This window comes from Platalea leucorodia (assembly GCF_965183815.1).
Source record: "Platalea leucorodia genome assembly, chromosome: 19".
NCBI classification, from domain to species: domain Eukaryota; kingdom Metazoa; phylum Chordata; class Aves; order Pelecaniformes; family Threskiornithidae; genus Platalea; species Platalea leucorodia.
The window spans coordinates 3,857,963-4,144,140 of NC_138841.1; the positions used below are offsets into that span (position 1 = coordinate 3,857,963).

The 286,178-nt window shown below is 46.0% G+C and overlaps 4 protein-coding genes across 10 annotated transcripts; 2 read left to right on the top strand and 2 right to left on the bottom strand.

Annotated features, from left to right (window-relative positions):
* Nucleotides 1-908: 908 nt before the first annotated feature.
* On the top strand, nt 909-44,515 carry RAP1A (RAP1A, member of RAS oncogene family). Of its 6 annotated transcripts, none has more exons than XR_014230157.1 (9): nt 909-1,001; nt 20,581-20,650; nt 24,652-24,735; nt 28,484-28,552; nt 30,118-30,174; nt 31,872-32,012; nt 37,211-37,354; nt 37,529-40,101; nt 40,331-40,444. XR_014230157.1 is itself a non-coding variant. In XM_082330013.1 (9 exons), the coding sequence occupies exons 3-8, from the start codon at nt 24,679-24,681 to the stop codon at nt 40,415-40,417; spliced, it is 555 nt and encodes a 184-aa protein (XP_082186139.1). In that variant the 5' UTR covers nt 909-1,001; nt 20,581-20,650; nt 24,652-24,678; the 3' UTR covers nt 40,418-40,446; nt 42,615-44,515. The 6 variants fall into 6 exon arrangements, 5 of the variants coding, with proteins under 5 accessions (XP_082186139.1, XP_082186140.1, XP_082186143.1 ...); XM_082330013.1 differs by lacking the exon at nt 37,529-40,101 and adding an exon at nt 42,615-44,515 and having other exon boundaries at nt 40,331-40,446; XM_082330014.1 differs by lacking the exons at nt 909-1,001; nt 37,529-40,101 and adding exons at nt 3,129-3,557; nt 42,615-44,515 and having other exon boundaries at nt 40,331-40,446.
* A 15,983-nt stretch (nt 44,516-60,498) lies between these two features.
* On the bottom strand, nt 60,499-72,376 carry INKA2 (inka box actin regulator 2). Its single transcript, XM_082329995.1, has 2 exons — nt 72,333-72,376; nt 60,499-62,434 (listed from the first exon to the last, which is right to left on the bottom strand). The coding sequence occupies exons 1-2, from the start codon at nt 72,366-72,368 to the stop codon at nt 61,442-61,444; spliced, it is 1,029 nt and encodes a 342-aa protein (XP_082186121.1). The 5' UTR covers nt 72,369-72,376; the 3' UTR covers nt 60,499-61,441.
* An 8,060-nt stretch (nt 72,377-80,436) lies between these two features.
* Nucleotides 80,437-87,036, top strand: DDX20 (DEAD-box helicase 20). The gene is made up of 11 exons (XM_082330064.1): nt 80,437-80,648; nt 80,735-80,829; nt 81,015-81,183; nt 81,459-81,573; nt 81,653-81,795; nt 82,178-82,316; nt 82,705-82,763; nt 83,522-83,604; nt 84,322-84,427; nt 84,512-84,613; nt 85,287-87,036. Exons 1-11 carry the CDS (start codon nt 80,465-80,467, stop codon nt 86,390-86,392), a joined length of 2,301 nt encoding a protein of 766 aa, XP_082186190.1. The 5' UTR covers nt 80,437-80,464; the 3' UTR covers nt 86,393-87,036.
* Nucleotides 87,037-94,740: 7,704 nt separating this feature from the next.
* Nucleotides 94,741-215,967, bottom strand: KCND3 (potassium voltage-gated channel subfamily D member 3; the record flags this gene model as incomplete). Of its 2 annotated transcripts, XM_082330185.1 has the most annotated exons (7): nt 94,741-94,945; nt 96,898-97,145; nt 98,098-98,154; nt 100,889-100,981; nt 107,772-107,873; nt 123,914-124,076; nt 214,859-215,967. In XM_082330185.1, the coding sequence occupies 7 exons, from the start codon at nt 215,965-215,967 to the stop codon at nt 94,741-94,743; spliced, it is 1,977 nt and encodes a 658-aa protein (XP_082186311.1). The 2 variants fall into 2 exon arrangements, with proteins under 2 accessions (XP_082186311.1, XP_082186312.1); XM_082330186.1 differs by lacking the exon at nt 98,098-98,154.
* Between the last annotated feature and the right edge of the window lie 70,211 nt (nt 215,968-286,178).

Here is a 286,178-nt window from a genome sequence, read left to right on the forward strand (position 1 = left end):
TATGTTAGTACTAAGGGAGCAACCTAACGGATCACAAGACCCTGTGCAGTGACTATGGTGAACTTCTGACCTGATCCTTTATGCATGGCTGCTGTCGCTCACAACCCAGCGACATAAAAACAGCATCAGGCTACATATGTGTTGTTTCCTCTTTCTGCATTTCATCTGTGTCTCCTTGATTACAGATATATTTTACTTACAGTTCTTTAGTCTTAATGGTTTTTTTTAAATAAAAAAAAAAAAAAATCACACTATTACCAAGTGCTGTGTTTCAGGAAACACTTTTTAAGTTGCAAAGGAGGTGAGATAACCGCAGCTCCGTGGAGGGGGGTCCTGTGCCCCGCAGCAGCGATGTGCACGGTGCCTGGTGGCCTCGGAGCTGCCACTCGAGTCCTGCCCCTGCGCAGGCATCGCCCCCGCCCTGCCGGCACCTTCCCCGTGACAGGGGAACGCTCTCGGCCTCGTTATCCGCTCGGTCCCTGCTCTGTTTGCTGTCGCCCGGTGCCACGGCTTGGCCCGTTCCCACCCGCCCTCCGCAGCCTTTGCTGGCTCTGGCAGCTGGCAGCGAGCAGCCGGTGCCCCGGGCGGGTCCCCGCGGACCCCGGAGCCGCTCGGGCGGTGGCTGACCGCGGGAGGCCGAGGCCCAGCGGCCGCCATGGCCCCTGCGGCGGCGCCGGGGCTCCCCCCGCGGGTGACCTTCGCCCGGGGACGGGCGGGCGGCGAGCCGGGGGCCCGGCGGGGAGAGGGGGGCGGCGGCGGCCACGGCACCTGCCCGGGCCCGCCGCCGCCCGGAACTTTTCGCGGGCCTCCCCGGTCACGTCCCCGCCCGCCGCCCCGGCTCCGCCGGCTCCGCGCCCCCGCCCGGCCCGGCCCGCCCCGCTGGCTCCTCCCCAGGCCGCGGCCGGTGAGGGCGGAGCGGACGCGGCGCTGCCGCCGCGCACAGCAGCCGAGCCCCGAGCGCCGAGCCGAGCGGCGGCGGGAGGCGGCCCGGAAGACGGCGGGTGAGCGGGGCGGCGGCGGCGGCCGCGGGGGAAGGGCGCGGGCGCGGCGGAGCCCGGCGGGCGGCGGCGGCGGCGGCGGGCCGGCCCCGGGCGCCCCCGCTGGGGCCTGGCCGCGGCGAGGCCGCGGGGCCGCGTCCCGGCGCCGGGGCGGGAGCGAGCGGGTCAGGGGGACGGCCCGGGGGTCCGGCGGCGGGGGTCCGGGGAGCGAGGCGGCGTCAGCGGGGACGGGCTGAGCGCTCCCTCCCCGGGGGCGCGGCGAAGCCCAGCCGGCAGCGAGGGGGAGGCGGCTTCGCCCCGGCCCTGGCCGCGGCGGGGCGGGAGGGCTGCCCGCGGGAGGCGGCCGCCCGCCCTGGGCCCCGGCCGGGGCGGCGCGGGGCTCCCCGCTGCCGGGCCGCCCGTCCCGCGGTGGGGCTGCCCCGGCGGGCGCAGGCTGGACATCCATCTTGTGCGGCTGTGCCCGGGCCGCCGGCCCCTGGCCCGGGCGGCGAGGGCGGCCGGGCTCCGGGCGAGGGAAGGCGGCCAGGCGCCGGGCGGCTGCCGGGGCCGAGGCGGGGGTGGTTGGCCCTCGGCGCAGCGAAGCGTGTCGCCGCGCCTCGGGAAATAACCAAAATTCTTCTGGTGTTTCGTGTAGTCAGGTGTGCGGCGGGCGTCCGGGCTGGAGGGGAGCGGGCGCTGTCTCGCTGTTCCCCGAGATGTAAAGGGGTGCAAAAAGCTCCCGCGCTGTCGTCCCCGAAGACCGCCGGAGGTGAAGGGAGAGCGAGGCCGGAGGGCGGCGGATGGCGGGGCGAGGGCCAGCCTTGGCCAGCCGCCCCGCTTCCCTGCCCCGGGCGGACGGCAGGAGGCTTGGGCAGGAGGCAGGTGGGACGTGCCAGGCCAAGGGCATGGCTTGGTGTTGGAAGCAGGCGCTGAGCAGCCCCTCGCGAGCCCTGTGGAGCACCGTGCTGGTCCACCCTCATCCTCCAGGCCCAGGGACCAGTTGTCTGGGACCACTTCAACTCTGAAATGGTTTCTTGCTCATCCTTCAGTTGCTTTAAAGAGATGGTTTAAAGAGAAACTGTTCTCTGTGCAGGGAAACTTTTGTGTTTAGATACTTTTCGTTAATTAGTGCCTTTGCTTATAATATTTGAGCTACAATAAGCGTGGTTTTTGTGCGAGAATTTCTGCGAAGCTTTCTCTGTGGGAGGGTTGGGGTTTGGACACGCCGAGTCGATACCGACCGACGCAGAACTGGAATCAGCCCTTGGGTTTTGCTTTGCTCACGACTTGGAAAGAGCTGCAAACAGGAAGGGCATACCATGAAAACTCTGTCTTTTTTCCTTTCAGTAGCTTAACAAGGGAGATAATATTTCTTAAAATAGTTGTCTGACTTGAAAACGCCTGTCTGCCTTCGGAGTATTATATCAGAACTCTATAATTCCTGTTGCTTTTGTAATTCTGTCTGAGTAGTATTGCTCTGTGTCAAAAGAGACACCAGATTATTTGAAGAGTTGAACTGAAGGACCGGCTGCTTGAGAGTGGCTGTCTGCTGTGAAATGTTTCACTGTTGTGATTTTTGTCGTTGCTTTTTCTTACTGAAACAGTATGTCGTTAACTCTCACTGGTGCTAGCAGACCCCTCAGATTCTGAAAGGGTTTTAATGTGAATTCATGAGACTTTTAGGCAGTAACGGATGAAGCTATGGAGAAACGGAAAGCAGTGCGTTAGCAGTCGAAGGTCTGTGCCTTTAATGAGAAGTTATCCCAAATGAGGCAACTTAAAGGGGAGCTTTAGATGGAGCTCCCTTGCCTTTGGATATCTGCAACTTTTTTAATTTATAGAAGTTCACCACGTCCCAAGTATGAAATGCTGTCTGATCATTCTGACATCATTGTCACTTGCTATAGTGACTTCATTATGCTGGGAATGCCATGTTCACATCCTGTTGCCATGGAAAAGATCAGTGTAATAAATAAAAATATTCAATGTTCTGTTCATCATTGTGGCGGAAAAAAATGCCCTCGATTTATTGACGCGATTGCCTGAAGACTGACAGCATATTCCAACAAAAGTTGTTAATGCCGAGTTAGAAACCGGGAGATTGTCGCTTGCAGTTCTCGGCAGGTTGTCCTCTCCTTCCCTCTGTTGTGCCGGGTAACAGAAGTTGTGAAATCCTAGTTTTGGAAACGAGAATTCGTATGTCGTTCTGCAAGGTGGAGTCGACAGGAAGCGCTGTGCTCACATACGCTGCTTCTAAAAATAATCTGTTTTCATGCGCAGTATTTTCTACGCACCAGGAGGAGAGGAGTGTTTGTGTTCTGTCAGGCTAAGATCGCCCACAGAAAAGTGAGTTATACTTTGTAAAAGCAGATATTTCTTACGGCCTTTGTAAACATGTATGTCCGGAAGGGCGGAGTTGGTCTGATCAAGGGACCGTGTACGGTGCAAAAGAAACCTTGATGGCATTTAGGAGGCCCAAGCGGTGCTGGCAGCCCCACGAGCTGTAATTCTGAAGACTCGAAGGAACTAAGAGCGGTGTCTGTCATCACGTGTCTTGGCTCTGGTGTGGCCGTTTTTAGGGTAAGTAGCTTTGCTGAAGATTTTGAGAGGACTGCGTGCCAAATGGACTAAATTACTAGCACAGTATAATTCCAGTGACACGTTAATGCTTTTATTTGGAGACTAATGTTTACACAGTTTATCGAAATGGTTTATATTTGAAACCATCAGCTGCAAACATACAGACATAGACTATTTGTGATACTTTTCATGGCTGTTGATCCAGTCTGAGGCTTGTTCTTAAAAACCTGAAATGTAATTAATAGCAGTAGCGTAACATGTGGACATACTCTAACATGAAAGTTTTAATTGTATATTGAATCATAGTCTTAGGCATAAACAACTCTAAACATTTGTTTGTGCTCTATATTGCAGTGTTTTTTCTTGTACCGTGCGCGTGCACAGCATGCTCGGTGGCACTTTGAACTTGTACTTAGTATTTAGAGAAGAGATTGCTTCTATGGAACTTGACAGAGACTTTTAAAAAAAATGATCTTAAAGAGGAATCCTAATATTCTGAGAACAGGAACATGTTATCTCTTCATACTAGAGAAAAGGAAGTGAATCTTTTGAACGTACATAAAGTTCAAATCTTCACTCTTTATATTTGAAATGTTTTTTACTTGTAGCTGTTTGAAATTCAGAATTCCCCTTGGTCCGGTGTTACTCTCAACCTTGCTGAGGTCAGTTCAGCAGAGCGCTGCTGGGCTCGGTCAGCTGGGCCTGGCTGTGGATCCTGACCAAAACAGGTTTTTTAGGATAATATGGGAGACTTCCTATTTTATTGCTTCCTTTTCATTTCTGATGAGCCAGATTAATGGTAAACATCAAGCACTTCTGGTAGCTTTGTGTGTTCAATTCTGCAGAAGCAGATTGAAGAGAGACCTAACTTTTAAAACTCGGTCAAGTCCTGGGGTTGTGTTTGGGTTTCTTTTTGGCCTTAATTTGAGGTGGGTTTTGGTTCGGGTGGGTTTTTTTTTGGTTGGTTGGTTGGTTTTTTGAAGAGGAGATAGTGGGGATGGTGGTTAGAGTACAGCCTGAATTCATTTTGTGCTGAGCTCTGAAGTAGTTATTGATTTGCTTTTGCTCCTTTATTTAATAGGTAATAGGAAATTAAACAGAATTTTAATGCAAGCATGATCTTAAAGGGATGCTCATAAATCCCAGGGTCAAATTTTTGCTTAGGCATTTGTGTTCACACTTTGCAAAAGCTTCTGATCCTGGAAACATGACACCTAATGGCGGAGATAAGTAAGGATGTTAGAAAGTTGGAAAGAAAAGTTAATCTCGCTGAGCTATCTTGTTTGATCCAGTCTGTCTTGTTCAGATGCTAAAACTTGTGTGAGGTGTTTTCTTTTATTTGCTGCAGTACTGAAGTCTGGTGGCAGCCAGGATTTGAGATTATTCGGGTTCCGAGACTGCTCTCTGGGTATAAATTCATGTCCTAAAAAAGTTCACCTCTCAAACAGGTTTCTCTTGGATTACATCCTAGCATCATACGTATGGAGAGAATAAAGGCGGACCTAGCTTTTTGTTCATAAAGCACAGGTCGGAACGAGACTGCAGCTGGATTAGCTCATGGCTGTCATTCAGCAGACTGAAAATACAATATGCCTTCCGCTGCTAGTGTTGCAAATAGAATCAGGTTCAGTATATTTCAGTTAATGGAAATGGTTAAGTAGAGCGAAAAGTTGTGAAGATGAATTTATTTCAATCCTGCCTATGCAAGTGATAGATTGCATTAGTCAGTCCAAGAAGAGAGGCACAATTGTTATGGGTAAAACATTTCCCAGAATGGTTGACTTTTTTTTTTTTTTTTTAAAGCTGTACAGTTAGAAGTAGTAGTAGGTTATTCATCCTCTGCAGTTGTACAATAAGATTAGAGCTCTAGGCAAGTCATGGATTTAACTCCTTTGCTTTCCCATTGTTGAATTTTTATTGTTGAGCATTCAGGAACACTTGGAAGCAATAACTGAGTAGGAGTTTAACTGATCCAGTTTAGTGTCTCTAACACTAATATTAGAATGAAAAAAAAAAATCTGTGTTGGTTAAATGAGGAACTGTTGAAATAATACACCAGAAGAGAAAGGATTAAAATAAGTGTGAAGAAGATATACTTTCATTAATAGCTTCTGAGTAAGAAGGATATAAAAAAAAATTATCTAATGTAAAGTATCTGTGGGTACACTTTTTATACAAATATGTTGAAAGAGAAATAACCTTTGATTAGCCTGCATATATAATTGCAAATTACATGTTGAAAAAATAGTATCTAGCCATATGACGTTCATTCTGTATTTCAGTGTTGCTTTTAGCTTTCTTCCTTAAAAGTCCTGTACCACCTGGGAAAGTTATTGCAGGAGTGATAACTTACTGAAATATTATTTGATAGTCCAAACCAAATGTAGTTTAGATGTGTGTTTGAGACAGGTCTGTGTTCTAAGCAACTTGGCGTGAGGTTGTCATGCCCTGGTCTTAGCTTGATGACCGGTTCTGCTCCGAGGCGTCCCCCGCTCTGTTGTTTTACTGCCTGTATTTGTGTCCCTGCCTGTGGGCAGCCAGGGAGGTCCCAGCCGTCGGAGGATGGAGCTGCCTCTGTCGGGAGTTAGCATCTTCGGGGTGGATCACTCAAGGACCAGAAAACAAATCAAGGGTTTGAACTCCACAGTGTGATGTTACATAAACAGGGTGAAGTTTGGCCAGATGTTCCTCCTGACTGATGCTCTGGAAAACAATCCTATATCATAAGTAATACAGACTCCTTGGATGCACCTCGTTTTTTCCTTTCAGAATAGGATATTGCAGTTGGAAGGGATCTACAATGATCATCTAGTCCAACTTTCTCCTTAAGATGTCTTGATTTATATGTAATCAAGCTCTCCAGAGTGCGTGGTTTCTTTTGATTTATAAAATAGACAAGATTTTAGAGTAAACGCTGGTTTTCCTAGCCATACCTTTGAGTTTTTTAAAAATGCAAATTATATGCCTTTTAAGGTTGCTGCTTAGCTAGTGGACCTGGCATTGAACACAGCATTTGTTCCAATAATGTAAGACTTTTAGGAGAAACCTGGTTATAGTATATAAAAATGACGTTTTAGTTGTATTTCATGGAGTATCACCAGGATTGAAAGCAACTACCAGATTAAATGGCTTTAATGTAAGCTCTGAGGCTCCAGCTGAGTGTGCTTTGAGTTGGTTTGCTTTTGCTCAGGTGTCAGAGCAGGCTGTGAAAAAGCATCCTCCAAGGTCAGAGTGGATTTGCTGGGAGGGACAGTCCTGAGAGGGCAGAGTAGGTATCTTAGGTTTCTGCAGATAGTGTCTTCCATGTGCAGAAAGAAAGATTTTTCAAATTATATGTGGTATGATGTATAAAGTAGGTGTTTCATGCCTGTTAAGATCAGTTTACCTTGTAGTGTTAGAGGCAAAGGAAATTGAGAACGTTTGACAAAAGCTGTTCGTCGATGAGCAAGGTGGGTTCTGAAACCTCGTGGTGTGAGTTTGGTTTTACCTCAGCATCCATCGATGTGTCACCAAGTGGCTGAGCCCGCCTGTCTCTTGGAGCCTGCCGTGGCAAGGGAAGGGCAACGCATGCCGAAGGACAAGAGGCCGTGATGACAAGTGGCAGCAGGGGAAACTTCAGTAAAAGCAAGGACGGACTGTTCCTGTGGGAGCGGTTAAGCACTGGAACAGGCTGCCCAGGACCTTTTGGAGTCTCTGTCATTGGAGATAGGCAGAAGTTGATGGGGCAAGGTCTTGAGTGACCCGGTCTGACTTTGAAGCTAGCCCCGTTTGGAGCAAGGGGTTATAGCAGAGACTTTTGGAGATCCATTGCAATCTGAATTACCCTCTTTTCATTGCGTTTACATGACACGGTTGTATTACTTGCTAGGGTGGGCAAGATGCAGTGAGAGCTCCAGTGGCCAGAGCTTCAGGCTGTGGTTTCGTGGTCACTACGTGCAGGCACACGTCTCAGTGTCCCCCTTGCTCCGATACTTGCGTTCTTAGATGTTGAGGTAACTCAGGGAGCTTAGCTAGCGGAAAACCAAGCTAGTCCCAGAAATACATATGTAGTTTTCACCAGATCACTTCTTGCTCTGACTCACTGTGTGGTTGTGCAAGTACCGTTGCTGATAGAGGGAAGGAGTTGCAAAGAGAACAAGAAACTGCAGTTCCTGACTACATCTGACTTAGGGCAGTGTCCTGTCGGTCTTGTGCTGGGCCTGTAGCGGAGGTAACGTGGTGGCTATCTGCTTTGCCTGTCACATCTGGAAAGAACACAACCCGTGGCTTATTCTGGATGGTGGATAAATAGGTGAATATTTGCTCTCTGTCCTCAGTAGTAACGGATTGTTATTTGCAAGGAGCAGCCTGCATTTATGGGAGTTTATATCAAGCTGCCTTTCTATTGCGACAAATTTAGGGTCTTCACTGCTTGTTTTTCAGTTGGCTTTGCTTGCTGTGTTGGTGACTGCTGAGACATCACCTCTGAGTTGGTTTTATGAGTCTGCTGCCTGACTGAAACCATTTAGAGCTAAATGGCTCGTTATTAGAAGGTTCCTGTTCTTCCCTGTGATAGTGATAATTTTGTTAATTAATGCCTATTTTCTGAGCTCCCTTTTGAAGAAAGGGGAGTGCAGGGGGAAGCTGTATAGACCCTAGTGACAGCAGAGCATCAGTCGGGACACAGCATGTACCTGCTCAGCCGTTGGTACCTGGTGTTTACACTGAAGCACTTTGTTCTGGTGCTAGACCTACTGATGCCATTTCACTTCCAGGTTTGGTATGAAACAAGTTTTGATCTCCAGAGCTCTGAACAGGACAAAAACTGGTTACTGAGAGATCACTTCTCCCCTTGCAAATACTGCAGTAATTAAGGTTGCCTAAAGTAGTCCATTTAACGATATGAAAATGAAGAGGCTGTGGGAAGATGGGTGGTGTTCAAGGAGGAGGCACGGAGTGTTACATTCCTAATCAGAAATGGTGTGTTTAAACTTAAATTGCATTCATCTGCTGTGGGAAGATCCTTTGAGGTGTGTGTGGGAAGAAATGGGACACCAGAAACCTTCCCTAATGTTGATCACCAATCATCTTGGGTTTTATAACTTCTATATTTGCAGACTGCACTCACAACATTGTAGTAGCCAGTACCTCTAGTTAAAGATGAGATTTAAAACCGTGTTGTTTCTGTTTCTCCTGCGATAGTAGTCCACAGGGCATAACAAAGAGCTCTTTCTCACCGTGTCAGCTGGCTGAAGCAGGTAGAGTAGCTCTGCGTGAATCTGAATGTGGCCACATGAAGACGATGTTTTGATGTGTGTTACTGCTCCGTGCTGCGAGTGGTCCAGCAGGTACTGGGTGCTGGCTGTTGGGAAATACCTGCTATACCTGAAGAGGCGCTTCCTCGGTGCAGCTGTAGTGGCTTGACGTGAACCTAGGTGAAAGCGCGTATTTAATTTTTTTGATTGAGAAATCCAGCTGCTGAGAAAAGCAGACCTTAGTATGTTTTGAAAACTCCTGTTTGTTTTCTTTTGAGGAATAAAATCCTTTATCTGAGGGGAAAATCTGACCCTCCACAGGGCTTTTGTAACGGGGAAGAAGCAGGTAACATAGGACAGACAGCAAAAAAGGAAGCTCCGGGGCTGCTTACAGCCCACGGCTGCAGGTGGCTGGCTTGGCTTTCTCACTCTTTTCACTTTGTTTGACTGAAAATACGGGGAGCCAGGCGATATCAGTCCTGTTGAGCAGGTGGCCTGAGTCATTATGGTTTGTTATTTATTTTGAATACTGATAAGATGGAATGTATTTAAATCCATCTGGGGCACTGAAACAAGAGGTCTGGATATGTCCACAGCAGTGGCTGTGTTATGGCTGAAACAGATCTTTATTAATCGCTTAAATGAGGCAGTCAAAAATACGTGCTGCCCTGGTGCTTCATACACTCATATAAGGAGTAGGACGAGCATTTCTCTAATCGGTAATTGTCGCCCTGTCAAAAGTTACTGGAAAAGACTGCTTTTTGGAAATGCACTGCAACTGGTAGCACCCAGTGCGTTTGTCAATCGGTTGCATTGCGTAACTGCTGCTTGCTGGAGCGTTGCAGAAAAACAGTTGCATTTCACTTGCGAGTGGCTGGAACTGCAAATTCAAGGCTGACTGGAACGTTCAGGGCTCTTTGAAATATTTGTTGGATCTGATGATGCTGTGTTCTGGAGTGTTCTAATGCTGAAAAAATTTGAATTTGTCATATTTAAATTAGGGTGTTGCGTGTGAACTCGTAGCTATGAAATCTGCTCTTCAGAAGATCTGAGCATCTATGGCTCTAGTTGGCTGTGGCTGTAGTTGTGAGCGCTCCCTGCTACTAGGAGTAAGACCGCTATTTGGTTTTGTCCAAGTGAATAATCTGTACGGAATCGGGCATCTCTCACATTTTTAACACATCAGTTGGAAACAGACCCTTCCTCTGGAAAGCACCGAGTATGCGGGAGGAGCAGTTCGGCTGGATGTATTGGTTGCAGTGCCTTTTACGTTGCTTTTTATGTAATATTCTTGTCTCTAATGCAAATAAACTTGACGTCGTAGGGAGGGGCTGCTGAGAAGAGGAAAACTTTCATTACAGACGGCTGACATGCAGAATAATGTCTTTTTATATGCCACCTACCACGTGATAGTTTAAAGTAAACCATAGTTCACTGGGTAGGGTTATTTCTGGCGCAATTCTCCGTTTTGCATAAGTAGTCCTATTCCAGCACATCTTGCTTTACCCTGAGATTTGATGTATTAGTACTGTGCTGGGTAACCGTTACTGGGTATCGGCCTGAAGAACAGAAATCTTGATGGATTTCTGAAATAAATACAGGTGGAGACAAAATAGATTTAGCCAATTGTTGCTTTCTGCTTTGGATTATAACAGTAATTGTAGTTGAAAATAACATTAAAATTAAAGATACAGACTGAAACGGTTCCTGACAGCCTTTCTCATGAAATATTCATGGATTTAGGGCTTTTAACTCATCAGATCGCTTATAAAGTCATAGGGATTACAGTGTTATTATGACTTTGTCTTGTTTCATGAATGCACTGCATTGGCATATTGATCACTAGAACGCACTCAAACTTAGAATGAAGCTTTTTCAGGAATCTCATTTAAAATGATCAAACAGATGTAATGCTCCAAGGCGCTTTCCCTAATGGTGTGATTCTGAGAAAGTGGGTCTCTTCCTTTATTCTGTAAGTTCAGTACTTTGTAGCCTCTCTCTGTTAAATGAACTGTTTGCTCTAAACCCTACTCATAAACACAATATCAAGTACAAGTCAATTTAGCACTAAAGCAAGCTTGAGCGGGGCGGTAGGGTAGCTGAGCATGCCATTAGCAGGTGTCAGAAAAACTAAGTCATGTCTGCAGATCTGAGAGGCTGGAACTTCTTTTATTGTCCTTTTCATGCCAAGTTCATATTGACTGCCTCTGTATGGGCAGAAGTTTAAAAAAGTTCCTAAATCTATTTTAAAACCAGTGGCGGTAGTGCCCGTGCACTTGTGTGGCTGATGATGTGTTTGTAGTTACTCTAGAAAAAAACAGTTGAATGGGAGTTTTAACTTTGATGGAAGGGTGTCCTAACCAACATGGAAAGCACAGGAATTACGGATAACGGCAATTAACATTGAAATTAAGTGTGTATGTTCTAAGGTCTTGCTCAGAGCGCAGAACTGACTGTCTCCAGGCCATATGTTGACCAAATCTGCATACTAATACGGGAAAGATTTTTTTTCCTATTGCCTTATGTCTTGTCATTTCAAACACACGCAAAAAAATAGACAACTTTTTTTTGTTCCTGTTTGAATACTGTTGATGAGGTGGAGGGGAAGAACTGGCTGATGCCAGTGGTACTCATCTTGTTAGCTGCTGAGGGATGTGTCCTCCCTTCCTTGTGAGTTAAACATAACGTCCCCTCTTCTGGGAGCAGGAGTCCAACTGCCCGTGGGTTTTTTGTTGTTGTTCTTGTTTAAAGACAGCTGTATAATAATCTATTTTGGTTGTAATCAAGCTTGGCCTATAAATACTGAAATGGCTCATATGAAACTGATTTAAACTATCAGACCCATTTCCTTTAGGGGTTAGCGTCACCTTTTATTTTCCATAAAGGAAATTCCAGGATGAATTGTCCAAGTAGTTTTGCCCTTTTAAGCCCAGCAGATGCAGGAGGATTAAAAATCATCAGGGAACCCCCAGTGCAGAGGTCAGAGCTGCCAGCGCTTCTCGACCCTCCTGGCCTGAAAGTTCTTGCTGTGATGCTCTTCAGGCTCCAGCACTGATGTGTTAATAACGTTTTTGAATATTCCTTCAGTTAACATCTTCACGTAGAAGAAAATTTCATTTTTGCTGTAAAAGAAAATTCAGTTTCCACCCCTCTCTGCCCCCAGGTTCCAGGAAGCAGCATTAAGAGACTGAGCTAAATACCAAAGAATTAAGTACCATATTAAATAACTTAATTTCATTATAAAAAGTAATGAAACTGTCACTTTTTCTCTATTTAAAGTTAATTCTGTCCATTAACTAACTGCTATTCAGGTTCCTGGTAAGCCTTAAAATTTGCTGTGAAAATGTTTCAAGAGGTGCAGTTCTACTTTACAGTGCTAAAATAAATCCATCGTTAACTGTATTTAGGTGCTCATTACATGGATACTCATTGCTGTAGGGGTTTTATTTAAACTGATAAAAAATGTAGTATTAATAAGTGGCCATATGGTAAGTGGGGCTTTTCATTCAAAAAATCATTGTTAAAACAGGCGTTTAATTAGCCGCAGTTGCGTGGGAACGGTAGGTGTTTCGGTTGCTTGTGGCTGACGCACGCTAAACAGTAAAGTATTTTTAAGGCAGTGAAAATCTCTAGACTGCATATGCAAACCTGACCTTTAGATCGGTCTACATGGTCAAATCCAGTGTATACAGGCAAGCTGATTATTGCAGCTTTGCCAGTAAGATTTAAAGAATCTTAATATTTTCTGGAATTTGTAAGTTAGCCCAGTCTCCTGAAAAGCCGGGCAGTGGTCCATGCTAGCAGGCGATGCGTTTTTAGAGGCTTAATATTACAATTTGTCACCGATGGGTAGAAATACATTTGAAGAGCAGTTTAAACCTCTACGTTTTTTTCAAGAAGTTTCAAAGAAAGCTTAATTGGGAGGAAGCTGTATTGATTTCTCCATCAAAGATTCGATGCTGGAGACCAAGTAAGGCCAAACTGGATTCCAGCCCCCGGCAGTGACCAGTGCCTGGGCTTTGTGACCAGTGTCTGGTCACTGTTACTGCAGAAATAGAACAATTAAAGTGCAAGCTGAAATTGCAGTGACAATCTACCTACCTCATGTCACTTATTTACTCTAATTACATAAACCAGGAAGAACACAGTTAAGAACGTTGCCAAGCTACTATCAGCACAACAAATTATTCTTACCAAGTATAATGTAGTTGGTGTTTTGCTATAATTCAGCTTCCTAGAGTCTGTCTGGAATTTAATCTGTGTTAAAAAAGGTCAGAACGTTTTTTCCGCTAAATAAAACGGAGAAAAAAAAAATTTATAGGACTTAAAAATCAGTGGCAAGTTGTGGATGTGGTAGACAGCAGATGGAGGAAGTCCCATGAACTGCTTCGATGTCTAATGTTTATGTCCTTTAGCGTTTACATGTTTTGCTGATGAGGAAGGGGGAAAGGAGGTGTTTTTCTTTTCTTTTTCCAAAAAAGCTGTTGAGAACTCCTCTGAATTGTGTAAACCTCTCTGTCGAAAATACTCGAGTAGCTCTAGATGAGGAGAAGTGGCTGAGTGCGGCCGCGGTGTTGCTTGGGAGGACCTCTGTTCCGCCGGTGTCTGCTACGCAGGCATTAGCTGCCTGATTCATCGCCGTTCTCTTTCCATAATGTGGCCGCACCATACTTCCTATTAAACTGGTTTATATATATAGTTGAGAAAAATCTGTTTTCTCCTAAATCTGCACGGTCTAGGTGGATGTCTTTCCTCCTGTTTGCAGATCAGTGCTCATTAGTATTGAATTTGCGGCAGCGCTGCAGCCCGTTCGGAGGGGAGCCTGCCAGTTACGGCCAGTGACGTAGCGTTCTGTTCTAATTCGGGGATGCAGTGTGTGTTGGGCTTTGAGTTTTGCTTCTGGCTTCCTTTCCCCTGTCTTTGTCTGTCTGGCACACGGCCCTAGCAACTTTCTGCAAATGCAGACCAATAGGACAAAAAATAAATTAGCCGTTTCAGCATGGCAAGCTTTAGCTGCCCAAAGTACTTGTTCCTTGCCTGGAGTGCCTCTATAGCAAAGCAATTTAAAATGAATAAGTAGGCAGTCACTTCCATAGAAGTTAACATTATAATATTTAAAACTGCAAGTTCAGCGTGGAGCTGGTTGCAGGAAAGATTACAGACTGAGGAAGATCCATCTCAATATGTTCGTGCACAAAATCACTTTTTCAAGTTACGGAATTACTGCTGTTTCCCAAGCAGTTTGTTTCCCTGACTTGTGTGTGTGTGTGTGCTGCCGTTAATTTGCTCGCAGCTCCAGTTCAGCACAACGCTGAAGTCAGGACAACTCTGTTGCTAGAGGACTTTACTCTTAGCCCAGGCTTTTATGGCTTTGGCCCTGCATCAGCACCCTTCACAATACACCGCGGAAGGTGTGAAATTATGCAGAAACGGGCGATTTGGATGTGGTTCAGAGGAGCACGCGGTCGGGACTTGAGTTTTTGAGACTGGATATGTGCAAGATTTGAAGGCCGTCTCTTGCCTTTTCCGGTTGAACACTTCAAATAACATCTCAGAACAATGTCGTTTTTCTCTTGTGCTCTCAAATATCTGTTTGCTTATTTGGCTTGTCACTAGCTTTATTTTTTACGTGTGCTTCTCGCTGTGGTTTTTTGTTTTTATCTGGTACTTCAAAAACAAAAAAAAAAAAGTGTTTAGATTTAAAGTACTGAATTGTGATTGCCTCTCACTTGGACAAGGCATGTTATTAAAATGTTGCTGCCTTCTTGTTTGTAAATTTATGAATGATTGGTGAAAGTTCCCTTTTAGAAATATTAGAATGTTACAATATTCAAGTATTGTTACACTTTTCACTGATCACAGCAAATTCAGTTTATAGTTACTTTATTAAAATGCTGTTTAGGACAGTAGTGGCTCAGGATTAGATTCAATTCCCAAGTCTTCTTGTAGGGAATTGGAACTCGCTCAGGAGTTGCTGCGGTTCTTCGGTGTCCTTGGGCTTCCCTGAGGAGGACGTGTGTTTCTGAATGTCCAAAGCACCTGCTTTCTAATGCTGAAGTTACCAAAGTATAAAATAGGTTGATTAGGCAATGTAAATTCCTGCCTGGAGCCAAAGTGTTTTCCTTGTTTTTACAAGAAACAACTCAGGTTTTGGCCTGTGTTGAATTTAGGAGAACAAAAGCTTATAAACCTAGAGGGACTGGATGTATACTGCAGGATCAGGAACGCTCCGCGGCTGGGTACTGACTCATCCTACGACGTGATTATGCCTACAGTTAGTTATACACTTGTTGCCTTGATTTGTATTTGATTTGATGCTGAAAGCAGTCCGTGGAAATGGTGATGTTTTTACTGTTAAAATTGTAAAATTGAGGGTGAGATTCCTGCCATAATGTATAAAAGATGTATGCTATTATATAATGTTAATATATAAAATACATTTACTTGGGTGTCAGATACCGCAGTGATAAAGAGTAATAAAATAGAGGCAGACTCTGAAGATTGTGTGAATGGAAGTTTGTCAAATTGTACTTTAAAGTCACATTGAAGTCCTGCATTCTGCTTAGTCTTGTCTTTTTATTTCCTTTTTTTTTTTTTTTTTTTTTTCCTTCCCTCTAATTTTTCTGATGGTGATGGCCTCGGGAAAGGTGGAGGAGGTTTTCTGTGTACCCTAAAGACCAGGAGATTGACTGCCTTGGGGAAGGGACTTGTCAAGTGAGTCCATGGCAGTGATTTTTATTATTTAAGTAAATTCTGTGCTAACTAACAGGGTAAGCCTATGGTGGTGTTTGCCTCGCTGCTTTTTAGGGGAGGTGTCTGTTAATTAATTGTGCGATTTGCAGACAAACAGCCTTTCATTTGTGATCCACCACCCCTCTTCCCAACGTGTTTCCGTAGGTCGCATGTAACAATTGCGTAATTGTTGACAGCTTTGATTAATATTAGGGTAGTATTTAATGTGCTTTCGACTTCATTGAGTAATTTAGTATCTAAGAACATGGTGTATAACAAATAACTAATTAGGGAGCAGATGGTGAGTGGAGCTGTCATTCGGCGGGGCCGGGCCGAACCGGCGCGGTGGTGCTGGCAGTTCGCAGCCTATGGTTTGGCAAGTGCTGGCCCTCGGTGAAGCCAAGGGTAGAGCCCCGGGTCTCGTTTTCCAGCCTTCACTGCTGTATCATTCTTTCTATTTGTTTGGGGTTTTTTATTGTGGAGGAGATCTGTCAGTTTTAGTGTGATTTTGATCATCGTAAATCTTTCCTTTGCAGAAGTGCTGGATTTGAGTTTGTTTTGCAAACACGGCTGTGAGTAATGAAGGTATTTTAGTGGAGAATTGAGCAATGTTTAGTAGACACTTTTAAAAAAAATCTACCCCTTTTCATGGCCTGGTTTATAGTAACTTAAAAAACTGGCACAAAGAACATTTACAAGTTCAAAATTAAACAGGTTTGTTTATAGTAGCCATGATTCAATATTTAACTGCCAGGGTAAAAATAACCACGACATGTGGCTGTAACGTCCCAAGAATCTGCCCCTCTCTCGGGGAGATGAAGGCGGTGGCCGCTGGGGTAGCGCAGCCGGCCCGGGACGGGAGGTGCTGGGGTTCACGCAGACATCTGCGCATTTCTCTCCCAAATCGGTAAAATGCTGACAGCACGTTTTCCCTTGGAAATGTTAAGTATTTTGGTTTCCGCGCGTGAAAATCAGACCGCTAGAAAAAGAGAGGTGTGGGCGATGAGCACGCCAGCGCTCAGAAGGAGGTTATTCTCTTTTTTTTCTTCCCTAAAGCTGGGTCAGTGATGCTTGCTCCCTGTCCCTCTCTCCTCTGTCCTGGGGACACCACGGTGCATCTCGCGGGGAACAGCAAGAGAGCAAAACGCGTGTCAGGGCAACAGTGCACGTGGCTGTAGAAGCTGCACCTTAAGAGGCCATTTCACGTTGTCTCTAGGAACCGGCGCTTGTGGTTTGGTGCCGCGCTTTTTTCTGTTCCTTTTCTCTCACCCTTTTTTAAACTAGGGCTGTGCGTTGTGCTTCTTGAGTGAACATGCAGTCTGCATTGCTGAGTTGTCATCTGTCTTCAGTCCTATAGCTGAGCCTGTGTCAGCGCTTTCACTAAAAATCCCTGTTTTCAGGTATGTATAAATTGGATCCAAGCAAATGCTTGCAGCAAGAGCTGCCTGAATGAACTCTGCTGTAGACTCACTGCCTATTCTATTTGGAAAAATATTTGACAAGGATTATGACAACTTCATTATCTGTTTCTGCACCATTTTGATTTCTGTGGTTCCAAGGTGGCACATGCCCGTGGCTCGGGAGTGTTGGATGCAGAGCTGCTAAAAAGACCTCCAACTTTGAAAAGGCAGATTACTAGTTTTTCATTTAAACTTCCTATGATTCTAGCCTTAAAAGGGGAACAACTGTTTCTTTTATCACTTGGAAGCTTTCAGAAATGCTCTTGGGAAGAGCGGGTAGCCACGTAAAGCCAGACTGTCTCATCTGGGGCTTGAAGGACCAGGGACGCTTTCCAAGGGCTTGTCTTGCCGTGCCCCCGCAGCGCTGGCGGCGCAGGGCGAGCGAGCGTGCGTCCTGCCCTGCCTGCGGATCGGGAAGCACCACCTCGTCTTCTGCCTCTTTGCTTAGGCGGGCAAAGCCTGCGAGCGGGCTGGGACCCTGCTCCTGGGCTCTCAGTGACAGACGGTGGCTGCCCATCGATGTTCGGGATAAGTCTGCGCTTCCCAGGCTGCAGGCTCGGGAGTCGGCGGGTGCTGGTTTCCACCCCGGGCAGGGCTGGGGGAGCCAGAACCGGAGTTGGCAGGGAAAAGCAAAATACGAGGCTTCCTGCAATACAACACTTGCTTGGCAGACTTACCTATGGATGTTGATCTGCAACTCCAAAACCAGAGAGAACCGTAGAGCTGTAGGTTTTTAGTAGTGAATAAAGATTTTCGTGTAGCTGGTGTTGAACCTATAAAAGGCTGAAGGCAGAGGACCCTTCGCCTGTCATGCAGCAGGGTGTAGCCATGGGTATGATTACTGTTTGAAGTGTTACTGCTGCTGAAGTTCAGTCTTGCTGAACAAAGGGTTGTGATGCTGCAAGTATTACAGTCTTTTAAGAAAGGTGGACAAGGAGCCAGCAGGGTTACTGGGGCAGAGGGATGGTGGCGCTGGGACTTGTCCTGCTCTCGAGGACCGATGAGATGCTGCATCCCCTGTCTGAGTGCACCTCCATGCTCTGCCCTCCACCCTTTTCTTTTTTCACAGCTTGTAGATGCTCGTCAAGTGGTGTCACACGCGTGACGTCTGTGCTGCAGGGGCAGGGCTGGGAGGATGGCCTGTCCCCCTCCGTCCTGCTGCGGCGTGGGGCTGCCCGGGCGGCCGGAGGAGGAAGCGGGGCCTGGGGCACGGCAGGGCTCGTGCACAGGCTGGGGAGGTACGGGACAGGATGCCCGATTCGTTTCAGAGAGACCCTGATAGCATCAGCGCCTGATGCTTCTGTTTCCTGCGTGCAGCGATACCGCGCCTGGCACTGGCGCGTGGTGCAGCTTTCCCGCAGAGGCGCGCTGCCGAGATCGTGCCGCGCGGCTGCAGAGCTGCGACACGGTTGCACAGGCACTGTATGTTTCTTACAAGAAGGAAACCGAATGGATTCCATAAAATAATTTTACTTTGTAGGTGATGCAACAGTGGCTGGATTTTACCGTGGCAATGCCGATTGCGAGCGGTTAAGTGATGGTTTCTCCCCTTTGTGATCACTCAGGGTCATTGGGCTGTTTTAAACGTAGCCGGCTTTTTCCTCTAAGTTCTTGATAGCAGAAAGTACTATGTTTTCATCTCTTAAAATGCATTGCAAACTGGATGCAACCTCAAGCAGGGCTAGGCTGACCGCAGTTTGTCCTTTCTAAGTGAAGTTTTGTGTAGACTGTATTAGGGAGAAAAAGTCCAATGGGAACATGGTGATTTGACTTCAGCAGCAGGAGAAAGTTGGCTTTTTGTTGTGGGAAAAGCAAACTGGGGGAGAGAAGTAAAGAGCCTGGGGAGCGCAGGAAGCTCCTGAGCGCCTGGAGATCCGTAGCAGCCGGCTTTCAGGTGAGGGTTTGATTAATCCGGTTTGTCAGAATGGATGGAGTCTGTTAATCTGTTAAAAAGTGGCCATGCCTGTTTAAACCTACGTATTGGACATGCGCTCAGAGCGCAGCGAAGCCCAGCCAGCGCCCTCGGTGGCGTTGGCAGCCCCGCTTCAGCCGCCATGCAACGGCATCGCCGCAGCAAGTGGGAGCTGCGGGGGAGCAGATGCCCTCCCTCTGCCCTGCCTCCCCCTCGCCTCTCGGTCCAGCCGTGGCCTTCTGAGTCATTTAGGACTGACTCAGTTTTTAAATCTCTTTGCTGATCTGTTATCTGTAGCTTGCTCTTCAGAGGCACATTTCCTCGGGTTTCTGGGGTAATGCTTTCCCACGCCGGCGCAGGCACGGCGTGCTGCAGGTGCGGAGGCGGCGGGGAGGGAGTTTCAAGTCAGTTGGACGAAGGGATGTGGGAGCCCAGATCCTGTTGCTTTTCAGTAGGGGCTGGTCATTGAACTCTTAGTTAAAATTCCCACATCTGGATTAGCTGAACTATGAATGGTCAGAAATCGAGGGAGGATAGCCATTAACATATATTTGGGGATGAAATCCATGGTATTGAGGTAGAAGGCGTTGCCAGAGGAAAGAGAAAAAGTGAGACTTTGGAAAAGTGTGTGAACTTTCTGCAAATGCAGTTGTCAAATAACAGGTACAAGGGGTTGTGGGCAGAAGCGGCAGCTTTGCGTACATCTAGTAAAAACTGATGTAAAGAAAACAACAGACAAGCTATTTAGATAATGATTTGAAAATAGTGCATAAGAAGAGAGAAGTACTTCTCCCTGTGATGGCAATCTTTTCCTTCCATGTCTGTGGACTGTATTTTATTGCTATCAAATCTGGTAGACATAAAATCAGGAATGTGAAATTTTCATTTAAAGAAAAAACTCCAAACAGCAAGTAACCTGTGCTCCTGAATGAAGTCTCAAGCCACTGAGGCGGCAGGGTGAGCAGCCCTTGCCCGAGCTGACGGGAGGCGAGGACCAAGCCGGAGCGCGCTCCTGCACTGCTGCAGCTCTTCTGCCGCTCGCGCCCGGGCCCGAGGCGCGGGAGCAATTCGGCTTCATAGCCCGGCCGCGTCTGGCCCAGCCCGCCCCGAGCGGGCGGTGGACGTGCTCTGGCTCTTGGAAAACGAAACTCGTCAGCCGCGGTTACTCTGTTTTCAGACTGAGGCTTCGTCACTGAACGTGAAAGATTGGATGGCAGAGCTGACGCTGCACAGCACAGGGATAAGCTTTACTTCTCGCTTCCAAAAGCCAGTGCAGTCTTGTATTAAACAGAAATGTGAACTTTGCAGTTGTGAGCTTGATTTTTACTTTCTCACCTAAGAAAGCACAATTTCATGTCGTCTTCCTATGGTTTACCTTAACTGCAAGTCCAGTTTTTAAAGTGTTTTTTTAATGACATAATCAAGTAGAAATTGTGTTTTGCCGTTGGCTTCCACCCGACCCCCCCAGTCTTTCACTGTCCTAGAGGCAAAGTTAAATTGCGCTGGAGTTCTTGTTTTTAAGGTAATTTGATTCGAGTATTCAGAAATTGCATAGAACTCCACTGATAAAGCAAAGAGCAAATTTTGTAACAGGCATGTTTTGGTTTGACACCATAAAGAGAAGATTTGATGCTTGCATACAGTGTCATTTGAAAAATTATTAATTCTTTTTTTTTTTTTTTCAGTCCCTTGTAGGGAGGCTGGAAAAACCTTCAGTAGGGCTGCTAACACTGATGAGAGATCTTTTATGCCAAGGTAAGAGGCTTTTTAATGCTGTCAATATATTTCAAATGAAATTGCTAGCTGTGAAAACATGGGCAGTTGGGGAACTTGGAGAATTGATAAGTGTATAATCCATTGTTTAAAATAAAAAGTTGCCTGAATCTTGTTGCCTGTAGTGGGGAAAAGAAACCCTGAAGTTTTGTGTTCTCTCTTTCCTGATGTCCTCTGCTGTTGAACAAAATACAAATCTATGATTGCAGTCCACAGTTTTTCTTTTTAAGACCGAGTCAAGAATGTGTCTGCTTCTATTTTTTTTTTTTTTTTTTTAGTCTTTTGTTATCATCTTAGTTAATGGGGATTGTGTCATCAGTTATGGCCAACGTTTCATCATGTTACGCAAAACCATCAGATACAAAACCACCAGACCACGTGCTCTGCCTCGCGCTGAGCAGCATATCTGTACCTCCTGTTACTCATAGCTCCATCAGTGTTTGGAGAAGGAAGGGGAAACTAAGGGGTACGGACTGCCTTCTTCAGGTGTATGCATTGGTACTCGGGCATTTGCATTTCACAGGGTGCACGACACATTTTGGGTTAGCCTGAAGTTCTTGCATCCACTCTCTTTCAGCGCAGTGTTCGCTTATCTTCTTTGTGCTTCTCTCTCCCCACCACCCAAATTATAAACTTCTTGATGAGCTGGTAAAACCTTTGTAACAGGAGGGGCTAATTTTTGTGTCCGGTTTATCCCCTGAAGGGCCTCGGCTGCTCTCCCCTCACCACCCTCCCCGCAGCCTGGGCCTGGCTTCTTCCTCCGGTTGGGAAATACCCTGAAAGTTTTGCTTCTTTCTACCCTGATTCAGCCACTTGGTTGCAACAGGGCAAAAGATGCTTTGTGCAGTTAGGAGAGTGCGCGAGTGCTTGGCTGAATAAAGATGCAGGTGAGCGGGCGCTTGGAGCCACGTTTCAGGTTGCAGCTTCATCTGCGTTGCATCCATCTGCTCGTCCTTCTCACAGATCCTTCTGCCATCCTGCCTGCACTGCCTTTCATTTTTGTATATTAGACCAAATATCCTGCATCTTTTCTTCACCTCTCTGTCTGCTCACAGGGTAGGGCCCTTCACTCTTCCTTTGGGAAGGAGCTGGGCAGTTTGGGGCTGATGCTGTGAATAGCTGAAGATCCCTTTCTGTCACTTCCCAGGCAGCGTTGGTGACAGTAGCAGCAGAAAAGAGATGCTCCTGTTAAAGAATAAAGAACAGAAGAGATTAATCCTGAGGTGTCAGGTGTTTTGTAGTGTAGAAATAAAGTTCATTGTTATAGATGAAATTTGAACCCTACTAATTGATTACTCTGTATTTAAAGTGGCTGTACAGGTGTCGGGTAGGTTGGGGAGTCGGATCCAGCGGGGAGGAGGGAGCCTGCTGCTCAGGGCAGTGATGGGTGAGTTAGTACGAAATGTGCCCTGTGCCCCAGGTCCGGCCGTAGGTAGGTGGCTGGCTGGGAAAAGGGAGCACGAGCAAGGAGCCGTGCTCAGCTTTTGCTTTATTTTTGCACCACAGCATTCAGAACTAATGAGGCCAGTTTCACATCATTTACGACAACACTAAAAGATTTTTTTTTTTTTTTACACTCCTTAGCGATCATACTCTTTTCTTGAACTGAAAGAAACACTTAACACCCATAATTTCATTCCATTTTGAAACGTAGCAGTTGCTCCACAGCATGCAACTCCACTACACAGAGCTCTGGATGGAAATGAATGCTACTGTCTCTAACTGTTTTTAGGTGGGCATAAACAGTTGCCAAATGAAAAGTTGGCTAGGATGCAGTGTAGTAATTTCTTGAGCACTCTATTCATGTTGTATAAACAGATAACATTAACATACTTGCAAAGGAGCTACAAGATAATTAAGGCGTGTGGGGTTTACAGTAATAAGGCTCATGTGTTTCAGGATCTTGGTTTCCTGTTGCACCTGAAAAATAGTCAGCAAATACTGTAGAGACGAAATGAGAAGTTAGTCTTGTACTGCTCCCAGCTGAAACTTTCCCACAAGTATTTTTACTATAAATAAGAAGTGAAAGAGTTCACAGCTAAATTTAACCCTTGGCTTGATTGCTTTCTGGGTTCTCTGTGGAACTGTAGGAAGTTTCTGTGGTCCGACTGTGGAGCTGTAGGAAGATGAAGATAAACTGGATCGATAAGTTGCATTTAAACTTCATAAAAAATGCATCGGCTTTTAATTTGTGAGGATTATCAAGGGGAATATCATTGCTACTTGGAATTCCCCTCTCCTTCCCATCCAAAATCATGATTTTTGAAATAAAGGAAGTGAATGTTCTGAGGGAAATTTTCAAGCAGAAGAGCTTGCAGCTGCCAGAATTTTAACCAAAAATGTTGTCGATGTACTAGAGTTCATAGGCTTTGCTTGCTCTGCTTTTAGATATCGAAAGTTAACATTCTGGAAAATCCCTTTCAGCTTGACTTAGTTTCACAATTTCTGTGAAGTTAAGCAACTGCAGCTCCTGTAGGTTTCAAGAGCTGAAGAAAAACCACCCCAAGGTGCTTAAAACTATAGGCTGCTGCTGCTGGCTTCAGCTTTATTTCCCCTGTAAGGCTGGGGAGAGGGAAGGGCAGCTTGGCTATGTGACTGCAGAGAGCCTCAGCGCGGGCAGGAGAGCCCTGTGTTTCTGTTGTTCTCGCTTAAAAATGAATTTAAAGTTCTGCTACACCGGCTGTGGAATTTGTATGCCGCTCTCCGGCTGCATGTGGGATTTTTAAATTCTTGTTTAAACCTGTACTTGCGTCACATTTAGACCATAAAACATACTGTGGTTGAGGGGTGAGGGTTAAAAGTAGGATGTTTGGGCAAGGTCTCCAGTAACGGCGGGGACTGGCTATGGCTGTGTGGCAGCACGTGGGTTTCCTCTTGACTCTGTGTTCTACAGCTTTCCCTTGGGAATAGAAATGATAGAAAAAAAACCTGTCCCGATTTAATGATTATATAAACTTGAGACACAGATTGTCAGGGAGTTGTCCACAGTCGCAAAGCTAAAAATACGATCCCTGTTCTTCGCAGACTGTTGTTAACGGTAGTCGACAAGGCGATACATTTCTCTATCAAACTTCTTGGAATACGTTTTTATTTTTAAAGCAAGCCTCAAACCGTAGCCAGCGAACCCATAAATCCTGTGGCAAGGTTAGTTTGAAATGCCTTTGAGAGATGCAGCTTGCCCAGCCTCCTAGCGCTCGTGTTTCTGAAGCCTTACTTGGGAAGAAAGCGCTATCTTGCTGGGGGAAGAGGGGGAAGATAATTAGCTGCTGAGGTCATTGTTTGCTTGAGCTCCGTTGATAGGGACAGCCCAGCCTGGCTTCTAATGTAAACATAGTGTAAAATGTTTATCACCGGCTTTGTCATTTGCCTTATTTGTCAGGGAATCTCGGTGAGAATGAGTTTTCTGGTGCTGCGTAGCAAGTTGAGGGAGTTGCAAGATTTCCATAAAAAGGCAGAGTCCTTGCTTGGGCGAGCAGAGAGGTTCTGCCTTGGCAGCCGTAAGTTAGGCCTGACCTTTTCCAGAGAGAAAATACTGACCTAAATCCTTCCCTGCTGGGGGTGGGTGGGAGAAGGAAACCTCTCGACTTGCATCTAATTTTCTTGTCCGATATTCGTTGTTTTATACTATAAAATGCTGAGAATGCAGAGGACAGGCAGCGAGAGCTTGTGCTACCCGGCGCAGCTGGGAGCGGGCGCGCGCGGCTGCGCTGTGTTCCTACCATGGTGCCTTCATCCTCTTCCTCTCCGAGCACCGGCCGGCTCACAGGCCCGGCTTGGGGCATCTCGTATAAACTGAGTGTCAGAGTGGCCACCTAAACTTGAGTGCCCAGGTGGAAAAATAAAAACCATGGCTGTTACTAAAGAGATTTTTGTTCTCAGGAGCATTTGGAGAAGGGGAGCGTGTTGCTGCTTTCAGAAGACAGCGTCATAAATTTGTATGTGCAGGCACACTTTTAACTGTTGGCTTTTTTCCTGCTTTCCAGATCGTCGCTATTTGAACAGACCACACCATGCGTGAGTACAAGCTAGTGGTCCTTGGTTCAGGAGGTGTGGGGAAGTCCGCTTTGGTGAGTTTTGGGAAGCAGTTCTGAAACCAATACACAAACTTCAAAATCTTATTGCAACAACGCTCATTAAATGCATTGGGATATTCGTGTTACTTTTAACATGCATAGTGACTTCCATGTAGCCACTGTTAACACTGCTGAAATATCTGTGAATGCGTGTCACATTTTTGGAGAAGCAGCAGGTGATTAATCGCTGTTACAACAGTTAGCATTTCATCTCTGCTTCCCGCATGGGTGTAATATTGTAAATGACTGAATGTATCTAAGCATTAGAAGCCTAACCTACCCTGGAAGAGTGAATGAAGTCTTGCCGTGCGTGGCGGGGAGTTAGCGATGGTTGCAGCCTTGCGCAGCTTGCAGGCTGTGTGTCTCCATCCTGGGCAGAACCGCAGTGAGCAGCCGGGACTGAAACACGGGGCAGGATGAGAAGTCGCCTCCAGCGTGCGCGGTGCAGAGGGATAAGCAGACTGATGACACTTTGCGCTCCTTAAGTACTTGCGTTGTTTCTAAGAAGAGGTTTACATAGCAGAGTTGATAGTAAAGCATTATAAGAGAGATTTCTGTCACCTATTTATCACAGATCAGTCAAGCAGCTTGCTCCAACAAGAAAGGCAAAGAACTGGTCAAGTGTAAAGTTATCTAAAACAAGGGGCTGCACTGTGTTCCTTTTCACAGAAGATGATAATAGCTGACCAGCCGTTCATGTCGTAGACCCTGCGTCTTGCACCATTGTTTATTCTGCTGAAATAGGCTGCTAAGAATCTCGGTAAATCACCTGCAGAATCCAGATGAATAGGAGGAAAGATTATTCAATTGTGTATCAAATTTGATGTAGTCTTTCAGAGATCCCATCCTAGTCTTTACAAGACTCAGGTGTAAAATTTTTTTGATACGCTCTATTCTTCCACAGCAACTTAAGCAATCTGTATTACTTTTTCCACTAGCATGCCCTTGATTGAGTATCTTGCTTTTATTATGTAATGTTGAAAGACTCGCTAGGTAAAATAGGGCACTTATTAATATGCTGTACATAAGAATTATTCAGCATCTGACATACTTGAATTTCCTTACTTGTGATGTAAAGTCTGAGTCAGCATTCATCACGGGCCTTTTTAAAGGCTGAAATGCGAATACTTAGTCTGGTAAACAAAAGTTAAATTCTTTTTTACAGTCTAGGTGCTACGTAAGCCTATATTGTAGTTCATATGCAACATTGATCCGTTATGTTTATAACAGAACACAATAAGTGCCAATTAGCAGCTAAGAGCAAATAATATTTAGCTTTCAAGATGACTATCTACTTATTTACAAGCATTAGCAAGGAGAGGTGACAAGGTGGGATTTAAAATAATACGGAGGTCACTTTAAAATCTCTTTCTTCGAACTGTATAAACTAAAACGTCTAACAAAGAGGCTGGTGTTCCTTTTCAGTTCTGTGTTTCCATTACAGTATGGTGTTGTTTCACTGCAAATCCTTCTTAATGTTTTAACTCTTCTGTACCAATATGATGCTGATGGTGCCTTTGGTAATGATGACAGGGCAGCAGAAAACCCTTCATAGTTACTAAGGCACGGTTATTTTGCAACTTCTTTATAAGCGCTTCCTCTGCAGTAGTTTTCTCCCCATTTCTAATGAGAGTGAAAATCTCCTGGCGTGTCAGTGGGTAGGCAGTATTACCGAGAGTGTCCCGTTGTGCATAGTCCTATGTAAAACTGGAAACCAGGGTGAGACGCGCAACCCCCAAACTAATAGAAAGTTATAAAAGTCTTGGATCCATGCGTAACCTGAAAACAGCCCCAGATTTGTATCTTCTCCCTTGGCCTCTCTTTCCTCCTGTAATCAATTAAAGTATATCAGAGATTTAAGAATATTACATAGTAAGATAGGTTATGAATGAAGTGGAATATAATGGTAATTATGGTTGTATGTAATTGGTGTCCATGTGAACACGCAAGCACCGGTTGAGATAACAAAAGTTAGAACAGTGATTTATTAGAAATAAAACAATTTGAGAATACATGGGTTCACTTAATTTTCTTTCAGAGCAGTGCTGTATTTGCAGATATATAATAAGACTCTGAGTGTTATAGTAGAAGGATGCAATGTCATGTGTGGTTTGTCAGATTCTCGCGTTGGAGGCTGGGTCACAAACGCAGTTCCCAGAACAGAGCGGTCCAGATGTGACCGACTTCAGTGCTCCAATGTTAGCCTCCCAGCAAATAGCAACCTCCTTCGGACTCGCTTTGCTTAGTAGCTGTGCTAAGAATCCTAAACTATAATCGGTAATCTGCCGTTCTTAGTGTTGGTTTCCATTGCTGGTATAACACTGGGATCCCTGTTAGTAGTGGTGTCTTATTATAAGGATTTTACTGAGATCTGTTTTCTGAAAGGCAGACTGGGACTACTGTTCAGTGTGACAAGAAAATACTGGAGGAGCAAAAGCTTTGATCGTTAGAGTGTAAAATAGGTTTATTTAGTGATATGGGATGATTTTTAAATGAGGTAGAAGTCTTTTCTTCTTGCATTAAAAGCAAACAAGCCACGAGGACCCGCTCAGTTTCCAGCACGCAGCGAGGTGTTCTGCCTGCCTCTGGCCTATGCCGCTCGGAAAGGCTGCGAGTACTTGTGTGACAAATGGGAACCCTCGTGCCGTAGTAAAATCTCAGCCTTCTGTCCAAAGAGAATACGGCTTCTCGAGGCAGGTAGTGCCTTCACAGAATTTGTATTAAAAAACTTGTGGAAATTTCAGTTGGCAAAAGCTACTTGGTGTGTTTGTTGATTTTAAAGAGGCAAAATTAAGTGCTAGGCTCTGGGGGCTTAGTTTTACAAACAAACACCACCGTGGTTTACAAACATAGAATCATTAAGATTGGAGAAGACCCTTGAGACCATCGAGTCCAACCGTTAAACATCAACCAAACCTCGGGACGCTCCTCTGCCGCATTACTGCGTTATTGCAGATTGGCTTAGGTAAGAGCCGGGGGACGCGGGGCGAAAAGGAAAAGCGAGCTTGGCCTTGCAGAGGACGAGTAAAGCTGCGGACTGACGGGAGCCAGAGCACGCCACGAACAGAGCTTGGATGTCCAGGGACGGGCCACGTCCGAGTGACAGCTTGATGGGAAATGTTTAGAGTAGATTTGCTTTGAATAATTATATAGAGGAAGAAAGACTTCCTCTTTGAAATGAATGATGTCTCCTCCTTTAATGGTGTAATACAAATGGAGTATCTGGAGACGCTCCAGATTTAACTTGCTGCTCTGAAATATGTCTGTGCTCTGGGCATGGAATCCAGAGTAGCTCCGCTGCAACTCTAATATGATTTGAATTGAAATGTGGATTTTCCACAATGTACTTTTCCACAGTGTACAGATTGCCAGGTCTTCTGATTAAATTTCAAGTCTTCCATATTTGGTGTTTTTTATTCTTCTAAAGTTGCAGGCACTGAAGTAAAGGCATTTTTGAGGATATCATCTTTTCTGAAAAAGCAAGGAAGCAAACAGTTTACATTTCAAAAAAGTTTTGAAAACGTGCTTGAATAAAGTGATTCTTAAAACAACAGAAACCATGCAACTTTTATTTTAAAACATTGAAAATGTATATGTCTCTTTCTCTGCTCCCCACTACTGAATTCAAACGGCGGGGTTGAGTAGTTTTTGTGGTGTTACGTTTTCATGCAGTGCTGCTTGGTAAATGTTACCGACGGTGTTCAGGTTACTTAATTTTTTTTCTTCTTTTCTTTCTGCCCAGACTGTACAGTTCGTTCAGGGAATTTTTGTTGAAAAATATGACCCAACAATAGAAGATTCATACAGAAAGGTAAAATAACATCATTTTTATTTCTTTCAAATCTCATAGAGCTTGCTTCTTTTTAATAATGCAACGAAAGCTTATCAGAATGAGAAGGGGTCTGTTCTGAGAAAATTTTACAGCTGCATAAACCGCAGCAGGAGAGCGATGCAGAGAAAAGCATCAGTCTTGGAAATGGCTTCATGCAGATAGTTTCCTTTGGCTTTACAGAGGACTTTACTAGCTTAGGGCCTCTGAATGCAATCAGACAAATGGTACCAGCTACTATAAAACTGAATTATCAGTGAATGACAAATTTTGCTGTTAACTGGACCATTCCCTAACTTAGTTCTATTTAACAGGAGGATTAAACCTCTGTTACTCCATAAGAGCTTTCACTTTACATCTCCGATGACTCGAGCGGAGGCGGTTTGAGGCTGCAGCTCTCCACTGCTTGCCTGTCTCTTCGTTAGAGGTTACTCCACCAGATCAGTCTGGTGTGTTTGCCTGAACCATCAGCGGTGGCCGGCTCTGCTGGGGTACGAGCTGCGGTGGCTGGCAGACAAGGGCACTGCCCATCCTCTGGCCAGCGCTTCTGACTGACGTCTGCAGATAGGAACAGCTCAACCGAACTAGGGTCGGACTGTTACTCAGATCCGTGTGCTGTAATTTCACATATAGTTATTACTTCGAAACATAAAGATACCAGTATTTGCTATGTGTATGCTATCTGTTAGAGGGGCTATGTACACCATTGATCACAGTAGGTTATATTACCGTAGCATAGCAATTGCATTTCGTTGTTTTCTTTTAGGAACGGCTGCTTTGCCATTTAGTTCAAATGCGTTCTGCTTGGTTTGAAGGCATATAAAATCCTTTACAGCCGTTTTGGATGCAGGCTTGCAGTTGCTGAGCAAAAGTCCTTGTCAGGATCCCTGACGCTGTCGTGTTGCGTAACTCTGTCAACAGAGCTGCTTTCTTCACTCGATTGATGTCAAGTAACCCATTGTTTTACAGATTAGCATAAATGTTACTGTAATTAAAGGCACCAAAACAGAAAACAAAAACTTTTAACATTTGTGCTTGTGATAATTAAATGTAAATTGTGCTATGAGTTCTGCAGTTAAATTTATTTGACTTTCTTGGAATTATCCTTGTTGGATCTGAGACGTTTCTCAGTGAATGGAAGATTTGCTAAGCCTAACTGTGAGGATCACTAAATATTTTGCTTTTTCTTTTCTTCCTTACTCCTTTCTCTCCCAGCAGCAAAGAAAAATTGAAGTTTAAAGTCCTTTGATTTGTAAGAGTGGATTTTATCTCACTTAAGTTGAGATGTTTACAATGAGCTGCTCATTTAGGCCTTTATAATCAACACGGTCGTGGAGCATAAGTGAGCTGACCTAAATGCCTGGCTTGGGGAGTAATTAATCCTCTTAACAGCGGTGCCTCTCTTACCGTTGGGGAAGTGCAAGTGGCTGGCTTGCTTATAGAGGTCTTTGTGGCAGAAGTGAAAATTAAGCTGGTATTCCTCTTGCCTGGTCCTGTTTCAGACTTTTTAGTTTTAACTGCATTTGTCTCTTCCCTTTTTTCCCCAGCAAGTGGAAGTAGACTGTCAACAGTGTATGCTTGAAATCCTCGATACAGCAGGGACAGTAAGTGTAATTTCTTTTTCTAATTGGTATGGAGTTTTTTTGTCAAGAATGAGGTGAGATGTTAAGAGTAGAACTTAGAGTAATCCTGCCCAAGCAAAAACAATAGGTCAGCTGCAATAATTTAAATGGAACAATTTTGTTAAATAACCCAAACCCGGTGTGGTGAATGAGCCTTCTGCAGCCCTGCGGCAGCCTTGTGAGCCCCTTCCCCGGCCAAGGTTGGTGCATCCCGTGCCGCTCACCTCTTCTCTGCCATCCACCATCGGCTCACTGTCAACGCACTGCTATGGGAGAATTTTACAGGTTAATTTTGCAAGTGGCCAGAATTCACAGACAAAAAAGGTGAGGTCTTAAGCAGCAGGCTCTTTACTAAATCAAGGTGAGATACACAGGTGGAAGGGAGAAGGAGGACTCGGCGCTCAGGCAGCATCGTTCTGTAGCTAATTGTGGGCACGGTTTGATGCACTGAATCGTTGCGGCTGCTTCTTTTAAAACCAAGTGTGTAAGGCGTTGCTGTTTCAGCCTCTTGTACGACATATTCCTTCAGTAAGTAGGTTGCATCACTCTAGGGCTTTTCCCCAAACAGGACCGAAGGGAGCAGTTTCCCCTTCCCGTGGGGAGGGAAGTGGATACGTCCATGTGGACTGAAGCCACTTCCAGGCAGTGCGTAGGGATTGCCTCCCAGCATGTCACATCAGCCCACCTGGAGAGGATTCAATCCGAAAGGTTCTGTGCCTGCCAAGGAATACTCCTCTACCCAGGTGGCACCTCCCTGGCCCTGCCTTGTGCTGCTTCGGGAGTCCCACGTCGTCCTTCCAGCCTGCGAGCAGCCGGGGCCGCACAGCGGCTCCCCTTCCACGCCAGCATCGCTTACCGCCATGCAAAGTCCTGTCACTGAGTAAACAGACCTCGTAATGGCTGAGTGCACGTCACAGGGGAGGACGTGCTCCCTAGAAGTTAGTTTTATTTAGAAAGCTTTGAAAATTATCAACAGCAATGCGAAGGCGTGGAAGCAGAAATCATTGTCACACGGTTCTGGTAAAGCTTCCTTTCGCAGGCGTGGACAAAAGGCAGCTCTGGTACAGATTTTCCAGCCTGCTCTTGCATTTCATTGCATTGAACCTTTAAGCCATTTTCATGCTAGAGATGACTACTGTGTAGCTGCGTATGTTCAGAGGTGATCAGGCAGTGCCTTCCCGTGCAGTTGTGCTCCCAATGAATTGTGAGTGTGTGACACCTAGGCCTGTTTCAGTATCGTGTTAGGGGAGAAATTGAATTTCCAGTCCATATCTGTTGTCTGGGGAATTGATCTGATGGCAGGCTCGTGCTTAACACCATATCAGAAAATAAATGAAAGATCACTACAAAATATGTCAGCCAAACCTTCAACACCTTGTATTATGGTTTGGGGCATACAACAGTCCGTCTGCAGATACATTTTTATTGCTGCTCTTGATCTTTTTCCCTTTTTTTCAAGAAGCCTTTTTCTCTATTGGGTTAAAAAAAACAAAGGGAGAGATGTGTGTTAATGCTTTTATTAAATTTGCATGTTTCTATGGGTTTCTGTAAGGGGTGAAAATGTAAATGCATGCTGTACAGTACTATATTCTTGTCTCCATTACAATAAAAGTATTCCTTTGTAAATGGTCATTAGCTGCATTCACTAGCTAATTACTTCTAAAAATATTTGATTACAGGAGCAATTTACAGCAATGAGGGATCTCTATATGAAGAATGGTCAAGGGTTTGCACTAGTATATTCTATAACAGCACAGTCCACGTTTAACGACTTACAGGACCTGCGGGAACAGATTTTACGAGTTAAGGACACTGAAGATGTAAGTAGAATATTTTTTTTTTCTTCTGCAAATGGTTAAAATGTGTTTGTAAGTAAACATACAGGAATTTGTGAGAAAAATTTCTTTCTAGGAATATTCTTTGCTGTATAGCAAAGTTTTTTGTGTGGAAGTTTCCTTGGTGGTGTTTGTTATTTTCAGTGTTGTTATTTGAGGTCCGACACCTGCTAAGGGGCATAATGAAAGCAGGTTTTCACATGTACTGGAAGGCTAATAGTCTTTGGAAATGGTGGGAGTTGATTGAAAACAACTTTTTCTTTTCCCCCCCTCTCCTTTTAACTCTTTTCCAGTATTTGCATTTTCTTCTGTCACTGTGCTTTAGCGGTACTTTATTTCCCGCAAAGTTAAGGAAAAATAATAGTTGAACTCGCCAATAATGACATTCTTAGTGGATCTGCAGCTGTCTTACAATGGAGACTAACGTTGCTTTTCCCAAATATATGAAGCAGAAATCGAAGTACAAAGCCGTGACGACTGCTGAAGGTCGGCTGTGAAGTCCCTCGAGTCCTGGCGCAGGGCGGTGTGGCACGCTGCGCCCTCTGTGCCGTTGGCACGTGTACGGGTCATAATCCAAGTTGATGAACTTGCGCTGCAAATAGAAAGGGCATGTTCAGCTTATTGACCAAACTGTGCGTTGTAATTTGTGTCATGAATATTAATAGCCTTTTTTTGGGAAGTCGCTGAATGTTCCTTTATTTTCCTGTCTCTGTGTGAGAGGGCAGCGTCGGTAGGGGCTGGGGAGGCGAGATGGGAGCCCGTTCAGTCACCTCCGCTCTGGCTGCCGGAGCCGTTTGGTAGGTTAAGAAGTCCTGGGTCTTGCGGCACAAAGTAGAGATTCCCTGAGTGTAGCTGTGCGGTGTCTCTTGGTTTGTGAGCTCTGCTTCCCCAGGTCCATCAGCTGTGGGGGCCCATCAGCTTTCTCTTGAATTGTCTTCTGAATGCGGAACCAAAGCTTCTACAGAATTTTAGGTTATGGTATGAAAACGTGCTTATCCCTTTCTGAAGGAGAGGAGGAGGATGCTTAAGGGTGCGTGGCCGGGGTCTGTCGCTCCGTGGCACGCGCGTGTGAGCAGGGAGGGTTCAGCTTTGAGCTGCGGCTGTGCCTGTCCCTGGGAATGGCGCTGGCCCTCGGCAGACCGCCCTCGCGGTCCGAGGCTTTTAAACTCTCGACGGTTTTCTTTGCTCCTTCTCTCATGTGACAAAATCTCTTACCCAAAGGAGATCACGCAGTTGTATGAATTAAATCATTAAGAGACTCCAAAAGAGTCGTAGCTAGTGATGCAAGTTGTAATTTTGATTGTTTAAAACCCTTTCTAAAATAAGGAAAAATTACATTAAGATAGTTTGCATTCAGTCCTGTTTGACAGGAGAAAACTATTTACTGTATTTCCAGTTCAGGCTCCAGCTCCTGTAACTGGAACTCCTTGGCAGGCTTTTGATTTCTAAACACGTGATGTAGGTGAGGTTGCCGGTGGCTTTTGCCCTGGTAGCCGTGTGGCTGGTGGAGATGTGTGGGAACTCTCCCTCTGCGTAGGCTTCCTCCAGAAGAAGCTGAAATTAATGTTTTTGGGTGGGTTTTTTTTTGTTTGTTTGTTTGTTTTTTTGTTTTGGTTTTTGTTTTGGGTTTTTTTTTTTGCCTAACAGTTGATAACGTATGCAGGGGTTTGCCCTGAGGAGTGTGAAAAAGGTTGTCTCTTTTTTTTTCCCACTGCCAGCTTGAAAGTAGCCGCTGCCGTTGATGTCGCTTGCTTTCGGGTTGCGCCAGCCGCTCTGGGGCCGCCGGCGGGGCTGGGGGAGCGGCGGCAGCTCACGGCCCCCATCTCCTCACCGCGCTCCGGCGGCTGGGGGAGCGGCGGTGACCGGTAACAGGGCCGGGATGCATGGTTAGGCCAAATCCTAGGTAAGCCACGTGCGTCGTGTTTAAATAGCCGCTCAGGAAAATGCGGTTTGAGCGCTGAGCAGAGCGCGCCGGGGTGGGATGGGCACAGCCCGCGGCTCAGCTGTTCTGGGGCTGAGGGCAGCCCCGCAGGGCTGCTGCTTTCTCTTGAATCTTCATCGCCCCGTATCCTGATTACTTTGTTTTGAATGGCTTTGGTTCCCTCCTTGGTTTAACAAGCTGAACTGCTATTTATGCAAAACTGATTTTCATGTAGGTAGGGATTATGCTTGCATAAATCCCTGGTACCGCGAGTCCTTTATTAGCCTCCCGGTCACAGCCCAGCGCTTCGCTCGGCTGCACTCGCCGGAGGGGAATTTGCACCGTTAAGCTGCTCAGGTTCATCGGACAATAGGGACTGTTGCTTTCATTTTACTTCAGTGATTTGATTTAATTAATAAAATGCATTTATTTATTTTGTGTTAGGGGGACGTTACTTGTTGAATCCACGCCTGAGAACCTTTTGAACATCTAAGCCGTGTTCCGCTGAGTTAGGAAAATGTGCTCCTTCCTGTATTTAGTTTCAGAACGTGTCTTTTAAAATCCCAGTACTTAAACCGTTAAATTATGTATGTCTAAGTAAGCTTAAATTCCAGTCTTCTACATGAAATAGTAAATGATCAGAAGCTTAATGATCAAACTCCATTTGTGGCTCTATGATAAACAATTACTACCTTTTGAAATAACCTTATACAGAGTTTCATGTCTTTCAAACTTATACTGTTTGCCCATCTAAGTATCACTTTTTTCTCCTGTTATTTCACATTTTAATATACTTTATGTTTTTGCTGAACAAGTTCGAAACACATTTTCATGTTTTGGTATGAGAAAATTTCTTTTAACTATCTAGAAAACCGTAAAGAATGGGATTAAGCTGATATAGTTGTACATACCCTGTTGGTCTCTGATGTGAAATAAGCTTTTTTGGATTTGCCTCATCTGTGTTGTGACCTCAGGCTTCTGATGTAATAGTAAAATTTATTTCTCAAAAATAAAAATGTGATCATTTTCTAATCAGTATGGCTGTGAGTTCTAAATACAAAAATTCATCTTGAGCGTAGTTGAATTGGGAAGAGACTACAAATATTAACATTGAAGTAGATTAAAAACATACAGCGTGTTGTAAATTACCAAAGGAAGTGAATAATGATTTATTTTCCAGCTGGAAAGTATTCATTTTCTGTTCAAAGAATTAAATGCTTCAGGAAATGGAGCAGGGTGCACACCCATTATCAGCAGTTGTTTAGGGGGTTTTTTTTCCTACTTTTACATAGCGTAAGGGAAACAGGATGCCGTCGCTGGTGTGTGCATGCAAAGCACTGCAGCGCGTCCTGCAGATCCTGCTGTGGTCTCGCGTTTCAGAATCCACCTTGGCTCTGGCCGTATCATCCCCTAAGATCTATGAGATGCAGGTTGTAAAAACAAACTTCAAAAATGCTATGTAACCCACAATTCTCAGGCGTAGAAAGTCCCAAACTCTGTATCTGTCTCCAGACTGGCTGTGAAAACGCGTGGGCTGGAGCTGGGGAGGCGTGCGGTGTTGGGCTGGGTGCCCCGGCCCTTGGGGAAGGGTCCTGCCGGAGGGGCAGGCAGCGACTGGGACTGCGCTGTCAGCTCACCACCTTCTAGGTATGGAAAGGGCACCTCAGGGTAGGCAGTTTTGGTTGCTACGGAGTTGCTTTGGGTGCTTTGGGTGTTTTTTGTTTGCTTGTTTAAGGTCTTTTCTACCCATTTGTGCCATCTTGGTGGGCTACAGCCATGTAGAGACTGCCAGAGAACCAGAGAAAGCCTTCTGAAATTTTATATCAGGACCTTGTTTCGAAGATGTCTTAGTACTGTGTTTAAATCTTTCTTTTTGCCTGATTTCTTTCTCCTGCAAGAGTTTTAACTCAATATCTAAACATAATTGATGAGAGCAAGTGTCCTGCTGCTTACACTCACCAATGCTTACTCTGATACTTTCCGAGACAACAGATTTATAACTTAATGAGAGCAGACTGCACTTGGCTCCCCGCACTGCGCCAAACAAATACGGTCGCGGCCGCTGTGAGAAACCGGTGAGCGACGGCTGAGCGAGAGACCCCGTCCTTTCTGTTGCCCCGTGTGCCGTTTGTGGGAGGGCTGCTCCAGGTCTCCGGGCAAGCCCAGGCACCCCGTCTTTCTGTGCAGCCTGATGCAAACACGTTGGGAATAAGCATTTACTACAGTCGTTCTCCTACGGTATTAAATTTCTCTGCTTTTCTGTAGGAAACGTCACAAGGAATATGGTTTCTCCAAGGCACTTTCTTCCTCTTGAAGGAGCGAGCAGGTGACTTGCCCAGACACTTCAGAAAGCCAGCAGCTTAAGTTCATCCTTGGCTTGAACAAATGATTTGCCTGTATTTGCGTCATGGGTGTAGGATGAATCTTTTGAACGTGTATCAAATGTTTATTTTAATAGTGCATGAGATTATTTATTGGAAGTGGTGTCCTTTCAGGAGCTGAGCTGCTAGGTGGTCACTAGTTGGAAACTTTTAATTATTCTAAGCGAGTAAATATCAAGCGCAGTGTTTGTGCCTTTTGCGTAGCGAGCATCCTCTTCTGCGTGCGTGCAAAACACGTCAGTAGCGTGATACTGTATTGGGATGAGAAAGGCGGGTGGTCTCGTGGGGGAATGCTTAGCTGCGCAGGACTATTCCTTTTTATTCCGTGTCCAGGGCAGTGCTTTTCAAAGGTGCTTCCATTTATTGTCGTGTGGCTTGACAGCAGGTTGACGGCAGGTCAAAGGGGCTGAAACATAAAATGTATGTCTTAAAACACGTGCTGTGTGTTCTGTTGTCTAAAATCGGCTAAGTTGGCAGGCAGTTTAGCCTACTGTCACGTGAAAGTCCTGAAATGGGTTTCAGTAGTGAAATAAGTTTTTTGACTAGAATGGTGTTGGATGTAGAGACCAGAAAATAAATCTTTACTAACTTAAGATTGTACTGAAATATTACCATTTGGGTTTACGTTGCCCTCCATGTGTTTAATTCTTAGTGAACCAGGGTGTCTATAGTATCGACTTTCTTCAGCCCTCTCCCAGCAGGCATCTAAATTCCAGTCTAGTTTGTGAGCTCTGCTGAACTTCTGATTTTTATTGGTTTTCGTACTGTCTATATTGTCTTTTTTCCCCCTCCTCATGTGCCTTTGTAAGCCATGGCATTGCAGTCCTCGTCATGCGTTAACTTGCCAATGCATCTCTTGTTCTTGCTTGTCTCCTCTCCAGGTTCCAATGATTCTGGTTGGCAATAAATGTGACCTGGAGGAAGAGCGTGTAGTCGGCAAAGAACAGGGTCAAAACTTAGCAAGACAGTGGTGTAACTGTGCCTTTCTAGAATCGTCTGCAAAGTCTAAAATCAACGTTAATGAGGTAACTATCAGCTGTTCCCTTGTCTTTCCTACTTCAGCATGAATACCACATTAAACCAGCATGCAGTCCTTCATATATTTCTTAACTGGGAAGATTCAGGATGATTCTGAAATCTCAGTGTAGGAAAGGCCTGCGATGCAGTGTATTTAGCTACTGCTTTCTCTTTGTTTTAAGGAGATCTGCTCCTTTTCCTCTGTAAAGGGTGGGTGACTTCTCCAGGTAAGTGCTTTCTATAGCCTGTCAGAGGACATGAATAGCAGAGGGTCCTGAGTAAGCCCAGTTAACCGGATGACTCTTAGCTTAGATAAACTTTATTTGGAAAGTATACTTTTTTCAAGATAACTGCTGCTGCTATTCAGAATTGGATTATGCCCCATTGTACTACGTGTCACGTTGCTTAGTGTTGGCTGTTCTTGAAAGTATTTGCTTTTCACGTTCCTGCTACGTCTGGCTGCTCAAGCAGACATCCCATCACAGTCCTGCTCTGGTAAGCCACTGACTTACTGAGGCCGTGTCCAGACATATATCTGTCTAAGCAGTTCCCCGCGTCTCAATGAGGAACACCTTTGCAGTCGGCGTGCCTTTTGCCGCTGCCTGAGGCAGTGTCGTTCTGCCGAGGGAGCTCTGCTTGACATCAGGCACCAAGTTTTTATTCTCTGCTGTGGATTATCTGACAGAGGCCACGTTTCCAGACACAAAAGCTAAGGTAACTCCATTGAGCATAGCTGGTTTGGTGCCAGGAGATAACTGGGACCGTTGAGGAGGCTGTGTGATAAGCATGAGCAGTAGGATCTTGGACCGGACCCAGCGTTCATTTGGCAGCTGGTGGGATGTGCGCAGCTCCGCACCTACCCGGCTGAAAAGGGAGGGAGCTCCAGGCTGAATGAATTGCAGCTTCTGTGGTTGGGATTAGCCTAGCCGTAGTGCGCACTAATCTAACCCGGTAAATATAGCTCACTGAGCTAGACTCCTGCCAGGAGGGATTTTTTTTTTTGTGCATGTGTCTGAGCTGCAGTAAAACTATGACTGTTAACGAAGAAACTAGTGGCTCAGCCATCAAACAGGTCGCCGTGGAGTATAACAAATTCTGTGTTATTTGTATTTCCACAGCTTGTGGCAGAGACTGACCTCTCGTTAGCCAAAGCTGCCTTAAGCTCTCCCGAGAGCTGTGGAGGAAAGGGGATTCTGTAGCAGGCAAAACACTGAACTGTCCTGGGGCGAATGCACGCCCATGGTTTACATACAGCCATCCTTAACCTGTGAATCCCGTGTCTCCGTGTTTCCCTGTCCTGTCTGCTGCCTCCGGTGGGACTCAGATCATAAGAGAAGAAAATTACGAACTGGGAGATTAGTTTCTGGTTTTATTGTGATCTTAATTTTCTGGTTTTCTGCCGGTTTATATTGTCTGGTTATGAAAAGCATAAAAGCTGAGGAAATCAAAGAGAAGAAACACCGTGAATCAAGCAACTTATTGTACTGGTTATTTGTTCTGCTGGCTCATGGACTGGGGGAGCGTTTTCATTATTCTGGGTTTTGGTTTTTAGCTACTTTTGGACTGCAACTTCGTTAAAATCTGTGCTAAAGGATGATAAATTTCTACGTGCCTTCAGAAATTCAGACTCCTGCACATCCTAATCGCATTCAGATCATCTTGGCTCTTGTTTAGAAAGGCTTAACTATGGAAAGTTGTTTTGCACCAGCATAGATGATGCCACTTATTAACTGGTTTCTCCTACAGAAACTTGTGCTTTGTATCTCATCTGTACACTTGTGAACGTCTTGGCTGTGTCCACTGGAGATTACAAACTGCTACTTCTCCCTAAGGCTGACAGTAGAAAACGGTAGCAATAAGCTTAGTAAAGCAGTAGCGTGAGCAACTCAAATGCTATTTAAAAGTATTTTACATGAGATCTTGATAAAGCCACCATCACGTTCTTTTCATTTGAAACTATTTAACTGTGCAGTAGTGCTTTTTCATGTAGGTAATAGCTGGAAAATCTTAAATTTCCAGTTGTTGCAATTTGTTATAAACTGTTTCTTTGTCTTCTGAATTTCCTTGGCATCAAGAAGAATTTGTGAGCCGTCAGCCACTCCAGGAAGGAAAAAAGTAAACAAGGACAAGGGTGGAGCTTTCTGAAGGTTTAAATATTTCTCCTCAATACTGTGACCCAGCTCCAAGCATTTTTGCAAAGCTCATTTTGCTATAAATGGGTTGAGTATTGCTGGGAAAACAACTCGCAGCAAAAGTGTTCACAAGAAACTTGTCTCTGAAGCTGAAAGAGGCCCCTGTAATCATCCCCTTCTGGAAGTGTCTGAGTTCAGGGCAGATGTTTGACTTCTCCTTGCTAATTTTACTAATAAACTCAAAAGATTAGACCAGGCAAAAAGGTGAAGTGATTAACAGCTCGAATCTGTTTGGCAAAGAGGAAAATTAACAGTGCATCCTATGCAGTGGGTGAATGAAAGCCACTTTTGAAGGTGAAAGCCAAGGAAAAGGGATGCCTTTCCCTGCAGCGACAGTACGCTGCCGTGGTGCAGCAGTGCTCTGCAGACACTCATCAGCCCAGGGAGCAGCAAGGAGAAGATGATCCTTAAGGATATTATGCCTGTCTTTCAAAAAAAACTTCTGTCGTTTCCTAGTTTTCTCCCACTTTTCCCAAGCAAGGGATTTGTGGCCATTCCATTGCCGGGCTCTTCTGAAGCCTTTGACGATAAGCAGCCCAAAGGAGAAAGCTGTGTGCTGCAGGGTATGAGTTTACAGCTCCCTTATATTCTGCACACTGATACGAGCTCTGTGCTCTCTTCTTCCATAAGCAGTTGCTTGAGAAACATGTTTAAGTGAATGCAAGCAGTTTAATTGAATTTATAAGACTGCAGCCACCAGGAAAGAGTATCAGCTTGCCAGCCTGCCTGATTTTTGACATTTGCATAGTGTTTTATCACTTTGATTTTTCAGTTTGTGTTTTTCATTTTCAGATCTTTTATGACCTGGTCAGACAGATAAATAGAAAAACACCAGTGGAAAAGAAGAAGCCTAAAAAGAAATCATGTCTGCTGCTTTAGACTCCCATTGCGCAGCAGCTCTGAGCCAGGTAAGAGGTGTCCAAATTCCACCCAAAGCTCAGGCCATCGAACCGCGGGCTGCTCCCAACAGAGAGAGGACTCGCTCCCCTTCCCTCCACTCCTCTTCCTTCTGGCTGCTCCCAAATACAAAATTCATTCCCATTCTGCTGCGTGTGTTGGACTTCTTAAAAAAGTCAGCTGTACCGACTGACCTGGCAGGGAAATACCTGCTTTTCTCCCTTTCTCCTTCTGCTTGGGTTGATGAGTGCGACAGAGCAGGAACTTCTTTTTTTACTCTTGCAGGTTCTCTCTCTGTCTTCTGACACCGTGCTCTGAGCCACCGTGGCTCAGTTTTGCTTCCTTTTAATGCTCTGCTGAAATTTGGTAGCATCTAGGTAACTTGTGTTATTGCTGCAGCTGCTGCCTCCGTCCTAGGTGCTATGGGGACAATTGCAGATTGGTTTGGGTGGGACATGGATTTCAATGGCAAAGAAATAAAAAGCTGCCCACCAAAAAAAAAAAAAAAAAAAAGACAAAAAAACACCCCAAGGTTGGACATAGCTATAAATAATCTTCCTGTGTATCTTGGCAGGGTACTCTGTGTGCTTACAGCTGTTCTATCGCACTCCTGAAAGAAAACAGCATTTCTGTAGCTTCAGGTTTTGGACAGAAATACCACCAAGGCTGCCCTGTCAGCTGCTGGCCCCTTAGCGTGCGCGGTGCTGCGCGGCGCCCTTCGGAGGCAGAGGAGGTGCGGGGTCAGTGGCCCGTCTCGGCCCTAGGACGTAGGCGATGGTCAGACAGCAAGCGGATCGTCCCGGGCGGCGGCTGCGGCGCGAAGCGCGCACAGCCTGCGGGCGCGGCGGGGCAGGGCGGCAGCCCGGCGCTGGAGGGACGAGTCGGGGAGGAATGAACTCACCGCGGCGCTCTGGCTGCGCCGGCTGCCTTCGTGGTCTCGGGCTGCACAGGCTGGCAACTTCTGATGATCTCTGTGACTCATCAGAAGCTCTGTATTCTGTTCTTTAGTTTCATAAAGAGGTGTAGTGTAGCTGGCAAAGCAAGTCAACTGCCCTTGTCCTACAGCGTTTAAGACAAACTTCTGGTCATAGAAGGATTTCAGGGATGGATTCCAGAGGTGGCTCTCTGCTTTCTGCCAGATCTGAAGTTCATGCTGTAGATGGCCATTTATGTAGCCTAGGTGTGACTGAGTAGGATAAATGGAGCTATGCAGTTAACCTGGCTTCTAATGACTTGTGCTTTATTGACTGAGTTTCTTATCCTGAGCTTTGAATGCCAGAAAATAATAGCTTAGCGTTGCGGGGAAACAATGGCTTTAGGAAAAGAAATTGAAGAGTACGTCTCAAGTGGCTTTTCCTCTTCCTCAGGTGATATATCTGAATTTAGCTAGTGTGGCGTCAGCCAGGATGGCTTCTTGGAGACGGGCTTGCCCAGCCCCAGGGAGGATGTGCTCCCTGCTCGGTGCGGCTCTGCCCTCGCCCTCCTGCCCGGGATCCTGCGCTGCAAAGCCCGGCGTTGGCAGCAGCGTAGCACTGAAATACCACACCTGCTACAGGAGCTCCTGCATTCAGTCAGTTACTGATGCGACTTCTCGTAACACTGGCTTCTACCCGTGCCCCCAAATCCGCTCTGCATCATTGAAGTACTTCACAGTGTCTCCCCCGTTCTTTGTAAATCTGTTCCCAGTTCATTGCCCGTGTGTTACAGCTGCAATAGGGCTCGAGGTCCCCAACTCATTAGACTTTAAGAGCATCTCAGAAATACAAAAGATGAAATCCCTTTCCCATAAATGGTTCATCCCTTGCTGAATTCAAAATCCACTTGAAGGCTGTGTCTCGTAAAGCAGATGAGTTGGAAGGACGCTATCGTTATCGCGGCAGAAGGACAGGGTGGCGGCTCCTCTGCGCTGCTCTGCTGCAGTCGTGATAAAACAAGAACTTGTTTCTTAGAGTTATAGTTTCCAAAGTCTCTTTTCTTTCCGTACCTCTGAACTCGGAGGGTGGGAGGAACAAACCCCGATCCCGGAGGAAGATAAGCTCTTCCTGCTGAAACGCTGCTGTTCTCGCAGGCCTGGGTGCGGGCAGTTGGCTGGGGCAGCTTTCAGACCTTTGGTCGAGACCGTTCATCTCGTCGGTGGGATGAGAAACGCCCCTCCATCACCTTTTTTTACTTTTTCTAGATTGCAGGAATGAAGAACTGTTGCCTACATGGAAAGTGCCAGCATTCCCAACTTCAAAACCTTACGGAAATTAATAACATATCTGAAGAAGCTTCTCCTGTTTTTATATACTATGAGAAGAATTTAGATCTTAAAATGGTTTGCACACAGTCCCTGGAAAAAGAAATTGCTCTGTGTATATCTCTTGGAAATTTAAGACAATAGTACTCCTCCTTTGCAATAGCAGTTAACAGATGTGAAAATACATATAATTGACTCTAGTGTATGATTATACAAAGGAGCATGGATGCATTTCAAATGTTAGATATTGCTACTATAATTAAAATTTCATATTGACCCTTTTATCATAATTTCTCCCCATCAAGCACTAAAAATGTTCCACCATTATATTTTATATCTATAACTATAGATATATATTATCTGAAATTGCCCTTTGAACTCACTGCAACAAATAACTTTTTGAGTCATTGACTTCATTTTATATTTAAAAGTCATGGAATATCATTATTTTCATTCTGCCATTATATTCTAATGAAAAATGTGCATAATGCTTTGGAAAAATGGGTCTTTTATAGGAAAAAACTGGGATAACTGATTTCTATCTATTTGTTTTAAAAGCAAAAATATATAATATACTAAACCAACTCTAATATTGCTTCTTGTGTTTTACTGTCACAGATTAAATTACAGCTTTTATGAATGATTAAATTTTAGTACATTTTCATTTTGTTTCTGTGTTTTTGTTACGGTTTCCAGGCTTTGGTTTTTACCCATTTCTTTGTGAATCCCTCTTCCGTCCTGGTAGATCAAGTATTTTGTATAACAAATGCCACCGGTATGTCGTTACGCTGATGCGATGTCCTCACGCACCCTCCTCGTTGGATGTATCTAATCCTATTGCACACTAAAGTACAGAAGGCTACTTTTAATTAGTTTTGTATATTCTTTTGAATGTTTAAAGACTGTATTCTGCTGACAAGATTTCCTCTGTACAATTATTTTTATATGTACAAATTTGGTTTAATGCTGTATCAAGGTCTGACCTTTACTGCGATCTCGGGTTTCACACGATGGTGTGCTTCGAGGGTGGAATCCCTGTTCTGCGGGGGCCCGTGGTGATCTCTCGCGGGCAGCATCTCGGCACGGAGCTGTGGAGTTGAAAGTTGGTTCTGTGCAAATACAATTTCAACAAAGCAAACGGCTGCTTTACGTTTTTAGACAAAATCTGGCTAACCTTACCTGATCTGCCCAGTCAGCTGAAGGGGCTTTTTGTTTCGTTTTGGGTTTGTTTCTCTTTTTTAAATACCTGTTGGTTTCATAAAATTTAAAAGAGCAGGATATGAAGAGACCCACGGTCGCTCAGCCTCGATCCTCCTGTATATATGCAAGTAAAAGAGCCGCCTCTGGGACCCGCGGGGCCCAAATCCCATCCTCGGTGCGACGCTGCTGGCATTCCTGCAGCGTTGGAGGACCTGCGCCTGCTTCGCTTCTGAGTAAGTGAGAAGAGAAATGTATCTTCACAGTGGAGAAAACTCAGGACGGACTTTGTCCTGGTTGTTTAAATGGGAAATCTAAATGTAATAGCTGGTGAACAGTTGTTCCTGGACCCGTTGTATAGTTTTATTGGAAACCAGGGGGGAGAAATTTCTATAAATAGGTTTTTCTAAAACTGTGTTACTGATGCAGCTGTTGAATAATACAGAGATCCCAGTTTCTAAATGCAGCCCAAACAAGACTGGATAAAAATCTTTGGATGACGATAATGTGAACACATCTGCCTACTTACAAGCTACTAGGACAAGCGTAGTTACTTAGCTGGTTGTCTTCAACCTACCTATGCGCTTCCTTTTTCAGGAGAAGCAGAAGCATGGTATTTGCAGGTTCGTTATCTTTACTAAATGTAAAAATATTTTAGTAATAAAGTAATTTTAATGTACATGCTGATTGCTAGATGTCTCGTCTATAAAAACAGAAACCTAACCCTAATTTTCTAGATACAGTGCGGTATAGAAGTTCATCAAACCTCATTTCGTGAATGCCAAGTGTCTTTTATACAGAAGAGCCGGCTACGGTACCTACTGCCAGCAAAGCTGGGGGTGCGGGTGCCGGGGGTGCTCAGCCTGCCGGGGCTTCTCCGCCTCGCTTCCGAACTTTGCGTCTCTGCAGCGTCTCCCAGTCCGGCGGTTCCCGCGGTGTAACTGGTTGGTCTGGTGAAGGCAAGTCCAGCCTCTTCCGTGGCGTTTTTTTGTCTGCTTGGCTGCACCAGGTGCTCCCCAGGGAGATGCATCTGCTCCGCTGACCGCGTCTCCTGCAAAAGCTGGAGTGCGAGAGGGGTTTGTAGTCGGTGCTGGCTTCCCAGGAGAGGCAGGAATGGCAGGCTGAGCCTGGGGTGCTCTCTGGGTTGCAAAACGAACAGTAAATTTGGTGTAAGAGATGGAGGAAGAGGTCGAAGTGGGGTGGAAACGCTTCCCAAGCCCGTTGGCTTTGCCACTAGATGGTGGTGTCGGAAAACATCAGGGGCCGGGAGGGGCTGGGGCGGTGAAGGTCTGAATGACATTACAGCAGGGTAAAAACAGTTTGCAGGATGAAGGCCCGGTTCTTGCCAGAGGTGCACCGGCCCTGATGGGATGCACCGGCCCCGGTGGCTGCGGCGAGGCAGGGGCCCGGGGTGCGCAGCTCCAGGGGCCAGAGGTTGGTCCTGCTCCGGGACACCTCAGTCCGCTTCCCTTTGTACCTTCCACAATGAATTAGTTTCCTCCCTGGATAAGATTTTTTTTTTCTTTTTTTTTTTTTAAATCTAATGGGTTTTAGCACAATAGCCCGAATTCTGCCCTTGGATACACTGCAGCAGACGCTACGTAGTATTACGTCCAAACAGAACGCGTCCTGAAGCACTTGGTGTTTAATGTTTCACTGGGTTAAAAATGAGTTTACTGAAGAATGTCCTAAAGAAAGGTTTAAATAAAAACCTTCCAGATGTAGTCGCATGCTTCTGCTTTTGACCAGTATCCAATCAAGCAAAGTAACATTTTGCTCCGAGGAAAGGAAGACATTTAAAATTTCAATGAAGCCCTGCAGTCCCCAAAGTCATCCAGCTCCTAGTTGTGTTGATTGGAGCTGTGCACAAATTCAGCCAAAGTGATTCACTGCTGTCCGTGCAGATACGCCGTCCTTCAACTTCTCAGCCTGTATTTATCTATCTATTTTCTGTGTTATCTAAAGGTTATTTTAAATCACATTTTCCCGTCTAATGCGGGTTGGATCAGACGGTAACTGCCTGGTAACGCCCTGCCTGGCTGGAGAGTTGTAATTGCAAGTTTTGATTTTGATCCAAGCGCAGAAGCGAAGCAGGAGCCGTGGAAGGCAACGTCACGTCGTCGTCGGCGAGCGCGGTGGTGCTGCACCTGCGATTTGCTCCGCTGCCTCTGAGCTGCAGAGGCGTTCTTGACGTCGCACTGTGCTGATGGGTGAGGTCTCGCAGCCAGCAGCAACATGAGAAATTTGATATTTCTTCCCTGAAAGGGCTGTCAGGGCCTGGCCCAGGCTGCCCAGGGCAGGGGCTGAGTCCCCATCCCTGGAGGGATTTAAAAGCCACGGAGATGTGGGGCTTGGGGACATGGGTTAGCGGTGGCCTTGGCAGTGCTGGGTTAGCGGTTGGACTCGATGATCTTGAAGGTCTTTTACAACCTTAACAATTCTATGATTAAATTCAGAGTCAACCTTTGTCAAAGTCACCAAAACTAATGAACGTTGTATTTATTTTGCCAGGACTAGGCACTGAAGAAGTGAAATCGACTTTTCCAGCAGCCCAGGCGCCGTTCCGCGAGCAGCCGGGCGCTGCCGGGCCGTCCTCCCCGCTGGGGCCGGCGCCGCTTCCCTCTGCAGCGGCTGTTCAGCGCCCCGGCTTTCCGCCGCAGCGCGGTCTGCCCGGCGTGGTGCTGAGGTCTCTCGTCTTCCTGGGAAGAAAACCCCCAAATTCAGAGGCGAGCGCTGTGCGGGAGGAGGGAGAGGAGCTGCTCTGGAAGATCCCCAGCAGCATCACAAAGTTCTGGCACAAAAAAAAGATAATGCCCAGCGGCAAAAACAGCGCTCAGCTGAGCTCGGTGCCTGTGGGGTTTCCTGGGCTTTGAACTTGGATCCATTACCAGTGCAGGCGTTCAGTGGCCAAGGTACTGTGCAGTGTTTTGTGGTGGTTTCACCCACCACTCACCTGGAAAACCAGTTCCCCTTCCACGAGGGTGGCTGCTGTGAGCAGGGCCAGGAGCTGCTCCTGCCTGCTCCCCTGCCTGCGCCCCGGAGGGGGTCCCGGTCTGCCTGGGCCGCGCAGGAGCCTCCTGCCCGTGGTCAGAGCCGAGGATGGGCAGGTTCGGCCGACGTGCGCCCGTGCTGCGGAGGGCTCTCAGCTCCCAGCCTGGGGCAGCTCGGTGCAGAGCCCCAAGCCAGCTCTAGAAACAGTCTAATTAGAGGCGATGCCAGGGCTAATTAGCCATGCTGCAAGCTCACAGTAGCCCTGGCACAGTGCTGTGCTAACGTGGCTGCTCCTGGCTGAGGCCAGGCTCTTGTCTTTAGCTCAGTTACTTGCTAATCCCAGTGTTGGGAAGCAGCGTTTGTATTAGCCTGGGTCTGAAACAAGCCTTTTCTCCTCGCTTTGCAGAGAACTTGCACACAAGTCAACTCAGCTCATTCCTTGTGTCTGTCAGCAGCAGGTAGAGGCCGGAGTGGTGAGTGACACCCCCTTATCGACAGTGTCCTGGATCCTCTGTCCCCCAGCTCCAAGGGGATGCGCTTCAGAGGCAGCAGCAGAGGAAGATGAAATCGTTTGTCAGAGATTTTGGACAAGTCAGTGACAGAGGGGGAATTACAGCCCCATCCCGCTGGCTTGGCCGTGCCAGCTCTTTACTAAATCCCGATTGCACCCTGCCCTTTTGGGACAGAGGAATCGCTCAGACGAGCGTGTCTCCCCGTATCGTTGTCCCTGGCCCAGCCGCTCTCGCAGTCCCAGGCAGAAGCCCGAGTTCAAACATCCATGGCATTTTCTTTGGGTGGTACCAATGTTTAAGGCCAAAAGCCAGCCCCCCTGCTGGCATGTCACGATGGCTCGGGGGTGAAGAAGGAGCCTGTTGTGCTGCGGAGGGGAGGATGCTCCGGGCGCTGGCAGCGTTCCCGTGCTGCGTGCCTGCGGGGAGGCGGCTGCGGCACGTGGGCTGGGCGGCAGCAGCAGGGCATGCACGGCCGGCAGCTGCTCTCCGCTGCCGCGGCCTGAGATCAAGCAACAAAGGGCAAATTCATGGGGCCGAGGGCGGCTCAGCGGGCTGAGCACACTGGTGTATTATGGAGCTGGGTGAGGCAGTGCCGGCAGCCTCTGGCAGCGGGCTGACCACCTCGTGCTGCGCGGGACCACCTTTGCTTGCAGGATGCTGCCGGAGGCTCCCGGGATTAACTTCCATGGAGCACTGTTTTGCGGCCAAGAAACTGGAGAAACCCTTGGGTGTCCTTCAGAACGACCCCGCGGAGAGCAGCAGCCACCACAAGCTGAGCTCATCTCCGCAAAATGGAAGTTAACAATAATTTTGCCTTTTTTTTTTTTTCCCCACGAGTGTTTTAAATATAAATCAAGTTTCTTGCAACCCATTTTGAGTGAGTGACGGTGGAGCTGAGGGAAAGCAAGCGGCGTTGCAGCTCTGCTGCCCTTTCCTACCCAAGTTGTTACAAATCGTCGGACAAACTAACTTCAGATGTTAAACCTTTACTCAGCCTTCCCCGTGGTTTGTGTGTGGATCTAACATTTTGAGGGCCACAGGCGTCCAGCATCCTACGACCATTTTTCATTTAGCTTTGGAAATAAGCAGTGTCAAGCTGCTGTGTCAGCGTGGCTTAAATTCACAGGAGAACTCATTTGATTTGGAGCACTGTACGTTATTAAATACGACTGCACGGGCGCCCCTGCGGGATAATCCTGTATGATAAATGATGTTTGAAATGAGGGAGACCCGATCCCGGCCGTCTCGCACGCCGGTCACAGTTAATCTGCGGGAACAGGGAGCGGCACCGCTCCATCGCGGGTGTGCGGAGCAAAGGGCAGAGGCTGGACTTGGACAAACCAGCAGCCAAACCTGCGACACGATCGGCCCCGAGCATTGCAGCAAAGACAAACCGAAGTGGAGCATCTTTCTGTAACGCAGTAAAGCCAACGCTTACGTACCCACGGGTTTCTCTCCTGTAATGTGCACCTTGGTCAACTGACTCGATATTTTCTATGGCAGAAATCTGGCAAGAAACCTAAAAGGCAAACAGGAGCCTCTTGTTTTCTGAAATCCCATTAGAAACATGCGTGAATTTCAATGGAAACAAGAGAAAGCATCCATTTTCTGGAGGACTCTGGCACAGGGAGATACTTACTTGTCCTGTCATTATATCACAGGCTCTAATTGAGCAAGCGATGACACATGCTTTACTGGCCTCGCAGTGAAGTTTTTCTGATCTAAATGTGTCAATTTGGTTCTGACATGAAAAGCCATTAAGGCCCCTGATGCACGGGGAGGATAAACGTGCCCGGCAGCTCCTCGCTGCTGGCCCGCGGGTGGCTCTGGGGCCAGGAGGCTGCGCCCCAACCGAGCCGGGGAGCGCTGAACAACGAACGGCACCTCGGGTTTAAAAGGAACCACGGTGAATGCGTCTTGTCATCGGCTGGGCCTTAAACGGTGAACTCCTTCAGTGCCCTCTCTCAGCAGAAAAGGCCACCCCAAAAGAGGTTTTGTCCAAGAAACTCTCAATGTCCCATTTGTTAGCGGTTGTTTAAAGGGTTTCCTCATTACCAGTAAACTTGCAGAGCTCTTCTGCCCGCCCCCCGAGACAGGAGAAGAACTGGACGTCTTCAGGAGATGGAGTCAAGCTAAAGGAGTCCTCTAACAAGGGACTTGGCTCTCTCGAAACCCCAGAAAGCAGAGCTGCGGCTGCTCTCCCCTTACGGCCTCTGCTCCTGCCTTGGCGGGTTGCTCCTGCAGCCGCTCCCGGAGGGGAGACCCCGGGGAGGCTCTGCCGGGAGGCGCTGGCTTCAGCCCCGTCCCGAGCCAGGTTTTACGTGTCGGGACGACAGCAGAGCGGAAAGCAAGGAAGCCACTCTCGGGGCTGGTATTCACTGCTGCTCGGGCGCTGTGCACCGGAGCCAGGCTGCAATTTTTGCATGTTAAAATTTGCTAGATGACTGTGGCACAGCTGGGTTGTCCCGCTGCAGATTTCACACCAGTTTTTGCAGGAGCAGGACCTGGATTTGCTGCACTCCTGAGCTCAGGGTGTTCCCTTTTATTCAATACATGATGCAGAGTCTGATTAGCAGCTGACAGGCAGCTTTTGGCCCTCTCCTGAAACAATCAGCATTTAGGGCTTGACCAAGAAGGATTCGGTGTGAGATAAGCTTCCCAGAGTGGGGCCAGGACTGAAGTAAGAATTGAATAAGTGTGAGGTGGTGAATAAGACGCGTAAGGATGAGTCAGAGCAGCTGGAGGCAAAACCACTGCCCTTGGGAAGGAGGGAAAAGGCTCCTCAGTGTCTCCTCCGCTGCCTGCCAGCGGTGGGACCGAGCTCTTCAAGGTGCCAGCAGTAGATTTTCTAGGGGGAAAGGCTGGGGAGGGACTTCCCTGGGGTCTGTGCTGGGGTGCGCGGCACCCCGCGTCCCGCTGCAGCCTGCTCTGGCTCCGGGCCGGCGCAGCGGGTGCTCGGCTTCAGCGAGCGAGGCGCGAAGTTCAGCACGTGCCCACGAGCTGGGGCCCGGGACCAGCGGCGTTCCCTGCCTCTGGAAGTCGGGTGTCGTCCCCTGGAAAATGTGAATTTATTTGCTGTTGTATTATAGGAGCCGTACATTCCTGATGGGATTGGGGGTGTGCTGTTGCCGTCTCGCTTCACTGCTGTTGGATTTCCCACTTCCTTTAATTTTTTATCATTTTGTTTGGTTGCTGCTCTCAGTAGAGATGGCTCTATGGGAAGTATGAGAAATCAAGTGTTTATTTTTAGAAACTGCAAAAAGGGTTCAACCCAAGGCAAATACAATTACTTCAGGTTGCACGCAGGCTTCTGAGAAGCACGGAAGAAATATTTTTCTAAATAGCAAATGCCCTAAACACCAATGCCGTGAAGCCACCGTGCAATGAAAGCATCACTTAACCATTTGAGGAGTACGTTTAATTCCACGGGGGTGGGAGGCGGTGCTGGCCGCCTGCTCCGGACACCCCGACGCTGGCCGCGGTCCCGGGCACCCCAGCCCACGACGGGCCCCGGCCCCCCCGGCCCCCCCGGCCCCTTGCACGGGGCAGCGAGCGCTCGCTGCTGCTCCTGCCAACACCCCTCTGCCTCTTTCAGCCCGAAGGCCTGCTTCTGTCCTCTGGGGTATTTTTCTGCTTGAAGGGACCTCCCCGATGCTATTCCTGGACCAGTTTTAGGGCATTCGTTGCCCAAAGCTTCTGCTGGGTTGTTTCAGGAGACCTCGTGGCTGGGGAAGAGGAGAAGGGGTGGGAGAGAGGCTCCTCAGTTGAAAGCTTTCACTCTATAATTAAGCTGAACAAGAGACTCTGAGCTAAATCTCTGTTTCTCTTGCTCTGCCTGAGCGAACACAAAGAGGAGAAAAGGACTGAACCAGACAATTAAAACAAGCAATAAAATTGCACAGAGAGGTCCGCGGAATGATTTTTCCTTGACACGCTCACCCACAACAAGTGCCACATGCCCTGTGTATAAATCGCAGCTGCCCAGACTTGCTTAATCGTCCCATTGTTGTTTTACAATATTAATTAAACATTCCTCTGGGATTGTTCGCATCCTAATTAAGTTGGGAACTTACAAAAGACGGTGAAGAAACCAACCGAGTGTGTGCTGGGGGATGCACAACCCAGTTCTGCTAAACTGTGTGCAACCCTGTTTAAAAAAAAAAAGTTAAAATTGCAGGAGGACTGTGGCTAAAAGCATTTTTAATAGTCAGCAACGACGGGGACTGTTTGATTAATGGTCCTTGGGGATGGAGAGTGGCTCTTTGCTCCAGCAGCGTTTGGAGGGAGAGCTGTAGGCAGCGAGGGGCTGTCTGGGCGCGCGGGAAGGGACGAGGGTCTCCCCCCGGCAGCGAGACACGAGCGAATCGTCCCTGGCAGAAACCCACCGATATCAAAGGGCCAATTAATCCGCAGCTGCTCTGCAAGGGGGGACGGGGACGGCGGGAGACAAGGAGCTTCTTGAATCGCATTCAGCCGCCCCACGCGGGTGGCAGCTGGGGGCCGGGGCTGCCCTCGCCCCGGGGCTGCGGCATCGCCGCCTCCCGCCAAAAGAGGAATCCCGAAAATCCCACCGGGGCAAGGGCGCAGGGCAGGTGGGAGCGCAGGGCCGGCCGGCCAGACACCGACCGGCATCGACACCCGTGTGCGACAATGTTTTATTGCAGTGCGATCCTGGCTTCGCTGACATCTCCAGTGCTGGCGGAGAAACCGTCCCAAGCCTCTGCCCTGCCGGAGAAATCTTCCCCGAGGGAAGGAAACACGGCGGTCACGTTCCCTGCCTGCCTGCTGGGCTGAGGCTCGTCCTCCCCGTCTTCTCCTTTTCTCCTTTCATGTAGCGAGGAAGAGTTGAGCACATTGTTCCCAGCTCAGCCTCATGCACCCTGCAGGGATGTACTGTGAATTACTTCCCAAATTATGTGAGTAATTAAAATCAATGAGAGGGTATCCTGTTAAATAACGTAATTAGATGAGCGTAGCAAGCAAGATGAGTGCAATAGCGTTTTTGTTCTCCTGCCTGGAGACAGCTTTTAACTCTTTCCCTATTTTCTCTTCCCCGGGAAAGGCAGGCAGGGCTCCTCAGCCTGCCGACGGCCGTGCTGCTCCGCACGCCCCACTCGTGCTAACGCTGAGGTTTTTCCAGGATCTCCAAAGCCTCTGCCTGCTTCCTTCAGTGCTTCTTCCAGACACAGGATTTTCTTTCCCCTCAGTCTCCATCTCGATGTTATGTGGAGAACACTCCGGCAATGCTGCAACTTGAAGCCCACGAACATCTGAAACTCAGAGAAAACAGAATTGACTCTCCACTTTAATTTAAGACCACGGCAAATGAAAATAAGCCTCATGCAGTGCTGCACTCCAGCAACTGAATTGTAATCGGAGGGCCCCATGGGGTGGAAATGAGAATTAATCTTGATGTGCATAATGAATTGGCTGAGCCCGTCACCTACGGACGAGGTGCAGCCGCAGGTACCTGTCTCGCAGGCCATCGGGCGTTTTTCCAGGGCGTAAAGCAAGATGCGGGGCCGGGAAGGACGAGTGGCAGCGCGAGCTGGGGCTGGGTCAGCAGCCGAAGGTCTGGGGCTACAAACGTGTACATTCACAAAGGCACTGTGAGTCTCATGTCTTAATTCCAGAGAAAACCAAATGGCTCAGGCACCCAAGGGCTAAGAGTCACTTTTGTTCTATTTCTGCTTGTTTCAGGGCAGGGACTGAAGCCTCAGTCCATTAAGAGATGCACATGGATAGCTCGCTCTTTCTGCATGGAGTGCTATTAACTTCCAAGGGGGCTCTGGTAAGGGTAAAGGCATCTGGCCAGATGGCTCTCGTTGCAGGGCTGGGATCTAAATAATTAATTTATAGTATCATGTTCATGACTTTGCTGTCTCCCAAAGGAAGCACTGAAAAGTCCTTAACTTGGTGCTTATTTTTTCCAGCTGCGATGCACAGAGAGATGGGAGTCTATGCATTCTGTTTTATTTTAAGCTTGTTTGTGATTTTCCAAGGTAGTGAATTGTTGCAAAGATGCGTCACATCTAATTACACTTGTCACATTAAATCATATTATGGCGAAAGACCTGAACTCCTGCTGGGAACGTAATCCCCTCCGGTAGGGATACGAGGAAATTTACCTTTGACATGCTGCAGGAGTGACAGGTTGTTCTAGAAGAGATTTAATCTCACCCACAAAGGGCATGAGCACCTCCTCATCGAGCCCTCGCCACGCAGACGTCCCTCCTGCCCGGGTGCGATGCCAGCGCCGTCCCCGCCGCACAGCCACGCCGGCACCCCGCTCTGCCGCTGGCGGCTCGGGGCCGCTCGTGCACCCAGGGCTCGGCACACGTCGGGGAGAGCCGGCCCCGGCACCCGTCCTTGCAGCACGGCAGGGTTGCGCCCGTGCTCCCAAGCAGAGGGAAAGGAGGTAGGAAGCATCGCCCGCCGTGTGTTCGTCTGAAACTGCAGGTGTTGCTGTTTTACAGGCAGGGTAAGAAGAGTAGCTCATCCTGTCCGTCTCGAAGTGATTTACAGGTCCCATAAAACCCCTGCAGAAGGAGGACTTTTGCTCGACTTTTCCTGGCAATACATCTTATCTCCTGTGGATTTCCCAAGGCTCTGTAGCTGCAAGTAGAGTGTTTGTTCCCATTCATGTTAGGAGACACCTTAAAAAGGCAAATAACATATGTATTCTGTGAAAAGCTCAGATACTCTTGCTAACAGAATTGCTAACATCAGTGACGTGTTTGAAAACCAGGTACGCGGTAACTAGAAAGATCCCCTCTTGAATTCTTTTAAATCCAGAGGACCTGATCTCTCCTTTTTTCCAGCAGAGCTCAATTCAGGGTACAGGAGCCTCAGTACAAAACCGACCATGACTCGTTTCCACACAATTAGCATGAGCGCATGCAGATCAGGCAGCTGCATGCATAAACGCCTGGCTGGCTGCCTCTGGGTGCAAACTCTGAGTAATCGGTCTGGAACAGCGCGAAGAGGCGAGGAGGGGGGAGGCTGAGCAGGTAGCTCGGGTGACCTGCAGCCGCGTGACCCCTGAACAGGACCGAAGGCAAGCAACATCCTCGGAGCCGGGCAGGGTTTCGTGATCACGGGCCCGAGGAAGGGAACACGCGGGGCTCTGCAAGGACATTGGCAGCAGTGGCTCCCGGGCCAGAGCTGCTCCTTTTGCCCTCGCAGGGGTGAGGGAGAGACCAGGTCCCCCAGGTCCCCAGGACACTTCTTCTGGCTGCCTTGCTGGCCGCGCTGGCTGAGAGGAGAGCTGTTGGGCTGGATGCGGTTAGCAGAGTCACCGGGCACAGGGACGTGCTCAGAGCTTGTTCCTTGCCGTGTTACACCGCTGCCTGCCACAGCCTCTGCCCACGCTGCTGGCAGCGCTGCTACCAAGACGCTGGGTTAACTGGGACCTCATTTCTTGCTGCCCTTCGGGAGGAGCTGGTGCTGCAATGCCTTCAGTCTGGAGCAGAGGTGAAAGAAACTGCAATGTTTCTGCTCCCTGGGGACACCCAGCCAGTCCTCTGAGGAACTTTTTCAGCTCCAAAAGATTGTTACAGACCACAGAGGACAGAAAATACAATGTGAGGGCCTGGAGTGACCTTTCAATTATTCTAACAAGGCAAAGGCAGGTTGCTGTTAGCATATGTGTTTAAGAATAAAGCAACTGCTTCATCGGGCAACTGCTTATCTCAGTGCGAGGGTCTCCTCCCGGCGCTGCCCTCTGCTCGCGGAGCCTTCGGAGGCGAGAGCCCTCTGTTCTGCAGCCTTCAGCCAGGCTCTGCCTCCGCAGCGGCTGTCACCGGCAGAGCAAAGGGACTAATTAAACCTGACAGAACGTCACGTTCGTTATCTCCAGGTTCGAAATGTCACATCGCTGACTCCAGCCCGATGTCGTGAATGCGGCGAAGCCCTCTGGGAAGGTCCAGCCTGAATTGCTGGCTTAGTCTGTTAATGAGGGAGCGGATCTCCCTCCTCGCTGAGCGGTGGGACCTCCGTGGCCCCCCGGGCAGCGCGGCGCTGGCGGTGCCGGAGCCAGCACAGAAGCCGCGTGGTAAAGCCGGCGTGAGCCACCTCTGTGCCATGAGCACCCGGCTCTGCTCGCTGCCAGGGAGGCTCCTCCGCCCGCCGGGGGACCCTGTGCCAGCCCGGCGGGAGGAGGCGACAGCCGGTGCAAGGTCAGCCCGAAGCCGCTCTCCCTCCGCTCCCACGCCAAGGCTGCGGCCGCATCCAGCCCCTTCCCCTGCGCCGGCGGAGGGGCCCGGGTGGGCTTTGGTGCAAAGGAGTGAGCGTGAGCAGGGACCCCTCGGCCTCCCCTCCGGACCCTGGGGGGTTGTGTCCTGCCGGCTGCCGTGGGAGCTAAGGGCACATTCATAGCATGTCGGGAAGCGCTTTCCAAATTAACCTCCAGCCTGCCCAAGGTGAGGACCGACCCAGGATCAGGCGTTTCTTCTTTCTGGGATATTGATTTTCCCCTCTTTTGCTTTCCTGTTCAGTGAAAGCCAAGAAATGTGAGCCAGCTCAGAGGCTTTGCTCAGTACCCTTATTGCAGGAAAGACTCCTGAAAAACAGGCAGCTGAGAAGTCGCTGGAGAGGGCGAGCGCCCGGCCAGGACCGAGCGCCCGGCGGCAGCAAGGCAAGCGAGGAGGCTGAGGAGATCAGCCCCAACCGGGAGGCTGAGCCTGGGCTCCAGCGCTCCTGGCCGGGGCAGAGCCGGGCCGAGGGGGCAACGGCCTCCCCCCACGGTGCCGCAGCCCGGCCTCGGCTGGGGCAAATTGCTGCAGAAAACTGGGGTTTATTTACGCTTTAAAACCAGCATAGGAGACTGCCTGCCAGCTGGAAGGGGGTACGACTTCTTGATTAGAAATGCCACGTGGATACAAATGAACTTGAACAAAAGGAAAGAGAAATAAAATACAGCCTCTTTCTGCAGAGGCAAGGACGCTAAAGGAGCGTGGTCCGGCTTTTAGAAATGCTGCTTAAAGAAGTAGAAGAGATTCTGCTGCTGATTAATAATATGATGAAGGTGATTGGGAATGTGCTGGAGCAAGTAAAACAGTGCTGGACTTTGAATAAAATGGATCTTATTTCAGCCAGGATGTGGCAATTGGTTTCTTTCCTGCCGGACTCAGTACGAGGGGAATTGAGGGGAAATTGTTAAATTTGCTCAGTCTCCGGTCAGAAAGCCTTTCGGGTTCGTTAGGCGCATCAGCACGGATGGCTAACGGGGACAGAGCCCAGTATCGTTAGGGAAGACGAGCGCTGGCCCTGGGGAGGCTTCGGCGATGGTGCAGATTTGCTGGGCGCGTGGGCTCCTCAGCTTCAGCGGGTGAACAGCAAACGTAATGCGCGTCGATGGGAACGGAAAACACGATGGGCAGCAGCCAGCCTGTATTTTCCTTTCCTCTTGCCCAGCATTAGCTTAAGAAGCCCCATCCCATTGTCAGAAGAGTAAGCTGTGAAATGGTTTTGAAAATAAAGGCTTTTTAATTACAGGCACATTTGCGAGCCTTCTGGAGGCCATCTGGCTGGAAGAGCGGGGTGTTAGCATCGGCGCTGGTGGGGAAGGGAAAGCCCAGAGAGGCAGTGAGGAGCCGCTCCTGGAAAAGCACTCTATTAATGTTAAGAGCCAAATCCTCTCTATACATTAAGCCATATGGGCCAGATCCAGCACGTACCCATTTCAGCGGTGCTGGATCTGCCCGGCAGCGGCAGAGACGCGGTGCTGCGTGAGGTGGGCGCTGGAAGGGGCCGGGCTGTGCTGCTCATCCAGCCCCTCGGCCGAGCAGGAGCCCGGCCGCCCCCCGCCGAACGGGGCACCTAACAACAACCAACAGCACCTAACACCGTCCTGCTCCGACCTGCCCGTTCCCGCTGCCCACCCGCGCTGGAGGGAGGTTTCCAGCCTCTGGCAGGAGGCGTTCAGCACAGGCAGAGCTGGGGTCCAGCAGCAACCTCCTCCCCTTGGCCACAACCACCAGGCGCACAGTGAACAGCAGCTCCCCTCCTGCCAGCTTCTTAATCCCTGGTGTTCGAACGTTATTGGCGTCGAATTAACTCCAGTGCATTTGACCCGCCTGGGCTTAACATACCCAAAGAACAGAGATTTCTAATAAATCTGAATGCCTAAGCTTCATTTGCCATTGCTGCCTTCCACGGGGCAAGTTCATGGGGGAATGTGTTTCTATAATCACTGTCCTGTGTTTGGTGTTAACTATTCCTATCAAAGATGCAGAACACAGCCAGGGCCTCATTAAAGGCTGTCATTGTGCTAATTAGGTAGGTTTCATACTTAATAACGGGGAACTATTTCATGGCAGTTTCATGAAAAAAAAAAGGAGAAAAAGCCATTATAATTTCAGGAAAAGTCCCTGGAGAAGTGAAATGGTAATTCACAAATCCTACCCTGATCTATTAGCAGATCCTGCTCTGGAGACTAAATTAGGTGGGATGTCTGGCTTGGCTGATATTCTTTATTATTTGAATGCCTCTTAAAGAATATTTATTAAATATTTTTTTTCTCTTAAGAACTTTGAGATGCAGCTACATTTACTTGCAATTTTCAAGTGGCTGTTTGAAGCCTAGGTCACACTGAATTTGTCACAGCAAACACCCTGGAACATCCTATTTCGATGCAAAACATCCTTTGAAGATACACAAGAGGCAGAGAGAACATAAATACATTTGAAACTATGTTGGGCATTCGGTCAGCTGTCTGTGCAAAGTGCCCCCGGAGGGATCTGTTACTTTGGAAAAAGAAGAAATTAAGCAACCACCACCGCCTCTGTCCTTGGGCCGGGGTTCATCCTTCGTGGTCCCCGCAGCAGAACGCTCGCCTCGCTGGCAGCTGCGGGCAGGAGCGGAGGGAGGAGCGGTGGGTGCCGGGGCGGCGCAGGGACCCCGCACGGGCTCTGGCCCCGCCACCGCCGGCTCCCATCCCGCTCACGGGGATTCGGGCGGGAGCGGGCACGGCAGAGCTGGCTGCAGCAGGAGCGATTATTTTGGGTGGGAAAGGAACACGTGGGCGGCAGCTGGGGCCAAGAGCAGCCCTTTCCACGTGAAACTAGAAACAATGGTATTTCCTCCGAGCAGGGACAGAAAAGGCTGGGGTGAGCAGCTGATCTTTGAGCAGCTCCCCGGCGCGAGCGTGCGCGGGCAGCGTGACCCGGCGGTGCCCCGTGGGCCAGGGCAGCTGTCGGGAGCACGCGGGGCCAGAAGTGCTTTTTCTCAAGAGAAACTTCCCGTCGGCTCCTCGCGAGACCCCCTCGACAGGGGAGCGGCACCGCGACAGCTGCTGGGGTGGGGGATCCAGCATTTGCAAGGGACCACGTGTGCTGGCAAAGCGGGTTTGAGGTTACAAAGCCCCGGGTTGCAGAGCCTCTGCAGGGGGCTGGAGGTGGGGGCTGGACGGGGGTGGCACCAGCAGGAGAAAACGGGGGCAAATCCCTGAGAACCGCTTTTCCCACAGAGCAGGTTCCAAATGTGCATTTTAGGCTCCAGATCTCCCCGTGTCCTGCATAAACACATCCTGTTTCCTGGATAATACGGCCCTGGAGAGGTAACCACCTGCAGAAACGTACCCTTCATCTCTCAGCCAAAGTGTTGCCGTGGCCATGGCCGTGCCCCTGCCCCTGCCCCACCTGCCTGGGCCCCTGCCCGCTGCCCACCACACTCATCACAGCTGAGGGCGATGCTCAATGACAAGCTTAAAAAGCCCCTGGTGTGGGTGTTCAGCTCCCCAGAGCCTCTCCCCATCCAGCACAGTACTCTTCTCTCCATGGAGCTCAGCCTTCGGTGCCAGGCAGGTACGGCCGGGATGCGCCCCGGGGATGGGGGGTGTCACAGGGCAACGCCATCGTGCTTGGTGCTTCCCCGCTGCTGTGCCAGCCCGGCTGCGGGCTGGACCCCCACGCTGTGCCTGGGCAGCCCTGGGGTGAGGCCATGCTCCCCAGGGACCGAGGCTGGTGCAGGAAAAGCTGCTGTTCTCTCCTGTGGCTACTGCTTACAGAAAGCTCCTTCTCCTCTTCCCTGACCCCCTGGGAAGGTTGGTGGGAGCTGGGAGGGTGTATTTGTAACAAACAGGATGAACTACTGATAAAAGAGGAGGAAAACAAAATGCTTTAGAAACAACCTTTCGACATTCAGAGAAACGAAGAAGGGGGAAAACAACCAGACCTAAAGCCTGTGAGGAGGAAAAACAAAAGCTTGCTTGCAGCTCAGGTTCCTGAAAAAGTGCTGAGCATAGCTTTCAGATGCTGACCCACTCCTCGCCTTGTATGGGCAGAAACGGGGCTTGTCTTGTGCCTATATTTAATTTGCAAGGGAAAAAAAAATTCTCCCTCCATGCCTCTGCTTCACTGGCCTCTCTGCCTAGGGAAGTTACAACAGGAATAGAGTTGCACGTCTCAAACAAATACTACTACTGCTCGCACATAAGCCCTTCGTAAACTTGGAGTGAGCGGAACAGGTTTTTGCAACATAACACTGCTGTGCCCACAAAGCATCTGGTGAGGCTCCCGGCTAATGGAAACGGGGGGCAGCCCCGGGGGATGGCTCCCCCTCCGCTGCAACGCGATCGATCGGCTCTGCCCAGTCTCCGCGCTGGGGCTCACGGAGCTGCTGGGGACTCGCCTCGATCATGTTTAACTCCTGGAGACAGCGAGGAGGGGACCCTTGGCAGGACCCGCACAGCCCGGGGGTGGCATGGCCCTGTCCCCTCCACGAGCTGGGGACTGCACGGCTCCGAGCCCCTTCCTGCAGCAACAGCTTCTCCCCCAAACATTTATCTCTCTGCCTTTCCCTGTGCTGGGGGAGGAAGATGGATGTTGAAGCATTACCCGAAGGCTCTTGGGGATGTGCATAGGCCACAGCGGGGCCTCTGGCTGCAGCTCTTCTCCCTGCTATGATTTATAACCTCTCCTTGAATGGAAACTCTCCTGGCTGCTCCCCAAACTCCCCGGTCCCGGCTGGGAACAGGCTGACACAACCCGCAGGCACTCCCGGCTCCGACCCGCCCTCGAGCCGAGCCTTCTGTGCCTGCTCGGCTGGGTTTTCATGAGGGTGAAGACCCAGAAGCTTCTGGGGACTGAGGGCGACCCCGGGATGGAGACGGCCCCACGGCGCGCTGGAGGCTGATGCCACTTTATTGGTAACTCTTGGAGAGCCGGACACTGAAGAACTTGGTTCTGTCAAGACGAGGTTTGTACACAACAGCAATAGGAAACAACAACAATAAATGCCTGTTGCAACTTTGTATCTTGGTGCAACCTCAACAATAAACTTTTGCAACATTGTAGCTGGTGCGACCTGTGGGGAGAAGGGCACGGGGAGAGAAGCAAAACCTGCTGAGAGCTTCATGGTCACAAACTTCCACGAAAGGAGCCTTGCGTCCTACTGGTTTAACTGGGAGGGGAAGGAGAGATGCTGGGAGTGCAACGGAGATGCAGTTTAGGGGGAAAACACCACAGCTGAAATGCAACAAAGCTGGGGTTCAACACCCCCACTTAGCAACTGTTCAAGTCTTGTAAATTCAAACTTACTTCTTTCAATTTAAATAACAAGTGCTTCAGGTGCAGCACTTCAATTGCCTGGTTTGTAACCTAGTTTTAAGTGCACACAAGCAGGAGTAGATTTTTTTTTAAAAAACTATATATATATTTGCACACTCATACACACACATGCACACAGTGAACTTTGTGCTGCAGCTGTGTTAACTAGAGATGACGGAAGGGGCCTGAAGTGGCTATCGTAGGCCAGGCTCCAAGAGCTGGTCATCTGTGGCACCACTCGCTCTAAAGCTGCTAAAGATTCTGATTATTTTTGCAAATATCCGTCCCCAAAAGCCTCCCTGCATGGGGCTGCATCAGCTGCTCGGACTGCCCCTGAAGCCGTGGTCTCAGGAAAATGCCACTTGCAGGCGATGGAAGCCCACAGCACGTTTTGCAGAGGACTCCTTTCTCATCTCAGTCCATGCTAAGAGCTCAGGGGTCTCCCAAAAAGACGTGCACGGCCTCCGGCTCCTCTCCGGTGTGAAACAAATGCTCGGCAGAGCAGAGAATGCCGACAAACTCAGACCCAAACAGCTGTATTGATGTCAAACCCAGACTGGGTGTAGTCTATGGTATCGTGAACTTTCTTGGTGCCAATTTTGGGTTTCTCGCTATTGCCTTCTGCCTTTGGGCACCTCTCCGCTTTGCTGTGATGGTTCTGGATGTTCCCATGAAGTGGGAAGTAAAATGTCCCCTTGAGTTTGTTCATCTTTTTGGGCCTCTTAGAAATTTTGGGCTGTTGGTCTTCAGGCGGAAGCCAGCAAGGTTTCTCCTTGAGAAGCCTGTCTCGGTCTGGCCGAACGCTCCTCAGGAACTTCTTGAAGATGTTGGCCGTGAGGGAGAACTTCCTGCAGAGCTCCTGGGATCTGCTCGCGGACAGGGACGCCTCGCTCTTCTCCCCCTTCTTATCCAGCTCTGGCAGATCCAACCAGTTCCCAACCAAGTCTGCAAAGATGTTATCCCCCAAGACCAGCGGCTGCCGATTCCTGCTCTGGGACATTAGGGAGGATGTCCAGTCATGGCCATCGTCACACCCCGGGCACTCCTGGCATGCCGGCCACCCCCCGGCCATGCCCTGGCTACTGGGCTCGAATGTCTTTGGGCGGACGTGCTCTGCTCTGATCGACACGGGGGAAGGTCCTTTTGGGTGATAAACATCCTCACCACGGAGGCTGCCAAAGGAGGAGGGGGTGCCTGTAAGGTGGCTGCCCTCCGGGAGCGCAGCGGGACGGGGCAAACCCACCGGCCGTGGCACAGCACACGCGAGGGACGCGGGGCTGCGCTCCTCCACCAACGCCTCCCCCCGCAGCCGCTCGTCCTGCTGGGCCCCGGGCACATCTCTGCTGCTTCGGTGGCACTGGTGCTGCTCGATGCCAGAAACGGTGCTTCGGCTCCCTGAGATGTCCAACTGCTCCAAAGCCGTCTGGACCTGGAGGAGTTTCAGCTCCTGCAGTGCGCCCATCATGCAGTTCATCTGCTCGTGCAGCCCGTCTCCGACCTCCTTCATGGATAGCTGCGGAGGGAAGGAAGCAGACATCCAGTCAGTGTTGCCAGGAGCCAGGAGAGCAAGAAAATTTTGACCAAAGGGCAGGAGAGCTGGGCTGAGCCGCTTTCTGAAATATCACCTCCTCCTACTGACTACGTTTTAGATGCATCCTACCTGTACTACATCCATTTCATGGAACAGCAATTGGATTTTTCTTAGATTTTTCTAGGAGTTGCCCTCTAGGAATAAGAGGAGCTGACAGGAGGAGTGGATTTTTTTGACCTGACAACAAAAACAAATAGTTTGAGTTTCCATTAATTACTTGGCAGAAACCCAAGGCGTAGAGCTACGAATGGTTTTGGCTGCCGCCAATTTTAGCATATTCTTCTGCATTTGTGTCTTTTGTGCCCCGTAACTAACAGAAATCAGGAGTTAGAATAATGAACAGAAGTGCCTTCCACAGAGAACCTTGTTTCTTTACTTAAAGTGCTAAAGTAAATTAAAAATAAACCCGAATGAGAATCACACTGTTACTATATAACATGTCTTCAGATCTTAATACCCTCATTACAGGCACCTCTCACTAGAAGACAATCAAAGACATTTCAATGCCCTTAATTTTGTACAAAACAACCAACAAACTCTAAAACTGCTTACATTAAACTAGCAATCCCTTTGATTCCCAAGCTAGGACCTTTAGTAGCAGTTCTGCTTTATCCCTGAACTTTGCTATAAAAATTTAACTTTCTATACTAGACTTAAAATAAGCAAGTTATTTTCCAGAGCTTCTAAACTGCCTCCTCTTCTCTTTCGCTCTGTTGCTTTCTCTCTCTCATGTAGGATCTGGATCATATTCCCACAGCGGCATCATAAAACAAATGGGCTATACTTTCCAACAGCTGCCACTTTATTTTTTTTTTTTTTTTTTATAGCAGGGAGGGGGAATGGGAGGGAGAGGGGAAGAACAGCAGGGGATGGCCAGGCTGGAGGTGAAGACATGTCACGTTGATGTAAGGTGGTTTGCAGAAGAGATTGCCCCTGCCTAGGAAAAGCTTCAGCCTGCGCTGTCACAAACAGTTTAAAAGGCTCATCACGATTTTTGTACAGCAATAGGACTCAGCTTAGGGTAAAAAAGGACAGATGCATCTTATGTTCAGCTTTATATTATCAAGCTTTACTTTTTTACCTCTCCATTTTAACTAAATTAGTTCAATTACTTGCTCTATTTCCATTTCTGTACGTGGATTTGACCAGTGAGAAAGAGCAGTCATCAAAAAACTGGATCCTCTGTCACAATCTAGCTCCGTCAGTGGAAAGCTCCTCAACAGTTTCTGACCACAAATCTCCATTTCAAAACCGAGAACCTAAAACTGGCTGGCAGATTACAATCATTTTTCAGAGCTTCACTCCCAAGAAACTTATTTATCACCCAGAATGAGCACACAAGCTATGAAGACACGGAAAATCTCTGTGCTTAGCTTCCCGATTACACTACCAAGTGTCTCCAGCTATCTAATTTTTTAACATCAGCAAATAAACCTCTACTTCTGCAGACATGCAAATAACGCCCCACTGAGAGACTAACCGAGCTCTTGGGTTTCCCGTACAAAAGCTGGGGCCATATGCTCTACAAGCCTCAGACAAAACTATCACCTTACCTCTCCAGATTTGCTGTAATGCTTCTCGTCCTAACCTTTCTCGCCTTATTAATGGAAGTCTGTTTTATCTGGGGCTTTGCAAAAAGCTGGATTTGGAGCCAGCTTGGCCCCTCATTGGCCACTTCCCACCAAATCCCCTGGCTGGCGCAGCGCCGTAATGACGCCGCGGTGAGTGACGAGGGTCCCGCGGTAATGACTGGGCTGATCAAACCCTCGGCATATGCTGGACGGCTCCGCTGTTCACCTCATTGATTCAATTAACTCCCCCATGATGGGTGGTATCATTACAATGCATGCCTCATCCAGCAAGGCTCTATTAAGCATTAAAATTTCATAGGCAGCATTTATCGTCAGTGTGGTCGTTTCTCACAGGCAGATCCAGTCTCCCCCTGACAAGAAAAGACCTGAGCCCCAAAAGCTCAGAATCCAGCACTTTTCTTTCCAAACAAAGGAGCTGGTTCTGTCAAACCCGGTGCCAGCACCAGCCTGGGGAGCCTGAGCCACTGGAGAAGGAGTGGAGATGTTTTCATCCGTGGAAACACTTGCCCATAAGTGACTATGAGGTTTGGACACTTCTCCCCTGACGCCCAGCGCTGCCTGCGCCGAGGGCTGGGCTGAGCCGTCCCCGTCGCGGCAGAGGGGGAGAAATGGGCGCTTTTGGGATGTGACTCGTCTGTCCTGTTTCAGCAACTTGCTCTGGGGTAGGACGAATCCCACCCTCCGGCCTCGGTGTCCCTCTGGCAACGTGAATCCCACCATCAGCAAGAGAGTTTTAAAGATCCTGAGGCTTTTGACTGCTTGCAAACAGTGCTAAAACTTCGGGTTGTGCAAGTTAAAAAACCCAGCAGACGCCTCCCCCTGCTTTATCTTTTGCTCTTCATGGTATCTGTTCAGGGAGTGAAACCCAGCCCAAAGTGAAGTCACTGACTGGTGACCAAACAGTCTGCAGGGGCTTGGATTTCATCCACTAGTAATTACCCTGCGGTAATTAAGAGTACTCACTCTGGAGGAAAAAAAAAGTTTCTTCCCCAGTGTCTAACAGCCACTCTCTTCTCTTTGCCAAAGAAGATCTCAGTTCTCCCAAGTTCAGGCTGGCTGCTCCGAGACTCTCCAGAAAAGGAACAATCTCCCACCACCCTGGCAAAGATTCAGGATTGAACTATCTGGGCTGCTAGAGGAAAAACAGTTTCTGCAAATAATCCAGCAGATTGGGCTGGAAGTCAAACCGATGCTCTGACTGCAAGGCAATGGGAGCTCGAGGCTGAAGGGACAATCCTTGTAGCCTCGCTGCCTCTGTGGTCACACACGTCGTGTAGAAGGAACTGGAATTTGCGATGAACTAAAGTGCAATTTCAAACAGAGCATGAATGTGACACAAAACCCCAGAGAGCCTTAATTTGGTGTGGAGAGAGACCCCGACCGTGCTTGCTGGGGTTATGCAAGTGACATTATGTAAACCGGCCGCCACGGGGCATCAGATGTGCTGTCTTGTGCGTGTCTGCGAGCTGCAAATCCCAAACCTGTTGTTGAATCAGCCCCGCGCTTGGTCGTGCAGCAGAGCAGAGGGCAGGGGAAAGGGCACTCGCTACAAAGCTTCGGGTCTAGCACAGACCTTGCTCGTCAGCATCCTCCCTTCTTGTACCTGCTGGCCTCTGCTCAAGGTGCACAAATACGGCAGCATTTCAAGGGTCTCTGGGCGTCTAATTTGAGATACTTTGTGCTTCAGTGCAAGTGGTTGTTTGGCACCTCTGCTTCCAAGAAAAGCCAAATTAGAACTATGGCAACTTGCAGATGTGTTAAAAATCAGATGCCTCAAATTGCATCTCATTATTATTCCTGAAACTTTTGCAGTCCCTAAAAATTGGCACGAAAAAGTTTTAGTCTAACTCTGAACAAGCCAACAGAGACGCCTTTTATAGCCAGACGAGTACGCACAAGGCCGAGCGCAGCTGTGACGCGCGCGTTCTGCTTCAGCGGTGGGATTCAGTGTGTGATGTTAAACACCTCTTTCTCCGGCAGTAAGGTACTACCTGCAGATCAGTCCTCCTGTGAAGGCATGAACAAGGCAGCTCTGCCTAAATGCTTCTCCAAAGCAAAGCTTGCTTAAACTACAGTCTTGCTGAACATCGAAAACTGAAGTGCAAAATTCAAAAGCTTTTCAAGCGCTTTCAAATGACCATCAAGGAATATTCAACGTGAGGGGGGAAAAACCACAAGCCAACAGTGAGCATCTTGCAAAACTGGCAGAGTTCAAGTAAGGTTTTTTGGGTTTTTTTACATTGAAAATCTACCGCTTTGAGTGGCAAAGGCATCAATCGCTTTGTAAGCAAGCCATGCCTTTTTAATGATTTCTCAAAATACTTATTCCCAGAGCTACAACCACAATTGGTTTACACAGTTTATAAATCAATGATCTTCCGCTACTGATTAACAGAGCAGGACAAGTTGCCCCAAGGAACATCCTCTAGCAGTTACTGGCATTTTATCAAATTCAAACCCAAATACCTGAGATGTACAAATAAGGGAGATTTCACTTGTCACTTCCCACTTCCCAGGTAAATAAGTAACTTTTTTAACCCACTTTGGGAACTAATGTTTTCCTACTAGCATCTACCTTCACCCAGTTTTCCGAACTCAGTTCCCATCAATCCCCTGGAGCCACAGCTGCCCGTGTTCCCAGCCCAGCCGCACATCTGGCCTGCCCAGGACTGTAGCAGCTTTGTGATGCTGACGGGAGAAAGGAAAAAGCCAGCTAACACACCACGGCTTTCAGCGGAGCCCAGAGAACTGAAAAGAAGAGCTCTGAGCGTGTTTGTCGTAATGAGGAGGAAGACAGATGTCCAGCTCTTAGGTAAAAGAAATGCAAAGAGAGGAAGTTATTGCTAAGAGGACAGGAAAGAACAAATGGCAAATAGCAGTTCTTAATAATAGTGCTGATAGGCAACAGAACCAGCGACAAACAATTGGTATTTAAAGAGGATGACACAATAGAGACCAAAATTATTTTAGAACTGCTGAGCTGATCATATTGTTTCCATGTTTTCCTTTGGGTCACTAACTAGATTAATCTTCAACGAGCCGGCAATTGTGGCTGGGCATAACTCTTCAGAGCACGCTGCACGCTTCACAGAGAGCTGCTTTCCAGCTTGATGTTGCTGCTGCTTGTTCTTTTCCTTTCCTTGATGGATGCCAAGGGCCTGCAATCTTCTTTTCGTCCTTCCATTTTATCACAAGAATTTCAAGTCTCTTTTTTACCTCTTGTCTTTCCAGAGTATTTTAAGCGTAAATTAGGATGTTCACTGTGAGCTCACAATTTATCTGAGAGAGGAAGGCTGCTGAAACTTCACCAAAGATTTTTTTTTTCCCCCCAATAGTTTAAATAGATCTTAAACAGATGCTAACCACAAAAGACATGGTTCACATCACTGAGTTAACTATCTTCCTTACTCAATTGCCTTCCTTTCCACTGCAATGATATTGTTCTGTGCTTCCCAATCACACTTGCTACGTTTAAAGGCGAATTAGAAAATCAATTCTCTACAACCAGGAAATAAATGGACCAAAAAGAACTCCAACCGTCAGACTTTTACTCACAGCCCAGGGATAAGAGAGACTGCAAGCCCCAACGTACAGACTGACGATCGAAGATGACGGCTAAAAGTGTCGGCTTTTAGCCCAGTGGTCTGCTTCACTGGGGGATCTGGTCTTTAACGTTCCTGAATATGTGCAGCTGGGAGCCTAAAAAAATCCACTGTCATCTTTAGGAGTCTTCTGTAGAAATAAACAAGCAGCCAAAGTCTGTGACTGCGTTTTCTCTCCCCGGGTTATATGTGAGAGGACACCCGCTGTCAAGTTACTCCTTTGCACCTTCCCTTAAGGCAATACCAAGGAATGAGATTCTGCGATAACCACCCAAGTTCCTAACGCTATCCCCAGCAGCGATGGGTAAAGCCACCCCTAAAGGGACCGTTTTATCGGCAGAGACGCAAATGGAGCTGCGCGTTTTCACCTGTTGGAGTTGTGAGCGGTGACGTTAGCCCTTGAGGTCTGTCATTTATGCCCACTCTACTGCAGATCATAAGAGCTGCTCCTTCAGAAATAGCAGTAGTGAAAATACAGCAGACTTCTTTTCGAGCATGACACAGTTACCGGAATAGGACCCAGTGTGAGACAAAGAGTAAAAATAATTGGCTGTATTTTTCACTCAGACCAAATGTTCTATTCCTGCAAGATATTCATAGCAAGAAACATTGTCTACCAAGACATAAATTAATGTAAGAAGGGAGTCAGACTCTATTAAACTCAATAATGCGATGCATTTATGATGAATGTGCAGGGAGAACATTCAAAAGTTCAAGTCAGAGTGGTGGGATTTGTTTTAAATACCCACTTTAATACTTTTCCTCCTAGAAAAAAGCAACAGAAGGCTCAGAAATATCCCGGATTCCTCAAGGAAGACCGAAACATGCAAAGTAAAGTTATAACTACAGCTAACTTGACTGTGACCCCTCGCCCGTTACAGCCATACAAACCCCAAGTGCAAGATAAATCTGCCCCGTGAACTCGCCAGTCCCTAGCTAGATAATAAGTGATTTATTCTTATTGCAGAAGGGCCTTGAAACCCCCATCCCACGGTAAGTATGCTGATGTTACTATGTATAAATGCAAACAATCCCCGTGTCAGAAAGTTTACGGAGGTAATGCCATCTGCAGTGCAAGACACTGAAATGAAATTCCTCTCTGCTAATCCCTAAGCAAGACAATTCTTGTTAAATCTGATCTTTCAGCTGAGATGATAACATTCTGTAACTTGGAAAGAAGACATAGTATTTCTGTGCCTCAGAACAACGTTTGCAGACTCTGAATCCAGCCGATAAAGTCAAGAGGACTTTTATTACCGGGATTAATTGCATTAATGGAAGATTGACAAGCTCTGTGGCACACTCCACAACTGCCCTATGAAGGACAGATGACAGAAGGAGTGGAGAAGCACAACTTACTCCACGCCAGACCTACAAACCAGCACTGCATATTCTCGCAAACCACTCTGCGTCCATAAATCCCCAGGGGCTTTCCAGAGGAGGTGAACAAGGTCTTCTGTATTTTCTACATACAGAGACCGAGGTGCAGAGAGCTGGCACGGCTTGTCCAAAATGGCTCCAGAGGCTGGCGGCAGCACCGGGATGAGGACCCCGGGTTCGGCAATCAATCCGACTACAGAGCTGCCCCTGATCCCACACCCCGTTGGGATGAATGGCCGTGCCAGCTGAGGCTCTCCTGGCTGTGAAGCATTTGCATGTGGAAGCTTCTGAATGAATTCCAATCAAAGGGACACCACACATGCCAGAAACTATCGGCTTACAATGGAAAACATGCGATTGGAATAGGAGATCTCTCACTGACTGAAACGGGTCAGGTTCATCCTCGGGAGCCACGGCGGAGATGGCAGAGCTTTCCCAGAGGTAACGCGAAGACCGGTGTGAGCACACCCGGACCCACGCTCATCTGTGACTTCTCTGGCAGAGCCCGGTGTGATCTCGATGCATAGGCTCTGTGTTGAACTGTCGGGGTGCACCAGCAGCCCAAACCAAGCGCACGATTATTTAAATAGGTTTTTAATACACAGAGCAGGAGAAAGAAAAAGCAGAGCTGGAATCCTCGAATCCCACACTGGTGGGGATAGAGTTGCACTTGAAGATAACCTTCCCTTGGGGACTGGGAGCTGTGCCAACATCCGCTCTTTTTTGCAAAATCCCCTCCTCAAAACCAGCCAAAGGCTGCAGTAGTTTACACAGAGACAAACTAAACTTCTGCCGGTCGAATGGCCTCTAACTTTCACGTGTTACACTGACTGGCCTCAGCAAGCCTCAAACAGGGCATTTTTGCAGAACGCCCTGCACGACACCCCCTCTGCCGCTGAGCGGTCCCGACCGACTGACCAGGGCTGCTCCTTGGGCATAACGCACACCACCGTGTTTCTAAATTCGCAGTGATGCCCTGGAACTGGGCTCCCGTTTAGCTGCACACGGGGTGGCTCGTTGGCTCGACCTGGCCGAGTCGTTCCCACCATTCCTCCCGCATGATTCTTGGTTATGGTGCATTTAATGTCTGGAGGCATGACCTGCCCAGTAATGAAGAACGTGGCAAAGAAGCAGGGTCAAGAGGTTTGGTTCCCACTCACCATTCAATGCAGATGGCCCCAGCTGTCTATCGCGCTGCTTGCTGGTCTTTAAAGAAACATTAATCTATTTTACTTCCAGGCTATCTTGACAATACTGATTTTTAAAAGCTGTTATTGCTCAGGATATCGTTTATGGTTATTTTAATTAATACAGTCCTCCTACCTTCACTAAATGCAATCTGCAGCTCACTTAAGCTGCTGATGAAAGGCATCGTTTCCGACAGCGTGCTGGAAGGCAGAGGGTCGCTCCAGCTGTCTGGCCTCCGGGCTGCCCTGGCACGGCTGCGCTCACAACAGCGCCAAGGCTGCACTCCGATACCCTGAGAATTTCTTGTTAAAGTAAGTTTTTAAGTTTGAGTAACAAAAATTGGGGGGTGGGAGGGGGAAAGAATGTGACTAGTAAAAACCGAACGTATAAAAGATCTAAGCTACTTCCAGTTAAGTCATGAGCATACTGAAGGTGACAACTGCCCCTTCCCAGTTTTTTAAGCCAAGCACATACATAAATCTTTGCCAGGCTAAGGTCTTGGTTTATTAATATAATAAAAATTGTCGCATTTTTACAGTTTTAAAAGATCTATTACTGCATTAGAGCAAGGGTACGAACAAAACCAGAACTTTCTCATTTTAAGTATTTTTTTGGTTTTCACATTAAGTGTGAGGGATCTGCCGTCCTTTCAAATATATTCAAATTCTTCAGAAGTTACGTTGTGCGCTACAAAATAGGCATGTTTTAGACTCACAAGTAAAGGTGCGATGCTTAGGCTTCTGTACAAAATACTGTTCAGATAATGAAACGGATTTGTTTAGAAGACAGAACACGGCTTTAGGAACCTTATCCTAAGCACGCCCTTTTGAAAGTGCCTCTTTCTACCCATCTCACCTTCCGACTTGTTCAGATTTTAAAGATCTTCCAGATTATACCGTACATGTCCTGGTTTACAGTTTGCATTTCATTCATCCCTCCCAGCGTACAGAACACCAGTGACTCTCATCTTCCTTTGTTTTAGGTCGCCTTCCCCTCTCTTTGCGAGGGGAACATCGGGAACGCCAGCAGGTTAAATGTCTCTGTTGGCTGCCACATTTGTTTGAAGTGCCGCTGCCCAAGCCCGCGTTTCACGCGACACGTCCGATCGGCGGGAGCCCAGCGCAACAGCGAGCCCCCGACCCTGCCCCGGGCACAGCTGTAACTTCGCGTGTCTCTGTATTGACTCCAACGGTGTTGCTTACATGCGAAACGGTTCCTGTAATGCCGGCAGGATAGCAATACCGTACAGAAGCCCGTTTTGTAGAACTCCAGTTAGGGCACATATCAGCTGGAAGCCACATCCTATTAAGTCAGTCCTAAACCGGCAAGCTTTTGTGCATTCAGAAACTTCACCCGCCCGTTTCTGCCCTGCCTTGTCTTCCCCTTTTGTTCTCATTATCTATTTATCCCAACGACGCGCTGCTCCCCAGCCAGACCTGCCAAGCGCTGGAACCCGATTTTGGAAAGTATCGGTTCTTCCTACGAATCCGCCCCCAGCAAGCCCCAGTGTACCAACAATACCTTCTGGCTTGCGGACAAGCCCAAGCAAGTTCGGCGAGCGAGGTTACCATCTGAACAGGCGCGGGAGGAGGGAGAAAACAGCGCTGATTTATGACAAAGGGTTTCCTATGAAAGAAGTCTTTTCTGAGGGTATTGGAGGTGGCAAGCGCACGCTCCCTCTACATCATTTTGATCCCCGTAAACTTATTCTTATCGGAGGTTTCCGTAGACGTTTCTTTGATTTCTGATCTCTGCTGGCACCTTTTCCTAACGCCCGCGCCCCCCGCAGCCCCCCGCGGGCGCTGCTCCCCTCCCGCAGCCGCGGGGACCGGGGGGGCAGAGCCCGGCCCGCGGCGGAGCAGCCGGCGGGGGGACCCCCAACTTCCCCGGCCGGGCGAAGGCTGGATGCGCCCGGGAGCCGCCGGCCGCCGCCGCCCCGCGGCCGGTCGCCTTTGCAGGGGGCTGGTCGCCCCCACAAAGGGCCGAGCCCCGCTCGGGCGCCGCGGGCCGAGCCCCGGGTGAGGAGGGGACCCCCGCCCGCCTTTTCCCCCCCCTTACCAGCTCCTGCCTCAGCCGGCGCAGGTGGTGCTCCATGGCCCGGCTCAGCGCGGCCCCGCCATGCCCGCGCCCCGCCCGCCCAGCCGCCCGCCGGGCGGGGGGGGACCGGGGGCGGCACCGGGGGGCGGCGGCTGCCGCCGGGGCAGAGCCCGGCCCGCGCTCGCGGGCGGCGGCTGCGGGGCTGGGGGCCGCCCTCGCCGCCGCTTCTCCGACCGGCGGGCAGGTGGTGGTGGGGGGGGTCTCATGGCCCCCCCAGCTCCGGGGCGCTGGAAGCGGGGGGTCTCATTGCCCGCCCCCGGGTCCGGGCTCCGGGAGTCCCGGTAAAGGCGTCCAGCGGTGAGAGGCTTCTCGCATCGAAGCCAAACCAAACCCGGCGCCCGGTAACATCGGCAGCGCGGGAGTTTGTGCAGAGAAGCATCCCTCCTCCCCGCAGAGGGGTTGGATGGGCTTAGTTTGTTGTGGTCGAGATTCTGCAAATTGCTCCGCAGAGAGAGACCACCCCAACAAAAGCATGGATTAACCTACATGGCTTTAATCACGACAAATGGCAAAGCCACCCGGTTGTGGATTTTCCCATTTTGTTCTCACCGGGGGCTGGGTTGGAAGGCTGATCCCTCCTGGGCCAAACCGCGCTTTGCCACCTCGGGAGTGCCGCAGGTCTCCCCTGGAAGGCGGCTGTGCCACGGGCACTTCGCACATGGCAGCGCCGTTACCAAAATGCCCTTTGTCAGGAACAGCACATGGTCAGAGCCCTGCCAGAAACAGGTGCTGAAAATTCTTAGCATGGATTTATTTTCAGAACAGCAGGTTTTTCCTGACCGTTTTACAAGCGGTGTTTCGGCTGACAGGAATCCACACACACAGCAGCAACTGGAAACTTGCTGGATCCGAGGGGATATCGGCACCGCTACAGGTGCACCCCTCTAAGGGCAGGATTTTTTTACCTCGGATCAACAACCTCTGATGTTGCTTGTCACCACAGGACATCAAACAGCCGGACGTATGAGCCAGGAAAAAATACAAGCACTTTTGTATCATCAGACTATAACTGCATTGAATTTGAAAGGGTTTGAATTTTTCAGTGTTTCTCATATACGTATATATATGTATTATTCTCAGCTTATGTGCAACGTGTTGCTTAGATGATAAATGCTGAGTCGCCTGGAATGGGTTAGCAAGGCTTGTCTGAATCATTCTGCAATGGCAAAGAACTTGATTGGATGAGAAATACTACTTTGTGTTTTCAAATTTGGGATGAAAAGCATAATTACTTGCTTCTTCCCATAAAGCTGAGTACTGACAAAGACTGGCTAAACTCTTTGCCTTTTCAGGTCTTTATTTTTTGAAGGAAAACATTTTTTATAGTTGGTAATAGGATTTTGTTTGTTTGTAGAAATCAGCCTTGGTGTTTTTGAAAGCTGACCTTTGTGTCAAAATCCAATTTCAATAAGAAATTTGCGATCTGGCCTTTCATCTATGTTTGGGAAACGCTCTGGAGTTAACATTTATTGATCCTTTCAGCATCTCTCTTATTATCGGTCAAAGTTTCCTGTTGTCTGGCTCATTTCAGGGTTTCCATTTCCCATCTATTAAGGAAGCATGAAAATTGCATCTCTCTTCAAGGATCTGTAGAACGTGGGGCAGTAAACATATTAACGTATTAAAGAAATGACCTTATCAAAAAGTTAATCACTTCCAACGGGGTATGCTATGCTGTGAGTGGGATACCTGCCAGTCTTTCTTAAAGTCTAAGCCAACTAGCCCAGCTATAATTTTTTTCTTGAAATCTGGCTGGATTTGTTGGCCAGCTGGCTGTTCCCCACGGCCCAGGGTCGGGGTGTATACGTCCCCAGCCTACCCAAGCATATCAAGTATCATATGGCAGGTTTGAACAGCCAGTCAGTGGTAAAAAATCAAAAAGATGGCACCATGTGGAGACTACAAGCTGAAACGCCTGCCTCTGCCAATTATTGATAGGAGAGGGAACGACCCAGCTTCCCTTTCCTCCTTCTGTGCCTCAGACAAGGATCCGTGTTCGAGAAGAGCCACAGTCCCAGAGTCCAGGTTTTTGTGTGGCTTGGGTGGCTCAAGACCATTATTTCTTTTCTGCTACTGGTACCATGTTTCTATAATTTACTGCATTATCTCAGCTCTGTAAAGGAATACGTAGATGCTACTTCTTGCTGTGGCATGGCACCAAAGCTAATGGCTTTTTCCCTTCACGTTTGTAATTCATGGACCTAGGTTCAGCTGGTTTGAGCTGAAAACTGACCGTGAGCTTAATTTTTTCCAAGCCAGCTTTGAACAACAGTATTTTTAGGTATTCTTGTACATTTGGTAGGGAACAGACTAAGAGTGGGCATCAACAGGGAATGACTTCTGTTCCCCTGGGGTTACTGTGTCTAGACAAAGTAGACTGCTGATGAGCACGATGACTTTGGCATCTTGAAAAACCATGTGAAATCAGACCAGGGATTATCCTAGGCACAGGATGCTCTCCCCAACGTTTTCTTTACAATACCATATATTTTTTTTAAATCATATCGTTCTTGAATTTGTTTTAACTGATGCTTTTCACAGCGCTTTGAATATTCCGATACAAAAGAGATACAAAAGATACACATGGTTATTTAAAGCATCAAATCTAAGTTAACCAATATTATATTTTCCAGCACGTCTAGCATTCAGGAGGCCAACTGCATATGTCCGTGGCAACTGGCAGATGCTGCGTTCCAGAAAGCCCCTGTAACACTTGCAAGACACTGAACTCTCTGTGATCTGCCAGCAGATGAACAGGGAAGAGTTTTTAGCCCCTCTTTGGCTTCTGTTTAAGGCCGTCTTTTTGATCCATTTTTCAGCCTCCGGGGCTGCTCTCGTCCCATGAGGCTGATAAAGGAGTTCATGAGCATAGAATAAAGAAAAGACCAGAATATTCATGTGCTCCAAACTCCTGGGACCTTGCAAGAGAAGGGAAAAATCTGAAATACTTTCTCAGTAAGAGTTCCCCACTAAGCAACATTTTTCTCTTCCGTGTAGACAACTGGTTCAAAGCAACATCGACACTTCGTGCCAGGCCCTGCACTCCTTCCAGTCCACAGTGGTGCAAACCATGAGCAGATGGTGCAATGCAGTGGAAAATCAGGTCTCCAAGAAAATACAGAGCTGAGAATAAAACACCCTCAAGCAGAAAGCTACATGGCTTATTTCAGGATAAAATGAAAGACTGAGATCCTTGGGCAAAAAATAGAATACGCCTTTTAGAGCGGTGTATTCCACTTACATGAACTGCCTCATTCCTTCCCATCTGAGAAAACATCCATCCCTTCACAGCTGAAGGCTCATCTCATTTGTTGTCTTTCAGTTAGTTGGTCTGGTTTCTCAGGGCTTTCACGTGACTGTTCTTTACTGAACTAACAAGCGTGGTTATCGCTGAATTTTCTTTCATTTTTACTTTTTTGCACACTGAAGGCAAACCTTTCAGAATTTCTTCCCGCTTAAGCTGCAGCATGACCTGAATTGCATCCATCTTTGTTTAAATCCACTGGGGCATAAACATCCAGCCAAAATAGGTAAGAATATAATGTCAAAACTTTAATTCTGATTTTGTATTTGTGCATAAAGAGATAAATTACCCCTGAAAATTTGACCATTTCTTCCATTAAGCCTAATTTATTGTATGCAGTCTCTGCACTGGTGGCCTTTAAAGTTCCTGACATGCCCCCAACATCACTATGCCCCCATCCCAAAAGTAAAACTTTTAACTCTGCTCCAGCCGAATTCCAGCTCCTGACATTCCTCTGCTTGCGCCGGAGTGCCAGGGGTAAGCACCAGGGTAGGGCAGCTCCTTGTGCATTCGCTGTGCTCTCTTGTGTTAAAGAACTATTGGATTACATCTCGGCTGGCTGCATTTCGGTGACCTAGATCCTGTTCATACTAGCTGAAAAATAATTTAGCAAACCTTGGTATAAAAGCGTATCTAAGATTAAAATGGGCTGATATTTATTTATCTGGAGGAAAACAACAGGAGCGAACTACTGGCACTTCTCACTGGCACAGCTGAAATAAATAGCTACTCTGAACTGATATCTTGATGGCTGCTTTCTTTTTATCTGTAGCTGCATCTGTACGTGCATCTGCGGTGACCCCCCCGTATACTTTAGATTTCGTCTGAAATCTGTGGAGTTCTGGATCCTTCTGAAGGACATGCCTGACAGGGAACCAAATCCATTCAGCAGAAGGGCACTGAAATGAGCCTTAGATGGATGTAAGACCCCATCATCATCATCATCATCATTATTTATAACAACTCCATGCACCAGGCTTGCTGAAGAAAATCCAAGACTTTGCCAATTACTAAAGCAACAAAGAAGATTCTGCTGCCCCAAAGACTTGCTACTCATTGGTAACTTGCCATCCAGCTTTTTTTTTCAAAGGGAAAATGAATGTGCAGGGTGCTTGGAGTCAATTTTTGGTGGTGAATATGAAGTCACTGTCTATGCTGATATCAATGGCCCTTTCACTGTAATGTGCTTTACTGTACAGAGAACAAATACAGTTTCCATGGCAGTGTAAACACAAATACATACCACACTCCGAAGAGTGAGTCAGACGTGCTGCAGAGAACGGAGAAAGTTCACTGTCTTCATCTGAACACATCTGGGAGAGGAGGATGAAATTATCTCACTTTAAAAATATTTTATAAATATTATTTAAACCAAGATTTCTTCTGAATAATTCCATGTCTTGGCAGATATGAAAGACAAATCCTTTGAAGCAAAAGGAATAAGACAAGACAGGTGCTTGTTTACAGCAGCAATGTTCAAATCTATTATGAATGTATTCTTGAAAGATACACGCAACTTGATAGTTCTGGAAGCCAATGCAAATTCTCTGTGAGCAGTTTAGCCCAGTCTTTCAAAGAGTTACAAGAACAACTTAGCTGTTGTGAATGAAAAGTAAGTTCCACAGAAAGAGAGATGGATAAATCTGTGGTGACTAAGTACTGGTACTAAGTACTGGTCAAGATGTGTCTTTGCACTGCACGCGGTAGCCTTAGGAGGTCTCAGCACAATGCAAACTACACATTGAATGTGTGATACGGACCTTTGCCTTGCTGCTGGGAGTTTGAAGTGCTTTATAGTCTGAAATAGCGAGAACCCGACCTTGAGTATCAGCAGCATGCACCTCACAGGTGTCTTATAAGATCATTTATCCAAAGCTGAGATACTGATATATAGATTCAGAGGAAAATTAATCTTGGATGGAATTGAAATAAAATATGTAATCTGCACTTCGTAACAGGGACAAAAAAGGGGTGAGCCCTGTCTTGGGGGAACAAAACGTGCACTCAGTAGATATGGGAGCAAGAGTTTTCCCTAGCGAGAGTTTTCTTCTAAGCCCCAAAACCTAGAGGTTGGTTTATAAACCTAGAGGTTGGTTTATGACCCCAAGCTAGAGAGTTTATATCCCTTTATAAGAACCAGTTATTTTTTTAATATTACAGCTCAGAAGGAGGTCTTATCTACTTCTTTTACTAACCTAAATCCTTTCCCAGGACCTACTCTGCCTGCAGAGTATTCAGATTAATTGTCAAGATTTCCAAAGGCTGCTTTGAACAGGAATACTTCCTTTGGATCTTACTGCAAGTGAAAGCAAGGCAATGTCATGGCAAAACTGCAGATTCCTCTTGGCTGGGCTGACATGTGAACGTCAACAATGCGAGTTCAGTACTTGAGAGTCACTGAGGTAAAACGAGGCCTGAAGGCTGATGATTGCTATTTATACACTGACTCATGGCAGAGTACACAACAGGCAGAGAGTTTAAAACAAAGTTAGTAGCAGCAGCAGTTAGGATCTTCTACGGGAATAAGGGTTAAGGGAGAAACAAAACCTTTCATTAGATCAACTGATACGGCTGCAGGAGCATGACCTAAATCTGACACAGCCCCATCAGCAAGGGCCAAAACCAAAGGGAGAGAGACAATAAATCTGCCAGTCGTGGTGTCGAAGCGTTTCTCAGCATGCAGACATTGAGATGGTCTGGAATCCATCCCTCCAGCATCCAATGGAAAATTAAATTAAACCTACAAACAGCAGCATCTTTCTGAATTAAGGTGGTGTGTCTGAATGTCTCATTAACAACGCACCACAGAGAATAACATCTGTCTCCAAATCAGCTCGGTTGTATTGCAACGTCATGTGTATATGCAACCTTGGGGGAGAAAAGCAATAGGTGAGGAAAAGAGAGAAGGAGAGCATTTCATTGCAATGGCTGTTTTGCGCTGTTTTATCACCTCTTCTTTGCCCTTCCCTCATGGGAACAGTCACTTCTGACTGCTCTTCGTTGTCTGTTTAAATCACATCAATTTAAAAGGGTTATGAGAGGCTGTATTTAATCAAATGTTTGTTTTGTCCAGGTGTCTTTGTCTGTCTCCTTTCCCAGATTTATCCAGAGATAATTATCTCATGTTGGAGACTTGTTTCCCCTTGAGGGCCAACGGGAATATCCACTTAAAAATTAAAAAATAATTGGAACTACAGAATGCTTGTAGTTAGCTACCCTGTTACCTCTGCTCCGGGGCACCGTTCTCGCCCCTACCATCTGGTCTGTCCCGCCTGGGTAGAGGTCAGCTCTCCAAGCTGAAACTGTTCTTCATTGTCCTGGGAGGCCCTACTCTTGTTGGTACTCAGATATTCATATGAAAATATCATAATACTAAAAAATAACAATTGAATAGAATGTGCCAGACTTTTTCTCCCCCATCAGGAATATAAACATGAGGAATTTCAAAGGCGGGACAAAGACTGTGGTACACCAAAGCCATTTAAATTCATTTAGGCTGCCTGGCAATCTAAGAATAATGACACAGTGTATGTGCTCGTACAGTAGAAACCACTGTCGAGATTTTTGAAATCCCATTGCAATGAATGGAAGCTGCATGTCCAGAGCCTCTGAACTGCTATGACAATAAAAGCTGATATGCATAAAACCACCCACGATTTAAAATAAGTGGTCTACAGAGGGTAGTAAGTAATGCACACCCAACGGATTAACACATTTGGCCTTTGCTGAAGTGAATACTATACTATTAATTTTTTGCAGTACCCTGGCTTTTAAATCTTGTTTCTGTATGCAGTATAGCTGTATCCCAGACTCACAGTTTAAGGAGAAACTCATTTCTGTCGTCAGGATGGTGGAAGGAGGGCTGAAACTGGAGGGGTCACAACAGAATGTCCCCACTCTTTCGTTACAGTAGGATGGCTGAGATTAGTGGCAACTGCTTTCTCTCCAAACTAAGAGAGATACTTTGGGCACTGACTGTCAGCAAGCTTGTTGCCATTGTTTTGCCAACATGACCCATTTTGTCCCTCTCATCCTCTTTTTGTCCTCCTCATCCTCTTTTGCAGCCTTCTCCATCCTTCCTTTGCTGACCCTTCCTTTCCTCTTACGACTCCCTCTCTTTCCCTCTGCTCATTCCTCTCTTCTGACCACTCCCTCCTGTCCTCCTGCCGCCGCTGGCCAGGTCCTTGCTCTCACCCTGCCCTGGGCCCAGCCATCCTCCGCCATGCCTCGAGCCCAGCTTCCCTCCGCGCTTCACATTTCTGCTCTACTTAAAGCTCTTGCTTGTGGAGCTTGTGGCCAGGCCCCCAGCTCTCGCCCGTTTACTTCCACTCACATAGCACAGAGGCTTTGTCCTCTGCGATATTTCTAAGTTTAAGCTTTTGTGCTGCTCATAAAACGCATGACCCAGGGACGCATGAAAGGCTGTTCAGCTGCCAAGGTTTCTCGTTCGCCATCTAAAGGACTGCTGCTTCATAAACATCATCATTAATTGCTTCTGTGTAGATAAGTGCACCTATGGAGATACACAGTGGGGAGACACAGCCTCAGGTATTGGCATGAACAGGAAACAATTGCTAATATTGGTAGAAAAAAATAAAAAAAGCCGGGAAATGAGTGCACCCCACGCGCCGCGCACAGAGCGCCGGCCCGGCGCGCGCCCGCCAGCCCATCGGCGCCCCCTGGCGGCGCGGCGCGGCGCGCTGCGGGGGGAATCGCCCAGGGCGCGTGCGCGGCGCGGACGAAAGGCGCGTCTCGCGCGGCGCCTGCCGCCGCTTCCTCTCCCCCCAAGATGGCGGCGCCCGCGGCGGCGGAGGGACGGTTCCGCACCCGCGACGTGTTGGTGCCCGGCGGCCCGGCCGACTTCGGGTCGCTGCTGCTGTCGGCGCCGGTGCTGGCGGGGCTGGAGGCGGCTGGGTTCCACAGGCCGTCGCCGGTCCAGCTGAAGGCCATCCCGCTGGGGCGCTGCGGCCTGGGTGAGCGGGCGGGCCGGGTGAGGGGCCGGGCGCGGGGCCGGGGGCAGCCTGGGGCCTCCGGTGACCTCTGTGGCGCCTCTTTCCAGATCTCATCGTGCAGGCCAAATCTGGCACTGGCAAAACCTGCGTGTTCTCCACCATCGCTCTGGACGCCGTGCTGCTGGAGAGCCCCGCCACGCAGGTGAGCCCCGGCCCGCCTTTACCGGTACGCGGGGCGGGGGGGCTTTGCTTTGCGAGAGGGAATCGCTCTCTTGGGAAACGACATTATCGCTTGTGAGCCATGGTACTTGAAATCACTTCTCGAGGCTGGGCTTTAATCTTCAGAACCATTCTGCAGCTTTCAGATTTAATCCTTGGCCCTTACAGATTCTGATTTTGGCTCCTACGCGAGAGATTGCTGTGCAGATTCATGCTGTAATCACAACTATTGGGATAAAAATGGAAGGCTTGGAATGCCATGTCTTCATTGGAGGGACTCCTCTGAACCAGGACAAAATCAGACTGAAGAAGTGCCACATAGCAGTTGGCTCCCCAGGTATGGACGTGCTTCATTGTGCTTCAGGTACCGTGGGATACTTCATAGTTCAGTAACTGGTGCTTTTGAAATCTGGGTTCCTTTTTTAATAATAGGTGGTAGTCTTAAAGGCCAGTGCCAGAGACATTTAGACCAGGTATTTTTAGTGAGAGATTATTCTAAATATGCCCTTTTTAAGGCTTATTAATTTTTTTTTTTTTAAATTACGAAATTCATCATTAGAACTTTTCAGTTACTTTTTTTCAAGTTCCTTTTACTTTTTTCTTCATACGTAGGTCGAATAAAACAGCTCATAGAGCTGGACTACTTGAATACAGCCAGTATCCGGCTTTTCATTCTCGATGAAGCAGACAAGCTTCTAGAAGAAGGCAGCTTTCAGGAACAAATCAAGTAAGAAAAACACTTCTCATGCATTTCTCAGTAGATTAGATACATATTTGTTAGTCATTTCCATTCGTTTATTTCACAGTTGGATTTACTCTTCATTACCGGCCAATAAGCAGATGCTTGCTGTTTCAGCTACTTATCCTGAATCCTTAGCTAATGCTTTGACCAGGTACATGAGAGAGCCAACATTTGTGAGGTTGAACCCTACAGATTCAAGTCTCATTGGTAAGTAGATGTTCATTTACAGTGATGCTGTTATCAACAGATTAGAAGAGTATACTAAAATCAAAATGTGTACCTTTAAAATTTGTAATGCTTCATAATTTCCCTCCACAGGGGAGTTGATTAGTTTACAAAGTATTTGTTTCCAGTATTGATGTATTTAAAACATCAGTGATGAATGTACCTTTGTTTTTTCTATCAGTTCCAAAAATATTTCAGCCTTTTAAGAAAAACACGTCTTGCAGGTTCTTATTCGGCATATGTGTGCTTGCTTAAATTTCAGGTCTTTGTTTTAGCTGTGGTGACACATGTTGACAGCAGCGTAGCACTGTGCATGTTTTTGTGGAAAGCCTTAATCTGATAGTATCTTCGGTTTCATGCTCAGGGCTGAAGCAGTATTACAAAATTGTGAATTCCCATCCACTTCCACATAAAACATTTGAGGAGAAAACCCAGCACCTACAGGAGTTGTTCAGCAAGATTCCATTTAATCAAGCCTTAGTCTTCTCCAATTTGCACAGCAGGTAATAAATTTGAAATAAAATCTGTAAAAAGCATGTTCAAAAGCAGTGGTTGTAATGTCCGGTCATGGATAAACTTATATAGACCTTCTATGAGGTCTCAAAGCAGAATGCAAATTTCAGATCTGCAATACAGCCAGAGGAATGCAGTATGAAGTACTGAAAATAAAGGAACGCGTTAGCGTGAAGGTACCTCATACGCTGTTCAGAGTACAGTGAGACCTGGTATCCTGTTGTCCTTTGCCATTTGTAGGGTGGCTGTTCTAGACATAAAGGTGAAAGTGACAGTTTTGGAATGTAGTCCCTGGCTGTAAAGAATAGTCTGTTGTTAAGACATGGACAGGGGTTGTTAGGTCTGCGGTTTTATTTACAATTGTGTATATTCTGTCAGGGCTCAACATCTAGCTGAAATACTAACAGCCAGAGGCTTTCCTGCTGAGTGCATTTCAGGTGAGTCCTTTCAAAACTTTGTGATTCTATTAAAGTTATGCATAAATGTGACCTAAAATAGGAAAATTAATCTTAAATATTGGTTTGCATGGCCTCTGGTTAAATAACTAAAAGATGACCGTTTGAATCTTCATAGGTCTTTAGGACTTGAATATTAATTAATTTTTATGTTTATTAACTTTCCTGTTTTCAGATTTGTTTCAGAGTCATTTTTATGAATGTCCAGATGAGACCATTGGCTTATTTGTAAAGAGAAAGTTTACTTACATTTGCTGGTTGAAGCAGTGTTTGTTCGGAATGCAGATGTTGAATTTAAATCTCTTATTTCTAGCTTCTCTGTAAAAAGCTCATAGCTGGCACCTAATGTTCATTAGAAACCTTGAATTTTTACTTTAACAGTGTTTTCCGTGGCTTATGTGTTTAAGTAAAATTTGTGTAAAGTCAGTGTTGTTCCAGTGGGTTAAGTAGCTACATAATTGGTTTCTCTTTAAAAACAAGCAAAAGAATTATTATTTTTATTTTTTATTTTTTATTATTTTTTTATTATTATTTTTATATAATTATTATTATTTTCGTAATGGATTTCCTTATTTTCAAGTTTTTGTTTGTTCCTTGTTTACACGTTTGGAACTCATGTTTGAGGAAGTTTCTCTCAACCTTTTCTGCTGTCATCTACAGTTTTACAAAGCCGTGTTTTCCAGAATTTGAGGAGCATAAAACTGAAGAATGTAATCTGTTTCTAATTTTTGTCTTTCTAGGCAGCATGAATCAAAATCAACGACTTGATGCTATGGCTAAATTAAAGCAATTCCACTGCAGAGTTCTGATTTCCACAGACTTGGTGAGTTAGCATTTTATAGTGTACGTGAGTATCGTACATAAAGTTGCTTCAGAGAATTAGATTTGACTTGGAATTGAATAGAACGTAAATGTACCGATAAAGCATGTGACTTGAGCACTGTGTGCGACTTACTTTCACTGTGAAACTTAGAAATTGTCCCCTATTCCTCATCTGGTTCAAAAATAATTTTTAATTCATCTGTTGCTTTGCAGAAGCTTATAGATATTTCAGAGCAGTAGAGTTGTTTACTTTGGATAGGAGCTATGGGAAGGAATAGTTTGTTTCTCTAGTACCGTATGCTCACAATAGTAACATCCCAAACAACTTCAAATAGAGCAGTGGTTATGCTTGAGGCACTCTCAGCTTTTTCGTGCTTGATGTATTTTTCTCCTCAGCTGATCGTTTGAGGTCCTGTCATGAAAAGATTACTGCTGTTGGGTTGAATTTTTTGATGCTGGGGTAAAATACATGCTTGGTTGTATCTGATACATAGAAGGCATAAGAGAAATGATCCCTAATTTTCATGGTCGCAAGGCAATATGCCTATTCTACGTGTAATACTGTAAACTGGCTGGAAAACTATAGGTGCTTTATTGTGTATTGTAACAGCTAGAAGTTACTGTATGACCACTTACTCCCAAATGTGTTGTATTTATTTAAAGATCTGTTCAGCGTATTCAGTTACCTATCCCCTTCTCTCCTTCTCGCTTTCTTGAGACATCTCGCGGAATCGATGCTGAAAAAGTGAATCTGGTTATCAACCTGGATGTACCCGTCGACTGGGAAACGTACATGCATCGGATTGGCAGAGCTGGCCGCTTTGGTAAAAAGTCATGTGGATTTCTTGAGCCTGCACTAGCTTCGCTGCCTCCAGTTAGGTAATTACGCTTTCTGGTTTGTATCACAGGAACTTTAGGCTTATCTGTGACGTACTGCTGTCGCGGAGAGGAAGAAAACATGATGATGAAAATTGCTCAGAAATGTAATCTTCAGCTTCTTCCTCTACCAGGTATGCTCTGTCCTATGTGTGCAACTGTTGCTTTGTTGGTCATTTTCTGGTTATTCAAAGCTTCGGAGAAGTCTGCAGGGAACTGACATGTATCTTCTCTGCTGAAGCTGCATTGATTTTGGTACAGGTTTTTCGTACTCTGTGCTAATGACTACTTGTGTAACTGCTGCAGTTGTGCAAAGCAATAGAAAATGAACTTAGTGCATGCCTATGGATAGGAACTCTGCATCCAGCTGTTGCTTAAGCAACTACAAACTACTTGGATTTCCCAAAATCTATTACTAAGCCTTTCTCAGGCTGTAAGATTCCTTCCTTATTTCTCCTACTGTGTAATTGAAACAGCAGAAGATTTGCTATCCTTGCTTTGCCAGAAGCTGTTCTGCTAGAAATGTAGCATTTCTAAATTTTTTTTATCTGGTTAAGTAGGATATGAAAAATAGGTGACAAGTAATGCAGTGCTGATTGTCTTGATCAACTTCTTGATGCCTTCCATGAAGAAAATGTTCTGGCTATTTGAGCTCTTCCAAGAATTGAAGGGGTCGGTTTGTAGCTGTAACTTAACATGGCTTAACATCTTGTCTGCGATTTGGCAAAGCTTTGCTTCGGTACTCATGTGAGTTCTAGAGGGAAGGATGCACTTAATTGAGTGCCTGCTTGTTTCCCTTTTGTGCAGAGCCTATACCTCCTGGGATGATGGATCAATTTGAAGATGGGGAGGTAGAAGTCAAACCTGTTATACATACAGGTGCTTCAGTGAATTCTGACACTGCGTGTCTTAGACCAGAGGAACCAGTACTGCAGCCTGTCCAAAATAGTTTTTCAGAGGTACTTCAGCCTCTTTCTGATCTTCCAGGGGATAATTCTTCTATAGAAAGGCCAAAAAAGGCTCTGAAGCAAAAGCAGATAAAAAAGTGCACAAATTCTGCAAATGCAGAAAAAGGTAGCAGAAACCCCCAAACTTCCAGTTGCCGCACAGAACAGAGGAAACAAGTCAAAACCGTCTCCAGAACAGATGGACAACATAATACTACTCTGTCTCCAGATGAGGAGGCCTTAAAAAAAAATCTTCCCCGAATTCCATGCTTGTCTTCTTTCAAAACCCAACAGAACAATCCCTGGAACTTCTCAGAGTTTGTTGAAGACTATGAGTATTTCATTAAAGAAGGGTTGGAGAGAGAGGTGGAAATTTTAAGAAGCTATTCAGGCCCAGGAGAACAATGTGAGCTCCCCAGAAATGGTGATGTGGAGTGGAAGGAGGTGGAACATAACACAGAGATGGTAGCAAACGGGGTTGTGTCTGGTGACAGTGATGGTTCATACAGTTCCAGGGCTTCATCCGATAGTAGGGAAAATAACTCGTGCTTTGAAGCATTTTCAGATACACAGGAGAAGAATGCTGTTCCCACAGTGCGTCAGGGTCGTGCAGGCTTCTGTCCTACACCAGAGAAGCCTCGGGAGCCATCACAAGTCCCAAAGCAAAATCAAGAGAAAAAGAAAGTTCTGAAACAAAACGCTAAACAAAAGAAAACCCACTACCATCAATTCCCTAGTCCTTCCACGAGAAAAACTGAAGATGACTGCTCCTGCAGCTCTTGGGATGATGGTGTTCCATATGAGGCTTGGAGTTACAAAAACTATTGGAAATCTTATTATCAGGCATGGCAACACTACTATGCTGCGGTGTCTCACTATAGGAAAAGTTACAGACAATTTAACTGGATGAACGCCTATCATGTCAACTCGGTCTATCTTCAGGAACTGCTGAAAAGTGGTGATTGACGTCATGACACTGCTGTTAGGGATGGGCTGGTTGGTACAGTGAATGGACGTTATCTGTGGAAATGTAACTGCCGGTCTGCAATTACAGTGACAAACATAAATGGACATTGCTTAAGATTGAAGAAAAATGTCTTTTTCATAAGTGAGCTGTGTCTTAGGTCAATGTTTTACATGCATTCCAGTGATGGTGTTACACCGAGTTGTTAATAAAAGGAAATGAAAGACAGCTGGTATGTTCAGTTGCAGTCTTTACAATCCAAAGCAAACAAAGGAAGATAAAAGGCAGCCACTTACACGTAAGAAATCTCAGTAAGGAGAAAATACAAACCAACCCTGGTTTTATTTGCTTGACTTGTCTTCCCTGTGACTTTTGGGTGAAGATGAATTCGCTGTAAGACTAAATAGTCTGCTTATAGTTGGAGATCATTCAATTTTCCATAATTCTCTTACTAAACACCAGGCACTGATTATATACCAGTTAAGTGGCAGAGTGAAACCTGCATCTCAATGTCTGTATTGCTAATTTAAATCCAGTTAATTAAAATTGTATAAATAACGTTTCTATAGCTAGGTGTGTGGCAAGCTGTGCAGTAGAGGATGGTTTAATTATGTAGAAAACGTGCAGCAATCATAATTGGTCTGTCCCTCTGGGTGCAGCAATATCAGACTTGCCACACTTACAGGAAAGCTTTAATTAGAAGTGAAATTACCAATTAGTTCAGTACTAACAGGTATTTCCTGTTGGGCTTGCACTGCTTTGTGTGGAGCTGTCTTGAAGCAGGATGGGAGCACTGGCTGGCTTAGGGTATCGACCCTAGGTTGACTCTGCTAATTTTGAAACTTTATCCTCTAGCTTTAGTATGTTTGGGATCATAGAGACAGATTTCTTCAGTTAGTTTCTTTGATTTCTCAAAGTTCACCAGAGCAGATATAGTCTGTTGTGTTTTGGTGTGTTTGTTTGTTTGTTTGTTTGTTTGTTTGTTTGTTTGTTTTTCCCTTGAGCAGAGTAAGGCTGGAATTTTCTTAGTAAAAGCACTGCTTCCTACCTATGAACTGTACTTCCCAGGAGACTTGCTTCTTTAATTTGGTGAAACAGATGTCTTCAGGGATGCTTGATTGCTCACCTTCAGCAACTTTCAAATTAATTTTGAGAAATACAATATGTTTTCGCTTAGCTTACATAAATCACTGGCTGCCTGAGCGTTCCTAACGTTCTTGCGCAATTCCCTGTGCAAATCCTGTCGTGTTCCTGGCAGCGCTTTCGACCTTTTTGTGCAGTGGTGGAGCTAAACTTTATACCACGCAATTCAGACTCTTCACTGTACAGGAGAGTTGTAAGATTGATTTAGCTCCTGAGTGGCGTAGAAATGTAGCCCAAGCTGGGCAAGCGGGGCCGCTGCCCTGCCCTGGGGGGTTGGGGGTTTTCCTGTCAGCTGGGGCAGTGGTGGCCCCTGGTGGGTGTCAGCCTCTACTGCAAGAGAGCAAAGCGGTCTGTGAGCTGTTCTGTTCAGCTCTAACTTTTAGTGGGTGTTAGAAGTCAGCTAATCAGTAATTTTAATTTCTCTTAAAGAATTTTGAAAATTTTGAATAATGCCTCTAAGTGGCACTCTCTGATACAGTGAAGGTGAGATCAGCTCTACTTGTTTTGTGGTCGAAACAAGCTGACCCTCTCTGCAATACAGAATGCAAGACTTTGGCCTAAAGGGAATTGCCAAGATGCGATTGCCTTTTAAAAGAAAGGCATAAGATATGCTCTTGAAATATACTAAATATCTCATTTAGGAGATGTATTTTTCTTCTGTACTTTTTTTCCTGCCTTATTCCCTTTGTGTCACAAATTACCCCAGGGAGGGGGCTCTCCTGGATTTTCTCTGCATAGTTTGAAAAGGCCAAGACGATATGATTTTGTTGCCAAGACGAATTTTGTTGCAACTCTTAATGTTCAAAAGGAGACTGTAAGAGATGCGCTTAGGTATCTGCATTATTGCTCTCCTATAACATCTCGGTCATCTTGCTGTTTTCATTAATGGTTGCTTAAGTAAGAGTTATTAGTATTTAAATGCAACTCGAGTGGCTTAGGCCAACACCCAAAGTTCTCCAAAAGAACCTCCCAGAATTTTTTTAGAAGAAATCTACAGCATCATCTTGGTATTTGTGGCACATACTCTGTTTAATCCAGATTGGATACATCAGGTACAGCAGTGGCACAAGACTCAATACTGTAAATGATATACAAGTTTCAACATATGCACTACAATTCCAAAAGAAGACAACAGGAAACTTGGTTCTTCTAGAAAGTTGTTCTCAAATGACGCTACCTGCAGTTGTATACAGTACATTTTGTATCTGTCCTCTGATGTTCGTAAGCAAAGCCCATTTATAGTACGAAAATAGAAAATAATAAGGTTGAGAGCGTCTCATAACATAAAACTCCTAAAGAAAACACCATTGCATTGGAATGCCGTACTGATTTATCAAAAATATACCATCACACGCATTTGGTAAGATACTTCATTGGTCCGAGGAGCCAGCGGGGGCTCCCAGTCATAGTTGCAACAGAGCGGAGAAGAGCATTCGGTGTGGTGGTTAACTTCTCACCCAGACAGCTGTGTGACTTCTGTGACTAGCACTAGTTTAAATCAAAAATAAACGAAACACGTGCACACGTATACACACAAAGTAACAGACTATTGACCGAGAACAAAACTCAAGAAGGAATTTTCACAAGCTCTTTGTCACCTGGTCTTTTGACTGATCCACCTGAAGTGTTTCTGGCACAGTTTTTGCATTCTGAACGTAAGTAGCAGTACTTTTCTGGTACACTTTCTCGAGAGTTCTCTACGGTATTTTGTAGGTGTTCATGAATTGAGCTTCACTTATTGAAAGAGGAGGTATTAAATTCTATACAGCTTGTATAATTGGCAAAGAGAGGTGAAATGACTTCTTCGAGGTCACTTAGTGATTCATCAAGACAATCAGGAGTAGAACATAGGTTCCTGATGCTAACTCTCCTAGCTCTAATCAATGTGCACACTGCCTTCAGTTTGCTTTTGAAGTTTTAGAAAAATAAAACCATTATGAAGAGTGTTTATGGCATCATTAAATGTGAAGCCTAAAAACTTGAGCTCTGAAGTCATATATCTAGTGCAGTTGCTTAAAGTGTTGGAGAAAAATAAGTGATTTTTTTTTTTTTAGGAAAAAATCAATTAAGATATATTTGATTGGTAAATTACATGGAAAAGGTGTGTCATTCGCCTAATTTTAAAGGCAGTATAAAGTCTTCAGTTCAAAGCTGCTGATGTTCGCAAGCCATCCATGAATGCTGACTTTGTAACTCTGCCATAGTCCAACACAGAAAAAATATTACAGGATCCAAGGGATGTTTGCAACCCATAAATTAAATGTGATTTTTAATATACCGCATTTCCTTTATGATACATGTAAGATACAACATGTTTACAACCTCTTTACTTAAAAAAACAAAATATTTGAAGAAACATTGCTTTCTTTAGCTGGTATTAATCTGATTTTCATGCACACCCCTTGAGCTGTCTAAACTAGAATGATAAATAATGCTGGTTTGCAGGACTAGTATATTATCGACTGTTTCAGGTTAAACAAGTAGCATTGATTCAAATTTACTATTTCTGGCAACTGTAAAGAAGGATGTATTTTGAATTACCTACTAACTTTATTCCACACTAAAGCCACATGTGTTACTTAGTTTACCTTTTCCCCAGTTCACTTTTAACGATGATAATTATTTGACAGACGAAAGTAGTCTCTGGGATAAGAATTTGCTGTAGAAGGTTTTATATTCCTCTTATACTTGTAGACAGCTAACTCGCAATGTGGAAAGAAGAATAACATGGTGCAAGGGAGTATAATGGCAGCAAGAGAGGAAAAAATAAGGAAAGAATTATGGCTGAACGGCAGGGGAAAAATCCTTGACATTGGGATCTATTAGTCGGGAATAAGCTCTCCAGGGAAGCGGTGGGAGTCCTTTCCTTGGAGAACTTTAAATCTAATCTAGAGAAAGCAATGCAATATATTGCAGCGAAGGATCTCGTGCTAGCAGAGGATTGATTACATTTCTTTAATTCTTTAATTTTTATGTACCGAGATGCGTTAGCTGTGGCTTCCTCTTTATGGATGCCCTTAAGATTTTTAAGGAAAAGGAAAGTAAAAGGTGGATTTTGGAAAGAGTAGATGGAAGTCAAAGCCTAGATGTGAAAGGTATTTCTCACCATTCTTTGCCAATTGGGTGCGATTCCTTCTATTAGCCAGGTGAGAAGAGAGTAAATCTATGAATAGAATATGCTGAAAATCTGGGAAAATATTTTTCCCTCAGAAAAGACTTTGGAAAGGAAACAAAATGCTCGGAAAAAGGTGTTGCTCCTTAGATATTTTTAATATTGCTTTATGAAAGACAGAAAAAATAATCCCCTTCCACTTGCTTTTTGTACAAACAATCCGTTTTTCTCTTTTTTTCCTGAACTTTTCTAAAACTATAAAAAGTCGTAAGGAATTAGGGGGAAGGGGAAGGCTTTTGAAATGAACTGCCAACATACTATTGACGTTTTGTTGAGCAGTCTTGCTAATCAGGCTGTTTTGTACCACCTGCCTTTCAGAAAGGTATCAGGACCAGAACCTACCTATGTTTCTGGATGCTTCTCCTCCCGGAGGCAGCCCACACCTGAAGAAGCCCCCTCCCGTGTGCATCAGGAATGACCAGGCTTGCAGGGGTATGTGCTGGCTTTTGTGTCCGTATCAGTGTATGTGTGTGGCCCTGGGCATGCAGAAAGGGAGAGGGCTGCTGGTAGGACAGGGCAGCACTGGGGACCGACCCCTGGAGAGACTGGTCCAAATGCTTCAGTTAAAGTTCTGGCCTAGGAATTTTCAGGATTGACTTGGCCTTATCTCAGCAGTGGTTTATAAGTTGCTGTTTAAAGATGATAAAGAGCCTCGCAGTTTAGTAAACCTAATTGCCTCCCTTTATTGTAGGAATGAGTGGCTGTACTGCAGTTCCCATGCTCTTCTGTGCAGATGCTTTCCCTGTGCTTTGTTTGAAGGATGCTCTGTTATGCCCTACCAACCACTGATACGATGGCGATAGATCCTTGTCTTTGCTGTTTCAGTGAATGCACAGTGCTCTCATAACGAGGATGTAGCTGTGTTGGGCAATCCAGGGAGGTTTTGTACAAGCATCTTTTCAAGTGCCTTCGGAAGCATTACTCAGTCTACTTCCAATCAGTGTATAAAGGGAGCTAATGCTTCCATTAAAAATATTTTTAGCCCTGTTCCTCTAGGCTCAGACTTCCTTAATTTTGTCTGTCTTTATCCTCTGAAAGTCTGTGTTGAGGTACTGACTGCATGGGGCAGCACCTGCTAAGTTAATGGTAGACGAGGCAAGCCACGTATTTTTGAGCAACGATAACAATGATTCCTCTTCTGTGGAAGAGAACAAAGGCCGTGGCTGATTTGACAATCTGAGCCCAAGCAGCCAGCCAGAAACCCCAAGGACTGGCTTTCCTCCTTACTTTTTTTTTTCCCCCCCTCTTAAAAATGTTCATTTTTTATTTTTTTTCCCCCAAAAAGCATTTTGATTGAGAGCAATTAAATGCACCAATAGTGCTTTAGACAAGGGCTGCCACGATTGCTATTTACAGATAAAGAAATGGGTGCAGGATGATGAAGTGGCTTGTTTACCACTCCGCAGTAAATCAGGAATAAGAAAGGCAGCACCGAGAATCTATGTTGAGTCCCTGACTCTTTGTAATCCTTTACTCCTGCGCGTTGGAAGGAACGCTGTACCCTGTCAGCACGGTAGCATTTAACCCTCGTTCTGTGCCAGTGTAAATGAGGCTGCAAGGTGGTAAGTGGTGGAGAGCAAGGCCTCTGATGTACAAGGGTGAGGGTGTTCAGATGGGGAGCAGATGATGACAAATAATGAAATTAAAGCAAAGGAACGATTAAATTAAAACATCAAGAAAAACTCAATAATGGTAAGATTAACTGCAGTATAACCTCCTACAGGAAGCAGCAAAGGCAGAGCGTTTTAATCATATAAAACAGGACTAAACATAGTTTTGGGTAACATATTACAGCACTGGAATAAATGACTATAAGCTGGTGCAGCTACTGGAGGCTTAGCCATAGCCCTAATATTCCTAGAATGTTGTAGGTTTCTAAGGAGGGTATTGAGTTAAAGCAGCAGCCGTCTGAGTCCACTCTATAGACTAATAGGTTAGGAGTGGTAACAAAGCAGATTGCTAGCTCGTATGTTTAAGTCAGCATGTAGGTCTATTTATCTATCTATACATGTATGTGTCTGTATTTATATGTGTATGCGTGTATATGTGTATATAAATATTCCATCAGGACAGATTATGACAGATGTTAAAAAAAAGTCATCCCTTTGCTGAATCAGCCTCAAACACGCTTTGAGTAGTTCTTTTAACTCTAGTGTTGGTAGAATCACTGTTCAGAAACAGGACGCTTGAAATGTTTCCTTATTATCTACAAGCTGTTGGGGCTAGGTGCATCGCCGCTCGTGGGTGCATCTAGGGCCTTGAAGGGGCGTTTGTGCATGACTGCAATAATTAGCCAAAGAGTGTATGCCACGTGAAAAGGTGGGTGACGTTGTTCCTCACTCTGCCCTTCCTGGCTCACACCCGTTATGAAGAGGAGACCTGAGAAAGGCAGAAGGGAAGAAAAAAATTACTCCTCTTGGTGGGGGGAAATCAGTTATGTTTCAGGACCGTGTGTTTTCTTACAATAAACCATTCCTAGAAAGATCTCAGAAAGAGGTGCTAGGGCTGACCACAGCTTAGTTAGAAGTACTGGCTTCTTGGCAGTACCACACAGTGTTACTTCAGTTTTTGGTTGACTAGAAGTGCATGACTTTTCCCAAACTAAGTGTAGAACTGCAAAAAGAAAACGCTGTCTGTACCACACTTCATCAAATGTTTTCCAAACTCCAGTACTGCTCCCCCTTCTCAAGTGGATGCATGCTGTAGATCCTGTGCTGGGACTGGAGAACTAAAATCGCTAACCTAGTCTACCCCAAAATCAGTGCAACCCAGAAGCCATTGATGAGACAACTGGAGCCCTAGGACTGTGAAAAAGCCAAATACCTCTCTGTCCATGCAAGATATTTGGCTCTGGGGTTAATTATTATCAAGTATAAATCCAGACATTATTTGGCTACTATTTACAATGGGTTGTATGTCCAGTGCTAGCAAAGAAATTTATATATAGAAAACAAAACTAAAAAAGCATGGGCATACATTACAAGAAACCTCTGTTAGACTTATGAACGCTTGATGCAGTTGAGTTCAGTGCTTTCTCATTCTTTGCCATTTGTGTGTACAGTATTAAAAAAAAAGAATCCTACCTTTTTTTTTTTCTTTTTAAAAATACAGAACTGGTAGTCTAGTCACACTCTTACAAGTAAATGATAACAAAAATAGAAAGCAGATACCCATGTGGGACTAAAACTCTACTAAAGCCTGTCTTTTTTTTTTTCTCCACAAATATGTTTTCACAGACAATAATTAGCAGACAAACACACTGTTTGCAATTGCACTGTATTGACTTAAAAGGCGGATACAAAATTGTCTAAATAAAGAATGCCATCCAGGGTGAAACAGTTGTGTGTGTGTGTGTGCGTGTGCACATATATGTGCTGACATACGCTTGTATTTTCCTACTGTGCACCCAATCATGGAAACATGCTCTGCTCTCTGTAATTCAGCGTTGCTCATGTGGTTCTGCTGCACACTCGCACGCACACACACAGAGGAATGGAAATAGGTTTCTGTGACAGGTGGCTTCTTTGTCTAAATCTTTTCCTATAAAAGAAAAAAAAATGTGAAATTTTGGTTGGTTTAAAGGTTCTGCTCCATGAAGAAAAAAAATTCACAAAATCCATTGTTTTTCACCTTTTCAGTCATTTCCTCATGAATAAATATTATCCATTAAAAACCTTTAAAAAGGTGCTGCGATACACAGTGTTATATTTCCATTTTCTTTATTGACTCTCTTGTTGCCATGATGATTCTTGCCCTCCAGCCTCCGCAGGTGATTTTTGCCCTGTACCATGGCACAACACGCCCTCCATGCAGGTTTTTCCTTTAACCAGCCTCTTCCTCCCTCTCCTAATCCTTCCTCAGTCCACAGCATGAATGCGAGTCTGAAGAAAGCTGCCTCGTTAGGTCGCCATTGCTAATTCGATGACAAAATGTCAGGTTGGTCCATCCAGGCACAATTTGCAGCAAGAAAGGAACATGGAGGTGTGGAGGGAGAGGGGCACTGGTCTTCCAGCCTCCTTCTGTGCATGAGACGTCTTACAAGGCAGAGACCTTGACTATGTTGCTTGTGGTGGTGGTGGAAATGTTCGTGGAGTGGCTGGGGCTGCTGGGCGGAGGCCTACTCTCGCCCTCTGGCGTGAGTGCTGGCGGCGTGGGGATGCTGATGATGGCTGTCGTTATCTGGGCAGTTTTGCAGTTCGGTCTCAGCCCATCATCTGATTTCATGTTGAGACTGGAACGACTAGAAAACAGATTTAGTGTTTGCCTTTTTTTTTTTTTTTTTTTTTTTTTAAAACCAGACAGTAGAAAGGATGGGAATGGTAGTTGGTCTTAATCAGCATCATTCCTCTGAACTAAGGGCACTGAAATATTCAGAAGACTCCACTTCAGTGTTCCCCCCAGTTCCTGCAAGGCATCATTTATTTCTACCGAGATTACACTGAGCTTTTTTAATACTCCCCCTGGTTAGGATACAGCTTTTAACAGGGCAAACCGTTCTATGTTTCCATTTCATTCTTGCATAATTCTAGTTTAATTAAGAGGACATCTAAATATACTGTCCTGTGTACTGTATCTTTTCAGAGCACAGGTAGCTCTTTCTGAGAAAGAGATGTTGTCTTCCTTGCATTTCAAATGCCTCTTTGAAATTCACTGTCCCTTGATCTTTTCTATTTTTTCATCTCTCTGCAGTAGTTTCAAGGATCTGGCAGCTGGGAGCATTCTTATTAGATCTGCATCAATTGCATCCTATAATTAATTACAGAGGGAAAATGATAGGTTGATTTCTGTGCATCTGCACAGCTACAGGAGTCTGCTATTACCAGCCCAACATGTTCATTTTAAACACAAGGCCTGTCCTTTTAAAATTTAAAGCTCCCAGTTGGAAAGCTATTGCTGTTGTTATCTCGGAGTGACTCACCAAGAGGATGTTTCTTGATCGCTCAAGCATCCCAAGAACACGGCAGAACCCATTCTGCTCCCCGGTTGCCTCAGTCACAAGCTGAGAGTGGGGCAGTCTTAGGGACTGGGTGGTTCTGCCAGTGGTAACCAGTACACCCAGTTAGTTGCATTCCACATGAAAAACAACTTCAAAGCTTTTTTTCTCTCTCCATTCTTACACAGTTTGGTAAGCAAGTGAAATAACAAACAACGTTGACATTTAAAATATCACTGGCATCTGATTTAGCACCCACTGAAATAGGCAGAATTAGTTGACATTCCCCTGAATTACTGTTTCGGGTGCTGGTTTAAACTATTGTCATCTTGAAACTGCAATAGCCAGAGACTTGTTTTGTGCTTATTCATTCATAATTCATTCTCTGAAATGCCCTTCTGACTTCACCCTGGCACAAAGTAATCGCTCGCTGCCCTAAAGGCAGCTTTGTTTCGGTTTCTAGATCCCTTTGATAGGAGCGGGGAGGAGAAGAATGGTAAGTTCAAAACAGCCCGGTGCACAAGAAGCTTAATGGGCTGAGGGGGATTTAGAAAGTAATTTAGGATTTGCAAGAAAGATATGGTGAAGAAATGATTTTTTCAGCAAGTTATGTATAAAATGAAAATTTCCAAATTTGCTATTGAGACACTTCTTCACCCGTGTCACTAATGGCTTTTTAGGTGGGAGCTACTAAGACACCATTGTGAAATTCCTCCTTATTTGTTTCCCAGTGATGCTTACAGTTGCGATTTAGACTTTTGGGGAATGAAAATCAGTGAAGTGAGTGTCCCTGGTGGGCCATGTCAGTGTGTACAGCTCTCTAACAGCTTTTCCTGACAGATGCTGATTAGCCAGTTGTCTTTGCCTGCTCCCAGTAATGGCCTGGAAGTACTGGGCTATCTGGGAGGTGGGCTCTGAAGTGGTCGTGTGCCAGCTTTGGTGAGTGGCTCACAGCTGGGAACTGCTGGCTCCTGCCTGTGTGCTTTGCACCTCACAGGCAGGTTTCAGCTGGAATTCATTCTTCTCTCTCCAGTCTGGCCAGAGAAGAGCTGCACTAGAGTCTAGCTTTGACCTGGTTCTTCTCAGAACAGCTAGGAGCCATTTTCCTTGGGTTGTCATTAGAAGGAGGGGAACAAAGATGCTCCCAGCACTGGACCCCTCTCCCTGGCTGGAGAATAGGCCTGCAAGAACGTTCAGTTGCATAATGCACTTCAGAGGTTTGCATGCAGTAGTTAGCAGCAAGAGCCTACTTACTGTACCTTGTTGTAAGTGAGGGCTGCTCACTGCACTGGATGTGGATGGTGCTGAGCTCCTGCATGCTCCGGAGGCGAGTGGCTGGCACGCTGGAGTTGGGAAGGTGAGTGGTCTTCTTGTTACGGCGAGAACAGCAGGAGGTGGTCAGTCCGTGGTGACTTGACAAGGAGGGGCTCCGAGAAGAAGGATAGTTTTGCATTGAGCTCTCCATGCAGTTCTGCTCGAACAGTTGCTCATCTATGAATTCGTGGTTCTGGCAGGGAAAAGAATAGCGCCGTTACTCTCTGGTGACACCAACAGCTTTGGCCCAACAGCAGTTTGTTTTCAACGGCACCTTTCTCTAGGTTGGTGGGATGTGTCAGCCCCTCGTCTGTGTAAGATGCTCTCTGCCTCTGTGCCTGAAAATATTTGCACTAGGCAGATCTTTGAAAGAAACGACTCTGTCCTTCCACTCACTGCGACCAAGAGAAGACTTTGCTCTCTTGCCAGTGGGGGAATAAGGGAAGCCGTTGCAGTGACAATAGTCTGTCGATGCTGCCTTGCTTATGTAGTCTGAGATGGTTAATATATTGTGTTTGAATTTCCTTTTCTTTTTGTGTCTGGATTCCAGAAGTGGCTTCAAAAAGTCTGCAATGCCACATGGTTATGACACCCAAGAGGAGATTTAGGCTCCTTTTTCTTTGTCCCTGAGGACAGGATTGTATTGTATTGGGATGACCATCTTGACATACAGCTGAATTGCAGGATGTTGCTTGTATTGGCTGTTGGGTGCAAAGCATACCTGCAGTTCATTGGGTGCTGAGCGGAAATAAACGTGGCAGGTGAGAGTGGGAAGCGTATAGGGGAAGGAAATTCAGAAAGCTGAATCTGTAAAGAGTTTTTTTGGTGCCAAGGAACAAGAAATCCTGAAAGAAAGAACTCTTATGTGCGTGTATGAACACCCAAGCAGTTCTAGCGAACATACTTTATCCAGTCCCTGTCAGCATCAGAAAGGATGGGAAACAAAAGCAACTATGGTGAAGGCAGCCATCAGTTTTCATTGAAACAACTAGCAACTCTCACAGGAAACAAGAGCACTGGATAGCCAAAAAGAGCCACGTGCACAAACTCCCGAGGACAAGACCAGGAACGAGAAAGGAAGCAAACACTCTCCAGACACGTCACAGAGACCATAGAGAAAAGAGATTGAATTAAAAAGGAAATACCTTGATGGTGGAAGTTCGTACAGATAACAGGGGATCATCCACAAGATAGGACAATCCCTACGGGACAACATGCCAACAAAAGATAAAAACACAATTGATTGTCCATTCCGGCATTCAGAAGTTTAGTCCCAGCATTGCATCTATTGCCTCAGCATTCCAGCCGGCTCGCTCAAGTTTGAATGGGCAACCGGACCTTCTCGTCACCAAACCTTGCCTGAATCAGACCCCTTTGTTCCTTCCTTCTCACACTTAAGCTTTTTAATGTTACGTTCTTGGAAATAGAACAAAATAGAACAACTTTATTACTTTCATCTTTTGAGAGCCGAAGGCAAAGGAAAACAAAGTTTCAGCGGCTGATTCACAAGTAACGAATTGGGATGGTATTGCCATTGGGTCACCAATGGATATGGGTTTTGTTCGTACTCTGTGGAAACCCAGAAGAAAGGTTTGGGTTGAAGGACTGGATTCGATGCACTCAGCATTTGGAGAAAAGATGGCATGGGAATGTCCATACTCAATCTGGGATTTGGAACAAGTGGGAAAAACCCCTCCTTTTGTTTGAACAAACTCCATCTGTTGTGTTAATATGACAAAGTAACCTCTGTTATGGCAGCTAGAGGTACTTTAGGGTCACTTTGTCATCTGGCACACCAGATTTGTGAGCCATTCACAGCCATTCAATTGTAAGGCTGTATACGCTAGTGACGACCGCAGATACCATGACAATAAATAACGTACTTTTAGAATCCTTCTGCCTAGTTTAAGGAAAGGTGAATTGCCCATTGAAACAAGTTTGCAACCATGGTACATTCCTCATTCCATTCCTGCAACTTGGTTACAAAATGACTCTTCAGTATTTAAAAATTCTTTTACTATGATTTAAATTTTTGGGAGGAGAACTCTTGCATGGTATTTTAATAGATTATGTGAACTATAGAATTTCCACACAACCCGATTGAACTATTTTGATTGATAATTTCAGACCAGAATCCAAACTTGCTACGTGATTTGATGCAACATCATGGTAATAACTGGCTGAAAAATCAGGGGGGAAAACACATTAAATATTGTGTAGATTCTCCCTCTAGGTTTTAATCGCAATTCAAAGTATCGCTGTTATTGCCATTCTTTGCTGAAAAAAGCAACGTTTGGAACATTTTCAACCCGAGACTCACTGTCGGAGCAGGCTTGCGTGCTGGAGGCAATCTAGCTTTGTTAGTGTGGTAGGCTAATACATCCACAAATTCGGATACGCTTTGGCCACGTTACTTCCAGCACCCTAACCGGCTCGTCAGTAATGGAGCGACTCACGCAGCTCCCGGAGATGTCCACCGTCCCTGTGCAGAGGTCAGGATTTCTATAAGCCTTTACAAAGTCAGGGCCTTACAAGGGCAGACCCTGGAGGCAGGGCTGTCAGCTTGTGTTTGCCTCAGCTGATTTGTTAAAGTTTCCAAATGAAACTATTCCTGAGAAATATGGGTCATAGCAGTGAAGCTTTTAAGCAGAAAGTTCTAAACTAAAGAGTCAGATTGTGAAATGTCTGCTTGTTATGTAACATCCAAAATGGCTAGAAATAAAGGCAAGATGAGTCTTATAAAATAAATTCAGTAGTCATTGATACAGGAAGAATCAGTTCACTGTCCCTGGAATGGTGACCTTTAGAGCTCACTGTGATAAACCAGCTGTACTCAGCAGGTCACGGCAATTAACCAGTCATCTTCTTCCAGTGTATCGCTGAAGCCTACGTGGAGTTATTCCAGCATAAGCCAAACTATGGAAGTGAAGGTGATTTATCTAAAAGAAAGCTCTTGCAAGTCAGAAATCAAAAGTACATTTGATGATGGATGCAGATAGAAAAAGGCATGAATATTTCAAATGTTAACCTCTCTTCATTCTTTCTAGAATGAATCATGGTATAGATAATGTGTTCCTTTACTGCAGAACCTTTTATATATACCTAGAAGTAAAACATATGTATCAAATAAATATCTGAAATGTTCCAAGAGACTTCTGCCTACAGAATCACTTAATAATGAAAAATAAAATCCTCACTCCAACACCTTGCATGACACGAACAGAAGAGTCATTGTTATAGAATCTGCTTGACTGGCTTTGAGATAAATTACCTGCTCTTGTAACCAGAACTGTAGTGAGAAAAGATCTGTGCAACCTTTAAGCCCATTAAGGGAGTTCATCTGCTCTGTGCCATACAAAGGGCTAAAGGTTCTTTTTTTCCAGCCTGTTGGCGCTGGTGCCCAGGCTGTGGTTCAGAGTCGCTGACAGCAGCTTCCTCCTCTTGAGGCAGCAGAGCTGTCCTTTATTACTGATTAGCACAATTGACGAGTGTATATGCCGTGTGACTGACAGCATAAGACAAACACAGTTTAGTTCTCTTTCAGAAGCACTGAAGAAATTAAACTTAATGTACACCTTGTTGATAGGATCTCCCTAACCCCATGCTGAAAAGTTACTTGTGTTCAAGTGAACTTGACTGATCAACCTGCTGTTGACTTTGTACTGGTGCAGATGACTGTGGAGTAGCAGATAATCACATCTTTATCCCTTTGCACAGTAATTTTTTTTTTTAAGCAGGCAATGAAATAAAGTGCATTTATCCCATTGCAGAATATTCTTGGGAGCTTGAGCGTCAGCCCCCTCTGGCATCGTTTGTAGGTCTACTGAGTATGTCTGAGCGCCACTTCGGAGCATCTGTGTGCGCGTCTTTTCCATACGAAGCCTGGGCCAGGCACAAAGACATAGTGAGATGTAAAAGGATTGTGTTGCTACTTACGGTTGTTTTTTCCAGGCAGTGCAGCAGGTGGTGATGTTGGCTTTCAATTAAGGAGGTGCCTTTAGTCATATGCTGTTCATCTTCAGTGGATCCCTAAATAGCCAGAAAAACGGGGGGGGGGGGAACGAAAACCCAAACCAGGTGTAAAACCATGAAAACAAGCAGAACTGCCGGCATTAGCTTTCACAGGGTTAAAGATACTTTCAGTGTTGCCAGCTCTCAGGTATTTCTCATCACTCTTATGAGGTTACCTAATTTTTTTTCTTAATGATTTGGCTCAGGTGAGGAGCTCAGCTTTGATTCAAAACCAGTGTGCTTCTAGCCATTTTGTAGCTGTGGAGGAAACCTGGGAAATGCTGTTCATGTATGATGTGAAGGCTCAGGAACCAGAAGGTAAAGGAAAAAAAGAACCTGTGCTGTTTTATTTTTCAAAAAAACATTGAGACTTTTAAGCTTAACATGACCTTTGAATGCCAACAGATGTACCCTGAGCTCTAGTCTCTGTTAGGAGACAAAACACAAGCTGTCTTGCTTTTGCTGAGCCGAAAGCCTGGCTCTGCCGGACCTTCAGGGCTGCACAGAGCTGGGCCTGTTGGAACTTGCTTGTGTTATTGCTAAAGCCTCCTGAGTCACGGCTGCACGCCAGATCAAAAAATGTGCATCCAGGCTTCGAGTCTTGGACTTTGTAATGCTGTTTCTAGAGATAGGACTCCTGGCTCCGTCTCTCCTCTTTGTGGACATGACCTATTGTTTTCTGCACTTTGTACCCGCAGTGTATCCAAAGGGGGCTGCTCTTCCCTATGTCAGCGTACGTGGTCGTTGGTGGAGAGTTTATAGCAGGTCCTGAGGACTGGGTTTGGCGCAAACTGAAGGTGCGTAGCCCCTCCTGTGGCAAAGCCTTCTTTGAAAGGCAGGAAGAAGGGAGAAACAGGCAGGCACTACTTCTGTAAGAGTTAATTTATATAAATTATCCTAGTCAAGCATATGGCAAATGAAGAAGCATTGTGCAGCAGTGGCAAAGGGTTTGTGTTCACATGAAATGTGGCAGCGGTTCCCTAGGAGAAGGAAGGTCCCATCTTCATTAGTTTCTTATGGCTTGTGGCTTTCACTCAGTAGGATGGCTTACTGTGATTTATGTTTTAGTAACACAGTGCCCAGGAGCCCTGTGAACTGCCCAGGAACCCTCTACATCATTAGCACAAAACCAGAAGAAGGCAAGCCTGTTTCAAAAACCTCATGTTTCAGATACTTGATTCATTGTACAGCAACACCTGTACAATTGGGGACCAGCATTCCCCCATTTCCCCTGTGTACTCAAACTGCTGAGATGTGGCTAACAAATTTGTAAGCTAATGCAGAGAATAGGGTGTGCTTGGAGTCAAGCAGGCAGCCTGTGCCATCTGGGAAGGGATTGGGTACAGCTGAGAGTATTTAGGTTGGAAAACTGTTAAAAGGAGTGGTCCCTCCTAGGACAATATAGGAAGACTTGAGGAGGATGAACTGCTTGTGGCATGCCTATTAAGGACTCTCTGTTGGAAAGACTTACTGGGGCTCTTTGCTGGTCGTTCTTGGCTTCTACATCAGGTATGTGTGCATGCGGTGATTTGGGAAAGACTGCTGAGACTGCAGTGTTATTAGTGGTTAGGATAAGCTACAGATCTCAGACCAATCTCTGTGCTTTTGTTAAGCTGAGGGGCTTGATCTGCTTGAAACAGCTGAAATGGAAATGGATAAAAGGTTAGGAGCTTGAGTTCGGTACGTGCGTGACGTTTTGCTCATGCAGAAAGCTTGGCATCAAGCATTCATCAAAGCTGCAACAGGGCAATTTAGACACCTTGAGTGTGGGGGAGAAATCCAGTACTCTGTATTTTTGATCTCTGTACTGTGCTAGTGAATCAGATCCTTATATTCCTCAAAATATAGCATGTCACTTACCCTATGATCTGATGATCAGATAAACCTCAGAAACGGAAGGAAAAGAAGCAATAGGTGTTGTTTAGAGAGTTTCTGTGCTATTTGAGAGCCAGGATTATTTTTCTCATTTTCTCTGTTCTGTGGTGGCAGATTTAAGATCTGGGTTGTTAAGGATGTTCTCTTACTACTACTAAAGCTCCTGATCTTGAAATTCACTGTGATTTCATGACGCATTAATCTGCATGTGTCTTTGATGACTACCATTTTCAAAGACAATTACATGCATTAAAATGGCAATTAGGGGTTGTAAAATGTTTCCCTGTGCTCCGTAAGTAAGGGGTGCCTGGTGTCTTCTGTAATGCCTAAATCTGAAAGTCAAAAATTGACATGCATGGCTTGAATCTCTACTTAGACACGAAACAGCAGTATCTAACTGTTCAAGAGAGAAAATGGGTGGGATGGGAGACACAGCAGAACATCTCGGCAGAAGTGCCAAGATGTCTGTTGCTCTCGAGGGGGTCAAATTCAGATATGCTTAAAGCATTGCTTTTAAATACACCCATGTGTCCCAGTGATTCACTGCAAATGCGTGTTCTGGATGCCTCTTCCAGGATGGTTCTGTGATCCTTAAGTGAAGGAATAGCTCTGACAGATGCCAAAACATAGCTGAACTGGTACATTAAGAAAACTGACTTACTGTACACAGAATTAATAGATTCCTATGGGAATGCATCTTAGGCAGGTTATGGATTTTTTTGTTGCTGTTGTTTTGGAAGATGGAGCATTCCCAGATGTATTTTTAGCAGTGGCCTAAAAAAAATCCGTTCCATTTTTCTTATTAACAATCCTCCTGGTGAGCTAACACATCAAGCAGGTCCTGTTTGTACCCTGCTGAGATTACTGACTCTGCTGAAGTCTGTGTTGGAATATTTCCCATGGAGGTCCTTGCAAACCCTAAAGCAAATATGATGCTGCACTAAAACACTGGCAAAGGAGAGAGAGAAAGAGCACATAATGTAAACAGTATCTTTTTATGAGGATGTGCTTGAGAGGAGGTCTAAATAGAATCTGAAAGCAAAGATTGAGCTTCCATGCCTCTGGCAGAAGACCTAAGGCAATTGTTAAATTTTGGCAGCACAACTTAGTCTTTCCCTCTGCCTTCCCTCCTGAGGCTAGGCTTGCCGCTGAGGGCAATGGATCAAGGGATGGCAGTGACCGGGAGTGAAGTGCAGCATCAGTGAGTATGACTCCTACCTTATCTTCCTTTCACTTTTTCTTCAGTCAGCTCAGTGTTTTCAGAAACAAAGAGCATGCAACCACCGAGAACATCCTAGCGTGCAAATTGAGATCTGCAGGAACTACTGCCCTAGGACAGTGAGAGTGCCAACATCACACAAACGCTTGGCATTTTGATGGTACTGTTGAGGAATGTATACCTATAGAGATTGCATCAGTCGTACCTACGTTACTGCAGGCAAACAAAATCTGTGTCTTCATTAGAAGAGTCTGGCTGTAATGAAAAAGCTGGTGGGGGGGAGGAGAGGAGATGGTTTGCTTTCCGAGCTGGGATGCCAGTTTTGCAAGGATTTGATGCCAGCTACCATTCAGTTTGTTCTTGGAAGACATTCAGTGAACTGCTGGTTGCTTGGAGGGAGACTGAAACACATTGTAGTGTCAGTTCTGAAATCCAAAATGCTTCCACTTTACCTCTTCTACTTAGTGCTTCAGCACGCAAAATTGGACACTGGTGAACTGAGATGAACTGGTTTGGTGGTTAGACTGTCCCTTCCCATGAGAATGGCTATAACACTTATCTATGGCTAAGCAGATTCTGCTTTTGAAAAGACCTCACAACCTACTGTTCCTAGGATATACACCTCCTGGCATTTTAGCTAAAAGGGAATTTCAGCTAGCTGTACAAGGAGATTAACGCTAAGAGGATCTGTAGGCTGCTGCCATGGGAAGAAGCTCACCATCCCTTGAGCACTTCTGACATAAAGCCCACTAAAAGTCTCTCTAAATGAGAAGAAAACGGTCCGAGTCCTTCGTGTCTAGATGGCAAATGCAAAATGCCACAAATCCACGTGTTTCTGAAGCAAGAGTCTGTATTCTTGCTAGGAGCAGAACTCCTTCCTGCTGCTGTCCTTGGATAAATCCTGTTCTTTGCTTTTTCTTTACTTTGATACAAGGCTACAGGCTGAAGACGTGCTGTTCCCTTGAAAGATGGTGTCAGTGTATTCATTCTGGTGCTAACGGAAGGACATTCTGGCACATGTGCCGGAATCTTGAACAGTCCTTATTCCTCGATTTATTCGTTTGAGTGCGGAGCCACAGCCAGGATACGTTCTGGGGCAGCTGTTTCCCTTGGGTAAACCCTCAGGGGGTCAGACTGCAGGGCAATCTGCTGGGCACTACAACAGTCATACGTTGGTCACAGTACTGTGTGATTGCTAATGATGAAAGTGATAATATCTAGTCATGGCCACGTAGTAATTGCAGTTGGAATTACTGCTGGGTAACAAAGCAGCCCTATGGCAATCTGGCCACGTGAAGTCCATGAAAGTTAGCCTGAGTCCTGGGCAAGGTATCAAAATGGGATGTGTATCTGACCAATGAAGCAGCTTGGTACTAATTTGACTGACAGATATGCACAGTATGTAGATAATATTTTGGTCCCTAATATAGCTACTACAGAAGTCACATTCTCTCATATTTTTACAGCTTAAAAAATTTGGCTAGACTATGCTGTCATTCACATTTTGTACTCTTAAGAATAGATTGTTCTTCTGCCATAAAATGAAAGGACATAAAATCTTGCCTTGTGGAGTTAAAACGGTCGTGTATACCTTTACAACAAAGAATGCTCTGCGGTTCTGTAATTAATTAATGCCACTACCTGTGGATGGAGAGACGTGTCTCGGCTCTTGATTCAGGTATGAGGCTAGTCCTCAGGTAGTCAAAGATCATTTCCTGGTCGTCGTGCAGATGCCAGGCATGGCTTTGGCAAGCTTCTTGGTTTAGTAAATGATATTCATGCATGCCACAGGTGGATTGTATCCTTCCTTCCCCATGCCCTTTGTCTGTTTTACCCCCTTAGGGTGGGGGTATTTTCTTACAAAGTATTAATACAAATGTACACAATATTCAGTGCTTTTCAAAGTAGGATTTGTGGATCTTACTGGGCTGTGGGGGAGTCATGTTAGCATTTAGAGCTATAAGCCTACCAGAAAACAAGGTGCGCCCAGAAAAGCTTGGGAAGACCTGCTCTAGGTGCTGCTATATATCTAAATTTAGTTATTAATGGGTAAAAAAATCCTCTAGAACCTCGTTAGAAATGTTTTTGTTTTCCTTCCTGTGTCTACAGTAGCTTTGTAGCCAACAAAATGACCCTTCTTCCACTTATTTTTGGGCAAGTGCCAGGAAATGAACCAATTCAGCCAAATATTTCTCTCAACCTCATGCATTTTGGACTTAAGCACTGGTGCGTCAGCTGCTCTTCGTGAGTGGTCTTGGCAGGGAGTTTTGGTCGACAAGAGAAGTGAGGAGATTCTTGTTGGGATGACAGGCTGGAAGATCAAGTGCAAACTGAGTGTCCCTGCTAAGCTCTTCTGGCATTTTTAAAAGCTAGAAATCTAAAGCTCAAAAGGAAGCTTTAAATTTGTAGTAAAATTTTTGCGTGTTTCTGGGTAACGAAATAGCAGAATTTTCCTGTATGGGGATAAGGCTCCGGACTAGGTGTGACCAGTCTTCCTGGTCTCTCATATTCTTGATAAAGAAACTTTCTTGAACTGCTCAACGGCAACATATGGTTCAAGAAACAGATTTTCTGAGTGTCACTGCTATTCGCAGAGCAGGAGACAACATTTGATGTGTAGTCAGAAGGATCAAACTTGGTTTGGAGGGGAGAACCGAAACCGATCTAGGCATCCTACCTTCCAAATCTGTATTTCATGTGAAGTGCTTTTGTAGAGTCAGTTTAAAAACTATTCCAGTTGTAAAGGGCCAGATTCCTCTATCTCGGTCTGCACTGAGTTGTATCCTACATGCAAAATAAGGTGCAACACAATTTCCCTCTGTGTGCTGTACCCACTGAATGTGGGTAGGAGTGGGCTCGGGTCCCAGTGAGCAGCTTTCACCATGAGCTGAAAAGGTTTTTCAGCTTTGATTTTACAAATGCAAGGATGTGTGCTAGGGAAAATAGTAGACATTTGAAGGATTAGGGCCCAAGTAAGGATGCACGAACAAGTGCTAGGCAGCTCTGGTGGCTCAATTAAGCATTCTTCATCTCGCTCTTTGCTCCCCACGTGCACGAAAGGCTGATTTATTTGAAATGAAATCCATGAAATGTGCTAATACCTGCTCTGGTGTTGATCAGGCTTAATGTAATAACCTCCTCTCATTTTCACTGATTCTGCTGAGCAATCTGACGCACTTAAAACTTTTCTTCTCACGAATAGCTAGTATTAGCCTCCAGAGGCCTTTCCATTAAAAATAAACCCACCATGAAACTGCCTAAAACAGGGAATATTTTCCTGTCCTGTTGGGCATGATCAGATAGTCCATGTTAGAGGGAGACTCTTGAAAATAAATAACTGTATATTGAAAGAGAGTGGATATTTATAGCATGGGCAGAGCCTGGGTGGTATAAATCAGAACAGCTCCATTGCACAGAGAGCTTTGAGGGAACTGTGACCCTGATCGTTGCTGGAAGGTCAGATCCTTTCCTAGCTCAAGGAAGCTTTTTCCTCCCATCCAATCTTGCAGCTGGATTCCAGCTGTCCCTTCACATGGCACATACAGTACCTGAGAGCATAATTACAGCATAATGCCATCCCGTGTGTGAGGCTGCCACGCTGGATAACGAGCAATTAGGTGGCAACAGAGAGAGAAGGGGAGGGAGCCCAGGGAGAGGAGTGGGAATGGGGAGCTTTGCAAACTCCGTGGAAGGAGATATTATCTCTGCACTCACCGTCAGCTCGAGGGCTTCGTTCAGGAGGCCGTTGCGCTTGCTGTGAAGGTAAGCGTTGGAGCTGCCTGTTTTGGCCACTCGAATCCTTGCAAGTCGGGCTTTCTGTGAAGAAGGCAAACAAACTGAAGTTATACCTTGGCACGCTAAGTGATCGCTCCTGTGCTGGCAATACCAGGAGGAGGGAAATTTCAGGTTCTCCTTGTACCTGAAAAAGCCTGTGGGTGAAATACAAGGGGTGCGCAGACAGGACAAGGCGCTGTTGAGAACAGCTAGCACAGGAGTCAGATGAGTGCGTACGTCTGAAGAACGTAATCTGCCACGGAGCGTTAATGGCCTTTCCAGAGATAAGAAATGGGGTTCTGCAGGTTTGTTTATCCTTTCAAAAGTTAATAGTCATTTTTGGGGGGGTGAGATGCCCAGCAACTAGAGACGCTTGTCTTGGACATGTTCCTGGCATGGGAGGATGGTACGACAGTATGTGATCTAGCGGTGTGTACATGCTGTGCACGTGTGTTGCTTTCATGGCTCACCTTCTCTCTAACGTGCTTGGTTGTTTAATCCTCTCGTTATCTTTCAGCTCTGTGCTCTGACATCGGTGTTGTCACTTGCTCTGCTTGCACTGCAGCTAGCACGGTGACACCTGGTCCTCGTGATGGTGGAGATGCTGCTGCAGTACAAGTGGCGAGTAACAGGCATTCAGAGGGAGGGCAGCCGAGAGGGAGATTTGGTACCTTGCTCCACTTACCAGTCAAGTAGCATAGGTTATTAATTTAATATTGGGAAATACTAATGAAAAAGTTTACATTCATCATCCTGCAGTAGGGAAAGGCACCATATTTGTTCCTCCTGTCCTCTGCAGTGGCAGTGCTTGTTTATTAGCTTTGGTATCTGATAATATAAGACTCTGCCTAAAAATATGCATCTCTCTACAAACTGACAGAAGTCACTCTGTGACAACACAGACATTCAGCTCTTCTCATTTTTATTTATCCCTGACCTTCTTGACCTCCAGGTGGACAAGTTAAAGGATAAAAACCAGTCCAGAATAGAGCAAGTGAGAAAAACTAAGGTGGCCCTCTTTCTTTTTAATCACACAGTTTTTAGCGTTTCAGTTTTTCTTTTCAGTAGTTGCCTGCTTCTCTGTCAAGTGCTGATTTGCCTTTTTCTTTTCTAGTGTTAATTTATGACTCAAACACCATTAAAAGTAAATACATGAAATAGCTGTGGCTATTAAAAAATAATTACATTGTGCTGTATTTTAAAATGCTGCATAATCTTTTAAATAACATGGAACTCGTGATTTTCCTTTCTAATTAGAGGTTCTAATGGGTATACACTGTAGGAAGAGTAAAGCCAAGAGGCAAATATCTGCAGTGGGTCCAGAGAGTGTAATAATTCCAGGAGCTCTATTACCGTACATGCGTGAGTGACTCTGGCCCTCAATATTTGAAAGATTTGTTTAACCTTAAGAGCTTCTGCTTAAGCAGACAATTTCTCAGGCAAAGACGTGTACAGGATACTAGTTTGCAGCATTAATTAGGTGACACAGACTATGACCAGTCTGAAAAATAGGTCTTCTTTTGACACCCCAAAATGGGGGCATCCAAAATTGACTTTCTTTTCTATACTCCACCTGGATTTCATTGTCCCATTTTAATGTTAAGTCTCCAAGTCGGTATACGAGAGTGAAATCTTTGATGAAACTTGCGCTGTACTGGGGCTGAGGTATCTCACAGGGCGATCTGGTCACCCTGTGAAAGGGGCACGAGTTGTAGTTGCAAGATGTAGACTGAGGATACGACAAGAAAATGAAATTGGATCTTCGGTTTTTCTGAAGACTTTCCCAAACTGCTGTGTTGCTCTAGGCCCCAAATAAGACTGGCCTGAGACTGTAATCTGGAACAAAGAATGCAGAGACTACTACTATTGAAGCTGCGTTATGGGGAGAGAGCAGGGGATAAGGGACTGAGGCATATTCCATGTCCCAGTTACGTGGCATTGTCGCTCTGTTCCTGTTAATTACGGTTCCCTTAAATCATTTCTTCCGTTTGCAAGTATGTGACTTTCCTTACTTTTTGCAATGATCTTCTCTCTTCCATAATCAGGATTGGATACTGGATCCAGTGATGGTCTTTACAGTGGGGCTCTGATGGCAACCACAGAAGACTTCCATTTCTTTCAGCGCTTGACAAAATATCAGCTCCTTTGCTGAAGGAATTACCAGAGTCCCCCAACTTACTCGCCTCACCTATAGCAGGAAAGGTTTCATCCTCATCTTCAGTTCAATCGTTGAAGTGGATTCAGTCTTAGGCTCTTGTAATGAACATTATTCCCTTTGCCTCCAGGCTAGCAGGGGATCAAATATTAATAGCTGTACTCCACGTGGACTGGAGATGGTTCGTTTCTGAGGTCTGTTCTCTTTTCTTCTTTGAAACAGGGCCACTAGCTATCTAAATAATTAAGCCCCATAGCTTTTGTAGTTTAGAACAGACGTTGTTATTTTAAAAAATGTCAGTGGGGCAGGACAGAAGTTAATCCTATTCTCTTTGCACAGAAGACTGTCTGGGATAGTCACATCACCTAACTCTGTGTCCCCATCATGATTAAATTTGGTAGATATCTTGATTAACTCAGCTAGAGAAGTTAATTAAAATTGGTGCCTAAAATTGGTTTGGCCCTCCAGACAGTTTCCCACGTTGGACTAGAAACAACTCTGAAACCATAGTTCGTGTTTTTATGTGAAAGTCTGTGTGTAAATGTGCATTATCTGGAAAGCCTATCTATCAAGTGACACAAGCTTTACGTGATATTAAGGTACGTGTCGTGTTTACGCGGGACGCAGTACTTTGATCGTGCCTGGCAGTAACAAAGGGTTTAAGTGCAGCAAAGCGCTCCCCTCTGCCATCTGGTTCGACACTGGGTTTTAGGACTGGGCAAAGTGGATTGAGGGTGTGAAGGGCACCCGGCAGCAGCATAAGACTGGGGTGACAGTGTGGAAGCAGGTAAAAGCTGGCCGTTTCGGAGGACTTTTGTGTGACCTGTTGGAATGCATCAGCCTGGACTTGGCTGGCTGGCAGAGGTATGCTTTGGCAGATCAGGCAAGGAGTAAATTACAGAGGCAAAAGCCTTGAACTTGGGGCACCCCACACAAGCTTTGAAGCAGCAGTGTTTTGCAGGGACCCATACTATGTACTGGCATGTGTTTTGCTGTCAGAAACCTGAGAATTAGGTGATGGGGTCTTCCAAATTCTGCCAGTTTTTAACACATGTGGGTATGCTTTCGTCATCCCTGTCCTGCAGAGCTCAGTGCTGTAGTCTGCAGGACAGAAGACGGGCAAGTGGAGGGCCATGTTGTTCTGGCCACCTGCTGCAAATGGCTTTTGGGGCAGGGGGGAAAGCTCTCTTCTGCATCTTATCCCACAAATGTGACCGACTAAAGGTCATTAGGGCCAGGCCTGAGATCACTGTTACTGAATATAACTTCTGCACGGAGAGTCTAAAAAAGGAAAAGAAAACGGCACACTGTGTCTGCATGTAGAGTGGTAAGAGGAGTTGCTAGGAAACCACAGGATCTCAAAATGCATATGACCTAATCTGGAAGATAATTTATATGATGAAAATAATAATACTAATGACAGCCACTTACAGGTTAGAATGATTAATTTGGTTATCTTGGAGCCCACGTGTTCCTGAGAGCAGGATGGGAGGCAGGTCTCAATAACTTCTAGCTCCTTACTGCTTTTTAAGAAACTGGAGACTCGGAATAAGCAGGAAGGGCAGTGAAGCCCTGTACACGTGGAGTGCTGAGGTACAGTGGCGAGGATGATGTCCGTGGCTGTCGGCATCCTGGGTATCTACATTTCCCAAAGGGACTGACAGAGAAGAAAGAATAGCCTGTCTTCATCTTTTAGCTGCTTTGGAGAAGTGCAAGGAGGAGTTGCTGGCTAGGAAAAATGCTTACCAGATGGCGGGCCCAGGAAACAGCTAATTATTATTTATTGATGATTTTCATCTAGTTCTTATGGAGATAATGTTCACTCTTGATTTATGTGATATAATAAACTATTAGGTTACAACCTATGACATAATTTCATATTTGCCAGACGTCTTCAGCTTTCCAGATCTTCCGTGCTTTTGAGCAAAGAGATGACTGGAGTACATGTATGTCAGGTACTATGTGTACAGGTCCTATGTCCACTCCTGCTCCCTCTGTGGACTGGAGCTGTTATCAGCATTATCCCTCACAGGATGGTTGAGGTTGGAAGGGACCTCCGGAGGTCATCTCTCCAACCCCCCAGCTCAAGCAGGGCAACCTAGACCCAGTTGCCCAGGACTGTGTCCAGATGGCTCTTGAATATCTCCAAGGATGGAAACTCCACAACCTCCCTGGGCAGCTCAGGCCAGTGCTCGGTCACCCTCACACTGAAAAAGTGTTTCCTGATGTTCGGATGGAGCCTCCTGTGTTTCAGTCTGTGCCCATCACCGTTACTGGGCACTGCTGAAAAGAGCCTGGCTCAGTCCTCTTTGCACCCTCCGTTGCAGGTATTTATATACATTAATGAGATCCCTCCGAGCCTTCTCTTCTTTAGGCTAAACAGTCCCAGCTCTCGCAGCCTTTCCTCATACGAGAGATGCTCTGGTCCATATCCTGTCTAGCTTTACCTGCTAAAACCACACTAAGAGCGCTCCTGGCAGAAAATGCAGCTGCACTAGATAATTAAGTGCTTCACGTTTTTTTCCTAAACAATTCGTAGTTGGAATATGAGTAGAACTATTGTTGACTGCTGCAGTGAGTCCAGTGGTGCAACAGGTGGACACCACTGGTCTTTTAAGGCTGAACTGAAGCTGTTCTCAAAAGTAATCAACAGAATATTTTGATCTGATGTTTTTATTGCCAAGGTAAAATATCACAGCCATTCAGTAAGCGCTCGATCTTCTTGCATTTGTCTGTGTCTGTTGCTGGTTTGGAACTGGACTTAAATTCTAGATGGAAAGAACGCGGTTGATTTTAGGCTATGGAAAAGATAACAAGCAGGTTGTACATTTAAACGGGAGTTTCTGCAGACTTAACAACAGGGCTTAGAGTATGGAACGACACAAAAGTATTTTCTTGTAGTTATGTTCTCACCTTCCTGAAATGATCTCGTCTGTGGTACCTTTGACTGATTTTAGCATAAAATTCAGAAATGAATTCAGCAAAGACTTCAGTTTGTACTTCTGGGTGGGAACTCAGTGCACATTTGTAACTTGGAAAGGGAATGGATGTAACCTTCATCTGGTGGAAAATAGCTTAGCCTATTGTGGTAGTTTTTCCTTGCCAAGCAGAAAATGGAAAATTCTTCATTTCTAAAAAAGCATTCAAAAATAATAGTGGACAAGAAATTAAATGAATCTACTGTCTGTGGAGTACTTTCCTCAATATAATCAGGCAACACTGATCATCTGTCCTACTTATGGCTCTGGGAAGCTGATATGCCATCTTTAACAAAGCCTGGAAACGGGCTGGACTGCCAATTTAGGACTCGGGGTTATTACGTGTGTTTGAACGCTGAGTGAAATAATGGCTGTTTAAAAAGCAAATGGCCCATATAATAAGTACTATTTTTTTATTCTGCTAGCCATGATTCCATCTGGCTATTGTAATAGGCAGGCAGCGGAGTTACAGCAGTGTTAGAAAAGTTCGTTTCTGCAGATCATCTTTCTGTCATTTTAACCTTTTTTTCCTAAGAAACAAAGTATGCGCATTTGGACTTTTCTTCCTCTCAAATCTTTACATTAAACAGCTTTTGAGCCAAGTTTAAATATTCTGTCATTTTTGCTTTGGGGGAGATGTTGTAGAGCTGCATATGGAAATTAGATAGTGTAGAACTCATTATATTCCTATATAATTTGATAGAACCACTTACAGTCAGACCTTGATCTTATTTTGGGCCTCTTCATTACTTTCCAGAGATGAAAGATTCCCCTCCTCTCCTCTGTGGCTCTTCTTTTAATCCTACCTTACCCTTGGCACCATTAAAGCAACAGAACATCATTTCAAATGCACTATATCGTTTAATCTTTTCCAACACTGAAGAACACGATGTTCGATCTATTTATAGAACAATGCACAGAATATGGCGTTTAATGGATCTCGGCTTCTCTACTAGTCATAGATATCCTGGCTGATTAAACACAGAACTTTTTTCAAAGTGTCGTAATATGCAAAACTTGCAGAGAGAAACGCAGGACGGTCGGGAAGCTCCTGGAGCACTGAGGCTGGTCCCCTCCTATTGCAAAATTCCCTTTGTACATTTTCATCTTGCACTTAACAAGCTCTGGCTTAAACTTAGTGAAGCTCTTACTCCTACTGGGCATTTATTTTAGAACGTCATTCTTCTATTTAGGACATTTCTCCTGATTTCCAGCCTGCATATATTTGTTGCCAATTTTACTCTGTTGTCATTGTATTGACGTTTTCTTTTTACATAGACCATTCCCTTTCTGGTGTTTGCTGCGTTCTACAGGAAAGAATAGAATAAGCTTCACTTTTTGTAGTGTTTGACAATTCTCACTTTATTCCTTTGCTTTACATTTAATAAGTTATCTTTTTTGGAGGCCACTTTGTATTTTTATCTTCTGTAGCTGCCCTGCTTATTTCTAATACCTTTTTTTAGTTATCAATCTGTCCATCCACCCAGTAAGGGTAACAGTCAGATCTTGATCTCTAGAACTGACCTTACGGACGGTTTTTCCTTGCCTGAAATACGTTATACGCAGTTACTGCATCTTGGCTGAAATTCAAAGCTTCCTCTATGCTGAGGTTCCCACGCTACGAGTCCAGCTGACTGACAAAGCTAGCTCTCGTCACTTCTTAAGTTTGCCTCTTGAAATAATAATAAAAGAAATTCCTACGTACACTTTTTGTACTCTTAATGCTGTAACAGATTTTAGAGCTTGGCTCAAAATCGCTCCAGAGATGTGTGGTCAAAGAAGTGCCGTACCAATTGTAGTGGGAATTTGGTATAGTTTGTTAGAAGTGAAGTATTATGGGGTGTAAATTAGAGTGTCAGGATTTGTCTAGAAACATATCACTTAATAAATATCTTCTCAAGAAAAGAGCCTCATGCTTTTCTGCATCATTAATAGAGAAATTGCTGTTCTCCATTATTATAAAATAAGGTCCTGTGTTTCACTGAAAGCAAAGTGTGATGAGCATCTGTCTGCCTGTGATTTATCTGTCTGTCTGTGTTTCCAGATCTCACTTTTATAACATCTTTTACACAGCTTACACCCCTAATTAATAGCTATAAAGTATTCAGGGGATGGAGAAATTAACAGAATTTGATCTAGTGTCACATGCCAACTTACTAGACATGATACATGAACCCGAATTAATGGTGTGAAGGCCTGTGGTTAGCTACAGAAAATGAAGGTAATAGCTTCATGTAGTGCTGCTCACACCTTCCCCAGGAAGATGGTGAAAACATGGCCGGGGGAATGGGGACGATGACCACAAAACCTTTGTAACTCAAGAAAATATAAGCAAATTTGTAAAACTCGTGCCCTTCGTTCTCCCCTGTGGAATGAAGCCCAAGGGGAAGAGATGACGGTGGGGCTGTTGTCCTGCCTCGTTGCCTGCTCGCTGGCAGTGAGCACGTGTCGTCTCGGACGGGCAGGTACCCACCGGCAGCAAGGGCAGTTAAGCATCAGCGTAGGCTGTTGCTCCAGGCGGGGTACAACCAGGAGCTGTGCTCCATCCCACTTCTCCATGCTACGAGCTTTCGGCATTAACTGAGAGAAGCGTTGCTTGCTGGCGAACAAAAATTGCTCAGAAGTCATCAGGTGACGGTAAAGTTGCTGTGCGGTGCAATTTGCTTGCTTTCTGAAGCTGCTCCTAGTTGTTGTTCTTGCTCGTGGGGTCTCTGGCGATTAAATCTCTTGCATTAGGCTTCTGGGGAAAAAATCCATCACAAACCCATCCCATGGTCCTATTTGATAAGTGAAGACTTTTAGGACGTGAGCTGAGGCACACATTCTTCTTACTCTGACAGCCACAACATGTTGGCTGCGTGCCTTGGTTTGGCAGATGGGGAGGGAGAAGCCTGCCTGGCATGCTGTCCTGGGCGCTGGAGTGCTCCCGGGTTGTCAGCAGAAAGCTGCGGAGTTGTCTTGGCTACGTGCTGCTCTGGCCCTTGTTTGTGCATTCCAGCATCGCCGTGTTCCTACTAGAATGGCTCCTAATTGTCGTGACTCAATCGCTAATGAAGCTGATGCTTCGTATGTGGACAGAAATGCACTGGCTCCTGGCCGGAGCTTGTGGACAATGTGTAGAATTGCTCTTTATTATTGTATTTGTTTGGAGTTAATGCTGAGTTCTCTCTAAATGGCTGCACTTACATGGAGAGCAGGTGGCTGGAATTACCGTCAGGCGGCAGCCTGCATAGTAAACAGAAGAGTTCTGCGGTACCGCGACAAAGAGGAGAGATGAGGAACTACTTCCTACGGAGCAATTTGTCTGGTGGATTGAACCTCTCTTTCTTCCTGCACAGTACTCGCAGGCAGACTATGATTTCCCCATATAGATATTTTTTTGAGAATTAGCCGTAAGTTTTATGCATGCCCTTGATTTCCTTGCCTGCTCATGAACCATCCTCTGCCAGCATTTACTGTTGCTCTGCTTGCTACCCGTGACTGGTCAGGAAAGCACATGCTGTCATTTCTCTTGCCTTGTTTGGTGAGTCAGCAAGAATTGCTAGTGCAAAAGCTCAGATAGATAAATTTAAAATCCTGGGTATGAATACTATTACTGTAAGATGGTTTCACCTTATAACCTTGTACACGTTCAGGACCTAATTCTGCAAGAATCCACTGAGCCAGGAAAAGGAGTGGATTTATCCCAGTTTCATGCATGAAAAAACCTGAGTCACGGAGAGGAGAGTATGGAAGGGCGATGCTGCTGCAGCATCGGTTTGTCAGAACAGTGAGACTGGCTGTAGTGGGGAGACAAAGGAGGACGGCAGCTCGTGTCTGCCTTGTGCTGGTTTAGAGCCTGATGCGATGCTGAAGTTATCGGCAGTTACTGTTTGATGGGATTTTCATGACCTTCAAACAACAAAGGCTTGTTCTGAGTCAGACTTTGCAGACCACTGCTGCTGGGTGGAGTGGGAGGAGTGGAGTAATGAGATTCTAGGACTTCTCAAGTTGGGCTGTGTAAGACATCTGGCAGTGTGTAAGCAGGGAAATTCTGCAGCGGCCCTTGAGAGATGTGCTGGTAGACTGCAGAGCGTTTCCATCCATCTGACGTGATTAGAGGACTCGGAGACCTGTATTGCCAAGCCAGCACCGCATGTGTCAGCAACAAATGTTGTTCTTCATGTGCTTATCACTGTCCTGGTACAAATTAGTAACTGCAATAAGCTTTATGACCATTTACACCCACTTCTAGTTATCTTTTTTCCTGGCCCAGTGGATATACCCATATCCATTAATCTAGACATAACCATATACTGTAGTTGGTGCAGGGGCGTTTGAGCTGTATTCAGTATGTAGGCTGGGAACTGCATGGGAGCTAAACTGCACCCAGCCCACTCGATTCTGCATCACTTAGGCAGAGTGGTAAAATAACTAGTTAATAAAGGCAGCAGCAAAGAATCTGATCACTAAACCCAGTTCCAAAGTAGGATAGGGCTTCCCAACATTTTTTTGGCTGAACATTTTGCATGCAGGTCTCCTTGACAAGGCGATTTCAGCTTGCATTTATTTAGACATCTGGGATGAAGCGGGCAACAGCAGCCATTACAAATCCTACCAACTGTGCTACATAACGGAGCCATCTGGACAGAGGCTGCCACGCACAACCCGGACTTCCAACAGGTGGGGAAAGGGGACACCCTCCTGCTGAGACGACCAGGGAGAGACCGAGGGTGGGGTAGTCAGGTTCTTGCGCATTGCAGGCGGTTACCTGGGTGTGACTGAGACATGACGTGAATGGGCCTCAAGGCATGAAACAAATGTAGAGTGGCTTCTGGATATGCGTGGAAATTATTTCATCTGGGCATCGGGCCACTATTGACAACAGGCTTAATATTTAGATATATGGGCTTGCTTTGGAGGCTGAACCTATAATCTCTAGCTCACCGATTTCAATCCTTCCTTTTAGAGGAGACATCAAGTTGTTTTATGTAATTTGGGACCCACAGAATTTGAACTAGCTGGACTGATGGAAAATGCCCTTTTGCTTTCCTGGACGATATGAAAGAAAAGAGGAAGGATTCCTGGTTGGTTTATTTATTTGTTTGGTTCCCCCCCCGAACTGTATGAGGGGATGTGACAAACACCAAACAGGAAACAGAGAAGGAAGAGAAAGAGGTACCTACCCCAGCAAAAATGAGATCTCTTCTTTAAAAAATAAAAAAAGCTTTTTTTCCCCTGTCAAAAACTGTTAAATATCGAACAACAAAAACATACTCCACACAGATTCATTGTGGTTGAAAAAACCATGTTTTTTAAATGTCAGCCAGCTCCAGTTTTAACCTTATTGTTTCTCTCTCTCCTTAAGTTCCCAACCCCATCCCCTGCTGGGAACTGAGTCATGTTCTGTCGCTGAGCTCTCCTTAGACAGCTCACAGCTTTGCTCGAGTCGCTTTTTCTGGCCGTTCTGTTCCACGCTCTGAAGTTCACTAACCCACCTCCAAAATCTAGGGTGTCAGCTGAAAAACAGAACATTTCAAAGCTGACTCCCCTGCTTTGTAGCAAATCAATTATTATAATGGCCTCATTATTGACAGGTGTGTGGGCCGTCTTTCTCATGGGTACGATGATGACATAAATCTAGTATTAAGCATTCTTTTCATCACCATCTTCCCTCTTCATCTGCTCTGCTGACTGCAGTCCTGTTTTCCGTGCCTCTGGGAGTGACGGCTGGGTCTGGAACAGGCTGTTTCTAATATGCCTCTTATGGAACAATCAGAAAGACGTTTGTGTCCTTACTCTTCCTTCCTTTTGGCTTGAGCCCCTTCTAAGCATCTCCATAGTTACCTCTTCATCAGTCTGCAGAGTCATAGCTGCCTGTGTGCAACCATCTCACGAGTAGCTCTTGCTGTCTGGAATAACCTTGCTCCATCCACTTCCTCTCATCGGCTTCCATCTGAAAAGATACGGCTTGTCCCTTGCCCCTTCATTCCTTTCTTCTGCTGATATTGGCTCTGTGATTGAATGCTTTAATTCATCCACCCGGCAATGGGTCCGCTTCTCTGCTTCACCTAATTTATACCATCTACTCTTTGATAGCCTGTGTTACAGTTTTCAGTTCTATATTATAGTTTTATGTGAGAGTGGCTCTGCAAAATGATTTTGGCCTGGGTAGTCCTTTCCTTGCCTAAATCTGGCTGTTTGGTTCTTTCCTGGAAACTTATAGCCTAGAGGATGAAATGAGAAGTGTATTTCAAGGCTTTTCCAGTACACTGCTTGTTCTCAGAGTGAAAGGCCACCAGATAGTAAATGAAATGAAGTGAAGAGACTAAGAAGCTGTACTCCTCAAAAGCATTTACTGCAGACCTGAAACCAAGCACTCTGATTACCGAAGTTTTAGATTCGTAGACGACAGTTTCAGTTTAGCCCCTGTGAAATGCACCACTAAAACCATGCTAATCCCTCCGAGATTATCAGCCGTTTCAGCATCTTGGCTCATTTAGCAAATCTAACCATTAAACGATAAATGTCCTTTAAGCAGGGTGGGTTTTTTTCACAGCATCTGAGCATTTACATTTCCCCCTCCTCTGTCGTGCAAATGTGAGGAGGCATACTTCATTGTGTAAGAGGCCCCTTTCTGAACATTTGTTTTCCTCCAAACTGAGAAGATCTAGAACAACTCAATTGGCTAAATTTTAGCCCCAAGGGGGCTGGTCTAAAGACCAGTTTGCTTTAGGCTGTTGTTGCTATTTCCAAACACTTCAGCTGCCACTCTACTTCCATGTGCCTTCTCAGGCTGTTCAAAACTGCTTTAAATACGCCTGTGAGAACTTAGCGTCTTCGTCGGCATGTATGTTTACGTGTGCAGGGAGTTGGGGCTAGCAACCACATAGGCTTAACCTGTAATGCTATATTGCCCTCGTTACAGTGTTTTTTTCTGTCTTACCATTTTTTTCTTAGCAAAAAGCTGCTAGTGCACGTTGCTATTTGTCAGTCATTGGCCCATCGAAGCAAACTCACGTTTCTGAGAGCTCCTGTGCAGTTTATTGCCAGCTCCTGATTCCCCAGGGAACGGGAATGCTGGAATTAGTTGGACTGTGTTGGAGCAGTCTGGGGAGATATCGAAGGGGTCTCCAGTTGTCTCTTCTGAAGCATCATTCCAGGAACAAAAAACCAAACAGAACAAACTAACTTGGCTGCACTTAGCACAATCTTTCTAGCTGAGGGACCCGAGTTGATTATTTTAAAGCTGGACAAAGACGAGTGTCATTGGACCTGGGAGATTAAGGCCCAGCAAAGACTCCAATAACACTTTGAAAAACACTTTTCTAGAATTATTTTCACTAAGAGATCTAGTGTTTTCTTCTCCTTCTTTCTTCCTTTTTTTTTTTTTTTTTTTTTTTTTTTGTTACTGTTTGTGCAAAGACAGTGCCTTTGATTTTAGTATTGGTTCTCCAGCATTCCTGTAAACCTTGGGAGAGCAATCTGCACTTCTGGGATCTTTGCTGCACTGAGCCTAAAAGCCACATCTCTTCTTTTCACTGCTGTGTAATGTGGCAGTCTTTCAGCCGTGCGTTTCTATACTGCCCTGCTCTGGTGGGAATAACGTTGTGGCTTGGGGCTGTATTCACTCAGTCTCTAACTTCTGAACAATGAATGTTTTACTTTTTCTACTGCTGCTAAAGGAGCAGCATTTCAGTAGCTGTTAGTAGCTGCCTCTGCTTTCTCTTTCTAGGGTTGAAAAGTGGGAGGTGTAGTCCTCAAACCAGCACCAGATACTTGTCTCCTCCTTCTTCACATTGCATCTATGCTGCAAACTGAACACAGCAAGGGAGAGACTCCAGCGTTATCTGAATTACAAAGTCATTCTATTGTCAAGCCTTTTAAGTGTCAAATTCTCTTTTAAAACCAAAGGCTGTGACATTCACTAAAGAACAGCTTCGTTTCAAAGTCAGGAAGGTCTATTCTTAGCACATCAGTCAAAAAGAAAAAAGAAGTCTTTGGGGGGTAAAAAAAAAAAAGCAAAACAATTTTACCAAAATGAACCTTGTCAGAAATGATCAATTCATCTTCCACTCAGATTGACCTGGTCCTTGCAGCATGCCAGAGGACAAAATCTGATGACACAGCACAATAAATTAAGATTGCCAGATCTCCTTGTAATTAATTCTCTTGCAGTGCAGTTTTGGCAAAGAATAATTTATCTTCAAGGTGATTAAATCACTGGTAGTTTGGATTTTTGGGGGTTTTTTTGGTTTTTTTTTTTTTTTTTTTTTCCTTTTTAAGGAAGATTTCTCCTCGGTTAGTTGAAGAATAGATGCTAATGAGTAACAGCCACCTTCTGGTATTTTATTCATGCTATTTAAATACCTCTTCCTGCTAGACCAGTGCCTCCTCATCGGTTAAGAGACAAAGTTAAGCCTGAGCACACCGTAACCCAGAGGGATGTCGGGGCTGTGCTGCATTTCCCTGTCTTCTGGAGCGCAGCCCCTTGGAAACCCCACTGCGCTGCAGGGCCCAGGTTTGCTCAGACCCCGACCTCCAAATCTGCGGATATCACATCCAGCCAATTTGACACTCATACAGTACTTTTACCTTTTGTTATTTCTCATTGGCAATCTTCAGTCTGAGTTCATAAAATATAAATAAATATGATCTATAGCCTAATCTTGAAACCTACTTGTACATTATAAAATTGATTCTTGAACTAAATAGAACTTCTAAAGCATTTATACTAATACATACCCTACACATTATTTACTCTTCAATTAAAAGAGAAAAATAATGTATTTAGCACGCTAGAAACTTAGGGGAGACATCTGTGTTACTTCTTCAAAGCTGTGACTTCTAATCTCTGCTTATAGGGAGCTTCTGCTGGTGGGCTCTTCATATTCACGGGCTGAGAGAGTGCAAAGAGCTTTCTCCAGCCTTCTTGAAAAAGCCATGCAAATGTCTTTGTATCTTTAATTAGACAGGGACAGAGTTTTAACTGTTACTAAAACTCTCCTGTTTCTGAAGAAGGATTCAATTCACGGGAGGATGATGCTGGAACAAGTATGCTATCAAAGCGGATCCTGAAGGTCCCTGTGTGCGTCCTGATCATCTCCAGAGAGACTGTCATTAATGTGCTTCTGTCTCCTTCCTTCTCTTTAGTATTCATGCAGTGATGATCATGTGAAAATTACTCACACTTCTGACTTGAGAAAACTTTCTTAGCCCAGAAATTCATCCAGTATCAAGAGAATTAGAAATTCAAATGGGGGGAAATTATACACTCTGTGTGTCAATACAACAAACCTCATAAAAGCTGCCATCAATCATATCGGTATCAAAGGTGGTGGTACATTTCCTTGTCACCAAGTGGATCACGGTCCAACGAATAAAGGAAAAGGTGAATCAGAACGAGAAACTTTGGTACGCTGCCTGGGGAGAAGGACAGCCTCATCCGAAAGCACAGACCTGGAGTCAGTTCTGGAGCTGCTTTGTATTGGGATCCATGGTTATGCACAAATCTTGTTTGTTAATTTGTCTTGCCTACTTATCTGCTGCCTAGGCTATTCTGTAGCAGAGATTCTGTCTCTCACTGCGTTTATGTGCCATTTCAGTAGAACAAGTGCTTTCTCTCTAAGTCTTCTATTCTTTAAATGTGCTATTGCACACTGTCCCCTCAGCAGACCCATACCCGAGTGCTCCGGTCCTTCCCGTGCACGGACGCCCAGCGTGTTCCTGTCGCAAGTTAAACCCCGGTACCTTATGCCTGGGTGCAGCCTCACGTGAGGCAACCCACTCTGCAAATCATTTAAATTCATTAAATGAATGTAATGATCCATACTGGTTTCCCACTGTCCGGCTGCTGACTGAACAGTGTGTGGTACCAAGTGGACTTCCAGTATGATATCTTTAGATATTTTTATCTATATTATGTTGTATGACTAATCAGGTAAACAACTCTCCCTCAAAAACACCTCCCAAAATTCTTGCAGTTTGATGTTTCGCATGTACAATGCCAAACTTAATGCAGGTATGTGTAAAACCCAGCAATGACTTATGGAGCCTGCAGCTCATTCCTGCGTGATCCTGTCTCTCTGCTACTCTCCTTCTGTGTTTTGACTGCCAAATTTTGTGGTTTTGTAGGTCTTGTATCTTAGCTCTCTGCTGTCAGCTCCCTGAGATGCAAGAAGTAGGCACGGCCCAGATGCTTGCCTGAAGCAGAAATAGCACATCTTTCTACTACTATTCTCCATCAGGTCCCCTGAGTCTTGAATTTCTGGCAGACAGCGTTCCATAGGGAGAAAAAAACCCCAGACCTTTAGTTTGCAGTTGTTGTAAAAACCTGATTCTGGTTTTGGTGTAATTCAGCAGACTGAAATAGAGATATAATAAATCTGTTATACTTTCTCAGTGAATCGGTAAGCTTATGCTGGTAAAAACTGTTCGGATTTTGGAATATTCAGTAATCCCCTGACATTTCCAGGGGCTTTTACATATTCCCACTGTTTTGTCTATGTTACTGTCTGCAGCTTTGAGGGGATATGTGTACTGATAAGTATATGGTTCTGGATGGGTGTTTTCAAAACTCCAGGGCAGAGAGAGGACAGGAACCAAGCAGCCAGAAAGATAAACAGCTCCTGTTAATGATTTAAGGGTTTATGTGTATATTTATATATTTATTTTAGACTGGTACAGCAAAGGTGAGCAATGAAAGCCCCATTGCTTCTGATAGTTAAAATATGCGAGTACGCCGTGTGGGCAATGAACTAGCTTGTGTCTGTACGGGCATAGGGAGTCGCACCTGTGTGCGAAGGTAAGCCCACACGCGTGTAGGTGGCCGCATAGGTGCGTGCCGGCTGCCCTCCGCAGTGCTCAGCACTGTCACGGGTGTCTCACGAGCCCCGTGGTGACAAGCAGGGGCTGAGGTTTCCTGGCGGCTGCGGGGCTTTCGGAGGAGGCGGCCGCGCGGGACGGCTTACCTTCTGCGCTCTCCGCTTGTCGGCTCTCTGGTTCTGGTGGTAAATTCGGCTGAAGTTGGAAACAATGACTGGAACCGGCAGAGCAATGACCAGCACCCCGCTCAGGGAGCAAATGGAGCCAAATATCTTCCCAGCAATTGTCTTGGGCACCATGTCACCATAACTAGAGGGGGAAAAAGAGAAAGGGGAAGCCCCTCCTTCAGACAAGTGCAACGGCACCAAAAGCCTTTTCAGGTTCCCTGAGTGTGCAGCAATGCGAGTGTCCAGGCTGGACACTAAAGCTTAGAAATCCACCGTGCAAGCACCAATTCATGTGGTGCTGCCATCCTGGAGATGACAAGTGCACTGCGCTTTGGCAATGGATTAAGCGAAGCCAAAGAAAAGCACTCCTGTTGCAGACTAGCTGTGCCAGTTCAGGCAGCTGCTGAGCACGTTAAATTCGCACCCTCGCTCACTTAGTACCTACCTCTCCGTGTAGATGAGCTCTAACAAACTTAAAACTGTGTCTCCTTGTGAACAGGTTCATGTATTTTCAGTCCCTTGTAGCCAGGTGCAATTGAGGACTGATTTACGCTTCTGTTTCAAACCCCAGCAGTTTCCTTGCCATCTGTACAGTCGGAAATTTGGGGTTCATTCAAAGTCTGGATTCAGTAAAGGGTGAATTGTCAGGAATAAGAGACCAGCTGAAAAATTATTCAGACAAACCTCTGCACTGCGTTTGACCCAGCAATCTTCATTAACGATTGTAATTTGTATGTTAAACAATACCAGCAGAATTGAGATGGAATAATCCATTTTACAGAGGTGGAAGACGATGCTGGTTTAGGTTCTGTAGATTCCACGTGACAGAAATCACTACTCTGTTGAGTGCTTATTTGCTGTTTGTGTTTTTACTTTGTATATGGCAAAAGCTTTCTGCAGCACTTTTATACTTTAAGCTTAAGCTTCAATACTGTCCTTCTGCAAAGAAAACCAGCGTGCTTTGCCTTATGCCTCCTCTCCAGTGCCATGAGAAGGAGCATGGCTGTTATTCCCTCAGGGAACATTCAGTACTGAAACTGCTCTGGGGCTCGGGCACATGATTGACTGCGCTGCCTCACCGAATGCTGCGTTATAACGAAGGTAATGGGGATTTTGAATTCTGATTTACAGTTTAGCCCAGCACAATCCCCATGTTGCATCCCAGGTGATCGGATCTCTTAATTCTAACCGACTGCGCCATCACTCACAATTCCCCCATCTCGCAGCACAACTTCTGATACCCAGCAAGCGCCAGATGTTGGCAATGCAAATGTTGTGCCCTGCGTTCTGCAGATGCGGTGGTAAACTCCATAAGGAGGCTCTGCCACCCCTGCAGTTTGCCCTCTAGAAGTGACTTCAGTGCTTTCTTCTGCAAATGGTTGATAGGCAAATAAAAACCCATCCAGAAAGCTGGATGTGGATTGCAGCGTGTTCTGATCATGTAACAAAAAGCTTGTTTGTAGCTAATGCCCCTGGAGTGTGATAGCAACATGATTAGCACAGCCACTGACTGAATTTACAGGCCTTGTTTCAGTGAGCCATTTATTACATGCTTGCATGCAAATGTATATTAATATCAATATTCATTGACGTAATTTTCATCTGGAGGAAAGGGAAAAGCAAGTAACCAAATAACAACAGATTTAAAAAAAAAAAAAAAAATCTCTGATACTGAAATGACTGTGTACAAACCAGCGGGGTGCAGGAATTCCCAAAGTACCTCTGTGACTCAGGAGGACACGTTGTACTTGGTGAAATCCCATTACAAGCAGGTTTATGTGACCTGGCTACACCCTGGAGTAGAAGAGAGGCCCTAGGCACTGCAACCTGCTGAAGTTTTGCAGTAGACGGGGAAAAGATGCTAAACTTAAAATCTGGGCCTAAAGACGGCATCCCTTGTTTCAGGGTGCTTGAAATCTGGAGAGGCCCGTAGTTGCTATCAGATGGTGTTTGGGATTTCTGTGCTCTTCTTTGGGATGTTCTGGTGTTTGCTGCAGCAAATATTGAAAAGCAAAACAATTTACAGTTGAGGCTTTATTTTTACCTTTGAGGTCTGCATATGACTAACAAAGAGCTTTTATGGAAATAGAGTTCTGCTAAGAATAATTTACGTCCAAGAGGAAAACCAAATGTTTCAAAATACCTTTTTATCAGCTGAACTTCTGTCCCCCATCCAAGAACTCGTTGGTATGAGGGTCTCTGCACAGAAGCAGAACTCATTTTACATTAACTGCTTGCTCCTGGGAGTCTTTCACGCGCTCGCCTGCTAGGCTCAGTGGCTGGGCAGTGCGGCCAAGCAGCTGGGTAAAAGATTACCATCGCTGGGCTGTCACACTCGCTTGTGTCCCAGGAAAGGCTTAGTTTCAGGCTGACAGCTTTTCTTTGGTGTTTTCAGGTTTTTGGGGTTGGTTTGGTTTTTTTGGGGTTTTTTTTTTGGGGGGTGGGGTGGTGTGTGTGTGCGTGTGTGTGTAAATGCTTCAGGCTTCACTAGCTAAGGTTTAATTATTCCAAGCAGAATCCTTTTCCTGCCTTCACCTGCATTAAAACCCCTCAGAATACCTCAAATCAATAAAATGCTATTTATGTCTATTAACTTTTTAGCTGCTGCTTCATGCAAAGATAGTTTAAAAGCTCTTGCTAAGTGACAAGGTCTTCTGCCTCATTTAACACTGTTCTAAAAAAAAAAAATCTTTCTTACTTTTCTCCTGCCACCCCTTAACACAATAAGGGTGAAAATTAATCATATGCCTCAAACATGATCTTGGTGACCTGAAGCACTGAGAGAAAGCCCTTTTGTGCATTTGTAGAGAGTATAATAATAAGTGTCTGGCTCGCAGTCTGTCTTGTAGAGTTTTGTTCTTACACGCAGACTGAGAGTTACCTCATTACTTCGGACTTCAGAGAAGGTGCTTTAAAACACCATCAGGAAAGATCAAACTGTCTTGGAGCATGGAGGATTTTGCTGGGGAGATGTAGAACTTCATTTGGGAAACTATCGTGAGAGAGACCCTGATGGGGAATTATGCGCTAGCTGGAGCAGGCTGCACAGGAACAAGACCTAAAACGTGTAGCCCTGACTCCTGGATCTACCGCAGAGTTATCCGCAGAGAGAACGCTGCTGGATTTGTCCGTCTGGGTTTGCGTGGCGCGTCGTGCGCTTCCAGCCGTGTTCTCTGGCTTTACTGGGCTGACCCGCAACGTGAGCGATACTGATGTTTGGAAATGTCATGGCTTTTTGATCAGAGTAAAACCCGGCTATGCTTCAGCAGAGCTTGTTCTGGATCCCCTTGCACTTAATGAGAGGCCTCCCTTTGACTTTGACGATGATGGGGTTTGGAATGAACCTATAAAGTTGCAATTGTTCTAATCCTATATTGACATATGCAGCTACTGCAATATTAATTGCTGGAGTGACTATTTTTGTCCTGACGGTACCACGAGGTACTAATGGCCACATGGCATATTTATAACAGATACAGTGACAAATAATCTCAAATATTGGATTTCAGTTAGTACTAATTGGGCATTTTAAACCCAAAACTTCTTTTCCCCAGACTGGAATGAGAGAACTCAACTTTCTCATTAATTTGTTTAGTAAAAGGCAACTTGTCACCTAAAAAATTTCTTCTACACAAAGTGCATTTTAAGTAATTCATCAATAATCTCATTAGAGCAGCAAGAAGATAGAAGAACTAGGTAATGATTAACATTCAGAGGGTCTAACGGGATGTTTGAGCCTGTAATAAAACGACGAGAGACTGCAAATTCAGTAGACTCTTACCATGACCTCTAGTAAATCATTGCAGCTTTCTGTACCTCAGTTCCCCATTTATGAAATGGCAACTGGTTACTTATTCTTTGCCTGCTTGGTTAAGTAGGTGCGAGGTTCTTCAGAGCAGGAGCTGCCCCGTGTCCTGGCTATACCCAACACCCAGCAGTGACCCCTAAGCACTACTGCGTTACAAATATTAATAATGCAAGGCAGTTGTACAGAAATCGGGAGTAAACACAGCCTGTGTGTGGTTCCAGGCTTGTCCAGAGATAAATGCTGAGCATCGGCTAGGTTAGATGTGGAACATGCCTAGAGATGAACATCTTTATTTTGCCAGGAATCTGGTTAGATGGCAACAGATTCAGCCAGTTTTCCGTTGCCGAATTCATTGCTCTGCTTACTGGCTGTGCTGGCGAGGTGCGCCTGCCGCCAGGCGAGCCCTGCGGCGTGCGAAGGTGCGCGGCCGTCGGGAGGAGCTGCCCTTGCTGCCGCAGTCCCGTCGGCGCTCTGCACGCTGACGGTGATTCTGGAGCCTCTACGCATGTATCCCGTGTTTCCAACGACACAGCTTTGGTTTGTCCCCTTTTCTTCTCCTGGTGTCCCTTCAAAGCCCTATTTCCTACCAAGGAAACGCTGTGAACACTGAGGCTCCTACGCACTGTACAGATAATGTAAAGTTCAAGTAAAGCCTTAAACAGACAAACCAGGAAAAAAACAAAATAGGAAATTACTTTTAAGTGGTCACTCTTTAGACTGGGAAAGACTGTGAATGCAGAATTTCAACATTTTTTTTTTTTGATTTGTACTGCGACTTCTGTGTCCTTTGAATATAAAAGGGGTCGTATGTCACCCACCCTAATTAGCAGCTATTAGCCTTGACAGCATAATGTGCTGTTGTTTTTCACTCTGTCAGTACAGAAAATGTTGTCAAATAGAGGTCACTGCTTCCAAGTTCTGGTTTTAGCGGTAGAGGTGTCTGGACAGTTCTTAGCTCCTCCAGCTGGAGACAGCAATAAATAAGGTGCTGAACAGCTCATCAAATGACTCTAAAAATAGACTCTCAGCAGCATCTCTGATGATCCTCTCTCTCTGTGCAACATTCACAGCCCTACAACTAGGGAATTGTAGTCAAAAAGGTGGAAGATCCTATGGTATAGGGACATCGGAAGGTGCTACAGCAATAACAACTCTGTGGGGACAGGGAAACAGCTTTTCAGAGGATGCTCTTTCCCAGCAGCCTTTTTACGTGCCAGCTTTTCAGTCGGCATAAGGCATGCACCTGGGGAGGGGTTTACGGTTCATAAATTACCATTATTGTACAGCTATTGTCTCCATTGGTTTCTCGAGATGCAGAGGAGATGAGTGCAACTGAAAATTGATAAACCTGTATCCCAACACCTTCTTTCTTAGCAGTAAAAGACCTGTCTTTGGACAGAGCCTCAGGTCCAACACCCCTCCTCTTCCCGGGGGCTGGCTCCAGGGAGGGCAGAGCAGCCGGCGCGGGGAGCCCCCGCACGGTGTGGTTAAGGTCGCAGAGCCAGCACAAGAAGGTGGGGACAGCTGGCTCCTGGATCAAATGGTCAGAAGGGGACTGTGCTTTTTCTGCTCGCTACGTTTAAGTGGTCGAGGGACGTTTCCTGCCTAGCAGCGCAAAACCTTGTGGTCTTCGCACACAGCCTGTGTGCGAAAGCTGAAATATCTCATGGAGGATGGAAACAGAAACAATGCTGCTTCAAATGATTGAGTATTTCTGCCCCATACTGGCATTAACAGCTCTTTGAGAGCTGCTTTATCTCTCTAACCTTTTGCCCAGCACAGTAGAGTCAAAAGAAGATTTCACTCCAGCCTGTAAGCTTCTGCTTTTAGGACAATAAGGACAGAATAATAACATTATGTACCATACAATAGAATATGATTTTGAAAGCCTTTTGCATGAAAGAGATAGAATAAAGCATGGAATTAGCATGTAGCTTTCCAGGTGCAAGAGATGCTTTTTTATACTGTAAGTAAATGGCTATGCAATGTTTTGACTTGCACAAAGGAGAAAAAAAAAGTCTAAAATTCAGCTAGACTCTTTCAGTTGCATTGCAAGGCTGCCCGTGTTGCATTTGACAGCTCAGAGGAGCTCATGTCCCTCCATTTAATAGGTACAAGTCCAAAGTAATCATGCTAATGCTGCTTTGAACCTCCAGTGAAATAATGATCATGTCACTTCCAATGATACAATGAAAACAAAAGCAAATATTACTCATTCCTTTCTTGGTTTTGCACATGACGACGGAACAGGGAATTAACAGCTCTGGTACGGGGGCTGGGGATAGTTAGATCTTTTGTTTAGGGTTTAATTCACGGTTCCTCTGCCACGTTGGCTGTTTCATCTGCCTTGCTGGAATTACCCCATCAAAAAGCACAGCTCTCCGGAGCACAGCTAGCTGCTGCTCGCGTGTGCCGTTCTCCTGCCCGGTTGGGTTTTATCCCATCACGTATTCGTACCTCCTGGTATGCAAAGATGCTGTTGCCTTGTTCAGCAGAGGCATACAGACTTTCACATGGGATGTATGAAATTCCTGTGTGCTGGGAAGGTGGGAGGAGGGCTCTGGAGCTGCTGAGGCAGTGATACCGTCTGGTGGATTGACCGCAGACATGCGACACAACCAACGATGGAGCGCTCCTGAAGCCTGAAAGCTGGCTTTGGCATGGGCTTGTTTTGTGGCCGCAGGGAAGACAGGTCCGCTTTCTGTGTGCTTTTTTTTCCCATGTCTGTATGGGAGATCAAAATATTTTCAGAGCTGTCCTGGACAAGTGTTGTGAGGGTTACTTAGTTAATGCTGGCATGATATTTTGAAAATATAGAAGTTTTTTGAAAGCGTTTTGCAGACACAGACTCGGTAATCCATGTCCGTAAGGACAGTCTGGTATGTTAATGTCAGCTTTTTAAATATATTAATCCTAGAAGGAGCAGGCTGCACTGCTGAATGCCTGAGAAACCTGACACGTGAGGAGGCTTGTGGTGCCTCCTGAAAGAGCGTGCTGCAAACAGAGCCGTGATGGCTTTGAAGCAAGGGAAGCTATAAACAGGCTGTCAAATGACAGGCTTGAACGGCAAATCAGCTGTGTCCGGGGAAGTAGAGAGGCTATTTCATGCTAGGATTCTTTTACATTAAATATACTTATTTTCTGCCTTGTTTTGACCTGGGCAGCTCCACAGTTGGGTATTCAACTTCTGCAATATCTGGCTTGGTTTTACACTGCTGTTTTCTTTTCCCCGGCATATTTTATTTGTTAATGTTTTCATGGATGCTCTCATCCTCCCTCGATATTCTGCTGAAATTACACCCATCAGCCAAGCTGCGAGGGATGAGTGCTGTAGATGCATATCAGTGCTAGCAGCAGAAGCTTATCTTCAGTGCTCAGATTCATTTTGATTTTTTATAAAGCTGTGGTCAGCAGTTACTTAGTAGGGATTCTCCAGGTAATGTTGCCTTTTGATTTTGTTCTGGTTTATAAATTCATATTTGTTACTGAGTTTTGTGTAATAAAAGGACCGAGAGATGTATCTGTAATCCTGAAGAAAGGTCTGATGCTGTTAGGCCCTTTTCTCATACTAACAGGAGTGAATGTGCAATGAAATGGGAAGATGGGACGTTTAAAACTGAGATGGATTTCTGTACGGTGCAAGAAGTTATCTCATTGGAACTCGCTGTTTCAGGAAACTGGGGGGAACTTGGTAGAGATTCACGAAAGGGCTGGTCAGCTGTCTTTTCATTAACTCCGAGACCGTGAAGTTACATCCCCCGGGATGAAAAAGGATCACTGAGGAGATGCAAGTTCTGTTGCTTCTCTAACAGTGAGAATTAGAAAGAGAGGTAGGTTATTCCCTAATGACTTGCTGAGGGGGGATCTGTACTTCTCCTGGGTAGCCCGTACCAACGCTCAGCAAAGCCAAATCAAGGGATTAGATGGACTTGGGGTCAGTTGTAGCCTGCTCGTTCCCGTACTTGTACAAGAAAGGTGACCTAGCTGAAGGTCTCTGAGAGCAGCTGGTAGCATAAATGTTCCTTACAACAACAGCAGGCACTGCCCAAAGAAACAGGAATGTTTATGTAGACTCGGGCATAAACTGAGTAGGTTATTTAATACACTGAGGGTTGAGAATACTTAATATATGCACACACTGGTTCCATTTATTCTTCCTGGCTTGGATCAACTTCTCAGCCTGTAGGCAGTTAAAACAGATGGTCTGAATTTGGGTAACATGCAGACCTTGAGTTGAAGCTAAAAATGGAATTTCATTGGCAAGGAAAGTAGGTCAGAAAGCTAAAGCCCCTAGTCCTAAAATGATGAAAGGCTTCTAATCAAGTGTCCTCTATTACCATTCATTAAAAGGAGCAGGGAAAGAAATATTATTAGAGACCTTTGAAAAAGGGATTACAACGGGAGTGCGAGCACCTTCCTGCGAGGAGACCTGTGCGTTTGCAAACCTCTTTTGGTTCGAGGGATGGGACGACCATGAATGTCGCTTCCTAAAGTCCTGCGGGCTGGACCGGAGCCTCAGCAGGGGGGGAACGGTTTTCTTCTCGGGAACATAAGCAACTTTATCTTCTGCTTCAGTCACAGGAGTGCTGAGAGGAGAGCCTCTTTGCATATCCTCTATTAATACCTTTCACGCTAATAATCCTTTCCACACTAATGCTGTCATCCACCTGACTCAGGTTCTGTAATTTCATCGCCTCTGCAAATTGTGACTTGCACCACAACTGAGACTTTCAGTCAGTGATTTCTTTGCTCTTCATCATTTTCAAATGTGTGCCAGCTGCTAAAAATCTTTCTGCGTTGTAGCCAACAGGGATTATTCAAAGCAAACGGGGAACCTGTACCAGTTAACACAGTGGTCCCGGTTCGGTACGTTGTTTCAGCCCTTGCTTAATGTTAAGCACATACTTAATTCCTGTTAGCCGAAAAGACGCTAACATGCTTGTTGAAATATTTTTTTGAAATGGGACTAAGATGAATGTTTGTTCTTTGCATTTGGCAAACCCAAGCTGATACACTGTCATCATTCCTCTCCCTTTCCCTTGAACTACTGCTAGAAATCACATTTCCCTGAATGGAGAATTGCTTGCGTTTCAGCTCTGCCAGCAAATGCATTTTTAGAGATAGTGTCAGAGACCTCCTGTTTGCTCTCCCTTAATGGCAGATGTGGACCGTCTGCCTTGAGCCTTGGCTGTCACCGGAGCAGGTAACAGAAGTAGGGACTGAAATCTGGGACACCCCGTTGGTCTATAGAGCTCAGAAATGACGTGCAGGGTAAATGTCTACTGCTTAACAGAAATAGCAGTTTACCATGTCATACACATCTCACTAAAGAAAAGCAGATGTTGTCTTTTTTTTTTTTTAATGATATCTTCGGTTTCTCCATGACGACTTAATAAAGTATTAGCTAGTTTTTCACAAAAAAAAAAAAAAGGAAAATTTAAACTGTTGATTTAAGTTATTCAGAGAAAAAGAGGAGTTGACTTCAGTGTAGAATTAATATAAGAAAAGCTGAATTTCACTTTGCAGAAAATACCTCTAGTCTTCACCTCCACACCTTACTGTCTTTTATTCCTAATGTTTATTCATTCAGCTTTCCAGAGGAAGCTCTATTCCTTTTAGTTCTTGCAAAGCTGATATATCTAGCAAACAGTGATCTCCGTTTTCTTTTGCTTCGTGCATCACCAAGCAGCTATGTACTCATCGAAGTTTTTGATCCTCAGATCTTGGTTTCGGTAGTGATAGATGTAGCAGAAAAAGCTTTCTTAGATTTTTTTTTTTTTTTAATTTTTTTTTTTTTGTTAGCCTGCTGAACTTAACAGCATTTTTGTTTAGACAGATCTTTCTCCAATTGACAAAGTTATCTTTGATTTGAAATTTATTGAGAAGACTTAGCAGGAAACTCTAAAGATGTTATCTGGGCTGTTATTTTTCTGAGCAGAAGATGGCTGTAAAGAGGAAACCTTTCAATGGACTCCAGGACCAACGGGTGGTGGTAGTAATTTCATGCTATTCTGAAATTCTCCGCGCTAGAGAATTTCAAGTGAAGAGCAACTGCTACATTTTGATGCACCTCAAACCCTCCAGCAATATTGATCCCACGCTGGAAGTCTGTGTGTCGCAGAGCAAGCTGCAGAATAATGAAGAGCCCAACAAGGAAAGAGTCGGAGTCCATTTCCTACACTTAGGTTTGGAAAACCGCAAAGGTTCTCAGGTCCCTGAACCAGGGAAGTTGTGGGTTTGGGTTTTTTTTTCCCCCTATACTAGGCTGCCAGTTCGTAGGCTCATGGTAACGGCAGTGTCGGGGGCCTGCGCGGGTCTCTAGAGCAGTCTCTTGCTTGAAGCGGGTCTGTTAGCAGAACAGAAAAATGCCCATGTGTTCACAAGAAGTTGCTGTTTAGCCGTTCAACTCACCATTACCAGTTGAGGAAAAGTTCGCTGGTTTACCATAATGGTGGGGATTTATTGTCATACATGAACAAAAAAAATCCATTTGATTCTTTCTTTTTGGACAAAAAGTCCACCCCTTGCTGTGTATCTCCATATCGTAGGTTTTTTTTCCCTCATGAAGGTGAAAGCGTGGTGTTACTTTCAAGGACTCCTGCTTCCTTGGTAATTGAAGCTTTTCACCCTGAACCTGACAGCAAGTTCTTCCTCGGTCAATATTTGATTTAGTTTAAATTCTAATGTGGGCACTAAGACTCAAATCCATTTATAAGAATTAGCCCTTGCAGTGGTACGCGGCAGTCGCCACCCACGGTGACTCTTTGGCCCTTAAACCGTAGAGCTGTGGCACGCGTACGACTTGTCATGAGGCACCGCGATCTGATCTTTTTGCTTATTTATTTATTTTATTTCAATTAACCTCAGCTGTAGGGCTGCTCCCTGCATGCAGGCAAGGCGAAGTCTGCAGTGTCAGCTCTGATGCTTAGAGGTGTCTTGCCGAACAGCTTGTGATTATAACATGCTTAAAGAAGTTACTGTACACACAGTTACTAATTAGTTTATGATTTAGCATTATTGTCATTTTACTAGTGCGTCAGTCATGATAATTTGTCTGTAAATGAACAGAGGTGTATTTTATGCAATATAGAGCACACACCAACTGAAATAAGGCCAATTCAAGTGGAACGGCAGTTTTGCAGCCACCCACTACTGAGTGAGCCTTTCATCTTGGGTTTTCTCATTGTGACCTAAAGTAATATTTTTAACTTTCGTGTTTTCTACAGCCATCAAACATCAACAATACTCAGGAAACATGAGGAAAAAGTCCTGACTATTATTGTCCATCTGACTATCATCTGATACAGGCATCTGGCGTGTTAGCAATGGAGTGCTTCTCAATAACACACACTTTTAAAAAAGTGTTTGTTTTAATGGAAAATAAAATGTCCCAGATTAAGGCATTATGTATTTCTGGCTGCATACACTAAAGGCTTTTTAAATTACTTCATTCATTATTAATTCAAGAAGAATCCTCATATTACTCAGAGTGAAAACCTTATACAATTACCTGATAGTAGAATCCATTTTTTTTAGCACCTTAAAGCTCTCTGTAAAAGAAATCTTTTCAGAAAACATACAGGCTGGAGAGGGCAGTTAGTGCATTGAGCAATTAGACTTTTCACCTAATAGCAGGGTTGAAGGCTCCCTGCCCTGTCTTAAATTCTTAACTGTGGTGTCAGCTTAAAGGAGATGCTGGGTTTTTGCTTTCATTTTATCCTCGTCTTTTTCTTTTCTGTCTTTTTAAGCAGCTTGAGCGTCCATGCTGAGCCATGTCACATCCAAAATGATACACATACTGTGCATTTTAATGAGCTGCTAACACTGATTATACAAAAAGCAATCTCAGAAATATTTACTGAGTCAAAAAAAAAAAGGCGCCTATGGGGAATTAATTAGCTTTTTAAGAATTGGCTTTTTGAAAGCCTCAGATTCTGGAAAAGTTGAACTTGGAGTTGGAAGAAGTTTCAAAGGAGTTTGAAGGGAGGAGAAGAAAAAGGAGTAAGTTGTAATGGAGTATTACACATGCCAGGCGTCTCTGTACTGGTCAGAAGATGCGCTGGAAGCTGTGTATGTAATTAATTCACGCTCCAAAAGCTTTCTGAGAGGAAGGCTGAGCAATGCCTGGATCGTCTGTAAAGTTTCTATAGCCTTTCTGCGGGGATGAGCAGAGGGGGACAGGCTCACTGGAACCCCGGCCAGTTCCCTCCACCGTGTTCATGACGACAGATTCGGAAGAAGCCTGCTCTGGGTGATACGGCGAAGTCCCAGAATCGCAGAGCGGCTGAGGCTGGCAGGGCCCCGCTCGGAGCAGGGTCACCCGCAGCAGGTTGCTGCCGGCTGTGGCAGTCGGGCTTGCAACGTCTCCAAGGACGGAGGCTCCGCGATCTCTGTGCTGTTCCAGTGCTCAGTTGCCCTTGCAGTAAAAAAAAAAATGGTGAATGCTCTCGATCTGGAGGCCGTTCTCGTGCGGTGTTTTTCTTGCTATCGTATTTGAAGTTTTGCTTCCGTGTGGAGGTAGCTGCGCTTCAGTACTGGGTACAGTAACGCACGGGTGCACAACCAACCTCTTTATCACAGTTCCTGTAGAATGGCTTTTTGACTGGTTTATTGGAAGAGTAAAGCAGTTTTAATTTGATCATCTCCTAAGAAACTTGATTCCTTTAATTATATTTAAGCACCTAAGCTCCTCTTTAAATAATAGTTTGAAATATTTTATATTTAAGAATAGCTATAATTCTGTAAATTTGCATAGAATTACCTTTCCTGATCAAAAGTTCTATTTCAACAGTCTAGCAATTATGATCAAATAGTGAAGTGCATAAAGTATGTCAGGTTTATGGGAATGAGAGACGTGGCACAAGTGAAAGGTATATCTCATGTCTAAAAATTAATGTGAGCTGTACACGTCTCTCTACATCCTATTATCGCTATCCATAAAATATGGATCCTAATAAACACGACTTCGCAAATATATAGTTTTTTAGATAGCGATGTCAGAAACTCACTTCATTCAAGGCAACGGAAAGTTGCATACGAATTCCAGTTGGTTTTAGACCTGATTAATGCTTCCTTTTCCTGCAGATGTAAAATGCTGTCCAAGGGCTGGATATTACCTAAATACACACTGCTGTCCCTTCCAAGGGAAAGTGATCCAATAATGTGGCATTTCTCATCACGCAGTGACATATGAAAGGAATTGAGAATTCACTTGCATCAGGCATGCATTGTAAATGAAAGACATATTTCAGTGATAGGGAGAATTACACGAGCATCAAAGCGATCGTGTTGCAGAGAGTACTTATAAGCTCTGCAGAAACTATTTCAGTGCAGGTTACTCAAGTCCTGGAAACGTAAGGGACAAATCCTTGTAATAATGGGTTGAAAGCAATCCGGAAATTCAGCTGTGGAACTGGTCCTTGAAGGATGACTTGGTCTGTACAGGATATTATGAGATCAGAAAGATTTGAAAGGAGTTTTCTTTATTGCCCTTCAATAAAATCACGAATAATGTTGCAAATGTTGTAAAACCGTGTCACGGGGTGGGAAGGCAGCACAGGTTTCTGGACCTCTCTTAGAGCGCATGAGCTCCGATGCTGAGGAACCGGGACGAGCGTATTTGTAGTGCAGACTGCGCAGCCTTTAAGGCTAAGCAAAGCGGAATCGCGGTGAATTGAAGACTTGTAGATATGTATTTCAATGCTGTCATGTGCAGCAAGCACGTAGGGGCTGAGTTTGTCCTTTTAGCCTTGCATTGCCTGACTTCGGGTGGGTATGTTCTCACCCACAGACCCACCTGACTTGTGAGCAAAATTAGAATTGACGTATGGTTAGATTTACAAAGTTAATTGGGCTCATAAGAGGGATCACGGAAGCACTGGTGCGGGCTTAATGCTATTTGCATCTTTACGCACCTAAGTAATTTTGTAAATCTGGCCATAGACACTATATATGCCTCTGAAATCCACTCTGATTTTAGATCACGTCAGGCAACCTAGCCAGTAGAAACAGGTTTATGCTGCAGCAGAGGCACAGTCTGAACATTATATACCATGAAAAATTGGGAGATCGTACCCAGAACCTGTGCCAGGCTCTGCTAACCAAAGCTGGGGTGTTTCCTCTGCAATGCAGAAGACTGTCGTTTGGCGTGGGTGTGCTTTATTCTACCTTGGTTTAGGTACTCTGATTTCTTCTCCATCCCCCGCTCCTTTTTAATGGTCTTGTTGAAATAAATATTAGTGCCTCGTCTTTGAGCAGGTGCAAACCTGTACTCCAGAAAGACTGTATTGTGGTTGCAGAACCATTATCGTATCCCTGTCAATCATACTCTCGTTTGCTCCCGGGATGTAAGGAGCACCTGTGGCTAGTTAGCTGTAGACTTTATTACAAGCTAGATGACTTCAGCATTCCTTGCTCATAACTGTGTTCCTTCTCCTTTCTTTTCTATGAATAAATTTTGATTTTTTTGGAAGCCTTGAAATAACTTTTTTCCTCTCCTTTCATGACCCTGTATAGCAGAAAATAAAAATAAGTAATAAACCCCCAAGAAATACAGGTGCCCCTCTGCGAACCTACTTAGTGCAGGACAGCAAAAGGTTGTCACAGAAGACAGTGAAACCAAATAGCTTTTTCTTATGCTAGCTACTGTTTTATCTTCTTTTAATAGTGCCTTATTAAAAAAAAAGGTGAGTTTTAAACACGGCTGCAATACAAAATTTATTGTATTAAGTGTCTGACAGACAAATCAAAGAATCTTTATTTCCTTTCTTATATAGTTTTTTTTCAAATGGAAGACCAATGCCATGAACCTGCTCTGAATGATCCCTTGACTTTATCCCGCTTCCTTTGAGAGCAGCCACCATGAAGCCACAGCAGCGTCTTTTAGACTGAGAGGATTTACCCTGGGTGAGCTGCAGGCCTCATGGATAGGGGCTGTCTTACGGATTCCTACGTTACAGACGTACGGGCTCTTCTAGCGCTGTGTCACATGCGTGTGGTTATGTCTCTTGCAAGTTCCAAAGCAGCTTATGGATCAGTCTAAACTTGCAGCAGAAGCCAGTTTCACTCTTTGGCCATCACTATAGCAGTTGCTGAGATGGGTGGCAGTATAAAGCTAACCTGGCAGGACTCTGATGAAGATGTTCCTGCCGAGAAGACCAGCATACGCTTTGCTTGCTTGTTCTCGATGTGATTACAGGATTGCACAGACACAGGTACCCACAAGCTGCTTTCCAGTGCAGAAACGGGATGTGAAGCAATGCAGCCTCCCGTCCAGAGGTGGCTGGTAGCCATGAGCTTCAGCCTAAGTGGTCACCGGGAAGTCATAAACTGTCTGTCTGACACCTCTCCTCTTCACTGCCCCTCGCTGGCTGGGCCCTATCCACTTCGAGTGCCAGGAGTTCAGGCTGTAGGATCCATCTTTATCTGTATTTTAGAATATCTTATGCATTTGTTCCTCTAAGCATGTGTTAATATTAATAACACATAGATAATTTTCTGAGTAAGAAATCAAATTCACCTACATGCTGCCAGATCTACGCCTCCAGGGAAGTGTTCTGAGTCTAGAGCTGGCTGAATAATTCCATTCTATTTCAGACTCCTCTTTCTTCAAAGACAGACTAAAGGACTATGCTCACAAATATCGGTTTCTCTTGAAATGTTTTGGATTTTTGTTAGGAATAAAAATAATCCGAACCGTAAACTTTTAAGTGAAACTAACAAAAGGCAATTGAAAGCATAGGCTTGTTTGTGCATAGTTCAATTTCCCTTGTCTGTGTTTGATTAAAAACGCTGCAGGTTTAACATAATTTTTCTTCTAAATAGAAAGAAAAACAAGAAGAAAAATAGCCCTGCATGAAACTCCCTGTTATTTTCTCCACCAGTGGAGTATTTTATCATTCTGAGCAAAAATTAACTGGAGTTGTCAAAGTTTGGCAGTGATTGATAGTGTCACCTTAAATGTTACTAGTCAAAACTTGTTTCCTCCTTTTTCACTCCTCCAGAATTCAGGTAGGCAGTTTGCCAAAGTGTAAAATTCCCTTTTGTGCAATTTGAAAAGTCAGCAGCACCAGCCATGTTGTCGCTCCGAACGTCCCATCGGGTTAGAAAACGGGGCCAGGCAGCGCGCGCAGCCCCGCCAAGCAAGCGGCCTGCCTGGCTGCAAGGGGAGGCGGCAGCAGCAGGGCACCAGCGGAGCTCTGCCGCGTGCTCCGACAGCGGGGCCGGGGCGTGCTGAGGACTGGGGTGAGGTACGGAGGGGAGCACGCTCTCCTGGGTTCATCTACCGCTGAAGATGCCGAAGGATGCTCACCAACTAGAAACGCAGGCCGTGTTTTTCTGGAGCTGCAGAAAAGCTCTGGCCAGTGGTTGAACTGGAACAGTGTCATCCGATGTGTTATTTAGGGAGGCTTTGGGATGGGTGACCCTGAGCTCTGAAACCCCCCAGCCTGGGGGGAGCCTTGCAGGAATCTGCCCATCCCACCCAGCTGTACTGGGACCGGGCAGCATCTCCCGAAATGCCTGCTCCCTGGCCCATTCATTAGTACCGAAATCTCTCCTCTCCTCCCTATCGTGTGTCGCAGGCAGGTTCTGACAGCACCGCGTATGACTGCGCCTGTCTACACTTGTGTGCTTTACACACAGACTGAAGTGTCTCACCTGGTTTAGCTTTGATCTTCGGAATTGCTTTCTAATGTATTTCCTGCACGATTACGCCATGTGCACGATATTCTCCTCCTCTGGTAACGCTCGGAAAGTTGGTTTTGAACTTTTGGCCTTATAACTATGTTTCTCCCAGATGAGAAAGCAGACAGCTTGTGATGAAAATTAACTTGCTAATAAAAATAATTAGTACACAAAGGGACAATCACCAAAAGCAAACCCTGCTTTGTTTCCCTAGGTATGTTTAAGTATTGCATGAATAGGAGCAGGTTACAAGAATAAATTGTTTGTGGTCTGCACCTTGGGACGAAGCTGAATAATGGTTTTTGTCTCTGTAGATACTTTGGGTCCTTTTCCTTATATTTTATGCATTTGAGCAGCCAGATCTTTATGCACATTCATAAGTATTTCAGGAAAAACAAAAGACTGGGTTGTCTGGTCCATTTTCTGGCATCACTACTACATAGTGAAATTACCATTTTGCAGTTTCCACCAGTAAATCTTTCGTCTGGTCCTAAATCCTCTGTCTAGCCCTTCCCATCACTGCTTGCAGAGCTGGTAAATTCACAGCTTCCCTGTCAGCAGATTTTATTTTCTAATTTCCTTTCTGTCTTAAAAGATTTTTCTCTATTATTTGCACAATCTGAGATTCAAACAATCATCTGTTACTTCGTTCCCATGTCTGCTGTGAAGAAGCCTCTTTCCTTCCCTTTCCAGATTCGTGCAGGTAGTTAAGGCACATTATGTTTTCCCCTCAGTCTTTATTTTTGCTAAGATATTATAGGGAGATGCCTGGAGAGAAGTGAGCATTTCTGAATTTGCTACTTGTGATACCTTTTTCTTCCTGTTGCTACATACGCACCTTGAAAAGTTGAGCTTTTCCCTGTAGATATGACACTTCGAATGCTGAGTCTGAGTTGATGCCTTCATAAAACACTTGACTATGAATTCATTCTCTTGCAATTACTGATTCACCATCCTTCCTCCAGGTACAAACCACTGCAGATAACGTTATTTGAATTTATCTATGGGAGCGATACGCAGCAGGCTCATTTCCCGAGGTTATTTTGGAATAAACAAGCAAACAAAACCAATCCAAACCAAAACATAAAAGCCCTAAAACAAACAACCAGGAGCCCAGACCTGCAGCATGCATTTTTATTCTTGTCTTTCCCATAGAAGAAGGAGGGATGTCAGAATTCAAATGTCTCACAGTATGTTCTGCAAAAGCCGTGCAGCCTGCCATTTGGATCTGTCAACATTTTATATTGTGACTGGCAAGGAAGCTGCTGTACCTTTTCCCTGCAGATTAGTACGACAGCTGTAAGAGCCATACAGAGTGACATAAGTTACACACAGTTCTTACCAGATTGGCCAGGGAGTCAGGTAAGGGAAAACTGCATGCCGTAGGTTTGTTTCTTTGGATGGTTTTTTTGGTAGATCTTGTATAAATGGGAAGCAAACCAGATTTTTAACTTGTCCTGATTTAGGAAAGTCTGTGTCTGACCTTTAAGCTGACTGGATTCAGCATACAGATTTCCTTTGACTTCTGCACACGTTAAGCTATGTTTTGCTCCTTTTGTATTCACGGGGCAGTTAAGCCCCTGCAAATCTAAAACAGCACCCGTGAGATTTCAGCCCTCCTCTATCCAGTGCCGGATAGAAGCTGGATATCTCGCATTTGAACATTTCTTAGGGGTACAAACCTTTGCTTTATTTTGAGGAAGACAGGGAAGAGGAATGGAAGACATCCTTCTTCAGACTGCTGAGCTACTTAAGTTCAGAATAGCTGTAGCATAGGGAATGTGGTTTTTAGTATTACTTTAAATCCAGTGAAGCAAACTGAAAAGCAATGCAGTTAACGCTATGCAATTAAAGTAGGGCTGTACAAGTGTGGCTGAGTGGAGACGTGGGTATGATAAGCCTAATAAGTAGTAAATCGGGGTATAAATCTGAATGAAACGGTGTTTAAGTTTTGCATTTGTTCGCTGTGCGCTGCTGCAGACCCTTTCACCGCAGCGAAAATAAACTGTAATTCCTTGAATCCGTAGCGCTTTTGTTTTCATCCTAGAGAGACACGAAGTGTGCAGCTCTCCTTAGAGAGAGCTGTGCTGGGCGCAGCTGCCGGTGGGTTTGGGTGCTGGCTGCGGCGACACAGCCCCGGCCGCACCGGCCACCCCTGCGCTCGGCTCCGGCTGCTGCGGGTACCCAGCCTGCGTGTCCCCTGACCGCCACTGCTTGCGGTTGTCTTGGGAGGGAATTTTTCTTGCTGCTTTTGTTTTTAAAATGAAATCATGTCGCTGTTGAAACGAACAGGCCGTTTTAGATTTCAGTGGAACCAGAATTTTCCCAGTCAAATGAGCCTTATTCCCATCATTACACTTAATAATTGTTCCTCAGCTAGTAACATTGTCCCCTGAAAACAGTGGTAGAACTTCCCTACCCTTCAGTGAGAGTGTGATAGGTATCCTAGTACCTCAGGAAAATGATGTTAAAACTCTAAGTGACTTCACAGAGCTCCCATACATCCTTATGGGGATGAGGCTGCTTGGTTCAGAACCCCCAGCCTTGTTTGGATTTATGTGAGGTGGTAAGGTGTTGTGATATTAATTTGATTTATTTGGTATAATTGTTGCGCTTTGAACCTGAAAACATCCTGGTCCTCATCTTTTCTCTGTCCTGTCTAAACCACATCTGTAATATCAGAACAGCCAAAGTTCCTTGCCTTCCTAATGAGACAGGCTGCTTAAGCACTAAGCCCTGGTAATCCAGTTTATGTTTTCATAATAGTAAATATAATATGAAGATACGCACAGCTTGTGCTTGATGTAAGCAGTGAGGTCATTACAGTGTTCCTAAATCCTTTTATTTTAAGATTTATTTAGTTGATAAACTTCACATGTTTGTCCTTCATTTGTCATTTCTGGCATGGGCTTTAGCCCAAAGCCAGCTTCCCAGACCTGCTACCGCTCCAGTTTAAGCTTCCTTTTGCCTGGAGATTTGTTGGTACAGGAGACAGAGATGTCATCTACGGGATGCTAAAGCGATAGGCAGAGGCTCTAAGGGATGTGACTTTTGGCTCTTTGTGTGACCTTGGACAGCCTAAGCAAGCTCTTTTCTCCTCAGTTACCCTTGTCTAAAAGTGAGAAGTTATTTCCTTCCCCTTAATCCCTAGTGTTTTCTCTTGCTCTTTATATAAGGGACTTTGCTCTTTGCACTGACACAGCGTCCAGTATGTATTTTCATAATCATTATTTACACTTTGATTAAGCATTCATATTATTCAGTAGGTGACATTAATAATATCAAAATGCCATTTTATACAATATTTAAGATCAGAATTTCCTATTGGAAATCAATGAGAACATCTTCCTAAAAAATCCATGACCTGAATGTCCCTTCTTATGTAAGAAGTATCTATATTTATCAATGCTGATACAAGATGCTGTGGTTATTGTCTGTTCATGGCCTATACAGAATTCTGTGATGCTCTTCTCAGGGGCAACCCGTTAGCTGTCAGTGGACAACTTTTAGTGTGCACCAGTATGGTTTAGATTTAAAACAGAAGCCTGGAGACGAAAGGCTCGATCTCCCATTAACAGACCCCTCCTGTGGATTAGTTTGTCATTAGACTTCAGCCTGTACGCAAGACACTCGGTTAACTAGAAGGGTTGTTCCTTCTCAAGTCCTACATGACTCAAGGTGACTGAGCAATTCCCTGCTGGAGTGGGTCTGTTCAGAATATAACTTTACCTGCTAGCCAGAGCTGGGTCAGGGAGAGAGCCTTGATTCTATTCCTAGTCCTGCGATGGCTTAGCCTGCTGGAAATTGCACCTCTGCACCCCAGTTTGTCCTGCACAAATTTAGAGACGGAGCTAGTATGTCGAGATCAGTGCCACTGAAAACAAAGGGGTGTGCATCTCTCTCTGTTCTGTAACAAAACTGTATACGGTGCATATGATACGTAACATTCGCACTTTCAAATTGCAGAGGGAATAGGGCTCTGTTTGATGAATTTAAAATTTTGTGTTTATCTTGAAATTTTTGTACATCTATCTATCTATCTCCTGTATCTAATTTAGCCTGGGGTGTAATCAGTAAGAAATTGCAGGGTAACCTCATCACCTGTAAGCATTCTAGTGGGAAAATATGCAGCACCAGCAGGAATTCAGATTAAAGATGTTAAAAAAAAAATCCTTTCATCAGTGCTTTCTTCCTCATTAAATGCGGAGTTTGCTCATAAGTATTTGCCAAATAAAAAGGGAGAAATAGGTAAAAGTTAATACTATACAATTAAGTTCCCTTGAATTTCCCCAGAAGGTTCACCTTAGCTTAGTTTAATATCCCCTCAGCTCTCCCGAGCCATCTGTTTGGCTGAGGTGCAAAACAAATGTGTACAGTGAGACGTATTTATCATGCAAGCCTTGGAGGTGACAAAAGCTCATGGGAAGCAGGTTTGCTCGCTGACCCCGCAGGGCAGTTGTTTCTTCAAGAAGTCCTTCACTAAGCAACAAAAGGCTGTTATTAGCTATCCTGGAAGACACTTTGAATAATCCAGCAAGGCAGGTAAAGCTCGTGTTAAATGATGAGTCTCGTTGACTTGATGAGCTGGGCTCAGCAGCTGTGGAAGTCAGAGGAGAGACTGACCTCAGTACCCAGCTGGATGGGGGCCCTGAGGGTCCGTATTCGGAGCAGACACAAACTATTTCCTCCTGAGCTAGTTAGAGGCAGCTGCTGATGTGAGCGGGAGAGCAAAGCGAAGCAGGACCACTGTGATGAAGGAGGGAAGCTTCCTGACCCCTGTGGTGATAACTTTCTAGCTAACCTTATTAGCGCAGCTCTGCCTCCCGGGGAGTAGATGCAAGCCTTCGGAGCACGCTGCTGCCGTCGAGCGTGGGCTCCGCACCACGTGGGGTGTGAGACCTCCGAGGCAGCGTCGGGTCCTGTGCAGCCCCGCAGGCAGGCAGGCGCTTCGTAACGGCAGATACGGGCACGGTCTAGGCAGGCTGGTCCTGTGCTCCCTCGGGACCTGGGAGTGGCCGCATTCAGGTTAATGGTCCTGGACTTATCCCTTAATGCGCGGTGTAATTCAGAGACGGGCAAAATGTGTCAGCTGCTGGAAAGCATGGCCTGAGCAGCCAGTGTCAAGGCCAAAATAGGACACTGGGACTCTGGTTCCCAATTCCCCCTCTGTCATTGCCAGAGAGTACTCTTCCCAGATCCTGAGGACTCCTGAGCCAAGACGCTGGGAATTCTCCTGCACTGTCATAAGTGAGGGGCTAACACCAACCTCATTACCCTGTAATTAAGTTTACCCTTCCCTCCTCCAGAAGGAGGGGAGGACAGCAGGAGCAAGCCCTGCAGGGCTGAACAGGCGTGACGGACAAGAGGCAGATTAGAGTAGCAGAATTGGTGGCGCGAAATGCTGAAATCCTGACTTGTTCCGTGCTTGCTTGTTGATGCTTTCAGCGTTGTTAGTGCTTTTTGGCATTAAATAAGTATGGTTTTTGCCCACACGTGAGCTCAGGCTGTTGCTGTAACTCCCTCCTCCGATTTTGGCCCGGGTACTTTACGGGTCAGGTTAGTGTGGCCCAGTGACTACTGGTCTTCCACGTTTCTCTGAAGTTTCCCTTTGAGTTAAAAGCTTGTGTGTGTAGTATGGTGAAGAGCATACTCTGCACACTGAACAGGTAGATCCTGGGTGAACAGTGAAACGTGTGCTCTCTAATTAACAAAGAACTTAAAAGAATACACTGTTTTTACTAAATGTGACCGAACACTTGCAATTCAAATGATGGTCTGCTGGGCAGCAAGCCAATCATTCTGGGGCTGGGCCCAAGTTAAACTTTTTGTTTAACTTTTAGATATTGGGGTAGATATTGGCTATAAAAATGCTTATCTCTGTCCCAAGTCTGATGTCGAGTTTAATGTTTGCAAGGTCAGGGCAGCTATGGCATGACAACTGCTGCAATAACAGCACTGCTGAAATGAAAAGGTATCAGATCAGGCAGCTGCAAAGAAACACTATGGCTCTCGTGCTCTCTCTCTCTCCTCCAGTGCTTGGTGGGTTTGGGGTTCTTGCGGAGTCCCCACCTCGGAGCAGTTGTGTTTGCGCAACTTGAGTTTCCGATGGAGCACCGGCTCTGGTTCCAGGCTTGGAGGAGCGTGGCTTACCTGGCTGTGAGCTCCAGTGCAGGCAGGTGTGGTGGGATGCTACAGAATCATGGAATCATTTAGGTTGGAAAAGACCTTTAAGATCATCAAGTCCAAGCATTAGGTGAAGCTTGAATCTCTGTGATACTTCTGCAGGAACAATCAGCTTTTTTTTTTGCATGCCAGTGTAGCGTTCTCTACCTTTGGACTCGCTGCTATTTCAACATTAGGTGTGGCTTAACAAAGATGAGTTTTTTTTATCTAAGCAAAATGTCAACAAAATTCATTCTTTGGAGACTGCTTTGATGTTTTGCTTCTCCCATATACATCAGGGGCAGGATAAGTTGTTTGGGGAGTTCATTAATATTCATAAGGTATTAGTTCTCAGCTGTTTCCAATCTAGATTCCTTTAAGGTCCTCTGAGTACGTAAATGGGCTAGCTTGACTTTCAGTGATTTTTCATACCCAACACACCCCTGTAGATAAGTAAAGGTTGGCCTTCAGCTGGGTAATTTTAAAAAATGCATTTATATTCATGAGTTATCTGGCAGTCACTATTTCAAAACCTTAGGATAGTGTTTATACTTTAAAAAAGAGAGAACAGACCTGGAGCTGCACTCAAATGTTGGCCTCAGTACTTTTATAAGTCATATTTCTATGCAATGCATCTTTAAGATGTTTTGTGCCGAGGTGTTATGTGTTAGGTTTTTCAGCCTGGCTGTGACCACACTGGAGCTCACCTCCCTCCCTTTTCTCCTTGGGCTTTCCAACACTTTGGTCATGGAATGAAAACTTCTGGGGCATAACTCCAGCGTGCGCAATGCAGGATGGCGGGGCGCTCCTCAAAACTCTTGTAGGCTGGCCCCAAAGAGGATTTTGGCTTAATGGGGTATAAATGTGGTTTTAGAAGCAGCTTTTCAGTTTAATTTCCCAGGTAAAATACTCTTTCTGATTGTAAGCTGTATCCATAGATGGGATTTGTTTTCCTTTGGTATCTATAAAATTAACTTGAATTACTCCAGATTTAAAGTATTAATTATATAAAATTGAGCCATCTCCATCTTCTCCTCTTTGAAGGCAGCTATGCTATAATGAAGATGGTGCTATGCCTAGCAGATACCACACCTTCACAAAAGCTTTTGAACTTCATTTTTTAAAAGGAAACCTGCTCTTGGCCCGCACGTTGACTGAAGTTTCTGGGCGTGCAAGGGTGGCTGTATGCGAGATACTGAAACGTAAAACTGCGTTATGTGTCTGTTCTTTAGCGCAGACGAGAGGTTGTGTTTCTTTGTTATGGTAACGGGCGCCGAGGATGCGGATGCGAGTGGCTGCGCAGGAGAGATGCTGAGCACCCAGGGCAGTATGCGTCTGTGCTTATGGCATCAGTAAACAGAGAGCACGTGCTAAGGGTTAGAGGAGATGTGAACGTTTAGACAAATGCTTACACAAACGCTGTCACCTTTTTCAAGAAAATCTGTGGTAGTGTTAGCTGTCACTGTCACCATTACACGCACAGTTCAGAGCAATTAAAGAAAACACCAGGATAAATAAATGCATGCATAGAAAAGGTTACTGCATCCAAGACAATCGTAGGTGAAGAAGTGAGCAGCTAGCGGGGACACCACCTCCATCAGACCAAGGATCTTCTCCCTAGGTACTGTGCTGTTTACTGCTTTGTCGGCCATGGACACGGGTGTAGGCAACACGGCGTGCGACACCCACGCTTCCGTTGCGTTCTCGCAACACAGGCCGTGTTCTGGATATCTGGGCATTCTTTGGGCATCTAAGAGGGAGCTAAACCCTTCTGGAACTCTTATTACATGAAAGCAAAGAACAAGGATTTTTTTAAATAGAGGAGCTGTAAAATCTGTTCGTTCAGCTGCCATGCTGCAGATTTGTTAAACGTAAGGGAATCTTTGAATTCTGGAGCTGTGAAAAGTTACACCCAACTCCTAGTTTTTTTAATTGATTACGCTCTAGTTCTTGTTTTAAAGAACTTGATTGTTCTTCAAAGCCATCTGTGAAGAGCTGTATGCTAACTGTATACCAACAAGTAATTTTTGAACTGCAAAAGTAGAAAGAATCATAATCCATCGCCAGAGATTTTGCAACTGTAGTACACGCGCATCTTGAGGCTGCAAGTATTTTATATTGCTATTTTTGAATCTTTGACTTACTTGAAAAGAACTTGATGCTTGTGTGCTTTTATGTAAATTGGGCTCCGTCTGTCACTGCCTATTGTACCTAAAGGGTTTTAGGCTTTTTTTTTAGCAAAGGCACAAGACTATTTCTACTGAAATAATCAGTGTATGCACATCCATGACATAACATTTTTCCATAATCATAGCGCAATTAACCATGGATAGAAATGGGAGGAAGAATTTTACAGCTGTCCTGAAGATACCATGGAATAGTTTATATTTTAAAGGCAGAACCCTTCTTCAGTTCTGAAGTATTTAACTGTGTGTGGAATATTAACTTGGGAACAGGCGTGCCTGCTCAGGCCAATGACCTAGTTAAGGTGGCAAATACCCCAGCAAAACTTAGTGGCTATCAGCATCGTTGTAATGCTGCTTGCCACGTAGGGATTACACTGTCTTCTAAAGGAGAGGACCCTATGAAAGCGGTTTAAAGGTATAAAACTACCCAAAGATCACGCAGAGAACAAAGACTATGCAAAGGAACAAAGCTAAACGTGGAAAAGCTTTTTAAAAATAGTATTTGTCCCTTTTCCTGTTTTTAAGGGGTTAGTAAACTGTAATAGCGTATTATAGAAAATGGCTTTCTTGTCTAGAAAGGCACATCATTAGAAGGTGTCCTAGGTGATTACAAACGGTGATTATAGGTAACCTATTGCTCTGCTACACCCAGCAACATTGGATTCACCATCAGTCTTAGGCCTATGAATCTATATATACATGGAACTGAGAAAGAATGCAGTACCGAAGATAATTACAACTCTTAAATCTATATGCGCGAGTCTAAATGTTCTGGTAAAGTCCATATGATAAAGTTTGAACTTTTATCCTCTGGACTGTGCTTGGTTGTGAACTAGGGACTTAAAATCCTGGCAGAGGAGGCATTTTCCTACTTCACTGTGGTTTTCAAATTGTTATTAATAAAACATAGTGCTGTCTATCTCTTGATGCAGAGAGACCTTAGTCTTAGTACATGCCCTTCCCATTTATTATTTATACAGGCATTTAACAGCTCTGACATATTTTAACAGAAACACTAGGCAGTTGTTGGCAAACCAGAATTAGCAACAAATAATATTTGATACTTCAAAAGATTTCAAAAGGGGTTTTTTACGCATGTGTAATCTAATGCGAGTAATACCTGGGCCTCCTGGGTCACGGGAGGAATGGTGTTGCATGTGTTGTCTTTTTCTTAACTTCAGCAGTTTTACCTCTTGCCTTTTACTTCCAAGTTAGAAGTACCATTTAAATCAGAGGGTATTTTATATATGTGTGTGTGTATATATGGCTGCTAGTTTAATTTATATATGTAGCAGGGGTTGAGTAAGAGGTAAAGAGATTAATTGCGCCTTCTTATTAGCATCTTGGAAAGTCGATTGCCTTTCCTTGCCTGTTCTCGTTTCCTGATGGATGAATGCTCCCGTGAACGTTGAGAATTCTGCCTCCTTCCGTGGGGGATTACCCAGGCTGCTCCTGAAAGCACTGCTGCAAGTTCAGATAGGTTTAATAGCAGCTTTCCAAAGCGAGAAGATAACCAGGAGAGAGTGGTCCAGACTCTCCTGAGAAATTTCCCTGAGCAAAGACGTGGGCAAACCAGAAGGGCTGACTGGAGGAGGTCACACCTCCCAAGAACTTTGTTTAAAACCAATAAGAAAGGCTAATAGCTTCAAGAAGTCAGCTACGTGGAGATTTTGACTTGCATCTCTGGTACCCTTGAAAACAACGACAAATCTCATGTTTTGTCCCTGTAATAAGTAAAAATAAACAGAGTAAGACCCCAAGTTCCAAGAATAAGGAGAGGAAGCTCTATCAAGCGCTTTAAGAAAAAAGCATTGATCCTGCACTGCTGAAGTGAAGGGGATTTTACGGTTGACTTTGAGGGAAGCAAAAACAAGTCTTTGAACTAGATTACTTCTAATTTTCATAGCACTGTGAAAAATATCTCCAGCTTATATGAAAATAAGTTAGCATTATCTCCACTCACAGGGAACCGAAGCTTGGAGAGTGTGCGCCTTTCTGAAAGTCAAACAGGAAACTGGTGACAGAGTTGGGAGCCAGACCTAAATTTCTCAAACTTCAGACCAGTGAAAGGACCCACACGTTGTAGAGGCAAAGTGACTTCTTGTTGCATTTTCCAAACCTAAGAATTCATATGATGAGTCTGAACCTCCTTTTCCAACTTCTTTCTTGCGGTGTAGGTTAAAAACTTGGAAGTAGGTTACAAAGGACTTGAGTGCTGAAGAACAATTATTCCTCTAGTGACTTCCTTGGTGGCCTAGTTCTTGGGCAGCAAAGTCATAGGAGACAGAACATTTCAAATCGCACTAAACAAATGCTGGAGGCACTTTTAGGAGAGGTCCAGGGAGATACGCAAAGAAAAGTGAAAAGCTACTATTAGTTCTTTAGGAACTGCTGGTTCTGAACTGCTTAACAGGTCCCCTGAAGGAGGGAAGCTGAGGGCAGCAGGGTCAGGACGCCCAGGGCAGGCTCTGCTCTGCTCCGCTGTGCTGGGAGGCAGCAGCAACAGCTCGCTCCGGGTCTAGTGCAAGGCAATGCTTTCGTGAGACCGGCAGATTGCACTTGAAACATCCTCAAGTGCCTTTTCTCCATCACCTTCTCCAAAACATGGTATTGCTGATGACCCTGGGTTAGTCCAGTTCTTTAAATTGATTATGTATTTTGATGAGTATTTGATTAGAAATTGCATTTAATTCTCAGTTGAATGACAAGAAAAAAAAAAAAAGAAGAAGAAAAGAAAAAGCCCCCTGCTGTTAAATGCCATCTCTGGTCACTGGAGACAGATTTCAAGTGTTTTCTTTAAGGTGCAAAGGCTGACTGCCCTTGGAATGCCCTTTCTTGAGTCGCTCGGCTCTGTTAGGTTACTCACAACCACAGGAGCCTACTTTGTATAGGGAGGGAGAAAGAATGCATGATCTTGTATTTAAGGTTTTATGGGACATGAAATAATTTTGCTGGTTAAAAGCTAAACTTTATAGTGTTTCTATTTTTAATTAAATATTAATTGCAGAAGATGGCTCTGGAAATGGCTGCTCAGATCATTTAATCCATATAGATGACCTTTACGTTGAATTTATTCTCTCAAGCTTACACTGCCCTTCAACCCCATCTGGGGACTGACCTCGTCTGGCAGGCTGTTCCACTCTTAATTAGAAAGATGCCTAGCTTACGCTCATCTTTAATGTTTATTAATGTTCCTTTGCTGAGGACGCTGTAGGATGGAGAGCTGGTGATTACGGTGCTATAAAGTTTCCCTGTCAGTTCTTTATGTACAAACAGCCTAGTTGTTCTTATACGGCTTTTGAGAGTTGGACGTACTTCAAAGGGATAAGAAAAGGGGGAACAGTTTCTCCTGAAGTCGAAAAGCAAGCCCACCTTATATGTTCTTGTAGTGGAACATAAGCATTATTTGAATAAAAATTTTTTTTTTCTCTCCTAACCATCTGACTTCATTTCTTTTGATGCTGATAAGCAGCTTTGTGCAGCATGAAATTTTCTACCGTGGTTCTGAGTTGCCTGAGAATTCAGGTATGAACCATCAGCCAGCCAGAAAATGTGTATTCATGTGCTGAAAGTCTTAAAAGGATTAGGTTCATTTGCAAAATACCACTTTCTACTAAGAGGTGTGATTCTGCCTCTTCTGTTAATGCACAATGTCACAAGCACTACTTTGGTTGAAGATTGTAATGTTAATTAAAATGGAAAGTTAAGGGGGGAAAGGCAAGTGTAAACCAATCTATTCTAGTTGCTTGGCTGGAGGACACCTGTGAGTAGAGGCTTGCGCCAAAGGGGAGGTTTTAGCTTTGCACTTTAAATTACTTGAGTTGCTCTGGCACACCTCGCTTCTGGTCCCCCACTGATCTGCCGCTGACATACGCTGAAGTACGCGGCCTTTGGTGAAAACAGAAAAACCCCAAACGTTTACATCAAAGGACCAAGAGACTTAGTGCCAGGGAGCTTAGAAACACTCTGGCTGCGGGAGTGTGTGTGATGGTCTCCTGGAGAGGGCTCTCGTTTTCAGAGCTTGATTTGGGTTGATGTGATCAAGGAGCGGGCTGGTTCGGGTGGTCCCAGCAGATCCTTTGCAGTACCGCCGCTCGGCTTGCCTGAAGAGCAGTAGTTGCTCGTGTAGCCAAAGATCACGATGCTTGTGATGCTGGCTACAGCTGATGTTGTTATGGAGCGCAGAGGAGGGCATGCAAAGCAAGAGGAAGACTTTAAAATTATTCTTAGAAAGTCTGGTTTTCCTCTCTGGGGTGACAGTAACCACCTTCCGTGCTGTTTAGGATAACTTCGTGGCAGCTGAGGCCTATCAGTATGTTGCTTCGGCTTGGGGATTTGACACATGGATAAAGTCCCTTAAGCCTGCTCCCGAGGATTTGGAGATTTTTGTAAAGCTCAAATGCACAAAGCAGGCTCTGAGCTGTGGCTGCGAGATGGATCAATGAAACTGCATTTAACTTCTCAAGCAAAATCTGCCATGTTCCTTCTCTCGCATCCTCTCCTGGAATTTCTGTTTAATATTTAATAATACTGTTGCTGCCTTTGCTGTTGTTTTCAAACAACAGTCTCCAACAGTGGGCAAAAATCCCTAAGAAACAAAAGCAATGAGCTGTTTAAGCATATTTCCTAGGCCTCTCCCTATCTCTGCCCTCCAGTTATAGCAAGTCTATTATAATTCAAATCTAAACATAAAACAGCCAAAATTCTTCAGCTGGAAAGTTAGAAATTTCTATGCTAATAAGCCTAACAGAAGGGCTATGGAAGCAGCTGATTCAAAGTGACCCAATAATTCCTCCCATCTCCTAGATTTACAGCCCCGTTAACTTTTGTTCCAAAGTATCATCTGGCGCTCAAGTGGTATATGAGTTTGCTTTCCCCCCAAATCGCTGTTCTTGCTTTAAAAAGCCCCAAAGGAATGCCCCGGCGCCTGTGCTTTAGCGGGTCCCCCAGAGCCGGGCCCGGGCTGTGCTGTCCCCCTGCATCCCCCAGGCAGGCACAGCTGCACCGGCAGCATCGAGCCAAGCAGCTTGTTTATCTGGTCTGAGCAGAGGAATGGCACGGGAAGATCTGTATCTTATCGATCTGGTTTGAATACTGTATAGACGTGTCAACACCTTCCCCTTCGGGGGCCTGCTATAACATTTGGAGACCTCAACATCTCGGCATTTTTTTATCAGTGCAATGGCAGCTAGCATGGTGCACAAGAAAACTAGAAACAGTCATTTTCTGCTGCCTGTTCTTTGTTGGGGAAACAATCCACTGGCTAATAGCAGAAAACCTGCATTTTACAGCCGATACCATAAATCATACCATTAAAATGCCTAGTGCCTTAACTCCCTTATCCCCAGCTCTTTTATTCCACTCGTTATGGGAACAGCCGGTGAGAGCTCCGGGCCAGGCTCTGTGGCCTCCACCAGCAGTACCGCTTGCCTTGCTGCAGGACCCGGCCAAGGACGTGTGTGAAACCGCTCCTTGTCTATATGTACCCAGCTTTGCACACATGGATTGTTTTATGATTTACCTTTTCTGTGTACAACAACCATATTGAGCAGGCACAGAGTACTTTTGGACCCCCAAATTATGAGACCTAAAAATCCAGCTTACTTGAAAGAGTAAATACATAGCGATCAGCTTCACTGGAAACTTAACTCGCAGGGTCTTTCACATCAGTGCCTTTTGCCAAAATATTTGTGAGGTGCCAGTTGCCAGCTGATATCTATTCATCAGCCTGTCTGAAGGGATTGTCAGTCTCGGTTCTGCCTCTAGCAGGCCATAGCCGTTGCCTGGCATGGGATCAGAAATACCGTTCTGAGACATGCGGTACGTAAGTGACGTGTAGCGTGAGAGCAGCTTCGGCTGCTGTGCCGGGCCCTTTGTACTCCCCAGGTAATTGGAAATCTTCGCTTTCCTACGTGCAGGTCTTAACCAGCTTACAAAATTGTATTGTTGACTTTATGCATGGATAAGAAAAGTAAATTTGATTATTTCTCAGCCATGCGTTGCTGTCTATAATTGCATAGATTTGGACTTTAATTAGTCAGATTACTTCCTCAGTTCAGGGTTGGACAGGACAATAACATTCACATAAAATGCTAAATGAACGTCCCCTTCTTATCAAACCCACACCACAGCTCTGGGTCCTAGTATTCCAGACCCTTGAAAGGTATCTGAGGTTGGAATTAGATGCTGGATCTAACCATTGCAATTAGGTCACGCTTAATGCATGTGTTTGCGTTCTGGATTTGTTCTGTTCTTGTGGCCTCGTGTATTTGTATGCAAGCTGGTTTTGTACAGCAGGAAAAAAGTTCCTGGAAACATACTTGACTGAAATGCGTATGTGCAGTTTGCACCCTTGCTCAAGCTTCTACACCTGCAACAATTTGCACAGGCATATGGCTTTTGAACCACAGGTGCTTCATAAAGAGATACTAAAGACCAATGAGTGCGTTGTACAAATCGAATTTTAAAATTAAATTTCCAGTGCCTAGAGAAAAAGATTGCAGGAAGCTAAAAAAAGATCTGAATCTGATGCTGACTATGAATACATGAGCAAGTCACACTTCAATAATCTTCATATCTTAAGAACCAGTACCTGGAAAAAATGCTCAGCAGGCTCTGTTTTAACCTCTGTCTGCAAGCCTGATGTTCTGACTGCACGCATGTCAACCACTTAAGTACTCATGCTATTCAGTTTTGCTTCATAGCTGAATAATATTCCTTGTGCAAAGTAATGCTGGGCTGCTTGACTGAGTACTTCCAACCATCTAAATCTTGGGGTAATTATTTTAATAAATATGAATTGTGGGACTCCTGCCTAGATGTGTAATAGAAATCTAATCTATAATACAGATGGAAGGCAGTGCAGCTGCACTGTGTTAATTAAGTATACACCAAACATATGGCAATACACCTCCAGACCAACAGGCACAGAACTCTCTTGGATGCAGTTAGCTCTTGTGCATGCATAAAGAATCAGTCATGAACACAAAAAAAATGCATAAGTCATAACCTCTGCCTGATGAAATTACTAGTGCTAAACTACTTCACTTACATTGCAGAAATGTTTATCTAGTCATTGGAATGCTGGTGAGGTCGGGGTGTTAAAAAGAAAAAAAATAATCTTATTTTCTTCTCTTTCTGATTTTCTTTGCTATGCGATTCCCACATTAGAGCTTTGCCTCTGAGGAACCAGAGGAGTGGCTTAGAGAAATACAACCCCAGAGGGAATGATATTCCATTGCCCTGCAACTTGTGCAGTTATTTATACAGGTTTAAAATAGATGAAATATTGGTGTAAAATATTACTTTGTGATATAGTCTCGCTCGCACTCTTGATGTGAATTTGCATCAAGATGCGTAAGGTTCACAACAATAAAGTTTTGACCCGATCGGTAGATGCTATAGCCAAAGAATAACGGGTACCAGGGCACGTAATCCTGCATCATTCGCCGTTGTTTGCGAGAGCAGTCTTGGATGCCCAGGCTCTGGTGTGATGGACACTGTGCAAGATCACATGTGATGAAAAGCTGTCTCTGTTGATGTAAGTGACAAATCACCCCTGACTTCGGTGACACCTGGATTTCCCTCATAACAAAGCTATAAACGCTGCCTCAAAGAGTTTACAATCACAGTACAAGGCAAAAGGCAACAGGTGAATACAACATAAGAAGCAAGGAACAACACTAAGACAGTTTTGATTAAAAGATGGCTTAAGGGTAGTCTGAGCCCGTTTCCACCAAATGGCTTTTTTCACGATTGCCAATAAAATCCTGCTGGCCCGTTCCTGAGTGTGCAGCCGCAACGGGCAGCGCTTTCTCCTCTCGCTAACAACTATTCTGAAGTTTCAAAGCGTCACATTAATATGGTCTTTGTTTCATGTTGCTTATTTTGGAGAGTGGGGGAACTTCACTTCTCTTTGGATTGTACCTTGGAGGGGTTTGTTATTTTTCAATCAGACACATCACACTGGCTGCCTTTCATTTGCACAGATTTGGGAGAGTATTGGTCCCTTCCAAGCAAAGCAACCCATGTGTCTCTCTTCATTAATTTGAAAAAACAAACCAAAAAAACCCACAACAAAAAAACCAAACCACAAATACCCCCCACCATTTTCTCAATGAAACTTCATTGCCCCTTGAAATCCTTACTGGTTTCTACGGTTTTTACCAGACCTGCAACGCAGCCCTTGTTTCCAACAGCACCTCTTGCTGGAGCCAGCTGCACAATCTGCCTCGGCTCCAAAAAGGGAGACTTTGAGAAGAGTAAAGTTTATCGAAGTGCAGGGAGTCTGAACAGTGTTCCCTTGGAGGTACAGAATGAGATTCAGGTCAACTACTTAAGATACAAACAGGTTCAGCTATGCCGCCTTCTTCTTCTTCTTCCAGTAAAGATAGATATCAGCTCTTAGAGCAGATGCTTAACACTGGCTTTTCTTATTCCCAGCCTGATACAGCAGCCTATAATTACTTTTCACACCTTGGCTATGTTTAACTCCCCTCTGTCTCATCTGTTAATCTGCTAACAAGCAGCAAATGTGTTTTAGAGTCAGATCCAAATGGGAGGCCAAGACCTAATGGTTCACCTTATGAGGGAGCCGCTCGGAGGGCACAAGTCTTAAATAACTTTTGAATATCTTTAATTCATGTGGTTTTTTTACAGTCTGGACAAAAGTGAGAGTGTATATCTTAATATTAATGCAGCAAGTTGTAAATGGACTAAAAGCTGGTTGCATAAAATAATCTTTAATTTCCTTTTGGTGCTAGTGAAATGATTTAGTGGAAGTGAAAGGCACCAGGTTTACAGCCTGGAAGCACCTTGCAGGTGGCTGTCCCGAACAAGCCCCAGCTATGGCTTGGCTGTAGCTGTTGTCACAGAAGGCAACTTCCATTCTGTCAGTTTTGTGGCAGTTTATGGGTTGTTCCAAAAGAGACCAGTTAGTGGGTATCCTGGGAGTGGGGGAAAATGGTAAAGATGGATCTCCTTCCAGCAGAATTTGGATTAATATATCCAGAGGATATACCACAAACAAAGACGCCCTGCAGGTGGTTAGGGGTTTTTCTAACAGTGCTTCCTGCACTGTGATGTTTTGATGAAAATTTGGGTTTTATTCTGAATCATTAAAATTCAAATGATGAAAATCCTAGGACATTCAGGCTGATTGAAACACAGATTGTGCATTTTTTGACTTACGTATGTCTTTTCTTCTGCATCAACATTTGAAAACAATAAAACGCGTGACCTTTGAAAAATGTTAGCCAGGTCTTCCAGCGCTTCTCGTTCTTGGTTGTTTCTCGTCTTGGCTCTGAGGGAGCGAAGGCACTGGTCTCGCTCGCTGCCCCAAAGTGAAAAGTGGTGTGTGTTGTCAGGAGCCGGAGGGCAGAATGTCTTTGACTCGGGTGAATACAAGGTGCAGCACTGGACAGAGGGGGACAGCACAGTTTCATTCGTCTTTGAAAAAACATGATGTTTTGGTGAAAATGGAATTGTGCCAATTACGTTTTTTTCTGATGAAACTTTATAACTGAGGAACAAGCAGGCAGCCAGATGTGTAAAACACAAGTTTAGGAGATGGGAGACTGAATATGGACATTGGAGTTTAGTCCTTCTCTCGGTGGCTGTGGAGTAGAGCTGGACTTCTGCCTCCGTGTCCTTCGCAGCCAGTACCTGCCGTGCAAGGTGCTGTGGTGGGAATCTCCTCCCCGCTCTCAAAATCTTCACAAACAAAACGTATTGAGACCACTGTGAATCCAAACGGCTTTTGCTTCACTGATGTAGGCACTACCAAACTTAAAGCAATGGCAAGTATGTTGTTACATAGTGCATAAAAATACTGTGGACCCTTTTGCTGTAGGAGTTGAGGATCCACAAACCTCTAAGTGTGTATTTAAAAAAAACTAAATCTATAAACATCTGTTGTAGGTCAGTGCTGGAGCCCAGACAGATGTTTAGGTGGACTTTTGTATAGCGAGCGTGGTTTTATATTATATTGCCTGGGTCTACTAGAAACACGCTGCCTGCTTATTTATCTCGCTCATAAATTTTGACTTCATAGGTCAGATCTTCTTTGTCTGGACATAAATGAAGAACAGTTCTCTTTTTTTTGCATTTGTGCTCACTGCTACAGCAGTCACTGCTTCCTTGTTGCTGTGTCTGGAATATAAAATTTGGACTTGATCTGAAGCCAGCATAAGCAGGAGGATAACCTCCGCCTGCCATGCTCGTCTTCACACTGACTGTCATTCACAAACTCACACCAGCATGTGATGCTCATCTCAACAAGAAATAGTTCCTTTGCGTCAGTGTGTGAGCCTGATTTTTATTCATTTGTTCGTTTATTTATCTATCCATCATTCCCTCAAATTGTTTGCATAAGAATGGAGATTAAAACTTCTGCAATAATAGCTGGAGCTGAAATTGGATTCTAAGCTTCCCAGGCCATGGGATGATTAGAGTTGTCAGAGCATGTTCCCGGAGAACTCTCTCCTCGTTAGCGGCTGTGATGTCCTGAGCGGGCTGTACCCAGCCCGGCTTTCCCTGCAGATTAAAGGAAGATTGTTCTTTCATTTTCATATTCTGCATCTCTCATTTGCCGAAGTAAATAAATTGAAGCTGCTTGTGCTATTTGTCCTAAGTCTCTTTTCCAAAGAGCTGCCACTGATTATCGACCTTTTTTATTTTCCATTGTTAATCCTCCCTCCTTCCTTCAGTGGTCTGTTCATTTACTAATCCCATCTGTCATGTATGTAGATGTTAAGAGATGGAAATCTAATCTCAATGTGGTTTTAGTTCTCTGTCTAATGTATTTATATAGATTCACAGGATATAAGCTTTTTTGTTACGGGGTTCTTAGCAAAGCAGGATGCCTAAATGACCATCGCTACCTGGCCTCACAAAGTGAATCCAGACACTTATGGATTTGCCATGGATTTGCCATTCAAAGGCGGGCCAGGTTTTTTAGAGTTATGAATTGCACTGTTATCCTTCCTGATAACTTCACTGAGACAGAAGTGGTCTGTTAAGAGGTTTGGAGCCTTTCCCAACCAACAAACTTCTTTAAATAGGATACAGGCAGAGCCTAGCGCTCTAAAGCTGGAGCCAGAACTCCTCTATGGAGATGAGAGGCAGAGCAGGGCCTCGTGCTGTCGTGTATGCATGGCATATCCAGGATGGCTGGTGGTGGTACAGGCTGGATTTAGGATGCTAGTTCCCGGTGAAAAATCCATAGGCTTGCAGCTCTCAAATCATTTAGTAGCTGCTGGAAACTGTGGGCTAGATCCTTAGAGGAGGAAGGACAGATTGCCACTCCCCGGCTCTGCTGTCTCTCTCAGATGCTCCCACCAGCTTCCATGACCCCAGGACGGGCATTCGTAGTCCGGGTCCCAAGGTGGGAGAAGGGTCTTCTGGTAGCTCGTTCAGGACGGAAACATTTTAAGGTGGTTGGAACTTCCCCCCAAAAGGAGCTTAATTTAATTTGGGTGTCTTGAATAGCCCTGGCCAAGCTATAACCTGCCTCCCAGTGTCTGATGTCCAGAGGAAGATGCAGAATTTCCTAAAGGCTTAACCAAATGTGCAGTTAGTGAGGGCAGTTTATCCCTATGCTGAGGTTGTTCAGCTCCTTGTATAGCATTTTCTTTTTTTAGCTTGCTTGTCTCATTCTTTAAGAACTGCGAATGGGCCACTCATATGCTAATACCTCTGCTTTTGGATTGCAGCTTTAGCCTTTCCCTCTGTGAATAATCTGCCTTCTCCCTTAGGTTGTTCCTCCCTTTCCTGCTGCCACATGCTCCTGTGGTCTGGGGTTATTCAGCTCAGTGCCATGGCCATGCATGTCATCCCATTAGACCGGTGCCCCACCAGTTCAGACCAGTTTCAGACAGTTTCTTCTCTGCCTTTGGCTCTGTTGGAGGCATTTGCACGTCTTCATTCCTGGGTGACTGGCTAAATGCTGGGGTGCTGCTGGATATCCAGTGCATCGTGCAGCACCCCAGCCCCAGCCCTGCCTCTGCGAGGAGCAGCAGCTGCAAACCGCCTCTGCGGATAACTCGGGATCGCTGCATGCAGCCTTGCAGCTTAAGGATGCCTCATGCTTATTAAACCCTTGCATGACTTGGATTTTTGTTTCTCAGGATGCCATCAACTCATACACTGAAAACTTTGGTCTCTGGCTGCAGGTGCCGCTTCTCAAGCATTGACTCCTAGCAGCAGCATCCAAAGCTGGAGAGATGCAGCAGTTTCTGAGCAACTGTTGTGCAGGCCTCGAGAAGCTGGCACAGGCATGTCACAGAGCAGCGGCTTTGGGAGGTGGGGAGGATTGACAAGTTTAACGTCACAAGCGTGTTTCCAAATGAATCTGTTGTGATAGGTATTAGTCATAAGTATAAACTGCAGGGAGATTTGCATTTTATTCTCTTTATCCTACTTCAATCCTGAAGAGCCCCTTCTGCCCACCCCAATTTGGCATATTTAAGGGGATTTGCTGCATTTTTAGTAATTAAAGGTCCTGGAGAACAGTGAGCTCGTTTGAATTGAACGAGACGTGTGCGCACTCCGGCCTGGATGAACACCGCTCTCTGTGCCCGAACGCCCCACGCACCCGCATGGGCATACCCCGCGCTTAGCGTGCCGTCCAAATCACGCTGGCGTGGCGCTGGGTGAGTCCTCGGGAGCCAGTCTGGTCACCGGGTGTTTTGCGCCCATGCCCGTTGTGAATCCGCACTTCTGCCTTTGTGGGTTTTCTTTTCTCCCCTCTGGATTTTCTGGGGGTTCTCTGCTGCTGGCTGAGCCCCAGCCGAGCCCCCCGTTGCAGCCCTGGGGCAGGGGTGGCGAGGGGCAGCGCGTTCGGCCTTAGTTTGGCAGCCGTTCCGCAGAGCTGCTTATACGTCTCAAACACGGCGTGACTTACATACTAATAGTCTGGATTTATCTGGTATCTGTCATACGCGGGTCTCATTGCATTTTATGACCTTTAATTAATTAAGCTTCATAAAATCCTAATCATGTAGGAATTATTAATCCTGTTTTAAATTAACTGGCCAAAGAGAGGTGAAACGTCTTACCAGTCTGCGGATACCTGATTTGAACCCTGACGTCCTGCTGACTCCAGCCTTGCTGTAACCCAGCAGGAAAATTTGCTTCATAGAGAACTTCAGGTGAAGTCTTTAGGTATAAAGTTCCTGTGCTAAATTCCCCCCGTTGCAAATGGATGCCACTCCTTTGACCCTGATCAAATCGTGGGTGTCTTACAGTAGGACCAAACCACAGCTCTTCCCTTTGAAAGAGACGTTCTCAGTAAAAGCAGAAGTGAGAATTCCCTCTCCTCCTGGCTGCTGTGCCAAGAACTTTCACATGACTCCTTAATTCCTTTTGCACAAATGCAGAAGGCAGTCCTATTTTATCAATCTTAGCCTGGGATTTCTTGGCATTAACTGACTTGTAATTTTCTTTGCAAGGAAAGTTTGTAAGTGGTTATTTAAAGCTCTGTTGCACCTCCCTTGCGAGGTGTACCATATCTCTGTCCTTCCCAGGAAGGAAGGAATTCTGATGAGGATGTGTGTTCTGGCTACATTTCACTGAGTCTGTAGCCAGGCAGGAGTGTGGGGTTACTGGTGGATGTTGTAAACGCTGTATTTTGTGTGTGTGTATTCATAATCTTCTAATCTTTATGATCGTTGCAATTTGATTTTGCCGTGAAGGGCACACACGTAGGCAGCAGTACCTGTGACCACAGGGTTGGTTGTAGGCAAACTGTTTCTCAGCCAGAGCGCTAATCTGCAGATTGCATATAAAAATAATCTCACATAACATTCTTCCTTTAATTAAAAAACCCCCAAACTTCTAAGTGAAAGTCTGCACTTATCGCGTCGTTCCGTGAAGAGTGTGAGATGTGAGGAAAAGAAATGTATTTTGCTCAGTGACGAAGGAAAGCTGACAGCTTAGTATAACATATTATTTTCAAGGAACAGTTTCACAAGTACTGGAGATCCCTCTCTCCCTGAAACAGCCCATTCTAATATCATTTTTGCCAAAGACTGCACGAGCTGAGACACAATGTGTGTTGTGATTCTGCTTTGATGTGCCACGATGCCCGCAAGTGCTTCGTGCAAGAGGCGGCCCTGATGGTGACTGGAAAGTGAGATTGGTACCCATGTTTCTTGCATTTTATTTGGAGCTCTAATTACTTATTGCATGACCTTGGGCAAATCCGTATCTTCCCCTCTGCCGAAGGGCAGAGCAGAAGAAGACTTTCCTGTGTTCGCTGGCACCGGGTACCTTTATGTTGATAGGATGGAGCTGGCCACCTTTCCTGTCTGTGAGATGCCCTGTGGTCTGGCTGTAGCTGGGAGGCTCCGGAGGTTGTCCGAGCAGGAGCGTTGGCTTGGGGAGGGCAGAGCTCCCGCTCAACCCCTGTGAGCAGCCTGGCAGCAGCCGACTGGAGCCTGCGGACCCCGGGAGCAGGAGCCTGAGCCCGGCAGAGCACAGGCAAGCCGGCGCGGGTGGGGAGGTGTCCTCGCTTGTGGCACACTTCTCATCCCAGCAAGAGGAGTTATTTCCCTGGGAATGCTGTCATGGCCCCGGTGTCGACCCTGATGGGTGCCGTACTGGTTTCATCACTGTCTGTGAACTCTTAGTGTGATTCAGGCTCTTGCCTTGGTCGGGCTTTGTAGTGACTTGTACCATTGGCTTCTCTAGTGTTTGCTGTTAGCTCTTGTTACGTACCCTTCCCTAGAAGACATGAAGGCCTGTTGAGTGTCCTAGACAAGTGATATGTAGCCCTCTCTTACTGGTTATGAGTTGATGCTGAAAGGCTAAAACCCCACAAAGACAACAGCAGTATAATATCATATGTCCTCTGTGCAATGGTTTGGTTTCATGCTTATTATAATCCACATGAGTCTATGGAATTAATCATAATGCCAGCGCTCCCATCCAGCTGCCTCAAAGCTCTTTTCAGACATTAGTCATATTAGTCTCATAGTCCCTGTCTGAGGTGAGAAAATGCTGGCTGTTATCAGCATCATCTGGCTGAGAAAGCTGCCGGTTGGAGGGGAATACGTAAAAACGCACCGGTGTCCTGTGCAAGGGCTGGGAGTCGAGTCTCTGCTCCCCGCTCCTTGCCCGCTGCTTTGTCCGCACCAGCCCAGCAAAGGGCGAGCCGCCCGGTCCCCCCGCGCCGGCCCCGGCGTGCGGGAGAGCTTTCGATTTGCCTCTGGGGATGGGGTCACCGGCCAGCTCTGGGGCTGTGAGGGCTGGTGAAGTCTCATCTGCTTACAGCTGACTTTCTCCCTTGCCTGGCAAGCACTGCAAATTGCTAACATGATGGAGAACGAAACAGGAACCTGGATCTTGCCACGTTATGCAGGGATTTGCTAAGAGATGTGAAATCCTCTCTTGGGTTTTCTTCAGTTCCCCTCCTTCCCAAATTTGCTGTCTGTGAGATGAGGACAGCCCCTGTGCTCTGTCACACCAAAACACCGTACACAAAACAAATCTTCTTGGGTTCTGGAGCATCACACGACTCCTCCGCGGCCCCGCAGTGTGCCCCAGTCACCAGCGTCCGGCAACACTCTGAGTCCAGAGAAAAACATCTCCACAGTTATGCCATAAGAACAGTTTTTCTTGCCTGAACAGTATTTATGTGCTTAGGGTGACTCTCCAGCTCTCAATACGTGCAGCATGCACTGACAAATATTTCTGTGGGGTCATGTCACCTTGAGAAATATGCTTTGCTACACGGAGCTGCTCACCCAGCATCGCTTTCCTTCCAAGCTGGGCCCTGCACATTAATCTTATGGCACTGCCAAGATCTGTATCTGCTGAACGCTGTTTAGAAGATTAAAGGGATATTATGAGTAACAAGTTCTATTTCGCTCTTTGATGCTATTTCTGTGCCAAAACAGTTGAAGTGGAGTGAATGGGTCAGAAAAGGCTCCAGAACCCGAATGTTTAGCCAGGGTTTTTGTAGCAGTTGAAATGAGTGAATGACAAAGTTGGTGTAGGCTGTACCAGATAGAGCATACCCGGCAGAGGCGCGGGAACGCTAATGCCGGCGCAGCAGAATTGGCTTGTCCTGCTTATGGAGGGGATGATGTGATGCGGTGGGTCTGGGGTCTGATGACACTGCTGTTATTTTCTGCCCGATGTCCTCCGCGTAGGCTTGGAAAATGTTTGCAGTACGGAAAACCAATGCTGCATGCGTTTGCTTTCTCTTTCTCTGTATCGCACCGCCTGCCATGGCAGAAACGATCTCGTGTCCATCCCACCTGCTACGCGCTGCCTTTGGCGGAACCGGTACTTGGGAGTTCAAGGAAAATGAAACATTTTATTATTTATTTCCCTGTGGTGATCCCTGTACGCTTGAGTCATGAGATCTGATGACATTTACATTAGCGTGTTCATCAAATTATCCATACTCTTAAATCCAGATACACAGGGTATTATCGGTAAAAATATTCTTCCTCTGTACTTGTTTCTGGACATTGGTCTGTTTTAAACACTTTCACTTTTCTTACTGCTTTGGGCGTATTCGTGAGGCTTCTTGTTGTCCTCATCTATCTACAGTGTAGGTAACCAGAGCTGGGAATGTTTTCCATTGTGGTTTTAAATGAAGCTTATATCTATGTAAGCATGTGTATATTTGTATACACCCAAATATATATGTATCTGTGTTATTTAGGCTATCTTTAAACTCCCACAAATCTAGCTTTTGTTAAGTCAAAAAGCTGCATAGAGTGGAAATGGGAGGCTCTGAGTTAAATTATGTCAATGATTTTTGATCACAGTGAACCCAGGGACTCGCAAAACAGGAATTTTGTAATTAGAAATACTGTTTTGAAATTTTTTGAGAAACTGCTAGAAAATACTGATAACCTTGGATTTTATCTGAAAAAGGAAGATTAACATCCTGATCACAAGGAATAATTGTTACAATATTTCACATTGCACTGAAGCTTATTGCTAAAGTCCTCTGTTTGACACTGGTGAATATTCTGCTATTTTATCTTACGCTGACTTGCATAGGAAATGTAGAATTCTGTCAGGAGTGAAAAGTAATGGTGGCTTTCATTTAAAATAAATAAATAAAAGCAGACGTTACTCAAGCTACCTGGGCTTTGCTGGAATGAGGTTTCCACTGTGCCTTTTGAGCACGGTGAGAAAGACCTGGCAGCAGGTTATTAACCAATGCATCAGAAAAACGCCATTACTTTCCCTATCAACTCTATAACCTTCATCATGATTAAGACTTATCTAGTACTCGATAAAAAATGTCCCAAATTCTACAGTAAAAGGAGAAAACTGTGTTAAAGTTAAGGAAGTTGCTGACAAAGTGGGTCATTAATAATGTTCCGAGGCCTTTGTATAGAGGTGGTTGGGGATAAATTGTCGGTCAGAAGCTTGTAATTTCCTGGGTTTTGTCGTATTAATGCAGATTCTTAACCTTGGTGATTTTGTTTGTGAAACATTCGGTTTGGTTTAATTGCCTGCTTTTCTTTTATAAATCTGATCTGATAACGGGAAGTTTTAGAGGCAAATTCATTTTGTTGAAATAGATTTTTCTCTATCTTCTTCCATTGTATTATGAATCCAAAAGGAGGGTGATTGAACTGAAGTCACAGCGAGCGTGTTGGGAACTGAAATATCCTGTTCTACTCTGATGTTGGGCACAGGGCAAGTTCCTGAACAGGAAAAAACCCGCCAGCCCGTGCGCTCTCCCAGTCCATCTCTAATTGTTCCAATGAAGACAGCTAAGGAAGAGCCAGTGCCCGCCCAGGCAGCTCCCCTGTGTCTGCATGCCCAGCCATCTCCCGACATTTCATGCTGTGCGCTTACATACACCTTGGCTCCCTATAAAATCCAGAACCAGAGCAATACTCTCATATAAACCGCAGGTGCCACTCTGAATATCAGCACTCCACAAATCTACATTGTTTGAAAGGTGGAACAGAGAAAGCACGCTGAGTGTTCGGAGTAAGTCTAAGATACTTATCTATTTTGGTGCAATTACTGTCCACAGATGCATACAGCCCAGATCTTTGGTTTGACAATGCATGCAAAAAATGTATCTAAGTTTGTCTTCCTTGACAGAATTGATTAAAAATAGCTTTTCTTTCTCAGCCATGATAATGCTTTTTTTTTTTTCATGTTGCCGTGATAAGGACGCAGTGAGTTTGTAATGAAAAAGTTATACAAGAAAATAAATGAGGTTTCTCTTCTTTTTTTTTTTTTCCCTTCAGTATATGTGCTTCCACATCGATGCATAAGTATCCATTAATTTAACACCTGTTTTCTTTGAACCATTATTTTACTGTTCTCCTAACGGTTTAATGTCCCTCCTGGATAGTGATTCTCATTTCTGGAGAGCTGCAAGGTCACAGAGAAAGTCTGATGCTTCAGAGTGTGCCTCGGATGCTCGATCTTCTGGTTATTGGTCCTTCCCAACCTCATCTCTCCCTGTCTGCTTGTGACTGTTTCTGCATAAGCCTTAACAGCATCTAAACATTTTGAATAGTGTATCCCTGCTATTTGCATGGCCATAATTCTAATTATCTCGAGACTGGTTTCTGCCGAGTGGGTATGTTAACAAGTTGCCCGGCCCTACAGCAGTGACTGCTGCAGGAAATGGCTCTCCTAATACCTGGAGTGTGTCTCAGAAATTGCTCTGACATAAGACGTCTCTCAGCTACAACTCTTAATCTTTATTATAACAGTTCATTGTCTTAATTCCAAAACGATAACTGCAGTGCTTTTAATGAGAATGGCAGTCAGTCCCTACACTTCAGTATTTCGGACCTATGAAGAAAGGAAAACAGGCTTCGCCCTTAACACGCTGTCCTAACTGCAGTGACGCGCATGGCTTTATTTTGCACATGCTCTTCTACGTGAAACCTGCCATGCCAAATGGTTAAGCAGAAAACAATTACGAAGCGGAGTTAGTCTGCGTGGAAGCTTGAAAGCTGTTAACGTCCTCAGCGCCTGGTGCGCTGAAGGTTACCTGGCAGCGGAGCAGGGGGTTCAGACTCGCTGGGCTCTAACCCCGATTATCGGGCTAAAGCGGGAGGTTTTCCTGCCCCAGCGTCCCAGCCCCTGCCAGCCGCACCCTGTGAAGCGGGGAGCCTGGCTGGCGCGGCGCTCGGTGCCTCCCTAGCCAGGTGAAACCACCTGCAGCGACTACAGGTATTTTTACTTTCCTCTGCTGTCCGCGGGGTAGATGTGCCCCGTGGTGTGGTAGGACCTGTAAGAACGTTGTGGTTTTGCATAAAGGAAGGGGATGAGACGTGCCATGAGTTTGTGTGTGTATTCTTCACGTAGTGCACTAGGAAGCCCTAAATAGTGTTTCAGTAAACATCCCTCGCCTTCTCTCTTGAGAAGAAAAGGAACAGCAAACTCCCTGCTTCTTCCATTCTGACAACTGGCGATTTTCTGTTCAGCTCTTTCCCAGGATGTTATAAATCCCACCTTCTACTTTTTCAAATAAAATCCCATTTTACCTCTAAGGAAAGCCATTTGAAACGCACTTAGCAACCGTCAGAGTCTATTTTTAGCTTCTATCAGGGTGTAATGTACAAAATGTAATAATCTCATGCTTGAAGCTTTTTTCCCCTTCTTCCCGGAGATGTGAAATTGCTGCAGTTGAATAGGAGTGAGAGAAACTGTGTATCTCAGCTTTGCCCAGAACTCATTCTCTCTGTCTGTGTCTACATACCTCAAGTTGTTCATGTTCACCTTTAGCAGTATGGTTATTTATGGGAGAACCCAGCCACTGTGAATGTGCTGAACAAGGTAAACCAAGCGTACGTTTTTAGATTCCTCTCTGACCACAGAGCTTGTTGTCAAGGATATTTGTAGGACAGGAACCAAAGACAGTCCAGAAAGAGAATGAATAAACACCTCCATGACTTCAAGAAAGGTGGGGGAATAGAGGGGCTGTTTGGTGAATGAAGAGTGACTTGAGCCTCTCCTCACCTACTGGACCTGGAAGACCGGGGCTGTTGATCTTAACCTTGGTCCTAAGATATACTTTCCATTCCCTACAAATGCCCTGCGCTCCCTCAGATCCCGGGAACAGGGCACTTGCTGGAGATGTCAGGCCTGCAGAAGCTCTCGGGGTGTGTGGGGGAAGATGTGTCTTCCATTAATCTGTCTGTGCTCTCTGAAGCAAAGTAGGAAGGATGATTTTACAACTGTAGAACTGGGTTGGGACAGTAGCGTTCCCAAATTACTGCTGCGATACACTGTGTGAGACCTTGGCTAAGTCATTAAAGTAATTAACCTTCATGTGATTTAGTTCATCACTTTCAGCTCATATTTCTATCCTTTTTTCCAACTCTTAGATAAGGCTGTAATAAAGGCCAAGTTTGTCCATCACAATGTTCATGTGCTTCAGGGCACTAGTCCAGGGATAAGCTCCTGAGGCCACTTAGCAGCTCAGAGGCTTTGTTGGATAGCATCTAAGCATTCCTCTTTGGTATTCAGTATTGTCTTATTAAAATGAGTCTTTCAAGACTAGGTTGTTATGATTTAATGCTATCGTTTGGTAAGTCTGAAAGGCCTCATCCAGCTTGATGCTATTGGTTTGTGATGGCACACCTAAGCCATCAGACATGAAGCAGCTGACCGCAGCTTTGGTCCACACGTACCGACACGTGTGGAAGTGTCCGTATTTACCCAGTAAAGCCAGTTCAGACTGTGAAGTCCCAAGGCTGCAAACAAGATGGAAATACTAGAAAGAGGGGAAGTCTACTAAGGTCAAATAGTCCTTTCCCTGGAGCCACGGGATGATGGTTCTGTGCTCTGTATCTCCTATCACTTTGTTCGTTCGAGTTTTGAATGGCAGAAGTGATGGGGCTCCCGTTGCTCCCTTCTGGAGATCAAGTGACCTCCTGTGCCAGATCAGAAATAGCCTTTAAATAATTCATTGAATAAAGTCTAGGATTTTTGTAAATGTCTGTCTGATTCTCCTTGCTCTCTATTATTCCTGGCTTTCCTACCAACCCGTAGAGCACACAGTCACATCCCTCCTCTCATCCCATCTACATTGCCTCCTTTCACTCACAGATCATCCCATTTCTTTGAGCATTAGTTGAATTTTTCCTTTTTCTCTTGAATGAGGGAATTATTTTACCTAATAATAAGACTTTGATTTCCCCATTTGTGTGTGCTTTGCTCTGATCTGAAAGAGGACATAGGCATTAACTTCCTCCGCGTGCAACTCGCCTTGCATCAGAAGTCAGTGTGTTAAAGCAAATTGCATGGTACTGTAAACATCTAGAATCAAGCTCTGTTCTCATTTGTATCCGTGCAATCACGCTGAGTAAAATTCAGCCTGTAGAGCTTAAAGACGTGTGCTTTTAATCCTATGCATTTTGTAAGACTAATAACCTGCTTGGAGGCTTGAGGGCACACAGCCTGATTGGACAGGATAATGTAGGGTAGCAAAGCACGAGGCAGAGTTCTGAAACATAATTCTGGATGGGAGAAAAATACAGGGAATTTGTTAATATTCCTTAATTCCAAGCACTCTTGCAATCATGTCCTCGTTACCGAAAGGGATGAATTTGTTTATGCTGTTTAGCTTCAGGCTGGAATGGAACATAAGATACGTTTCCTTGCAAAGATACATTCCTATTTTATTTGATGGTCTGAAATTAAATCAGAAGGAATGTTATTTAATCATCGAGAAAAGAAAGAAGGAATAAACAGGCATCCAATAAATTCATGGTTGTCACTGTGTGACATGGGAGGTCCCCTGGGAAGCTAGGAACCGTTTGGAGAGCATCAGGCTCCTATTCCCCTCCCGCGTGCACAGGTTTCGACACCTCAGACAGAGTTCCTCGATGGCCTCGCACGTACGCACCCTGCCTCGGGGAGACGCAAAACTAGAGCTCGCTCTTTTTTTTAAAACCGGTGCAAACTTGAAGTGATTTATTTCCATCACAGTTCTACTGACTGTCTCGCCTGTGGTGAAGTTAGGCCAGGTTTATACCAGGCTAAGCAGGAGTAAAATGTAGCTTCCTTTAAGCATCCACAAAACCTTGCGTGAGCTTGAGTTTTCTCCACTGGATGAACTAGTTACTCTGGGATGCTGTGGTGAACTTGCAAGTCATTAGTTAACCTGCAAGCTATTTTACCTTTTCTCTTTACTTGTAGAGATTAAAACCAAAGAGGTGCATGAATTGATGAACAGTGAAGTCCTGGTGGTGGTACCTGCCAGAATGTTTCTTGTTCTGTGGCTGCAACAGACTTGGTTTTTGTTTTGACAATTACTGGTTGTTTTTTTTTTTGGTAATATAACCTTACTAGTTTGTGTGGATTATAGCATTCCTGGTGGGTGTGTGTATACAGGAGAAAAAGAAGCTGGAGTCAAACCCAGAGCCCTTTAAGTAACAAAACAAAAACAGCAAAACAAAAGTAGAATTGCATTGTAGCTCATTTAAGCCTCATTGAAATTTCCATTGTGTAAGCATTTAAATGTTGTAGTTACTGTGGCACATCTCATTTTACTTTATTCCCTGGTGGATGTTTCCCTGAGAATTTGGTACAGATGCTAAACAATAAAGCCTGTTGCAAATTGCTTTCCAACTGCTAGGTAATTACAGCAGATTTTATGCTAAATGTAAAGAATGTACTGCTATTTTTTAATAAAGGGAACATCTTTTCTTATCTGATCCTTTAATGCTGTCTCATTTATCTTACTTTCCAGCTGAAGGATAACCTCCAGTTGTTCACACCCAGGCGGAGCTGCTGGCATCCCTGTCTTTCCATGTTCTTCCCCGGAATCTGCATGTTCCAGTGATCAGCTGGCAGTTCAGACCCTTTGTGTATTTAGTAAGTAGCTTTAAATATTTGATACGACTACACTGAGGCCACAGAGCATGTTTCTGTCTGTACTTGTTACCAAATCGGACAGAATATTTGGTTTCAGCAGGCTTCAAGGATTAACTCCATGTTTTGTCACATTTGTCAGTGTTTACTAACATGCCTAGTGACATTATAATCTCTCATACACCAGGCAGAGTAAATATGAAGCTCCTCATCGCTTCTTAGAGGGAGGTTTCTCTCATTGCCTCTATACACAAAGGAGCATCTTGTGCTGCAGGAAGAGTGTCGGTGATTCCTCTGCACCGCAAAGAGATGAGCTGGGATGGGTGGGATTCGTTTCGTGGGGAGAGACCGTCAGCAGGGTGGGGTATGGGGGAGCCTGCCTCTCAAGATGTTGAGAAATTCGCTATCAAGAGGTTTGCTGTGCTGTATAGCGTGGCACGGGCACCGCAGCCATCAAGAGCGCGGTGTTACATGTCCTGCGCCCCATCCCTGGCAGAGCTCGTTGACCCGTTCAAGGTCGGCGGCTCCAGTGTCCCGGAGAGAGCTCGGTCAGTGCAATCTGGGGGAATGCAGGAGCTGGGGAGGGTTCGGGGATGTGTGCGTGAGCTGAAACACGTTTGAAACCCAGCGGGAAGTTGGTTCCTGGAGAAAAGGAGCTGCCTGCATGTCAGTGCGTGTAGGCTTGGGCTTGCTGGATTGATGTGAGCGAGGGAAGAGCAATGTGAACAAGCTCCAGGACTCACTGTTGGGTATAACTCCTTCTCCAGGGCCTGCTAATCAAAATCTCCTTCCATTAGCAATGCTTTGTAATACTCTTGTAGTGAGCACCTACGTTTTGTCACAGCAGAGATGACAAGATGTTACTGAGCTTGGCACGAGGCCAGGGGAGGGCTGCTGCTGCTGGTTTTTGTTAGGTGGACGGCTGTATAGTCTCAGTTTCCTCATGCCACCCTCAGAATAAATATTCTCCCTCGTTTTCATCCCCGCTGTTGGCAGTTACAGAGAGCACAGCCCCCCGGGCTGAGGAGAAGGCATGGAGTATTAATAGGTTGATGTACTAATCGCTTTGAGGGCAGTGGAACATGATAGCTTGAGAAACTCTATTATCGAGCCATGGGAAGCAGCATTGCTGCTCTGCTCGGGGTTATTTAGTAAAGTCAGAGCTATGTGCTCAACGCTGGGCTCTTGGAAAGCACCTGTGTGTCTGCTGGGCTGGAGGAAGACTTGAGACTGCGTCGGTCCCTGCCGTCAGCCCAGGGCAGGCAGCACGGGCAGCGTGCTGTGCTGGGGAGGAGGCAGCTCCACTGCCCCGGGAGCAGCCCAGCAGCATCAGGAGCCGCTGCAGGGGTGCTGGAGTCTCCCCGCTGCTCCCACCAGCAGCGTGGCCGCGAGCACTTCCACCCACTGCTTGGCCTTCGCGTTGCAAATGGCAGGGGTTCGGGGCTGTAATCATCTGCGCCTGCAAATTTGCACCTGGGATCTATTGTAAGCATGCAACTGAAATGTATTTTAAAAATGTGTCAGTCATTAGAATCTAAAAATTGATCTGAGCCCACACAGGGAGCAAGTGCATAAGAGTGAATCAGAGTAACGTGTTGATTAAAGGTAGTATCTGAGAGAGTCAAGTTACTGCATTTTAGACCATTACAACCCCTGAACTGATGGAAAAAATGGGATACAAAATCAATCCCAACATCTAGGAATCTGCATTTCTAAACTGCATGGGAATCCAGAAAACCTAATTTAAGGATGTTTTCCAAGAGAAGGTGCAAGTGTGAAACCAAATATTTAACATTTCTGTGAAGGAGGGAAATAGTCATGGAGAGGCCATCGAGATGACTGTATAAAACGATGTTCACAGTTCTCTTAGGAAAAAAAAAAAAAGAAAACAAATTTAAACAAATTAGCCTAGCCAGTAAACCAGAATTTGGTGCTTAATTCTGTGCAATTACTTTGACATCTAGTGTGGTAATCGCAAGAGACTATAAGAATGTGAAAAAGTAAAGGTAGTCAAGGGTAAAATTAGTAGCGTGTTCATGCATTTTTGTGTGCAGAAGCAGTAAAACCTGCAGATGTAGCACTGAAAGATGGAACTTTGATAAAAGCCTATAAATGCCATCAATGCTGGTCACAGAGAACTCGGAGGAGCTGGAAAACGCCTGGGCAAATCTTTGGAGAAATCTGATTATCATTTGAAAACTTAAAAAGGCGACTGTCTTAAAGGCAAAAGAAACATGCTCTCCGGCCACTGCCGCCAGGAGTGTCCTGTGGCCGGCTGAACGACGCCGTGAAGGGGTCAGGCACGCTTCCCGCGGGCGATCGGCCACACGAAGGCACCGCCGGACCTCATCGGACCCGCGCGGGTCTGGGACGTTTCCCGAGTTGCCCGGTACTTTCTGGTGGTGTTTTCAGTTGGGTGCTGCAAGTACCTTTCCAGTGGCTTCCTGACAAGAAGTGGGATGGTGTACGGGATTTGTTTAATAACTGGTTAGCTGTTCTTCGAAAGAGCTGTGTGCTGGTAAAACGTACGGCAGCAGCAGCCCTTGGTGCCAGAATCTGTCTGCAATTAAAGCTTATGCACTGGGGCTGGGTGAATACTGCTCTCTGGTCTCTGTGGGTATTGTAGTGAGTTTTAAACTGAATCTACTTTGTTGCTGTTTATGACCTTCTTTATCTATTTCCCATTAACTTTTATATGACTGATTGATGGGAATGCAGAAACAAAGAGGTGCAAACACCACAGTGTGATTAGTGCAGAGGTTTCAAGCTCCCGTTAATCTGCTACCCAGACAGAGGAGCACCACCAAATTGCTCATCCGGGAGGTTCTCCCTGGAGGCCCCTGGGTGTCCTACAGCAGAGCTCCCAGAGCTTGGGAATGCCAAGGCCCATCGGCATCCACCAATGTGACAAGCGGCTCTGGTAGGCAGCCAGAGGTCTGAGCTGTTACTGGTCTGACCTGGTGCTGGCAGAGCTGGCAGATGAAATTAAATAGCACAAGAAGAGATGAAATAAGATGAGATGAGATAGGATGAGACAAGGGAGGGCACTCCTACACTCCCACCAGGTGACATTATGTTCAAAGCAAATACCCATGTGGCTCGGGAGGCAACAGAAACCCCATCCAGATACTTTCTGACTTCCAGTAACACTGCTGAGTAGTTGAAATGGTGCAATTTAACATATGGCTAATAAACTACTAATTAAAACAAATAGGAAACAGTCAACTAATCAAATCTCCTTGTTGCCATATGGCAAAAATCCCTGGCAGCCTCCGAGAGAGGAGTCACCCAGCCCGGGGTATCAACAGGGACCCAGTGACTCAGTGGGGGATTAGGGTGAAGCAGGGAATTCGGGATGATTACTCATCTAGTTGTCAAACACAAAAATCTCCTTTTCTCTATTACTTTGTTTGGCGTGAAGCTTTACCACCTCCCATCGTTTTCCCTCGCGTGACCGGCGGGACGGGTCTGGCACGTGCCCAGACCGGCTGCTGCTCCCAGCACCCGCTTGCCAGCGGGAGGATGAGGGCGAGGGAGGTGGCTGAAGCATCTAACGTGCTGCAGCGGCAGCTGAGATGTTCTCCTCGACTGCAACGCCTTTTGAGGTGCTTTCACCTGCACCCAGGCTACTGAGAGGAGTGTTTGAGAAAAGTCTGGCAAATGCTTGCGTAAATAGCTGCGAGCGATCAGTCGGGAAGCGAGTGGATACTCGGAGTCCCGGCAAACAGAGCTGTTCCCCTGCGGCTGGGGGTGGCAGGCATCCCACCGGAGTCTTACGGATGAGAGGAATGTTACTGGGGAAGAGCTTGACAGCAATTTGCAGGCTAGGATTTGCCTGCTCGATGTTTTGGTTGAGAAACGCTGCGTGCTAACGCGTGCAGCCAGGTTGAGGAAAATTTACAAGGAGGAAAAAGGCCTCTGTGAATGATTCAGCAAGAATTAGCTCGGCTCCCCGCACGCTCTCGATACCACGTATGAGCGAGAAAGACATCAGCTTTAGAGCTGAGAGGGTATTTAAGTTTCTCTGACCCATTATATCTTTGGCATTTCTATCTAGACTGCTGACAGTAGGTTCAGTTATCGTGGTGACATTGTGAAACGGCTTTTTAGTGTAAAGAACAGTATATAATGACGCTGTGTAGTGTTTTACATATGGTAAGTGACGATAGTCAGACTGTCCTATAGGGAGAGAAGGTCGGTTAATTAAGCTACATCTTAGTTGATGATACGAATTAAGAACAAAACAAGATGTTTGCCCTGTCTCTTTTATTAACTTACTTCATCTGTGTAATGGCAGCAGCTGGCTGACTCACAACCTTTACTGAGGCACACAGACACTACGGTCACATAGGCTCCGGAGCAGAAGAGCACCTTGAACCCACACAGCCAAACCCCTACTTCAGCACTGTAGCTGGTGGATCATTTTCTGCGTGTTTGTACCCCAGAAATTTAATTTGAAACTGTTTACAACAGATGAGCTTTAAACCGGCATGATAAGAGACAATATAGATAGTAAATCCTCCTATGAGTCATGAAAGCTGTGTGTCCCTTTCTAAATTTATGCGTTCCTATAGAAGGTATCTTTTGTCCTCTCTTGAATAGTACTTTCTAGTTCTTAAATGGAATCATCATTTATAAAGAAGCTATAACTGGATTTTTTCACACCTTTACCCTTGTCTTGGTTCAGATTTAAGTCGTGTCGCAGGGGATATGAATGCAACGTAAAACTTGGTGTTAACAGGTCATAGTCGTGAGACGTAGGAAAGGTCATTTTCTATGGGGATGTGAGGTCAAAGGTGCCCAAAACATGGACGGTGGGAAAGATTTCTGCAGTGAGGACTCATTAGAGAGTTTTATTTGACTTCTTTGTGCGGATGGCTAGTAGGAGACAAAGCTTGATATTCTTCACGAAGTGACAGAATTATAGCAAAATGTAGCAAAAGTGACTTAACTGCCACAGGGAAATGCTGGGCTGAATCCATCAGGACCCTCAGTGTCCCAGTCATCATCCAGCAAAGCACTTAAGCACCTGCTTTACTGTAAGCACCGTTTAAATCAATGCTGATTTGCTTTGCTGAATCAGGAACAGAGTTCAGTGTAGTTCAGGAGTCAGTCTGCATGCCCCTATTTTTCATCTGCACAGTGCATCCCTTCCACTTTAAAATCCTCTCCTCTTCAACTGTGAGACTTTTGGAGCAGCGAATATCTCTTAGCAACTATTGGCAACATCCCTAGCAGCCTGGTACCGGAGAAAAAGAGTAAACCAAGTCACCTAATAAATAATGATAGTAAAAAGAGGAGACGGAACTTGATAGAAGACACTACTGTTTTTCAAAACTGAGCAAGTTAGTCATGAGCCCATTCTAGTTATGGCATATCTACGAGTAGATGGGTGTTTTGCCTTTTGCTGCTGAACAGCCAGCACCAGGGTGATCGCGATGTTCCCATCTTGCCTTAAAAGCTGTTAATGACTCCCTGATCTCCTATGGCCCATCTTGTGTTTATTTACTGGTGCATTCTGCCTTGCTTCTCCCACTGGGCTTTCAGGTGCCCAGAGTCTGGCAAGCCTTCTGAAATTAATAACTTTTTCTTATATACAGCTATAAATAACGCTGCTGGTCTATGAGTGATGGGTTATATAGGAAAGGGATGTCCCCCCATTAATCGATTGCGTAGGCTTTACAAAAACACTATGCAATTATATATAGATATAAATATCACCCACACGGTTTCCTTCAATGAATGTGAAACTGTGGAAGGGTACTTTAGTCACATTAAATAAGTCTTATCCCCCAGGAATGGACTTTCTGTGGCTGGACCTTGAGCTTTCACTGGCATCCAAAACTTAGCTGCTATCTCTCCTTTGCAAGCTAGAATAGTAGCAAAATGCTTAAACCTATGCCCTATGGTCTCTTTTAGATTTTACTTTTGGACCGAAGTCAGGTCGCTAGCGCTTGCCTTCTAAGTGGGCCAGACAAACATGGAGAGGAGAGGATGCCGTTGCAGGCAGGGCTGCCCTCCCAAAGGAGCCGCAGGAGATTTAATTTTCCTCCCGAGGGTGCGTCTCGGCCCTCGGAGGGATGAGACAGGCTCGTTTTTCACTTAGAGCAGGGTTAGCACCAGGCACGCTACCTGGAGCAGCATGACGTATCGCATTGAATATCTTGTTCGACGCACAGGTATTTCCACCTCCCGTCGTTTACAAAAGACCCCACTGCTGAAATATGACGTGCTGCCCCTTCCCTCTGATGCAGGCAGAGGCACGCTCTGCCGATGGCAGCCTGCTCTGGAGGAAGGTATTTTCCAGACTTGCCTTCACTTAAGCCAGTGCTAGCCCTGGGTTCAGAGAAGTCACCCAGCAGGAGACTGCATCTATTTTTGCAGCAGCTCCCAGGTCTGTTCACAAGCCATAGGAACCTCGTGAATCCTCAGCAACCGCCTGGCTCCCCCGTCCCTGCGGTCTGAAGCCTGACTGGGGGTGAGTCACGAGCTGTTGTGCTCTCGGAGCCGCCTCTCCTCCCTAACCCCTCCGCGCCAGGCCCACGCCACCAGCTCGCTTGACTCATGGTGTAGAGTGCACCTTGCACCGCCTCCACCGCGCTCTGGCCAGGAGGCAATTGCTGTATTGACCTCTGAACAAACCCGGGTCTCTGCTCGTGCTCCCCGAGAAGCATCCAGCGCCTGAAAGGAAAGCGGCGTGGCTCAGGCTGATCGGGAGCTGAAAACGTGCAACTGAAAATCCCTACTTTTTAAGGGATCCTGCACACATTAGTTTCTCACCGGGGTTCGGAGTGCTCGTAATCAGCCCTCTGAGATTAATTAGAGACCAATGAAGATTCAGTCATTTTATTTCAATCATTTCTAAGGCATTACAGACAGAGTCCTCAGCTGGTGTCTAAACGCTTCTCACTTAGTCCTGCCCCAAAGTGCTGACAATTAGGTCTGCCTGGGAAATGTCCATAGCAGCATGATGCTTTATGTGGTTCAGCTCCTTGGGTTTGTAGGTAAGACTCTGGAAGATTTGCAACCCGTGCTAAAACATTTGGCTCGTCATTCTCTTTCCCCGCGCAAGTTACTTTAGAAAGAGCCTGAGTGAGTGTACAGGGGCTCCGCCGACACATTAGTTTTGCATTTCAACCATATAAAAAAAGATAGTTGGGAGTGGAAAAAATGCTGGGGAATGTGAAAACATGTGGCCACAGGACTTCAGACTCATCTAGTGTTCTTTTGCCAGCATCGCTGCGCTCTGAGGCTTGAAGGGAAGATTTGAAGAATGACAATGAGGTCATTTTTTCAGATATTCACAGACTGCTCTTCAATGTTTGATGAGCAGCATGGGGCTCTTGATGGAAAATGACTATGGAGTTTTACAGGTTTTTTTAGTTTGCTTTAATTTTTATTTATTCCAGACTCAAAAGGTGTTTGGAGAGCTGAATTTGGCTTTCTGAAAGCCTATCTCCACAAAAGCAAGACTGTATGATATAAGCCCGTCCTTGCCTTGCTCTCCCTGGCGATGTCTGAAGCGGTGTGCCGTGAGTGACAGCGCCCAGCGTTCCCAGTAGTGCTGCAAACGTTCAGCAGAAACGATCAGATGCCTTTAGTATCTCCAGTGGAGAGTTTGTCTCGTGCCTTGCCCATGATTCAGTAAAAATACCCTTGCATAAAATATTTATGAAATACAAATGAAGATTTAGGCCCTCAAACATCGGGTGACGATGCATTTCGGCATTGCGGAGTGCTGTCTTGTGCTGGAGATCCGTCTGTAAGAGGCACGCAGGGGGCTGCCAGGGGCCCAGTGGTTCTGGCAAATGGCCCTGCTCGTTCAGGTGTCCGGCCAGGAGCCCAGCTCTTGCCTTTCCATCAGTGCTACCCCATGGCTAAATGTCCTATTTGACATCAGACCATTCCTTCTTGGCTCCTGCTGGGCAGAGAAGTGGCTACGACCAAAGCGGGGGCCAGCTCCTGCGGTGACGCCAGCCAGGGGGAATGGGTGAGATGCTGCTTTCTGCTCTGGACCAAGACAAAACTTGTAATCCACGTGAGCGTGGGTTTGTAACCCCTCCTCGTCTCTTCTAGCGCATCCTCTAGCTTGGGGTTTCTGCTACCTTCATCTTCCTCCATCCCAGGCTGTGCCCCCCCCTCCCAGTGGCTGGGGCATTTGTAGTGGTGTTCCCGGGGAGTGCTGCGGTGTGCTTCTGGGAGCCGTGAACGTCCCACAGAGCACCCACCCCTGCCCTGGGGAGGGTGCTGCTGGGTGGGAGGTTTCACCCCGCTGAGCCCCGGCTGCGAGTGTGCCGTTGCACGACGGCTGCAGGGAGCCATCGTGCTATACAGCTGAGGGAAACTCCTCTGCTTGTTATTTGAAGTTCTCTGGGTTTCTTTCATTATACCTGTGTTTTATTCCGGTTGGCAAACACCAGCTTTGCACAAAGTGGCATTCATTCCGGAGTCTTAACCTGATCCCTGCTGGGTTCAAAATTGACAAAACTCTACCTGACTATTAGCAAGGTACATAATACAGCCGCTAAATATAGAACTGACAAAGGCTCTCCCTGAAATAGTACCAGCATGGGGATAAAATCAATGTCATTTCTTGCACAGTTCCTTGACAGGCATTTGCTAGAAGAGTCTTATCTCACCCGTCAGTGATTCTCAGATACTTCTTGACTCCCGTTAGAAAACACGGAGCCATCGGTGCCTAATGCAGAGAACAACTGAATCCCTGGTGTAACCCCTCCCTGGAAAAGAGCTTTTTCCCTCCCTTCAGGGTCTTAACGTGTTCTCCCACGTGAGATCGCGGTATTGAGATTTGCAGTGGTGCAGCTTGGGTTGGTATTTTTTCTTAAATTATATTGTTTCCTTGTGTACTTTTTAGTAGAGGTATTTGCTTCTATCTGGTAAGGCGCAGTATCCTTTTGGCATTTCAGAAGAGGTGGGTAGGATGAATTATTCATTTTAAAAGTGTGTGACATTATGATGGAGCTTCAGCAAAGTACATTTAAACATTACAAAATAGGATGAATCAGTTTAAACTCATCTGAGCTTATCATATATCAGATAAAATGACTGATATAAAGGCTAAAAAGGAAGAAAAAAGCTCTTCTCAAACCATTTCTAAATCAGACTCCAAAACCACACCAAATATGAAAGTGGGTTTATTTTCAGATCTTTTAATGCCAAGAGGTTTAAGGAAAATTGATGAAAGCACAGGGTTAAACCCCTCTTTGCTAAAAAGTGATGCGACTGTTGGAAGTGTGCTGATTTACATCCCTGAAAGTAGCAGAGGGGAAGGTGGGGGCAGACCACTGGGACTGCTGGGTCCCTGAGGACCTGGGACACGGGTTCCTCAGCAGAACTCATGTACAGAGGAAAAGAAAAGGCTCTGGTCAAAGCCTAAAGAATAAGGTAGTAAAAGACAGCAGAAGGGACCTCACGGAGGTGCTTCAGGAGCCTCCTTAGACTTGTGTCTACTCAGTCTCCTTTATTCTGAAGTGGTGGGGTTTTTTAATTCTGAAAATGCAATTAGTGTTTTTCTAAATCTACATGCATCAAATAAGATGGATCCCTTAACCTGTAAAATGGGTGTCTCAAAGAATAAAGCGTTAGGAATAGGAGGTTTAGACTCAGAATTTATTACAGCCCTCGTTATTTTTATGAAAATTCTGTGTCTTAAAAAGTCAGTTCCTGGGAGAAAATCCTCTCTAAATAGTCCTTTAAGCAGAATTTCCACTTAACTTTGTGCTTTAAGTATTGCTCTCTTGCTCATCGTTGTCATGCTTCCTCGCAGGGCATCAGGATGCCACGAGGCTGCTGTTAGGCTCACTCCCAGCTGGAGTTAGCACAACAGGAGTTTCCTTGTCGAGGCTCCTGCTCGGACCCGGCTGGTTCTGTGGTCTGTATCGCAATGCCTCTCCGTTTCAGGAAGGCCAGGCTGTGATTCAGCTGGAGCCTTCCTGCACATTTTTTCATTTTGATTTCCCACAGCACTAAAATATCCAGGCTCCTGTCAAACTGCTCCGTCACCTCGACTGCACCGTCCGTGCCAGGTGAGAAACGGCAGCTGGCACGCCGGGAGCCGTTCGGCCGCCTTCCCGAGGCAGCGCTCCCGCACGCTTTCCTTCCTTTCTCTGTGCTGGTTTAGAGTCTATCCAAATATTTAGGCCGTGCCCACTTTTTTACTAGCCAAACAGCTAAGGTCTTTCTAGCCTAAAACTGAACTTAAAATCCTTTTTGCAGCAATAGCTTTACTGCAGGAATAACACAGGTGCTGTAGCAAGCGCTGAAACGTGCTTTCGGTTTCCTACACAATTAACGTAGCTGTTCTGCTTTACTAAAATCCCCTGAAAGACTCTCTTAAAGCTCCATGATGACACGATGTAAAACCAAGGGTCTGACCCCTTGCGATCATTAGGATGAGAGGGAACATAAACACAGGCGCTGTTGTGAGCGGTTGCTCCAGAAATCTGTCCAGCTCAGCATCCTGGCGCTCACAGTGACAAATGCGAATTGCTTCTGAAAAAAAGAGACCCTGAGCAGGCAGCGAGGGGAAAACCTACCAACAAGGACACTTCTCTATCAATTCAAAAGAATTACAACCTTTTCTAAATTCATGTTGTATTACTTTCACCATCAATTCCTCTTTTCGATAGAAATGTCCGGTCTTTCTGAAAAGGAAGCTGAACTCTTACTCCCAATGATGTGTTGTGGAATCGAATCCCCAAGGTTAATTATGTGAAGATGCATCCATTGATCTGTTTGTTGAATTTGTCGCTTTAATTCGAAACCTCTCAGCCCCCACCCCTCTTGTGTCTTTAAGGCCAATGGGAGTTTCGTGTTCCTCATCTATTGCTCTTTACCATTCGTTACAGATGCACTTTTTAAGAATAAAGAAATATTGCAATCCAATCAGATTTAGACTTCTGTAATTGCGTTCTGCCAAGCTAAATTTCCTTGCAATTTCAATTGGATGCAGTGTTATTCATTAGGTGAGGTCCTAATCTGCTGTACTGTGTTGCTGTGCAACAACTGCTGCAATTAATCCCCTGGGTCAGGAAACTGATATAGCCCTCCTCTATATTTGTAATTTGTAAAGTGGTAATGGTTCTTTTTCAAGGAATATTACTTAATATTTAATAACAGTAATACTAATGGACTCTGCATTTTCTACAATTAAACACTTGGAAGAGTGGATTGTAAACTCTGCATTCAGCTAGTGAAGTATGGCAATTTTTCAGAGACTTTGTACTTCGGGACATGAATAGAAAAGTAGGGTAATATGATTCCTATGCAATTATGCATTGCGTCCACATACTGCAGCTGCTAAAAGCATTTATCATAATTAATGTAACCACACTGATTATCAAAGGATGTTTGTATAATGATTGATTTGTCACTTGTTGTAAAGCCGTGCAGGACATCAGAGCACAAATTACACCGATTTACTGTAACAGTATGTGCTTTCAAGTGAAGCCGTTCCTTAGTGGGGAGTGTGGGGCTCTGCTACTCCTTCCTTGCTCTCTAGGTCCCTCGGAATCATTTCTATGTGATAAAGTAGAATTAGGAGAATTACTGCTAATAAGAGGCTTGAATGAAGGATAACGCTGCCAGAGACGCTTCACATCTTACAAGAAAACAAAAATCTTTCTTTCGTCTCATCAGAGCGAAAGAGAAACAACAAATTGTGTTCAGCCTGTAACGAGACCTCCAGAAAGGGTTTGTAGTCCCCAGGCAGCTTTCCACCATCACCTTCCATGATTGCCTTTCCTATTTTTAGTTGAATTTCCAGGTTTTCCCAAGCCAATTCTTTTCAGCCATTCAACATTTCTCCCATGTCAGAGGGAAGGATCGCTTTACACGGTGTTGCCATGGAAACACCTGCGGATACGGGATGGAGATGGGAGAGGAGCAGGGCGAGAAAAGGGAACGGTGGGAGACCGAAACGTGAAGGCGCAGGAGCCCCATCGGGTTTCTTTCCTTTGCAAGGCAGCTTGCACCAGCGAACCCCTTTTTTTCTGGATTTATTTGCACAGTTTAGAACTTTGTGTCAGAACCGGGGAGTTCGGCACACCGCTGCGCAGGCAGTAAGGGAAAAAGGACAAACGTTATCCCTGGTAATTTCATACGCCCCCTCCAAAGTGAGTATTCGATTTTTCCATGGAAATCTGCTCCCAACCTGCTCGACCCCTTGGCCCTTTCCTCGGGCCACCCACGCTCTCCGCAGCCCCTGCACGGCTCCTTCCTCGCAGGTTGTCTTGGCAACACCTGGTCTCTGGAGAGAGGACCGGGCAGCAGCCAGCAATGTGCGGAGATTTCCTAGAGTGATACTTTATTCCCAGACCGCTGCTAAAAGGTATTTTTGTGGGGGGAAGGAAGCAGAGGAAGAATTAACATAAGTTATTGCGGTGACTGCACAGGAGCAGATTTTTAATTTTGCGTGTGCACATTTAACATTACTGACTCCAAAACTAATGCTCAGTTCCTCCATCTGACAGCCTGATCCAGGGCTTACTCGAGTCAACAGGAGTCTTTCTGTTTTCCTCAGCGATCTTTGGCTCAAGCATTACCATAAAAGCTTTTGGATCAAAGCACACGTTGTACAGAAAGTCAGACAGGTATAAAGAGCATCTGTTGTGTTGAGTCATTTGAGTTTGTGCCATGCCTTAGACCACTTGTGGATAAGCTCTCAGCTTTCTGCTGTGTATATACCAGTTTAAACTAAGCTTAATGTCTGCCTCTCTAATTTTAAGCAGAGAGAAAAATATTACCTGCATTTATGCTTCTCCAACATTGTGGGCTCCACAGAGGTTGTGGGAGTGTAAGTGCTGAGAACAGGGCAGAGAGTTTAAGGAGGGCTCCGAGATGACGAACTCGCCATTCAGTGCTCCTACAGCCTCGCAGGACACTTTGAGATGTCAGTAAAGAGATCAAAAGCCACTGGATAACGGCCAGGGCTATGTCTGCGGATGGGTGGATGGCTAGTTACATGGATGACTTCAAACGACTACAAGTCTTAGATGTCTTGAGACCCGTCTTTCTAAGATCATGTCCGTGTGGTTTCAGAGGTCTCTCTCTTCTTGTCATATTCAGAAATTTAAACTTGCACTTCTCGGGTGGAAGTACTGACCTGCTGTTAGATAACGGCCAGAGTAGGATGAAGACATGGAAGTCTCCTTGAGGATGCACCAGCTTCTTCAGGCCGGCCGTGTTCGTGCTTGCTGACAAGAGCAGCACTAACTTGCAGAGCCAAAGCAGCCTTTTCCTTCGGAGTTTGGCCGTCCAGGTCTGTTACTCAAAGCTAACAAGACCTGGGTAGCTCTGACATGCCGTTATCCACAAGGAGTAAAAGCCTCTGGGGACCTGGCTTTGCAAACTGCCTCCCTGTCATTGTTACAAATCATCTGCTAAGTGTTCAGAGAAGTATTGCAAGAAGTTGAGCACCGAGTCTACATTTCATGACTTTCCCCTGTATTTTCTGGTCATCCATTATCCTGTTTTGATCCATTCTGGTGTTACATTTTCCCCATCACTAGGTTTGCCTCTCTGCTGGGAACCTGAAATTGTGTGCTCAACTATAGGGTTCAATTTGTCTTTTATGCCTCCTGCAAATCTTATTAAGTTCTGTTGTATTAAATGGGAGAAGCATGCAGTTAAGTCTGTGGTTTTCAAAATGCATTAGACTTCTTTTCAAGTATGCAAAGTGTAAATGGATTTTGTGCTTTGGGAATGTAGCAGTGTGTTTACCATTTTGGTTAGATAAAAGGATGCTGAGATGGCCTTTAACATTGATTTGGTGTTACGTTTTTCTCGGCTTTAATATAGCCTTAGATTCTTTTAGCATTTTGATTTACAGAATAAATCAGAAAATGAGTTTTATTTTATTTATCAGTCAGTAATGTGCTTTTCTTTCTGTTCTTCCTCAGTGCGGTTAGCCCTGAAAACAGTAGCCTGGGTAATCTCATTAGGTCAGGCTTTCTTCTTGCAAGGCTTCTAACGTAGGATGGTTTAAAACACTGAGAAGCAGACTTGCAATGTGTTATTTTTCTTGTGAATCCAACTCAAACCAAGCAGCTTAGAGAGCCATGAAAAGTATACATTAAACCCAAGCCTTTTTGAGCCTGGAAAGAACACTTTCTGAGTGATGTAGATGAAGTACCAGGAGAATCAGAGCTCTCTCTCTGGGTTGGTCCCATCACTGCGGTACGCACCCGGGCAGCTCGCTTCATCTTCCCATGCTGCAGTATCCTCAGTTCTACGAGCATAGGCTGGTGGTATTTATTCATCTTGCAGAGGCAGTTATATGGTTATGTATGTTATAGGAGCTCATAAATAAACTGAAATTTTAAACTGAAAAGCGCTATGCTTAACCATATGGTGATTTGTCCAGGGAGGCTGACAAAAACAGTGGCAAAAAATAAAAAACTCTCTTGGGTGACTTGGCAATATCTGTATATTATCGATCCTTTGAGGTGGCTGGAGAGTCATGGGGCTGCTCTGGCAGGAAAGAGGGGCCGCAGAAACAGGCCTGGAGTTTTGACTTTTTCAAGCGCCTTCATTATTGAAATCTAAATTTAATTCCAGTTATGATTACTTTGAGAGCGATGCCAAGTCCTATATTACTTGACCTACTTCAAAGCTGTATGCAGAGATGTATCCACCAAATCGACCTTCCTTTTGTCATTTCGCATCTCACATGCCACTGTAGGAAACTTGGCATTAATTTTTCAACGGGGAGAGAGAGACTGGGGTAGACATGGTAATTTGCAGGTAAGAGGATGTGTATTCTTACCGATCGACAAAAAGATGCGTTGTGCCTGAGAGACGGTGGATCTCCTGTTTGTTCTCTCAATCTACCTGTCCACTGCTCCGGTGTAGGAGGTCCGTGATAAACTATTGGGTTTATGCTGGTATAACTCTATAGCACGAGGATGGCATAAAGCTGGAATAATGCAGTATATATCAGGTCTGATGCTTTCTAGCAAATGTGTGACGATAGGAAGGAGGGGCAAGAAATGGGCAGTTCAGCAGGAAACAAATCAAAACGCTCAGTGTCTTTAACCAGGAGAGGGTGAAATATTTGGGCCATTCTTTGTGTAGTTGGATTCACTCCAGACCTCTTGTTTGCTGACGTTGTGGACAGACCTATGGTGAATTCCTTGCAGTGCAGAGAGCCCAAAGCAGGTTTGGCGCTGGCAAGCCGGGATGTACCAGAAGCAGCCTGGCTGCAACAGCGCAAAGCTCGGTTTAGATGCGTTTAACCCACTGAAAAGCCACGTGCTGCGCTGTGTGCTGCAGTGCCTCCATTGCTTTTCATACCTAAGCTAGGTTGCTTAAAGCTAAACATCCAGGCACCCTGCCTCTCTTCCCTTCACTAAGCTGATGGTTGAAAGGTTGTGGGTAGGAATAAATCGCATTGCATTCACCTTAAGGCTCCTTCTTTCCCCTCTACAAAGCCAGAGGAGCATAAAGGCACATCAGTAGGTGAGCCTTGCCCTTTCCCTGCATGTTTCTAAAAGAGGAGTCTCAGCCTTTGCAAGGGCAAGGGCGTCGTTGGCCTGTCTGTCTTTGTTATTACGCTGATCTGGTCCCCATTAGACTTCCATGGCTAGCGAGGATTTTTGGTGATGCTGGATTTCATCCAAGTAGTGTGAATTCAGGACAGAGTGGGCAGCCCCTGCCCTTACAAGTCAGCTTCTGCCTGGGCATCAGGAAAGGGCAGTAAGCAGCGTTTCCTCTTGTGCCATTTGGTGTTTGGAAAAAACATGGACATGCCTTCTGTTTAAATTCCATTTATAATTATAGATAGGAAAAAATGACTAAGGCCTGTATTATCCAACGAAATTTCAGAATGACATGTTTCGTGCTCAGTTGATGAGGAAGGGTATCTTTTGACTACAGGGGAAAGAAAAACTGGAGAAAAGGATGCTATCTGCAGAAAAAGCAAATTTCCTGAAGTTTTATCTTTTTTCCCATAATATTGATAGAATAGTGCTGTTTCGTCACAGCAAAGGACATATTGACCCAGTGTTTGTAAAGTATTCTCTTGGGCCAAGTCTCAAATCCTTTCTTTTTGTGTCTGAAGTGCAAGTAACTGGCTCAGCTGCTGAGTCCAATCAGAGAGAAAAAACGTTAAATCTAAAGCAGCTCTGAGCTTCTCCAGCCAGGAAAATATCCATGTTTTATTCATAGAAGAATACTAGTCAACATCCTCCGGTTCCCTGGATACAACCGTGAGTCTATAAATAGCTGTGCAATGACACAGCAAACTGGGATGGGGACGGCAGGCAGCGGCACAGCAGCCTGGCAGCGGCGCTGCCCAGGGCAGGCAGGGCTCCCGGGGTCTGGTCCCACCCGGCTCCTCGCTCGGAGGCGAACGCGGAGCCAGCTCCGGCGGCCAGGGCAGGGCGGCAGCATCGGCGCTGCAGGATCCCCGTGCCAAGGGTTGCTGTTCCCCCCCGGAGGATCGCGAGGTCCTGAGCCCCTTTCGCTCCTGCCCTGCCACGCTCCTTGCCTGCCTGCGCCCTGGGCCCCGGCTCCAGCCCGGGGTTCAGTTCAGGGCCACGCTATAGGGTGGAGAAGTTCATCTGAAGGATTTTTTTCTTGCACACCCGAAGCAAGTTTGCGTGTGTTTAGAAGAAAGCTTGAGGCAGTGGATAGACTTGGGACAGTATACAGTTGGGAATTAGAAAATAAACATGTGCCTGACTACCTAACGATGTTCTGCCTGATGTATGCTCAGTAATAATTCTCTCTGTAGCTAAAACTGGCTAGACCCTAATTTAATGTAAACTTAGGTGAGTACAGCTATAATAATTTACTCCAGACAGGGAGGAAGGCCTGGGAGACTCGCCTAGAGTTTCTCACGTGTGCCTCGATCATATTTTAGCATTGCTTTAACAGTTCAACAGGCATAGCTGGCATAACAAATTCATCATGCATCTACATGATTTATGTACCTATGTTGATATATATCCTCGCTCTCCTTATTTTCCAAGGCATTTATCATTCTCACATGGTCATTTCTTTCCACTCTGCAATTCTTACTGGCTTCCAGTTTTTTGGCTGCCTCTGAGAATTTCTCAGGAACTTTGTCTGGAACAGAAGAGCATTCATACTTGGCCCTCCCGTCGTACGTAGCAGGGGATTCAGCTGCAGAGCTGTATAGACCCATACTCGGAAGATTTTATGAAGCGCTATTAATCTGTTGTTTGATTTCTGCACAAATACAAAGATAGCTCTGTTTTGTATTTATACTCTTGGGACTTTTAATGAGCTTTTTCCCTGACTTTAATATTTATTGGACCAGAATAACATAAGATTTAGGATTCTCTGGTAATTCAGTTAGCCAGGAGCCGAGCTACAATGCAGAGCTATGCTTCTTTTAGCTCCAGACATAAACAGCTCTTTAAAATGTTATATGTGCTTGCAGTAAGTAAAGAAACGCCACGTGCAGACCAGATCCCCGCAACACAGCCGCACGCATGCGGCCGCCTCCTCGCCGGCCCCGGGGCCCATCGGACTCGTTTGGTCCCCGCGCCGGGTGCCCGGCTGGGGCGAGGGAGGGTTCGGGCTGCGCCTCCCCCAGCACCCCCAGAGCTGGGCTTTGGGGCGCAGCGAGGGCCGGGTCTGTCGCGGGAGGCTGTCTCACCGCTCTCGCGGTGGAGGTTCTGTACCCGAAGGCTAAAGCTTTTGCAAAGGAAGGTCTTGGCGAGGACTGGGGTGCGAGCTCTGCGTGCGCTGCAGTCGGGGTACCTGCCTCTCCTATAATTGCCGTGATGCACACCGAGTACTAGAGAGTTGTACAAGTTATTTTTAAATTGTGGAGGAAGTTATGTAAGGTGGATCATGCTAAGGGTTTATTTTATTTTTAATGACTATATTTAAAAAATCATGCAGAAGCACAGAGGGACTTTTAATTACTAAATTTAAACCTTCAGGTGACACTTAAAAAAAAAAATAATGAGAGAGACTTTTTTCTTTACTTATGTCCTCCTTTTCTTTGCAAACCAACCATAGGAGCAGGCTGCGAGGTTGTCCTGAGATAAGACAGAGCTTCAGCTTGGGCACGAACTGCGAAAGCGCAACCCTATTTCACAGTATCTTATACTTCACTGATAATGCAAGCATCTTTCATTCTCCGTTGCAGAAACTAGCTCCAACATGACCACTTTAATTTCCTTGGGGAGTGCACGATATTACTTTCTGCAACTTTCTCTGTCTAGCTCTTGAAAGAGGCGGTGGTGCTGTCTTAGGCAGCTCACCAGGAAAGGGCTGCGCTGTAGACCGGAGTACGGCAAAGCTGATGCTTAAACCAATCTGTACCGGGAACCTGCTTAGAGATGTGCTTGGCTTAAGGCAGCAGGATTTGAACACCTGCCTAAATGAAATATGTGCTTAAGTGCTTTGTTGATCCAGCATGGAGTGCTGAACTGGCGCCCTGTTCTCCCGAGCGCAGCAATTGTAGCTTTCATAAATACATGTTTTACTCTAAAAGAACAATTCTCCCACCTCCCCAGAAGAGATTTTAGGGCTAATGAAGAAACACACCTGAAAGTATTATCTGGTTTTAGTTTAGCAGGATGGTCTGACTTAGGTGTTAGGGTTTTGGTCAGAGGTGGAAATGAAGAGAAAAATAATCTTTTCTTAGGGGAAACTTTTAGGAAATTTAGTAAGCTAGGAGCCAGTGGTATGTTCAGAGATTTGCTGGAGTTCTTAATGTCAGCCACAACTCCTAGAGATGAGAGTAAGCTCATAGCTATGGCCTCAAATCAGCAAAGAGTTTCTATTCGATGTAGAATTTTAAACCAATCTGAACTCATATCTATGCTTCAAATTAAATGTAAGCTGGAGGTCTGGCTAAATAGGAGTGGATTATGTAAAAAACATGAATGTATTGTAGGTTTTGAAGCGTAGCCATTTTTCAGCATGCCTTCCAGAGACAGGACTACAAATCTTTTAATGAGGATCCGCTTTAAATCCTCTGGCCATTTTGGAATGTTTAGGAGGAAACATGTTTCTTTTCTTCCATGCCAAAAGTGACACCAGAGGAACACACATTTATACAGAAATAAACACATCATCAGCTCAGCTTTTGCGTTTGCTATCTAATGCTGCAAAGCATCTTTGAGAATCCACAATGCACAAAGCAAGTTTTTTGTATTCCAGTAGCCTACTGTTTATCTTATTGACTAGCAGAGAGAAGAGAAAGAAAAAGTGCATTTAATTAGTCATGAGAGCTTCATTCAAACTGGAGGTCAAACTTCAGCTTGGCTGGATTTGGCTCGCAGAGTGCATCCGCTCTGGGAATGGACCCGTCCGTGGTCAGGGATGGGTTCCTGGCATCTTCCTGCTCCACTTCTGTACTCTGCTGGAAGCCGGCTATAGCCTTGCACAGTCACACACTGGATCTCCTTTTCTTTTGCCTTTATAACCTGAGCAGAAGTGATTCCTTTTCCTAGATCCCTTTCCACTGTGTGCCTCAGTTTCTCTGCCTGCGAAGGGAGGGTAACAGCGCTGACCTCCCTAGCGCAGCTCTTTGAGTCCGGTGGATGACGTGTGAGGATAAACTGTTCTTTCAGGAAGAAGCAGCCTAAATACACCCAGAATATTAGTTTCTCCTTCCTCCAGCTTGTGCCTTTGTTTCGTTCAAGTGACAGCCCTGAAGGGGGCACAGAGATTTTACAAGTCTTTGAGCTTGTATTGCCTAAAGGGAACAAAAAAAGATTCTCCCATCTAGTTTTATTGAATATAACCAATCAGGCACAATTGATTGCTCTAAAGTATTCCCAAACCTCACGCTTCCCTGAATAGGAGGCTTCAGACACGATAATTGAAGTAATTCAAATCCTCCGTAAGAAACAACCTTATTGTCTCCTGCTGTGGATGTCTTTGTAATTATGAAGATGGAACTGGTTATCTTTCTGCCAGTGGACTCTAATGAAAGAGGTGGCTGTATAGTTAAATGGGCCAAGAACCGACTTTCAACCCTCACAACACGATTCAGATAAATTCCTGCACTGGCAAGAGAAAGTATTCCAATTAGAGGCACGCAAAGACTTCTGTGGGGTTTTCTGAAGGCAGTCGAGAGCCCCCAGCAACACCGGCGTGGTTTCCCATCTACCTTCCTAATGAATGACAGTGAAAAGATTTGGGAGAGATCCCATCGCAGATTTTTACCCTTTTTTCTTGGAGCTGATAGTCAGGCTTTCCGTCCTTCCTGCTTTGCCTCTTTAGTTGCCAGCTGCACTGAGCCATTTGAATTCTCTCCTAAGCTCAGGAAACAGCCCTGAGTCGCTCCTGTTCCCCGAGGCCGAGAGCTCAGCTCTCGCACCTGACGCAGTCGGGCTGCTCTAAGAGGAGATCTCCTTGGTGGGCAACATCTGCCACGGTCCTCTTACCCTGTGCTTCTGCACGACTCGGAGAACCCCCGAGCCTCTGCTTCCTGAGCCTGTAGCTTTAGGGAAAATTTCAGCATCTCCTGGGCTCTGGGGAAGAGAACAGAGCCGGTTTTCCCTGTCGGACAGTGGGGCTGGCAGAGTGCAGGGGAAGTTTTTGCTCCGCTCTTCTGAGAGGTGCAGAGGCTGCATTTCCCAGTGCCGTGCACGGCATCCCCCACCTCCTCCAGCTCTGCAGAGCTGAGCCCCAAGGAGTCCCCACGATTTGAGCGGAGGAAGGAGAAAATGAGGTTCCCCTGGAGCACGTGGCTTCGCAGGCGGACGCCGAGCGGGGCACGGGCCGGCGAGGCTGCCGGGGCGAGCGGCGTGGCCTTCGCACTTGCCGTCTGCGGAGCGCTGGTGCGTGACAAATCTTGTAATGATTTGTGAGGCGTTGATGATTCACATCAACAGTAACTCTGATGTGGTCTGTGAAAAGGAGATCAGGTCATTGCTCCCCAATGCACAAACAGGCCTTTTAATTACTCCAAATACACACAAATCGTCCTAAAATCTGGATTAAATACAAGTTATGAAAATCCTCAGGACTTGTTTCCGGCCCTTATGCTTGCCCCGTTTAAACCACATGGAAACGGCGAGATGAGTCCAAATGTGTCTAGTCTGACACACCTTACAAAATGATGAAGCTGAAGTATAAAGAAACCCAGTTTCTTCCTCCTCTTTTTGCATAAAGTGCTCATTGTTAATTTAGTTCTGGAAGATACTTGATGGATGGTACCAGGTAGGTTTCTCCATTATTCTTTCTAATCTGCTTGATATACAATTTAAGGAAGCTGAGGAAAAAAATAAGGAGGCTGAGGAAATTCAAATCAGAATTCATTTATGCAGCAATTCCAGCATCCATTAAAAATAACCCATTAAATATTGTCCTCTGCTAAATTTAGAAAATGCTCAGGTGTGTCTGCTCTTGTGCTGCACAGAAAGTTTTAATACAGATTTAATCATACCGAGTGTTAGGGGAAAGAGCTAATTAGATCGACAAATTTAGAAGGCGGTAGTATATTATATGGGAAGAAATGGGTGATTAGATATTATTCACTGTAAAAGGGACTGGCCCTGGGGAATATCTTTAAGGATATTATATGACATAATCCTAGTTTAAAAATTTAGAAAGTAGGAGTTCACATTATCCTCAAAATTCTTCCTTGTTTCAAAAGGATTTTTCCCCACGGTAGTTTCTAGCATTTTTTGGCACTGGAGTCAGGTATTGGGCTGGAAGAGGAACGGTCCTGCCGGCAGCTCCGCCGGTCGGGCTGTACGTCTGTCCTTCTGCCCCTCGCTTTGCCCAGGCACTGGATGGAGAGAATAGCGCTCAGCTCATCCCCACGTCTGCAGCCCACGGGGCAATGCTGTGGGACGGCTCCCCGCAGGTTGCTTTGATGCATTGCCATCGTGAACTTGTGTGATTTCTGCAAATAACGGCCTTCGTTTATCCCTACAAATTGTATTTTTACGGTATTCATGAAATTGTTGATTAGCCATTTACAAATGGACTCCTTTGCAGCATTTTTCAGTATGACACTTGCCCTATGAAAGCAGATTTAGAAGGGAAAAAGGGGGTTGTTGTCTTTAAATAAGTAGGAAAGTCTATTTCTTAACGTGATGCAGTGAGGAAAGTCTCAGTATTAATGACTTTGCTGAGCTTTAATCACCACAGAAGATAAATGTAGCACGTTGGGAGTTAAGGCCCACGGAAAGCGGGAGGAAGCTGTGTTTTTATAGCAGCTGTTCTTACTGCTGTGTTTTCCAGCTCGGCTCACGTCGCTTTGTGTTATTTTCTGCGTAACGTGACCCCACCAAAGCTGGGAGCCGTGGTCCCCCCGGCGGTGGCCCGTCCCCACGTGTCCCTCTGCCCCAGCCTGCCTGGGCCAGGGCGGCCCTCTCCCTCCTGGCTCCGTTTCGCCAGTAAAAGAGATTCACGGCTGCCCTTAGCAACTTGTTCCGTCTCCTAAGGTCATTTTATATTGTTCAAAGAAAGGTATAAAATGTGTCAGGATAACTGCTTACTCTACAGACCCAGTGCAGACGTGATTGATATACTATGTCATTGCTAAATTGGTCAAATAAAAAATGATTCATTTAAGTTCCTTTACACTTGTCCTTCCATTATCCAGTACCGTATTATTGCACATACAAAACTGGATATTTACAGAAAGCATTTCAACTCTACTTATAAACAAAAGGAAAGATTAGTTTGGTTAGAAATACCATGACTGGTTTAAAAATGGCAAGAATAATAGAAGCATGTGGCATTACTTCAGTGTCTTTGCTGCCATAGTCACCAAGTACAGCACTAACTACGATAGAGCAGTACTGTTTAAGGTTGGCTGGATACTTTGCACCGTGTATGTTAACTATATCAGAAAAATAAATCATGAGCTTGTTTTGTCCTAAAGCACACGCTATTCCTCTCTCTTCTAAAGCAAATTTCTGTTTCATCCTTCTGAAGGGGTTCATTTAATAGTGTGTGAAATGAAATGTCAACAAGAATTAGAACAAATGGCATTGTAATTCCCAAGAGACAACAAGTTTCTGCTGGGAAATATTTGCAGGCAGCCCACTGCGGGGAGAGGAGGGGAGAGGTCTCAGGTGCTGCTGGCTGCTCCCCAGCCCTCTCTGCGCAGCCGGCGCCAGAGCCCTCGCCCCGCCTGGAGCCGCGTTTTGGGGAGGGTTGCAGGACGAGAGCTTCAAAACTACCCCAGAGAGCTGGGCTCTCCTGGAGGCTTGGAGAACCTCAGTCTTAAAATCTGGGAGTAAAAGCTGCCCCTATGCACAGGGCGCGTACAGGGTCTGGATTTTACCCCAGCCCCTCCTCGCGCCGCGGAGCAGAGGGGTTTGTGGGGGCTCCCGCGCCGCCGCGGCCGGGCAGGGTCCTGCGCCCCAGCTGCTCCCGGCTCCCGCAGACCCGGCTGCGCCGAGGGCTTTCTGCTCCCCGAGCGGGGCTCCTGCAGCTGCGCTCGTCCCTGGCACACGATGGCTCAGCTGCAGCTTCGGGGCTTTGTGGCGGGGTGGCAAAGGGTGAGGCACGAGAAGTAGGAAGACCAAGATGGCCAGGAAGAAAGCCAAATATTGTTCCTAAAGCTGGGGTTGAGAATCCTGAGCCCTGGCAAAAAAGAGAGAGGAAATCTGGCTTTGAGACTGTGATTAACTGTCCCTCTTAGCTGTACAAGTCCGTCCGAGGCTCAGGCGTGAGAGGCCGCCCCTGTGCTTTGTGGGGAGATCCTCTCTAGCCCGTGCTCGCCCTTCTCTCACCGAGGACAGGGTCTGTGTCTTTCAAGCCCTGAGTTCACGCTTTATGGCCTCATCCTGCGGGTTCTGTGCGTTGCGGGCAGAGACAGGTGAGCTCCAGGCATGGCCAGGGCCGTGCTGAGCATCCTGCAGGATCGGGCCCTCGGGCGTTGCGGTGTAGATGCAGGCAGACTGCACGCGTGCAGCCGAAGCCATAAACAAAGTTACCGCCCTTGGGATTATCACTTTTATTAGCTGTAAAATCTGTTGTTTATGGGAAGTTCAGAAATGACATGAAAACATAAATGTGAGGTATGCAAATAAATCTTTCTGACAAAATTGTTCACTAGACTCATTATTATGGAAATAAATTTAAAATGTGACTTTTCAGAGCTGCCGAAAGCCATCACTTTCTAGAGCTGTTGTATGCCTCTGTGATGAGTGAATGCCAAAATTTGTGGTGTGTGGGGAATGCTCTTCAGATGTTGCTTATTTTGAAAGTAATTCCAGTGAAACAAAGGCCACTGGATAATTAGGAAGTCTCTGTTGTGCCGGTGAGTCCATTAGCTCCCCGGCGGCTGGCGGCCCGGCACGCTCAGGTGCTCTCCCCTGATTGGGGCCCATTTGCATTCTGCGCAGAGGTTGCAGACCTATTATTGTGATGTTGCTCACTGCATAAAGCCCAATTAATGAAAGGTTAGGATGCAATTAAAAATCGTAAAGTGTCCTTTATTTCAAAGTGAAGTTTATGCTGCAGTATGAGTTCCTGGAACACGCTACAAAATCGTTTCTAAAGACGAAGGCAACTCCTGTTTGTTTGTGTATTTCTGTGTTTGTTTTGACCCCTGTAGAATTCTGTGGGTTTCTCGAAAGGGATAGAAACAACACGCCAGTCTCAGTCGACTGCTTACAGTCCCTTAATGGATTTGTGCCTCTGCTTCTCAAAAGGTCTTGAACGTGGGGGTACCGAACAGAACAGTGATGCGGAGAGAAACGGTGGGTATCACAACTCCCCGCCTTGCCAGCAGAATTGTCTTCTGGGGTGGTGTTACAGTGATTAGCAAGAGAACTACAGGTGGAAACGTGCCGGACTGACTCTCTGAACCAACATCAGAACATCTGAGGGCCACCCCTTGCCCGGCTGCAGGAGGTGACCCGTTCTGGTCACCTTCTGTGGAAGTCAGGGTCTTGAAAGAAAGAGAGAATGATGTGATCAAAGCTGCCTTCAGATCGCTGTGCTATCGCCGTTCTGGTACAGGTGACGGTCTGAGGGACTGCACAGGTTCCCCTGCTCCCCGGAGAAGGATCTGCTGCTGCCCAAAACGGGAGCAGGGAATTCGTTATTGCATGGTTTGTGTAGAAATTCTGTTGTTTGCTGACATGCATTTTACATCTGTAAAATGGAGATGTCGATATCTATTTAGGAAGACGGTGAACTTTAATAAATACCTGTAGCATATTCTGACAGTCTTGGTGAAGCTGCAGGAATGTCATTAAAACTCACTACTCTTCAGTTATTTATTTCTTTCGTTATGAGTGCAGTGACCGCGTGGGGAGGTTTCTCTGCTGCAATAAGAGACCTGTTGCTATTATATTCGGGGCAAAAAGCAGCAGGAGCGTGCAACAAAGTTCCAGTTGCCCGAGCAGACTTAGCAGATCTGCAAATGGCACGTATGTGTCTAATATCTGTAATTAAACCGATTGACCTTTCCATGTACAGGCTGGAGGGGAGAAAAGAAAAGTACTAGAGAAGATGGATTGAGAAGTGAATGAGATGCCAAAGTAAATCTCATTTACCTGTCCCATGTGTCAACAGTGAGCTGGGAGAACATTAGTCTCTGAAACCATCTCACGTCACCGAAATCATCTCAGACACCAGCTGTTTGCTCCGCAGAGCTGTCGCGGGGTTACAGACTCGGCAGCACTACAACTGCTGTGGCAGTGGAGTTGTGAGACAGCTTCGCGCTCGGGTCACCTACCGCGGTTGCAGCACAGACGCTTCCCCTCTTTCTAAAACAGTCCCTAAACAGAAGCACAAAATCACTGCTCTGGTAAGGGAGAGGAAAGCAGAATGTGGCTCAGATGGAAGGGAAAAAAAAGACATTTTGGGAGGATGCATAATATGAAAAAAGCAGCAGGAGAGGCAGCAGAAATAACTGGCCCTTAGCAGCTCTTTTCTTCCCTAGGTCCCTAAGAAGGAGTCTTTTAGGCTTAGGAATTAACCCCCTAAGCTTGCACTGGCACGAACAACTATCTAGGTGGGAGAGAAGACAAGCGCTCTTGAACTGTGCTCCCGCCGCCCCTCCCTGCTGGGCAGCTCACGTCTTTGTGCTGAGGGCAGGATGAACGAGGACCGAGTAGGATGCCTCTTGTCCCTTGTAGTAAAAGGCTTTGGGGAAGGAAAGAAGCTATGTACGTTCACCCTCTTATGCTCTTGTACTGTGTCCCCTTGCTCCACGTCCACGGGAAAGCTGATGACGGCGTGGGGGCTTGCAGGCTTTGCCATGCAGATCCGTGCCCGTGTCTGGGGCGGCGTCTCCTGCCCTCTGCTCGCTCGCTGCCCCCGGACCGGCGGGGACCGTGGCCACGAGCCGAGGGCAGACCTGGCCGCCTCTGTGTGGGACCGCAGCCTCGCTGGGAGCCCCAGCCCTCAGCACCGCTAACGTGATACCTTGTAAATGGTCGCGTATGTCTGAAAGACAACCCTGCGTAGCGCTTAGTTTTTAAATAGATCATTCCTGACAAAGCCCATTATTCACAGTGGGCATAAAGCCAATATCCCTTCCGTTCAGAGAATACTCCTTGCAACCCTGCTGTCAGGCGCGGCATATCCTGCGAGTGATCTGTGACCACGGGGGGCACTTGTTGAGAAGGAAGAGGACTTCTATTGACAGCTGCATACAATCTCTTCATCAACCTAATCTCTGAAATTTTAGACTTCATTTCCTACCACTCCTTGTGCTGCTTGACATGTTTCGCGTGTATAATTAGACCAGGATTCAGATTGCTCAATTGCACATTGGCCCATACACAGTCTAGAAAAGTATTGCCCAGCACACGTACCTCCAAAAGGGTATTGAATTCCTCTCTTGTGCTGACTAGTCTCAGACCAACTTTAACTGAGTATATCAGCACATGAAGAGCAATTTTTGACATGTCTACACGCTAAAAAAAATTATGATAATTTTATTGTAAAGTCCACATATGTGATACTTTTGAGAAACGAATAAGGGGAAAAAACGTATATAAGTCCTGTTGTGTCTCTGCCTGCGGGTGCGCATCCTCTGCTGCAGCTCTTCAGACACAGACCTACCCAACAGCACGTACTGCCTCCTCTTGAATTATGTAAAAGTTTGAACACTGAGAAAGGAGAACCGTTTGGAAATGCTGAGCTTCGCTAGGTAGAGAGACCCACGCTTCTGCCGTGTCTTTCCTCAAGGCTGCTTTTTCATGGAGTCATAGAATGGGTTGGGTTGGAAGGGACCGCAGAGATCATCTGGTTCCGACCCGCTGCCGCGGGCAGGGACGCCTTCCCCTAGACCAGGTTCTGTAGGGGGTTTTGTTTTCTACGCTCAGTCCTGTTTTTTTGCAAGAGGGATATTATTTTCTACCATATCTGAATGGTAACATTTAAAAATCACTTTGCATTAATGCCCAATCATTCAGGCCTCCAGTCTTTTATTTTATGGTTACGTTTTATCATATATGGTGGTGTGGTTGCTTTCCACATCTTACACAAAATCCTCAAGAATCTTTTTCATACCAGCTTAATCTGATTTACTCCCGGCTGGATGCACGTAGGGTTATGGCTAAGGATACACTCACGGTGTTCATGCGATTCAAAAATTGCAGATGGCAGATTTTAAGGTGTCTGTTGAGCCCACTGGGCTGTGGCCTGTGACTTCTGCTTGCTTGATTTCTTTTCTTCACCATCTTTCCATAGAAAGGTCATGAAATGTACTCATTATTCCTGTGTTCTGGAAGCGTTCATGGCGTGGGCTCCAACTATTGCATTATGCATCTTACACGTAATCGCTTAAAGTGGACAGTCATCTTGTGGTATTTTATTAACCGGTGACAGAGCTGTACAAGGGAAAAATATGCAATGAATAACGATTAGGCAGAGTGTTTTTAAATTCGGAGGCTGGACTCTGCCCACTGACTAAGTAGATGATTTGTTGCATTTGTTGTTTTTCCCTCTGACTCTCGGAGCAGCGCAGCCCAGGCACGCCGTCAGCTGGAGCGCTGGCGTGCTCCTACGATGCTCAAGCACCTTACAGGAAAAGCCCTTCCAATCAGTTAGAGATTTGGGTTTTTTTTTTTTCTCCTGTACTTACAGGTGGCTAGAGCAGAGCTGCACAAACGTTCTTCAGTGTTCCTATTAATCCGTATTTTTAAATGACTGTTCTTTATTCTCCTGTGGTTGGAAACATCTCACTGTGTGTGTGTGTGTGAACAGCCTGGTTTACAGCCGAGGGGGAGACATACTCTGTTTTGTGCAAGATCGCACTATTTAGGAAAACCAAGAAACGCTTCTGAAACGGATGAAAATGCAATTAAAACCACAAAGAAAAATCGCTATGCTGTATTTGGAGATGTGGTTGCTCTTGATGAAGTGGTTTTTCTCTGTGGACAAGGTAGTGTGACAAACCTGGGACTGCTGAAAGTCAGGGTCTGGTGTCAGTGGGGTTCAGCGCCTTCTTCCATAGACAAGCAGCCACATGAAGACAGTCAAAGACCTGCATGTTTGCGTGAAATCTGGTTTGGGTCTCTCTCTTTTGCAGCTACTGACTAGAAGCGACGTTAGTCTTTTGCCACAAGATATAACATTACAATGTTATTTTTATTTTATTGATTTAACCTGGTCTTCAACAGAGTGGGACAGAAAATTGCATTTAAAAGATTGGAAAAAAAGATCTACAGGATGCATCACATCTTAGATGGCAAACTGACTCCTATGATTACATTTTGTTATGTTAAGTATTTGGACTATATTGTGTAGGCCAGGTTTTGCTAAAAATCTAATTTTACCATAGAACAGCATATCCAGGAGTACTTTAAAATGGGTTATACAGTAAAAGCTTAAACCCTTACATTATATTGTAACTTAAATGGACTGATTTTGCTGCTATTTAACATTTTACGTACGGGGTGGCAGTGCTTGTCACAAAGTACGTATATTCCACTTTGTGAAGTTGCTGGGTAAAATGTTGCAGGATGCCCAAGTGCCTGAGACACGGACGTCCCGCTTGCTAATCCGCAGTGCTGTGTGGCGCACAGATGAACTGGTTTTTCTTCTGGCAAATAGTATAGCTATAATCTATTAAAACTGATAAATTATAGGCAAAGTTTAATATGCGGAAAGGCCAGGACAGTGACAGAAATACTTGCAAGCACGTGACCGGTGAGGCAGGGGGGGAATAGTCCTAACGGCTTCGTTAATTCGCTGCCACCAGCAGGAACAGCCCATCCGCAGGCCGAGCTGAACGACAGCCTTTTGGCCGAGCCTGGCGAGAGGTGTATGTGTTTCTGTACGCGCATGCATACGTTTCTTGGCTAGACAATTCTCCCGATTTGTTATTTATAGTATTTTAGTATTAAATAATAAATCAGCATCTGGGAAAGAAACAACTTCTGTTTGCATTTTGCTAAATCATTTTCGGTCTTTCCCTATCAAGAGGGAAAACATAGACCTGTAGAACATCTTTTATTCTATCATCTCAAATTCCGTGTGATTTTTTTCACCGTTCTCTCCTTTTATCTGTGAGAAGAGATCGAGTTCTTTGATATTTTATTTAGATTGCATTGCACATTTGGAAGTAAGCCATTTGAGCTGATTACTGATACGCTTACTGTATGACCACTGTCAGGTCACCTTCTCTCCCTGGACCTCTGGCCTTTCAGCGGGGCGGTGGAGACGGTGCCTGTCTTGCAGCAGAATTGTAACTGGAGCGATCCAGTTGTGGGATGAGAGGGATATCTGACTGTGCATGTTTACCCGATTAAATTCCAGATAGCTGGGGATTCAATATATCAGAGGTTTTTTCCATCTATAAAGGTCGTTGCCCAGCAGTTGGCAACGGCTTTTGGGTGTCTGGAAGAACAGAGCACAGTGAACAAAACTTTGCATCTCTGTCATTTCACAGGCAGAGGTGCAATCTAAGTCTCACTTGACTTTGAGAATCCTGGCACAGGGATTCATACGGCTAATTGACAAATGGTTATCAGGCCCTTCCCAAACGGCTGCCGAAGGTTGCTACGGGAAGCACAAAGTTATCATAATTTTGCCTTGCTCAGATGGAGCTTTTTGTCCTGAGTCATGATGAGAGCTTGCACAGAAGCAAAGATGCTGTTGTACTTTCATTTCTACCTTTCCCTGGTGATAGGACCGGATGAGGAAAATGGTCACGGTGTCTTAAAAACCCCTTCACCTTGTCCCTTGGCAGTTATATCTGGCCCTCAGAAGCCCATTACGCTAAGCCACTGTGACAGCTCCTGAGGGAGAAACGTTGTCCAGAAATGCAGGACACAAGGCACCCTCCTTCTACAACATATTTTATGGTATCCCGTATCAAACGTGATGACGACCTTTAGAGAAAGAGGTAGATCGTTCTGTACAATCCAGCAACGAGGCTGAGAACAAGCTAAGAGTAATCAATGAAATGGGACACAGGAAGGCAAAGGGAAGCTGCCTGCCCACTTCTACCCAGAGATGCTCCCCCAGCACTGCCAGACAACTCCCGCTCCTCTTCTGCGCTGCACTAATACTGCCGGCATGCACTCGGGTGAAGCTGTCTGATATTGCAAACCAAGTTCAGCAAAGGCGCTGTTACTGCCTCACGGCTGCGGGGAGTCCGTGCGTCTGTCTGCGTGCCGCTGCAGCCGATGCTTTCACTCGTCTGTCTGCCTGCGCGTTCTCCGAAACCGCTGCTCCGAGTGCAGGGTGCATTAGCTGTGCTTATTTCCCACAAAATTCCACAAATCCTCGTCTGACTTGCTTTTAGTCACCAATAGTTTTCATCATCAGTGTTTCACACTGCAGATAAAGCATTCACTATGCACAGATGTTCAGATAAATGCCCTTTCTCTCAGTTTGTGATGATTTAATGGGCGGATTTAATTTATTGTATAGTTAAGTGCTATAGGTAGTAGATGTGCTGTCTGCCCACTCTGTTTTGATATTGCCAGGGAAGCAGTTATTAATGGCTGCACACAAATTCTATCCAACAGTTTTCTTAAGTGGCGTAACTATCGTGCATCTAATACTGCGAGCTGGAAATCGCCGCTCTTCACGGGGTGCCCAAGGAAAGCGCTGGCAAACATGAAAGATGAGATACGGCTCTGTGGAGGACCTGACACCAGAAGGCATCTCTCGCCATAATGACTTTCCATAAAAGTAGTGCATAACATGTCTCCCAAATTACACCCCGACCTATTCAAATCCACAGAGCCCAGTTTCGCTGTCAGTGACACTCGTTTTTCACTGGTGTGACTCACCGACTGTAATGAAGTTACTCCCGATACGCATTGTGATCAGAGTGGGCAGAGCCATTAAAAATTATTTACATAGAGGAAATCGCAAGGGGCTGTCAAAGCTGTCGACAAAGCGGCCCTGGAAGGAGAGGCGCAGCCCCGGCCTCGCCTGGGGAGCGGGTGTTAGGTGCTGCAGCAGCGAGCGAGCCCCCCCGGGCCCGGCTAACGAGGCAGCTACAGGCGCCGCCTTTGCTTCTGACAAAAAGTGAATCATAAAAGCTGCTGAGATTCATCTTCAGTTCACAGTACATTTGGTGCCAGACTTTCGTGCTGCAATCCTGCGCATATACGCTGACATGTACAAGCGAGCTGTGCGCGGGTTTATTTACCCTGCGATGTGCACTTGAGGGCATGCATGCTTAGGTTTAAATGTACCTATTTTTAAAGACTGAACACCCGTTTCCTCCTAAAAATCTTTATCTCCTCCCAAATTAGCAGTTATTTTTTACTGCAAAGTTCAGACATTTTCCTTCCCTTTTCCTCTTCAGACATTTTTTAGCTCTGCTCAGACGATAACAAAGGATGGACAGTGGCAGTGGCTGAGAGTGACACGACTATAGGAGCTGAATAGTTAACCCATGCTTCAGTGTCTGCTGAAAATCTAAGAAAAAAACGGTAAAAATAAATGCAAGTGTTACTCTGTAGAAGACAAAATTAAGACTTAAGGATTTTTCTTTCAACATCTGTAGATCTATTCTCCTTTTCTGAAATCTCATTTTCTCCTTTCACTTCTAAGCCAACAGAATTCAAAACTGTGCTAAACAGCGTGCGGGTACACGATGGACCATTCCTTACAGACTAGAGACTTCAAGACTCCTACCTCTCTGGGTGACAAATTGTCCACAAGACAACGTGGATCTGAGATTTCCTTTGGGACATTTAGCAAGACCTCTAAATTGGCATCTGATCTGACATATTTTCCCAAGCCACAAAAGCAGGGTTGGGGTTTCAGATGGAGATCCAGAGAGGTGTGCCATTCAAGGAGCATTTGTTCATACAATCATAGAATAATTTTGGTCAGAAAGGACCTCTGCAGGTTACTTAGTCCAGCTCTGTGGTGTCTTACATGGAGGGTGGAACAGTCCTATGTTAATGCCAAAGGAAAGATATTAGGACACGTGTTTTAACAAGTCGTGTCGGCGTGCATCCTTGTTCGTATCGGAATTTGGAAAGAAAGGTCAAAACTGGAGAAGAGCCTCTAGCATTTGTTGCTTTTCTGATCCATCCTGACATCTACGCCTTCAGGAAGGAATCTGACAATGACCGTGACTTTCCTCTTGAGCTACACATATGTCTTCTGTGTGTAAACTGATGGAGCTGTTTACCTATGTTTTATCTATTCAGAAGGCTTTCCCTAGGCTGGAAATCAAGCTTGTTCAATAGAGCTCGTTAGGTAATGAGCTTATTCACTAAGCTCATTAGTGGTGGAATTCATCCTGCTCAGCCCTCTGCAGCCCAAAATCTTGTATCTCTTCAGCCCAGCTTACTACTTGGTTTGACCCTTAGCAAGAGAGATGACTTTTACCTAATTTCATCTGTTTTGCCTATTTTCATTCAACAGCTGGCTTGCTGAATGACTGTTTCTATTATTTAATCTGGCCTGCTATTCTTCTGTAGCAGAAAAATATCTAAAAGGGCTGAAGTCTTTTGCATCTAGCGTGCCAAGGCTAGAATATCATGCCAACTCATTTCATGAACTGAAGCAGAGCGTCTGACTCAGTAGGACTCATCCTGTTACATGATGGATGCTCCCTGGATTGATGAACAGACGGTTAGGCAGATGTAAGTAGGCAGGAAAACGAAAGAGGCACCAAGTAAAAGTTGTGATTACCTCCTGTGAGCTGACCGTGATTGCCCATCTGTACACAATCTAGTGGTCTTGCAGGAAGTTTTAAAGCACACACATGCACGGCAGAAGCTCGGGATTTCATATTTTGGTTAATTATGCAGAGATCAGAGAGTGAGCTTGATAAAAAGGATATCTCACAGGTGCAAAGCTGGGTGGGAGACAGGGTTTTAAATCTTCCTGAACCAACAGCACAACTGAAATGTGTGACAGTGAAGGATGTGTGTTGGCAATAATGCTTCATTGATTCATGTTCAAAGTGGTAAATTTAAGTCCTGTTTCTACTCATTTCAGACACTGATTACTAGAAAAAGGCTCTCATGCAGTGGAGTAACGGAGGTGTCAGAGTCTGTTAAATCGACAACAGCCTACTCCTATCTTCCCTCTGAAGAGGCAGAAAGAAGCAATTGGAGCTTTTCTCAGTTTAATACTGATGACAAGAGACCACAAAACTATGTAAACCTCCACTAAAACAGGATTGTAATTGAGAATGAGTTGTGAAATCAATTGCAGGGAAAGAATAAGTTTATATCTGCATTAGCAGGTAGTGCCGCTCAACAGGAGCTGAGCTGGTGCAGAGGACCAAGCATCCCTACTGTACACATCTCGGAGAGGATTAATTTTAGACTAGTCTTAGTCTGCTCCATGGACTGAATGCCCATTAGCAGTAAGAGCGCATTAGGTGCGTTCCTGGAGTGCATTTTCCAGTTGTATTTTATCCAGAAGGAAAGCAGTTTGCATACTCTGAAACCTCTCTGCACTGTGAGCCAAGCTGCAGTACGGACAGGGCAATTGAGTTTGCTTTCAAAGAGCGTCCCTGATCCAAACTAAGACACTGATGCAGATGTACTCTAGGAGAAAGCAGCTCGGAGCAGCTTTCTCTCATTTTAGCTTTCCTTTTGAAGATAGCTTACTCCTGCCATGCATTACGTTGCAAGAATAACTGGCTTGCATTATCCTTTTCAACTGAAAAATAAAGTGCTATTTTTGTTCTTACCATAGTGACTGTAATTAATATTGAAGGAGGATGACTCCCTTCTGCTCCAGGTCATACAAATATAGAAAAAAGTGTGTACTGTTGATGATGTGTTGCCTCCAAATTACACTGCAAAAGTGCACGTAGAGCATACAGACGTGGAAGTGAGGATTGGGGCAACTGGGTGAGAAAATAAGCAGAATTAAATAATAGTCATTTTTATTTAATACAGAGAAGAAATAAAGGGGCTGTCTGGTTGTGGGGTGAAATCTTGTTATCTCAAGGCTGTGCATTTAAATAGTAAAGGCTCAAAGTGACTCGAGATTTTATTATCTGCTGTTTTCACGTCTGATGTGAAACCCTCTGTCTACAGGCGAGATGAGAAAACCAGCAGCGGTTTGTGTCTTTTAGATGGCAAAGGGAAGTCACGTGTACAGAGAGAAAAAAGCAATAAGTACGTGAAAAATAATTACCCGTAATAAAAAGCCAAGGGTACTTCACGATGTTGAGGATGTGTTGTCTGATTAACGGGAGCTGTTAAAAGCGAACCCAGCAGCTTTCGCTCCCGCCTGCTGCAAGGCCGGGCGAGGTCTGTGGGTGCCGGGGCGTTATTTCTGAACGCGCGAGCGTTCAGCAAACCCGTACGTGGTGCACGTTCAATAACAGCAGCTGCTTCCCTCGGTACGTGCAAGACTTATTACTTGAATTATTTGACCTTGTTGTTAGGAGACTCCACAGCACAGTTGCACTGAGACCTCTGCATCTCTGTTTAAGCTTAGGTTTCATGGTTGCACAGGACTACTCTCTTCAGAGGCAAACAATCCTTCTCAAGGGCTTTCTGGGGATGTACGTCAGCCAAATTTCGCAAAGTCCTGAAGGCAAAAAGCTAAAGCTGATCTGTGTTTTAATTTTGCCGCAGATGGCAGGCCAAGATTAAAGCAGTAGGCTTCCCCAGGCGATCTGCTCAACGGCTCTCCTGAACCCGAGCGGTGAAGAGCCTGCTCGGGAAATGACTTTGAGTGGCTGCCCATTTTGGTTTTGTTGTTGTTGCAGATGCCTTTATAGGTGAGAGAGAATTCATATGCAAAGGGCCACCCTCCATCAGGGGGAGCGACAGCCCTGACCACGCCATCGCAGCCCTCGTCCCCAGACCCAACCCCCTCACGGCCCCGTGCAGAAAGTAAGGAAAAGTCCACAGCGCAGAGCCAGAACAAAAGAGCGAAATCACGAAAGAATGAGGGAAAGAAAGAGCCAGATGCTCCAGCGTCATTTCTGAGGCTGCAAACCAGAACGAAAAGCCCGTAAAGACTCACACCTTTTAAAGGAATAATGAATTGTTTCTTCCTCTGGCAGGCAGTGATTTGACTTGCCACATGCCTCCTAGTAATTTCCCAGCAGGTTTTAATGTTGGAACAATGGCATTCTGTTAGATATTGATTTTAAAATAACTCTTCCACACTTAGTTGTAACTTCAAGAGGTGAATTACAGCCCTTGAATGTGCTCTAATGTAGCAGTGGTAAATAGTTAAATAGGCACAATCTGTTTCTGTAGACACTGCCTGTCCAGGAGAAGGCAGAGCTCGGCTGAACCCTGCCTGTCTTCCTGGGCCGCAGGAAAAACATCCAGCAGTCTGTCTGCGCCGAAGGAAAATATTAATAAATTCACCGTGGATGTGGTGGAATTTGACAGAAAAAAAATTTCCGTGCTGGATGTTAAAGCAGCGAGAGTGGGAGGGCAATGGATAAATGACCTAGTTGTAGCTCTTTTCTTCTTCAACTTCTGCTGAGCCGTGATGCTCACCGCGGGATATCGCTGCGGCTGCCAGCACCCTTCGCTGAGCCGTGAGAGGCAGCCGGCGCCGAACCGTGGGTCCTCTGACTGCCAGGGTCATGCGCAAAAGCACATTGCCCGAGTGCTTCCATGGGTGGTGCAAAAAGTAGCTGCTAGATTTGGGTATCGCCATTTCTGAGGCTTGTGCTGCATTAAAAATAAATAAACCTGCTATGTCCTCTGATAACGCGCTTTGGCAGCGCCGTCCCTGTGTACTTCTGCATGGACTGGAATGAAGGGTAGGAAGACACGGCCTGCATTAAATGCGAATAGTAGATGGCTTCCGCTGAAACCATACTGAATTACGGTGTTCATGTTCACCGAGAGTGCCGTGGTGCCCGAGATTCGAGTCCGGCTGTACGTGTGATGGGTGGCAGGGAAGAACGCTAGTTGACGCTAAGCTGAGGAGGTTTCTCTGTTTATCTTACACTTTTTTGTAGTTTTTTTCTTTTTTTTTTTAATGAGATGGTCCCACTGCAGTGCCTGGGACACTCCTCTACAGCCTGGAAATAGGCTCCTTCAGGTCACAGGTACTCCCACATTCTGGCTTCAGCCGCCTAGGATGCACCGATCCCTTAAGAAATTGCAATAAAAATGTCTCATATTGGTTTCCTAATATTAAAGTGGGGCTGGAGTTTCATTTCATATTTTAGGTGCCCCACGCTAAAACCGTGCCAGGTAAGAAAGCCTGGGCAAGGCCGCGACGTGCCGCGACGTGCCGCGACGTGCCGCTGTCACCTGTACTGAGCGAGGGTGGCTGGTGGCAGCCCTCCGGGCGGAGGGCTGAGCTGCGGCCGGGGGGCTGCAGGGGCGCGGGGCGCTCAGAAACTCCCTCTGCGCTCACCTCTGCTCCGCAATTCACTCCGAAAACTGATTCGGACTGGATGGGCTGTAATCAGCTAAGAGACGTAATTAGTTTGGGCTAATTTGTTGCAGGGCCTTTAACTGCACTTCCCCTTTCCCTGCTTTCCGACTGATAGTGGCTACTCTGTCCCTTATTTTCAGTTGATCTCTGTAAACTAATTACTTTTACTGTGTCAGTGCTGTTATGAAATTATCATTTTATGAGACTAAAAATAGCTCAGATCCAGTCAGCAAGCCAATCGCTTCCCTTCATCTCCAATGGAAATACACTGTTATCTTTAATCTGTATTTCTCAGGCACTGACTGTGATGCAGGCTAGAAAGAGAGAGGCAAAAAAAGGAAGAGGAGCTTAGAAAAATGTCTTAAATCAGTTGCTATAGATGCATCTCTGCCAAGGTTTCCGTTGGTAAATTTAGCAGTCACGTTATAATTTTAGCCAGTACCGTTACTTGGCCTTATTCAAAACAATTCACTTCTCACACAATGAGTTTACCTTAAAGGAAAGTTATTTTGTCTTGCGCACTAAAAATGGTGCGTTTGCACATACGTGCGATCATTACAAATATCCAAAGCCACAAAAAGCCTAAGGACAGATTTTTTTTTTTTATTATTATTATTTTTTTTTTGAGAGAGAGAAAAATCCAGTGAATTCCACTTGCTCTGAGAATGAATAAAGGTATTTTAATACTTCTGGGGTTCTGGTGAATACAAATAGCTCCAAAATGAGATGCTTGCCTGAGATTTACATCAAGATAGTGAAGGGAAAAGGTTCCACCTGTAGTTTCTGATACAAAGACATTTCACACACAATATCTGTAAATCCATTAGGAGAAGAAGATTGATACACATTTCGTATAAGATGAAGCTAGAGGCAAGAGAATGAAAGCTCAAGAAAATGGCTTCTTTGTGTAGCTCCATCAATTCATTGTTTGATTGGACTTTCTGTATATTAAATTCAAGCAGTTCTTTGGCCTGTGGATATGAGAATTGTTGACTGTGTGGGAAATGGTGAGAGTGATGCAATTTTAGCGCCTTGCTTTACAAAGGAAATATCCCACATCTCATCCATCTTTCCATCGATGATGTTAAATATGCAAAGTAGTGTTTCTATTAAAGCAATTTTTCTGATTCAGTTTAATGGCAGTTACTGAAGTACTGACACACACAATATGATTACTGGGCCAAACGGCAATCTTTCCGGAGAAGCCGGGAATGGCAGCGCTCCAGAGATGATTTATTATTTTCCTTACTTTGCAAACTCCTCTTAGCTTGCACGAAGGAGGGTGAATGAAGGTTACTATCAGCTTGAGTGGTTTCAGTACTTTGCATTGGAGAAATAACTGCAAAGAGATCTCTCTTCGCACGGTAGCTGGCAGCATTTGCAAGAAACGTGGTCAGTATTCAATAAGTTCACGCTAGTCCAGCTGTCAACAGTTTGGCAGCAAGTATTTCACGTGCTATTTCACTACTTAAATTTCATCCCCTTTCTTGTCCATGATTGAATACCAATAAGAAGGAAAGCCCAAGCAATACGCGAAACGAAGACTGATGTTTCTGCCGGAGGGGTTGATCAGGTGTCGGTTCTGGCGCTTTCTCTGACCCACATTTTGCAGAACCACAGGGTACCACCTTGGGCCAAGACAACCCAAAACAGACCCCTACCCCCCAAATCCCTGCTCTCTAAGCACTCAGCTAGTAAAAACGGTAAGAAATTTCAGATCTTGCTCCCGATCAGGCTGTTGACATAACCAGGCCAGCACGTCTGTTTTATTGACTTCCTAGTGTTAACCTGGTTCCTTAAATTAATTATATAGATAGGACTGTGTTGTCCAAGTGCACTGATGTGTATCTTTTAAACTCATTCACCAGTGCAGCTGAATCTGAAAGAGGGACAGTGATCTCGAAACCATTATGTTCTTGCAGATTGTAAGGGAGACAGACAGACAGACAGACAGAAGATAGACTCTGCTGGGACCACCCCAAAGGCGGTGAGCTATGGGAGCGCAGCCTTCGTTAGGCAACAGAAAAACCACACAGCATATCCCTAAGCTCAAACCAGAACAAAATCCATCAACGATCTCTCTTCCTTGGTCCGCGGTACTGCTGGTTTCTTGACACAAATGGCCCAAAGATCTCAGTGCCGGTTCCCCCCAGGATACGCTGCAGGTTTTTCACCCTTCTCTGCTGCCGGTCTGCTCCCAGCTGTGGCGGGGATGGGGATGCTGACACCGCCTGCTCCAGGTGCCGGTGCTCGGCTCCGGCATCCCCCGGACGGCGGGAAGCCCGGCCGCCACGCTCCGCAGGGCCCGCGGGAGCCTCGCCGTGCCCCGGGATGTGCAGGCTGATGTGGCACTTAGATTTTCACAACTACAATTTGCTGCCTACGCTGCAGGTCACAGACACTGCCCGAGAGTCTGAAACATACTGCCGTTGTCAGGTGGAATGAAAATAGCTATAAAAAGCTTAGAAAAATATGCACTCTGGGCCAAAACGGTGTGGGGTTTAGTGGCGTGAGAGAGGTCTCGTACCGCAGGCGTGTTTGCGATGCATGCTGACGGGCAGAGAAATGCGGGGCTGCCCCATCCACAACCCAATGCTATTTAAAAGTAAATAAAGCCAACACGCTGGTAGCAAGGTAACGAAATTTATGATAATTAAACTGTCTCTATATAGATGTAAAACTGAAGGCTACTGCATATCAAGTCAGCTAAAAACCAAGGCAGGGACATGAATGCTGATGCTGGGAACCAGCACCGTGCTCCTCCGCCGCTTTCAGCAGCGCTTGCATTTCTGAGGTGGAGGGTCCCGGGGGTCAAAACCTCCTGCAGAACAAAGGCAGGGTGCTGGCAGAGCTGGTATTTATTGTATTGGTGTTTTAGACAAGGGCAAGAGAGAAGACGGGTAGCTGTTGGCCTCTTGAGAAAAATGTTTCTGCATGAATTGGATAGCTGATTTTGAATTAATTTTGAATAGTTGTTTCGGTAATTCAGATTGATTTAAGATGCACCCAAGAATAATGCTTTCATTATAAAACCTCCTGAGCAAAATTTAAATCATGCTAAATTAAAAACAGTCTCTGTTAAACCAGGGCTGATGAGCACAGCAAAGGGATCAGAGATGCAGGGTCAGTATAATTTAATTCCTTTGCTTTGTTTCCCGTTCCAGACGAGCTGTTGTACCTGTCTCCTTGGGTTGTTAACTACCTAAGGAGCTTGCAAGTCGTCCTGGATTTCGCAAAAGTGATTTGCATAGTAGCCCCACCAAAAGCAGCACTTGCTCTATTTTATGAAGTGCTTCACCTTCAAGAAGAAATGCATTTTTAGTGCTTTTCATTTATGGGTCAACCTGGAAATTCAGTTGTATCCTAAAGATAGTTAGGAATCTGGAATAACAGCAGCTGACGTACAGTCCAGTAGGAGAGTTAATGGTTTCCTAATGCTAGCCTTGTTTGGTTGTTGTAAGTAAACTTTCCCTTTTACATAAATTGAGCTAATTTTTTAATGTCTTAATAACACAGGAAAAGTTATCCCGCATGTTCCAAATCACTTTTATAAAGTCACAAGCAATGGTGGAATTCCAGTGTCAGGGAAATGTTCACTTATCTGGATTTAAATGGTTTGGTGTTCAAAACAAAAATACATACATATGTGTATAGATCTGAGTTAAAAACCATTGCGCTTTGTAATTCCTTGTTTTAAATGCGGGCTGAATTTTTAAAGGCAAATGGCAGAAAATATTTAAGATATTTATACAAGCTCTGAGCGTTGCTGAAATGCAAGCAGTGAACTGGCAGCCGCTAACTAGGCAAAGTCTGATGTATTAAGAAGCACGTTAGAGACTCTGGCTGCATTTCTGGCAACGTCTCTGCGACAGGAATTGCCAGTACTCTCATTAGTAACAAGATCCTTCCAAGCACATTGAAATGACTTCTGAAGAGAGATGTATATGAAATATTGTATGAAAATGCCAATTTGTCAAAACGGAAGGGTTTTATGGGAAAATGAAGAGGGCCGGGGATGTTAACCACCCACCCACATGGCGGGAGTCAGGAAGGTGGAAATGACCCGGCGCCAAAAGTTTCGTTTCTAGAGTTCATGAATTTCCGTGCCACGACGCCAAGCCGCGGGTCAGAGCTGTTGCACGAGCCAAGGGCCGGTGCTGGCTCTGCCGGCGCCTTGCTCCACCAGTGCTGTCCCTGCACCCGCGCAGCTGGGACCCACCACCGTCCGACCAGCTCCTCCAGCGAGCCCGGAAAGTGCCTCTCCGAGGGGGTCCGGCTGGGGCTATGGGGAGCTGGCCTGGCAGGAATTCGGGTTTTATGGATCACAGTAGCAACTTCTCTTTCTAGCACTGGTTTTGGGCAAGCCAGCGGAGAGCGTTTGACTTTGGGTGCTTGGCTAAGGGAGCGCTGGGTACCTGCTGAATGCGGTCGGAGGCAGAGAGGTGTTGTCAGAGAGCACGGGGGCTCTGCGGGGTCTGCTGTTATCGAGGTTTCTGAGTTTCTTGTAAGTCTGTGATATGACACTAAACTTAGCTGACAGACTATTTGCTAGAGACACCTATTTTAATTAAAATCCTGCAACAAAAATCCCAAATCAGTAATACCAGAAGTTTAAGCTTTAAAGCTTTGACAGCATTTTGTAGGTCCCTTTCCAATGAACTCTTACAAAGCCGTGTTTAAATGTATCATTTCAAAAATTCTTGTCAACTCATTAAAGGCACTCATTCATCTATAATTTCTGTGATTACAACAGATTGAGAACACTTTAAAGTCCTCAGGAGCACTCTGGTTTGTCTATCCATGCGTTCAGAAAGGAAGGGAAAGAGAACGACACCAAGTCGCTGCGCTGACGGGAACAGAGGTTTAATTGCACTACAGCACATTCTGCCTGTATTTCACGAAGAAGGGCTCTTCCCAGGCAACACTGGACGTTGCCTTGACCCCAACTTTCCTACCACAAAGATATAATAACGTACATGTGAATGTGCGTAAGCGTGTGTAGATGGAAATACAGGTGCAATCATTCTTAGACAGAAACGAGACAACAGAACTGTATTTTCATGCGTTTCCCCCTTGTGGAGAGGACGCACGGAGAAGCCACCCAGGACAGGCGTCCCTTGATGCTGCTCGGGTACGATGGTGGGAACCGACCACTATGGACCAGTCAGAATATGGAAAGCTGAACCACGGGGCGGGGGAGTGCTGGGATCCAAAGCCCAGCTTTGATTTCTAAGCAAGCACGGACTTTTTTCCAGGGTGAGGACCTTAGCTTTTGCCACACAGACTTGCAACTTTGCTTAGATGTTAAAAAAGGAGGAAAAAGAGATCTTTTGGTGACTATGACAAACACGTTCTACACTTTCACTTAATGAAGAAATTCAGACTTGCAGTTGCCATATGCTCAGATTCTGCGCCTTTCTGACAGCTGAATTATGATTTTAATAATTTAAAAGTGCTACTGTGAGCCTGTTCATGTATAATAGGCACAGAGAAGTGTTTAAAATCAAAAGCAGTTTAGAGAAAAAGCGGTCACCATATTACAAGAATGAGAATAGTCTGCATCGGAATATTAAACTGCGTGAACCCTCCAGTGGGAAAACTCTTTGAAACTAACTGTAAACTTAGTGTATTGCTCCGATGTGTGGAATTAAGAGATTGCACTCGGTCAGAACTTCGCGACTGCCCGAAGCAGCAGCCTGCGATGCCTGCTTTCTTTTACGTAACCCCGGCAGGGTGAGGGCTTGGTCATTCTGCTTACAAAGGTTTTAGTTCAGAGCAACAGAAGCTCAAATCTATAATCTCAGTAGAAACATCTGTAAGACAGAAATGAAATATAAGGGGAAAAAGTGCCCTCCAGGCTACATTTCCTTTGCTTTGATATAATTATCTTTGTACCTGTCCATGGGAATGTTTGAAATTCTACTGCAACTGCTACAGCATACTTGTATTATTTCTTAAACTCACAACTAAACACAGACAATAAGCCCGTATCCTGCTCAGTTAAGTAAAACACAGATCATGTCCTGGAGATCGCCACGTATTTTCAGGAGCATAGCGGCCCACAATATCCATTTGAATTCAGCAAATCTATGATTCCTGGCATGTCAAGTGAAGAAACAATGACCGACATCGCAAAGAGAGACAACATACACATCAGCAACCTTGTGCAAAATCTATGGCTCGAATGAACGTCTGCAAAACCCATAAGCTCTAGTTGCCAGCTCCCTTGCTCTCATGTTAACTTTTCTCTCCCGCAGAAGGAGTGCGAAACAGGACCTGCTACTCCACAGCCTTGCTCCTCCTGCACTCATTTACCATTGTGCCAAGCATTTGCCAAGTGGGTGTAAGTGCTTTTTCTGTTTTATACAACTTCACATAAGCATAAATTGCAGAAGTTGTAAGGCAAAGAACAATCAAGCCCTTAACAGTTCCAGCCGCTTTTCATGCATGCACTCAGGAAAATGCTTAGGAGTAACTGAAGTCAAGCTCCTAGTACACGCTTGCCTGCTGCTCAGTATAAGAAAAAGTAATACTCACCCCAGTGTTGTCATGGTTACAATAGTGTACCAAAAGGAAGCAGGAATACTGGTGAATTTGCTTGCCGAGGACCCTTTCTCTGCATAAAACATCACAGTTGCAAAGATGATGATTGCCATAGTGAGGGAAAAGAGGAGAAAGCCAAGCTCGGAGGCACAGCTCTTCAAAGTGTAGCCCAAGATTCTTAAGCCTTGGGAATGGCGAGAGAACTTGAAAATCCTGAAAACCCTAAAAACCCTTAATGTCACAAAGGCTCCGCTGACATCCTCATTGTTGGTCATCACCAAGCCAATGTAGTACGGCATGATGGCCACCACGTCAATGATGCTCATCACACTTCTAATGAATCTGTAGCGACTTGGGGCCGCAAAGAGTCTCAACAGATACTCAACCGTGAAAATCATCACACAAGCCGTGTCCAAGCAAAAGAAAGCCACAGCATATCTTTCCCCACATGGAAGCTCCTTGTTTCCAGGCACCGTGCCACAAGGGACAGTTTCCACGACATTAGTGATCACAGAGACAGCAATAAAGAAACCGGTGACATAGTAAAAGACTAAGGCTAAGGTGCTGGTGTGGGGGTTCTCGAAGGCTCGCCACATGGTCTGCCGGAAGCTCAGGGATGGCATGGACCCTTCTTGGTTGTTTTCTGAGTCATTGTCATCCATCAGCCGCTCCGCATTTTCCCGCTTTCTGTCTTTGTACTCTTCATAGCAGCAGTCCCCAATGATTTCAGGGAGGATCCCATAGAAGGCAAGCTCTTCGTCGTAAGCAGAGATGCACTCGTACCTGGGATAGTGCAGCTTGCCAGTTCTATAAAAATTTAAGATGCACCTAAAGACCTCAGGGTCCCGGTCAAAGAAGTATTCCTTAGTGTCTTCGTTGAAGAAGAACTCCTTCTCGGTGCTGCCCAGGAGAGTGTCCGGGTATCTCTCCAGTGTAGTCCTCCAGGTCTGGAAACGCCTGCCACTCACATTGAGAATGATCAGCTCATCCTGCCTCTTGTTTTTCTCCGTTGGAGCCAGTGGCATGGGACAGTTGGCCACTGGCATCCATCCTATGGCGGCTGCCCTGGCAAAGGGCAACCATGCTGCTACTCCTGCTGCCATGATGACCCCAGGCCTTGTTACTGGAGAAGACGGTTAGGCTGCTCCTGAGACCTGCTGGAAGTCAGATCAGTTCCATCTAAAATACAGAACAAAATAAAAACACAACACACAGTCAAGCGGGGTGTCTTGCCCCATTGCGCTAAAGAGTCAGACATCGGTACGTACACAAGAATTTAAAACAACTGGCTTGCCCTCATCTCCCATTTGAAGAATGATGTTAAACAAGGCACATGGTAATCAGCTCAGCGGGGTTATGGCATTATTATAGATTGAAATTTTGAATAGCAAATGATTCCTCATTAAAAGCATTTTAAAAGTAGCATAAACACACTAATTTATATTTGCTTCCTTACAAACAAGACTAATCCATAATTCCCCAGGTGTAAGCCTCATGTGCTCATCAGTTTAACTACAGCTGTCAAGAAAGAGCTGGGAGCTCCACTGAAAGCAGCTTGCAGTTCACCCAATGCAATAGTATGCCATGAAAAGCCACGACTGGACTGAGCTGGGTTTCCAGTCTTAGAAATGTTCAATATGAAATGAGTCTTGCACCAAGAACATTTTCAGTTGAAAGAACCAGAAGATCTTCTCTGGTTTTCATTAGTTTTCTTCCACCTTTAATTAAAGAGGTGGCCTCAGCAGCAGATTTTTGTTGATCTCTTTCATTTAGAGCTGGGTTTCACTCCTGTGAAGTATTACATCCCTCCACCGGACTGGAGGAAAATTCTGCCTTTTGGGGCAACATAGCTCAGAATACCTGAGCACCAGTAAGCTGGAATCGCAGGTGTGGAAGCTGATGGATTACGCTACCAGCTGAGTACCAAGAACATCAGAATGAGGGAAGCCTCCAAAGTTGGACAACTTTCTTCCAGCAGGAAGACACCTTGATTATTTCCTAGCTACCAGAGGCAGAAGTCCTTCAGCCTAAGAACTGAAGGACTATTAGGTTGAAATATGTTCACCGCACTGTTGATTTTTAGATGAAAAATATCCCAAGCTGTCCAGAGCCTGAGCCACTGGCAGCCAGCACGCTCTTAAAATTAGAGTAGGCATTGTGGTTCTGATCTAGCCACGAATTTTCTTTTTCTTTTTGTTCTTTGGTCAGAGTTCTTACAATATGTAACTTCTGTTTTAACTTGTTTTTACTTTCACTTCCCTAATGATTTTCTAACTCTACTGTAAAATTATCCGGAGAAAGGTGCCATTATCTTATAGGATGCATTAAGGGCCCTATCAAAAGTCGATTTATCAATGGAAATTCCATTGATTCCACTGACTCAGGCCCTCAAAGCCTAATTATATCCTCTACATGGTACCCTTCTAGGCAGTTTTACTCTGAAGTTTTTTTAATTATATGAAAGCTGCCATTCCAGCCAGTAAGGCTGCAGCATTATTGATTTCAACAGGCCATCAAAATACTGAATAAAAAATGATGGAATCAATCTGTGGTGAAAATGACTGAACTGCGCACAGAAGTGCTCCTCCTCTTCGGGGCACATTAACGTTCACCACCTTAATGTGGGGTATCTTTCTGTGCAATTTTACTGTCTGAAGGACAACTGAAATCCCTCGTGCAGGCATCTTACTGCTGCTGGAAGAGGTTTTGTATGAAACCTATACTAATCCATAGTGATGCTTATCCCAAGGAGACGCTTTGCTTATATACGTGGCACTGGAGGAAACATCCCACAATATTTCCCTATAAAGGAGTGTTCAACATTACTATGCGCTATTTTTTCTCTCCCCCTAAAGAGGGAATTCAGTGCGTTAATAGTGCCAGACTGACAGCCCTGGAGAGCAGGCTGTGTCGCCTGCGCGGGGACGAGGCAGAGTGCCGCGCTGCAAACTTTCTCCGCGCCGCTTTGAAAATACGCCCGGCCTTTAGCTGGGAGGCAATCCCCAGGGACCCGGAGGGCTCGGGCAGCGGAGCTGCCCATTTCTTTTAGCAGCAGCGGTGGATCTGTTAACTTCTGTGCAACACTGCGTTAAGAACAGGACTGCAAAACAGGAGGCAGCAAGATGAGGACCCCTTCATTCATTAATCACCAAATACATACAGGCAAATAACCAAGAGACCAAGATCCTGCATCCTGTTCCTGTTTCCCCTGCTGCTAAACTGTCTTCTCTGCTTTTTAATTTCAATTAGCGACACCGCCACAGTCATTCTACCAGGACGGACTGGCGATGTACGGTGACCTGAGCAGCTACAGTACGCTGGATCCTCATCTCCCCTGATTTCTCAGGGGAACCTCGTTAGAAATCTCTTCTGTACTTCTATAACTTTGGTTGTAAATTCCAGGTTACCTACATTAGCTGCTGAGGCACTATAAATACTTCACATATAATTGTTCTAATAAAGCGCTGGTAACTCATAAGTGACTTACACATTTTTAAATCAATTTTTAAAGATAAAATGGGTCCTTCCATGCTGGCAGTATATGTGGGGAAGCTATAAATATCTCAGCTGTGAAACGGGCAGGAGACTGAAGCAAAAGAGAAAGAGGGGGGTATTCTTCTGTGGAAGTTTAGTTCTCATTTCGCTGTGAGAGAGGTGCAGCTCCTTAAGAAAACTTAGTGCACAGCTTAATTTTCAAAGGTGCATTAGATCTGTCCCATTTGATCCTCAAAATACACAGAAAGAGAGTCGTCTTCAGTTATAAATTGTCTGTCTGCGAGGAAGGATCGAGAGGGACAAGAGGTTTTGCTTTTTCTTTTCCTTTTCCATGAGTCCTTGGAACTCTACCCTGCCCCAAAATCAGAGAGAACGAGGAGAGAGGTAGGACTGGGTTTGTAATTCAGAGCTGCACAAGCCAAGTTGAGTAAAAAAAAAATAGGAACTAATTAGTTTATCTACAAAATATGGAAAGAATCCTCCTTTTCTGCACGCCTGGGTTTTGGTAACTGCTAACCAGTCTTTTTAGGCTGGAAAGCAATTGGCTGGGCTCAAAATATACTGTACAGTCGACACAGTCTCTTCGGCTCGCACAGCAAACAGACACACTTTAATTCTAACGAGCATATATTTAGCTGTATGCATGTGTCTGATTTTACTTACCGTAATTTCTGCATGTAATTTGAAAGGAGCTAGTTAACAAAAGATCGGTACCCTGCTGATGACGTTCAGAAGCTCTGGTACACGAAATAAAATAATGTCTCCTTCTGACTTAAAAAAGTCAGCATCTATAGAGAAAAGGATCTGTTTTCTTTAGCTAATTCGGAGGGCAGTGAAATGGTGCAAGGCAATTTGATAGAAAAGCCTGTGGCACGAGCCCCCCGTCCCCCTCCCAGGGCTCCCGGCCCATCCGAGTCCCTCCCCGAGCACCGCTGGCTACCGCAGGTCGCCTGCGCTGCAGCCGCCTCGTGGGCACCGTGGTTTCATCCCAGGTTCAAACAAAAACCTGACAGGCACGGCTAGGTCAGTAAAGCTCTGGAGGAGAACTTTAGCAACACAGTTCTTTCTAATCACCTGAAGGGTCAAGAGAGAAACGATGGATTCTTACCACATTAGCTCCCACTGGCAATGCCGTACTTAATAAATGTCTCTTCGTAGTCTCATGAAAACAGAAACGAAACAAAAATCTCATAGTGTTTCCCTTTCTGGAAGCAGACAGGGAGGATTTAAAACACGACTGATAAGCATACTGTGAGTTCTTGATGAGACACTGCTAATGGGAGCAAAGAGCCTTGAGATCGTTCATTCTCTCCTTTCCTGTCCTTGTTGGGTCAGGCTGAGACAGCAAAGATATATTTGCTTTAAAGCAAAATATGTCAGCCAAAGCTTCGATATCCTCCGTCAGTCACATATTCCTTCCCCGGCACAATCACATCAGATAATAAAACTTTCTGCAAAACATTCGCTCCCTCAGTCCGTTGGAGAGATTTGGGAGCAAAAGCAACAGGCTTAGGATAAATGCATGCAAACTTCTCCCCTCCCTCCCCGTCAGCCCAGAGAGCCCCATCTTGCCGGCTCGCCGCGATGCCTTACCTGGCAAGGAAAGACACTCTCGGCGCCCCAAAGTAGGGCTCAGTCTGGGGAACGGGAAGGAAGGGGGAGCAGTCGCTCCTCAGGATAAAAGGTGAACTGTGCCGCCTGCCTCTTGACTCCCTCTCTAAATGCAGTCAGGAGCAATCAGTAAATGTGATCATCATTGTGAAAGTATATATAGAGAGATGACTAAACAGCTTCTCCCTCATTACCGCCGAGACGGAGTCTCTCCCTGCCTCTCTCGCCTGAGCTTGCTTGGCTTTGCCCCCTCCCCTTCCAGTATGGCTTGGAGCTTTGCTCTCGCTGCCTAACCGAGCTGGAAGCGGCACCCGGGTGCCGGGGCGCCCGCTCGTGTGGACGCAGCAGGGAGAGGGACCCAGCCGGTCCCAGGGAGGCAGGCTGTGGGGCGAGACTGAAGAAAGGCGGTGTGAGCTAACAGAGACACCGGCAAATGGAGTCATTAAATACACACCAGAGCCTACCCTGCATGCTAATGTGCCAGCAGTGGCAAGGGGGGGATGAAGGGGGGAAAAGTATGGGATGAACTTCAGTGGTCCCTCCCGGAGCTCCCTCTGCGTCCCTGACTCTCGGGCAGGCGGGGACCGGGCAGGAGAGGTCCCTTCACCTGGGCAAGAAAATGAGCTGTTCCTCCAGCATCACAAACCTACAACCAACACCTTAGCCAGGGCAGGAGGCTACGTCCAGGAATAAAACCAAATTATTCAGTCTTAAACCCATCTTTCCTTCTCCCCCTCTTCCCCCCCACCAGCCGTCCCCTTTCCCCCTCGTCCTGCCATTCTCGCTTGCCCTGCTCCTTGGCAGCTCTTACCAGTCCTGTCTCCACACCACCTCAGCATCCCTCTTTCCTCCGCGGTCAGAAGTTGGACTCCGCACGCTCAGAGACCTGGCATCCTTGCTCATTTATCTGCTTGCCAGTGAATCTCCATCAAATAAATAACTATAAGCCCAAATCAGAGCAAACCAGTCGTGCCCTGCTCTGCCGGGCAGCTCCCGGCAATGACTGATGCGCCGCAGCGATAGTTAGTGACTTCCATAAAGTAAGACAAATACCTACATGAAATAGAGGAGCTCGGCTGCCTCGCCATCGCCTCGCCTCCTTCCACCGCCCGGAATTACACTTTCATCTATCGCCGGGAGTTCGGGGGCTGGGTCGGTCTGTGCGGCCGCCAGATGGGAAGGAGGGAGGGAGGGAAGGGGGGGACGGGGAGCGGGGGCGAGGACGAGGAGGGCGCGGGGGTGGGAGCGAGCCGGGGGCACCGCTCCTGCCCCTCGCCCCCCCGCGGCGGCTGCCGGCGCGCCCCCTCCCTCCCGCGCCTCGGCCCCCCCCCGCCCGCGGCTCCCCGCCCCCCCGCGGCCCCCCTCACCTCCGCGGGGCGCGCCGCTCCTCCGCCTCGCCCCGCCCGCCCGGCGCCCCGGGCCGCGGCCGCCAGCCGAGCTCCTCCGCTGCCATGCGGCTGCCGGGAGCGCGGAGCTGCGCGCCGCGGGGGCGGGCGCGGGGTGGCGCGGAGCGGAGTGCGCGGGCGCGGAGCGGCGGCGGGAGAGCGGCGATCAGCACCGCCGCCGCGGACAGCTCCGCCGGGAGGGGCGGCGGCGGCGGGGGGGGGGGGGGCCGGGGGTGCGGGGTCCGTCCCCCCCCCGCTCCCCGCCGCTCCCCGCCGCCGCCCGCCGCCGGCAGGTGTCACCCGGAGCGAGCGGGCGGGCCCCGCGCCCGCTGTGCGGCGGCTGCCGGGGCCCGGGGGTGCGGGACCCCCGGCGGGGCGGCTGCGGGGCTTCCCGCCGGCAGGTGCCCCCCCGCGCCGCTTCGGGCGGGGGGGGGGGGGGGGGGGTCCCTTGCTTTAAAGCGGGGGAAACGGGGACCTCGCAAAGCCATCGCTAAGCAGGGTCCGGTTTCCAGGGGCTTTTGTGTGCCTCTGTTGTAACAGCCCTTCCTCTGAGAGCTCTTAAACCCAGGCCTTGTTTAGAAAAAAAAAAAAAAATTAGAAAAAAAACCCCCAAACAAATCCTCAAACATTTCAACACTCAGATTGTTTGGAAAATCTAAACTGCAAACTCATACCAGAACCCCGATCGGTCCAGTTCAGTGTCGGAACATTGTCTAAACACTGATAATGCACTGCAGTTATTAAAAAACAGTACTAATTTCTGAATGTCGTGTCCTGGGTAATCCTGCCCTGAAACAATTTCCCCCGATAATGTTTGTAAGCTGCATTACAGCGTCTGCAGACCAGTTAATGAGGTTATGCAAACGCAGCGTGTTATCATCTTTAGAATACGGAGACTAATAGTCGTACGCTGGACACATGAATAGTTGTGTGCAAAGTGGATCCTAAAACTTCCGTGAGGAACCTTCAGTGGCTGCGGGCATTTAAGCAACTCAAAGCATCCAGAATCCATCTTTATGAGATGTCTTCAGAACTGCTTTCCTCTTTAAAATACTTCCTATATCTCCACTTGCTCTTTTCCTCTTGCAGATGCTCAGAAGAAAGCAAAACCAGAAATGTCATTTGGCTTTTACTGGTAGAAGAGACTTGCCTGTGATTTACAATGTCATCAATTCATAGAACTTAGTGACTCTCTCCTCTCGCTGGGGCGTGCTCTGGCCTCCCTCCCTGCTGGCTCTGGCCTGGCTGTGATTCTGAACAGCTTTTCCCCCATGACTCGGCCCCCTTTTAACTTCCGATCCCTATTAAAAAGCTAATTTGGGAACTCTTTTTCAATGCTCCCAATTTTGTATTTTTAAATAGAGTGTGAAAGTCAAAAGCAAGCTAGCTGCAGATAGTCCGATGCGAAAATATTCCTTCTTCTCTCTCTTTCTTTTCCTTTATCTTTTTCTTTCTTGGTTTCTTTCTCTCTTTCTCTCTCTTTAACTCTCTCTGTCTTTCCCTCTTTTGCTCTTTCTGCCTTTCCCTTTCTCTCTCTTTCTAGGAATATCTCCTTAGGCTCTACTGCACCAATTATAGGTTTTATTAAAACTTTTTGAACAACTTTTTCTCATTCTGTTACTGAAAAGTAGAACCTGCCCGTGTTAAAACACGCCATATATGCAGAGAAACAACTGGAATAAACTATGCGTGGTTCGATATCAGTATTAAATATAGTTCACTTGATTTTTTTGCTCTGCCATTTTCTTCTGTATTTATATCCTACGCCTCTACAGTGTGTTTTATTTATTGTGTTTGTTCTTTACACTGGGCGCTATCCTGCATTAATTCTGCATCTAAATATCCCGTTGACTTCATGGCCATGCTGTATAAGCATTCTGTAATGACAGTTGCAGTAATAAAGCTAGCTTGGTGGCTTGAAATTACAGCTTGCCATAACATTGTAGCTTTGTAGTCTGATTATGTCCTATAGTTTGTGCCAACAGTTCCCTTGCTTTGGATCCAAGCTTGTGAAAATGCCTGCGTAGATTAAAGAAAGATCATTAATATAATTATGCGAAAGAGTCAGTCTTTGTAACCTTAAAATTATATATGTGGTCTAGTGATTGAAACAGCCTGGAAAACACAGCTGCTTGAATGTATCTCTGCTTCTTTCGAAAACTCCCTCAGACCTTGGCTATGTCTCTTAAGCTCCGTGTTCCTTGTTTCCATCTAAAGGAGAATAATATTTACTTGCAAAGAATAATATTTACTTGCAAAAAGTATATTATCGGAATTTATAAATATTTATAAATGGCCATATGACTCCCGAAGGAAATAAGTTGTATGAAAGTATAAAGAGTGATCTAGGCATGCGTTTGTCGGCCTGTCTGCCCATCACTCTGGCATCGTAAAGCAAACTGATATGGCATTTCTCCAAAACGTCATCCATCCGTCTCTCCAGCTATCCACCCTCCAAGACTTCTCTTGGGCTTCTTATCACCGTACACAAATGCACAGAACAGGTAGTCCTAAAAGCGAATAAATGAAGGAAAGCACAAGGCACTTTCTCTCTCGTCCTATAAATACAATAAAAAATATCTACCACTTTCTTGAAGTAGGATGCCTTCGTGCCATGGGCATGGCAAAAGAAGGAGTTGAAGTATCTTGCTCGCTCATATGTCTACCTCATGTATGTGTTTTATCACTGGAAAATGCAGCGTCTACTTCAGGGGCAGAAATGGTCTTCACTAGGGCTAATTAAATTTTCTTTTATCAGCACATTTCTGGTGAAAAATTTATTTTGACACAGAAAAAACTGCCAAAAATTGGATTTGGATCAAAATTTTGCAGGCTTTCTTATAAGGAAAACAAGACTATTAAATCTGGAAGGTTTCCATAATAAACGGTCTTGATTCTCTGATAACACAGTTCTGCTTTAGGTTTTTTGCAGAACCATTGTCTGAAACATTTTGTAGAGATTTGTAAAAAACGAAACCCCAAATTCTCTCAGCATCCCTCGGGAGTTTTTAAGGGGATCTTGTTATCGGCTTAAAAAAATCCCAAAGGAAAAAGTGCCTCATTTTGAAGTACCTTTTGAAGAAGGTTCAATACAGGGAAATGTCAAGGGTTGGGGGATTTATTTAGGAGGACTGGAGCCTGTATTAGCTCCACTTTGGGGCACGCTGCAGAATTCACAGGGGTACTGCTTGCACCCTTGTGCGGTTCTCAGCCCGGTCCGTCCATCAGAGACGTCGGTGTGTGATGGCCAGTCCACATCCCTGCCTCGGTCCGCGATCTTTCACTGCCTGTTGGTACTTGGAAACCAGGGGGGTTGGTTCAAGGCCATCTCCGATTTACAGCGTGTTCAGTTTTTTCCCCCCTCTATGCTTGGAGACTTTCCAACCCGAAATAAAGCCTCACAGGCAGCTGCATTCTGCCACTTCTTTCCAAAAGGGAAGAGGAAAGAGCCATGGATGGTGTCCAGCAGCTCTGCTAGCTAGCCAGCAGCTGCAAAATTTTCTGCTCAGCTGACCTTAATGAATCAAGAAAAGACCACGCATGATAGTAGAGGGAAAAGACCCTTGAAGGACAGCAGTGATACTGAACCAGGGCTTTGATTTATTGTCCACTGTCCTCTGTCTCTGCCCGGTGCGTACCATGGCTCGCTCTTCCAGTCTCATTTCACACGGTGAGTAAAATAACAGCGCTGGTCTGCGATGCTGCTCCCTGCAACAGCTCATCAGGGATCGTGCTTAATTGGCCATATTCCACGTTATCAACATCCAAACATTTAAGTAATGAGAGTCTCGTGTTAACATTCCTGATTACAGATGACACCGGGAGCGTTGCACAAGGCAGGTAGGGAAGGGCAAAGCGGAAAGCAAAGCTGGAGTGAGCGGAGGACACAGGGCTGTCCAGGAGCAGATAGAGAGATGTGGTAGCTGCAAGCAGGCAATGCTGCGAGATCAATTAGCAGAGAAGTGAATTAGTGTGCCTGGGTATTCTGTGTCTGCTTGTGAGGCAATACTGCCCGTGATTTGCCTTTTTTTATGCCTTGAAGAGAACGGTGCCAGAGAAGTCCAGTTTCGCCATCCTGAGTTTGACGCATTTTCTCGCTAGCACTGCTGTAGCATCAGTACCACAGGCCTGACGTGCCTCTTGCCCGTACTGCGTACGGCGCAGGGCAGCGGTACGTTCGCCGAAGACAAGGGAGTTAGAACAGAGCAATGTCAATGAGAGGGAAATTAGGACAATTGGCTTAAAGCTAGAAGCTCTGTAAAAGCATATGAATACTTTGCTGCTACGCTGTGCTCTTTACCGCTAATGCTTTAGTGTCTTACAGTCCAGGCAGGACTTTACCCGGCGTTCTTTATCCAGCTGCTCTGCAGCAAGTTTCTTTTGCAATGATCTGCCTCCAGCCAGTTGGGAATTCTTGCAATTACGAGTCAACCAAGGCTAAAAAGCTCTGAACTGAGCAAAGCACAAGCCAACTGCACTCCTTTGGTCTCACACACATTGGCTTAACCAGTCACCATCAAAGCAATCATCATTATCTCCTGGAAGTTGAGAGACCAATTAAAGAAAAGCAAAAAAAAAACACCTAAATGATTAATGTTAAACTCTCGGCTTTGGAATGCTTACCAGAGCTAGAGTGATGCTGAAGGTTTCGCTGCTAGAGTCAACAATACAATAAATTGCAATTGCAGTTTTTCAGTGGCTCGTAACCAGTAAATCAGGTCTGTGGAACTATACGTTTACTGCAAATTTAGGGAGTTGTTCTTTCATTTTTAAGAGTGCATTTTAAATCAAGTCAACAGCCATAAAGCAATATATAGCCTGCCTAGCTATTGTCTGGGGAATGAATCCTGTACTATCATGATTCCTTTTTATTATAATTAGATATGGGGGCAGGGAGGAGAAACCTGGGAGAGAGATTGTCCTTCTTCAGCTGACCGGTAGACAGGGTACATAGTTGCATCAAAAGCAATGGGGTCTCCTCCACCCAAGGCCAGCACATTTTTGACTTGGTTTTGGGCAAACTGGAGTAGAAAACAGCTGCTCCCACGTGTTGGTGTTTTACAGAGATGCACATGAGAGCATGACAGCGATGGCCAGTGAGAGCCAGGAGCCTTGCTTTTTTCTTTTCCTTTTTTTTTTTTAAGCCCACCTGCCTGCTCTAAGCTATGCACCATGTGAGATCGTTATGTTACAGCATCAATCAGTGTGGTCTGGGCTGGGAAGGGAGATGATAAAAGGCTGAGGCTGCCAGCTTCTCCCTGCAGGCTCTGAGGCTGCTTCTCCAGGTCCCTGCGCCCAGGGAAGGAGCTTTCCCACCCTCGTGGCAGAGATCCCGCCGGCCCCAGGCAGCGAGGGCTGGGCAGCCATGGCCCAGACAGGCAGGACGAAGAGTTAATGGGATTATGGTGCCTGTGTGGCGTATTAGATTTACGGAGCTGTGGCTCACTTCTGGCTCGTGCCGTAAGGACCCGCTGTCTGTCGCCGCCCCATGCACGGCACCGCGCTCGCCCATCACGCCGGTGGCCGTGGACCCGTGTCTGCGAGGTTAGTCCCGAATTTCAGATCTATACAAAAATTTACATACTTCTGCTGCAGCACTTGGAGAATTTTGGATGTCTTTTGAATTAGAGACAGTAAACGTTAAAATATTTGTGGGTAAAAGAAAGTATCAAAGCCATCAGGTAGACGGGACCCCAGGCACGCCGTGGCTCCCATGCCCTGCTGAGCGGCTGGCCAGCGGGAGCAGCCCAGGCTGTGGTGGGACGCCCGTCGCTGGTGGGGTGGCTGTGCAAGGACACAGGAGGGAGGGAGGAACCGGGGGCCCTTGGCAAGAGCCTGTAGTAAGGGCTTTGCTGCTGTTTTTTCTTGTCTCCACTTTTTGTATTCTCTTGCTTTGGGAGGAAATTGCTGTTTTTCTAGATGCAAACCTCATCTTCTCAGTGAATTCCCTTCTCTGGAAGGAAGCCTGTGTTTGTTTTCCATTTGGGGTTGGAATGAAGCACGCTCAGGGAAATACGCGGGAGAGCCGGGATGGCAGCCGCAGCTCACCCCCTGATTAGGGTGGGGGAAGGAGGTGCTCGCTCACGCCCGGCTCTCGGGGGTCTGGAGAGGGTGGGTGAAAGCCGCCTCTGTGCTGGCAAAGCCGTGCCGGGCTCCTGCTGCGGGGTTGCTGGGTCCCTTCGCTCACCTTGGTGCCCAGGGAGGTCTGGTCTGCTGGCGGCAGGAGCTTCTCCCCGTGCACCGTGCGTGGGCTGGGGCAGCTTCGGGGTGTGCGGCTAGGGGCAGGGGCGCGTGGCTTTGGAGGAGGGCACGAGCATGGCTTTGCAGGAGGGCTGCTGGCGTGTGCCAGAGAGCGGAGCTGAGGCTGCCATTCCTCATCCTCCCCTTGTTCTCAATATGGCTCTAGACCTCTGACCCTGTGATAAGAATTTGATTTTTTTTTTTTGGGGGGGGGGGGGGGGGGAGGTTGCCTTTCCTTCCAAAGCCTGGTGGCTTCATGCAGCACTTTGGCCGTGATCTGTACAAGGGTGAATTCCCGTTTCTATGACGATGGCATCGCTGGAGAGGTGGCTCTCTCCTCCCTGATGGAACTTCTAATGACACAGACAAAATGTTGAAAATAAAAATGAAAGGCCCTACTTCTTGTAAGCTCTTTTTTTCCCTGCTGCTTAATTATCACATTGAAGATAAAAATAGCTGAAAAATCACTGAAGAGGAGTTGAAGGCTTTCTGCAGCAAACCTTGTCCCCTTCAGAACTGGTCCTGCTTTGCCTGCGTACGCTCCCGCTCCCCTCTCAAGCCCGGGTGGAGATCTGGGACAGACCTGGGGCCGTGCCACTGCTCTGCTTGTAGAGAAACGCAACGTTGGAGGCCCTTACTGGAAATAATGTCTGACCTGCAGCCCTGTGGGAAGGCTTGTCCAGGTGAGCCTGGGTAAGATGCACCGCAGCAGCAGGCGAGAACGCAACGGGGCCGCTGCGGGTTTTGAGCCGCCTCGGTCTCCGTTTGCCTGGACTAGACCAGGACGGAGCCCAGCAGAGTCTTGCTGAAGGTGAAATGTGTGTAAACGCGCTGAGGACTGTTATTTCTCTGTTGGTCGCTGGATTGTGGCTCTGGTCTGGGCTGTAAAGTGATGAAGGGTCTGGAGGAGGAGCCCCTCAACAGGAGGTGCTGGGGCTGGCTCCTGCGGACAGGGCTGCGCGGCAGGTTTGCTGTAGCGAAGGCTGTCTCGCTACGAGCGTGGTGAGCTCGGACCGCCGGGCCTGGGTGGTTTTTTCAGAGTGTTTCCTAATGGTGAGGAGGGACTGGTTCCCAACTCATTGGCAAGGGAAAAAAAAAAAAGCACAGATGGATTCTAGCCCCAAACCAATTTATTGTACCAACCCCCTCTACATATATGAGAGATTGCTAATAGGCAGAAATAGATTTACTCTTTTATCTTGCAACAGATTAAAAATAATTTTACCTGCAGACAAATGCTATAACTAGAATTCAATCTTAATCTGATTTTTTTTTTTTAATTATTGAATCCAGTAAGATCATTATTTCTGTCTTGCTGTAGCAGGATGTAGTCTTTACCTAAAGGCAAGGTTTTCTGTGTGCATGTGTCATTAAGGGCTAACCTGGAATTCAGACCTTAATCCTCAGTACAGACCTCTGATATCAAAAGAGGGCTTTTGTTAATGCATTAACTTACACTTGCTCAGAGCAGAAGCAGTAGCTGAGAGCTTGAAAGTAAATTCAGTTAGTATTTTTGGATAGTCTGGTGTTAAATGAAGTTCTTCAGGAATGGAAAATCTCTCATCTAAGCTTCTCAAGAAGCTCAAAAGGGATATTTATGCAAACATCTCTCTGCGCAGGAGGTTCTCTTGCCCTTAGATCGTATGCACATGAGGGAGATTTTGCTTCTTAACAGGCTGGAAGACCAGCTCGTTAAAGGGGCTTTTGGAATATCCAGGCACTTTGCCAGGGCACTGCTGATCTTTGCTTGTTTGCAAGACCCTCAGTTTCTGAAAGAAAGCAGATCTTGTCTTTATTTTGGCTTTCTGGTTTGTTACCAATACCATTTAGCTGAGGAGGTATTTTTAACTTAGTCCTACGACTCCATCCCATCTGGCAATGTACTTCGTGGCCTACAAGAATGTCCCCCGAGTTGGGTGTTGGCGGTCGTCTCCAGCTGGAAAACAAAGCCGGAGCAGAGCGGTGCTTTCCCCGGCACCAACCGCAAAGCAGGTTTCGCTCACTCGACTTGTCAAAGTGATAAACTGTCTGAAGATTGTGCAGATGTTGGAAACATGATGCCACTTGCTTTGCGGTGTAAAACGATAACAACTGCTGGGCTTTTTGTGTCTACTAGAAAAATGTGTAATATCACCAAATACGCAAACTTTATTGCTGTTGAACACAGGCTTGCTTCTATTACAGGCAGGGGTGAGGTTCATCAAGACACATTGGCACATCTTTTTAAATACGACTGGTTTTGCTCATAGCAAAATTCAGGGTCAAACCGCTTAGTAATTCTGATTTTGTATTAGGCGACAAGCTGGCAAATAAAAGAAAGAGAATTTGATTTTTCAAAATCACTGTGCACACGTTTCTGACCAGGAAGCCTTCTGGAATGAAAATTCATATTGTTCACCCAGGAATGAGTTGCACTAACTCCTTTTTTAAATTAGATAAGATAACATTCATCGTTGTAGCTGAATGCTTAGATAATGCATTTTCTAACACTCTGTGTAGTATTTCTCTGTGCAAGGAATAACGTGCAAAAAGTAGCACAATCTAGAATGATGTAGCAGGGCACAACGCAAGCCAGCTTAAATAGGAACATAGGAAATGTTTAAACGGCAAGCAATAAATCCATGTAATAGCATTCAAATAGAGTTCAATCCAAATGATGGCTTTGGTATTGATGAAACCTCACAGTTCTGTGCCACTTCTTATTTGGATAACTCTGAGTTTGCAGACGTTGCCCAGTTTCTCAGAACAGCCGGTTGAGAAAGAAGCAGCTCTTTATTTCTGCTGATGGCAGAAATGGAGGCATTTAAAATTCCTCCTTTTCCCAGTATTCAAAATGTTGAAGAACCTTTCCCACATTTGGGGGTTTTTGTTGTTGTTGTTGTTTGGCGTTTTTTTGGGGTTTTGGGGTTTTTTTTTGCAAAGATCTACCACCTGAGATACTACCTTTGTCTGCATGAAGAAGTTAGCTGAGGAACGGGGGTGAGCTATTCTGGGTTAGAAGTGACACACATAACTAGGATTTTGGATCTGACGATTCCTTTATTGCTATTATAAACACCAGCAGAAAGAAAGAAAAGTTCTGTTTCCAGTATTTTGCAATCTAATATATTATAGAAGCCAAACAGAACTGTACCTTATTCCCTCGGCGGGGTTACTGACTGTGTGAGGAGCTGGAAGCGTGCAGCACTGTGTGAAGGCACTCGGCGTGTTGAAGATCAGACCTTCAGATGTAAAGCTTAAGGAAAAGCAAGGCAAATATTCATGAAAGTGTCTGCGTTTTATGTGACCTCCTTTCCACCTCAGCTTTGATCCAGGCTGCTGATCCGAAGAATAGATTCTGATTTCCATTTGATAAGGCTTACATTTTTTGGCAAAGGGAGGCTCAAAAATAATCCTTTTCTGAGCAGATAAATCATCTAAAGCGCTCAAACATGCAGGCAAAGGAACTGGTAAATCTGCTAGCTGAACTCCCATGATTGCTTATTTTCAGGAGTCCCTACTGGGAAGCTGATCTCCTGGGAATGGCTGGGGGTGACCTGGTCCATGGCCACGGAGGGCGGCTTAATCCCGGCTGTGCAGCCACGATGCGCTGGCGTGCAGGGCTGCGCCCCGCGGCCACGCAGCGCTGTGCGGGCCGACGTGGGAACCCGCAGCGGCCCCCGAGCACGCAGCCCTGCAAGGTGCTGGCTCTCGGGAGCATTCTGGCACCCGCTCAGCAATATTTAAGTGCGTGTTGAAAATGAAGATCCTAAAGGCCCAGCAAGTCAAGGGTCTGCTAATGTGCATAAAGGTAAACACACACTAAGTGCTTTGCTGGTCTGTAGCCAGGGGCTGGACTCTGTAGGATCCCAGCCCCTGGTAAAATGTGGATTTTAGACCCAGATGATAACGAAAGTTGTCATGTGGCATTCAGACCTGCTGCTGGATGTAGCGCTTTTCTGCTGTAGGGCTCTTCAGGCAACCATTTGGAAACAGCTACCACCCTTCCTTCACATAAGGACAGCAGTGAGGAGAAGAGAATGGTTATGATTATTTACTAATTAATCCAGTGCAAATGATATATGCATAGATGTTAATTGAAAATTCCTGCTGGTTCACAGAGCAAATGAGACCGGTGCCTTGCACGCCGTCGCGGTGCTTTTCTTGGCTCCGGCCTGAGGGACCCTGCAGGAGAACCAGGTCTGAACAAACAAACTCTGCTTTTAGGAAAAACAAGCGTTTACAATTCTAAACACCAAAAAGAAATAATGAAAGATACAATACTTCAGGTTTTAATGAGCACTGGGAAGATGTCAAAATAATGAAAACCTATGTATGTGTCGCTTATCTGCACCCCTGATAAAGGCTGCTTCAAGGGACTGGGCCGGGTCTGGGGTCATACTCTTATAACGTATTTCTTTGCAAATATACACACATATAATGTCCAACAAATCTGGAAAGCCACTTGTGTGCAACTTGGAGAGCAGGTAAATGGTACAAAACACGAAAGGACAGTGCAGCTGATAATCGCTTGTGTTACCGTTGTCAACCAAAGCAGCAGCAATAACAACAGCGATATCGTGCTTTTCACCTGCCGATGGCTCAGCATGGTGCAGACGATCGGTGCCTCCCGTTAGGGTGCCCACGGTGGAGATGTGTAGAGGCACCAAGCACCGTATTCCCCCCAGGACTTTGAAAAATCAGAAACTGTGTAACTGAGAGCACAGAGTGAGGTTAGGTTCCCAGCTTCCATTTAAATCTTGTTTCTTGCCCTCATAAATATACGGAAAAGCCTGAAAATGTGAACTGAATTATGTTTGCTTGAGTCTACGCATGGTCTGAAAGCAGAGCTGCGCCGTGCCCTGCCCGTCCTGCCTCTGCGAAGGGCTGTGGTGGAGAACCCACGCTGGTGGCACCGAGGACAAGTTCACGGTGCTCTGTGCGGTCAGACATTCGGTGCACATACAAAAGGGTTTTATAAAAATAGCGTTTTACAGGGATGACTTATGTTACAGGACCAGCTCTCTCTATCGGACCACCTTCTGCTCTAACTTACTCCCATGGAAATCCAGATAATAGCATTAGCAGCTATTGCAGAGGAATATCAAAGCAGATGAGAAGAGAATTTGGCCCATGGACCAGTCAATACTGCTAACAGCTAGCACTGCTCAGTGCAGCAAAATGTCTCATTTTCTCTTCACGGAGTTAAATTCCAGGGGTTTTCAAAAGTGCTATAATAATGATAATAAGGATAATGACAACTAGTATTATTAATAATAAATAATTATAGTTAGCACATCCGGACTTTTAATCATAGCCTCTATTCATGATCAAAAGTAGGGATGGATAATTCTCAGCTGACCTTCAGACAAAGATAAGATGCACAGCTAAAAAAACATTGCAAACAGGACTCGGGATAATTTCACATAATCCTGACAATACAGTGCTGGCCTTCCGAGGCAGATGATGACATTCAGTGCATGAGCTGTTGCTAAGCTTTCGAAAAATATTTATCCTTTGGCCACAAGCTACTTCTGGTCTTTGTCGTTAGCAGAGACATTTATGTCAGAAAATGTTGTTCCTTTTAAAATTTTCTGTGACAAAAGGCACTTGTTAGATGTCCGGCGTGAGCTTTAAATTAACACTAAACTGGGTCTGTGCTGGAGGAGCTGCTGACTCCTCCATGTTACTGATTTCATTTTTAGCAGTGCCAGTCCTCCCGTAAAGGATTATCTCCGCAGTTTGGGGCACAAAGACCCGAGTCAAATTAATTTCCCAACAAGACACACTACCGGCTCAAATCATTTCCCTCCCACTTTCTCAGCATCGATGTCTGGTCTACTTAAATGGCAGTAAACAAGGGTAAACTCTAACAAGCCACAAATTGGCTATTGACATCTCTGCTGGCTGACTCCTCATTCTAGAAATGTCGCTTGCTGAAGGGTGCCAATGAAAGATTGGGGCTCTGCAGCAGACCTGAATCTAAAGTCATTGCTTGTAGACGTGATTCTTTCCTTATTCCTTCACTTTCGGAAAACATTTTCTTTAACAGCATGCTGGACAGATACACTTTCAGCCTGCATGTTTAATTTAATGGCACTGAGTGCCATTTAGAAAGAGGAGCTTTAATTCCCTAGATTTTGCAGAATTAAAGCATGCTTATGTTATTTTGCTCTACCTTGCAATTATTTCTCTCAATTTCTTTTGAGGACAGACTAACAACGGTCACTCTACTGAGTTACAAAAATTACACAAATTATTCCTAAACCTGAAATGCAAGCAGTTGGCTGGATGCCGTTTGCACTGGAGGATTAAACCTTAGCCTGCAAAAAAAAAAAAAGGGAGTTGTTCAGAAAAGCACTGGGAGATCAGATTAACCTGGGCTGTGGCACTGATATGGCCGTGTGAGAGCAGGGTATCTTCCAGGAAGCTCGGCTCTTCCCTTCCCGGTCAGGGCCAGAATTACCTGGGAACAATTTTTGCTTTTCTTCTCCCAGCTCTTCACTTTTTCTGCCCCCTCACTGGTGTGAACGGAGAAGTCCGATATCCCGACTGACCACTGGGCTTGCGTGACGGTTCAAGATCTGGATCTTGAAAGAGGTTTAGGATATGCTCACGCTGTAGATATGGGCTGAGATTTATCCTGCCAGCTTTAGCATCTAACTCCGGTATCTCCGTCAGATCCCATTTGCTCTTGGCTCTCAGTCCAGCCGGTGGCGAGAGGCTCTCCGCGATGGTGACTCACAGCAGGAGCCTGAGTCTTTGCTTTTATTCTTTGAATTATACTCTGGAGGTGCCTGTCTGTCCCTGCGGACTGCAGAGGAGGCTTACGTAAATTATGGCTGTAATAAGGATGAATTTTTGGAAACTGAGGGATGGCCACTGTGGAGCGAAGGCCAGACGTGGCTCCAAATGAGCCATTTCCCACCTCAGCCAGCAGCCGGGTGTGAGGGTCGGCATGGGGAAGGGATGGAGAACGAGCTGTTCTTGCTTTTCGTTAATTTGTTCATTCTTAATAGAGGTTGGAGTTCCTTGTTCATGGAGAAAGGTGCCCACAGCTCGCCCAGCCCTTGCTGGCGTCTGCTGCCGATGGGGTGGAGGAGCCCTGGCTCTCCATGCGATGTGACGGGCAGGGAGAAGCAGCCCTGGCCTAAATTGGGCTGTGCCTGATCGGAAATTTTAAAAAGACTTACATGCTCAGAATTTTAAGATGATGCCCAGTAAGTTTCTGTTCTTTCTTCCTCTACCTCTCTCCTCTTCTTCGTGTATATCAATAATAAATGTCTTCATGGAGAAGGTTTTTTAGGAGGTAACTTATGCCTATGTGAGGACATTGTTATAAGTATAAAAAAGGTATTCAGCAGCAGATGCATGTCACAGAGTGCAAGTGGTTTGGTTAATGGGTCTTGGCACAGCAACACCTTAGGGAAAAGAACGCTGCGTGATCAGGACCTTGTAATGCTTTCAGATTATATTGGAAAGAAAAGCCAATGCAGGCGCACCCCGAAGACTCGCAGTTTGTCTCCACAGTCTTTGCTCCAGCTCTGCCCAGCACAGTCCTATTTTTTTTTTTTCTTTCCTAAGAAAGAGTTAGGTCAGAGCAAAAAATACCCAGGCCAGTGGAGGGGCAGCGTATCGGCAGCGCCGGCCCGCGCGCGTGCCCTCGCCCCCGCAGCTACCCCGAAGCCCGGGCTGATTTCTCCCGTTCCCCCTCCTTCCCTGCACCCGGAGAGAGGAGTGGAGGCAGGGCAAAGGCTGCGCCTCCTGCGAAGGGCGGCGCGTGGCCACGACTTGTACAGAAGCTGAGTGTGTTCAATTTTCAGATAATTATAAATCTATTTAGGAAATCGAAGAAGCCACAACGTATTTTTAAAGCAGAGTATTCTCTGCTCAACACAGATAAAGCCAGATAAACAGCAATAAAAGAAATATTTAGCCTTCTCATGCGGGTAGTCTTCAGCATCATGTAAAAGCAATGCATTTAACCTTTACGTGATTTAAAGATAACGTTCTCTTACTAGATGCTGATAATTAGTCATCAAATGCAGAACAGAGCACGTAGCAAAAGGAACCCACAATTATTTCACTCCAGTGGATTGATCTCTCCTTTCACGAGCTAATCACCCAAACATTTTTGTAACGCGGCCAACGTATTAACAGTTCCTCAGCATTCTCTAACAGTGTTGCATCACTGTAAAAACCTTTCTGGAGTGAAGCAAAAATTGGCATTTTGCATCACCCCTTTCTTCTGCTGGACGCTGTGCCCAGCCTCTGCATCTCAACCCCGATGTATCTGCTGCCGTCACAGCTTACAAATGGAAAAATAATTGAGGAGAGAGCAAAACGGGGTAAATTCATCCCAGATGTAGTCAGTCTTCATTTGCAATGTAAATATTGGCTCTGTGATACGTGTTTACAGCTGTGATAAGGGGAAGGGAAGCAGTTTGAAGACAGTAAATGAAATAGGGAGATGCAAGTACCACTATAGCACTCTGCAAATGCCAGTTAGTCAGACTTTCCAGAGCGGAAAGAGCAAAGGAAAATAACGTGAGAGCTGTTCTGCGGCTTTTGTGTTGCTTTCTTTGCTTTTTAATTACCAAAGAAAGGTGTTGAACCAAGTGCTGGTGATAGCCGTACCCTTCTCGTCCGTGTGAGGTAGTGACTGGCAGAGAAACACTTTGGTCTCTGGCAAGCTGTTTGCGTGGCTGAGACGGCGAGCGGCCGGGACGCGGCCCCGGGTGGGCTGCCGCCAGCGGCACGTGCGTGCGTCACCCAACGGCCGGCAGCTCCCTGCGAAGCAGGGGCATAAATTACCTTCTGACCTTATTATTGTGGTGTTCTTGTGACCTCTGGGCATCTCCCCCCTCCACGTCTGTTTTATCCGAAGTGTTTTCCGAATGAGAAATGCAAAATCACCCATTTGTGAAATACCTTTGTGGTTCATATTAAAAAAAAAAAAAAAATCCCTGGAATTGGTTTGGGTAGGACGGCAGGGAGCAGCGAAGGCAGCAGAGGAATGAAGTGAAAGGCTGGAAAGGGCCACGGTGCTCTCCCCTTGCTAGCCCGTGGCCCGGAGCTCGGCACAGCCTGGTGGTCCCATCTTCTGCTTCCAACCCATTTCTAGCTGGTGCTGCCACAGGCACGCAGCTGCGAAGGCCTGAGCTTATATCCCGGCGAGCTGCAGCCCTGGGAGCTAGAGCAGCCTGGCTGCATCTCGCAAAACATGGCACGGAGAAAAAGCCTTCACCGCACAGGCACACGCAAACTGACGTCGCGCGGATCCTTCTCCATTATTAGCTTTTGTGGTTTGATTTAAATTCATTTCAGTTTGATACAACGCTGGTCTTCACAGAGTCCTGAAAAAGCAGAAAGTCTAATAGATCAGCTCACTACGACATGTTCTAATGTAATAATAATGGTGTGCCACAGCAGCTGAGCAGCGCGGTATTGATCCGTGCAGCCTCTGAGAGGATGCTGAGCAGAAGCGCGTTCCTGGAACCAGCCTGTTTTAAGGCAAAACCAACAGAAATACAAAATCCTCCCATGGATGAGGAAGGAGAGTCCCACGGGCTAGCAGCCAGGACTCGCTGGGGGGGGGTGTCTCTTTAGGTAATTCGCCCTGACTCTCCTGCTTGTCACCCTGTCTCCCACAGCGTGTAGAGAGGAGAGGGACTGGAAATACCCATCATTTGATAAGAATAAGTAACAGAGGTCTCATTGTCACGCAGAAGAAATGAACCAGAGTACTGAAGCTCAGAGCTTGGCTTTGCTGGATGCAGATGGTCGCAGACCTGTGAAAGGATGAAGCAGCCTTTGGAAGCCCTCCTGTGCTGGCTGCCAGCGCGGCGTGTGCCCCGCTGCGTGCTCCTCCGTCCCTGCCTGGACTCCTCTGGTCTCTCCCACTCTCCCCAGACTGGTTTTGCCAGGTGATGCAGAGCTAGGGCAATCAGAAATGTTCGTCCCATCAAATAACCGAGGAAACTGGTCCTCTCCATTCACCAGCCTTGTCGGTCTGGATTTAGAAGATAAAAATAAATGGTGGGAGTGCTGTTCAGAAAGACAAAAGTGCTTCCTTGGCCCGTGGCTTTGCAGCTCTAAAAAAAACAATAAAGCGAGTGACCGTCCTTCGCTAGGCCTGGTGCTGTCCGGGCGGCGGTGCCGAGCTGCGGGACGCGTGGCAGCTCTGCGCGGGCGCTGGTGCAGGCTCCGGGGCCGGGACAGCAGCGGCTGTGCACAGGCGGGTTCATGGGGACCCTCGCTGGAACAGCCTTTCGTGCGGCAGCTTGTGCTTGGAAGGTGGTTGGGTCTAAACGCACTGGCTGGTTTATTTGTTTAAATAATGATTCGATATTAAGAAGAAAGCCCTGAAGGCCGTGTGGTGCTGTGAGCTCCCGCTCGCAGGGAGCCCTGGGCAGCCCTGCCTGTGCCACGTGGAGGTCTCTCTTCTAAACTGGAAGCATTTAATAACACTTTCCTTGGTCATCCAAAAGCATTGAGTATTCAGTTCAATGAATTGAATATTTGTAATGGCGAGGCTTTGGGAAACACCAAGTCAAAATTTCCCAAGTCGGGGGTCATGATGTCCCGTGGGTCTCCAGGTCTGCAAGTGGAAGCGGGATTGCTGAAGGGGAGGGTTGGGACTTGCTGGGACCCTGGGCGGAGAGCAAGAAATACAGGAGGGAGCAGTGATGGGATTGGGGCGTTGGTGAGGAACTTCAGTGTTTGAACTCCATCTCGAATACCTGCTTCCGACGCACCGGCCATTCCCAGCACACCGAGTTACCCGTGCATCGCGGCTGTGAGATGTGCGATGGTCTTTAACGGGTGTAATTTAGGATTAAACGGTTTCTGAGAAGGTGGCACTTGAGGTGTCCATCACGGTCCTGGGGCAGGCTTCCTCTGGCGAGGCCGGGGGGTCCGTAGTGCTCTCATCCCTCCGCCAGCCCCAGCGTGCATCAAATGGCAGGGGCAGCGGGCCGTCCCTGCCGGGCTGCCTGCAGGCAGGTGCCGTGTCCCCGGGGGGGCCGCTCGGGCGCTCTCTGCAGCGAAATCACCAGCAGAACACAGCTCCGTTATTCTGGACTTGGCTCGGTTACGAGGGGAAGGGGAGCTGCTGGAGTCAATGCCGCGCGAGCGGACAGAGCTGCGCCCGAGCCAAGGGGTGACACAGCTTCCAGTGTTCAAACCGGGGCTCCCACGGGGACGGAGCCGGCGTTCCCACTCGCCGCTGTACACTCCGATCATTCTCTGGGCTCGCCATCAAATCTGGGGTATAACCAGGATTTAAAAGGCAATTTGCTCCTCATTCCAACAGAATTAAAGATACATTGTGAGTGTTGTGTGGTAATGCCACAGCTGTGCGCCAGGTTCACTTGGAACATGGCAGTGAATAAAATGAAATATGAGTTTTATTGATCCTGTCTGCACCACATTGTTATTCACACAGAGTGAAATTCACCCTTAGGCACAGGACAAACATTAGAGTCGGGCAAAACATTGCAGCTGAATGTTTTATTTGTTGAAAAAAATGCAGGTTTGAATCAGCTGAAAGCACTTCTGAATTCATGTTGCATTTGTTAAAGCATTTCAGCATGTAAAAAATCCAAAAACATTTTTCAGAAAGTCAAAACATTTACTATTGATGTTTATTAAATGCAACATCTACATTTTTAAGGTCTGAAATAACATTTTTTAAAAATATTAGTAAGTTTTCCTTTAAAAATAATACTAACCCCTGAAAAATGAACCAGTATTTTGCTTAGATTGAAAATCAACAAAATACCAAACTCAGAAACAAATTTGGGGTGACATTCAGTTTGGAAAGAAAGCATAATATTTTTCAGGTTGATTCAAAATATTTTCCCCACTCTCTTGGTTTAGCACATGAAAAATCAGTTACCGCAGGTCTGCCGGGCTGGGACCCGGTGTTTGTACCACTTGATTTCAGGCTCAGGCCTGGCTGATGCTCCCGCGCCCCGTTTCACTAAGCCTTGGCCTCGGTGTAACCTTTCCGTCTCTGGGCTTGGTTTTCACTTGGTTTTCTAAGCTTTTCCTAAGCGTTACGCAGCAGCAAGTGAACCTCAGGGCATTGGGGTGCTGTTGCACAAACTGGTGCTTTGCTGGGTACATTGGGACTGCGCAGAAACATGCGAGCAGGATGAAAGAAAGGGGGGTTAGAGGATTATCGTGAATTGGCAATAGCCTTACATCAGAGCTGAGTCAGGTTTAAAAAAATTTCTGTAATAATTTAATGTACATTATTAAATAATAGAGATCTCGATGCAGCTGGTGGTACTCCTGCCTGCAACAGTACCGTCTTGTACCTTTTATTTTTAATAGCTGACAATGTTCCCCTCTGTTCATTAATCTTGCATTGAGGCGTTGTTCTGCAGTGGGCAGGCATGGATGCCAACGCCGCCGTCTCGCCAGCAGATCATCGCAAAGAGCCAGCGGGAAGGCAAAGCTCTTCGGGCGCCGGTCCCTGGCATCGGCTCCCCGGGAGAGCCCCGGGCCGGGGGACCGGGGGAGCGGGGCGGGTGTCCGTGGGGCCGCGCGCGTGGGCACCGCGCCGGCGTCCGGCGCTGGGGTCCTGCTTGGCGGGTGAGGGTGCAGCTGGCGTGAAGAGGAGAGGGCGAACGCGAGACCCACGCGGAGCAGAGGGGCTTGGGAGAAGGGGAGCGGGCAAGGAGGATGGCCGGGCACCCTGCCACCACCGGCACGCAGCGCTTTGTCGCGAGGACTCCACGGGGTGACCCGCGCTCACAGCAATGGGGGCTTCTGCTTTCACCATCTTCCCCCGAGAGGCCCAACAACATCTCCCGCAAGCATCTGCGCGGCGCGGCTGCCAGGTACGCGCCTGGGTAGCGGCCAGCGCCGGGACTGACGGCAGGGCTGGTCCGAGCCAAGCCGCCAACCTCTGCTCCTGCAGCAGCTCCACGTCCAGGTGACCCCCAGACTTCATAACTTCATCTGCCAGCTTCGGCATGCCACAGAACAAGGTATTTGCACTGGCAGGATACAATGGAAACACAGCCCTCAAGAAGGAGAAGAAAAAAGAGATTATGTGATCCTAAAGGAAAGGAAGTGGAGAAGAGTAGAGATAAACTAAGACAGCTAGGGATTTATTCTATGAAATCTATCACATTTGTCTGGGATCTGCTGAATAGGAGTCTAATCAGCTGTTAGAGACTATTTTTCCAGCACCTCCTCTATCATCTACTTTGTTCATTTTTTCCCATCAGCCATATATGGCCTCCATGTCAAAACATCATTTTACCATTATTGTCTATTTCCAGGATGTCTTTTATTATCCTGATCTCATCTTGCAGCCCAGGAACTGGCACGGGGCTGGCTGTATTCTCTCAGATTTATGAACGACTGCAGCAAGAGGGAACAGCCTTTCTCCTCCTCCTGCTCAGCGCGTCCCGCTCATGCAAACCAAGGCACTCCACCGAACGGGCTGGGTAAATCCATATCGGCCTGGTGCCCTCGACAGCTGGGCTTGCTCCCATGTGCACACAACTGTGGTAGATGCTTTAAAAAAACAATAATTAAAAACCAAACCTGAATCACACGTAAAGAAGATATGATGAGATAAAATTTACTCATGGAAGTCATTACGAAAGCGCGTATTTTTCAGCAAAAGAAGAGAAAATTTCTGGATGAAGTGCGCGGCACAACTCGAAGCCGTGTCTCTCCCCACAGCAAACTGTCTGTTTCTCGTTGCTCTTGGTGAGGAGCCCGTAGCTTTTCTTGCAGCGACGGAACACGAAGGCTCTGCCCGCCCGGCTGGGGGCTGCTGCAGCGAGGACCGCTGCGTGCCCTCCCTCTGCAGAGCCCGGCAGATGTGCTCACCCAGCCTTCCGCAGATTTAATAAATCTTCTGCAGTTTAGGCCATTAAAATGTTAATAACAGCTACGGCCAAACAGAAGAGGAGGGGAATGTTTGAAGGGTATCCTGACTTAGATATTTTTTCAAAATATTCGCGAGAAGCCTGGTTAATGTGCCTCTGCTTTGCTATACATATGATTATTGAGGTTTTAATCTATCAAAGAGATGCAGTTCTTAGGTTCTGGCCAGCTAATTCTCTGCCCTGGAATTTACACATCATAATAAAACACACTTAAGCCTTTGGGGAAATGAGTTTGGCTCCTTCAATTGCTGAATAATTAAGGGTGACCCTTGTCAAAGACATGGTGTGTGCTATATATCATTGGATTACCTGTCTGGTTGGCAGCATTTTGCAGGCATTTTAGAGCTCTTATTATATGTTGTTTTTCATTTAGATGCAATTTCTTTTGTAATGAGGCAGAACTTATTTTCCAGCCCCTACAGGTGGCTTTGTCAGCTCTCCAAATTGTGCGTGAAGAGGCAGGTTCCCAACTGATCTCTCAATTAGGGTTTTGTTGATATTGGATAAATGAGGGTTCACCTGGTTTGGACACAGCCTTGTCTGGTCATGGGCCAAGACTTTCACATGAAAGACCACACATTAAAAACCAAAAAAGAGTCCATCTCTTTGGTGTTGCTTTTTCCCCTTGGTTGCACAGGCCGAGCACATGGGCTGCTGATTTGTGGCTGAAGCTGTGAATGCATGAACACAAAAGCAAAGATTCCGGTATAAATCTAGAGCAAATTGTGTTACGAAGTTAGCACGCCAGTAATCAGATCTTCTTAGGCGGCTTATCAGAGAGGTGAGATTTCAGGATGCAGATAAAGGGTTCCCAAATAAGCACATCGGGTTGTTAAATACTGCCGACTACCTGGTGTTTGCTGTGGAGGCCCGTGGGAGCTGCGGGTCCTACCCCTCAGCGTACCGTGGCTTCACCTGTCGAAGTAACGATACCATTAAACGTCGTCCGTGTCTGACTTCAGGATCTTTTGCTTTAGGTCACATCGTTTACCCTGTGTTGCAGCAATTTATTGCGACGTGCCTGAGCTTCGCGGCACTCGTGGCCGTGGGGAGCGACGTGTCCCTGTGTTCAGGTGCTCACAAACAGCCCGGTCCGTCGCCAGCGGCTTGCAGCTCAGTGCGTCTTTTTTATGAGACAAGGCTTAGCCGACCCGGTCACAGCAGATTGCAGTGGCCTAGTTTCTAATATTTGCATTTGTGCTTTTGGTTACAGAATACATTTTGAGGAAAAAGCCTCCTCTGGGGAAAGGCAGAAGGCGGCAGCGATCTTACGGGAGGTGGCTTAGAGACCTCGTACCTGCGGATGGCCAGAGAAACATCCCAGCAAAGCTGTGTGCGACGGTGACCTGTTCGGCATCGGTTTGGAGGGTTGTGCAGAGCACACCAGGAAAGGTAGGAGCAGGACCCGTTGCCTTGGTTTTCACAAGAAATGCTCTATTTCTTTGTGGGAAAGCCTCATGCTGAAGCTGCGTGGTTATTTACCGTGCTGACCGCAGCCCACGCAGCCCGGCTCCGCGGATGGAGGAGCTCTGGGTGATGGCAAAGCCGGCTGCTGGGATGCGCTCAGCTGCTCTCCTGAGACCCTGATGGCCAAGGGCTGCCAGTCCCGAGTTCTGCACTGGAAAAATGAAGTGCAAATCGTGCCTAGAGCTCGCACAGGGGCTGTCCCAGGGCACTGGCTTCACCTTTAAGTAGAAGGGGAGAAAAACAGTACTTGCAGTACAGATGAGCCACCAGTTCACGCAGAAGCATGATCTGTTTTAAGCAGGTAATTAACTCAGGCTCACTGACCACAGCCCAAACGCCTAATGGAAGAAGTCTGGAAACTGCTCAAAAAATTATTTCCTGCTAAATCAAAAGCTAGCTCTTGCCGACATGAAAGAGAGGTTAATTTACAAAGATGGTCAGAAAGTTTAATAGCAATTTAATTTTTTTGAAATATGTGTGTGTTACTATAGTCTGACATTACGGAGGAAATTGCAACAGTCCTGGAATAGACCTGCTGTCTAATTTTACTCCTATCATGTGTATAGTTGGGTTTTATGTGCAACAATTCATTTGATGGCAGGCTCCAAGTATTAGATTTACAGTAAAAATCGATGGGAGGTTATAGGCCCAGTCTGAATTTATGTCACTTTGACACCGCACGCGAGACTGAGTTTCTGCCTCCACAACCTGCGCGTTACCCGTGCGGGGGCCGGCAGCGCCCCGGCCGCGGGGCCGTGGCGGTGTCCTCGGCCGTGCCGAGCATGGGGAGACGGGGCGAGATGGAGCTGCCCCAATCTTTGACCATCCTCGTCGTAAACATTTTTTCCCTTGTGTCAGAATTTCCCTGGCTGCTGCCAGCAGCCTGCTTTCCTCCCCCAGCCTTCTGGTGCAAAGATGACCTTTCCTGACTTCTTTAGCCACTCTCCAGATCTTTAAGCAACAATAACAGCTGCTCTGTAGATGGGTCACCTCTTCTAATCTGATGGAAAAGTTTGTCTGCCGATGCGAACACATGCCCACAGAAATTAAATCTCTGCAGTTAATCGTGTGGCAAGTACGGGAACAGGCTGGGTGAGTTCCTTCCTGCCTCTTAAAGACAGGATCTTCCTTTCCACTGGTTCTCCACAGCCAGCAACGGTTCCTTAATTTCCCGCACCATTCCTCTGTATTAAAAAGCTTTAGTTTTACTTTCACTGCTTTAAATAAAGGCAGCGCTTCTTCCTGTTCTTGGGTTGTGCTACTGGTGCTTTGTAAAGCAGTTGTTTCAAGGACGACGACGTGCGCGCCCGATGCGTGTAACTGCCACCGCGCCCAGCGACCGCGCGCACACCCATGAGTGTTCGGAGGTATGCTGTTTAACATAAAAGTGTTTGAATTAGCTTGTTAAATGATAACACCAATGGAATGGCATATCCATTAATAATATTATGAGCTTTCCGAGGGAGCTGTAACCTCTTTGGTATACATGAATTCAGTAATAACTGTAATTATTATGAAGTTAATATAAAACATGATGTCTCACTCTGCCAATTCAGGGGCAATAAGTGTGAAAAACAGCTTTTCTCCTGATTGCGCATTACTCGCTCTTCCCTCAGTGACGAAGCAGCTCTCAGACTTAGAGGGACGATGCAGCAGGATGAGCAGCTCGGGTAGCCACAGTTTGCCTTTCCCAGCCCTGGGCCCTGGGGGGACGCAGACCTGGCTGTGTGCCGGGGGCTCCTCGCAGCCCCCCAGAGCTGCTCTCCTGGCCCTTTCTGCAGTCCTGGTTACAGCCTGGGTGCAGTTTGGGAGTCCCCGGGCACCCCTGGGCACAGCACCCGCGGGGCACCCGCAGGCCCAGGGCAGCGTCCCGCCCGGCTCGGGAGGCTGGCAATAAAAGCTATCCCATCGCTCGAGCAAGTGTGCTTGCATTGGTGTTGATGGCTCTCTTGGCAGACACCAGAACTGTGTCCATCTTCCTTTTATGTCTCCAGCTTTGTTCTTTAAAGCCATAACTTCCTGGGGGCAGAATCCAGCCTGGCTCTTGCACTGCAGCTTGGGCGTTCGGCCGTGCCCGCGAGCACTCGCTGCAGCGTCGCCTTCCCTCTATTTATCGCCCCTTTAAAATATCTCCATAGAGTCCGTTTACTTTTTAATGCAGCAGATGAAAAACAATTCTGTCAAGATTTTCTTGTGATTCTCTGCCAATGACTTCATTGCGGTGATGCGAGATCAGAGCCCAGCAGAACCCAGGAATCCTTCTGTGGGATCTGTCTGCCTTTCGGATGAGGCACGCCGGCCCTTTTATGCACATCTTCAGATGTGTCACCGCAACACGCTGCTTGGATCTTTCCCAGCAGAATGAGCTGAAGTAAACTTGATAATGAAAAGAGCCTTGATGTTCACCTGCTCCCGCTCATACTGGAGGAAAAAATAGAGACTTTCGTATTCAAATGAATTGCCGGCTCCATTCAATCTGCCCAAATGCTGACGGATGCACAGCTTCACAGCAGGCGACGGCGAGCACCGTTGCACCTCTGGGCTTTGTGCTCCATCTCTGCGGGTCCTGCAGTCAACCCTCTGCTCCTCTTTTCGTTCAAAATGCTGAGCGCAAACATTTGATTCATCAAATCTTTTTAATGCGAAGCTAAAAATAGCAGTTTAAAATCCTCAATCATATATAATTAGTCCTGCATTTATTTTTCAACAGATGTTCTTTCCCTGTTGCTGTTGAATAGAAGCGCGTTGAATAGCGTCTCTGTCTGCACGAGCAGTCGGGGAGGGAGGGAACCTGCAGGATTTCAGCTTTCCCACGGGAATGCTTTATGAAGGCTCTGCAGTGATTCCCCGCAGCACCTTTGCTCCAGCCTCCACAGACACATTTGCTTTCCCGTGGACAAAGGCTGAATTCCCCAGAGAGTTTTCATTTGGAAGTTTGAGAGGCATAAGAGGTTAGTATGAGGAAATCCATTTCTCGGGCCTGGAGGCACTGAGGGAATTAAGATTGCCACAAGATGATGGATCAGCAAAATTCTCCCTAGGAGATCAGATTAATGGGGATTATAGAAAAGTTGCAGTATATTTATCAAAAGAAAAAAAAAATTAAATACCGCCTCCCACCATCAGAACTGATTGTAAATTAAGTAAATCTATTTTCCTTTAAAAGAATAATAACCATATATCAGACTTCCAGAATCTATATCCCTGAGGGCTCCAGAAATGTATAGTATTAATCTTGGCTACAGGAACAGCACAGATCTTCGATGTTAATTATTGTGCATCTTATTTGCCCTTTACATCTGGACCGATCAGGCACAGAAGTCGGTCGGATGAGACAGAAAGCTGCGAGGTGAACCGGGGAGTCCGTGGTGATTCAGGTTTGGATCGTCTGGAGGAAAGCATCCGGAGGCGCGGACAGGAGCCTGAGGAGCGGCAAGAAGGGCTGAAGAAGTCCCAGAACCCCTTTACGCTGAAAAGTCAGCGTTTGCCGCTGCCTGGCAGGGAGGAAAGAGGAGCTGCACAGAACTGTTGTCGTTTTCTCTTCGTCACGTCTATTGGGGATTTTCCTGAATGAATTAGAGGCTGCCAGCACACACTGTCACAGCAGAATGGCAGAACAAAAACACTTCTGAACCTGGACTTGTAATTTGCCTGCAAAGATAAAGATGCAGTTAAAGAGAGTTGTGACATTTCCTTTGCTTTCAAAGAGGCTGCCAAGGTTTTCAGGCTTTTGTTTCTTCTTTTCCTTTCCTAGGTGTTAAGTCATTCCTGGTTTTCATATTGTAAATTTACATTAGGATGGCGACTGCCGTGAATTAAAATATCTCTGTGTGTTTCCAAACTTGCGGAGGCCTCGGCTGCCCCTTCGCAGCAGCCCTGGTCCGCGCTAACAACTGCTGCAGCTGGGCAAGGGGAGGAAGCGGCCCCGGGGGCTCCCTCGCCTCCCGCCGGTGGGGCCGCCAGCTCCCGGCACGGCCCAGCCCCGCCGGTTACCCGTGGGCGCACCTGTGGCGTCCCTTGCTCCGTACCTACGTCTGATTTGAAGCTGCGCTGACTTAAGCCGGGGACCCAGGGAGGTTTGCGGTTCAGTGCAGATCTGTTTTTTCAGAGCTCTGAGAAAATAAATCTCTTTCCAAGAACCTTGCCGTTTGTTCCTAATTCCAGTGCGGTTCTACTACAGCGAGGTGTGTTTATTACATTTTATCTTTTCTGTGCAGCACTTTTATAATGAAGAGTTGGATTTCAGTAAAAGCAGACAGACATTTTACGCAGAAGCCCTGCCACCAAGGTCTGAAATGTTTAAAGCTGATTGCTTAGTAATGGTTCTGGCAAAAATGATAGAGGGCTGAATGTACGAAACCCCAGCGTGAGCCTGACTTGATTCCACTGCCCATGAATGTTTTAACCTCATTTATCCTCTGGGTACTTACAGAACCATTTTACATTTGTGCACTTAAAGGATTAAATAAAATAAATGGAGATGATTATTACTGCCCAGCAAAGCTAATGTTCAAAGACACGGTGTTTCGTTGCAACTGGAATTGTATTTGTGCTGTTTCCATACTCCGCAAGCTTTCCAAAAAGGGGATGATGAATCATACAATCTCCAGCTCTCTACTACTAATGAGAAACCTCTTAGCAATACGCTCTTTATGGTCCCCTCTCAAGCAATAACTAGTACACTGATTCTCTTCTCCAGTGTCAAAATGAGATGTGAACCGCATGGCACACACATCTCTGGTGTACAGTCTGCAAATGGCTCCAGGATTCTTCGAATGTTTGATGTATGTCATATGTAGGGAATCTGTCCGTTATACATATTGCTCACGTCAGCGATGGGTGGAAATACTGCAGTTGCATATGAATAGTTATGAAGCAATGTTTTCTGATAGTGAAACAATCCACTTTAGCCGCTGAGTCTCGAAAGTGCCTCAATTCGGAAGGTTGTTAAACTGGAAGATGATGGTTTACTCTGTATTTTCCTGGTTCCTCAATCCACATCACTCAGCTTATTGCTCCATAAGGGAAGAATTAATTGAATTAATTTCATTGCCGAGCTTTGAACCTAGCAGGTAAAAGGCTGCGGTTTTGCAGAGCCCATGCTGCAGAGCTGCTCCGCGTGGAGGGGAGCATCGTGCCAGGCTGGGCGGTCTGCGTCACCGCGCTCTGCAGCAGTTAGCCCTCGCTCGGGTAACCCTGGGTGCGGCGGCAGCACCGGCGGCCCATCCGCGCCGGCTCCATGGGCAGTTGGGTGGATGGCGTGGGCTCTGCAGGTGGCTGGGTGGATGGCGTGGGCTCTGCAGGTGGCTGGGTGGATGGCGTGGGCTCCGCGGGCGGCCGGGTGGATGCCGTGGGCTCTGCAGGTGGCTGGGTGGATGCCGTGGGCTCTGCAGGTGGCTGGGTGGATGGCGTGGGCTCCGCGGGCGGCCGGGTGGATGCCGTGGGCTCTGCAGGTGGCTGGGTGGATGGCGTGGCCTCTGCGGGCGGCCGGGTGGATGGCGTGGGCTCTGCAGGTGGCTGGGTGGATGGCGTGGGCTCTGCGGGTGGCCGGGTGGATGGCGTGGGCTCTGCAGGTGACTGGGTGGATGGCGTGGGCTCCGTGGGCAGCTGGGTGGATGGCGTGGCCCAGGCGCGTGGGCTCGGCGGGACGCGGGCGGAGCGCGCTGCCAGCGGGAGCCTCTGCGAGTGTTACTCGAAGCAGAAAAAGGAAACCTGCTCGTGGCAGCCTGGGCTCCTTTGGTGCTTCTTGGGGGTAGGATGCCCGCTCGGGTATTGTGCCTGTGTGATTCAGAGTTTTCCTAAATGGAACAGAGAGACGAGAGACATGCTTGTCAAACCCTTCTGGTACTGCTTTTCCATCTGCTGTCTCAGATGCTTAAGATGTGCAGTGCGAGCCCTCTCTTGGGTGTAGCTAATGCATCTAGATCCCTTTGCTGTATTAATGGCATTATTTTCCTCCGGCTGTGAAATACTCGGGGCTTATATTGTGACAAGATTCAAGCACTCAGTTGTCAGTCTGAGGTGCTGGATGTCTGTTTTCAAAAGGCTGGTTTGCAACCGCATGGGAGGGGAAGAAGAAAGATAAACAGAAGAAAGATAAAACCTTCAGACCCTCTTCCCTGCAAAAAGCCTTTCTTGGGAGCACCAAAGTGCTGGGACCCCCCAGGGCTTGCCTTCGAGGTTGTACTTTCTCCCCAGCCGGCAGCAGTTGTGCTCAGATGTGCACCCCCTGAGTCGACCCCCGGGTACGTCTAGAAGCCTCCAACGCCCCAGCGCGAGGGCAGGCGCCAGCGCAGCCCGCGCTGGCCGGGGAGCTCCGGGCTCCTCGCGGAGGCCCCGTCCTCCCCTGCTCCCCGCAGGTCGGAGCCTCCCCCGCCCCACAGGCGCAGAGGAGATGCTCCCCTCCCAGCATCTCAGCACGTGCCTTCCTCGCCTCTCGCCGCATCTCAGGGCGAAAATTCAACCTGTAACCGTTCTGACTTATTAGGAGAAAAATCACATTAGAATTACGAGGAGTTTACAGAAGTGCTTTTCACTTTACATTTTTTTTTTAATATATATTTTAATACTCATCTGTTTTTCTTAGCTGCCTTTCTGAACACTGTGAAAGAAAAGGTAGTTTTCCTCTGTGAAATAACACTGTACATTTAGCCAGGGGCACTAGCGCTACGGCAGCAGTAAACATGTATGAACGTATATTTTTGTCTGTTCTCTGGGGCATCCAGGTATCAGCCGTTGCTGGAGGCAGGATGGTAAACAAGCGGGGGAAAAAAGCAAGTCCTCAGCCCCTTCCCGTTCCAGCCCAGGCGTATCACTGAAGAGGACAGCAAATGTTGTATTTTCAAAACTAGAAAGTTGTTCTTATTTTGGTTGCACTTATTAAGTGAATTGTTTGGAGCTGTGCTTTGTAAACAATGCAAAACAGGAACGGAAAGTGAGAAGCTGTGTGTGCTGTAGGGTACGTGATAGACAGTTGTCACAGTAACTGCTCCGTTTTGCCTGTATTTGGTTATTCTGTTAGAGCAAAAGGCAAAAAAAAAAGGAATTGTAGATTTATCTGAGGTTGGGCAGCACAGCGTCTATGATAAAGACGCACCGTCCGGGCTCGTAGCCCACCCGTGCCAGCGTGGCGGGAGGCGCTGGCACCGCACAACCTGCCTTGCTGGGCAGCCCAGGTACCTGCTAAAGGGAGGGCAACAGAGAAAATGGCTCTTTCCTATGTATTTTAAATCACCAATAAAACCCTGTAGTCGTTAAATTAGTTCTAACTGCAGAGAAGTAATTTTAAGTGAAAATCCTGATCCTGCCAGTCTTAATTTATGCATATAACCTGTGGTGCCATTGATGTGATTAGAAACCTGTACCTGGTGGAGGAATGTTTGGAGAAGTAATCATGTTTAATATTCAGACTTTTAACAATCAGAAAACAGTTAAAGGTTCGTGTATTTATGACTTTCATACTCTTTCCATTCCCTAATGATTCTTTGTCTTCTACAAACAAGATTTCTTTGGCAAGTGGTAGCAAGACGCTCAAGTCTCAAATGCAATTACAGATCTTGAATCAGCATTTGTTTTGAACTGGGGATTCAAGGAACAAAATATTTTTCTGCTTGGCCGTCTCCAGGATAACACAGCGGGACTTTTTTTATTTATTCGGTGGGCTGCTCACAAGAAGCCGTCCGGGTTACGCGGCCCTGCTGCTCCCTGCGGTGCTGGAAGGAGGGCAGCAGCCGCCGCCGCGCCGACACGAGGGGCTGCCAGGGCGGCCGGGGAAGGCTCTTCCCTCTGGTCCCGAGGAGGCAGCGGGTTCTCCTGGGCTCAGGGCAGGCTGAGGGCAGGGGATCGCGCTGGGCACAGCCGCCGTGCAAGGCTGGGGCTGGCTCCACCGCAGCCGCGGGGCTGGGTTCTGCCTTGCCGCTAGGAAGGTTTATCTGAGGACGTTCACCACCGGGACCAGAGTGGGGTTTGCGTCCATTATAGAAAAGCACTTGATCGTACAGAAGCACGCACGCAGGCTGGGGGAGAGAATGTTAACGCAATGCGTGCCCTGGGCCCAGCCAGAGCTTTCTGTTGATTCCAGAAGTCTCCATGAGATTCATATTAATATAATGATTGACAAGACCCTTCAACATAATTACACATATTAAAAACATTCTGAGTTCTGCCCAACAGCAATTTAGGAGAGAAACTTGATTTATTAATTTAACTGTGATTTCTTGTCTGTTATTATAATGAGTCAGAAAGACTGAAAACCTGCTAATTAAAACCCATAACACTTCTGAGCAATGCAGAGCAGCAACAAACTTACGTATCGCAAAGCAAATACTGATGGAGCCTTCCAAAAAGAAAAATTGGGAGAAAATGCCATTGCCCCTTGAAAGCAAGACTCTCTTTCTGCTTTTCCCAGGAGAAAAAATATGGGAAAATTATAACGTATAGATTATTCTTGCTATATTGAAATCTTGTCCTTGCAGCCAGGGCAAAACCGTAACAATGGGATGTTGGCTGCAATTTTGCCTTTGTATTCGTTGGCAAAAAAACAAGGCGAGAAGCTTGAGGAGGGTGTAAAGGCAAAGACACGAAATGGCAGCGGCCTGCCTTGGCAGGAGCAAGCGCACGTGTGAGGGAGCAGCAGAGAATCAGGTCTTCTGTGTGTTTCTTCAGTCTCCCACTCAGCCTCGAAACGTTGCTTCTGCTGTTGTAGAAGCAAGGTAATAACACATAGCTGTGCTGCGACTTTACGACAAAACGTTTCATTTAATCCCCAGCAATACCTTGAGAACTGGCAACCACAGAAATCTGCGTGTCTCCCACCCCTGTACAGGTAGCTGTTTGCATTCTTTGTAATAGAACTGGTGTTATTTAAAATGCTGGAAGTTTGGTTGGAGCGAAGCTGTGCCTGAGCAGAATGGCTCATTTTTAATTAGCCAGAGCCTGCATTAAATATTGTTAACCAGTATTGTCAAGGGCTAAGCGATTGTTCTGTAATTTGTTAAGGCTCTCCCACAGTCGACATTTCTCTGCTCTTTACTTTAAGCAAGACTGCGTGACGGTTTGCGGCTCCGGGAGGTGGGAAGAGGCGAGTAGCTGCCCAGCACGGGCCGGGCGGCGCGCTGCCTGCGCCTGGCCCGCGCCGCGTTCCCCGGCTGCAGAGCGGCCTCGAGAAGGAAGCGCTCCACCGGAGCGCGGGGGTACCCGGCCGTCCCCGCGGAGCCCTTCTGCGGGCGGGGGCTCACCTGAGGGCGGTTTGGTGATCACCCCCTCCCAGCACCTGCAAAAGCAACCTGGGGCTCTGCTGTAGGTTTGCCCTGTAGTTGTGGGAGGATGGCTGAGGGTCCCGAGGAGCGTGGATGGGCTTCTTGTTCAAGGCTTCCTTAAGGTACTTTCAGACTTCTCCTTTAGCAAAAAGCAGCTTATTGCATTTTTATTTCCATTTGTTAAAGATGGGCAGCACACCATCTAAGTCTTTGCTTGACAGTAAAAGTTTGTAGGAAGGTATTAGTTTTAACTCTGACTCTGAGTAGGCTTAAATAAAAAGCGAGCTTGGCTGCTGGGGAAGCAGGGGCTTGGCCTGTGCCGTGCGCGGGGGGCTCCGTACCTCTCGTGGGGCTCGGGGCCAGCCGGGAGCCGTCCTGGGCAGCCTGCGGGGGTGTGTTAAGGCAAAGAGCTGCCGTGCCTTTGGGAGATTCTAGAAATAGGAGAAAAATCTCTGGCTTTTTGCTGGGAGAGAAGGAGGTGGTTAAAGTGCAAGAGGAGGTGATACATGGCTCCAGTTGGATATCGGCCTCCCAAGAGACTATCAGGCTTAATTCATTCAGCTATAGTGTACCTATAAAGCTTAATGTTTCTATCTATAATGTACTTGTTCGGGCTAAGCGTATTTATCTCTTATGGAAAGTGAGCAGAAAGGGCTGTTCTGCCGTGGGTATGGGAGGAGGATGGCTGGGTACCAGCAGGCTCCTGCTCGGCGGTGGGAAGGGGCCGCCTTTCATCCTCCCTTTCTGGAGCCTCTCCCCGTCCCCCAGTGAGCGCCCAGCTCTGCTGCAGGGAACAGGCGGTCGTAAATATAGTACCTGGCAGTACAGTTATATAGAGCCCTCCCCTGAGAGCTGCGTTAATGGCCAGCACTGTAGCTTCTCTGGAGAGCATGCCAGGGCTGTCGGGGAAGGCAGAGTAAAACACAAGTCAGCCAGCAGGAGATGGCTGCTGGGGAGCTGGGGGTGGCGGCTTTCTGCCTGGGGGAGCACCTCTGCAGCAGCCTGGGAAGTCGGAGGTGAAGCAAGAGGTGTTATGTTCGGTGGCTAATGAGCTGCGGGTTCTGCGAGGTTGCTTTGCGGTGGTGAGGGCTCTGCTGTGGACCGGCTGGGATGCACATCCCACCAGCGTGTCCCTGGTTAGGTGTCCCTGAATGGCTGGGGATCCTGGGGCAGCTGGAGCAACGCTCCTAAAAGCGTTTCCTAGTTTTACATTTTACATCCATAATGGCTCGCTTCTGGAAGCGCTTTCCTTCCCGTTTGATTGCACCTCCCGGTCAGAGCAGAGAAGGCTTGAACGGTTCACAGCTGTTTGAGTGAACACCTGCTGGATGCGGCAGAAGGGTGCCGAAAGCTTCTGCTTCCACCGACGGCACGTGAACGTGCCTCGCACCCCACCTTCCTCTGCTCCACCTCCTCCCGAGCTGTTATCGCTCTGGGGTTCAACTTTGGTGCAGTGTAAACAAAAAATAAAAAGCAGTAGCTTGACTCTGTGCTCAACTGGAGTGGCTGGTATCGTGTTGGCTGTGAAATGAGGACCTGCTGCCTGGCTTTCTCCCCAGGTTAGGAAGCAAAAAAAGCCTCAGTCTTTGCAAGGAGCAGTACTGGCCCTACGAGGAGTTTGTCATTCCTCACCCAATACCCATTACTTTAAGCAACTAATGTTGGATGAGATCAAGCAAGACTCTGGTCTAAACTTTATGCCTTTCCCTGTAATAATTGTGGTTCAGCTCAGTGCATTATAGAGGCCTTTGACTTTACTTTGAAACAGGCATTACTGACGGGTGCCAAAGATAGTGACTAAAATGAAAAATCTTTGATCTAACTCAATATCACAACTTCTTTTTTTGTATATTAACATAATCTCTGTACTGAAATTAATCTGTGGTGTGGCTGCAGTGTGTTGAAGATTATATGTATTAGCATCGAAGATGATGACTTTTTTTTTTGAGCAGTAGCAATTCTTACTTTTTAAGCAGCTCCTATTTTAGGAGTATATCTATTTCGCCCTACAAAATATCCTCAGGAAAAGTTCAGGAGATATTTGCAGAGAAACTGTGTTTACCTCTTTGGATAAAACCAGCTGTAGGTACGACCGTGCCAGCTGCTGCCAGCTCCGAGCGTACCCCGGGCTCTATGTTAGGCCGGTTTGTCGGAGAACAGACGTATAAGGCCAGGCGAAGGATGGTATTTTTGACCCTTTTGTCCTTTATTCCAGCCCTAGACGCTGGCCTTGACCCTGCAGCGAGACTTCAAAGGTCCCAGCTCGTGAGCGAGGTGCGGCAGCTTCTCTGCTCGGAGACGGCTTCAGCTTGGTCAGGTAACAGGCGGCTCCTCGGGTTGCTCGTGGAAGGATGTGTGCGTTGGGGGGACCCAGAGGGAATTAATGAAGCACAAACCCCCTCGCGTAACGCCATGGTCTGCGTGGGCTGGGGGGCTCTGGGGGCAAAACGGCACAGAAGTGTCCAGGGAGCATTGGCATTGATGCCAGCCTTAAAGCAACTTCACTCCTGTAGGAGAAAATTCAATACAACTTTTGAGTGGCTGCAAAGTTTCTTGAAAATGCATTTTTAGCGAGGACAATAAAATAAACACGTACTGGCTCGAGCGGCGGGTGCGTTCTGGATGTATCGCATCGCCAGGATGCGATAGAGCAGCCCGAGTGTTACTGAGCTCACCCGCGGGGCAATGCTCAAGGTCTCTGCTGGTGCTGAAAAAGGTCTTTTTTTCCTCCCTGTGCCCATCTGGTTTTATTCATGGAGCGGTGTGTGCGTCTCGCCTGCTGTAGGGTAGTGACCAAAGCTGACCTAAAGAACTTTTGGGGCTTTTTAGCCCCTTGGCATGGCACTGAAAGCTATTTCCCAGCCTCGTTTTTCAGTGGTGCTCATCACAACGTTATCTCAGCCGTTGGTGCTGTGTGTCTCTCGATGAGGGTTTGCTACGAGCCTGTGTGATGCTGGTGGGCTCCGAGTCGGGTGTGGGCAGGTGGACGTTGTCACCAGGTGCGTCTCCCTTGAAATGGGTTTCAGCTGGAAAAATATCCATCTTATTGATTTCTTTTGTGAAGGAAAAAAACTTTCATGGGGCACCCATCCCGCACTGTCCTTCCTTTCCCCTATGATATCGCTTGAGTCAGAAGTATTCAGCTAGCTGCAGCGGCCTGGAGATCTTGTTTTGCAATGAGAAATGGTGAAGGAGCAAATTAACAGGAGCAAAAATATCTGCTTTACATAAAACATCAGAACATGTTTCACTTTTGGCTTTTTGTGTGCCTCTTTAGCTAACAAAATAAGCAAAATCTGTATTCAAAAAGACAATAGTTTCCAACAGATTTATTAAAAGCGACTGTAACTGACAACTGATGCTATTAGCAAGAATATATATCTCTTATTTAAAGTATTTCTATCCTAAATGTAAAATGTCCGTTCTATAAGTCTATTAATATACAGTTCATTAAACTAGAAACAACTATATAATTAGGAAACAACAACAATTCATTAGTCTTAATGGGATTTAATAAAGTTCCTAAGCAAGGATTCTTCAGAGAATTAATTACAATATACTAATCAGGAAAAAAAATCCAGTTCATCACTCAGATATATTTCTCCAGTTCATGAGCTGTGAAGCATCAACATCTTGCAGAACATCCCCCCGGCAGCGCGGGATTTTGCCCGAGCCCGTGGCAATGTGGGCTGCCAAGGCTGGACAGTTTACAAGTGAATTTCTCTTTGGTTTGTAAACCCTGAATTTCCAAGCGAAAGCAAGGTTATTAATCATTTCACAGCCCCAAATGTTCTGCGGGGAGGAGCTGGATTAAAGAGAGCCTGGCAGGCTGAGCCGACTGCTATTGCTGATCCGTAGGTATCGGGGAAAGCGAATCCCACCGCTTTTGGTGGTGCCTCCGCGGCTGGGGCTGTGCCGGGGCGGTTGCTGTCATCCCCATGAAGGGCTGGTTTTAATCCAGCAAAAATGTAAATGAGAATGTCTGAATTTTATAATCCTTAACAAGATCCATTGTTTCTCATCAGGGGTTTTCATCTGTGCCTGGTTTTGTGTTTTGGTTTGGTTTTTTTGGTTTGTTTTTTTTTTTTTCCACTTAGACGGTTAGCCATTTTCTTATTAATTAAACAGCAGCTTTCTGCAGGCACTGATTGAATTATCGAGTAACACCTGCCACAATACAGGGAATAAAAGGGAAAGGATGTATTATTTTTAATGCAAATGGCTTCAATTCAGATGTATTTGATCAAATTTAACTGACAAATTATAAATTAATAAAGTGAAAGGGTCAGTAATACAACAAATGACACTGTCAGCGTCAGATTTAAGTGAACCATTTTTTTTTAAAATGAAATGAGAATTGCAAGTGTTAACTATTGCTAGCTATTAAAAGTCAGGAGCAAGGATTTTTAGAAGATAGCAAAAGATGACCGGTATCATTTCTATACTGCACCTGCAAAATATGCAAAAAAGAGCATTAATCGTCGCCGTCGTAGCAGAGCAATCGTCGCTGTGTCATAAGCAGCAGGAATGATGGTGTAAATGGGGGCAGCATGGGGCGACCTGGTGTTTCGCTGCTCTCGGTGTGGTCTGGGGCTCCCAGAAACAGGGGAACACGGATGAATCTGTTCTTCAGTTCGTGTCGTGCTCTTTGGGTGTAATCCAGCAGCTGCACAGGCCCACAGACGTCTCTGCTCATGGAGCCAGCCCCCAGTTTCACTCTTGGGGAAACTGCCAGGTGGCCATTTATGCTGAGAAGTTCAAAAATAGCGGTGGCTTTGGACGAAAATGAATTCTTCATGTTTTCAATGGTGGGGCGTTCCTGAGGAGTGCCGATGCTGCTGCAGGCGCCCAGCGCTGGGAGAGGAGCTGCTGGCACCCCGGGGTGGGCTGGGTGCTGGGCTGCCGGTGCCTCCCGGGGTGCTCTGGCTCGCCAGCGCCCGTCTCGGTGGTTACGCTGGGAGCGTGGTGCCTCTCTAGCTGGCACTGCGACTACGAGGAGGGGAATAAGCTGTGCATGAGCACAGAGCGCTGGAAATCACTAGCGGGATCTCAGGGGGCTAGTTTATCCTGGGAGCGCTCGGTGACTTGCATACTGCAACTAAATCTGTAAATCAATAAATATAATGTGTAGAAGTCCCAGCTATCTGGTTCGCACCGCCTAATTTAAGCCTAGTTTGCGTTCATTATAAACTAATCTCTGAAGTAGTCCCTGATGCAGTTTCACAAGTGCTGCGATAGAGATCTGCCTTTTCCTCTGGTGTCTGATGTGCATCTGTAAGGGTTTTTGTAAGAACATGTTGAAATCCATGTTGACATCCTTGGCTGAAAGGACAGCCCACCTTATCACTCTGCCTCCAGCTCCCTGTCTCAGACGCTGTAAGAAATCCGGAGGATGTACATTGATCGCAGACCGGCGTTCGGCGGCTTCCCCTCGGCTCGCTTCGCCTTTCCCCGCTCAGGCCAGCAGTGCTGCACCTCCGTAAGGTCTTTGGAGTAATTTTGTACTATAGCTGCGTAATGACTTTAGCACCTTTTGTGAAATCCTGGACTACTCGCTCCCTCGGATAGCATATCCCTTTATCTCCTGTAGTGGGGCTTTCTTTTTTTCTGCTTGTTTCCTGATTTTTTTTTTTTTACCTTTCTGCTGCCATGTCACTGAGCTGAAAAGATTAATAAAGAATGATTAAGCACTGGAGAGAATATTTTACAGTGATAGACTTACGGAGCTCAGTCTGTTTATCTTATCAAAAAGAAGCTTGTAACTTAATTTCAGTGGGTAAGTACCTTCACAAGGAGGAAGCTCCAGGTACTGAAGGCGCTTTCTTCAGAGAAAGGCACAAAGACTCAATAGCTTTAAGCTGAAGCCAGAAAAACCCAATTAACAAGGTAGAAATTTTGAACTTTGAGGATCATTAACTACTGGGAAAATTTGGCTGGCTACTCCTTTCTCTGCTTGTCTTCAGATCCAGATCTAATGCTTTCCTGAAGGATCAGGTCCGATGGCACTGATCAGTCCAGAGGAAAACACTTGATTGCCTGTTACCTGCTGGGCATCCCGTAAGGCAGCCCAAGCTACTCCGTGTTCTGGGTCCACGACTACCCCGTGTTCTTCCTGAGGTGCTTTACCTGGGCTGGGACACGCAGGGGTTGATCCGGCGGCTGAAGCACTGGGCACTTGCCCTGATAGCCCATGCAGGCTGTAGGGACCAGCAAGAACCAGGAGTCCTGGTTCAAACCAGTGTTACTGTCTGGGGTGGTTCTGTGTCTGCGCCTGGCCAGTTCATCCCAGGTCAGGACCTGTTTTGCATCACTGTTTTGGGGGTCTTGAAATACCGATGGCATAAGAGAATGAGACAGCAAGCCCCAGCAACGTGTTCCTATCACCAGGCAGCGATGTTTCAGGACGTAGTTGCAAGCATCCCGGGATAAGCTTTGCATTTTTAAAGGTTACTGACTCAGCCTTTGCAAGCTGGGAAAGCGGCTTAAAAGTACATAGAGACACTAATTGGTCATTTGAACTTTGCCTGGAGGGCCCTTCCAGCAGGGACAGCCCGCTCCTGCTGACTCAGTGCGGCTGAAGTTAAAAGACAGATTCCACTAAAGAAGAGTCGAGGAGGAGGAGGAGGAAGGCCAGCTGCTTTGGACGGGGGCTTCCAGTTCGTTTGGGCAAGGCAGTTCTGCCCCTTTGCTTGCTTGTGCAGGAGAGCACAAATGTGGAAGCTTCCCTTCTCCCCTAGTTTTTCTGCTTGCTCCTACCCAAGTTTTAGCCCCAGGAGATGAGCAAGCACATTGCTCTGCTCTTTCCTCTCCGTAGGTAGGCTTACGGAGCAAGGGATGGGTGGGAGGAGCAGGTAGGGACAGATGTGCAACAGCAGCTTTCTCTAAGAGACCGACTGCAAATGGTCGCAGGTGGGATCTTGTACTCTCCCTCTCCTGTGGTCTTGCGTGAGGCCGTTTAGTTATTGAGATACCTAACAGAAACCTGCAAATGCACTGCTTGGACACAGAAATGGATTAAACTGTGTCTGCAATTACTCACTGTCTGGAAAACCATGGGTGAAATGAAGGAAGCTCAGGTGTAGAAGGGCTAAAATCAGGCCATTACTCTTTACTCGGAGAACATTTTCAATATTATGGAGTTATTTGTGAGTGATAGTGTATAATTTTTGCAACAACTAACCTGCGGTAACAGGGTTTTGCAAAGTATTTCTCAACTGGAGCCAGAGCTGGATGTTGCCATGGAGATGGGGAGTAGCTGGGTGATGTTTTTTCTTCTGCAAATATATTGTGGCAAAACAGAAATCGGGAAAGAAAAGGAGCCACATCGTCTTTGAAGAAACAAAAACTTCAGTTTTAGGTTGTCAGAGAGGCAAAAATAGTTCTCTTGGACCGTGGGGGTTCGGGTGTATGCCGTTAGGGATGAACCCCAGAGCCGGGCTCTGCAGGGCAGGCTTGAACTCGAAGGGGACACGGGGTGCTGCCGCCCCCAGCGAAGGTACCACGTTAGAAATGAAAGCCGTAGATTTTCCTGTGACTGAAGGCCTATGTAAATCCAAGGTCACCAGAACCCCTTCTGTGGCTGCTGCTTATCATTTAATGAAGATAAAAAAGAGCAATTAAGTTTAGTCTGGCAATTTGGCACATTAGCATTAATCTTCAATGAAATCAGAAGGTGTTTGTGTTTTGTGTAAGCTTGGCTAATGTATCATTTTGCTACTAACAAGCAGAAGCCATAATTACTCTTCTATTTGACAGAATTTATTGACAGCTCCCCATGTTATTTATGCGTACGAGTCATTTACTTAAGGGAAACTTTAACATTGAGTACTTATTCAGCTTCCCTAATCCACCTCCCTTCCTACCCAGCAAATGGCAGGGCTTTGGGTGATCTCTATTGAATATTTCAGTATCAATCCAGAAATCATATAACCTACTTAACCTGTTTATTTATAACCTATTTAAAAAGTCCAGGATCTCGTATCACCTGCACACACGGGAGCAGAATGTACCCCAGCTCGCAGGTGTCATCCCCAAATTGCCAACACTTTGGCACTGGAACTTCTCGGGAAGATTTTCAGGACTTAATGTTCCGAGAAAAAAATATATTTCAGCTTGTCTTTAAATTTGGATGTAGCTACAAAATACTACAATTTCCTAGAGGACAAATATTAAATTTTTTTAATAACTTTATTAATTTGAGAGGGTTCTAAAAGATTTGGGGGAAATAAAACCAGAAACCTTCATTGCTGGAACTGCGTTAGAATGAGCTGTAAACTGTTTTCTGAGCCCGGGGGAGGAGCGATCGGATGCGTTGTTACGGTCATTGGTTTATTTTCAGCGTTTGTCTGTAAACTTGTAGGGTTTAGCTGGCAAGCGAGACAGAAGAAAGGAACAGCCAGGCAATTCTAGAATATCTGATTGGAAAAAAAGCTACTGAAAGCTTCCAGTAGGTTCCTGGCAGAGAAGAACGGAATGGAAGCTCCTGGGAGCGCAGCGCAGCAGCGAGCAGGGCGCGGGGTGGCTTTGTGCCTTCGCTCCAGGAGCCGCGCGGCCGCGCAGGGCTTGGGCTGGCTTGGCTTTTCTAATAGCATATTTAGCCCACGTGTTTGCGGTAAAAAAAAAAAAAATCAGGGAACTTAAACCATGTAGCCTGAAGGCCAGAAGGCAAAAGAGAGAAAGCAAAGGGTTTTGGCCGAGACATTTGGCCAAATGCGTTGGGTTTGCTGCTCCTGGAGCAATGCCAGCATCACCTCTGCCCCCCGGCTGTGCCAAATCCGGGAAAGCCGTGGCAACGCGCTCTCCTGGACGCGCTGCAGCGATAGCCGCGGCGGTTACGCGTGCAAGGATGGGCCTGCCCTTGGCTTTGACTTATTCTTTGGTTTAGTTCTTAAGGACTAGTATCATCTTAAAGTGAACTGCACTTGCTGCTTATTTAGCAATGCAAAGAACATTTTATGGTTTTATCATAGAAAAAGAATAAATTTGAAATACATTAGGAAGTGGCCCTGACTTACGGCTAGGTTATACTGATGGGTTGCACAGATTGCATTTCGCATTCAAGACTACTTCCAGCACTTAATGACTTAGCTTTAATGTTTTTTATTTCTTTTTATTAAAAAAAATATCCCACAAGACCATAGGGTTTATTACAGGGCTGGGTTGGGGGTATACAAGGCATTTCTAAACTCATAGCAACACTGTACGTTAAATATTCATAACTGCAGCTACCATTTGCTGTTGATAAGGACATTGATTTTCTCTGAAAGCACAAGAATTATTTGTGGCATTTATTGTCTGCTGGGATGCTTTTACGTAAAAGTTTGGGAAAATATTAAGCATTGTGCATGCTTTGGGGTTTATACCCTTCTACAGGAGGGAAAATAAAGCCCAAAATATAATTTAGTTAAATAGCGTTTCTCAGGACTGGACTTATTAATGCAAAAGAAATTACAGGTCAGGAGCAAACCATGCAAGCACGTAACAGCCAGCAAGGCAGCAGCACCCATGACTCTCGGATTTTACTTTGGTTTTGCACATACCTATTTTATAGAAAAGCTTGTAACAAGATGAAACGCTCCCCTGGAGATCCTCCCTTGTGGGGCCGAGAGCGCCATCAGAGGAAGAGATTAGTCATGGTGCTAAATGCACTTTTGGCAGACAATCTCCTATTGTAATGGGGAGCGTAACGGGAACCCGTATGAAACGAGCTGCGGTGGAGATATCCTGCTCCTGGTGCTGAGCCAGTCCACCCAGCATGAACTGTGTCCATTGGTACCTTGCTCCAATACCTACTAGTTCTGTTTCATCGTTGCAGCTGAGCTGGGCCTTAGGTGAATAACGGCCGCAGGTGCCAAGGGAGAGGCGTTTCTGGAGATGGGTTTTGGTTTGGGAGCCCCGTCCCCACCGAGGCAGCCGGGAGCGAGGGTTTGTTCCCCCACCGCGCCTCGCTGCGCTCTCCCTGGGTCCCCAGCCTCCTGCTTGCTTTCTTTTCAAAGATCTGCACTGGAATTTAAACTGAATTAAATGGAACTTGAAATTTGAGGTGAAATAAGGGTAATTAGCCAGAGCCTGAAACAGATCCGTGCCTTGAAATGCTACCTGATCCCTTGCCTTCGTAACGCCTCTTGCTCCGTGCCCTGCAGGGCTCTCCAGCCTGGACTCTCACGTCTTTCCTTTGGCTGCTGGAGCTTTTCGCTTCATTGGAAAAGAACACGTTTCCCTTTCTTCAACCCACCTACGTTGGCTGTGAATGCAGAAGCTGCTGAGCCCTCAATGGCACCGTGCTGGGAAGGGTTGTGTGGGAGTGTTTGTGCAGAGGGTTATTGTTTTAGCATTAATGGTGTTTTTTGCAAATTACGGAGGGCTGTATGGTGTTCTCCTGGCTGTGATCTTTGCAGATGATCCTAACCCTTTGCTTACACTGTGCTGCGAGGTCAGGCCTGATGGAAATGTTATTTCTCAAGCTGGGGGAGCACAGCCGCATGGTTCTTTCCTCTTTTCTCTCCCTGCTAGGGAAGTTGAGCTGATTTCTGGAAAGAAAAGCTGCTTTTTTCTCTCAGTAGCAAAGCATAACACTTTATCTCCAGACATTTCAGCATGTCTGAAACCAGAATGGACCATTGCATCACCCCGTGAGCCCCAGGCCATGAGGTTTCATCCACCGATGACCCTGGTACCGTGCCCCTGACGTGGCTATGGTAAGGACCCCGGTGCCTGGGGACGCTGCGTGCCCGGGGCAGGGAGATGGTGATGTGCGGCACAGCCACGTGCCTGCCTGCGACCGTCGCTGCTGTGAAAAGCCCAGTCTGCTTGGCTGTTTCTAATTTGCAGCTAAGGTCAAACCTGAGCGATGCGCGGGATCTGCCAAGCAATATGCCTGTTCCTCAGGCACCAGCTCAGCACCAGCGTTGCCCTTTCATCCCGCGTCCTTGTGAAAAGCAGCAATGAGTTAGGAAATGTCCAGGGAATATCCACCAAATTATCCACCTCATTTGGCCCTGATTAGCTTTTAAAATGTGTTTGGGTTGGCAGCCTGGGGCTGCCTGCTGATGGGATGGCTCACATAAGGTGCCCAGAATTTCCTGCAGCTGCAAGACTTCACCTTAACTCAACCTCTGGAAAGGTTACAGTGGTTACGCTAAAACATCTGTTCTGGCTTTAGAGGTATTATACTGATAAACTCTGTAAGAAGGGTCAATACAAAAGCTAAAAATCCCTGTTTGAATGTGCCCACGCTCTGAGCGTGTTCTCCATGCAGAGGGATGCTCTGTTCCTGAAGGAAGTGCGCAAAGCTTCGTGATGTGGTCTAATATTATTCTTGAGAAGCCCCTACTCTTGCTGCTGTTAATCTATTGGAGTGAGACCTGGAAAGGAAATGAGAGCCACAGGGGAATGAAAGCAAACCACAAGCCACTTTGCTGTTCGCATGCTCGAGCCTGCTAGGGCTTTTTTTTAAAGGACCTTGTTCTGCGGACGACTGATTACTGCATCAGCGCTGAGCAGTTTTCACTAGGATGGGATAGCATAATAACAAGTGTTTGCTGCACATCAGGGGGAGCCCCGTGGGAGTTAATCCTTATAAATAATCTAGACACTGTCAGCTCCTATCTTCTCCTCTCTGCTATGGAGAAGGGTAGGGAGTGACAGAAGGAAGGAGCAGCTAGCCCATCCAGTCTTGGATTGGAGGTGAAGAAAAGAAGAGGCATAGGGAAAACCTTGGCATTTATGCACCACCTTAATGCACACAGAAAGGCATCTGTTCACTTAAAGTACATTTGCTTGCTTTTAAGAAAAAATCAGACCTGAAAAAGCTTATACTGATATTATGAGATCTTTGGCCCTTTGAAACAGAAGCACTGACCACGAAGCCAGCTCACACGCGGGAAGCCCCGGCTGGGAGCTCAGATTTCACTGTGGCTGGAGACAAACTGTCTTGATCTCACATTGCCTGGACGTAACCCCCCTGTGATATTTTCCCAACCAAAGGTGATTCCTTGCCGCAGAACCTCCCCGCTGCTATTGCTCTGCCCCTGGCAGAGTCCTCCACCACACCTCCTAGTGCTCTCCTGCTCCTCGCCCGTGCCATCTGGACAGTGACGATGACCGAACCGAGCTGCCCCGGGAGATGTAGCCGTCTTGCAGCACAGTAGGGTGTATTGGCAAGCCATATGGCTGCTCAGCGCCTCTGCTGAGGCTTCTCAAGCACGGATTTGCGAGTGCAACGCATCCCTGGGCCTTGCACTCGGCTGGGGCTCCATAAGTGTGAACAAACCAACCTCCTTTCTGGGGAGGACGCGTCTTCTCCCTCACCTGCCACGCAGCAATCAAAGCTCTCCCCCGCATTCTTGCGGAGAAAGCACGGACACAGAAGCTGTAAGAAGCTCAAGTTGTTGTGGTGGAAGATGAAAGTACAAAACCCGGAGTCTGAAGTTCTTGGCTTACAAAATGACATGTTGTGTCTAGGTGGAGGATGAGTCTGAGGTTAAGAAGTTGTTTATTCATTATTTCTGTTTAAACTCTCTTTGGTGACTCTTGCTTTTGAATTTGGGCTTCACAAGTTTCAAACGCTTATTCTGGGGAAAAAAAAAGGACAAAAAGAGGCAGGGAAGTTTTCAAAAGCAAACCTTGCCATCTTTCAAATGGAAGTTTTTGCTGGGGTTGGAGCTGTCGCCAGCTGCTTATACTCAGAGCTCTGAAAATGGGGTGGAGAGAGAGAAGCAGGGTCCCTGACGGGACTGCAGCGGCTCTTCCTCAGGGTGCCTGTTGGTACCAGGAGCTTTATAATTGCTATAGGTATGCATATTTTTCCAGCTGAAAGAAGCCTTTCCAATGGGATGAAATAAGCCTCCGCATTTATATTTCCTTGTTTCCGAGGCCATCTCGGTGATGGTTACGAGGCTGCGGTTTCTTGCCTGCTGTTTCAGGCGTGCATCTCTCCGTCGCTGCAGGAAAGCACAGGCTGCCGCAGAGGCGGCTTTGCTCCGTGCTGCAGCTGCAACGTGCTGCACAAAACCAGAAAACAGCTTTCAGCGTGGGACTCCGCAGCGTCCGGGCGCAGCAAGGCCTTGTGCGGTTTATTCCCCTGCCCTGTAATCCCTTTATTTTCTGTTTGTTATGAACATTGCCTGTGTCAGAAAAGTTCACAAGTCTATTTCATTGGAAGGTGAAGAAATGAAAAAATGATCGCTAATTCCTTAATGCCAGTGAGCTGAAAACACCCGGATGGGTTATTTCTCTTCTCTCCTTGAAATCTGCTCCCAACACTCACACGTGCAAAACTTGGGAAACAAGCTTGCTCTTTTTTCCTTTTGTATCCATCACATTTACAAAGGCAATTCCTCCAGGATGACCCTATTAATTTACTAAAGAGATTACAAGTCCTTTTCCTGAACCAAAAAGGGCCAGGTGAAATCTGCCACAAGCATCTGTTGCTGCTAACAGGAGCTGACCCGAGCTCCCCTCGCTGCACGCGGGTCCTTCTCGGGCAGGGCACGCTTTCGCCATCGGTGCGGTCGCAGCCGCTGGTTTTTCGTGCCCCTTTGGGTGGGAATGAGCCAGCAGCTGGTACAGGAACCAGTGAGCGGCAGCATTAAGGCTTACCTACTTCTGTGCCTAAAGGCAATGGGTTTTCTTTATTTTCTTGATAACCTCATACAAGTTGCCCATAATTCTCATAATTGGGAAAAGGAATACTGGTGGTTTTGGTCTGCTTTTTTTCCTTCTTTAAATACTTGAACAATAATCGGGGCTGCTCTGTCAGTGCAGGGGATTTTTCACTATAGCTTGAGTCTATGGCCCAGATCATCTTACAAAAGCTCTGTGGATCTGTATAAAGATGAGGAAAACAACTTAATCTTGAAAAAAGTATACATATTATATAAAATGAACAGATGGGTAGTGCAGAAAACTCCATTTACATTCTACTTGGAGGGAGGTGGGTAATTCTCTGAACTTCTGAGAATCTCTTCTGTTTTTTAAATTAGCAATATTATATACAGACAACCAGAGCACAGGGGACCCTCACTGTAATTGAGACGTTATGACTTGTTTACAGAGGCAATGATTATAAGATTATGTACTTTTCTATGAAATTTCTTGTGAGGGAGTCCAGCTGTTGCGTGGCGATTGCGGTGCCTCCAGAAGGCTTTGCTCGGCGAGTGGGCGGAAGAGTTGCCTCCTTCCTGGGACACCTTTTCTCAATTAGCGTGATTGTTTCCACTGCTTCGAGTCCTGTGCTGAAACAGTGCGGGTTGTTTTTTTTTTTTAATTCAGCATTGAATTTTATTGTCTCCGCAGCTTGTGTGTTTCTCCCCTCCGTTGGCTATGAGTTTGCCGGAGTTTTGCATTAGGGACGCGCTCGGCGGAGCGGCGCAGCTAACCTGCAAGGACGAGGCAGCAGCCGTTCTTTGTTCGAGTGCGTCGTCTTCACGTTATGCCCTTGGTTCTGCCTGTGCAACTGCCCTAAAGGGTAATGGAGTTGCACAGATGTAAGTGAGGAAATAATTTGACCTGCACACTCGCTTTATTACTGCTGGTGATGCATAAAACGCTGAGCCTTGGTCATCAGCTGGGAGCCCTGCGGGGCTCAGCCCTCCCCTCTGCAGTTTATTCCTCCTGGAAATGGAGACGGGGCTCTGGGTGGGCTCCCAAACCCCCATGGGGAAAGTGTCCCTGGGGAAAGGCAGCCCGGTCCCTCTCACCATCCTGGTGAGGTGAGCTGCATGTCCCTGCTGCCAGGAGGGGCTGCCCCGACCACCATCCCATCCCATCCCATCCCATCCCATCCCAGTCCTCAGCATGCACAACCCTTCCCTGGGCTCCTGTTTGCAGAGGGATGGGTGGGAGACTTACTATTAAAAAATAATGACATCTTCCTGATCTAACCTAGCGCTTTTACTGTGGAGTGGCAAGCTTCATGTTGCCTTTCCTGGAACAAAGCTGGTCTCTGTGGGGAAAAATGGAGCGGAGAGAGAGGAAAAGGAAAATAGAGTCTTAGCTAGATGGGCCTCAGATGATTTCACAGCCTGCTTAAACTGCTCCTGCCGCCTTCCCCGCCCGCTGCTGCGGTGTGGGGAGCCCCCGGGCGGAGCGGGACGTACGCGGGGGCACAGCCCCTCGCAGGGCAGGGCAGGACGGGGCTGGGGCCCCGGGGGGGTTTGCTTTAGTGGCGTTGGGGCTGCCGGGAGCTGGTGGCGATTATAACAGCACTGTTCCCAAAGCTGATGCTGGCAGGTGTCAGCGTTTATACTTTCGTATAAACATCCTTTGCAAGAAATTGATGTATTGGATACAAAACTGGAGTCTGAGCTGAGACAAAGCCCAGTTATCACTTAGGCTTAATCTAGGCAGGAGTATGCCAAGCCGGCTGAGAATCAGAGGAAGAAAGGATTTTGTGTGTTTTGGTGGGGTTTGGGGCTTTGTGGGATTTGTTTCCCCCTGCTGTGATGACAGATGAGCTAAGTGGTGTGGGTAGATCATTAGATCCTTCACGTGGGTATGTCTCATTTAGGTTTTAATGTATGGAAGTAGGTGCTTAGCTCTGGGGTGCGTGGACAAAAATACTTCACAGTCCTGGGCAACAATAACACGTCTCTTGTGCTACTTTTCCTCCTGATGTTGCAGCTGTTCTAGATATACAAGATCTTTTTATGTAAGCTCTTTCTTCTTGGTTATTTCAAGTTTCACAGAGTAAGACACTTCTGCTAACTGTGAGGAATGTCATCTTGGCTTTTCTGCTGCTCTTTCTACTCTGAGACCTCTCAGCATCCCGCTTTCCTATTCATGAGATGCTGGATGTGCCTGATGCCTCCTCTTGGTACCACCGACTCTTCTGTGTCGGGAACTGTTGCATTACAGCATTTAATGGGAAAATGCTCCAGGGAAGGGAGCAAAACGTCAGGAATAGGACAGGGGCTTAATTTTGCTGCAGTTAAAGCAGCAAGTTGTTTTTCTTATTCAGGTCTTTCAGTTGCTCACATTTGTTTATTCTAATCCTTAGGTGCTTTTTGTAATTTCTTTAAAGCTGGCAGTCCTAATGCTGCTTGCATTTCCACCTCCAAAGACAGTTGAGAACATAGGAAGTGGACAAATGTGGATGAGCCCTGTTAGGATGAAAGCAGCCGGACCCAGCGACTAAGCCGGGGTCGGGGTGGGAAAGCCCCCCGCTCTGGGGGCTCCGCACCGGTGCTCGACGGAGACGACGGCTCTGCGCCACGAGCAGCCGCGTTTGAATTTATGGTGTTATTAGGAGGAGCCCGAGCAGCGCGGGCGGCTTCGTCGCGCTCGGGACAATTTGCAGCCTGCTGCCATCTGTACACGGAGCTCCATCCTGGCTTGCTCTTCTCCCTCTCCCCCCCTTTTTTTAAGAAAACTACGTCCCTCAATAGTTCCACATAACTGTTTTCTGAAGCAAGTGTTTGAAAGAAAGCGGTAGGGAGCATTTCCATGTTGTCTTGCTCAAGTAAGCTGCTTTAAGATTTAGTTTAATTCATTTGTGTTGAAGATATTTTTTGTTCCTTGCATTTACCAATTTGTCACAACTGAGCTCATAGAAAACGTAAGCAATTTTCAAGGCAGTTTCAAAAGCGGGGAAGATGTGGAATTAATTGGCCATGTTAAAGGAGAAACATTTGACACAAAATACACAATTACAAAACTCACAGAATATAATAAGGCACATCTTGAAAAAAGTCAAACATCAGTTCCCTTCAAAAGCGGGAGATGAATCTGAGTCTATAGCAATCGGCAAAACAAGAAGGGGACGTATAATAGATAAATTACTAATCTTATGCCTGAAATTAACATTTTGACACGTCTCCTTGATATATGTTTCTGAGTTATGACAGACTCGAGATAATGTGCAGTAATTTAATGGGATCACAGTCCTTTCCCAAAGACAGAAACCCGATGTGGTTAAAGGAATCTAAAAGCAGAAGCTGAAACATAACGAAGTAAATGTTCGGAACAGTGCGTTACATAGAAGAGGAACACCTGAAACGTTGGCAGCAGGAGGGATTTCTCTCCCAGTGCCCAACCAGTGCAGCAAACCCTCTGGAAATATCGGCCTGTGCTTCGAGGTAAGCTGGGCTGACAAGAAAGAGTATTAGAAGTAGCAAATGACAAACAGGAAAGCTTGCATGTAGTCGGACCTACCCGAAATGTGTATTTTTAAGTACTTGTTTCAGTTACTGTATAGATCCTTTGGATATTCCGTATCTATAGTTCTACGATCCCTCAAATCTCTCAAGCAGATAAGTTTGACACTTTATTGGAAAATAAGTTGTTTGTTGGTTTTCCTTTTTTTTTTTTTTTAAATAAGTATGGTGTTGATAAGACTTTTGAGTAATAGCCCATATTCAAAACACATATGAAACCAGTACATAGAATTTACACAACTATTCTCATATCTAAATCTGGAAATGCTTTAGGAATTTGAGCAGCACCAGCACGGTGTTACTGCTGTGGAAATGTCAGTAGTAGGTGGTAAAGAAGTCGGAGCTTTCTTTTGAAAGCTATAAACCTTGATGATTTAAGTACGCATCTTAGAAATTGTGCTGTATATGCACATCAACTATTTATAGGGGCTAATACAGTAGGTTTTCACGCTGGCTAAACCAGAAGAAGTTGACGGGACTCTCCCCTAGAGCAAGAGCAGTTCCACTGGAGTTTCATAATGTCACTTCTGAAAATGGAGCTTCAGATCTCAAAGTCACTTTGGGGTCTTTGAATGCACCACGCTACGTTCATAAATGTCCGTTAGCATTGGTATCTGCTGGAGGTGTCAACCATCAGACCAACGTGGGCACGTGCAGTCGGGGAGAACGGATCCTCGCTGCAGAGCTGGTGCGTTGCTCTGTGCTCGGGGACTGGCCCGAAACCCAGGGGCTTATCTCTTGGGGAAATCACGTTTTTGTTATGTTTCTCTGTTATTTACTTATTGTCTTTTTCCAGAAATAACTCTTGAGTATGCATTAGGTGGATGTGAAATACGTGATTGCAACTGCTATGGCAATAAAAGGGAAGTAGTGTCAGAAAGCAACTCTGAACCATCTCTCTTCATTAAAAAATAATGCCTTTCCCTCATGGATTTTGCAGAGAAAATTCCTGAAGCCTTAGTTTTTCTGATGTTATAATACCTTCATAGTTTTTATTTCTAAAAATGCCAGAGTAGCAGCAATAATTCTGTTAATAACTGGACATTATAGGGGACAAATTTCCAAGGTCATAGCTTTAGAAACAAAAGGGAAAGCCACAAATATGGAGATGGCAAGGCGCCTGGTTTGGGGAGCGCACGCACCCGGGTGGCTCTGCCCCTCGCCTCTGTCCGCTTCTGAGCACTGCGTAAAATCCTTGTTCTCCTGAGCACTGCTTTGTGCTATTGCGTGTCTTATTTCTAATGTCATAATTTGTCAGCTGAGTTCTAATTTTTTATCGATTTTATTTAAATGCCAACTACTTAATTATTCCAGTTGCACCATAGAGAAAAATTTAATAACTTCTTGTTTTCTGATGTTGAACTAGTTTTCTGGAACCACAATCTCTAACATATTTTGTAAATCTCTCGTATCTCATCAGCTAGTAGGTAAATTAATATAGAATTACAACTCATTAGCGAATGATGCATTGATGTCTAATAATCCCCTGCTTTCTTATTTGGAAGAAAGTAGGTTATGCTGTTATTGAGTTAGTGCATTAAGTTTCAATGCTTTCTGTCATAAGCATTAAGCGCTTTTTAAAAGATGTGTTAATTAAGAAATTACACCCACATCAACATTAAAGCATTATAGTTACTGTAATTATGGAGCCAGACTGGTTTCTCCACCCATGACATAATACTAAAGAGTCCCGGTGGTCTGATTTCAGTGGGATGACTCAGATCATGAAAAGCAACTTAGCCAGATGTGGGGCAACATAATAAAGCAGTGGGATCAGAGAGCAGCTCTGAGACACCTTGTTCTGGTTCAGGGAGGGTGACGAGGTATTTCCCTGTACCGGGAGGATTTTCGTCGTTCGGAGAAGAGAGGACAGAAGCAGAGAGATGTTAGGAGGCTCTAAAGTCACGATAGGTATAGAACATAGGAACTATCATCAGCTGTTTCTCAAAAATTTGAACTAAAGGCTCTGGTACAACTATCAAGAGATGGTTTGAAACAATAAGGTAAAGTGTGGAGCTTGGTTTTAGTCTAGTGGAAAACATTAAGTTTTGAAAATGATGCCTTGGTAGCTGCAACACATCAATATTAAATGCAGACATCAAAGAACTAGAAGTCTCTTATTAAGCATTCTAGTTTAGTTTGTTTTGTTTATTTAACTTGACTAGTATTTTCTAATCTCTGTACAGCCTGATGAATGCAGCTCAGGTAACAAAGTGGCACCCATTTTTATTTCATGCCATATCGCTACGAAGATAAACAACAGAGAAACCTTCTGTCTGGTGCCTCAGTGTAATACTACTCATCAACACAAGTTCAAAGCAAGCTCCATTTGTATAGGATCAACTTATCCCATTAAGCAATTTATCTTTGACAGGAATGAGGCTGATTATAAGAGGTAGAAATGCCTGTGAGGCAAGTAAATTTAATGAAGTTTGTAATGGACTGCAGGAATATCAACCAAATGATCAAGAATATGCCACAAGAAACAGTTAATTAAGACTGTCCATCCATCTGTCTCCCGCTCGGACGATGTTTGTTGTTTCAAGTTTACATAGCTTGCCTTCAGCAGGTCTTGATGTCCTTGTGGCTGGCTGAGTGTGAGCCTTTTGACCCTCCCCAAGGCCGTGGCACCCGTGCCCACCCAGGGATGCCTCGCCAGGGTGCGGCCGGGAGCTGGGGGACATCTCCTGGCACAAGGGGATCTGTGGCACAGGGCCACCGAGTCTTCTCCCAGGTCTCCTCATGCAGAGCGAGGGGACACCAGGGACCAAGGGACGGAAGTATATGAGGTAGAAGAATCTATTTCTTCCCTTTAACCTTCAGGCTTCAGGGGTACATCCCTGCCTGCTGCTTTTAGTATCTGTTTACAGACCTGTTGTCCATGAATCCACCTAATTCCTTTTTCGTGCTCTAGCTTCACAGCCTCCCCTGGCAGCAGTTTCCAGTTCACTACCCGCTCTAAAAAAAATGAACTAAAATCAGATGATTCAAGAACCCTTCCTTTTATCGGTTTCAAACATCCTCCGTGCCAGCTTCAGTGAGTTCTGTTTTTGAGGGATTTGGTGAACAACAGTTCTATATTGACCTTCTCTTTTGCCCTTATGATTTTGCAAATCTCAGTTGTGTTCCTCTTGAGCCTCAAGAATGTGGGTCCCGTTTACAGGAATATCATGAAGAAAAAAGTGCATTATATATATTTATTACTCCAGTTTGCACTGATGGGCAGGGAGGGGGATGCCTGGGTGGCTGTGCTGGGTGAAGAATGGAGCTAAAGAGGCCAGTTAACGCTGCGGCCCTGAGCATTTGTGCTATAAATGCATCAAAACATGTGTTAGTTTTAATTATCCTCACAGACTCACTTCCCTGGTCAATTAATTTAATTACTTTTAGGATAATTATTTTTCTCAATGGTGCATTGGCTCCAGACTGTGATGGTGGTTGTGCTGCAGAACTATGAGATGGGAGAGACTTTGGCGTGAATGACACACAGAACATATCAGCAAAATCCACGTTTATAACATAGACACCTGAATTAATGACATCCCTTTGGGATGAAATGGAACAATTCGCCCTCTGGATGGGAGAGGGGAAAAAAGCACCTCATGGCAACAGTAAAATTGCTCTAAACATGTCAAAAAGACTTTTTCCCTCTGTAGCCTGCTTTGAGTCAGAGCCTGGTCTAAAATTCAGGAAAGTGTTTAAGCACGCGTCTAAGCAGGCTGCAGTGGGATTTAAGCATGCACCGAAGCGGTGGGTGCTTTCTGAGTAAAGGCCTTGGTAGCAGCGTCTCTCAATCAGGGCAAAGCCAGTAGCTTGTCTGTAAACGCGAAGTGAGGAAATGGACTTGCACTGGTGCCTCGGCACCCTCACTGGAGCAGGAGATGTGAAATCTGGAATTTACTATCGTAATTATAAACCCAAATATTTGCCAGCTTGGATCGGTTGCCTGAGACGAGGACGATGGAGTGATCATTAACAAACAGCTAGGACTAAAAGAAAGTCTTTTGAATGTGATCTGTTACAGTAATTGTGATCTTAAATTGAAAGTAGTCATAACTCTGCACGCCTCACCCTGGCTCCCTGTGTGAATTCCCACCTGAAAAGCAGAGCAGGGAATGATGTTAAAGTTAACTTAAAATTTCTCCTGGTGCAACTGTTGTGTCCGATCGGATAACGGTGTCTTAATCAGCTTTGTGGTCTCAACACAGGGAAACTTTGGGAGGCAAAATACCCTGCACAAAAATGAGGAAAACCAACTTGTGCCCACCCAAACAGAAAATTGTGTAGAAATGCAATTATGTGTCAGAAAGAAAGTTTGCCAGTTGTTTGGAGGAGAAGGTGCCAGTAAACATTGCTGTTTCAGTTCCAAATCTGCCTCCCGGCTCTCAGAGTGTTAACAGAATAAGGAGGTGATGCCCAATGAGAGTCTAAATATTGAGGAAAAAGTAGAAGAGGGCATTACTGGAGGTTTCCTAAATATACCAGCGAACGGGTGGTTCTGTTGGTTGCTGACATGCTCGATGGCCTGTAATCCTGTGCTGCTCTTGCTCGTTGAAATAGTTCCGCTCAGGCTTTCTCAGCATATTCATCTATTCAGGTGGCTTCTTTCTCCAATACTCATTAATAGCCGCATTGATTCCTGAGCTTGCCCACTGGTTTGATCTGTTTTTGAGGGCACCGGGCTCTGTATGAATTAAGTGTGACATCTCATGATTTTGATGAAAATGGATGCTCTCTGGTGTCAGTGATGTCTGACTCCAGCCAGACCTCATCTCTGCAACACCCTTGAGTTTCCAGGCTTCTGCCCGCATCGGGGCTACATCTCCTGCTGATGGGATGTAGGGATTTGAAATGCCAGGAGAGAGAAATTGTTTTTGAGGCATTGCTAATTGGACCAGAAATGGAAATACCAAGAAGAAAAAACTTTGAATAAAGCTAATGATTTTTAGATTTCTGGTTTAATTTTGCAGAACCAAGAGACTCATAAGGCTCTGGAGAAGTATAGAAACCTATCAGGGGCTTGTCAGGATTGCTTGCCTTTATCTCAGTTGTTACGGTACCTTGTTTTGTTCAGCTTTACTAAGGCATCTGTGAGGAACTACTTGCCTTATCGTTATTTATTCTTCATATGTCTAAAGTGCTTATATGCTCTAGTCAAATTTATCTTAACCCTAGGATACTGATAGCCAAGAGCTGCATTTTCTGAGGTGCCAATATTTGAACAGTCGATCGTGGGCAGGGGGTTCTTAGCTTGAGCACATCGTTACAGCCTCAGACTGCTTTGCTCTTTCTTACCTGGAACATCTATCTACTTAAAGAACTTTTCAAGGATTGCTAATATAAAAAGCACATAGTCTCATATAAATGTATTACCTCTCTGGGGTAGATACGTATTATGAGATAGAAACTAGGATATCTTTGCGTGGTTGAGTAGAGTTTTAAGTATAACTTTATAGGGGTTTAAAGTCTTTGGTCAAGTAGCAGAGTTTGATAATTGAGGTGATTTACTCGGGTGCACAGCTCTTCAGCTCGCTCTTTGATATAAACAAGGTAATAAATTGAGTGCATGGGGACATGTCTATTAAAAGCCAAAGTAAGAATGAGTGAAACCCCAGGTGCATTGTCAAGATTAATATGCTTGCGGGATGGATCTGGCCTGGTGCCAGCTAACAGGATGACTGAGTGATGAAACAAGATAATATGGTTTGACTATAAACAACAGAAAAACAAATAGAAAGCGATGCGCAAAGGGGACAAGTACGAAAGGTACTAATAAGTTGAATAACCAGATATCACACAGTTTCCATAAAAATGTAATTTTTTAGCGATAAAGCATATCTACTTAGCGTTTGACTCCCTTCCTTTTGAACATGAGAGTATTTTTGATTTTAACCTCTGAAGCACCTGGATTGATGGTGCACCCCTGGCATGACAGTAATGGATCCCCTATTGTTATCAATTTTGTTCAACAGATGTTAGTAACAGACAAGGAAGAAAAATGAGAAGGAATATTGGACAAGAAAAGCTACTTAATGTGAATTCTCTCAGTAGCAAAAAGCTTATTATGGAAAAATCAATTAGAAGAATTAGAGAACCAGCTTAGGACACTTCTGCCAGTGCCACAGCAGAAGCAGCTATCCCTCATTTGGGGGACGGCAGAGGAGACGGCGATCCAGTTGAATAGGTGGGGGATGAAAAGTGACGTTGCTGTTCCAGGGGGTTGGCGATGGGACCGGGATGGCTACTGGGGCAGATGGGCTCCAGGAAGGGCCTGCAAAACCCTTGAAATCCTCTGTTTGTGTCGTCTGGTCTCACAGTCTCCTGTGTTCACCGTTCCTTGTGCAAACAGTGCGCAGCGATGGAGAGAGGCACCTGGTCTGCATAAAAATGCTGGTAGTAACAGCCAGCATCATTTATTTAGAAATACACATATATAACGTTGTGCACTCCCAAACCCACTAAAAAGGCACCTTCCCGTAAGCCATAATTACCATTGTCATAATGTAAAAGTGCCCACATGAAAAAATAATAACTAAAATGTGGTATAAAGCAGCACAAAGAATCAGGAGCACACCAAGCAATTAGGAGCATTTACCAGCCTTTGCCCACTCCAAAACAAGTGGAAAAGGATGTGTTTTGCAGTATGAGCGTACCGTAAAGTTTGGGCTAATTGGCGTAAGGAGTTTTTGTTGAGTGTTTGCGTTTTAGAAATGAGCTCTGTAAGTTTTTATATCCTGAAGTTTAACTCAAAGACCAGTTTTTTAGCGTAAGCATGAAGAAAGCGGTTCACTCGTGAGGTGGACCTTTTTCCTGGAGGGTGATGAATCCAGCCTTTGCCCCGTCACACCTGCACGTGGCCCGGAGGGCTAGGTCTGAAGCTCAGAAAGGGGCCAGAGGAGACCAGCGGCTTGGATCGTATTAAAACATACTGCAAAACCGGACCCTGTCTGTGCACCGTGTCCTCTGCACGCAGCCTCTGGCAGCACTGGATGCCAGTCGGTACCTGGGCAGGAGCCATCGATCTGCAGAAAGGTTGCCCTTAGCTCTGGGTGGAGACACTTTCAAAAAACCTCCTATTATCTGGTTTCTTTCAGGCTAAGTAAGTTAGCCAAAGACAGACGGAATTGACTCTGATAGCAGATATTATTTGCGCTCCAAAAATACTTCTGGTTTGCTCTGTAAGCTTTCTGTAACACAGCAGTCCTCTTCTTGAGTACAAATGTTTTGAACAGAGTTCATTTCTCTGGTCTGGGTTCTGATATGGGGGCATCCAAAGATATCCCAGTTCTCCTAAGGATGCAAATACAGCTAAGGGCCCTGTGGCAGGAGCGTATGTCCCCAAATCTGTTTGGACGCGGCCGTGCGGAGCGGCTCAGCTGCCTCCCGAAGGGGAGCTGGGCTTTGGAGCGAGGCGTCTTCCCTCTCGGTCTGTACGAGTTCATCACCTGGTTCCCCGCGATCTTCAGGTGAATTCTTAGGCATAAGTAGAAACAAAATAGTGGTGTGAACCAAATGTAAACTTCTTCCTATTTGTAGATGATGATTAATGAAGGCTATCAAACATCCCACTTTAAAATCCTTTCCATCAGATAAAGCCCCTTCAATGTCACTTCATCCCTTATTTTATTTCAATCCATTTTACCTCATCTTTCTTTCAATGTGAGCTGTCAAAAGCAGTCTTTGCTTTTTGTATCTGTGTGTCACGTTTGCTGACAACCCAAAAGAGAAGGTTTCCAGACTAAAACCTCAGGAATTGTGGGCGGGGGTGTGCGTCCGTGCGCGCACCTGGGTGACGGCACTGGTGGGCTTGGATCCGTTCAGACGAGTGCCCAGCGCGTTGCTCTGGCGTCGGCACCGTCAGCTGTCCGCTGCTCCCCTTAGCCTTTGCCGTGTATGGGTGTACGGGCTGTTTTAACTTACGGGATCGCATGTTCCAGAGCAGTAAGGTTTCCCCGGTGTGGGAAGGAGTTCCCATAACAGAGCTGTCAATAGAAAACGTAACGACGCTCCCCTCCTCCCTCCCACAGAGTAATTCCATCAGTTAGCATTATGAAAGAAGCAAGCTTGCTCCTTAACGGTGTTCTACAAAATAAAGATTATTTTCAAAATATGAATATTTTCCAAACCAGAAGGCATTCAGACCAGCTCAGCTCTTTCTTCTGCTCTGCCCGTGCCCCCCTTCTCGCCAGCCCTCCGTTTCTTTGTCACAGGGCTCCTTTTTTTTTTTTTTCTGTTAGCCCATCTCGGAGATGGCAAATCGACTGCGTTTACCTCCAGCTTGCCGTGCTTGGAGCTCTGACTGCCGTGGAGCACGTCAGCTCATGCTAATGTTGTTCTGCCAACAGAGCTGGTGTGTTCGCGGGGTTATTGTGCGCTGGCTCCGGCTTGGCTCCGTGCTCACGCTGGGATGGATGAATGGCACAAATGGCCATTCAGGAATGAGTTCCTGCCAACATGAAAGCACCGAGTTCTGTTTCTCTTGACCATATAGGCAGTCCTTTGCATCTTTAATGAAAAGCTCACAAATCCCCCAAAGCTGTTTCTGTTTTTGCAGCAAAAATTACTGTGGGGTTTTTGTGGTGTGGGTTTTTTTGGTGGTGGTTTTTTTTTTTTCCTCCTAATGCAATTTTACTAATGTTCGTTACTCAGAGGACTCAGGCTTGTTGATTTTCATGGCATGGAGCCGTGTTATGCAGATGCACAGCTTCCAGATGAAGCTGGCTCAGAAGGGAGGAAGATGAGCATCTGTCTGTTTGTCCCCATACAGACTCTCCTGTCTCTGTTCCCTCCCATAAAGTAAGGCTAATGGTTTTACTTTGCCTTAAAGAAGCATTTTGAGGATACTAAATGAAAGATAATGATTCCAGGAACTACAGTTACTGGAGATACAAGACCCATAGCCAGTGTTTATTCTCTTGCAAGTACCTTTGGTATTAATAAACATGCTTAAAGAACATGTAGGCACTTTCATTGCATGTGAATAAATATATATTTGAGCACATGTGTGAGTATCTTCATAAACATGCATGGGATACTATCCATTTTTGGAGTAAATCAACAATTGCAGAAGAAACCAAATACTGAGAAAATTGAGAAAATGCTTAAGGACTTGCACGAAAAAATCTGAACCTTGTAAAGCATTCAGCCTTAGTGAACTTTGTTTAAACCAGTGGATCTTTTGGAAAAATATTAAAGGATGTAATCAAACGAGATAAAGCGGCAAATATTGACAGTATGGATTGTCCAAAGCTCCTGAAGTGAAAGAATTACTTTGTGGTTACAGTAGTTTATGGTTGACTTTTGCACTGAAACAGAAAGGCCAGAGCTGTGACTGGGACGGGTAGAAAAGCTGTGTGGCTGGAGGGGCTCTGCGTCTGAAGGTGCCAGTGCCACGGGCCGCTTCTAGTTACGGCTGCGAGAATCTCTGGTGTCTTCCTGGCAAATCCCTGAAGTTTTTGACTGCTTCCAGGTTTCTGTCAGCAGCACCGAAGGCAGCTGCTAGTTCAGTATTTCTTCTTCTCCATAGGCAAATTCAGTGGCTGATAATTAATTGCTAACAGCAAGGAATGAAGGTTAACTGTGTTTCCTCTAGCTCCTGCGAATACGTGGTTCCAGATGCTCGCGGAGGTTCGGCTCCTCCTCACCAGCTCATCCCGTAGCTCGCACTCGGACAGGAAGACTATTTCATGTTCTCGGTGCTTAAGTGCTCAAAGATTAGCAGAAAGCAAACATGAAGGAGTAATAAGCATGATCTAATTGAAATTTCCTCTTGGATTTGAATGACTACTCAGAGGCACTTCTCTCTAAGCCTTAATTGTCTGCTTTTAACCATTCTTTGTTTTGTAATTCGAAAGCTGTTTAGGTATAGTAGGCAAATACCTGACCTTCAAAACAGCAGAGAATGGAAAAATTAAACAGATTAATACGCCTGCTTTTTAAGCGTGTGTGGTGGGTGGTATTTTTGGCTGCCAAAGCCCCATTCTGTGAATACGAGACATCAAGGCCACGGATATTTCAACACACATTTTATCAGCAGTGCAAACAGACACTTAACACAAGGCGTTTTGCATACAGAACTTAATGTATTCTCTTCAGCGGGTTATTTTTAGCTCCCGAGTGCAGTCATGTGGATGGCTGATCTGTTTGTGGTGCCCCTGTAGATTGCAGACATATGTTGGAGTAAATGTGGCAGGGAAAGCATGACTGAGATAGGCATAAATCCTTTTAAGATCAATTATTGACATGCTCCTTAGAAAACCACTGCACCGAGTTCACCGGGCCAGGGAGGGAAGAATAATGCTGGGCTCTGCTAACGAAACACAGGTCTCCTCCCAGGCACGGATAGAGGTTGTTTGGTTCCACAAGCACCGTAGGATGGGTTTAACATTCATACATTTAAATGCAATATGAATGCTAAAGAAAAGCAACAAAAAGAAAAAACTAACATAGTGAAGCCAAAGAGAGGAAGATGCAGTTTAGTAGCATCTTTCAGTGTAGCCGCTCAAATCCACAGCAATAGACTCATTAAAATGTGCTTGTACTGAATATAAACCAAGAAATGATCCAGAATAGACTGTTATTACAATGATCGTAAAATGGGGTGAATGAGCTCAATTTTCATTTTAATGTAAATTGTTTTTAACTCTGTAATAAATCTGATCTCAAAAGTCATAAATATATAAACTTGAAACAGTATGTTTGGCAATCTAAAACAAATAACTCTAATCTCTGTGTGTGTTTGAAAACCAAGCAGTTGGGAAAGAAAAACCTTTGCATGGAAGGGAACATCTTGTTCCACCTAAAGTATTTTTTCCCAACTCTTTGGATATATTAAAAAAACTACTTAAAAATGCCTTGCATCAACTCAAACTAACTAAAAGTAGTATAGAGCTGCAAGGAAAACAAAAAACCCTTGTAAGTGGTTTTTCTCTAATAAGCAGTTCTGTTTCTTTATCCTTCTTGATAAAACAGGGAAATGCAGTGCATGCAAGCTCCTGCTCATCCTGGTGACGGAGCAAGGGCAATTGTTTTGCAGGGGCAGGTTCAATAAGTTTCTAATCATCCAGCTTCTTATTGATGGTTTAATAAGCTCTCTTTGATTAATGAACCTGCGTGCTGGAATGGAGCTTCCCAGCATGCCAGCCTGGTATCTGCCTCTTCAAAGAGGAGTCAGGATCTGCTCACCAGGTGAGCGAGAGCATCCAAACAAGACCGATATCAAACGCTCTCGGTTGTTTTCCCTGGAGCAAAGTCGTTTTGAGGCTGGCTGCCTGGCCAATTTTTGAATAAGCAGACATTGAAATGAGGAGGCCAGCCTCGAGGGAATACAGAGAAAAGACGTTTGATTCAAAGAAAGAGTTCAAATGGAAAAAAAGTCCATCTATAATTCTGTTATAAAGTAAAAAAAAAAAAAAAGCATAGGCCAAAATTTGATTTCATTCCTGTTTCATTTCTTAGACTCTAGCTGTCTCAAAGGAGTTTCTGTGTACACTCTGCAAACGTTGTATAACTCCTCAGATTCTCTCTTTTTCTTCCTTAAAAAAACAAAACAAACAAGAAAACCAAACCAAAACCCAACCCCAACTTTAGGCCTGAATGGAAAAGCAGAGGCACGCTGAACCGAGCATCGCTATAGACCTGCATTCCTCATTCACTAGAGCGAGTGCGGCTCGGGCAGCGTTTTACTACCTTGTTACGTACTGGTTCTTGTGGTTTTTAGAACTAAAACTCAGATGATTTGTCATTATAGCTGTTGCTAAGTACAGAATATTTTTAAAAGACTCATGAGCATTGAATTGTCATTTCCAACCATGGCTCAGAACTCCTAAATCAGTTGTAGCTTAGGTACTTCGAGGAATCCAATAAAACAGGTTTGAAGAAGCCTAGAAGCAGGACTCAGCCTGTGGCTGTCCAGAAGGGTTGAACTCTTGAACTATGTAAAGATAACTTAATCCACTAATACAATAATGGGAGAAATGGATGTATAAGTTTGCTAGCAAATCCGCGTGCAAGTGACTGCAGGGTGTTTCTCCCAGCAAGTTTCAAAGGAAGCCAATTTTGTCTCTTCTGTCGTCTGCTAAACGCAGGGTGAGGAGAGGAGGAGTCAGCGAAGGCATTTCCCTGTTTCCTCCCCCATGAGAAGGAGTTAAAATTATACAGCGGTGGCACAGTGACATTCCCACTAGCCCTGTGGGGCCGTAGCCGATGTGAAGGAGTGGCTTTTGCTGCAGTTTCCAGGAGGTCCAGAATTGAGTTCTGTTGTCAATAAATGTTGATGGAGAAAATCACTTTTTCTCCATCTAGTTTTTGGTTGTAGATTTAAATTAGCCCCATGCCCTACGGCTAAGCACAGCGCAGGGGTACAGAACACGATAAATGCCATCATCATCTGTCTGGGCTAGCAGAAAACAAATAACTTCCAGCACGTTAGCCAGGCTGGTGTTAGCGATGTTAATGCCCTCTCCAGTGGCAAAGGCCCTGCTGAAAACACTCTGCACTGCCTTGATAAATGGAGCTACCTTCAAGAATAGGTTATTCGATGACGTACTGCAATGTTTTAATTATTTCTGCATGTGCTTTGTGTACTGTTAGCAGCCACTAGAATAGGGAGCGTGTTGGGGGTTGCCCAGGCACTGCACAGCCGGCGCTGCTGATGGGCTAGCAGATCCCCTGGGCAACGTGCTTTGCGTGATGGCCCACGCCATTCTCTCACCCGGACCCACTGCTGCAGAAACACGTTTTCCCTTGACGTACATCTTCTGTGGCCTCCTCTCCCTCTGTACTTTCAAAGCTGCTCTTTGCCTCCCCCTCTCCTCGGTGGCCCGTTGTCAGCGAAGAGGTGGCACCTCCTCAGCACCCGCCTGCGCCCAAGGCATGCAGGAGGAGTCAGGTTCCCGCTGGTGTAAAGCTTTCCCCAGTGCCTGTGCTCAAGTGTTATGTTTGCAACAGTTCTTAATGTGAGCCCTGATCTCTCTTGAGGTTGCATCTTCTGGCTCAGTATGACTTTGCTAGCAAAAAATGTCTCCGAGTAGGACCCAGGGTCTTTGGGAGCTCACCTGCTGATTTGCTTTGCACAAGCATTCTGCAAATGATGTTCTAGGTCAGTGGCCAAGGGGGGTAAGCGCGGATTGACGCAGGAGATGGGTTATTTTATTACCCAAGCAGATGCACTCGACAGTTTTAATACCTTACCCACAGAGCAATCGCTCAGGCACCCGAACGCCAAGCCGGCATGATTTTACTGCTGAGCAGGAGGAGTATGGATTTTTACTCCATGTTCTCTAGGAAAGTGTATTGATTCGGCACAAGAGACATCAATAGGTCTGAGTAACTGAATAAAGAGTCTGAAGCCAGTCTTAAAAAATAATAATAAGTGCAGTTGATAAGTGGAATGAGCCATTTATTATTCTGGATGCCACATTGGTCACACCATTTGAATTCTTTGCTGAGTCTTTGTTGACTTCTCTTCTTGCCTTTCATACAGTTTTCTTGTCTCCTTTTGGAATAAAACTTGTTGGGACGAGGGAAGGAAGGGTAAGAGCTATCAGAAATTGGGGGTCTCTATTATCTGCCTGTGTTTCTGGAGACTTTTCAATGCTTTTCTTCTTATCTGTAGGTGTTTGGGTTCACACATACCAATGATACATTCTTAAGAACACACAATTTCTGTGAAACAGAGGGAAAGCAAAGCTTCATACATCTTCATTTCTGGTTTTCATCAAAATTTTATTCTTTGAAACTTTCTGTTCCTCTCCACAGCTTGCAGACAGCTCTGACAACTCCACCTCTCCTCTCTTCTCCAGTTCTCAGCCATTTTGATTTAAAAGAGAGGCTGGTGTGGAAACAAGTGTGTAAGGCCTGAGGCCAGGAAAATGTTGTTAGGAGTTTGCACTTTTGTATACCTTAACATCTGTGAATGACAACACATTAGCTGTCTTTGGCATTCCCTTGAACTTGCTTATGCAGGCCAGATGAGCTCTTTGCCAATTTGTGTGCTTAGGCTGTAAACCAGATGTGTGAAATCCAGCTCCAAAGAAATAAATCATTATTTAGTCTAATCTGCTGTAATCTGTTAAATCTAGCAGGTTTTGGCCAATTCTCTGAAGTTATGGTCTAATGAGTCCTTATTCCTGCCCTGTGCTTTGGGCACGGCGTAGCATTCCGGCAGCTGATCGGACCATTCAATCCATGTCCCCTCTGATTTCTGCCGCCGCCTTTATTCAGTGCTTTCTGCGTTCCCACCTCTACTTTAAACTCTCGCATTTTCTCTGCTTTTACGAAGTGGCTCCAGAAAAAGAGGCAGAATAAAATGGGAATTGTCTTTGGTAAAATAAACTGAAGAAAGTCAGATAATGCTATTCAGCGGGTCCCTTCAAAGCATGGACCCGTGCCATTAGAGTCCCGTACACCATCAGCAGAGATGTCTATTACTGGGCAAAAATAAATATTAACGGGACTTAGATTTGCTGGCCAATTATTTGGAAAATGGCAACATTCATTTTGCTTCTTTATGCCTTGTTTCGCACCGGCAGCAATGGGCCATTAGAGCGTGCAGTCCGCAGGCTGGGAGCGAAGGTGGTCACGAGCATGAAACGCGGCTCCTCCGTTCTGCCCCCGTCCCCTGAAGCACGGCCATGCTGTCCCCGTGTCCCCTGGAAGGTCTCAGTAACGCAGCGAGCGTGCGTTGCAGCACAGCACCGCGGGACCACCCTGCTTTCCCCGCGTCCCCCGTTGCTAGGACCGAACTGAGGGCAACGCTCTGCTGCCTTCACAAAGGCGTGCGAGCTTCCCCCTTTCCAGGCAGATGTTAAAGCACAGAACGAGACGGACTGTTAGCACTGACTTTTTGTTTTCCTGAAGATGGGAAATGCTGCTGGACGTGCTCATGGTCAGCCTGGGGGCTCGCAGCTCAGCTGGGCTGTCATCGAGGTGTTTTCCGTGCCGGTCTGATCCCCCATCCGTTTTGCAGCAGGGATTGTTCATTCTGTTCTTGCCCTAGGGAAACTTGTAAGGTCGGATCCTCAGCAGCTGCCAAATGGCACCTTACCTGGGCAGAGACACAGGCTCAGCACCAGCTACAGCCCAGCTCCTCAGCTGAACCAGGGAAATCTTTATCCCTTTAATTTTTTCACCGTCTGTGGGCAAATTTACTAGTAGATAGGACTTGTGAACACTGGTGGAAAGAAAAAGTGTTGCTCTATTTCAAGCAGGGTATAATCAGGGAGGAAGAGTATATAAATAAAACGTCTTGCATAAAATCTGGCAGGCTGAGGCTTTCCATCTGCATCTGCCTCGGGCTCACAGAGGACAGGACGCCTCGTGCAGAGGAAGGGGGTTGGCTGCGAGAGGAGAGGACGGAGCTCCCTGGCTCGCTCCTGGTGCTGCATGGCAAGCCAGGGATGTTATGGATTGGTGCTTCAAAACCCGGATAATGGGCAAGTGAGAGTGATTCATTTCCCTCCCTTGTTTCTGTGTTATGCCATCAGTTTGTATACCTGATTTAACAGGAATGAGTTATTTTGCTCGTTTATAAATTACCCTTGCCACGATTACGTGCTTTGCATGTAGCAGTTGCTCCTTTAATCATCTTCTCTTTCTGCTATGACTGGTGGCTCTTAGGTGGCCTGCTCTCTGGGGAGCCTCGCTATTGTCCTGCAGCCGGTAAATCCCTTTATTGCTTGTAAATGGCACCCGTGCAGCACTTGGAAGAATTGATTCTCCCTTCCCCTTGGGATGGTTTTTCCCCCCTCACCAACACGCAGTCTGTCCTGGAGGGACGAGAGTTGCCCCTTATGGGAGATGTCCTCTGCACTAGGCTGTATGGTGTTTGTCAACAGAAAATTGTATCAGTCCGTACGATTTTTGGTGAGAGAAAGCCATTTTCTAGAATGTAATAAAAAATATATTTCTGTCTACAGTTCTCTAGGTTATATCTTTAAAAGCTTAGAGGAAAGCTGTTATTTTCTGCTAAGCTCTGTTAAGGTGTTAAAGCGATCTCCCCTGAGCCCTCCCCGCGCCGTCTCTTCCATCCGTAGACGCGGTCCTACGCTGTCTGGCCCCGTGGCTGTTACCTTACATCTCTGCCACTTGGCTGGGCTCACCCTCTAACATCCAGGCCGCCTTGGTGCCCGTCCTCAAAGTCACGGGGAGCTGGATCGTATAAGCCTTGGCAAACCGCTCAAGGAGATCCTAGCTGGGGGCAGGTTCTGATGTAAAAATTCATTTTATGCCGTTTCTTCCTTAAGGAATGATAATGGCTTTTTCATCCTGGTCGGCGATGTCTCTGTTCAGCCGGCGCGGGCTCCTCGCCCTGGCTGGGGGCTGCGCCGTGCGCTTGCGGCTGGTTGACGTGGCAGGAGCTGGGCAGGGGATGGTCCCAGCTTCCAGCCTCTGGTTACTGTATATGTAGAATTTTTTCCATTGCTACTGCAGACTTTTGCAGTTAGAAAATCTTCATTAATGCCTGCTTTACCCCTTTATAAATGTACTAAATATAAAGGGGAGAAACAAAGGAAATATTCACTGAAAAAAAAAAGCTGTAATTAGCCAATGTCAGATGCCTGCAATGTAAATGGGAAATCTGAATAAAGACAATGGCATGTATGAGTTAAGGATGTGAGTCAGCCTGAAGTCAGCGTGGATGGTAATAGCTGCCTCTGGATTGTCTCCAAGACCTAATGCTACACAAAAATAGGCTTCTATTTGTATTACGCTAGTGAGGGACATCCTACACAGGCTATTTGGCCTTAGAGAGAGTTATACTTTGGCTCTGAGGATGAGAGAAATTTCTCTCTCTCTGTGATATACGTGTACTT

What these genes read in the sequence shown, in the direction of transcription:
- RAP1A (XM_082330013.1), top strand. Translation starts at nt 24,679, where the DNA reads ATGCGTGAGTACAAGCTAGTGGTCCTTGGTTCAGGAGGTGTGGGGAAG. An exon ending in TAGAAGATTCATACAGAAAG is followed by an intron (nt 28,553 to 30,117) that starts GTAAAATAACAT and finishes TTTTTTCCCCAG; the next exon opens with CAAGTGGAAGTAGACTGTCA. An exon ending in GAGTTAAGGACACTGAAGAT is followed by an intron (nt 32,013 to 37,210) that starts GTAAGTAGAATA and finishes TCTCCTCTCCAG; the next exon opens with GTTCCAATGATTCTGGTTGG.
- INKA2 (XM_082329995.1), bottom strand. Translation starts at nt 72,368, where the DNA reads ATGGAGCACCACCTGCGCCGGCTGAGGCAGGAGCTG. An exon ending in GCCGGCTGAGGCAGGAGCTG is followed by an intron (nt 62,435 to 72,332) that starts GTAAGGGGGGGG and finishes TTCCCTCCGCAG; the next exon opens with CTATCCATGAAGGAGGTCGG.
- DDX20 (XM_082330064.1), top strand. Translation starts at nt 80,465, where the DNA reads ATGGCGGCGCCCGCGGCGGCGGAGGGACGGTTCCGCACCCGCGACGTG. An exon ending in TCCTGCTGAGTGCATTTCAG is followed by an intron (nt 82,764 to 83,521) that starts GTGAGTCCTTTC and finishes TTGTCTTTCTAG; the next exon opens with GCAGCATGAATCAAAATCAA. An exon ending in TTCTGATTTCCACAGACTTG is followed by an intron (nt 83,605 to 84,321) that starts GTGAGTTAGCAT and finishes CGCTTTCTTGAG; the next exon opens with ACATCTCGCGGAATCGATGC.